A 288,358-nucleotide genomic window follows, 5' to 3' on the forward strand; every position below is an offset into this window, starting at 1 on the left:
GCAGTTGCAACTACCTTGGGCGTCCTGTCGTCCTTTGAGGCCACAACAAATAGCAATTGCTTTTTGGCTGAATTGCGCTCCCCTGTTCATTTTTATAGTCGCGTCATTTTTTTGTTATTTGGAGCACATTCCACGGTTCATGTCGTGTTTTGATCTCTTTCCCAGTAGATTGGGTGTCCGGGGCAAAGCACGTAAAAGACACGCCCGCTGTAGATAAAAGACACGCCAGTAGATGAGATGAGCATTGCTGTTGCCATAGAAACCATCATGGGACGTCGCTCGAACTCCTTTGGACTTGTACTCACGCTCAACAGGCACTTCAAATACAAGTAGTAGTTTGAGCGGTGTCGAGCCGAGTGCCCCACGTGTACCAATGAGAGAATATTTGGCTGCTCTCTCGAGCACTACAACGTACAACCTCCCCATGTAAAACATAGTCCTGCCTGACCTTAACATGGCCGCCGCGCACGGCCCGCCCTGTGTTTTCATTGCGTCAGGCTCTCAGGCCTAACAGGTCCCATTAACAGGGAGGCTCTGTTTCATTCAGCCCGGAGCACGTGGGCGTGGCAATGACGCAGGCCGAACTCCTCCAGGGGGCGGGGCATCCTCCAATGCCCCGCCGCGAGCCGGGCAGCAGTAGCAGCATCATTAGTGGCTCTCATAGCCACCTGTGCGCACGGCGGTGTCAGTCAGCGCGAGCCCGCGGGTCGTGTGCGGCGGGAGCCGCGCAAGTGCAGCAGAAGTGCAGAGCCTTGATCCATGTCTCTGCCTGGCACCGACACGGCGGGAGCCGAGACGGCAGGTAGGACTCTTCCCCCAAGTCCCCCCGTGACATGCACAGGGGGTGCTGCTGCTGGGGACCAGGGTGGCAGAGAGTGGCTTGGGCAAGTGATAGACACTATGCAAAGCCGAGGCTGTTGGGTACGTGAGAATGTGGGCAGCATCATTAGGCAGAAGGGATGGGCTTCTGAGTTGGATAACGAGTGGTGGATATTGGATAATTGCTGATGGGTAGCGGAGGTGCATGCCACAGAGGGCATCAGTGAGGATAGGGCACCTAAACTAGGGTGGAATAATGGGCAACCGAAGTGTGGTGGGCAGCTGCGAGAAAGATGGTGCCAGATACCTGCGATAACTAGATGACGGTGGTGGGTACCTGAGGGTAGGAGAGGCCGTGGTGTATATTTTGTGGGTATCGGGTGCCCTACCCACAGAGACTGTGTGGTCGGGCAAACTTTGTTGCATGTGGTCGTTTCCCTTCCCCTCAAGGACTGTTTGTGGGGACTTGTGTCAGATGCTGCAATTTAAAGCACATTGGCCCAGCGATATTGCCCAAACACGTCAGAATTTCAACACAAAATGCCGATTTTGAATGGCACCGGTCAGCATACCGATGCTCTTGTTGTGATGTGGTGTGTGATTTGCCAGTTGCTAGTTTAGGATGCATGTCCAGCCTTATTGTACCATAATCCCATGCAGGACCCAGCGGTCCTACAGTTCTAGTATCTTTGTGGTGGTGCCAGTGGGCAGGGGTGTTGCTAGGTCTGGAAAAGATCCGGGGCTACGCTAATGTGGTACTAGGTGTTATCTAGTCTTTTGGTTGTAACCCCTGAGCTTCTATCCAGGGCTACAACCAATAGACCTGGGGCGCTAGCCTGCTCGCCCTCCCCACCAAAGCCTCTGGCAGTGGGCAATAATTAAGGAGTTGCTGGGCATTTGAAAGGAAACATTGGGCCTCAAATGTGTGCCATGGCATACTGCCACCTGACATACAATCACTTACTCTGACGTAGCATATATATGGCATATCAAGGCATAAAAGCTGGAGAAAGAAGTTTCTGTGTGGATATAAACAGTAAATGCAACCGTCATGTTTTCAAAGTGAAACAGGCTGTGCCCAGCTGTTATTGAGTGTTTTGTTTAGCGTATGGTAACAATAACCACCTCTAAAAACATTTTACCTCCCATCTGTGTCAGGAGGATAGCTCAGGGGCAACGCGCTCGCCTTGGAAGTAAGACGATGCAGAACAACATTGGTTCGATTCCTGGTCCACGCTTAGAAACCTCTGGGAATAAATAACCAATTACAATCTTAACCAACAACACATCTCAACACACCACCACAGCACTGCAACAACACTGGTTACACAATGGAATTTTCACCACCCAAAGACACTTCTGTACATTAAGTTTCTCTAAACACAGCCCTAACACGCACAGATACACAAGCACAACGCTCTACGCAAATTAATGTATCTGCCCAGGGTCACACACTTTGGTTGAGCAGTGAAGCCAGGAATTTAACCCATTCTGCAATTTAGGAACTTCAACACATAATTTCCAAGCTTTACTTGCTGCAAGTATTAAAGTTTTGACTTTTTAGAACTACAGTAACACTGTATTATAGTGGTTACTTTCAAAATACTCAAATCATATAGCAGAGAAACTTGACAATATGGATCCTTCCAGAAGCATTTAAAGCTAAAAGAATACAATAGGACCTTTTTTGCCAAACCTGGAATAGAAAATTACAGGCCCCATATTGCAAGCCTGAAAAGCGTCCTGTTTTATACCACAGTAGGCTTTAAGACACACAGATGCACGCCCACACACACATACACATACACACACACACACACAGTGCAATAAGGTCACTTGCGAATGGAGTTTTTTTGTTGCAAACTTCCAGCTTGCTGTTATGGATGATGTTAAGAACATTTGACTTTCCACATAAAAACAAGCCCTCTTTTCTATGTCACGCTAGTAGACGTAATGGATATAAACACACTTTTAAAAGGGAGCTTTCATTTTTATTTATTTTATTTGTATAGCGGCCAGACCCACAGGTATCCCGGCGCAACGGAACGGTACAGCATGGGTTACACAAAGTTATAGGGAACATAATAATTACATTCTTTGGCCTTGTTAATGTAGGGTATACAGGCACTGGCTATGTTGCTCACTTTAAATGTTTTAGAAGCGGACCCAGATGTGGTTTATTGATTTAGTAATGCGCACCAAGCCCGTAGGTAGCTGGTGGGTAACTGGAGATGTGTGGGGTCTTCATTTGGGAAAGCACCGTCATAGTGGCAATTGCCCAGCAGGCATAAGAGAGGCAGTGCTTACAACAACAGAAATGTGCAACTAAAGTAATTGTGAGGACCTTGTTAAGGCGCTGGCGCTGTTTGTCATCCGGATTTCGTCCTTGCCGTGACCGTTCCTGAGGTGAGCCGGTCCCTTCAGCAATGGCCAGACTTTGCGTGGAGAAAACAAGCCCAATTAGCCGCATAGTGTTGTGCGCCTGCCCTCTTAATCATGCAGGGATAATTCCCCATGCCAAACGCGTTTTAGCCACAGTCAGTCTTGGCAAATGCCCTCCTTCGTAGGGCGGCACGCCCAGGAGGATGACAACAGCGTCCTCGTCTCACCCCAGCACCTCTAGACGTGTCTGCCCTGACTCCTGAGTGCGTCGCCTCCCATCCCAAAACTTCATCTCACCTCTGCTCAAGACACCTAGAATAAAATCTTTTGCACTGTTCAAAGTGACTTTGCACTGCTGACACAAACCACGATTAATGGAACCGTGCAAAGTATTTTTGCAGGGCGAAGTCAGTGCAAAGTTCATTTTCCATGAATCGGGACCCTAGAGTCCGGCCTGTGCACACTGCCGGGTGTTTCAGTGCAGGGTGCATCTTTCACACACTAACAACCCGAGAAAGCATTCATGTTGCTTCTTGAAGCAGACACAACAGCGACTGGAGGAGGTATTTAAGGTCTGATTTTTTTGTCAATGGGATTGCGCCATTATTATTTATTTATTTGCATTTTTAAAGCGCTCACACAGCCCAGGGGCATCGAGGCGCTTTTACAGGAATTTCTTAGTTGCGTATTTATAACGCGCTTAATACCCAGAGGTTTCTAAGCACTGACCCGCGGATCGAACCTGTGTTGCTTCGTGTCGCCTTGTTTCCAAGGCGAGCACGTTGCCGCTGAGCTATCCTTCTGGGACAATCTGAAACGCTTTTGTGAATTAGTCTATCACTGACAGTACTTGAATACCAAATATTATGTTTATTGGTGTAATTTCCACAACACAGCAACTTTCTTTGGTACATTGGAGTGATTCAATAAATAAGTTTATTCGGATGCAACATCCTTTAAACACCTTCAAAAGAATACCACAATAATATAGAATTGTTACAAAAGCTGAACAAATAACATACCCTTTCCCTCTGTTAGAAGTTTTGCGATTCACTTCACATATTCGCCATAAAATATAGGCGGTTGTATTCAATCTATTGAAGCCAAGCCTGCTTGACATTTTCACAGGGCCCATTTAAACATGATGGTTGCCCCCCCCCCCCTGCTTATAGCGGAGAACAGCCTGGGACACCTGTAGAGTGCTTACATTAAAATGGAGACAAAGATAAGGTTAATAGTCACTGATTATCACGAGACGGCCAGCCAGCAGGGAGCTGAAACACTAAATTCCCACTGAAAAGCTATAAATCCTTCTTTGTCAGCAAGGGGCTGTTGTGGAGGGAGTGATCTTAAAAGGCAACAAGGTGATAACACTTCTGTAGAGGGAAGTGGTGCCGGAAAGCGATCCAGCCAAGGTAGCCTATAAGGTGAGCGCTGCAAAACTCAAATTTAAAGCATTGGTCGAAGTGAGCGGGAACTGTCGGGAGCGGCATTCCACTACTTTTATTTTTTTACTGTTAACAGTTCCACTACTTTTTGCAACCATTTTCACCATTCTGGAACTGCTCTTGGTGAAGTTAAAGCACACTACTCCACTTTACCACCCTGTTGCAGTTGCTGCTAAATTGAAATCGGTTTCAACTCAGTTGGCTGTCAACCAGCATGGCTACAACCCTAGAAGAATGTGTTGCGCATTGCTGCCCTCCTGCCTAGGGTGTCCCCGCTGGAGTCCCAGTTCCACTATTTTTTTTGGTACACTTCTACCACTGATTTAAAGCCCCAAAACGAAACAAATAAAGGAATATATTGCTGTGTTACAAGGCTTGTGGCTGTTGACTGGTAACTTGGGGGCAGTTGCTGGGGTCCCCCAGGCATGAGGCCCCTTTCAACTGAAAAGGTTGAAAGGTCCTGATGTTGTCCCTGATTGAAGCGCTTCTACCTATGACCAAGCAGCTGAAACTCATATAAGATACCAGACATTCGTAAATAGTTATACACTGTGTACTATGCTCGCCCCTTAGTTTCCATGCCCATGATGGCTACTTGGCAACCCCACAGATGACATACGGAGCGCTTGTTTTGAGGCAACTAAACCGTCCTCAGCTGTTTTGTACTGCCAAATTAAGCATCTTTGTTTTTTTGCAGACAATGCTTTGCTTTTGCATAAAGGAGGCAATTCTACAAAACATGTCTGATTATTAATTTCTTCCGTACAAGAAAGGTACAGTTGGCCGGCTGAGTGGGGCCAGCTTGAGGTAAAAATCAGTGGAGGGAAAGACTGCACACGAAATGTCATCAACTGGATTTGTGGGAACAGCACCCCAACATCATCCTCGCATCCCGCCAGTTCCTTATGTTTCAAATAGTGACTTATGTAGCCCCCCCTCTCCTTGTCATCTCCCTACAACTACTGAGATGCGCCCCCTGTTGCTTCACTCATTACGCATCCTTCAACAAATATTCTCTCTCTCTCTCTCTCTCTCTCTCTCTCTTTCTCTCTCTTCTCCCCCCCCCACCTACCCTTTTGCCACCACTCCCTCTCTGGCCCCTTCCCCACCCGGCTCGCACCCTCCACACTCACCACTCTCCCTGAATACAAAGCCCCTGACCTAGTGGCGCCTTGCCGCTCCTCCACACACACCGCTGTTGTACAACAGTACTATCAAGATTGACAGAAACTTAGAAAATCTGACCACAGAAATGGCGGACTGAAGGACAACTTGGCACTATACCTTTTCAGGAATGGTGCCATCGAGTCTCCCTCTGCGTCACTAACTTTCACCCCATCGTGTGTCCCTGCGAGTATCGCGTGATTTAGTGAGGCGCCCTCTGCTATACATGCATTTAGTACCTTTTACGAGTAGTAAGTCTCGTTTTTACATGAAACAACGCATGGAAAGGAACGGACTGGGGTTGCCGCGGTGCCTAGGAGGAACCACAGCACGCAAGGTCTTGTTTGCCCTCCATGACTCACGTGACTGGTGTGTTAGTGTAACAATGACATTGAAGGCCACGCCACCTGCCATTATCTGAAAGTAGGTCAAACCCTGCACTTGCCATCCCTGGGCTGGCTTCACCCCGGCACCTGAATGACATATTTCCCAGACAGACCCTGGGCCCTGCCAAGTTTAGTTCACACATTATTCCAGTTTCCTTTCGACTGCTCTCCTCTTTAATGGCGATGTCTTGTGTGTTTACTAAGCTCGGGCCTTGAGGAAACCTTTTCACGTGTATTTCGGCCATATAAAATCACACAGTTTTCGGGTCTTGGAAATCACACCATGCATCTCCTGGAAAGCTATCAACTTATCTTAGACATTGATATTGAGGCGGGTATATCTGTTTTTAAGAAGTGTTTTTAGGTGTTTGTTGTGTTCTCCGGAGGCCCAGCACGAAGGGGCTGGCTCCGGTCCAGGAGGCCGCGTGGGCTGGAGCGCGGCCTGGGCAGGAGCGCTGAAAAGGAACACACGCACACGCTGGTTTCGCTTTGCCCGGAACTGCTCCCCACTCGAGGGGGCGGGGCTTTTATTAAGCTGCCCTACGTCACCGCGCTGCGGGACGTAGGGCGGATATAACATTCCTCCTTTATTTCAAAATAACCTAACAAAACAAACATAAGCAATATGCTCAACTATAAACTCCTGCCATTGCTGTTGGCTTAGCATACATAGTCATTCAGCCTCGTAGGCGGTCTCGTGGTCTTTCTCAGACTGTACCGCTTCGCGTGGGGGCTGTCCCCGCTCGGTTCGTAAGTCTGCTCACCTTCGCTGCATGTGTCCTCACTGCCGGGCAGTCTCGGTGATTGCCAGCTGCAATCCCCTGTGTGTTCCTCCTCGGGGTCTGGCGCCGGCACGTCGCTGCCTTGTTGCTCATTGTCGTCGTGAGGCCCCTCGCAGTCCGTCCAGAGGTGCTGGGGCACAGGCTTGAACCAGGAGGCGTTCCTTGTTACTTCCCGACCTCCCCGTGTGACAGTTATCATGGTCCCACGCCGGTTGCTGATAGTCCATGGCAGTTCCTCATACCTGGTGTCTAACTTGGATTTCGTGGGATTTCGCAACATGATGACTTGGTCGCCCACTCTGTGGTTTGAGGGCCTTGCTCTTCTCTTGGTGCTCATGTGAGCATTGGCACGTGTTCTCCTCGTTTCCACGCGTGCATGGTCGACGTCGTCAGGGGTTCTGCTTGGATGATGGGGGATCGACGAGTTGATGATAGTTCCGAACATAAGGTCAGCAGGTGGTATGCCCGTGGTACTGTGGGGGGTGACCCGATAGTTCCTTAGGAACCGGAATAGGTCGACCCTCCACGGGCTGGCGTTTGCCTTTGATACTCGGAGTACCTTGTTGATGGTCCTCATGAATCGCTCGACGTCCCCATTCGCTTGTGGCCACCTTGGCATGATGTGGTGATATTTAATGCCCAGTTCCTGTAGGTATGACCTGAATTCCTCCCCTGTGAATGGGGGTCCATTGTCACTTTTAATGGTCGTGGGCAGGCCATGGGTGGCAAACATCTTTTCTATTGCCGGGATGACCACTTCCGCGGCGGTGGACTCCACTATCTCGACCTCTGGATAGCGTGAGTGGTCATCGATTGCCACCAGTAGATGTAGACCCTCTCTGATTTTGCAAAAGTCAATGCTGATGGCTTCCCATCGTGCTCGGCCACGCTCGGCCGATAGGATTGGTTCTGGGTCCGGTGGTCCACTCGTTATTTGGCAGGGTAGACATGTGTTCACTAGGTCCTCAACACGATCGTCGATGTGAGGGAACCATACCCTGTGTCTGATCCGTGCCTTTGTTCTTGCCAGCCCTTGGTGTCCTTCATGCGCTAGAGCCACTATCCTGTCCTGCAGCCTCGGGGGTATGATGATGCGGTCACCCCTTAGCAGGAGCCCTCCCTCCGTGATTGAGAGGTCTTGCCGAACCGTGAACATGCCTGCTAGGAACTCCTTGGCCCCCTCGGTTCTGTTGCGTGTGTGCGACATGAAGTCTTTCCAGTTGCCTGACATGATGGCATCTTTTACCAGATCGCAACAGGGGTCATTCTGGGTTTCTGTTGCAATGTCCTCAATGTTTATTGCCTTGGGCCTCATGGTGTGGACTACTTGACAAATGTGCTCCTCCGTTTCTTCGGCGACTAGCACTTCCTGCTGGGTGGCTGGACGTGGGTGTCTCGACAGGAAGTCCGAGGGGTTGCCACTGCCCGGTTGGTAGACAAGTTCGAAATCATATTGCTGGAGGTGTAGTAACCACTTGGTGATTCTGGCTGGTGGGTGTGCCGATGACCCAATGAAGCTTGGTAGTAGGGGCTTGTGGTCGGTGATCGCCGTGAACTTACGCCCGTATAGGTACATGTGGAAGTGTCGACACCCCCATAGAACGGCGATGGCCTCCTTTTCTATATGGGAGTACCTTTGTTCAGTTGCTGTGAGCGCCCTGGATGCATATGCAATTGACCTTTTGGTACCCTCCTTCGTGACCTGCATCAGGATTGCTCCAAGTCCGACAGGGCTGGCATCCACAAATAGTTCGGTCGTGAGGTCCGTGTCGTAGTAGGCCATCTTGGTATCAGTCGACAGGGAGTCTTTTATGCTCTCAAAGGCTTGCTGGCATTCGGGCCCCCAGTCCCATTTGGTGCTGGCCTTTGTTAGTTCCCGCAGCGGTTCGGATAGGGTTGCTAAGTTCCGAATGAATCTGCCACAGTAGGTGGCCATTCCCAGGAAACTGCGCACCTCGGTGGGAGTCGTGGGGGGGCTGGCAGCTTGTATGTCCGCCACTTTCTGGGGATCAGGTGATATGCCGGTGCGGTCGAACCTGTATCCAAAAAAAGTTATTTCCGGTTTTAGGAATTCGCACTTCTCTCGATGGATTGTGAGTCCGGCGCTTTCCAGCCTGCCCAGTAGTGTTTTGAGTCTCATGATGTGTTCCTTGGTGTCCGGTGCATATATTAGGATGTCATCGCTCACGTTCAATACCCCTGGTATGCCTCTGATGACCTCCTGGATGGTCTGTTGAAAAACCTCCGCGGCCGACGATATGCCGAAACTCAGGCGCTTGTACCTCCTCAGACCTAGGTGGGTTGAGAACGTGGTGATATAGCGCGACTCTCTGTGTAGCTTCAGCTGGTGGTACCCCGCCTTTAGGTCTACCTTCGAGAACACACACGATCCAGTGAGGTCAGTGATGATTTCGTCAATTGTAGGCGTTATGTGTCGCTCTCTTTTGATGGCAGCATTGGGCAGGCGCATGTCAATGCAGATCCGAACTTTTCCTGGCTGTTTGGGCTTCCGGGTGACTACCATCGGGGAAACCCACGGTGTTGGTCCCGTGACTTCTTCAATAATACCAGCGGCTTCGAGCGACCTTAGCTCCTTCTCAACTTGTTCCCTCATGTGGAAGGGTGTCCTTCGGTGTCTTACAGCACGTGGTTGCACTGATTGATCAATATGTAGTTTGATGGTCTTTCCTTTGAGACAGCCTATCCCCCTTTGTAGCTTGGGGTGTTGCCTGAGGAAGTTCTCAACCTCGGATGTGTCGTCAACGTGGCATATGAATTTGACCACGCCCAGGTCTTCAGCCGCATCACCGCTCAGCAGGCTTTCAATTCCCGCCTTGACAACATAGATTTTCGACCATAATTTCTGTTCGCCATGCCCAAGAGTGGTGCAGAACCTCCCGATGACTGGTAGAGGTTTCCGACTGCCGTAGGCAAACAACCGAGTGTCTGTGGATTTTAGCTCGGGTCGTGGTGCGAGGGTTTGAAAAACGGTGGTTGGCATGACGTTTACCGAGGCCCCCGTGTCAATGGTCATTTGTATGTCCTGGCCTTGTATGTTGACCATGCATTTTCGTCGCCTGGCGGTTCTTTTCGACGCTGCTGGCCCTTGGTTTAGTGTCGATACTAAGTACACCTTTCGGCCCTTTCCTTCGTTCTCAGTGCCTGCTGTTTGTCGTAGGGCTGAGAGGTCATCCCCTTCTTCTTCTGTCGAGGAGTTGACTACCGCTACCCTCCTCGCGCTGGCTTGTTTCTTTTTTTTCGATGACCCTTTTTCCTGGGATCCTTGTGGAGGCTGCAGTGGCGTGTTCACAGATCTGCACACTTTCGCGTAGTGATCCTTCCTGCCGCATGCTCCGCACGTGGTGCCTTGCGCCGGGCAGTTTCGCCTTCCGTGCCTTTGACCGCCACACCATCCACATTCGGTTGGTCCTGGTGCTCGAGGCTGCCCCCTGTTCTGGGTGTAGCCGCTGCCACTTTCGCTCCTCGTTGATTGTCTGTCCGAGATTTGAGCAACCATCGCTGTGGAACATGACGGCTGGAGTTTTTGTAGGGTCACTTCCATGTTGGCGGCCCTGGAGTGGGCAAGCTCCCTCTGTCGACCCAGTTCCAGGATGCGTTGTAGAGGGATGCCCTTTTCACTGAGCACGAGACGCCTCAGCTTCTCCGAGTGGATTCCATTTATGATTTGCCTCCTGATCTCCCTTTCAGTGTTCGTAAACTCACACGACATGGCCAGCTTCCTCAGCCTCGTGTGGTAGGCGTCGAGAGTCTCATCGGGGGCCTGGATGGTTGTGCAAAAGATAAAAGTCTCATAGTCTGGATTTAGTTGCGGGAGAAAGTGTGCTGTTAGAGCGTCCTTCGCACTCCGGTATGCATCTTGGCCGTCACCCACATCCAAAGAGTTAAAGATGCGCAGCGCTTCGTCGCCCACACTGAGGAGTAGATGAGCTTTCATTTTTCTGGATGACGTGACGTCCTTACATTCCATGGCCATCTCAAACTTCTGTAGCCATAGCTGCCATCTGGGCCCACTGGACGATGGGTCTGTGAATGGGTCGAATGGTTGGATCAACGTCGACGAACTCCCCTGCGTGCGAGGCGGTGGTGACGCCATAGACAGGTTTGCCGCCATCCTGGACGGTGTGGAGGGTCCAGGGGTCGATGACCCAGTCGCCATGGTGTGGCGTTCGCCTGATCACCGATTCACTGCCTTCTGGGTTCGTGCGCGCCCTGTGTTAGGGCAGTGTCCTACCGGCACTTGTACTCCGATGGATTGACGCTTCGTGGCCTGTTCCATGCAGGAGACGTTTTGCAGGTGATGACTGGGATGACACGAGAAGAGCAGAAAAAAAAATAATTTTTTTTCACCCCCTGAGGATGAGGTGTGGGAGGGGAATGAAGAAAAAAAAATTTTTTTTTTTTTTTTTGGGGGTGGGGGTCACGTGACCGTGGGGACCCCCACCGGGTGTCCAAAAATTCACACGGAGCGTCCGTGTGGCTTCCGCGTGCAAAGTCGTGGTGGAGCGCGTGGATGCTCGCTCACCTCGTCGCCATTGTTGTGTTCTCCGGAGGCCCAGCACGAAGGGGCTGGCTCCGGTCCAGGAGGCCGCGTGGGCTGGAGCGCGGCCTGGGCAGGAGCGCTGAAAAGGAACACACGCTGGTTTCGCTTTGCCCGGAACTGCTCCCCACTCGAGGGGGCGGGGCTTTTATTAAGCTGCCCTACGTCACCGCGCTGCGGGACGTAGGGCGGATATAACAGTGTTCAAACAATGTATCCCTCTTGGCGCCTGCAAACCTTCGTCCCCTGTCAGTAGTTTGCGTTGGTCCATTTGGAAGTCAGAGTGGGTCCCCCCAGACCTGCAGATGGGAAGCAGGGAGATGGCTGGTTTGGCAAAGTTTGCTTTTGATAGAAAGTCATTTGGGAGGATCCATGCTCTCATGGTCTGACACGTGTTTTCATATATTTTTTTAAACAAACATTTTTTAATTATTTTTTTTATTTTTTTATTTTTTGTGTTTAATTGTATTACAATTTTTACAAATTCTGTCCAGATTTTTCCTGTCTTTATTTGTTGTTTCTCGTTGTGACTGTTGTGTAGTTTTCTGTTTGTTACAAAGTTTGGAGCTTTCTTTTATTGTTTTTTTCCCTCTAGCTTCAATTTTTCCAAAAAGTTCGCTGTTGCCACAGTCAAAGATGTGGAATTGCCACACATTAGCATGTTCCACCAAGTTTCTTCGTTTGCCGTTAGGTGCCGAGCTCTGAGTGGATTAAGATAGATAGTTCGCAGCTTTTTTGTTCCTGAACAATGAAGGAGGAGATGGCGTAATGTTTCGTTTTCCATCATCTCACAATATCGACAGTTTTTAGTAGTCGACTGTTTTCTTCGAAAAATAATCTCATTGGTTTTCAGTAAATTCAGCCTTGCTCTCAAAAAAGTTGTTCTCAATCGTTTGTCTGGAAACTTTTTTAAGTAGTTTCTGACCATCTATTTTTTGGGTGTTCATTATGTGATGTGTGGAAGTTGTGAGATCTTCTGCTTTGTCTAAAGTCTCAATCCAGTCTTGTATTTTAAGTTTTCTCTTTATTTTTCCAGGGATCCTTTCTATATCCCATTCAGAACATCCGATTTTAGCCACCTGTTCCAACAGTCTGCTGTACCAACTTGTTAACATCGGGTTTTTTTCGCTCCTCATCTCTTGGAGTATGATCTCCAGAATTTTTGGTCTAGGGTGCCTTATGATTTTACCCAGGAATAATAGGCTGTTTCTCGTCACCACGGATTCCAATGATTGAAGGCTCAGTTCACGTCGGATAATTGCAAGGGGAGTGGAGTTTGGAAGTCGTAGCACTCTACGCCAAAATGTACCTTCAAGTTTAGCCCATAGAGTCTTCGGCAGATGTAACATAGCTTCTGCTCCATAGGTCAGAGTTGGACAGACCTTTGCTCTGTAGAAGTTTATTAAAGGAAGAATTGAAAATTTCCCAAATTTTCTATCCAACGATATTGCCTGTGCTGCTAAGGTTTTTGTTTTGGCGATGAGATGTTCTTGCATCGTTTTATCGATTTTACTGGACGAGAGTTTCACCCCTAAGTAAGTACAGCTTTTAGCTGTTTCCAGTTTCTCAGAATTTGCGAACCATTGCGATCTTTTTTTGGTCTTGTTGGTTTTTCTAAGATCAAGATTTTTGTTTTTGATGTATTAAGTTCTAGGTCGTTTTTTTCAAGTAGGCTGTGAGACTGTCTATTTGTCTCTGGAGTCCAATTGCTGTTTGGTCAAGCAGTAGAATGTCATCTGCATAGAGCAGTCTTGTCACCTTTGAATCGCCTATTTGTGGTTGAAATGATCAAGTGTCATTTTCAGAATCTGCTTTGTCGGCCATGTAGGCCTTGTACAGTGCCGGCGCCAGAGGGCAGCCTTGTTTCACACCTCTGGCCGTTTTTATGTTTTCAGACATCCAGCCTGCTTCGTTGAGCCAGATTTTAATCGACGTTTCACTGTATAGCGCTTTCACTGGATCAAGAATGGATGGTGGACATTTTTGTTTCTCCAGTTTTCTCCACAGTTTATTCCTATTCACGCGGTCAAAAGCTTGGACCAAATCAATTGAAGCAATGAATATTGATGGATGCCCCTCAAAGACTTTTGATTTTAATATACTGATCAGCATAATGTTTACTGACGTTCCCAAGTTCTTTTCAAATCCTGATTGGAAGGGGTCAGTTGTTTTTGCCTCTTTTTGCCATATCTGAAATTCATCCAACAACAGGGATCCGAAAAGTTTGCCGAGCACGTCTAATAGTGCAATCGGCCTGTAATTTCTCGGATCGTCCCTTGGGCCCTTTTTATAAATTGGGACGATGTTTGCTGTCTTCCACGTATCAGGGATGGTTTTCGAAATCCTTGATCTTCTGAAGATTTCTGATATTAGTGGAGCCCAAATTTCTGCATCCTGTTTCAAGTGGGCGTTGGAGATGCCGTCTGGGCCAGGGGCACGGGAGTTGTTCAAATTCTTAATCTTTGTCAAAATATCCTCCTCTGAGCATACTATCCTGGTTGCGTCATCTTGGGTAGTCGCTGTTGCTTCTTCTGGGATAGGATCTTTGTATAGGTCAGTATAATGTTCACTCCATTTTTTTCTGCAACACTGTTTATAGTTCTTGTGTCCGTAGGCGAGGTTTTGTGTTTTATGATTGCCCAAAAATCTCGTGAGTTTTTTTTACAGACTGCTCTCAGCATGTTCTCTGCATCCACTTGATATAATTTCCAGCGTGTCGATTGTATCCACGATTTGTACAGTCTTTTAGTTTTGGATGCCAAGTCTACGTTTGTCTGTGTTGGGTTTGTTCGTGCAAGCCGAGTAGCCTTTCTTAGTTTTGATTTCTTTAACCTCAGTTCTTCATTGTAAATATGTTTTGTCATCTGCTCGTATGCGTCGTGGATGTAGATAAGGGATCAAAAGAGGGCTGTAATCCAGATTTTCTTTCGAAGTGTTTGAGGTTTTTTGTCCATTATAAGCTGCCGCGATAGAAATTATGCTTTCTGTTGTAATTTTCAATCGGTTTCCTTGTTGGTTAGTTCCAGGTTTTTTGGCATTATCACCGGCATCCTTTTTTTTACTGGCCACATTGCAGTTAGTAGATTGTGGTCACTCGCCGTGGTTTTCACTACCTTGAAACTTCTGGTTGAGAGATATAGCTCTTTTGAGGCAAAGATATAATCAATTGTGCTTCTTCTGCCAGCACTTTCCCATGTTGGAATTCTGGATTTGGCCGATTCTAGGGAATTTAGGTTGTACAGATCCCACGATTCCATCAGTTTTGTCCATGCTACACCTCTCGCTATTGATTGTGCATTGCCCGTGTTATGAGTTGTCCTTTCCATCTCAAATGCAGGGCAGGTGGCATTTAGGTCGCCACATATCAAGGTGTGGTCCATGTCGTACCTCTCAGTTGCATCTGTTAGAATTTTCTCCACGTTATTTATGAAACTCTTGGTCTTTGTCACCGTCGCATTCCAATAGACGTTTAGTAGTAGGATAAGGTCCTGCTTGAGTTTTTTTTGCGTAGAGTCTTCTTTATTTCATTCTAACAGTGTTGCATGAATTGTCAGAGATGATATCAGGTTGTGAACTATTCTGAGAGCACCACCGCTTTTTACAGCTGTCAACAGGCCTGAGGTAGGACGTCCTCTTTCTCCTTTTTGTGCCGGAGAGAGTAATACTTCAAAGCCATCCAGGCTCGGCTGAGATAGTAACCAGGTCTCCTGTAAACTTATCAGGTCAAATAGGCCAAGGTTCACATCTCCTGAATAAGTCAGGTGGATGTGGCCTCTTGTGTTCCACGAGCCAATAATGATGTTTTGGTCTGGTTCTTCAGCCGCGTTATGCTCTTTTAACGTCTCTCCATCTAAGTTGTCAGAGGGACGATTTGGTTGCTATTTCCTCACATATCTTGTCAACGCCGAAGGGATCCATGCCCATTTATTAAGGTTCTTTTCTGTCTTTTTCGTCTGCATCTGCGTTGAGACATTTCCATAGGTGGTGCGTTTTTCTTGTTCTCTGGTGATCTGTGTAAGAAGCGGACCTTTAGGCTTTCTTGGAGATGGTCTTTGTGATTTCTTGTCATTTTTTGTCCAGCTATCTTGGGAAAGAGAGTTTTCTCTGGTCTTTGCTCTTTCCTTGTCATTTTTCTTCTTTGAACCACTTTGATCTAATGTTTCTCGTGATTTACGACGATCCTCTGATTCTTTTCGCTCATCTTTTTCCAATGTTAGATTGAATTTTCTCTTTGTTCTAGATCGTCTTTCAGTTATAGGTGTTATCTGTGAGGTTTTTCTTGTTTCTTTTTCATTTGTCTCATATCTGCGTTTTACTCTTGCATTGTGCAGATCGTCTCTTCTATGCCCTCTTTCTTCTGCTGTAGTTTCTCTTAAGGTATACCCTCTTTTGACTAGGTCTCCTGCCACAGATAACAGGAGTTTTTTCACTGTATAAGATGTAATATGCAGGAAGATGCTGTCTGTCCGGGCTTTGTGTGCGAACTCCACTATGTTTAAATCCACACTTTTAATTTGATCTCCTATGTGCACTTTTTGTAGTAGCCTCATAGTTGCTTTTCTATTTAGTAAGATCTTTTCCCCATTTTTGTCACTTTTTTCTAATTTCAAGGTACGTGATGAGTTACTTTTGTGAGTGAAAATTGTTGATGTCCGAGTGGGGTTTAACTGTATGGAGTAGTCCAATGGTCTTCTGTTTATTCTGGTTTTTCTTTCTGAGTGTCTGTCACTTGAGCTAGTTTTTTCTCTTCTTTCGAATCGGTTTTGTGGTGTTTCTGCACTTTTTCTATGTGAGGATGTTTCTGTTTTATTTTGTCTTGCATTTTGATTGTGTTGAGAGTATTGTTTATGACGGGTTCCACTATTCAGTGTGTTATCAGCCCTTTCGTCCTCATGTTTTTGCTTTTTAGTCTGTGTAGGGCGATCCTTATCACTTTCGTATTTGGTTTTGTTTATCTTTGTGTTAGCCAATCGGAACAACGTTTTCCTTTCTGGAGTTATCCGACTTCTTCTATATCTTAGGTCGTCTGTTTTATATTTCTCTTTTCCAGATGCCTTTGATTGTGTCGGCTTATTTGTAACTCTTGGATCTGTTCTTGGGGAAGTATCTTCCACAAAGGACACCTTTCTTTTCTTTCCACTTGGGCGGGGTATTTCCGACTCTGAGTTTTTAATCGAATATGTACTTAGGTCTGCCAAATCAAGCGAACTCTCCTCCACATGTTTGTGTTGATTTCGTGTTTGTTTCTTTTAGTTCACTTTCTGCAATTTTAGTTTTTTGGTCAGTCCCAGCTATCCACTTGGACATGCATAAGTTTACATTTTTTTCTAGGTATTGTTTATCCTCTGCAGTTGGTCCTTTTGCACTTAGTTTTACTTTTTGGCATGAGCTATTTTTTGTGGTCTTCTTTCTTTGAGATTGATGGTCATTCTCATTTGGGTCCCTCATCGACTGGTTTTCTTTGTATTCCTCTTTTAAGTCTTTTTCAATTTTCTTTAGGTTCGTTTCTTTTTTCTCTTTGGTTTTAGTCGGTCTCCAGTTTATTTTTGCTGTGGTTTCTGTTTGTTCATCTTCGTACCCATTTTTCTTATTTTCAATCTGGTCGGTTTGAGAACTAGAGGATACTGCTTTTTTTTTAAACTGGAACACCTCCATTTTGTCCGTCATGGTGCCTTGCTCCTTTGAGGATGCCTTCCATGCCTCTAAGGCTGTTATGTATCCTTCCAAGTGTGTTAGCTTCATATTGCAAGCTGCTAATAATGAAGTATGGTCTTTTAATGTCTCATTTATTGTTTCGTATAATTTCCCGAAAGGTGCCAGTGCGATGGTCACAGCTGACATAACAGGTAAAATGTCCACCTTATTGCCGGGTGAGTTTTTTTTCTTTTTTTAATGGGGTTTCACTTTCGAATTTCGCTTTGTGTGTCGTGGGAAACAGGAATCGTATGGCATCTGCCGAGACATCTAGTTTTTTGTGTAGCGGCGGGTGGTTCCAGCCCGGGGTATTCTCTCTGTGTTTTAGCATTTTTTTGTAATTCAATATTGCCTCTGCCAGTTTTATTTCTTCTTGGTTCCACAGCTGGGTTGGTTTTGGCTTCATAGAGCGGTCTGCTTTTTTTTCCTCTTTTTCGATTTTATTTTCATTGAGTACAATCTCGATGTTATTTTCCCCTGAATTAGCTGGTTGTGTAAGCACCGGATTTTCATTTTCGTTATTTGTTATCTTTATTTTTTCTCTGTCCTTGTTGTTTTCTCCCATCTGGTCGGAGTTTGGTTTGCCTTCTTGTTTATTTTCTTTGTCCTTTTCTGATATTACTGTTTGCAATGTTGAATTTTTCTTATCTTCCTCAAAAACCTGCGGTCTGTTCTCTTTAGTTCCACTATCTGTACCAATTTTAATTGTTTCTGGCTTTTGACGTGAGGGGAGTTGGCTTGGATGCCAACGTATATGCGATTGTAAAACTCCCCCCTCTGATGACTTTTCTAACTTTGGTGAGAATATTTTGTTTCTTTGAGGGGATGGTGGAATTCCTGCCAGAATTTCTGAATTGGAAAGTTCAAAACGATTTACTATAGGAGGCTTCCCTAATTTTTCAAAGAATCTTCCGATCGGGTTGTTATACGGGAGTGTTGATTTTCCCATTTTTTTCATTTGTAGTTTTGGTGGTAGTCTGTTGTTCGGAGTCGATGAATTAGTTGGATTGTATTTATTGGCTCCTTGTCTTTTTGTTTGTTGATCCATTAGATATTCGTTTTCTTTATTGTCAGGAAATGTTTGTACTTCATTTTCTTTCCTGTTGTCCTCAAATAGGTGTTTTATTTCTGTTTTGTGAGGCTCCTCTTCTTGAGTTTCTGAATGCGAGTAGGTATGTGTTTTAGCCCAGTTGTGTTCCCTCAGAATATTTAATTCTTCCATATCTCCCATTTCTTGTTCCTCCGAGTATGATAGAGTGATGTTTTGACAGCTAGTGTCTCTACACTCTGATTGATTCCATTCCGGGCTGGGTAAGTCGGATCGCACTGTCACTGGATGGACCTCACTTTTGCATATTTTTATATCATTTAGAACGAGCCTCTTGTTTATCTTTGTCGCTTTATTGTCTGTGAGCTCTCTTGAGTCCTTTATAATCTTTTGTGTATGGCCCGTTGCATTGAGTTTGTTCGTATCTTTACACTCCTTCAGTGCGCCACCAGAGGGCATCTCCTCAGCCCGCATGGTGTCGGGCCCGCGAGCTCCGTTCCCCAAGGGCTCCGCGCTCAGCCCTGAAACCACCCATGCAGGCTCCACGCCCATGTCCTTGTGCTCTTTCGTTGCAGCCTCGCCGGATGTCTCCTCCTCCTGCACGGTGGCGGGCCCGCGGGCTCCGCTCCCCAAGAGTTCCGCGCTCAGCCCTAGAACCACATGTGCCGGATCCGCCTCATTTCCTCTCGCCTCCTCTCCCTTCTCATCGCGATTTCTCGCTCGACCACCGCTGGCCCCCTTGACTGAGCCCAGCCCATCAAGAACGGGCGACAGCGGAGCCAACCTCGGTCTCTCTAGGAATCCTTCGCCTCCTTCGTCGCCGGCCTCACCCCGTGGAGACCGAGACGGCGGACACCCCCTCCGGGGCCCACGCCCCTCCAAGATCAGCGGCCGCTCACATCCGACGCATCCCAGCTCAGGATCAACTTCTTCTCTCTAAGGTGAGTCATATTGGTGAGGGGACCTGAGGGGGGGGGTATAGGAGGAGAGGCTATGCTGTTACCTGAGTTTGCGGTCTCTGTTGCTTTGTTTGTTGATTTTTTTTGATTTTCACTCGACGCTGATCCTTTTGTTTTTTGTACGCCGCTCCTTAACACGCGGCCCATTTCTTCGTATTCATTTGGCCGAGGCTTATTAGCCCCAATGATATCCTCCATGATGCCACAGTCACCAATACTTTAGATGTTTTTTTCTTAGGAGGTGAATTAGTAGTGATCGGGCAAAGTCGATAGGATAGAGGCCAGTACTTTTGTCTGTTCTGTATGTGCGATTTAGGCACTTTGTTTTAATCCTCTTTTGGGTTGATAGGCATAGTCTTTGCGCAGTTACGCAGTGGACAGTGCGCCAGTAGCCGGACTGCCAGACTGCACCTCCTCGCAGCTCTCCGCGGCCGCTCCGCGGCCAAAATGGGTTTTTAAACCCTGTAGCAATGAACACTGTAGACAGACTTCCACAGCAAACCAAAGGAGGCGGAAGCAAGACATTTTTTAATTAAGATTTATGGCTAATTAGAAACCTTGATCTTTTAATAAGAACAAACCAATCCACATTTGATTCCTGCAATAAAAAGCAAAACACAAACCACTCCAAATCCTGCCAGTTCCTTCCCTCACTCAACTTTGGAATCATTTTCATTTCATACAAGGATCCGACTATTAACACATTAACCAATACAATAATGCTATTACGTCTTACTCAGAAGACCCATTCAACTCAAGGTCTTCTTTCAGAGACTGAATGACTACGAAAATGCTTGAATAATGTTTTCCCACTTGAATTCAAGCCCTAATAGCTTCTGCTTCAAGGCAGTGTCTGCTTAGAATGAGATTACCAATATGGCGAATTTTCAGGGTAGTGAATTCAGTACAAAACAAAGTAATATGTTATACCGTTTCAATCTTTTCTTTGGAAGCACAACACCTACCAGTTAAATCCGCGACTCGCCCATGTATTTTCAAAATTTGCCTTGTGGCTAATATACTGAACCGGAGCCTCGTAAATTGATCGCTATACCACACAGAAGGAAATTTAATCCAATATCTAGGAACTCTGCGATGTGCCTTTATTTCATTTCTCAGCAGGGTTTGGAGGGCTTGACTATCTTTCTCTTTCAAGGTCGAGATCCAGTCATATTCCCAGAGTATTCTTTTAACCTTCTCTGGGTTTGTTAGCAGAATTTCTCGACTAATTTCCAAGAGTTCAAGTATGGCTTCACACACACGAAGCCACTGATCTAGCAATTATTCATCATTTCTTTTACCCATCTTTGGCATCAAAATCTGATATGCAATGACCGTGGGCGTCATAATGCACTTTCTAAATAATGAAAGCGTCTTCCATGTCGTAATTGCATGGATGGAAATCAAGCGCAGTTCATATCATATCACGGCCAAATGGACATTCTGTGGGAGCCTCAAGACTTTCCTCCAGAAAAAGCCTTCAAAATACGCCCAGATTTTCCATAAGGTAAATATGAAAGCCTCCGCACCATAGGTCATAATAGAGACTACCTTAGTTTTATAGGTCAAAATCGGCAATAAAGAACATTTTCCGTATTTTTTATGAAGCACCCAAGCTTGGGCGAGGAGGCACTTGATTTTTATTTTCAGGTCTTTTTCCCAAGGAATACCTGCTACACTGGAGTTTGTGCTCCAAGATAAATCACCAATGACATCTGGGAGATAACCCACCCCACCCTCCCCCAAAATACCATTCAAATGACTGTTTCTGTCTGCCACTCAAACTAAAATGGTGGTTTTTGCTGCGTTATCTCCAACGCGTTTCTTGTCATATCATTCTGCAACTTGAGCCGAGACCAGTGGGCAGGCAACCCTTCCCTAATCCTCTATGGGTGTCAATCACTTTAGTTAGGAGTACCGGGGCATTAAGCCTGATTTGCACCTTAGTTGCGGTATATAAGGCCTTTATTGCTGTCAATACATAATTCAGGATTTTCCACGCCTCCATTTTTGCCCATAACAAGTTTCTGTCAAGACTATCGATGCTTTTCTGAAATTCACAGAAGCTCAGTAAATTTTTGTTCGATTTAGTTTCTTAAACATTTTTTTTAAAGCTTTTCCCTTCAAAATGTTTAGCAAAAACAAGTTCAGTTCTGTTCCGACCCCCTGGACAAAAATGTATTGTTGCATGTCTATCCTGTTTGACTCCACCATCCACCTCCTCAAACATTTCTGGTTCCATGTGTTAATATCCCCGCAAAAATATTGCGATATAAAAATATCGCCATCATTTTGCGGTTATATTGACCCATGGACCCTGCGGGGCACGCCCCCGCAACACCCGCATTATTATGTGCGGGGACACCCCGTAATTCCCGCTCCCACAAATTATCCCCCCCAAAAATATCACCTATGGTGAGACAAACGGCCATATATACGGCGATATTTTTGGTGGGGATATTTTGTAGGGATACCACATTTCTGGAGTAAAGCTGTGAAAAGTTTTCCCAAGAAATCTAGAAGAGCAATAGGACGATACTTAGACAGATCAGTCCTAGTGGCGTTCTTAAAAATGGGGACAATAATGGCTGATCGCCAGGAATCAGGAATCTCCCACGACACAATCACCTGAGTGAACAGCCTAAATATGAAGGGTAACCACGCATCCTTAGCCTCCTTAATCATTGAACTGGTAAGTGCATCTGGGCCAGGGGAATTTGATGGATTGGCTTTTTTGACTAGAAGTTCCAGATCAAACATATCCATTGGAAAATACCAAGAACCGCACATGGTCCTTGGTATTTTCCAATGGATATGTTAGATCTGGAACTTCTAGTCAAAAAAGCCAATCTATAAAATGGAATAGGTACATAGGCATAAGGACTACTCCCTTGCCCGAATAAATCCTCATAAAACTTGGTCCAAACCTCCTCCTGTTACCACATTCATTAGAGAAGGTCGATCAGAAGAGATGGCTTTGTTAAGCCATTGCCGGATCTGTCTGGAGTCTTTATTAGCCAGTGCACCTAGCATCACTTTGGCATCTCTTTGCAGCAGTTGTCTTTTGTATCCCGAGAGCCAATTTGTATATCTTTGCTTTCTCTTTTTCTGGAGATGAAATCACAGGGCTCCATCCATTTTACCTAGAGCCCTCAGAGCTTTACGCAGTTGTTTTCTTTCTTCCTTAATTTTTCCATCCGGTACATGATTATGAGACGGAATTTGCTTTTTCCTACTCCTTTCAGCTATGGCATACTCCATCACTAAAGGGGTATAGTTTGTCTGTTTGTTGTTCCCACTGGATATTAAAATTGGCTAAGAAGGTGGAGATATCCCAAAGGTCTACGGTGCAAATGATTTAGCTCCCTGAAAGCCTCCAGATTGGCTTCCCACCTTTTATCGGTTATCTTCCTTTTACCGCCCCAAGATAATTTTAAAAGGGAGTTATTGCTTCTGTCTTTTTAGACTACTACCGTTTCAATTCTCATCTACGATTTTCCCTAAATCATCAATACAAGGGCTGTTTAAACCTCCTCCTAGTATCACAAAGTACACCCTGTATTGCACATACAATGTATCTATAGCCCCTACTACTGCTCTTAGGAAGATCTTCTCTCTAATGGCTACCGGATTCCAGTATATGTTGAGAATTAAGCTCCATTTACGTTCAGTTGACAAACCTGAATCTAGTTTCACACGTAAGACTTGGAGGAAAGGATTTGGGCACTCAACCATAGTAAGACCAATCCCATTTTTTACAACTGATGAAGGGCGGTCCTTCCCACCACTATATGCCATGTTTAAATAAGAAATATAAACCATCCAAAATCGGGCACTGCATCTGTCAAGTATCTTGCAGACAAATAATATCCACATTCCGTGCACAAATATCCTGATCCGAGGCGAAATGTGCAAATCCCTGAGTGTTCCAAGACCCTAGCGTCCAAACATTCTCTCGTTGTTAGTTTCTATTCACAAAGAGAGTAATTTTCGACTGGGGGTCCGGGGCCCCCTGGGTTTCAATATTTAGGCGCGTTATAAATGTCATATCATATCATATGTGCTCGTCCTCTCATTTCCCGCACATCACAGTGCCCCCCCATCGATAGTTTTAAAGGACACTTTCAAAATATCTTTTTTGGGTTTGGTTGAAGGTGTTGGGGTCCTTGATGGCCCTCTCTGGATAATGTTCCCCTCTAACATTGCCCATTCTTTCCCTGTGTTTGTTAATTTCACCAAATACTGTTGTTCCATAGATGCCTTCTTCGTCTTGCCCAGGTCCTGAGAGCTTGGCTTACGTTTGCTGATCAAATCAATTAGTTGAAAGCCTAGGAGCAGAAGTAAATGGGCTGCTTCCAATAGTGAAGATTTAGTCACACCAGATGTTAAATGTATAATGACTTTATTGAACACTGTTTCCTTTACAAATTCTACTATTTTGATGTCCTCAGACTGAATAAAACGCAGCAAGGGAATATGGTGGAATAGTCGCACCATGTTAGAACGATTTAAGCCAACCCATCTTGAGCAGGAAATAAACGTTCAAGTTGCAGGGAATTAGTTCACTGACCTTTTCTATGAGGCCTTTGCTGGATTATCCTTCTCTCAGACCTCCCTGTATTTACGTCCGGCGATCTCTCCCTGTGATCGGTTTCAGAATTATTATTCACAGACTTTAAGGTAGTTAAATTAGAGGTCACCCTATGGGTAATATTCAGTAAATTTCATTTCAAATTGTCAGTTGCTCGTTTATCAGCCATGGTTACAAAGGCAGATTTATCAATACCTTCCCTCGCACTGGTTGATTTTATACCACTGACGTTCCAAAATATCGGCCGATGTCACTCCTGCAGGGCATCAATCTGGAGTTTATCCGTTCCCTTTAGTCTCATGTCTTCCCCTAAATTTGAATTTAAACTGCTGCCAGCTGTTAGACCCATATCTCTATTCGATTCTGCATCCTCATCTATCGTGTATACAGAAAGGTCCAATAATTCCTCTCCATCACCAATACAGCTATCGTCCTCTTGACAGGAGGCGATATCGGAGATAATGGTTTCCTGTTGATTAAACATCCTCTGACGGGGATTCATTTACAATGGTACAAGATGACAGTCCATCGAATGACTAGGAACAGATGGCATCAATACATTTCTCAAGAAGTTTCTCACATGGTTAGATTTCTTATTTTTCATTGAGGAAATATTTTTCGAATTATTGTTTGTAATTTAAAAAAAAATATATATTTTCTTACTCCTCTAGAAGATTGTGGAGACAGTGGTAGAAAACAGGTTGTTTGACTCTTTACCGGAGGGTCTTTTCAGGCTCAAAGAAGGTGTCGGCTCTTGAACTACCTTCATCACCACGCCCACCACTACCTCAGTTTCCAATACCTTTTTCATCACCAGTGTAGTTTCCTTGTATCCTTCCAGTGAAGTTCCCGCACTAGTTGTTTGGCAGGGTTGAGGTTGGAAATCCAATTTCACATTCACTTCAACCTCAACCGACTACTTTTCCAGTTGAAATTTCTGAGGGTTGTAATATATTCTTCGATGTTTGTCGGATTAAAGGAGGCAGATGTTGTAATTGTTCAGCTTGTTTTCTATAGACGATTTTCAGCAAGGAAGCCAATATCATCCTTTTATCCATACACGCCTTCAGATTTTTTTGTATCTGATTCGACATAGCAGCCTGGTGGTCCACTGTTGACTGCAGGAAGGTAATGAAAGACTTAATATAAATTAGCTTAGAGTGGACCATGGCGAGTAGCGTAGCCTGATCTTTAACACTCTCATTCATAGTTTCATGGAGTTTTAGAAAAGGCGAAAGAGAGATCATTAAGGCCGACATCATTGAGTATTAAGCACCAAGGGATTTATTTGTTCATGATGTAATTTAGGGGAGAAAACAGAGTCATCTGAAGTTGAAGTAGACGACGAGGACGACCTCAATTGTGCTTCCATTGGGTTCATCTTGCCCTCTTTCAGATTTATTATTGTCGATGACAACTATAAACGTCCTCTTTGTTTCTGACGTGCTATTGGGTCCTTGTTCAATTGGTACGACAGATTCCTCTGCCGTTCTGACAGGGACTTATTACCTTCTGTCACAGTCTGAAGAGGTGAAGGTGCTTGTTTCTTCCGGTCAATTTTCTCCATAGATGCATCAGGGGTTTCCCCTCACTTTAAAAGAGTGCTCAGCAACCAATATAAATCCTTGTTCTTGAAGACGGGTCAATTGGTTTGAAATGGTATCCATCATCCCTTGCTGCAAGTTCACTGCTGAGTTATCAGCTTCCAAAATCTCAGCGTCAGTTGGGTCTAGTGACGATTTTCTATAAGGTCCATCTTGAATAGTATTATTGTCCACCAGTGTTTTTAGTGGCTCACTATTGTTTATCTTTGATAATCATCGCTAAGGGAGATTTCTTTCTTTTCATGGCTTTAGGCGCCTTCATTCCAACCTTTCTGTTGTATCTTTTTTCCACATGTTTACATCTTTCTAATCTGGTTGTACTTGCAGATTGGGTATGAGACTAATTGCGGGCAGCATGGGGGGAGGGGGGTGAAGAGGCCGTGTCTGACATAATAGTCGATTTTAAGTTTTTACACAAGTTGCCACTCTGAACATTTTGTTTGAAATCTAGTATGAGGCGGCATCAGCCCCACCTCACCAGATCGACCAGACATCTCCGGAAAGAAGGAAAGACCAACTAAACACTGACTGTAATAGTCACTGGGGTTATATGATATACAGAGTAACGAGTAGGATCGTTTTTTCCACACTATATATTAAAAGCCTGTTTTCCACAGGATCAAGTATTGAAAGAAACCAGCCTAACAGACTTACCAAGTTGAGAAAAATTCCTACAGTGTAAGCCCCAGCCATCGTCACTGTCCTCACGGGCCTCAGGGAACCCAGCAAACACTGTCTCACACTGAGACGCTCTGCGCGTGAGACAAGATTTATCAGCCTCGGCAAGTAACAGGGAAGACAGACTGCACCAAAGTTTCCCCACACAGGAAACAGTAAGATGAGATTTTATCAGCTTTCCGTATGCCTCGGCAAGTAACAATAGAGAAGACAGACTGCAACAAAGTTTCCCCACACAGGAAACAGTAAGATGAGATTTTATCAGCTTTCCGTATGCCTCGGCAAGTAACAACAGGGAAGACAGACTGCACCAAAGTTTCCCCACACAGGAAACAGTAAGATGAGATTTTATCAGCTTTCCGTATGCCTCCGCAAGTAACAGGGAAGACAGACTGCACCAAAGTTTCCCCACACAGGAAACAGTAAGATGAGATTTTATCAGCTTTCCGTATGCCTCGGCAAGTAACAACAGGGAAGATAGACTGCACCAAAGTTTCCCCACACAGGCAACACTGTTTCACTCCGCGTCTGTGACGACATTTATTCAGCTTTCCGTATCTCTCGGCAAGTAACAGGGAAGACCGACTGCACCAAAGTTTCCCCACACAGGAGACACTCTGTCTTACCTAGGTGCATGAAGGTGGCCGGCCTATTGCATACTAGGGGAAGCGGCAGCACGGTGCAGGGGTGGTTTGCAGCAAGGCGAGGATACCCACGAGCCATGGGTCGGTGTCCCCCGTGCTAATGGCATGGAAAAGAGTGGTCCAGGTCGCAGGGGTGCCCCTGGGAAAATAAATAAGAAAAGGGGGGAAGAAGGGTGCCCCCCCCCCAAGTGAGAGCATCATCCAGAAGGTATGCATCCCCTTCCCTATGAAAGACGGGTGTTGTCTGGGGACGTGGAAGATGTAAGGATGCTGAGGGCACCAAAGGGCCTGAGAAAAGAGGAGGTGGGCCAGAGAAGGTGTGAAAGGAAGAGGAAGTGGGCGAGGGAGCAACTGCTGGCAGTGGGCAATGCGGCGGAAAGTAAGGAGGAAGCGCAGGGTGAAAGAGGGCATGCAGGAACATGTAGCTGGGAAAGCAGCTCTGCAGGTACATGGCCCTGATCCATTATTGATTGTCTTTGTGTTTGTGTGCTCCTATGCTCATGGGTTGCTGGGCGCGTGGCAAATAATGAAATAAATCATAAATAAATTGGCACCCGGTAGGGACAATGAGGGACAATGAGGGACAATGAGGGACACGTTACCTAAGGCAGACTTTACAACCTCTTATTAAGACACATTGGGCCTCACCAGGTGTTGTGCAGAGTGGTAAAAATGAGGCAGTAACCCTATTACCACCACATTACCGCTCTGCCGAAACCCGAGTTTGGGGGAAACTCAGAGAATTCGCCTCCATTTCTGAGCTGTAGGTGAATGCGCCGTCTTTCTGCCTATTTTATGTGCAAATACTGCAGTGCAATTACTGCCGTGGCAATTGCGCCACAAATGCCCAAGTGAGTCCCACAGACTCAAAAAAAATGGGGACTTACCCCACCGCCACCACTTGTCATCAGGCGCTAATAGCACTGGCCGAAGTTGCAGGAACTTGAATTGCGTAGGGCGGTATGCCGCTGCATTTATTGCTGGGATACCACCCAACTCCTGATAGAGCCCATTAGCTTTACAAGCCCCCGTAAGAGTCCGCTTTATACCCAAGCACAAAGGAAGAACCCCCTCCCCAATGTAAATGGTTAGTATAGAATCGGGACGAAATAAATGTGAGTGGCCCTGAGATCCTGACACTGGAGCCTGGCCCGTGATACTTGGATCGAAGGACCACCAGCGACCGACCGCAAATATAACTCCTTTGAGGCGGAAAAATAGTACTTGTGCAGAGCTTTGCAGGTGCAGCCAGCCTATCGAAAGTTCAACTTTCTTTGATTGCTCGACTGGGGGCAGTTTTCTCTGATGAACAAGGGGCGGACCGCCCACTCCCTCGGATAATACAATGCATTGTTTCGACATTAGCCAGTCTTTTTCCAGAGGTAGAATACAGCAGTGTCCTTTCCTGCTTCCAGACCGAGGCTGCAAAGTCGGTGTCTGCTGAGTGTCTATTCCACATCGTAATCGTTTCAATCAGGGCCGGCGCTAAGCAAGTGCAGCGTGTGCAGCTGCACTTGGCGTCGCGCTCATGGGGCCCCGCGGGTCAGCCTCTGAGACTCTCCAGTGCTGTAGTCAGTGGCAGATCCCGCCATCATGTGGCCGCATGACCCGTTCTCTGTCAGGCCTGGCTCCGGGGCCTGTCTTCCCCCCCTGATGTAAAGCACATCAAAAGAGGGCGGGACGTTGCTTCTCATGTGTGTTTACATTGTGAAAGAAGCCATGACAGGCCGGGAAGGGTCACGATCCCAGTTCCTGCAGGTTCAAAGCTCAGGCGTGTTGCCATTCCCTGACCTGGGCTGCCCTGTGGCTTTGTAATGACCTGCAAAACGCCCCTTTATTATCCAGCACACCCTTTATTTGACACTGATGGGCTCATTACCTTAGCAAAATGCGTTCACTTAAAACAAAGCTTCCCTTTTAAAGCTTTGCCAGGATGGCTGACATGAAAGAAACAGAAAGGGCTGCTTTATATGAATGGGCAAATGCTCTTAACATCTTGAATTCAGAATTCCAGGGGAAATCAGGACTGTGTGGCATTCTCATGCATAGCCGTGGGCAACAAGAGACATTATTGTAGGCCTTGAAATCCAAATATCTGTGCCAAGTGGAGCTTGTGTTCAAGTGCATAAACTGTGCATCGGTTAAAATCCCAGCTTCACGCTTTAACCTCAGTGTATGATCCTGGGCAAATAATGTAATCCCTTGTAGTGTAGAGGACTGGTCTCAGCAGAGCCATCATTAACTTTGTTCTCATTTTGCTGCCAGTCACCAAAGTGCCATGGGCCATCCAGAGTACTGCCCAGCAGAGAATGCGTGAAACCTTTAGATATGCCCCGCTATGCTATGTGATTGCATCTTGTATAGCACATAGTCTACCATAAAAAAGCAAGTGTCTGTGTGTGTGTGTGTTGGGGTACAGTGGCAGGCAGACGAGAAGAAAGTGCCTTTATACTCGGTATGACATAAATCAATATTCAAGCTGCAGATGCATACGGTTTGGCCATGGCACAATTGTTCCTGGCCGAATTGACCGTGGTCTTTTCGGCCACAGCGCCAATTTTGGCACGACCAAATCCGCCCAAAACTATAACCACCCACTCCCACTTACCTTTTCACCATCTCATCATCTTCTAACCCTGCAGCGCCGGACCCGTCCCTCCAGCGTGGGTCAGATCTGACGCCGCAGAGTCCGCTTTTCTTTTTTTTTTTTTTTCCGTCTCCTGCCGCTAAACCTCCGGAAGCGGGAGACGCCCACGCTACCTCCAAAAGCCATCACTCCCAAACATAGGGAGCGGGGGGGGGCAACCCCCGCTGCCCATGTTTGGTAGTGATTACCCAAATTGATCGTTTACAAACGATCGAATGGTACTGGCCGAATTCGGACGGATTTTCGATACGATTGTTTGTAAACGATCAATTTGGGTAATACCCATGCTGCCAAGATAGCCATTGGGTTAACGTGCCTGCTACTGAGATGTATGTTCAAACTGCTGGCCACGGGTTCCAGTCCCATCATGTTTCATCCTTCCGGGTTCAGGTTGGCGTGATGTCACTTCCTGTGATATGATATGCAAATTAAGGGGTCCCACAATTCCTAGGGCGGGGTCCTGCTTTCCAACATTAGTGGTTGAAGCTTAATCCTTACAGGTGTAACAAGCCAACACTTTCCCTGTATTGTCCTTTCACTGAACAGGTTTGGAGATGAAACCTGGAAAAAGCCTGACCTACAAACACACACATGTTAATTACAACACACACGTCTCTCTCATCCAGACTCCCATCCCTGTTTCGGGGCGAGCTGTGTATATATATATATATATATATATATTCAAATGTATTTAAAAAGGGCAACTAGTTGTAAAATGCACAGCACAGATAATGACATAGTTGGGTGTCAGGAATTGGTCTTTTGGGTGGATTGGTAGACTCAGCAGAAGGTCAAGAAATCTAAGCACAACAACCATTATATGTCCACACCTGATAGTATGTGTTGTGTACGCAGAGCCCCACCCTCCACAGTGTTAGTTCCATTCGCCTTGTTTATGCAAACTGAGGTCCAGGCTACTTTAAATCCAACACCTGAACTCCTGGATGAGACTAGAAAAACTAGGGGGCTTGCTTTGTCGAGTGCTATAGGTTCCCTTGTTTTCCAGAATGTTGACTTAAAATCCATAGTTAGGGGGCGAGGCATGTCTCTGTACCCACAAAACGACTCGACTTTTAAGCCACATTTCAAAGGTTGCTCCATTCTGATTGGTTATTGGAGATGAGTGAAATATCCACGGAGGAAGAGGGAGACATATTTGCCTCTTCCACAAGGTGGTGGAGTACCTGGAAGTCCCTGACACCCATCTGCCCGAATCTGTCCCTAACGTACGTGAATATTTGGTCCAATCAGAAGGCCAGAATGCCTGCTCCCTCTGATTGGATGGAATGGCCGGCATTTCCGCCCCCTTGGTTGGCTGAAATTTTTCTCCCACTCCTCTGATTACCCAGTCAGAGAAGGCCAGGGGTTTTTCAACTGGAATTACGTACCATGGAAGCAAATGGCGGATTGTTGAATCCAGTTTCGCCATCTGTATCCGTGATAGTATAAGGTGGCTTTTTTTTGTCTTCACTGCACGTTAACACCTGCGGAAAAACGTTCGACTTCAGGAAAGTTTAAACAATGTTTACTGGTGTGAATTAGGAACAAAAGTGACTAGGTCTGAGATTCCCTTAGTTGGGCAAAACCATCCCTGTTGCCTGGATCTTTTTATAATTTCTTGTGGCCCTGGAAGTGCAGACAGAGGGCAAGTCCGTCAGTTATTTAGTAAGGACTTCTAGAACATTCTAGAAATGATGGTACATATTGTAGCTTGGATGGAGTAGGTTCCTGAACTCCTCTGACAGGACTGTAATAAGTGCAGTGCCTGTCCTGGCAAATGACAAACTGAGTCACCAGTGCCCTGAGGGCAAACCTCCTATCGGTGACCCAGATCTGAGTCGGGTGATGTATGCCCGCGCGTTGCCAAACATTTTTGAATAGGGAATGCTTGTTGTTCCTGATACCCACATGCTGGTGTGACCTGAACAGTGAGCCCTTTCTGGCAATTAACCCATGTGCCCACTGTTTGTGTGAGATCTGCCGTGATGGTATCGGCGCACCTTTGGATGCCGTATTGCGATCGTTCATTGAGCTGATCTTAAGGTAAGATGTTTTTTTTAAAGCAAAGGAAAAATCATTTTTCAGTACCGAGATAAAGGTAGGCGTGTACTGGCCCGGGCGTTTCCCAAGATGACCCGGTATTCCTGCTGAAAAGCATGCATTGCGCGCCAAGGCATGCAGCAGGCCTACACTGCACACACTGGCCGGGTAGCAGTCAGAGCAAATGGCGTCCATGCAGAGACCAAGGTAACGCAAGTGGGAAGAGAGATACGCTGGACACTTCACCGTGGACGCAGTAATCATTGATAAAACAGAAAAAGCCGTGCTAGTGGTATTACAGGTGTTTGAGGGCTTCTCCCGTGATCACCATCTCCAGATGAACTCTGTTAAATCAAAGATTATGGTGCTAGGTAAGAAGTGTAGACGGGAATTAAAGGGTTAACGTTGGTCATGGAGAATTGGTATCCGCAAAGTCACAGGATTAGGTCCTCATGAAGGGAGCATTGGCACGACCACATCAATGGAGCACAGCAGAAAATGAGACCCCGCTCAAATGCTCCCGTAGGCTTTTATTCAAGGTAGGGGATCGTCGTCGATTAGGGCTGCCACAAAAAGGTACCGGGAAAAGATGAGCTGGATCCCAAGAAAACGCAATCTTAAGGAAGCTTGTGGACACCCACATGTTAACATTTCATGATCTGGTACGCAAAGAATTGGACATGTCTTTCCTCGAGGACTTGTTGGAGGGCATGATTGCACTACGCTGGGGAAAGGTATGGCAATGCGGTGTCCCATCGTTGCTTGGAGACCTCATAGAGTAGATACTTGGTCATCCCTTAAGGAATAGAATACATTGGCTTAAGAACATGCAGAGGGTATGAAAGCCCTCGTGGTTTCTCTCCCCGGCAACTATACCGGGCAATGACGAAGCCGGACGAAAGACGGAATGAGGCCTTGGGTATATCATCAGGTTCTGTGTATGCAGACCTAGATATGTTCCCAGATAGGGCTCTAAATGAGGACCTGATCCGTAGCAGGGATCACAGGTCCTTCATAGCCAGGCTTCGTTTGGACGAGCAAAGCCTTAAGGCGAATATGGCCTAGTAGGGAGGTATTCCACCCAGGTCTAGAATTTGACCACCAAAACCAGCGATTGCAGTGGTTTCAACCTCTTTTACAGAAGAATAACTACTCGTAATTGACGAGAACAGAATGACCACCATACAGTGGCAGACATCCTTATTCTAGCTCTAAAGATTAGGAACCATAACATGAACATAAGCTGAACGTGTTTGATTTCGTGTAGCAACTAATAGTCTCTGGCTCATAGTTGATGGAATATTAGATTCTAAGTATTAGGCAAAAGGCCTCCATCTCTTATCTTTTGGGGGCTGTATTAATCCACCAAAGTGGTGTTAATAGGTGTTCAGGTCTACAGCTTTTTCCTGTGCTTAGAGGATGGACTCCGGCATAAAGCGCGACTTCAAACCCCCAGTTTTTTTACATGTATGATTAAGGAACAGTTAGGCAGCTAAATATGTCCAAACTGTTGTTTTGCTAAAAGCTCTTTACAGTGGCATTGCCTTCGGTACACCTTGTGGAGAAAACAGGGCCATCTTGCACAGTCAGGGAGGGGTTTGGGGTCTTTGTTGAAACAGGAAGAGGGACATTGTGGCTTGAAGAGGTTGGACAGACTCAGAGGCGTTGCTAGGGGGATATAGCCCCGGATCTTTTGGTTGTAGACCTGGATAGAAGCTCAGGGGCTACAACCAAAAGGATAGCTAGCCCCGAATCCAGCCAGTCCCGACATTAGCGTAGCCCCGGATCTTTTCCAGACCTAGCAACACCCCTGAGACTATCAGATGGAGAAAACCTGTGTTTAGTATCAAATCATCTTTATTCCTTGGTGACGACCCTTTTAACATTATGTGCCTATCTTTAACCGTTTATTGGGTTCAAGTTCGTAGAATTATTTGATCGATGAGTGTTCTTAAATATACTGTGTATGGCTTTCATAGCAGGCCGTTAGCGGCTATTTTCATTTCCAAATGCTATATCTTCCCATTGTGACATCATAGCAGAATATAACGAGCCACAATCTACTGCTATGACACCATAGCAGTGGGACAAAGCATTTTCTTTCCGTCTGGTGTTTTATTGTCCTTTTCAGGGTGCGGTGGGCGCTACAGGGAGGAAGCTGGGGCCTCGTTATAAGTTTGGCGATATTTCCTGTGGCAATATTGCCAAACTAGACCATTTCTGCTACCCACAATTATGGCAAATCCACCCGATTGTGGGTACCAGTTTTTATCCACATTCATGGAGTTTATTGGACTCTGTTAGGGATTTTCGCACCTAGAAACACTTGTGTACAGGTGTGTTATAAATGACTGATCATATCATATGATATCATTTGGAGGATATACCACCGGCAGTAATTTGGTCTCAGATAAATAACAATTTTTTGGGGGGTAAAGTGGAGGAATAACCTTCATAAAGTGCTGGAGGTCTTTGCAACTTTTTACACACAAACTGGAAATTGGCGGCAATCGAATTACTGCAACTTTTCTGCCATTTTTTTCCTGCACCGCCAAACTCGTTTTGAGGCCGTTCTTATTTTTGTTGTTGTATACAGTCCCTCATTCCTCCACTGTATACACAAAATGATATATGGATAGCTTTCAACTGCGAGTAGATGTCACTGCACGGTCCTGAGCGATGACGTAGACAACCCAAACTTTACCGGATCTTACCAAGGTCTTTGACTTCACAGGTAATACAGGGGTGCCCCCTCTGGATTGTTTGTCATATGATTATTTTTATAACCCTCTAGAACATCCAATTTCCCTACAGCCACACCATTCTTCCTATGTGAAGCGGAAATGGTATTCTTCAGTTTTAAAAGATCTAAACAGGGTTCAAAATTAATTTGATGAGCAGGAGCTAAAGAGCTAAAACCTTGCCTTGCCTACTGGTGGCATCACCCAGTAGGCAGGAGCTATCACCTGGGAACCAGTAGCGAAAACCCAGTGCACTGCAAATCTAACTCACATTTGAATGTTTGCCCATTTTGTGTGATCTATTATATTTAAATGTGTCCTGGATGAAAGTGCAGTGCTATGTAGCCGAATCCCAAATATTCTTGGCCAATATTTAGGTACTACTAGGCTCTCGGCATCCGTGTGCGTGAAAGACAGGAGGCTGCTGATGCCAGGATGCCCGAGCCTTGCCATGGTGGCAGCAGAATCCTGCCGGATGGGCCTCGAAGGGCCTATCCTGTGGTTTCCCAAATGTGCAGGGCAATAGTTGTACATCTAACAATTGGGTGGAAAAGCATTTGGGACTTCCATGCTGCGGATGTGGGAAGTGGCCAGTTATGGCCCCCTTCTCTGCATTGCACATTCCCCTGTACCTGTGCCAAGCAGGCCCAGTGGAAAAGCAGGAGTTTTGCTTACATTTATCAGTGCAACAGTATGCCAATGAGCGTGATCTTGAATATGAGACCATCACCCCGTGACCCCCCGCATCAGGACATAGTCACGCCTTCTTGAGCACGGTTCTGAATGCGCTCCCTTATGACGCCACACAGGGTATGCGCACTCAGCTGCCCATTTTACATTGACTAGGGTGTACATTTCTGTTTTGTTGGATGTGTGTGTGTGTGCACACATGGGAAAGTCTCTTTAGGAATCGGGTCCCTATAATGTATCTGTTGATCCTCTTGATCAGTTCTACACAATTTAGCAATAGAGGAGCACAACCACTGCCTTCCTATAATAATTTAACTAGATGTTGTTTGCAAAGTTGCGAAAGTAGTGGAAAAAGTGCCTAATCGGGGGAGAAAACCAACACAATCAGTAACTGACATTCTTAATAGGCCTCGGAGCATTCAGAATGGGCATGTTCCGATGCCTATTAAGAATGTCAATTACCGATCAATTACCGATTCTGTTTATACCTGCGTTGGAGCGCTTTGAAATGCTTGTTTAAGTGTATAGGCGCTATATAAATGACCAATAAATAAATAAACAGTATTATCAGAGGGCTCGAGGTGATCGAGGCTGTATCCATTTCGGCCCTCGCTTTCGGATCCATCCGATCCGCCGAGACTCGATCAATTATCGGTGCTTGGGGGAGCTATGCTCGCATAGCGGCACTGCCTTCAGTTGAAGGCAACATGCGACCAAAGATCTGCAGAGGATCTCGCCTTGTTTGCAAGACCATTTGCAGACGCGTGTAAATGGTCTAGGAAGCGGTGCTTCGGTTAACCTTTAGCAAGAGAGGTCATAATTCGGTGCGTAACATTTTGAGCAGTAATCGACTTCCACAACAAATTAAAGTTGATTTGTTAAGAGTCTCCTCCCTTCGTTTTTTCCAAACCTAAGACTGTAATGGAAGACAAAGTAGCAATTAGATTTGTGAAAGTGAAAACCGGCCAATGGGAATAGTGGGATGGACTAACAATACTTCTGAGGCTCCACAAATGGAAGCCACGTTTACCATACTGTGCAGTCAATTGAAGTAAAGTTTGGTGGTATTCCAGTGGTGAAGCCACCAAAATACCGCCAAATGGAATTACCATTACTGCCACCCTGTCCTGCGGATTTACTGTGGGAATGAAAGTGATGGTGGGTGTCCATGGGACTTCATGGGGATTTACTGCGGGAATGCAAGTGATGTTGGGTGTCCATGGGACTTCATGGGGATTTACTGCGGGAATGCAAGTGATGGTGGGTGTCCATAGGACTTCATGGGGATTTACTGCGGGAATGCAAGTGATGGTGGGTGTCCATAGGATTTACTGCGGGACTAAATTGGTGTCCATAGGACTTCATGGGGATTTACTGCGGGAATGCAAGTGATGGTGGATGTCCATGGGACTTCATGGGGATTTACTGCGGGAATGCAAGTGATGGTGGGTGTCCATAGGACTTCATGGGGATTTACTGCGGGAATGCAAGTGATGGTGGGTGTCCATAGGATTTACTGCGGGACTAAATTGGTGTCCATAGGACTTCATGGGGATTTACTGCGGGAATGCAAGTGATGTTGGGTGTCCATGGGACTTCATGGGGATTTACTGCGGGAATGCAAGTGATGGTGGGTGTCATAGGACTTCATGGGGATTTACTGCAGGAATGCAAGTGATGGTGGGTGTCCATAGGACTTCATGGGGATTTACTGCAGGAATGCAAGTGATGGTGGGTGTCCATGGGACTTCATGGGGATTTACTGCGGGAATGCAAGTGATGTTGGGTGTCCATGGGACTTCATGGGGATTTACTGCGGGAATGCAAGTGATGGTGGGTGTCATAGGACTTCATGGGGATTTATGCGGGAATGCAAGTGATGGTGGGTGTCATAGGACTTCATGGGGATTTACTGCAGGAATGCAAGTGATGGTGGGTGTCCATGGGACTTCATGGGGATTTACTGCGGGAATGCAAGTGATGGTGGGTGTCCATAGGATTTACTGCGGGACTAAATTGGTGTCCATAGGACTTCATGGGGATTTACTGCGGGTATGCAAGTGATGGTGGGTGTCCATGGGACTTCATGGGGATTTACTGCGGGAATGCAAGTGATGGTGGGTGTCCATAGGATTTACTGCGGGACTAAATTGGTGTCCATAGGACTTCATGGGGATTTACTGCGGGAATGCAAGTGATGTTGGGTGTCCATGGGACTTCATGGGGATTTACTGCGGGAATGCAAGTGATGGTGGGTGTCCATGGGACTTCATGGGGATTTACTGTGGGAATGCAAGTGATGGTGGGTGTCCATGGGACTTCATGTGGATTTACTGCGGGAATGCAAGTGATGTTGGGTGTCCATGGGACTTCATGGGGATTTACTGTGGGAATGCAAGTGATGGTGGGTGTCCATGGGACTTCATGGGGATTTACTGCGGGAATGCAAGTGATGGTGGGTGTCCATAGGATTTACTGCAGGACTAAATGGGTGTCCATAGGACTTCATGGGGATTTACTGCGGGAATGCAAGTGATGGTGGGTGTCTATGGGACTTCATGGGGATTTACTGTGGGAATGCAAGTGATGGTGGGTGTCCATGGGACTTCATGGGGATTTACTGCGGGAATGCAAGTGATGGTGGGTGTCCATGGGACTTCATGGGGATTTACTGCGGGAATGCAAGTGATGGTGGGTGTCCATAGGATTTACTGCGGGACTAAATTGGTGTCCATAGGACTTCATGGGGATTTACTGCGGGAATGCAAGTGATGGTGGATGTCCATGGGACTTCATGGGGATTTACTGCGGGAATGCAAGTGATGGTGGATGTCCATGGGACTTCATGGGGATTTACTGTGGGAATGCAAGTGATGTTGGGTGTCCATGGGACTTCATGGGGATTTACTGTGGGAATGCAAGTGATGGTGGGTGTCCATAGGACTTCATGGGGATTTACTGCGGGAATGCAAGTGATGGTGGGTGTCCATAGGACTTCATGGGGATTTACTGCGGGAATGCAAGTGATGGTGGGTGTCCATAGGATTTACTGCGGGACTAAATTGGTGTCCATAGGACTTCATGGGGATTTACTGCGGGAATGCAAGTGATGTTGGGTGTCCATGGGACTTCATGGGGATTTACTGCGGGAATGCAAGTGATGGTGGGTGTCCATGGGACTTCATGGGGATTTACTGTGGGAATGCAAGTGATGGTGGGTGTCCATGGGACTTCATGGGGATTTACTGCGGGTATGAAAGTGATGGTGGGTGTCCACGGGACTTCATGGGGATTTACTGCGGGAATGCAAGTGATGGTGGGTGTCATAGGACTTCATGGGGATTTACTGCGGGAATGCAAGTGATGGTGGGTGTCATAGGACTTCATGGGGATTTACTGCGGGAATGCAAGTGATGGTGGGTGTCCACGGGACTTCATGGGGATTTACTGCGGGAATGCAAGTGATGGTGGGTGTCCATGGGACTTCATGGGGATTTACTGCGGGAATGCAAGTGATGGTGGGTGTCCATGGGACTTCATGGGGATTTACTGTGGGAATGCAAGTGATGGTGGGTGTCCATGGGACTTCATGGGGATTTACTGTGGGAATGCAAGTGATGGTGGGTGTCCATGGGACTTCATGTGGATTTACTGCGGGAATGCAAGTGATGGTGGGTGTCCATAGGATTTACTGCGGGACTAAATGGGTGTCCATGGGACTTCATGGGGATTTACTGCGGGAATGCAAGTGATGGTGGGTGTCCATGGGACTTCATGGGGATTTACTGTGGGAATGCAAGTGATGGTGGGTGTCCATGGGACTTCATGGGGATTTACTGTGGGAATGCAAGTGATGGTGGGTGTCCATGGGACTTCATGGGGATTTACTGCGGGAATGCAAGTGATGGTGGGTGTCTACCGGACTTCATGGGGATTTACTGCGGGAATGCAAGTGATGGTGGGTGTCCATAGATCTTCATGGGGATTTACTGCAGGTATGCAAGTGATGGTGGGTGTCCATGGGACTTCATGTGGATTTACTGCGGGAATGCAAGTGATGGTGGGTGTCCACGGGACTTCATGGGGATTTACTGCGGGAATGCAAGTGATGGTGGGTGTCTACCGGACTTCATGGGGATTTACTGCGGGAATGCAAGTGATGGTGGGTGTCCATGGGACTTCATGTGGATTTACTGCGGGAATGCAAGTGATGGTGGGTGTCCATAGGATTTACTGCGGGACTAAATGGGTGTCCATGGGACTTCATGGGGATTTACTGCGGGAATGCAAGTGATGGTGGGTGTCCATAGGATTTACTGCGGGACTAAATGGGTGTCCATAGGACTTCATGGGGATTTACTGCGGGAATGCAAATGATGGTGGGTGTCCATAGATCTTCATGGGGATTTACTGCGGGAATGCAAGTGATGGTGGGTGTCCATGGGACTTCATGTGGATTTACTGCGGGAATGCAAGTGATGGTGGGTGTCCACGGGACTTCATGGGGATTTACTGCGGGAATGCAAGTGATGGTGGGTGTCTACCGGACTTCATGGGGATTTACTGCGGGAATGCAAGTGATGGTGGGTGTCCACGGGACTTCATGGGGATTTACTGCGGGAATGCAAGTGATGGTGGGTGTCCATGGGACTTCATGGGGATTTACTGCGGGAATGCAAGTGATGGTGGGTGTCCATAGGATTTACTGCGGGACTAAATGGGTGTCTACCGGACTTCATGGGGATTTACTGCGGGAATGCAAGTGATGGTGGGTGTCCACGGGACTTCATGGGGATTTACTGCGGGAATGCAAGTGATGGTGGGTGTCCATAGGATTTACTGCGGGACTAAATGGGTGTCCATAGGACTTCATGGGGATTTACTGTGGGAATGCAAGTGATGGTGGGTGTCCATGGGACTTCATGGGGATTTACTGCGGGAATGCAAGTGATGGTGGGTGTTTACTGCGGGACTAAATGGGTGTCCATAGGACTTCATGGGGATTTACTGCGGGAATGCAAGTGATGGTGGGTGTCCACGGGACTTCATGGGGATTTACTGCGGGAATGCAAGTGATGGTGGGTGTCCATAGGATTTACTGCGGGACTAAATGGGTGTCCATAGGACTTCATGGGGATTTACTGTGGGAATGCAAGTGATGGTGGGTGTCCATGGGACTTCATGGGGATTTACTGCGGGAATGCAAGTGATGGTGGGTGTTTACTGCGGGACTAAATGGGTGTCCATAGGACTTCATGGGGATTTACTGCGGGAATGCAAGTGATGGTGGGTGTCCATAGGACTTCATGGGGATTTACTACAGGAATGCAAGTGATGGTGGGTGTCCATAGGACTTCATGGGGATTTACTGCGGGAATGCAAGTGATGGTGGGTGTCCATGGGACTTCATGGGGATTTACTGCGGGAATGCAAGTGATGGTGGGTGTTCATGGGAATTTACTGCGGGAATGCAAGTGATGGTAGGTGACCACAGGACTTCATGCAGATTTTGGCAGAATTTGCCTTTTTTTGGCAGTAAGACAGGGGAGTTACCGCTAGCGTTTTGCTGGAGGAATGTCCTCCACTTTACCACGAAAGTTGTAGTACAGCACTACGGTAATGCAGCGGTAATGCAGTGTTGCATTACCATCCGTTTCCCCACATCGGCGTACTCGTAACGAGGCCCTTTAACTTTCTGTATGTTTTGTTTGTCTTTTCTAACCTTCAAAACTTCCAAAAAGAGCTTTAAAAAACAAACACTGTTTATGAGAAAGTAAAGCCTGCTCCAAAGCCGAGCCAAACTTGAAGGCCCTGATATTTATTTATTTCATGTTGGTATTTGTAAAGAGCTCCTAAACCCTAGGTCATCTGGGCGCTGAAGAACTTGGCAATTACACACGAACATGGTGTAGCAGTTAGATATAAATATGTCATGTCATTGTGAAGCACACAATGAGCAACATATTGAGCTTAAGGTATGCAAAAAGTAGTGCTGGGAAAACAAGGCGTAAAGGTAAGATTTCTAGACCCACACATTGTTGCTGTACGCAGACGTGCCTAGTTAGTAGACCGTGGCCTCCAAGTTCTGATTTTGGGGCAGTCCGTCTAGTAACATTGGAAGAGGCGTGTTTGCTTCCCATGTAAATTAATCGGATGGATTCATGCTTGGGAGCCCAAACACATGTCACGTGTAGGGGAGGGGGGTTCAGGGTTTAGATAATCTATACGCATACTTGGCCTCCTGGATCATACTGTACGGACTCTTTTACATGGTCTCTTCTTAGTGGCCACCAGCGGTTGCCATGAATGCACTCCACATTGTATAGTATTGGGATCCGAGTGAGCAATAGATCCCATCGGTGGTGACATACATTGACAAGATCAGAGATGTCAATGGTCTTTGGCTTCTCTCAGCCTAAGAGCAGTAGGACTGCGATCGTGAAATGGCCGCACAAGGTCTGAAAGCACAGCTAGGCTGACATATAAAAGTCATACAAGGAAAAGTAGTATGATAGATTATTTTATTGGCCCTACTAATTTCTGGGAAAGGAATTTTATTATGGAGGTCCCCATATGTAATGAAAGCGATTACAACCCTCTTGTTTTAGATGATATTTCTAGAGGCACCCGGGAGAATCGGTCCTGTCTATAAATAAAGCGAAACCAAGATCATGGCAATGAGCCAGAAGAAAAGGGTAAATGGTATTAGTATATTTGTTTGGTTTTCTTTGACCAAATGTTACATTTGACCGAATTTAGCCAGTAACATTTGATCGAATAAAACCGATCAATTAGGCTAATACGTGCCGAACATAGGGAGCAGGGATGGCGGGGGTATCCCCTGATCCCCATGTTCGGCACGTATTAGCCTTTTGGGGTTGTGGGGGGGTGTCCCCTACTTCCTCAATATTGGAGCGGGGCCCAAACCCCCCCCCCAAAAAAGGACCCTGCGACATCAGATCTGACCCGTGTTGGAGGGACAGATCTGACGCCGCAGGGCTGAAGTGGACCAGGCGGTGAGATAACAGGTAAGTGGGGGGTCGGGGCTGGGGAATGAAACATTTTATTTTTTGAAAACCTGCAAAGCTGACCGCATACAACATCATATGATATGATTTTGCATGCGGTCCGTTTTTTTTAATCTATTTTTTTTTCCACTGATTCGGTCAAACATACCCAAACCAATAAAATACCCACCAGACCAGCGCTCCGTAAAGGTGAAAAGCTCCAACATCTGCGGAGCTACGATTATATGTGTATCGAACAACTGGAGCTGGGTAAATCAAGTAGCTAGAGTCCCCGCGTTCGCGAAGTAGACAAACGCAGCTTTTTTCCGCTTCGCATCAACATCCAGGGCCATCCATATTCCATCAATAATGAAGGCTTATAAGGCTAAGACTGTAGGCTTGGCAGTATACGATGCAAGAATTTGGGGTAGTAGAGGTATGCAGAAATTTTTCATAGCCGAACATAACTTCCTGTTCAATTTGGAGTAATCCAGAAATGTGCGTGACAAGAACCATACTGACAGATGTCATGACTAGCGTCGCGACAAGCCGAACACTGTGGTTGATTCATGTTAAAGAATTGAATAAAATTGGTCTGGCACGCCGGTTCACAAAACCAGATTTGATTCCCTGGCATCATAAAACTTTGATTAGGGATAACTACTTCTCACTACAACACAACCGTAGCCAAGAGCTTTGTAATGTGCATTCGCTCTGGACTAGACACACATTCTCACGTGCATTCTTAACCAAGTTCTATTTTAATGTATTGCCTTTAAACTATGATATAAGAACGTGGGAACATGGGTCAACCAAAAGAGCCTTATTCACTTTGGAAGTCCCTTAGGAACTAATGCACTTAATGTTTTAGTCAAAATACACTATGGTACATTTGTCCCAGGAGGATAGCTCGGCGGCAACATGCTCACCTTGGAAGCAAGACGACACGAAACAACACAGGTTCGATCCCCGGGTCTGTGCTTAGAAACCTCTGGGTATTTCAGCGGGTCATAAATGCGCAACTAAAACAAGCAATTCCTGTAACAGCGCCTCGATGCCCGTGGGCTGTGTGAGCGCTTTAAAAATGCAAATAAATAAATACATTGATGTACGCTATCACCCGTTTGGAGGAAATATGGTTTTAGATACTATCATCCACCACTCTTATTGTTGTTAATGCTTAACAAACCATTCGTATGTTCGGCAGTTGGGAGAATTTTGTTGGTAGCAATGAAAATTCATTCTCCGTGACTTTGTACATATTAATATTGTTGTTTTATAATGTCTCATGCTTTTTATTTTTAAACCAGCAATATGGTTCCTTTTATTTTAACTTTGGTGGAAACTGTAGTTGGGAAATAAAGTATTTATTGATTGACACACAGATTCTGTTCCTGGTGCTTCCCAAAAATCTCAAAACAAAGGGCTGTGGTTGTCTACAGACTGGGCGTGAAAGGGTAGGCTATGTACCTGACAGAAAGCATCTTTGTGCGGTTGCACAATTCTAGTGCATTTCAGAACAGTGACATCACAAGGTAACACTCTTTATGTATCACTAGGAGAAAAACATCATAGTAGCATGCCAAAGTGATAAGCGATGCAGGTAGGCTCATATGACATGTCTATTTCACATCTGGGTGAGAGGAGGAGGTGGCTGTAGTTACGGGCTGAGGATTTTAAGAAGCTAGGGTGCTTTCCAACTTTGAGGGGCACAGAACATTCTTTTGGAGTGCACAATGGTATGTCTGGAGGGCACACAGACCAAATGTACCAAGACTGGATTTAGAAGGGTAAGGTTTGCCTTAAAAGCACAGAATGCTACGCCCTAAATAGGAGTTCTGGAGGGTGCATCGTGGTTAACATCTGGTGATTAGTTGCACTGTGAGTGGTAATATTGTTGCCGCTTTGTATTAACTCGGGAAAGGTATTAACTTGATGGGAATTAATTGGTATACTCTATAGCAATATTAGCGAGTACGCATTTTTTAGTAATTAGACTACTAAGTATTCCTGACTTCATTGATAAAAATATACTGTATACTAAGTTTAATTTATCCTGCAATGGAGTTAGCATGAATTAATTTTTCCAAGATGGCAGCCCCATCTAGTCATTGCTTCACTTGCAGGTTGGATACCAATCCAAGTATCGAGAGGAAACTTGGCAACCATTAGTTTATGGCTTTTTAATAGTCACACATTTTCGAACACATTTACTTCTGAGGTTTTTATGAAAACGCAGTTTCCGGAAGTCGAAATTTGCGATATGTAAACGCCATGTAGAGATTTCAGCATCTTAGTAACATGTTCCTACACATAATCAAGAGCAAAGTAGAATTCCAATCTGAGACCTGGGAGAGTGTGACAGTAAAGTGTTCCGTCTTGACCGTCTCTATTCTTTGGAGTGCATTGGAACCAATGCTGCGCGGTCGCTGTACCAGTCTCGATGGACTGTCAAAGCTGTTGATGGATCCAGGTGTCTTGGTGAATGTGAGGGTCAAAGGAGTATATTCTCCACTCCACTTTGGTGTAATTGATGCCTCCATCCTGTGTAAACTGCCATCAAATCAATTGACTCCGAGGCTTCTCTCCCACACACTACATGTGAGTAGCATCGACCTCTGGGATGTCCATGCCTATTTTATACTTCCTCTTGTGGGGCTGTCAACACATGAACCCAAGTGCACATCTTGCCTGGACGCCACACCCCACATGAACCAAGTGCACATCTTCCCTGGATGCCATACCCCACATGAACCAAGTGCACATCTTGCCCGGACGCCACGCCCCACATGAACCAAGTGCACATCTTGCCTGGACGCCACACCCCACATGAACCAAGTGCACATCTTCCCTGGATGCCATACCCCACATGAACCAAGTGCACATCTTGCCCGGACGCCACGCCCCACATGAACCAAGTGCACATCTTGCCTGGACGCCACCGCCACATGAACCAAGTGCACATCTTGCCTGGACGCCACACCCCACATGAACCAAGTGCACATCTTCCCTGGATGCCATACCCCACATGAACCAAGTGCACATCTTGCCCGGACGCCACACCCCACATGAACCAAGTGCACATCTTGCCCAGACGCCACGCCTCACATGAACCAAGTGCACATCTTGCCTGGACGCCACACCCCACATGAACCAAGTGCACATCTTGCCCGGACGCCACGCCCCACATGACCCAAGTGCACATATTGCCCGGACGCCACACCCCACATGAACCAAGTGCACATCTTGCCCAGACGCCACGCCCCACATGAACCAAGTGCACATCTTGCCCGGACGCCACACCCCACATGAACCAAGTGCACATCTTGCCTGGACGCCACGCCCCACATGAACCAAGTGCACATCTTGCCCGGACGCCACACTCCACATGAACCAAGTGCACATCTTGTCTGGACGCCACCGCCACATGAACCAAGTGCACATCTTGCCTGGACGCCATGCCTCACATGAACCAAGTGCACATCTTGCCTGGACGCCACACCCCACATGAACCAAGTGCACATCTTGCCCGGATGCCACGCCCCACATGAACTAATTGCACATCTTGCCTGCATACCACACCCACCTCTGTTTGCAGACTCATTTTTAGCTTCAGTGTTTATGAGCAAATTTAAGAGCATAGTACTAAGTTGATGGCATTGTCCCTTTTAAGTGCGATTTGGAACCAAGCAGCCATTGTTCGCTGCTAAACACTCATCAGCACGCTGGAAATGACGTGCGTGCAGGTGGATGTGTGAGGGGTGCTATTGACATCCAGAGCATGGCGAGTACTGTCAGTGTTAACCTGCTGCTAGTGTTGAAGCAATCCTTGGATGCCCCCTCACCCCTTTGGGATGCCAGGCAATCTCATTCATTCACGCTGAAAGATCAGTGCCAGCTGTTGCCCAAGTGGAGCCTCCTGAATCCCTGTGAATTGATGCCAGGCTCTTGTTGGCATTTCTTTATTTTGAAGTGGGATCTGAAGCCAGGGCACCTTTTCAGGGCTTGGAGAAGACCAGCCGTCTCCATCTACGAGGCCACCCTGAGGAGAGCTTGCGTTTCCCATGAAGGAATGTCTTCATCCATTAGCAGACCCTGCCCCGCGGCAGCAGTCGGAGGCCTGCCTCACCAGCCCACAATCTGGGTTGAGTTTATGGAGAGAAACCTTGTGCTTGGTCTCACCCAATCAGACGGCTCCCGGTAACTTCAGGGACTGGCTGTTCGCCCGCCTGCGGTCATTCTGAACCTGTCGCTAGGTTTGAGACCTGGCTGACACTGCCTCTAAATTCTCTCGCAGGACTCACCCCCTTGGATCAGAGGAGAAGCTGCATTACTTGATCGTGTTAAGGGGCGCTTCCTTAACGGGGTCCCTCACAATCCACACACCTGACCTGCTTTCCCAATCGTCAGCGACAATATCATCTGTATGCTTTATAGTGCAAAGTGTGAGAGTCTTTTCAGGTTCATTCAGAAGAAGTTTCCGACGTTTTAATGGAGGATGACAGCGGACCGGCTTGCCTGGATAATTGCTTGCAAAGAAAGGAATGAAAGGGAATGGGGAAATCACCTGTTACATTACAAATGCCCTACATTGACCGAGCCCAGCCATTTCTCAAAGGGAGGCAATACTGCTCAGTGCTGAATGGCAAAGGAACTTCATAACGCCCTGGTAATGAGACATGGCTGACAATCGAAGCGCCTTGTTATGCCGGTGTCTTTTCGTCCTCCCGCCGGGTGGCCTTGAATGGGGACAGCCATGACTGGTTCCGTGGGTTCAGCGTGCTCCACTTCCCCCCGAGAAGTTGCAATGCAGGAAGCAGGTTGCCTGCTTTGTGTTCAGAGCAGGATTTAGGTTAGTGGGTCTGTCATTTCCTGCCCTTGTTACTGGATGAAAGGATCTGCTGAGTCGGAAACCGCTTCACCGCCACTACAAAACCCGCATACAGAAGCGTACAAAGAGGGAAATTGCCCGTTCCAGAGTTTCTTTTGCTTCATTGTAGGTGCCGCTTATTACCTCCTCGTCATAGTCCTGCTGAACTGAGGAGTAAATGCTCCGGACACAGGCATCTACAGGGACCCATTGAACAGCATTGATATGCTTTAGTCCCTCTTCACTTTTTATCTGAGATTCTACTTTCGGTATAAGAATAAAGTTGCCTACGCCCTCGGTTTGTGGTATTGCAACCTCGCCAGAACTGAGGAGTGGTTGGCAGGAAACGGGACGGCGACAAGGATCACTAAGACTTGGAACAATGAAGATTACCGTTAAGCGACGAGGGCAGTGTTGGGCATGTCGTTAGAATGGGGCTTGCCCACAGAGAGATATCTCCTTAATATTGTTTTTTAGAGTGTTTCTCATACTCCATACACAGTCCTCCCAACTTGTATTCAGTGAATGTTCTGAATGGACCTTTAATTGGCTGTCGCCTCTCATTTGAACATTCTGTAAAGCTATTCACCCATCCATAACTTCCCTCATGAAGCCTGCCTTGTGCGTCATGGACATTAGTCCTATTTTCATTGTTTTCCTATGCGTCTAGAGCCAACCTAAAACTGTGGGTTCCTGTGTGCCAAAGGATGAAGCTTAAGAGTTCTTCCTGTAAGCTGGTAAGGTAAATGCTTGCCTGGTAGATCTGCTTGTAGCTGGGATTCATGGGTTCAAATCCCGACAACACCTTTTTTCAGAGGGCCGTAAATTGGAAAATAATATCTATCATAGCTCCTAGAAGGAGGAATAAATTGGATGTGAAGCACTGTATAAAACTTGATTGCATTGTCTTATGCCTGTATTGCTTATTGACGCATGGAGTAGTTGATGCCCAGAAAAAGACGACCAACCTTGTGGCCTTTTTTTATGTAAGGAATACAGTGGTCTTGGTGGTATTAGTACATTCCATCAACGAAGTAGAAATAGGACTGATGATGAATATCAGTGAAAGTGGTAATGCTTGAGGAGGTAAAACTATAGCATATGTCCCTGCTGTTCCAACATCAAATGAATTCTCCCTGAGTGAAAAACGTACTAACAAAGCAATGGAATTTAAAGGGTAGGTGTATGCCCCCCGCAGCACGAGCCATTCCCTCATGCTTGAGTGTATATTGTGTATTTGTATCTGAGATTTGCTTCGGTAATATCGCATATAACCGGTATAAGTGCTTCACTGACTATCCCAGTTTTCTGTAGGTTGCTGGACCGCTGTTGCCCCCTCTTACCCCCCCACTCCCCACCATTCCTGTTTCTTTCATTTAAAGTGCCTGCACTTCTTTGTGGACTGTTGTTTGGGCTTTCCTGGCTATTGCCGGATCATTTTTGGCTGTTGTCATCAGGATTCGGGTTGTTCTACATTGACTCCCCTAAAATGAACCCCCACCTGGTACCCTTAGGAATCCTGAGAGGAGGCAGGTGCCAGGCAATGGTATAAATGGTACCGCATGATTGTGTGCCAGCTACACAAACTACAGATTCCCCAGGTGGCAGCATTTGGCTTGGCTTCGCAAGCTGAGGTTACAGTGCAAGCAGCCGCCATCTTGGAACTGTTTTGTTAGTAGCTTGCACTCCTGTGGCTGTTACAGTGAGACATCTACATCCCTGTACATTTCAGCGTCCTGGCATATGCGTTGTTCTTTGAGCAGGGCCTGCAGGTTTAGCTGCGAATGCCACTTGCAAACCTCTGTCTCTCAATGAGCTAAGTTTCTTTAGTTGCATCGTGAGACTCCAGAACACCCAGTGTCACAACATATGCCAACATTCCTGCTGTAAAAACCTACATGACGCTGCACCCACAATATATGCCAGCATTTCCACTGTAAACCTTTTTCATGATGCAGCGCCTTCAAAACATCTGAGCAGTGTGCAAACAATAATTTAGATATTTAAGGCGTGTTCCGAGATGGTCACACCACCATCTCAGAATGCGCTGTGGATACAAAAATATGACTCAAAAACCTAGAAAAAATATTTGAATGCTTACAAAGGAGTGCAGAAGAGCTTATGCACACTATTGCATTAAAAAGGAACACATCAAAAAGACCTTTTTTATTTTTTTTTTACAATGTTTAGTTTTAGTCTAAGGATATGATAATTTAAGGCATTTGGAACGCGCCTATACACAAGTGTTTTACACACTGACATTCAAATATTCTTAAGCTTTCAAAAGTAATTCCTAGGTATGCAGGCCATTTTTGTTGGTGAATGCACATCACGTTCTGGGAGGGTGACTTCACCATCTCAAAACCTACTGCAAATGGAGAGTACTGGAATATGACCCATACACCTAGTAAATACATGAATGGAACGTTTGAAACCACGTGCATGTTAGCCTGTGCACACTTTTACATGAAGTATAGGCATAGTAAAGCAGTGTCTATTAGTAATTGTAATTGGTTATTTATAACGCGCTTAATACCCAGAGGTTTCTAAGCCCGGACCCGGGGATTGAACCTGTGTTGCTTTGCATCGTCTTGCTTCCAAGGTGAGCTTGTTGCCTCCGAGCTATCCTCCCGGCTAGGGTGCACCAGATATTGTGCACGCATTTTCAACCTTCAAAAGTAATGCACAGATAGAAGGCAGCCTCCTTGAGTTCAGCGTAAGTGGGTAAGCTAGACGCTGCTAGCCAACAACAGGTCTGCCTGCTCGGGAATAATGGAGAGCTGCATAGGACTTGCTCTGCCCAAAGAAATGGGGAGCAGCACAGGGCCAATCTGCCCAAGACAGACACAGCGTTTAGTATCCAGGAGCACCACAAGGCAGGATGCAAGCACTAAAATGGCGTCCATGCAGGACAGGATTGGGAAAGCGAACCACGTTCCATGGTCGCGTTAGCCCGACCCAAAAGGCCCGGCTGCTCATGAATATTTTGCCACACAGCGCTTCGCCATCGTTCAACCAAAACTAAACATATGTGCCATGCTCAGATCTCATGTTGCAAGTTACTGATGTTGGCGTGGCTTACAGAAAACATGTACATGGCTCCTGGTGGTCTACCGGCAGAAAAGATCTAATTCTTTGTATTCTTAGCCAACATTGATTTTGGAATTGGAACTCATGCCACAGCAGAAAATTCAAATGTTCCATAATCCTGAAAAGCAGCCTGACTTTCTCAAGACCGGTAGTTTCTGTGAACCCCAGAAATGTATACATGTTCGTGTCTTTGATGTACCCTCCGTTGTGAGGTCTTGATTTCTTTTTCGGCATCAGAGGACTGTCTTGGAGCCCAATTATACAGCCTAATAGACCGAGAAGGGGGTCGTTATTGTGGGATAATGACCCACCACCAAGTTATTGGCTGAGGTGATATTGACCCCCCTCCTAAGGTCAATAATGCTATTAGCTCTTGGTCGTACTAGCAAATCATGTTTTGGAGTTGAGGTAAAAAAAATTCGTTTTATAACGGTTTTATAAAGTTTTAGAATGTATGTAGTTTTATAGTTCTATTCTAATGTATTCTTATTGCAATGTAAAGCGCTTTGGCGTAAAGCGCTATATAAACTTAATAAATACAAATACAAACAGGAAAGTCAATCGATAAACTCAGTAAATTAAATGTGGTTTTCTTTTCTAGTACTTAAGCAACAAGTTTGTCTTCATAAGTTAAGTATTTTAGATTCCAAACGTGGTTAAACTGGTGTGAGGGTTTAACACGAGCATGCTTTAGGGGTCATGTAAAAGTTAAAGTTTTCTCTTTAAGAATGGAGGATAGCACAGGGGCAATGTGCTGGTCTTGGAAGCCAAACCAGACAGAGCAACAGAGGTTCAAATCCCAGATATTGCTCGGAAACCAAACTTAGAAATACAAATTATTAAACAGAAAAATTACTCTGGTATTTTATTTTTAAAAAAACTAAATAAATAAGAAAGTGAAAATATCTTCCCAGGTTTTAGCTTTCTCTTTGGTCTTCTAAATAGGACTTGCACTGGAAAAGCAGGTCCTTCTAGAGAGGAAGTGTCTTGTTGAATGACGTTTTGACTGGAAATGGCATTGTTGTTTCCCTGTCAGCTTTTGAAGCCAGAATGTTCGGAAGGCAGTCAATACCAATAGGTACTCTGTGTTCAGAATGGGTTTAGTGAAGGATCAGGCACATTAGTGAGTGAGTGAGTGAAGGAAGGAAGGCAGCGTCATGGAGGAATGCCCTGTGAGGCATGGCGTCTTGCTCTTTGTCAAGCAACACCAGAGCCAAACTCTGCGGGATCCTGTTCTCCAGCTTTGGTGAATCTCATCCCGCTGACTCACTGGATTCACTGGAGGCTGATTTGTCATGGGATGTGTCTTCTTGGGTCAATCGAGGCTGGCCTTGGCATCTTGTTTCATAGGTCTGTCGGAACCGAATTTGATGCTCTCCTTTGAAGAAGTGAATAATGATATCCGAAAGACCGTGGGCGGTCTACACACGCCCTCCACCCTGCTCCTTTTCTGGCAGAAATATGCACTGGAAAAACAGATTGTATTTGTATGAAACGCTGCCTGTTGGCTGTTTAGGGAGGATGTATTATGCGATTTCTTCCAATATATTTCTCCTAATGGAGATTTCACTGAATCCATTTCACCGAAAAACAAAATCTACTTTTGACTTTTTCTACTGTTTTTGTGTAATGCAGGGGAGATGCCCCACAGATCCCCCTCACCCCTCCCTACCCTAATTTATACCCTTACCCCACACCCAACCTGTTATGCATTACACATATACCATTTTCAAGTAAAATAGATTTGGTGAAATCTACAGTAACAGTTTAGGAACACTTTCAGTACTTCCAGGTTCCCAACATTGGAAGGCCTGAACACAGCCCTTTTAGTATGGTAGTTGGTGGGAAAACACTCAATCTAAGCTCTCTTTAAAAAACAAAAAAGATTTTTGTTATTATTAAACGGCTGGAGCATACAATATGAACATCTTGACATGAGGGGGCATTCACCACATATGGGTCAGTCGCCATAGCCAACAAGAGTCACTTAGCTCATTCTTAGTCAATGACCCCCCCCAGAGAACACTGTTTACCCCTCCCCACCCCCCCCACTGATTCCAGCCAATTCACCAGGTTTGGTTTCTTTCTCCCTGTAATGCCACCGTCGCCTGTTCTCTCCCGGGCATAAATACAGACGTGCGTGGCGGGGTTTGTATGTCAAAGCTAGGTATTTAAGATCATACCCCAGTAGTGGCGTCCAGATCAATTGAAATTGGGGAGCTTTCCATCCCTCGCCGCGGTCACCTTCTCTGCCACCAGCACATCCCAGATCTTGATCCACCATAGAACCAATTCTGGGCCTTCAACTGACTTCCAACACCGGCGTGATGGTTTAGTTCTCTTTTATCTGCCGTCAAAAGGTTAATCGAGCAGGCCATTTAAATGAAGCTGGTTTTAAGGGGTCAAAAGAGTTTGAGCTTGGTCCCTTATTTTCTCCCAGGATCTCACATCGTTCCAAAGGCACATCAGTTATGGCCCAGTCTTGTAACGGCAGTAGCATCCAATCTGGGGCCACCCAAAAGCACATTGGGGTCAAGGTGTGGATTTAAGCCAGCCAGCAGAAAACAGACCCAGAAAGGAAGGAACAGTGACAGTGACCAAGAAAAGCCAAGACAGTCAGCAGAGGCAGGGTAGGAGTGGCGTACCACCCTTCAAGATGGCGGCAGCTTCCTGCCCAAAGGTGCACATCCAAGCTTGTAATTCGGATAGACAGCAGTAAAACAGCCAAGAAACAGTAACAGCGTGGAAGTCCCAGCCTAGCCAGTGAGGAGGACCAAGAGGCCTACCAGGCCTGCCCAGGAAGGGTATCCAGCAGCCACGAATAAAACTGGAGTGAGTTCAAGGAAAGGACACCGGACCAAGCCTGTACGGCAAGACCTACTCATGAATTTGTAGCGGTACAGCTAAAGGTGGAACAGCAGGTAAGCAACCTGCCAACATCTCAGCAGAACTGAGAAAGACTCAGGCTCTTCGCGAGATAAAGGTAGCTGCGGCAGAGCAGTGAGGCTTAACGCAAATGAGGGAGGCTGGCAATGAAGTACAGCTAGTCCCCACTGTTACCCTAAAAAATGATACGACACTGAACACACGCACGCACGCACGCTCGCTCGCTCACTCACTCTCTCTACCTACTAGGTCAAATTAGTACTTATGGTCTGACCTTACCCATAGTATCAACACAGTACATGTATAAAGCAGTAATGGTTAGTGAAGACTAAACCCAGTCCTAAATGTGTTGCAGAGTACCCGGTGGTAGGTACTGTACACGGTCAAGTCTTGGGGAAAAAAAGGGAACCCCTAGATGTACCCATACACTCATGGGCTGCCCCCCCAATCACACACTAGGACCCTGGCACAAAGGCCAAGACGGCTGGCCCTAAAACCACAACACCCAGGCTCACCACACCCAGGTCCACCCACACATAATGTTTATTGGGCTGTCTAAAGATAGGGACCAGAGCCCAAACCACAATGGAGGGTGCAGGGCTGGGCTCAGAGTGAGCCCATGTTTGCACTATGGCCATGTTAGGCCTGCCTCGTGGTTTATGGCCAAGTGCAGGCCTTAAATACCCCATAGGTACATGAGGCTGCTTCCCTGTTGAAGAAAGTAATTGGGCTCCCACCAGCCTGCTCCCCAACACCAATATGGGATGATAGAATCAACCTACGTCCACGATTGGGTGCTTGAAAAGCAACTGTGCCATCTGAGCCCTAGGGGCTACTATAGAACCATATTCTAAAAAAAGGAATGCCATGGCAGGGGGACTTTAGTAGAAGTCCCTCTGACCACAGACATCAGACAGAGATCCTGGAAACCAAAGGGCAAACAGGAAAGGTTAGTGGCCTCTTAAAATGGAACTGCAGAACCCCTCAACATCCTCAAAACGGGTTTCTGCCACACCACTGCCTCTCTGGAAGATTATTTCCGAAGTGTTGATTTGATGGAGAGCTTTAGCTGCACTTACACCAACCAATAAAAAGCACACGGTTCTGTACCCATGTGGCTAGTGGCCCATGAAATTTAGGAGCCACCGCTGCATACGATTTGGTACAGTCTTGTGGTCCGATGTCGTCCAAACCGAATGCTAGACAACGGAAGCACTTTAAGCTAGCACCGAACTAAGCACTAAGTCGAGAAAGAAACAATCTGAGCACAGCTTTGGTAAACATTTGCACTGGAAAAATTCAGTTCTAGTAGCTCACTGTTTTGGTAGTGAAGGCCAAGCTGTCAGGCTGCTCCTGGAAACCATTGTTGGCTAAGGACAAGTGCAACACAAACAATCTGAAGTAAAATGTTGAGTTTGGGTCAGTTAGATGAGTAAACTGTTGCTGGAAAGCGAGGGATAGTCCAAAAGAGAAGTTCAAGAAAACAGAAACTAGGGGAAAAAACATCAACATCTTCCAGCTGTTTGGGTTGAAAGTCTTGCTCTTTACAAAGCCAAGCTTTCCCATCCTGAAAACATGAAGACGACAAAATTGCAAAGGCCCAAATCTTCGACACTGTTATGAACTTTAGAGTTTACAATTGACATCCAATCTTCTTTCTTCAAATTGGAGATGGCAGGTTTGGATTTGGTGGGCCATTCTTTGGTTGCCTGAGCAGCTTGTCGTGGTCCATGCGTCTCCGCAGGCGCCGGGAAGGGGGTGTCATGGCCTACGGTGGAGTTGACCATTTGCTGGGCTACTAAGGACTCATTTCTGTGAAGACGTCTGAACTAGGCCAATCTTGGCATTTTTTTGTAGTGATACACCTCTGTCCCTTGCTTGGCAATATCCTCTGGTGGTTCTGAAACTTGTCCTGACCTCATGAGAAATACCTTCTGCTTCTTTTTACCCTGAAGCTCAGAAGGGCTATTTTCACTTTTGTTTCTGGAAGTATGGCATGCGTGTGGCAATACTTTCAGGAAAAATGCTGAAGCAATATCTTCATGTTACTCCATATTTCTCTGAACCCTTTGCACTTATTTATTTATTGCATTTAATTACACGCCCAAACCCTTGGGTATCACTGCGCACAGACATCTTGTAAATGGAAAATACATCTTGTGTTGCTAGAATTAGGTTACATGTAATAATGGTTCTCTTACATCTTATTCAAACATCTTAATCAAAGGTTGCAAGCAAAGTGGTTCAGTTGCACAGTACTCACTAATTGTTAATTGCTGCTTGGGTGTTTAGTATTTGATGAATAGCCAGGTTTTTAGTTGTTTCTTAAACTTATGAAAGGAACTTTCGTTGGTGAGGTGCTTGGGGAGTGAGTTCCATATGCGCAGGGCTGCTATAGGGAAGCTAGAGTTGCCAGCTCTAGAGGTGGTGAAGCGTGGTATGTGGAGATGTAAGTTGTCGCTAGATCTGAGGACTCTGGTTGTATTTTTGCGGGAGATTGTGATTGAGGTAGGTGGGGGCTGTGTTGGAGGTGCATTTGTGGGTGATCAGGGGTGTTTTGTGGATGATTCTCGCTTGTACTGGTAGCCAGTGGGCCGCTCTTCTGTGTTGGGAAATATGTTCTCTTCTGTTTATTACTAAAGCTGCTCTAAGGGCTTTGTTTTGTAGGAGTTGTAGTTTGGTTAGATTTTATTTTGAGGTGCCTAGCAGTAGGACATTGCAATAGTCTAGTTTAGTGAGTATAAAGGCTCTGGTTAGTGTCAAGCAATTTTCAGTGGAGAGGAGGGGTCTACTGAGCGTTATTAGCTTAGCTGTGTAGGCCGTGCAGGAGGCTAGGGCGTTAATGTGGTTTTTCATAGTGAGGTTGGAGTCGAGGGTTTTGACTTTATGTAAAATGGTGATGGGCGTGCCATCTATTAGGAAGAAGGTGTAGTCAGGAGGGAGTTTGGTGAGTTTGGCTGGGGAGCCTACTATGAGGATCTCCGTTTTTTCTCTGTTGAGGCAGAGACTGTTATTCACCATCCAGTTTTTGATAAGGGAATACATTTTGTTTATGTAAGCTGTGTCTTGTTCAAGGTTGCCTGAGATGGGGAGAAGTATTTGTGTATCATCAGTGAAGTTTGCGTAGATTACTCCCATGGCATCTAGTGCCGCGAAAAGTAGCTTTGTGTATGCATTGTATAGTGTTGGGGATAAGCAGGACCTTGTGGTACTCCCAGAGAAACGGGGATGGGATTGGCTGCTTCTTTTGCTAAAGCCACTGTTGAAGTACGGTCTGATAGGAAAGATTTTATCCAGTTGGTGGCTTCCTTAGAGAAGTGGAAGTTGGTGGCTAGCGTGAGGGATAGTTTGTCGTGGTCCACTAAGTCGAAATCCGCAGAGAGGTCCAACAGTAGTAAGATGCTTAGTTTGCCCGAATCCCTGATGGAATCCATCTTTTTTTTTATTCAAATCTAGAAGGGCTGTCTCTGTACTGTGGCTGGGCTGGAATCCAGATTGTCTGTCACCTTTCAAGTGGTTTTGTTCTAGATGGGTTTGCACTTGGGAGTAGTTTATTTTATCAATGATGTGTGCAGGGCCGTATAGGCAAACCTTATCTACCTCTGAGCTAAATGGCCAATACCTGATGGCAAGTACAGTACAGATCATGCCAAGGAGTGGGGAGAGAAATGGAACCCTACATGCCCGTCAAATGCATCTACATAGTCCTGATCAGAACCCAGAATGCCAACACATGAATGGTCACAGTAGTTCCCCCCCCCCACCCCTACCTTGTCCATAGCAGAATGAATGATACGCCTGCCAACTATATACTGCATATAACAGCTAGAGGGAGGAAAAGGGGTCAACACTTTGGCCACAATGCTCAGAGGACAACCAAAGGTGAGAATAAATGGAGGATAAGAATACCAGACCTGAATGGTCTCATTCCGCTGTAGGGTCTAAAATAACATAAAATAGCCAGCGGTTATATGATATCACTCAACGTATTCCTATATGCAGAACAGTGATCCAATGATTTATGTGCCATAAATCAGTTGTAGGGGCTAAAATACCAGTCTCTTATAGAAAACTCCATAGACCAAGTACCTTTACAAGTCCCTTTAGTGAAGATGTCCAAGTTGGCAAACGTTTCCCATAGGAGATAATTCAATAGGCAGAGCCACTATTATGGGTAAATGGCAGGTAACTCCCTGTTCTACCCCACAGGTGCACGAAAGTGTTCAACCACGAGGCCTTTAGAGAAGACCCTCACAAAGAGTACCGCTCGCAGGTTTAAGAACCGAAAGACTGAGGCAGGAAGGCAGCGAAGCAATAGGAAACTGTGGAAGAGGGAGACCTGCAGAACCCGACTACTGCCTGACCCAGTGGACCCCCGATGAAAAATCTAAACGAGCAGCCCAGGACTTAATGGGGTAAGTACCCACAGTGCCAGCTTCGGAGGGCTTTGCAGAAGCACTGCGATACAACCCGGTGAGTAAAAAGCTTCTTTCACGGATCGAGTTACTGGAGTCAGTATCCACAGAGGGTACACCGTTCATTTATCGCCAGTTTGTTTCCCGCTGAGTTTTTTTGGCCGGAATATTTTGGCTGAAAAAAAATCATCGGAAAATATGGGTGGGGGGGGAGTGGGTAAGGGCATATAAGGTGTAGGGATGGTGGGAGGGTAGAGAATAAATAAAAGGGAAGGGAGGGTTTGGGGAGGAAGACATTTTGTTGGGCGAAAATATTTCACCCAAAAAATCCGGGGTTGAATGAACATGGAACTCCACTTGCACCTAGGACCAGCGATGACCGGTTCACCCAAAAGACGAAGAATAAGCCTTCCCAGGAGGATTATCCACCAGCCAGATGCAGAAGCCACCATTGAGAAGGGACCGTGAAGGTGTAGAAAACCCACCAGGTAGATCCAGGAAGCTGAAGGGCAAAATGGAGCAGGCAGCAGAAAACCGGTCCACGACGGGGGCAACAGTGGAGGTGACCCAAGACGTCCCAGACAAGGAGCAGTGGGCACGGACAGTGGCAGTGATAGCACACCACCCTTCTGGATGACTGGAGGCTTTCTACCTCGAGGCGCCAGGTCCAGCGGGATAAAACATGAAACCACTGTTTCAAACTTGGTATTGGCAGACAAGTGCACCTTCTAGTGCTTTGAAGCGAGTGCTTGCATTATGGAGTCTTTCGTGGGGGATACCGTTGGTGCATTGAAGTAATTTGCAATTGGTTATTGATATCGCGCTTAATACACAGAGGTTTCTTAGCGCGGACTGGGGATGGAACCTGTGGTGCTCCGTATCATCTTGTTTCCAAGGCGAGTGTGTTGCCCCTGAGCTATCCTCCCGAGACAGATTTCATTTGGAAGTTACACAAAGGGGGCATTACGGCTCAACATCAGAACACTGTCTGAAAATGTTTGTCCCAATTATCATTACAAGTGAAAATAATTGATAGAGGTTTCTGGTGGGATTGAAGGATTTTGTTGTCTGCATATACAAACAAGGGATATGGTGTTCCATTGAGTGAGTGAGTGAGTGGGTGGGTGGGTGGGTGGACGGGCGGGGGGGAGTGGAGTAGGCCTTCCTCCAGCAAAAGGTGTGACAAGTCAGGTATTTGAGCATTACAAAATAAGGTGGTTGGAGCACAGTCTTGTTTTGAATCCTCTGCCTCTAGTATATTACGCCTGAGTTCTGTTCTGTTTTCCTGCAAACTCTAGTCCAGTTCTTCTGGAAATCACTGACCAGGTGTAGCAGATTGACATCGATGGTATGCTAACCGTCTTTAATTTAGTTCAATAGCCGTGACGTGGCTTCTTGGCACTATCAGTGACCATGAATGTGCAAGAGTGTAGATGCCAGAGCACACACCAGCCTGGATCCAGATAAGATTTTAGAAGCGTTCTGCATCTGAAGTGATCGGAAGAGATTTTGCGACTTAATGGGAAGTTGTTCCAGAAAGATGTGGCTGGAGCAGCGTAACCAATGTCTCCCAGTCTGGTTTTCTGAAATGTGATGGATTCTAAGAAAGAACCCGACTGTGGTCATAGGCACCGACTAGGGTGATGCCGTTTACATTGGTCTCCAAGGAACATGGCGACGATGCCCTGAAAGGCTCTCTGGACAATTCATAAAGCATTGAAGAGAAATATTTGTCACACTAGAGGTCAGTGGAACAAACCAAGGACTTTAGTCTCTGAAGCTCGACACAGCGTTAAGGTGACCGGGTAAGCTACCGCAGCCTGTAGTCTCTGCAGGCGAGCCATTTGATATGCTGTAAGAGAAAGAGGTACCTTTTGTATATTCGACGTGAGAGATTGATGGTTCCAGCGCTGCCCGACTTTTGGGTTAAAATGTCAGAAATTAAAGGATCAGTCTCAGACGTTTTAAGGAGTAGGATCCTGTTTTCTTGACTGCATCGATATGAGGCCCTAAGGACAATGTTATGTTCATTATAACCCTAGATTCCTTACCGCAACAACTAGCTAGGGGCAAACGACCCATAGTAGCTGGCCAGATGTCTAATGACCAGTCAACATCTGGGGTGCCCACCATCAGGATCTCAGTCGTGTTGGCATTCAATTCTAATTTATAAGCGCCATCTAGGAATCGATTTCTAACATGCAGAAGGTGCATTAGCGTGCCTGCCATTAGGATTATGGATGGAGTAGGAGTAGGGATGGAGAGCATCGTACATGTCATTCAAATGCTTAAATCCTGGAGATTGTTCTAGTTCTAGCAAGGGAAGAATTCAAATGTTAAATAACGGGTGGGGGTGAGAGAGACAATCCCTGAGGAACACCACATGATATCTTTTCAAGTTTGGAACGGATGGGATATTCAAGGGAAGACTTGATCCACTCTATAGCGGAGTTCATGACCCCACCTTGATTGAGTCTGTCCAGGGCAATGTCATGTTTCACAGTTTTGAATGCCTCTGCGATCTAGCAGGACAATGGCATGCACCCCATCCTAGTCAACCATGGCGGATATCACGATAGATTCCCCGACACTTTGCTGCATAGAAAACCTGCTTGAATGCCAGAAGTCAGGATGTAGCCATTGGGTTGAGAGAGGGTTTACTTTTTCAATTAGCTTCATGGTGTATGAGATCTCGCAAAGTGGCGTATAATTGACCATAATATCTGGGTGACCAGTGAAGGAATCATTTAAGTGCCTTCGGAACGGATGCTGTAGACACGTTGATGATCCCTAGCACTGGTTTAGCAATCACCGGGTGAGATGCAATTTCTCTCCAGAGATATGCCGGGCAGGAATCCAGGGGGGATTATGAGCTCTTGTTCTTCTGTATCAAAAGTAGGAATGAATCCACGGACGCCCAATGGAATTCCTCTAGTGTGGAGAACCACTTTCTAATAGTCTACGAGATGGAGATGTGTGTGGGGTGCTCATAGTTTTACTTTCAGTTTCTGTATAGATGGCAAGATTTGCATTTGTTTAGGGGAATTGTCCAGTCATTCACAATTCTTGTGTAGCTTAAGGGTTTTCCAATGGATGCATACCATGGTTTTGAAGTTTCTGCCAGGCCAGCCGTTGAATGCCAGCGAGAAACACCAGTGTCGTTTCTGACCCTTTCATCCTGGGCAACTGCATGGCTATATAGGAGTTTGTTAGCCAAGCCACAGGTTGAGTCTTCTTTTATGAATTTGCCCTGATAGTTTGAAACCAGTTATTTCGGGGGCCAGTGTATCTAAATAATTGAGAAAGAATTCAACAACCACCATCTGAACCGGTATATTAGCCAATATAATACTGTTTCAGTGTAGGAAGGGATAGCTCAGGGGCAACGGGTTTGTCTTGGAAGCATGACAAGCGGTGCAACACAGGTTCGGATCCCGATCCCGTGCTTAGAAACCACTTGCTGGTATTAAGCGCATTATGAATGAACAATAAAGTTAAATAAATATGGGCTCTTCTTGTAAATTGGAAGAGATGGGCTCCCTTGCCAAGATTATAGGATTATGCATTGCTTGATGTTTGCAGCGATGGCCAACCCGGGGCCATCTTTGATTTATTTTAGCTACCCCATCTGACCCACTTGCCACTTGCCTTTGGGGCTAGCCTTTATTACTTTAGGGCCTGGGCTGATGGAATCATCCAGAGTTTGCGCTTACACTTGTAGTGGTTTCTGGAGAATGATGCCCCATAGAGTTCCCTTTATATTATGTGTCTTTGGCTTTATACAACCTAGGCCCCCCACCTAGCAATTTTTCAAACTTTTCTGTTGTCCCTATTTTCTGCCCATATTTGTGTTTGGGAATGTCACTTTCTGTTGTTTGCTTTTTGTCACCTTACCGGGCCTTGATGTTTCAGTTTGGCGTTCCAGAATATCTCAAATGAAGGAAATGGTCGCTCATACATAAGGGCTTGGCCTAAATTAAGACGTAAGAAAGTTTGTCAGCCTTTTTAAATTCTTCTCATGCTGTTTCCAAGCTGATCCACTTTTTTGGGGGACCATCGGGATAATTAATTTCTTATAGCTGTGAGTAGGCAACTCAGGTCCAGCGCAATACTGTGTCCATTCTTAAATATTGTATTTTTTGGTGCAGAATTTCTGCACAGGTATTGGGTTGGCTATAATGGCACTTGCTTACATGTGTGGACTTTGAATGTATGCTGGGTGACCATGTTATTACTGTAATTCCCTAAAATTGATTTATCTATCCTGTTGCTATATAAATGAATCCTAAACGTTTGTGCCATGTGATCAGGGGTTACTACAAACTGTGCACCTCCAACCCCCATGATATGATAGGTTATTTATAACGCGCTTAATACCCTGAGGCTTTGAAGCACAGACCGGGGATCAAACCTGTGTTGCTACGTGTCGTTTTGCTTCCAAGGTGAGCACTTTGCCCCTGAGCTATCCTCCAGAGATAATGTGCTTGGCCGAGATGCCTGTATAATTGATCGATGTCCAGTGGTAAAATGGTTGATGGTAATGTTTGCTGAGGTATCTTCAGACATTTTGCCATTAGGACAAACCATACCATGTTTTATTTGCAGGCTGTGCCACAGCGCCCTGCGCTTTGCTTCACTTTTGATATCTTAGCCGATGGATAGAAAAGTATTAATGTCCTCATTCTTCAGGTTAACTGCCACAACTCCTCTTTTTTTAATACAAGATTTATATTTTATTTGTCTGTTATTTGATATCCTAAAATGCCACCTTTTCTTTTTATCCTTGCCCATTTTCATTCATCTCCATCCAGAACCTCTGCAGCACCCGCCCACAGATTTTTCACAGAAGCAGCGGCAACATTAGCAACTGTGCCAGTGCTTCCGTCTGCCCACTCCCATGGAGTCCTATGGGACTAACATTTTCCGGCGCCTGACTTCCCGATTCGCTGGGACGGGTAATGTTCCGGTGGCACTGGGATATCAGGCGCCGGAAAAGTGTTACAAGTCCGGTGGCTGGCCGCTGGTCGCACCGGCGGGTTACCGCCAGACTCGTAATGAGGCACACTGTCTCTGTTGAGTTGCTCCTTGCTAGCTAAATCCTGTCCTTTGATAATTTAATTGCATGGCTTTTGGAAGAATCTTTCCACTCCAATATCCTACTTTTCATCCAGATCCAACATGCTGCCGTCAAAAGGTATGACTGCCACACTACCGGTAACATGACGTGCCCCACTAGGGTGGCCTGAGCTCCAGCCACATGGTCATATTTTGCTTTATCCATTGGTGATCCAGGACCAAGGCGTGCATCCATTGTCTTCCCTTGTGCCATCTTCAGCAGGTAACATGCCGTGCATCCCCACCACACCGCCTCCAGTTTTGGTGGGGATGACTGTCTTGCTCTGTGCCCTGGTAGGGATTGGTGGCCTGCATCTGAGGTCAGGGCGCCTCTCTTGCAGGTCAGCAGCTATTCAGATGCCACTCTCTACAGCTTTCACCCTAATTAAATGACCGGCCATGACTCAGTGTGTGGCGTATTCTGAGGCCATGGACTCAGGTGGCCTTGACTCATCTTTGATGATTTCATCATAGGAGATGTTTCAGCAATATGTCCACACTTTATAGGCTGATATTAAGTATTTTCTGCCGGGTGACCTTTTCATTACATTGGCCTCAGTCTCCATGTGGTGGACATTCTTGTTTCAGTCGGCACCACAAATGTACACACCACGTTGTACTCTACACACTGTTAAAGGCTTCATCCCAGTGTTTCCCTGTTGGGCTGCTCACTTTTTCACAGGGTTTCCTGCGAACAAGATGATGGCAAAGAATCTTCAATGTCAAAAAAGTGGTGTCAAGTCACCACGTTCTGTCCCTTTCAGTCCAATGTCTTCAATTCCTTTTTTCGCTGTAAGTTTCCAAGTGTCGGCGTATTATATGCGCTTACCAAACACCAAGAATAGTGTTTGCTTTTGTTATTCTTAAATTTCTGTGATACACCACATTATGGACCTCTCGACAGTTTGACGGTAATCTGGTGGTCAATCGGTGAATTACCGCCAAACTCTGTTACCGTGACTGCCATTCAGTCCAGTGGCATTACCACCGGATTACGGGCCTGCTTCACAAAAGCGGTTTATAAGGGGCAATCCCAACGCTCTGTAAATCAGGCCCTAATGGCACTATGGAGGTGTAAGTCCATAGCACTCTATGGGGCTTTTCAATGGGTTTGCTGCAAGCTGTAATACCGCACATTACAGCTGCTGTATTTTGGGGGTGGAGCTACCTCAACAAAATGTAGGAGGTACATCCTTCACTTTACCTCCGGACCTGTAGTGCTGCGGTGCAGTAATGCAGTGGTAGAGTGGTGGTAACGGAATTACCACTATTTTGAACTGCACTACTGTACTTGTAGTGAGGCCCTATGAGCTTTTTCCACAGAGAAGAGCAGTTGTAAAAGGCGGTCAATTCCAGCATTCAAATCCTCGCACAGTGTTTCGTGAAACGACATATTTCAAACCTATAACTTCCTTGCCAGGTTCCTCCACTTCAGGCCCTCGTTGCTCACCACTGAAGTCCTCGGCGTCGCAGAGCTACTCCTAAGATTCACCCACGCATATTTCAAACCTATAACTTCCTTGCCAGGTTCCTCCACTTCAGGCCCTCGTTGCTCACCACTGAAGTCCTCGGCGTCGCAGAGCTACTCCTAAGATTCACCCACGCATATTTCAAACCTATAACTTCCTTGCCAGGTTCCTCCACTTCAGGCCCTCGTTGCTCACCACTGAAGTCCTCGGCGTCGCAGAGCTACTCCTAACTGATTCACCCACGCATATTTCAAACCTATAACTTCCTTGCCAGGTTCCTCCACTTCAGGCCCTCGTTGCTCACCACTGAAGTCCTCGGCGTCGCAGAGCTACTCCTAAGATTCACCCACGCATATTTCAAACCTATAACTTCCTTGCCATGTTCCTCCACTTCAGGCCCTCGTTGCTCACCACTGAAGTCCTCGGCGTCGCAGAGCTACTCCTAAGATTCACCCACGCATATTTCAAACCTATAACTTCCTTGCCAGGTTCCTCCACTTCAGGCCCTCGTTGCTCACCACAGAAGTCCTCGGCGTCGCAGAGCTACTCCTAAGATTCACCCACGCATATTTCAAACCTATAACTTCCTTGCCAGGTTCCTCCACTTCAGGCCCTCGTTGCTCACCACAGAAGTCCTCGGCGTCGCAGAGCTACTCCTAAGATTCACCCACGCATATTTCAAACCTATAACTTCCTTGCCAGGTTCCTTCACTTCAGGCCCTCGTTGCTCACCACTGAAGTCCGCGGCGTCGCAGAGCTACTCCTAACTGATTCACACACGCATATTTCAAACCTATAACTTCCTTGCCAGGTTCCTTCACTTCAGGCCCTCGTTGCTCACCACTGAAGTCCGCGGCGTCGCAGAGCTACTCCTAACTGATTCACACACGCATATTTCAAACCTATAACTTCCTTGCCAGGTTCCTTCACTTCAGGCCCTCGTTGCTCACCACTGAAGTCCTCGGCGTCGCAGAGCTACTCCTAAGATTCACCCACGCATATTTCAAACCTATAACTTCCTTGCCAGGTTCCTCCACTTCAGGCCCTCGTTGCTCACCACAGAAGTCCTCGGCGTCGCAGAGCTACTCCTAACTGATTCACACACGCATATTTCAAACCTATAACTTCCTTGCCATGTTCCTCCACTTCAGGCCCTCGTTGCTCACCACAGAAGTCCGCGGCGTCGCAGAGCTACTCCTAAGATTCACCCACGCATATTTCAAACCTATAACTTCCTTGCCAGGTTCCTCCACTTCAGGCCCTCGTTGCTCACCACAGAAGTCCGCGGCGTCGCAGAGCTACTCCTAAGATTCACCCACGCATATTTCAAACCTATAACTTCCTTGCCAGGTTCCTTCACTTCAGGCCCTCGTTGCTCACCACTGAAGTCCTCGGCGTCGCAGAGCTACTCCTAAGATTCACCCACGCATATTTCAAACCTATAACTTCCTTGCCAGGTTCCTCCACTTCAGGCCCTCGTTGCTCACCACAGAAGTCCTCGGCGTCGCAGAGCTACTCCTAACTGATTCACACACGCATATTTCAAACCTATAACTTCCTTGCCATGTTCCTCCACTTCAGGCCCTCGTTGCTCACCACAGAAGTCCGCGGCGTCGCAGAGCTACTCCTAAGATTCACCCACGCATATTTCAAACCTATAACTTCCTTGCCAGGTTCCTCCACTTCAGGCCCTCGTTGCTCACCACAGAAGTCCGCGGCGTCGCAGAGCTACTCCTAAGATTCACCCACGCATATTTCAAACCTATAACTTCCTTGCCAGGTTCCTTCACTTCAGGCCCTCGTTGCTCACCACTGAAGTCCGCGGCGTCGCAGAGCTACTCCTAAGATTCACCCACGCATATTTCAAACCTATAACTTCCTTGCCAGGTTCCTCCACTTCAGGCCCTCGTTGCTCACCACAGAAGTCCGCGGCGTCGCAGAGCTACTCCTAAGATTCACCCACGCATATTTCAAACCTATAACTTCCTTGCCATGTTCCTCCACTTCAGGCCCTCGTTGCTCACCACAGAAGTCCGCGGCGTCGCAGAGCTACTCCTAAGATTCACCCACGCATATTTCAAACCTATAACTTCCTTGCCAGGTTCCTCCACTTCAGGCCCTCGTTGCTCACCACAGAAGTCCGCGGCGTCGCAGAGCTACTCCTAAGATTCACCCACGCATATTTCAAACCTATAACTTCCTTGCCAGGTTCCTCCACTTCAGGCCCTCGTTGCTCACCACAGAAGTCCTTGGCATCGCAGAGCACTTCCTGCCTGATCCGCCCACGCACATCTCGAGCGTGTGTTAATGCGTTCACTGTTTACTAACACGGCCCGCGCGCTGATGTTGCAAGCAGGCGAATGCATCGGAGGGTTAAACCAGGCCACCCTTTTCTGAAGGCATCATCGAAACCGTCACCCCTTCAGCGCGGTGTGCATGACAGTCTGCGCGCAGGCCTGGGGTGGATCAAGGGCAAGAAGGCCTTCTGATACATGTACATGTTACCCAAACCCGTGGCAGCAGATTCCATTGCAGCCGGAGAGTCCCACTCATGAGGGCTCTGTTGTACTGGAGGAAGGAACACATGTACAATTTGTAAAGATTTCCGTCACTGACCAGCACAGCCATTTTGGGCCGTTAGACCAGGGTTGAGTGTGATTTTAGTTTTGGCTATTATGCGCCACCAGAAGCCAAAACTATTGCATAAGAGGGAGATGAGATGTGAGGAAGGACACTCGGCCAGCTAGTGGCCATTGACTGCCTATCCATGCTAATCCCTTTGGCCCTCCCCACCGACTACATTCCCCTCTTTGCCGAAAACACACCCTCCTCGGATCCCTTTGAGCTCGCGTTATCAACTAGTAACATCAAATGCTGTGGTGTAAGGGCCTGCCAGTGTTCTTTCCAAGCCATCTTCTGAGAGTTCATGGATACATCGCAGTTGCAAATATGCGACTGCTGTAATAAAAATGTCTTAACCAAGTGTGCCTTCAGTCTTTTGATTTATGTGTTCCTTGCATTGAAGTCTTGTTGCAAGCAAGCATGGGCATTGAAAAAGCCCATGTATCGGATGGGCATTTGCCAGGCACTGCAATGATATGCCCATGTAATCGCACCATCGTCCAGCTGTTGCCCTCTAATGGCGGGTAGTACCATTATGGCAGTGCCTGGCAAATGCCTATCCCAATGCTTGTTTACATTGTAACCTGTGCTGAGTGACATATTCCAGAGGGACGCGGCACAACCGTGACTGTGGCATACGTTGCAGGGTCATTGACCTCCCTGTGGGGAGAGAGGTCTGCTCTGGGGAGCATCAACGAACATTTAAATGCTTGTTTTGGTCACAAAGCCTTGCTAAATCTTTCTTGTAGTGTGGGGGCAGTGGGGACGAGGGTGTGTTGCTTTGGGATCTTTAGGCAGTTTAGATGGCCCGCCTCGCCGATCACCCTACAGGCCGAAAGTAGTGTCTTATGAACCCCTTCCTGACTGGAGGTGGGTTGGTGGGTGGCTGGCTTACACATGATTTGCAACCAGTCTGATCTTTTCTAAACAATACTTCACAACAATACTGTGGTCGCGGAAATCAATAGGTTGCCTTGAGTGTACAGCACGCAAGCCTTTTTTGTGCAGTGCTGCATTTGCAACTGCAACATGCGTTCGTCTTGGAAGGGACTTAATAGAGTTAGTGATCTATATGACTGGCACCCGGGTGGATCAGTACCCACCTTGGCAAGGGACTTAATAGGGTTGGTGATCTATATGACTGGCACCTGGTTGGATCAGTACCCCCCTTGGCAAGGGACTTAATAGGGATTGTGATCTATATGACTGGCACCTGGTTGGATCAGTGCCCCCCTTGGGAAGGGACTTAATAGGGGTAGTGATCTGTATGACTGGCACCTTGTTGGATCAGTACCCCCCTTGGGAAGGGACTAAATAGGGATAGTGATCTATATGACTGGCACCTGGTTGGATCAGTACCCCCTTTGGGAAGGGAGTTAATGGGGATAGTGATCTATATGACTGGCACCTGGTTGGATCAGTGCCCCCCTTGGGAAGGGACTTAATAGGGATAGTGATCTATATGACTGGCACCTCGTTGGATCAGTACCCCCCTTGGGAAGGACTGTGATTAAGGCTAGTCCACGTGAGCTACGCAGCACTGTGCTGCTTCACCTGTGGAAACGTAATCCATATTACACTGACTACATTCATTGATAGAGTTCAGATGCTAGGCCACACAGTCCAGATGATTCACTCCAAGCCACTCTCCTATGATGACAAAGGCTTCCTTGGCGTTATGTCCGCCTTAGGCGGGTCACGACTATGCTGAGGAATAGTTGGCCATGTACTATTTCGCAACAAGTGATCCATCAATAAAACCTCCTGATCAGCGTCCCTTGCCTACAAATGGGTGTAACCATCCGCACGCGCGTCATTCCCTTTCCTATACCCGGCCAATCACTTTCCAGAGTAAGCAACACCTTTAGTAATGATCGAGAAGTCTTTCCTGTCAACAAACATTCCAGCACATGCCCAGATGCCCTTCCAGATCGTATACTCTGGCATTTCATGTTTGTTTGTTTTATTATTTGTAATGCGCACCAGACCCCGGGGGTATCAGGGCGTAACAGTTACAAGAATGTACAAGGCTTAGTTACAATGATACATAGAATACAATACAGTACATACACAGGTGGATGAAGACTACAGGAACTAAGGGATGTGGTGTACTAATCTATTTGCTCTTCCTCGATGGTCACCATATATGCCAGCCGATGCATGACATTGATGACTACAACACCTTTATCTGTTCAAATGTCTGAATAACCCCCCGCCAATTTACCAAGCGTTCTGGACGATGATCTAGTAATTCCTACTTCAGTGTAAATACATATTCATAGGAAGTACAGTTTAATCACTTCCCACACTGGAAAATACCTAGATGTTTATCCAGCAGCCATCTCAAAATCAAGCTTGACACGATCCTCTATCGTAGTATGGAAAGCAATGTCTGCTAGTGCTGCAGATTGAAACCTCCGTATGTACTAAGGCGGTCGTAGATTTTGTAATGAGAATGTACAGTGTAAAGGAGAGGTATCTGATATGGTCCTAGCAGGATAACAAACATTACGAATAGTGGACAGATCAATTTTCTTATCAATTCTACTCTGCCCCTCAAATAGAATAATACGAGAAACCCTGTAGATCTCTGTGTAAATGCCTCTGTCACATCCGCGTCTACATGGGATATCTAGTGCACTTCACATAATTTCTCAGTGTCCTGGTAGAAGCACCTAAAACAATATGAAATCAGCAATGAAGGTCCCCTGCTAATTGTAACAGATCGTCGCCCAATAATGACATATGGAAAGTCCTTTCTATAGCACGTGTGTAGAGGCATCATTCTGAATGTAATAATCAGCACCCATCAGTCATATTCATCAGTGATGCAGGAGTCCATTCAGGGCAGCATGTTGTAGGATGGAAACATGTCCCTAATCACAAACTTCTTGAATAAGAAGAGCAATATTCAGGCCCACCACCCCACCTCTTTCAGAACTTCATATGTTCCAATGATGTTAAGTGGGTCACCTGTAAAAATGCTATTTAAATCTTATTCCTTTTCAAAAACGGAGTAACTCTACTTCTTTTCATAAAGTGACTAATGCCTCGCGCATCCAGTGGCCCGCTCTTCACACCCAACATCTTAAATCACAAAAGTTGGTTTATAAATGTCACAAGTAGTCTTCTGGTCCGGAGCAGCCTCCCCAATTTCCTACAAGCCCCCCGCCCCCACAGCTGGCACCTCTCAAATCCTGCACCCCAACATCGGGACACAGAGCTATGTCTCCCACCCAAGCAACCTATCAATACAGACCAGATAACTATCCGGTCAACACCAGCATAGAACCGATGGCCCCCACCTTGAAGGCCATCAATATGCTGGCATTCTTGGGGTAGAGGCCACCTGGATGCAATCAATACATAAGATTGCCACCCACATTCCAAAACTATACACTGACGTTGCTGTAACTAACATCAACTCAATCCATCAACTAAAAATAAATGTAGGAACCCGAGACAGCAAATTTGTCAAGCCAACTGGTCCTCGTCAATATAACGTTGCAGCTGAAGTATTTCTTGCATATTTAAAAAACCCACTCTTACATGTGAGCTGTTCACTATTGCATATTTTATGGCAGAGTCCAGGAGCAGCTTCTTGACCAAGTCACCACCTCTGTGTAGTCCCTTCATTGGCCATGAAAATGTGTTCCCATTATAGTCCACGCTATATTACACCTTGCCAGTATTGCGAACCTCTGAAAGTAGATGCGTCTAATCACATCATTGCAAGAGTTTAATTGGGACAGGACAAACCTGCACTCCTTTTGGGGGTTCCTTCCCGGCAGCTCCATGTGCAATGTCCACTATAACCGGAGAGCAGACCTGATCAGTTCTGCGCCTTTATCAGGGTTTTCAGACATCCTGAGAATGCAAAAGTTGCTGCACCTTGAGCGATCCTCCAGATCATCCAATTTCATAGTATGTTGATCAGCGGATTTGGTAAGGGCTTCAACAGACATGGAACTAGCTTGCAGGGAAGATTCTAACCCTGTCACCCATGTCCTTTTAGATAACTCCTTCAAATTATGATTATTAACTTTATACCAGTGTTTTATTGCATACCTATCGTAATTTTGCCACTCCAGTATCTCTATGTGAACTACCGCTCTGTGCAGGTTCCATCACAGACCTAAGGATGATTGTGTCATATGTACAAGTCCACTAGTTTCCCGGTACAAGCAGCCTCAGGGCGGAATGCCCTCCCACTCAACTCACGTTCTGACCTAAACTTCCACAGCTTCAGGTTCAATACCAAAAATTGGCTCCTCACCAATGACAAAACTGGCCTTCAGAGACAGAGTTTGTAAATTACGACCTACCTCACGGCCTGAGTTTGTAATTTATGATCCACTATGTACTGTGTTCTTTATGTACTAAGCTCTAATCTTATGTATTTTATACTAAGTTATAATGGTATGTATATATGTGTTCCAAGATGTCTTGCAAAGTGCCCAGATACCCTTGGGTGTGGCGCACTGTATAAATAATAAACAAACAAACAAACAAGTCTCATACCCCCTTTTGCAAGGCTTAAATGAGTGACTCTAATTTAACAGCCTTTTGGCACTTTAGAGGCCTGCCTCGAGTAATCATCCGGGACCGCGCATATACACGCTATCTCAGATGGATATCAACAGCATTGCAGTGGTCGCACACTACTCAAGCACTTCACCAAGCACAGTAGTGGGACTGCCGCAGTGCAAGTGATGCATGACATCCTCCCAGTTACTGACCATGGTGATACCTGCATGTGCTGCATTATTTATTGGCAGCATTTGATACAACGGATCATCAGTTGCTTGTCAGGACCCAATACCCCAGTCGAGGGTCTAAATACACCCTCCAACAGGAAGATAGGGCCAAAGGCCAGAAGGTGCACCTGCACCCAGGGTCAGGAGCTGGAAGGAAACAAGAAAAAAAGATGACTAAATGTAAGAACCCACCAACCCCACCTGAATCTTTAATTACCTGTATATTTTATTGAAGCACCAAAAGGGGGAGGAGAACACAAAAAAGAAATCGAGGAAGGACTGGTCCAGAGCAAAAACGGGGAAAGAACTAGCATAGGAACTATCCCGGGTGGCAGGAGGAACTCCTAAAGGATACAGGAGCAAGCAATTCATGTAAAGAAGACAAAAAGGGAAAGGGAAAGGTCCAAAGGAAATCCAGAACTAGTCCTGAAGAACAAATCCACAGAAAACGCTAAAGAGTTCAAAAACAGGAATCCAAGAAAAAAAACAGATGTGCACAACAAAATCACAGTCCATAAGAGTAGCCAGAAAGGAAGTTCTGAGGTCGAAAATGTGAGCATTCCAAGAGCCACAATGACAAAGCCTAATCGCAATCCAAAGCAGGGGTCAAAGCCATGAAGACCGGAGGGAAGCAGGGATCAGAAAAGCAAGCAAGACATAAGAGCCACAGCTGGAGAAACACAGCTGTAAGTGCAGGGCTCTTTGTCTTAACTGGCTTATGAGGATTAGCCCAGCACACTGTCCCAGTCGTTTCCGGGTGGCGCAGTCCTGTATTGGGGCACGCGGAATGACGCAGGTGGAGACGCTGCACGCGCTCCGCTTATTACTCTGGTTAACGTGGCTTCCTACGAGCTTATTGTTGAGCCAGTCGCCAGGGCAACATTGAGTTGCCTTGCGCCGCTTGTTGCATGACATTGCTGCTGGACACCCTGCTGTATCATATGGGTATTGATAGAGTTGTCTCAAATTGGTTTCTCTCTTTTCTTTTATGTAGACAACAGACTGTTCAAATTGACGCCACTAATCTAAGTCCACTGCTCTCCGAGTTCATTGTGTTGTTCCACAAGGTTCCTTTTTGTCCTCATTATTGTTTAATGTATACATATTCACAGAGCGTTTTCCAATGGGGTTTGCCATTATACAACACTTCCATGAATTAGCCCCAAGTCTTTGAGAGATTTGGTTTCACGTTTGGGAGTCAATATACAGCAGCACGCTTACAATACACAACTGTATCCAGCTGTTAGATGCAAAGATTTGCTTTGCTTAGTTTCTTGCCCATCTGCCCTTGAAGAGTGGGCGAGAAAAGATCACTTAAAATGCAATAATTGTAAACAGAATTGTTGCTGTCTGGCTCTGAAAATAAACCCTGTTTAACTAACGCATGGCTATCTTCACCCACCTTATGGAGTTCTGTATTAAGCTGAATCAATGCCTTTAGAACTAGTTTTCCATGCTGCTGCAAAACATATTATTGACTGCTATTGGAGGGTCAAACTAGGCTGTTTAAACTTTAAAGATTAGGACATCCTTATTACTTTGGTTACCATCATATATTATGCCCATCTGCTCCTGCTGCTGCAACTTCAACTTTAGGCAACTTCAAGACTTCTTTGGCCTCGACGGGTTGGCAGGACACTCTTCTCTCTTGCATGATAAGAAGGGGCAGCCTCTTGGCCTTCTGTCTTGCAACTTCCACAAATCTGCTTCTAGGTTTGAGACCACTTCTTCTCTGTGCAAATAGTCTCAGCCATGCAGATTTTAAATCGGCTTCTTTTAACACGCACCAAGTTTCCTTCCCCAGCTTCATACACACCTTTCCTCCAACAGTTACCCCACATCTATTGTCCCACTCTTCTAGCTTTGGATAGCTTTGTCACTTAGGACTCTTGGGTAACAACAACCTCAACAACTTCAGAATAATGGTGTATAGTTCTTACTTGAGCGGGATTCACTTTTATAGAGTTCCCTCTATGGTCTTGGGTAATGTTTGTTGCTGGTTTAGCTACAACCGCTTCTACGACTTCTGCTTCTGTGTTTGATATGTTACAAGATGTAAACTCCTTAAAGAAAACAAAATAAGGCACACATGATTTCATTTTACTCTTGAACTGCCACTTCAAAGAGATACGCACCTGGAAAGACTGTTGCTTCTACCCTCTTCCAATGCTGCCCCAGCCAAACAGGGTTTGTGAGCACAGGACCAACTCAAAGCCTGCATGCGAAATTTGCCCTTCCTCTGCTCCAGCGTCCCTTCTGTAGTCATACGTCCTTGTGATCTGCCAGCTTTGTGCTGTGCTTCTGCTACTGCTGACCTTCCAGCTTCTGCTCCAGCTACTTTCTGCTGCTCCTTTCTGCTGCAGCCTTTTATGCCCCTCAGGTGTGCTAATTTTGTTCAGGTACAGGCCCTTAGACTTAATTGCCTGACCTTGCCACAACCCATTTGGCTTGCCTGCCTGACCTGCACTCCTACATGCCTCTTTAGCCGTCCTCTTCTTCATAGTCCCTGCGGGATTCTGGGACTTGCAGTTTATTTTGGGAAAGTTTAATTTCTCCACTTCTTTAGAATGGCAAAAAGGCCATAAAAAGGGTGGGGTTATAGGGAAATTAAAAAGGGCTTGCGCCCAGTCTTCCTGGTCTGATCCCTCTCACATGTGATCCTCCCACAGTTCACCACCCCCAGGGTCGGGAATCAGAACGTCTGCCTTCCCCTGGCCACATGAGAAGGGTCCCAGACAAGGTTCTTGGGGGAATCCAACTGGATTCTCCACAGCTCACTGCAATTTCTTTTAGCTCTGATAAATGTGCCTGATGGGATGTTTTTGATGACATTCTTATGTTGGCAGCTGTTTGCACATAATAATGCACTGACTTTACTGCGTTTTCTTAAATTGAACATGAAATAACAAGTTCTATGTTTGGTGTCTGCCGTAGGCAAGGAAGTAATTGAAACCTATTCCTTAATGAACACATTGAAAAGCGGTCTTCTGAGGGGGAACCAGATGCCTTGACAATTTTGAGCGAGTTGGCCCCCACTCTCCCAGCATTCCAAAAGCAACAGAAATCCTGAGAAACCCAGCACTTAGCAATTGTTTCCAACAAATCTAACATCATAGAAGATGTAGTCAACTAGTGCCTAGGCCCAAACCAGGGTCCAATAGTTTGGTATAGTATCCAACGTTTTGCCTTGTAATGAGCCCAAGAGTGAAAGAAAGTATTTTAATTTAAGCTTTGTTCTGATTACTCCTTCTCCTTTTGATTTCAGGGTGGGTGTGGGTTTAAAGTAAGCACAATTATCTAATGTATTTATTTATTTATTAGCATTTTTAAAGCGCACAGCAGCCCTGAGGCATTGTGGCAGTATTACAAATAATCTTCCTGGTTACAACTTGTAAAGGGGTGTAAAGAATGCTTGGTGGTTACGTAGCAACAGAGGTTAACATACATATTAGAGATTACAAAGGAGTCAAAAGTTACATTAACATTGTAGAGGTTTCATATGATGCATTCAACTTAGATATCATATCTTCTTGGCTGTTTCATAGGATACAATCAACTTAGGTATCATATCTTCTTGGCTGTTCTATAGGATACAATCAACGTAGGTACCATATACACTGTGTGGGGGGTCGGAGGGTGGAGTTGAACAGAGTGGTTTTGAGGGATTTGCGGGAGATGGTTAATGAGGGTCCAGCTCCAAGTGCGTTGGACAAGGCATTCCAGAGTTTAGGTGCTATGTGTGAAAAGCCAATACCTCCGGCTTTTGCTCTTTTGACGGGTGGAATGCAGAGTTGGTTGGCTAGTGGCTTCTTTTAGGGCGTGTTGAGGTATCCCTTGATATGGTTTCTGATAGGTAGGGTGGGGCAGTGAGGGTGATGCATTTGTGCGTTAGGGTGAGGATCTTGAAGTTGATCCTTTCCTTAACTGGGAGCCAGTGGCCGGCTCGCCTAGTCTGAGAAATATGATCTCGTTTGGGGATGGAGAGGGTTGTGCGGAGTGCGTTGTTCTTAACTGTTTGGAGCCGCTTGAGGTTTTTTGTTGAGGTGCCTGCAAGGAGAGCAAAACAAATGTAGTTTGTTTCATTTATTTTCTTTGAAACCATCAATGTCAAGTTTTGTCAGTATATATGGAGCAAATAGCTTGTTTTTTTGTCTGAGTGTGAGGGTGGGATTTTGGCACACTAAATTATTAAACTGAGGGTTGTCTGAGTCTGGAAATCGAATCCCAAATTATAAATGTTGATTGCTCTTATCTTGTTCAGTGGTGGCTCTCGCAACCTTCCTTGGATATGGTGTCTGCCAGTTGATAAATAATCCAGCACTCATCCCATGCTAATAATGTCAGTTTAAAGGCAGCGCTTACAGCACCAACAAATGGCCAAAACTGAAAAAGATGGACCTAGCTCCATTTGGGATGACAAACGCAGACTCTCTACATGCTGTGCAGTTTTACTTTTCACACTACATGAGAAAACAATGTTGGCCATTATTAGGACCGTATGCAGAAAATATCACCCATCTTAAAATGCAGATTAAAATCTCCTACACCGGGAATACAAGCAAGTCCTTGACTCTGTGTTTCTCTCTTATTGAATATCCTTAGTAGAATATAATTGTAGCCAGACACTAACTTCCAACACTATGTTAATCCAGATAACCACCATGGGTAGATGTCCATAATGAAAAGAAAATCAAAAAGATCGATTTAGCACACAGAGCGGTCTTTCTAAATCGAACTATCACGCGCCCGCAGCACACGAGCGCGCGGAGGTGCCGACAGGCGCAGGAGTGTCCGTTAAGTAAATGTAGGGTTGTGCGTGTGTCTGTGTGTGTGTGTGTCTGTGCGTGCATTTGCGTGTGTGTAGTCGATGCATGTTGTGCTGGGAAGGGGTGGTGGGTGGGGAAAAGGGGGGTTTCAGGAGGTTTAAACCCCTCCCCCTGATTTAGAAAAGTGGGAGGGGGTGGGGAAGGGGCAGGGGGAATATGTCATATTTCGGCATTTTAAAGCTGATACAAAAACGGCCGAAAAGAAGTGTCTTTTTTGTGTCCGGTCTTTAAAATGCAGAAATATGACACAGAACCACAACAAGAGCATAGTTTGATCCATCGAAACAACCTCCAAATCGATTTGTTGTCTTTGTTAGTTAAAATAATCCTATATATGTATCATTCTGAGCCTAGCAAGAACCTATAGCCCAGCTTGATGCGCACGCGGCGTTCCACCCACAGGCACCTGTAGTAGCTCCTCAGATCTATGGATTGTATTACAAACCCTTAAGAGATTATTTCTCCGCAAACACACCTGATGACCTAATTGGATATTCTTCTTTATAAGAGCTGATGGGCCAATGATCTTTTATTTTCTCTGCCCTTTTGCAGAAAACCTGTTGATGGAAAGCCTTCTAGGCTGCTCAGCAAAGCCTTGCAACACCACCTCCTCCAGCACCTTCAATTCGTATATGGTGGAGTTTTCAAGAAAGCGCAAAGCCAGTGATTCCGACAATCCGTAAGTGGTGACAGACCAAGCAGAGACTTAAACAATGCAGATCGGAAATCAAATCTGCTTTAAATCCTTTCTTTTATACATATTGATGTGAAAATGTATTCATGTTTATTTATTTGCTGAATATTGCAGGATGCAGGTAGTACTCTATGCTATTTCATAAAAGGGGAAAAAGGGAACGCAGCCGTGTGCCGGAAGGCTCTGGTGTTAGTCCCGGCTTCAAGCGATCTTCAATTAGCAACAACAGTATAGATGTGCACCTGAGCTTCTAGCTTTAATTCATACATTTCACCACTTAGGCGCTTTCTTCACAATTTATTTTTGTGGGCAATATGGCACTTTTTAGCCAATTCAAAAAGGACCCAGCACTCATATTGGTGTATTTGTTAAATTGGAGACGTGTTAAGTTACGGACAGGTTTGTGATCTTGTGCCAAATTCGCAGGATTGCAATGACCCCCCCCCCCCCCCCCCTGCTGTCTCCTGGTTAATTCTGTTTTCTCCATTGGGCGGTCCTAGGAAGAAAAACCTTTGCGCTGGGTATGTATGGGGCATGTGTGCTGTAATCCGAGCCTTTTGGCTGCCCAATCCTTTGTGTACAAGGTGGGTTCTATGAGCCCAATTTCGAGCCAAATGGCCTAAAACCAAAGTTGGATATGTTGAACGTCAGTTTCTTCTGTGTTTTAGAGGGTCCTTTTTTCCAACTCTAGTTTTAAACATAGGAGCTTTTACTGAAGCAGTCAACCGTTTTCGTCAATTTCCTTGTGTCTAACTGCAAGTTTCATTTCCTTTTCCCCCAAAGGGACACCATTGACATTGACGTGGATGACATTTTCAACTGGTAAATATGTCTTCTTAAAGGGACATGTATTCTCTTCAGTGTTGTGTGTTCGGACCATCTAGCACATGTATGCTGTGTTTATGTGGTGAATGTAGATATTGTTTCCCTTCTCTTTGAAGGATCTGATTGGGTTTGAGCTGTGGTCTTCGGATGTATAGTTTGATTCAAAATTCTCAGGTTTACAAAGAATATTAAAAACAGGGGGGGGTCTGGTAAACTACCAGCACGAACACAGCCCATTCACTTGTTCTTGGGTGGATGGCCCCTGGGAGAGTCTCAACCAAGTCTTTAGCTCACTGTCCCTTTCACAGAGAAGAAATATCCCTGCATATCAGTCCCTGTCCTATCCAGGGGCAGTCCAGCGCCGAAATGCTAGGCAATTCTCCTCTGAACAAGAGTACCAACAGCAACCTCATACATGTGTTTCAGCCTTTGTGGGCATCATCAGTAGGGTGGAGCTGTGCCTCTCTGAGAACAGTGAGCAAGGGGTCCACGTCTGGATTCCCCTGGTAACTTAGGGTGCTCACTGCTCTTAGAGAGGCACAGCTTCACCTCACTGATGATGCACAACACACCCTAAAATCGTGATTACGGGTCTATGGTCTTTTTATCGAAAATAATGCATCGAAAAGACAATACATCTAATAAAATCCAACTAAAATAAATGCATCGAAAGTCTATATTTTACATTAAAAGTACATATCCATCGAAATAGGAATGGGCAAATTTCGATGGATATGTACTTTTAAATGTAAAAGATAGCATTTCCATGCATTTATTTTATTTTTCATGTGAAAAATTTCATGTGAAAACGTTACATGGAGCTGTCCAGTGCTGAAATTTCGGCACTCGCCAGCTCCTTGTAACGTTTTAGTGTTTATTGTATATTCGGGGGGTGGGAGGGGTGATCCCCCAAAATCCCCCCCAGCCCCCACACAAACCACCCATAACCCTAACCCTCACTCCAACCCTAACCCAACCCTAACTCTATCCATTACCCCACCCCTAACTCTATCCCTGCCCCAATTATCCATCAAAATTATGCATGGAAATTCATTCAATGAATATGCTTTTTGATGGAAAAGCTGGTGAGCTTAACGGCACTGTTGTTTCTGGACCGGCAAACTCCTAATGAGGCTCATTATCTCCATCCAGCTGCAAAAAAACTAAAGCCTTGTTGGCGGGCAAGAAGTCTGAAGGAGGGAAAAAGGGCAATTTAGGGCCTCATTACGAGATGGACGGTAGCCATGGTGCTATTAGCACCATGGCTGCCTCCCATACAGTGTCCTAGTCCGGTCTTGTTCAATGGGGACTTAGCGGTGCATTGCGACCCTTGCGGGACCGATAAATCCCCATTGAACAAACCATTCCCCATTCCCATTTTAGCCCCCATGGGAATGGGGAGGGCGCTAATAACGGGCTCGCGAATGGAAAGCCCGTTATTAGCGCCCTGGTCCCTTAGACCACATGTTCCTTACGGTTCCCCCCAAGGAACCTCGGAATCGGGCGGTAAGGGATTACTGGCACCGGTCTCCATTTTTCGTAATGACACCCTTAATCTTGTTGAATAAGAGGCAACTGAAAAAAACTAAGATTGTGAGTTTTTGAGAAGTGTGATTTGAAGTTGAGCTTGGAATCAATAGCACAACCAAGAGATGCGACTAAAGGCACCGATGTAGGAGTGATGCCGAGAGAGGTGAGCAGTAAGTGAAGGGGAAATAAGCGAGGAAGGCACTAGAAGACATTCAGCTTTAGGAGGACTTCATTTGGGAGAAAGTAAAGACAGGGCCTCATTGCAACCCTGCCGGCCTGCAATGAATGTGCCAGTAATTCCGTTACAATCAATCCTATTTAATATTGTAATGAAGTATTAACTTGTATTTTGTCTCATTCTCTTTCAGCAATGATGACGAAGACCGACATATAAAGTCTAAATTCTTCAGGTACAGTGACCATTTGAGATGCTTTCACTATACTTTGCTGATGAGGAGCATGGAAAACACCTCTCACCGAGTTTACCCATTTTATTTATTTATTGTTTGCTTGTTAGGTGCTTATACAATAAGAATTCGTCCCCAAACACAAGAAACAATTGATTCAGTAACCCATTTTCGAAAAGGCAACCGCTCGCAGAACTCGTAGTTTGCCGGTCCGGAAACAACGGTACCGGCAAGCTTACTGGGACTGTAGTTTCCGGACCGGCAACCTCGTAATGACCCCCATAATTTAAAAATGAAAACAAGCATTGGAAAAGCCAACCGTTTGGGCTTTTTCCTAGTCAGAAATAATCCCACAATTCATATATTTTTACCATTACACTTTTTATATATTACATTCTACGAATGGCCCCAGTAACAATAATACGCACGTTACTCCTTCCTTATCTTATGTGTGCAAAAGTAAATACGAAACCATCAATGGAAGTATGCGTTTAGAGATCACGTGGCTGAAGGCAGGATTGGATTTGAAGTTCTTATTATACTGAGAACAGCTTAATGACTACAACTTTCCCATTACTTATCTGACTGATCCTTTTGCAGGCCAAATGGCCAGTTTATACAACCTTCATGTGACAGATATTTAACCTCTGAGCGGCCTAATAGTGGCAATGGATCATGTAGATTTCAGACAACTGTTTTGCAGGTAGAAATGAGCTGTCTACATCACCTTAATGTGACAACAATTTAGACACGGGGAATGTGTCACTGGTCATACTACCAACATATATTTGTCTCATGCAGGTGGTGAGCCAAAACTAATTTGATGTCTTAACATAGTTAGGATTAGTTTTGCAGAAAATGCAATGCAGTAGAGCTGCCAATGCTTTGTAATCTTTTATGGGATGTAATACCTTCTAAGGCTGTGAGATGGACGAGTACGGGCGAGGAGGTCCCGCTTGAACTCCCATTCATCTGCAACATGTAAGAAAGATAGCACTGGGGCAACGCGCTGGTCTTGGAAGCAAGACCACGCAGAGCAACAGGGGTTCGAATGCCGGACCCGCGCTTAGAAACCAAACTCCGGTACGGTATTAGGCGTGTTATAAAAAACAATTAAATTGATAAATAAAGAAATGCCCCTGGAGACCAAACACACGGTTCATCCTAACCCCTCACGGTCACCACAGGCAGGCTACTTCTAACACCCTACCACTTCCAGGTATCCAGGAAAGTAACCTTGGTGTACTTAATGCAATGCTTGTAGCTAAACTATTGCAGTACCATCTATGTAGGACTGAACAAAAACCAAACCTATTGAGATGCCCCCAAAACCGAGCTGGCAGACTAGGGCTCCGAGTTCATCACACAACTTTGCTTGGCCTCAAGGCTTACAGATTGTTAGCAATTGAGCACCCCATTCCCAGAGGAATCCTATCCTTGACTCACAGAGAGCCTTCATGATTCTGCGCTAGTCAAACTGTACCATCAAATCAGGAACCAGAGATCCGCAAATGAGAACCTCCTGATTACTCCTAAGTTTCAGAGAGTAGATCATGGAGGCCGAACCTTTGCAGTTAATTCTGCAAAAGTGTGGAACGACCTCCCCAAAACGTTGAGGTTGGACGCGAACCACCTCCAATTGAAGCGTGACTTGAAAAAACATCCCTTCAGGAAGGCCTTCCCAGATCCTATATGAGGGTCTTCGGAAGATCTCGCTCACTCTAGTAGCCAGTCTTGACCTTATCTTGGGTAGCTTCTTTAGGGCCTATAAAGAGTATAGATTCCACTAACTCCTCCTCCTCCTGCTGCTGTTCTCATCCTAAACTCTTTATTGAAGCACTTATGTGTGAAGTTTGGTTCCCAAGAAATGTTTGTTGTTTTTTCGGATCTATGTCTACAGACCGTGTAAAAAAGGCTGTACCTGCAGAGTCCAGGACAAATGCTGGCATTCTGAAAGTGCTGCCTTTTGTAACTGGCCTTCCCTTGGTCCTGTGTGGGGTGGTCCTCCCCAGACCCCCAATCGCATTCCCTCCCACACTTACCTACCACAGGCCCAGGCGCCCGCCTACCTTCTTCGTTCAACGTTTCAACTCTAGATACTATGGGCCTCATTCCAAGTCTGGCGGTCCGGAAATAAGTGTGCCGGTAGCAATGTACCGGCACCCTTTCTGGACCGTCAGACTACGATAATGCCTGCAGGGGCTGGTGCTGCCAGCAAGTCTCACCTGCCGGGAGCATCGGCCCCTGCAGCGATGGTTTTCACGGAATCACTGGCTCTGTTATCAACAGTCCTGGTGCTTCCGTGTCCCCATTGACATGCAGTCCTATGGGACTCCACAGGAATGGGGACTTGCAGTTCCCGCTGTCTGACTTCCTGCGCCGGCAGGAGGTCACAGTGGCACTGGGCTGTTAGGTGGCAGGAATGGTGTTACGAGGTTGCCGGAAACCGCCACCAACCTCATAATGAGGCCCTATGTACCCAGAAGCCTGACACACAGCACGCCATGGTTTTTGTGCGCAACATTTTGTGCCTCAAGTTTCCAGGGTTGCAGCATCTAGACAGCAAACGTGATGTTCACACTATAATTGTGTTTATCTGCACTCTCCCTTTCCCCACCTCCTTCCTCATTTGTTTTGCTTTGTCATGCATTCCCCTTCCCTCGTGCTTCGAAACAGCACTGTTGCAAGTTGGCACTAAACAAAACTATCAAATACATTTTTTTAAAAAAATGAAAATAAAACAAAATAAAACATATTGTTAGTTTCTGCTTTGTTACCCCATTGCTCTCTTTTGAAACATGTAATGTATTTGCTTTTCTTGTTCCTATGCTAGCGCCTTAAAGCAAATTACTTTGCATGCAGTGCTCTAAAAAATTACCTAATATTCTCATTATTTTGCATCATATGAGATTAATGAAACACTTGCATCATGTTGATCCACAGATAGTTTAGCTCTGTACTCATTTGTACATATATATATATTCGGAAATTCATCATTTCGCGCCTAGAAACACTGCGCGTCCGTCCCGGGGTCCTGAGACTTTAAGTTTAAAAACCCTGCCCCCGGATTTGGTGATTGGGTGGATACCATCCTGATTTTTTGGCCTGATGTCCTGATTTTTCCATTGGTTTGGCCAAAAAACAAGATGGTATCCACCCGAGCACCATATCCCAAATTAAAATAGTCTTGGGACTCCAGGCGCTCTCCTCACTCGCTCAACATGACACGGGATAGGCCACCCACATAGAAGTAGGACTAGTTTCACAGCTGAAGCTGTTGTCCTACTTCTATGTCAGTCGGCCAGACCGTTTTTTTATTTTCAAAATCTGGTCACTCTAATAGACAAACCTGTTTCACCTCCACCAGGAAATGTCAAAAAGTGACCTTCTTCTTTGCAGCAGCGATCGCATTTCCCACCACTCCCACACGCTTTACTTTACCGTTATGCCCACAGTGTTATTACGTGTAATTTAGTCAGGGCTATTAGCGCCATGAATACCTCCAATACTGGTACCGAGTCCGCCCTCGTTCAATGGGGACTTCCCGGTCTATTCCGACCTTTGCGGGACCGGTAAGTCCCCATTGGAGAAGCCATTCCCCGTTCCCATTTCAGCCCCCATAGGGCTCAATGGGAAGGGGGAAGGCGCTAATAACGGTACCGCAAATTGCGATACCGTTATTAGCTCTGAAGTCCCTTAACGGGTCCCGTCCTTAACGCCTGGTAAAACCAGGCATTAAGGAAGGGACCCGCTAAGGGAACTCGGAATAGGGCGCATAGGGATTACCAGCACCGGTGTCCTTATCGGTGCCCGGTATCCCTTTGCGCTCAACTCGTAATGAGGCCCTTTATTTCTTATTTTCCAACAAAAACGTCAAATGTAACAGTAATTACAGCTTAGGCCAGTAAAATTATTAACAACACCAGAACATAACACAGGGCCAAAGAAAACATTGAGCAGTAGCCACACAATCTACGCAAAGACCCAGATCTAACCTAAGATATAGCTATGAACAAAGATCTAACACATACACACAAATAAGACACCACAGAACAAAAGACATAACAGATACAATCCCCTTCCCACCCCGAAACTCCCATCATTCATGAAAGCAGTCCTACTTCACTTCTCAGCTTCTCTCTAGGACCACCCACAAAAGCTCAATGAAAGATCCTCACAACTCATCATAGGATGTTTCTTTGTGTTGCCTATAATACATAGGCCCTCATTACGACCCTGGCGGAGGACCATGGTGCAATTTGCACCATGGTCCATGGCGCAGAGCTGCCAACTCCGCCATGGGGGTTGGCGGACTTACCGCCCCATTCCGACCTTGGCGGGGCGGTAATTCCCCAATCCCCATTTACCCTTCCCCCATTCCCATTTTTGCCCCATAGGGTATAATGGGAGTGGGGAAGGCGTTAATTACGCCACCGTAAATTACGGTGGCGTAATTAACAACAGGTCCCGTAGCGCCATGGATTTTTCCGCCCGGAAAAACCAGGCGAAAAAATCGCCATGGCGCTACGGAATCTCGTAGTATGGCGGAGAGGTACGCCATGCACTACGCTGGCGTAATACCCTCTCCGCCAGGGTCGTAATGAGGCCCATAGTCTTCTCGTATTTTGAAAGAACTTGCACATCTAAAATCCATACCTCAACTGTCGGCTTCTTCCTTGTCTTCCAAACTTTTGATATCTAGGCATTCCTAAATGTGGCTAACCGGATGTTTTAGACTACGCCTCCCATGATCCCTTGCCATTAACTAGCTGCCTCTAGTTGTAGTCCTAAAAATCGCTTTGCACAGCCTGTTTTGTATCCGTTCAGTGGAGTGTGTGTTTTAGTTGTGATCTGAAGGGTTTGTGTGGTGGTCTGATTCCATTGTTTTTCTGTTAGAGAGGCGCACAGTCAGACAGAAAAAAGGCGGAGAGATAAAATGAACACCTTGATTGAAGAGCTCTCGACGATGATCCCTCAGTGCAGTTCCATGTCTCGGAAATTGGACAAACTCACAGTGTTGCGGATGGCCGTGCAGTACATGAAGTCCCTGAAAGGTAAGGGGGGAAATACTCGCCCAAATGGCCTTGTTTACCGTTTCTTTATTTACTGGGTTCAGGATGTTATCATTGCCATCCACCATGGCTCCTTGACTGGCTTCTGGACACTTACGTTTCGCTCTGTTTGGTTTAAATGCATTTTGCAACTGCACGAACATGGCCACCAACATTGGCACTGACGTGCTTACGTGCTGTGTGGTCCGGTCCACGCAATTGCAAACGCCCATGATGCAGAGTGGACAATGGAAGGGTAACTCGTTTTTTCTCGTTCCATTATCCGCCCTGTCGGATTGAAAAGTAAAGGCTGTTTGAAAAGATGCAGGCGTACAATGAGGCGCTCTCAAGTAGGGTGGCCAACTGCCCTGTATTTTGCAGGATTGTCCCATAATTGGGGACTCTGTCCCGCCGTTTGCAGAGAGGCTGTGAGAGACGCAGGTTGTCCCGACTTGCTTTGTTTCCTGTAGTGTGACACTTGGGGGTACAGCAAGTCGGGACAACCTGCGTCCAGCACAGCCACTCTGCAAACTGAAGTGGCCGTCTAGACACCCCACGATGCTGCCACCTGCAGTTTTCCTTCTCTGGGCGGTTACACGGCCCTGCTCTTTTTGAGCCTGCAGGTCGAGCTGCTAACGCTCTGACACCTGTTTTCATTCCAGTGCTAATGCTTTGTCCCTTGGGTCGTGATGGTCATGTTTGCAGTTAGAAAACGTGCCCATCACCTCCCAAGGACAAACCGCTGAGCTGATCTTACTTATTACCGGATACTAGTACTAAAAGTGTAGGCTGAGGGACCGCAATGGGATTTAAGGACCTTTCTATGGTAAGGTTGACCTTCCCTAAGAATCCCCAAACAGCAAAGTGTATAAGGGCTGTAGTGCCCAGCATGCTTATTGCTCAAACTTAGTCTCAGTAGATAGCACTTGGCACGCTTCTTGACTTCAGAGTCTTCGGCCTAGAGGGCCCAGCTCCTATTTTTACTTTGTCTTCCTGGAACTAATTCCCCTCCCACGAACCTTACATGTTAGCCTCAAAATGATAATGCTCTACCCACAGGTTCCCTGCCTAGACTTGCTTCACCACTTTCAACACACTCGTACGGGCATGAATTTCTTCCCCCTTGGTTAGGGATTATGACAGGTTGTGTTATTGTAACCTACCCGCCGGGGGTTGGCCTCGCGAGCGAAGTTCTCTTTTCATCTTTTTTGGCATCGAGTCTCCTCTCCACTGCCAAGATATCCCATCTTCAGTGTCGGGTTCTCTGCCAGTGTCTGAGATCTAGCCCTCGGCTGGCTGCCTGGTTCTTTGCCATTGTCTGGGATCTAGCCCTCGGCAGGCTGCCTGGTTCTCTGCCAGTGTCTGAGATCTAGCCCTCGGCTGGCTGCCTGGTTCTCTGCCAGTGTCTGAGATCTAGCCCTCGGCAGGCTGCCTGGTTCTCTGCCAGTGTCTGAGATCTAGCCCTCGACAGGCTGCCTGGTTCTCTGCCAGTGTCTGAGATCTAGCCCTCGGCAGGCTCCCCGGTTCTTTGCCAGTGTCTGGGATCTAGCCCTCGGCAGGCTGCCTGGTTCTCTGCCAGTGTCTGAGATCTAGCCCTTGACTGGCTGCCTGGTTCTTTGCCAGTGTCTGGGATCTAGCCCTCGGCAGGCTGCCTGGTTCTCTGCCAGTGTCTGAGATCTAGCCCTCGGCAGGCTGCCTGGTTCTTTGCCAGTGTCTGGGATCTAGTCCTCGGCAGGCTGCCTGGTTCTCTGCCAGTGTCTGAGATCTAGCCCTCGGCTGGCTGCCTGGTTCTCTGCCAGTGTCTGAGATCTAGCCCTCGGCAGGCTCCCCGGTTCTTTGCCAGTGTGTGGGATCTAGCCCTTGGCAGGCTGCCTGGTTCTCTGCCAGTGTCTGAGATCTCGCCCTTCATACAAAGAAAATGTGGTAGGGAGGGTCCCTAAGGCAAGTGGATTGGGACAATCAGAAACTGTGTATATACCAATAGTATCCACTATGCTGGAGAAAATGTTTTTTAAAAGATTTTTTTCTTTTTTGATTTTTACCTGGTGTGTTCCCAAACGCAGATATCACAATTATTTTAGGCCTCTATGGATGCTGAAAACAATATTTTTTGTTAAATCAACTTTAATAGAGCATTATTAATTACAAAAGCAAAATTTGTTGAACATGTTTGAGTTAAAAAATGACATTGTTAAATAACAAAAGAAAACACAATCGGGAAAGAAATTTTTGTTGAAAACAAGTGTGCAGTCACAAAAATGAAAAGTAATAAAACAGAAGCCTTGGTTAAGGTAGTACAGTGTTGCAGTCTTGAAATAAACACAAAGGAAAGTACAGAGTCAAACAACATTTAGAAAATAAGACGGATGATGAGCAATGAATGCATCAGAATTTGGTCATAGACATTAGAAGATAGAGCAAATAACAAGCAATGAATGCCTCAAAGAAAATGGTCATAACTAAGGAACCAAAATGAAAGAAAAATGCTGCGGCTTCTATTAATATTCAGAATTCCGTAGTCCTATATATGCAGATCTAGCCCTCGGCTGCCCAGTGTCTGAGATCTAGCCCTTGGCAGGCCGCCTGGTTCTCTGCCAGTGTCTGAGATCTAACCCTCGGTAGGCTGCCTGGTTTGGTTCTCTGCCAGGGTCTGAGATCTAACCCTCGGCAGGCTCCCCGGTTCTCTGCCAGTGTCTGGGATCTAGCCCTCGGTAGGCTGCCTGGTTCTCTGCCAGGGTCTGAGATCTAGCCCGCAGCAGGCTCCCTGGTTCTCTGCCAGTGTCTGAGATATAGCCCTCGGCAGGCTCCCTGGTTCTTTGCCATTGCCTGGGATCTAGCCCTCGGTAGGCTGCCTGGTTCTCTGCCAGTGTCTGAGATCTAGCCCTCGGTAGGCTGTCGGGCTCTCTGCCAGTGTCTGAGATCTAGCCCTCAGCAGGCTGCCAGGTTCTCTTCCATTGTCTGAGATCTAGCCCTCGGCAGGCTCCCCGGTTCTTTGCCAGTGTCTGGGATCTAGCCCTCAGTAGGCTGTCTGGTTCTCTGCCAGTGGCTGGGATCTAGCCCTCGGTAGGCTGTCTGGTTCTCTGCCAGTGGCTGGGATCTAGCCCTCGGTAGGCTGTCTGGTTCTCTGCCAGTGGCTGGGATCTAGCTCTCGGTGGGCTGCCTGGTTCTCTGCCAGTGTCTGAGATCTAGCCCTCAGCAGGCTGCCAGGTTCTCTTCCATTGTCTGAGATCTAGCCCTCGGCAGGCTCTCCGGTTCTTTGCCAGTGTCTGGGATCTAGCCCTCGGTAGGCTGTCTGGTTCTCTGCCAGTGGCTGGGATCTAGCCCTCGGTAGGCTGTCTGGTTCTCTGCCAGTGGCTGGGATCTAGCCCTCGGTAGGCTGTCTGGTTCTCTGCCAGTGGCTGGGATCTAGCTCTCGGTGGGCTGCCTGGTTCTCTGCCAGTGTCTGAGATCTAGCCCTCAGCAGGCTGCCAGGTTCTCTTCCATTGTCTGAGATCTAGCCCTCGGCAGGCTCTCCGGTTCTCTGTCAGTGTCTGAGATCTGGCTTTCTTGGTTTTCCAACTTTTCGTTTATGGCCAGAGGGACTTCTACTGAAGTCCACCTGCCACTGCAGGGTTATTTCTAGTGTGTGTGCGCTACTCTTAGTTGCCCCAATGGCTACAGGGGTAGGGGTGCATTGTAAGAATCCCATTTTGGTGCCAGGGTGGCTCTTACCTTGAAAGTCTGTTGTGCAGTAGGCTAGTAGCATCTGTAATTTAGTTTTGGTAAAGCCAGGCTTGTAGCCCCTTCTACTAGTTTATAGCCTATTGAACCTACATGTTTTCCAGAGGGGTAAACCGTTGATTTTTTAAGCCCTGCTCGTAGTCATTCTGCTTTCGGCCATCTCCTTGTCAATGTGGTCCACACGGCATGGCCAACATTGCAGTTTTGCTGGCATATGTCGATTCTGAGCCCACAAAGGCACTCTGTTTTAGTTTGAAATGGATTAAACTGACTAATAATCTGAAAGAATTCCCAGGCTAGGTCATATGTGGGTGGGGCAGTGTGTATGGCCTGCCTGGCAGCCAAGTGTTTCTGTGGTCGCCTGCAATCTGATTGGAGGGCTGGCTTCGGCCAGGCCCTGAGTGCCATTTGGAGACTGTATCGCATTCCTCAGATTTTGTACCTGAATCTGTGCTCGCCTGTGTTGTGATTGGAGGGCTGGCTTCAGTCAGCCCCTGAGTGAATGTATTGCCATTCGGAGACCGTACTGCATTCCTCAGATTCTGTACCTGAATCTGTGCTCGCCTGTGTTATGATTGGAGGGCTGGCTTCGGTTGGCCCCTGAGTGAATGTATTGCCATTCGGAGACCGTACTGCATTCCTCAGATTCTGTACCTGAATCTGTGCTCGCCTGTGTTGCGATTGGAGGGCTGGCTTCGGCCAGCCCCTGAGTGAATGTATTGCCATTCGAAGACCGTACTGCATTCCTCAGATTCTGTACCTGAATCTGTGCTCGCCTGTGTTGTGATTGGGGGGCTGGGTTCGATTGGCCCCTGAGTGAATGTATTGCCATTCGGAGACCGTACTGCATTCCTCAGATTCTGTACCTGAATCTGTGCTCGCCTGTGTTGCGATTGGAGGGCTGGCTTCGGCCAGCCCCTGAGTGAATGTATTGCCATTCGGAGACCGTACTGCATTCCTCAGATTCTGTACCTGAATCTGTGCTCGCCTGTGTTGCGATTGGAGGGCTGGCTTCGGCCAGCCCCTGAGTGAATGTATTGCCATTCGGAGACCATACTGCATTCCTCAGATTCTGTACCTGAATCTGTGCTCGCCTGTGTTGCGATTGGAGGGCTGGCTTCGGCCGGCCCCTGAGTGAATGTATTGCCATTCGGAGACCATACTGCATTCCTCAGATTCTGTACCTGAATCTGTGCTCGCCTGTTTTGTGATTGGGGGGCTGGCTTCGGTTGGCCCCTGAGTGAATGTATTGCCATTCGGAGACCGTACTGCATTCCTCAGATTCTGTACCTGAATCTGTGCTCGCCATTGTTGTGATTGGAGGGCTGGCTTCGGCCAGCTCCTGAGTGCCATTCGGAGAGACCGTACTGCATTCCTCAGATTCTGTACCTGAATCTGTGCTCGCCTGTGTTGCGATTGGAGGGCTGGCTTCGGCCAGCCCCTGAGTGAATGTATTGCCATTCGGAGACCATACTGCATTCCTCAGATTCTGTACCTGAATCTGTGCTCGCCTGTGTTGCGATTGGAGGGCTGGCTTCGGCCGGCCCCTGAGTGAATGTATTGCCATTCGGAGACCATACTGCATTCCTCAGATTCTGTACCTGAATCTGTGCTCGCCTGTGTTGTGATTGGAGGGCTGGCTTCGGTTGGCCCCTGAGTGAATGTATTGCCATTCGGAGACCATACTGCATTCCTCAGATTCTGTACCTGAATCTGTGCTCGCCTGTGTTGTGATTGGAGGGCTGGCTTCGGCCAGCTCCTGAGTGCCATTCGGAGAGACCGTACTGCATTCCTCAGATTCTGTACCTGAATCTGTGCTCGCCTGTGTTGTGATTGGAGGGCTGGCTTCGGTTGGCCCCTGAGCGAATGTATTGCCATTCGGAGACCGTACTGCATTCCTCAGATTCTGTACCTGAATCTGTGCTCGCCTGTGTTGCGATTGGAGGGCTGGCTTCGGCCGGCCCCTGAGTGAATGTATTGCCATTCGGAGACCATACTGCATTCCTCAGATTCTGTACCTGAATCTGTGCTCGCCTGTTTTGTGATTGGGGGGCTGGCTTCGGTTGGCCCCTGAGTGAATGTATTGCCATTCGGAGACCGTACTGCATTCCTCAGATTCTGTACCTGAATCTGTGCTCGCCATTGTTGTGATTGGAGGGCTGGCTTCGGCCAGCTCCTGAGTGCCATTCGGAGAGACCGTACTGCATTCCTCAGATTCTGTACCTGAATCTGTGCTCGCCTGTGTTGCGATTGGAGGGCTGGCTTCGGCCAGCTCCTGAGTGCCATTCGGAGAGACGGTATCGCATTCCTCAGATTCTGTACCTGAATTCCTGTCCTTTCTATTGCTCGCTGGTGGCATTCCGATCTGGGCTCTTCCTTCCCTCCTGCTTTCCTCCTAGCCGGTTGGACTTCTTCTTCCTGGGATATTGTCCTAGTCGCAGCTCCCTTGTAAATCCTTCGGCCCAAGTGCCTGAGGGTCTGGAGTCTTCCTGGCCTGGACATCGGGTGGCTTGCTGCTGCTCCGCCACAGCTTCATCGCCCGTCATTGCCCTGGACGTGGGGTCGTTTTTTGCTGGATGGCTGCCATTTCCTGTTCCCCAGCGATGACCTGGCAGCTTGGTCTGGTTGTGCCATGCTGCTGGTCCATCTACCTTGTTGTTCTTCCTCTCTGGCCACCTCTTTGTTGTTCTTTCTGGTCACCTGGATCCTTGCTGGACTATGGCTTTGAGTCAGCTCCATTGAGAGCTCCCCGTCATGGCTAGCCAGACTGACACCTGACACCCAAACTCACCTGTGCACCCACAATTCCTGCTCCGGATTCCCTCCAACCAGCCCCAGTAGTCCTTATCCTTGGGTCTTTGCCTGTAGTTGCTTTTGTCTGCACTGGTCCACTGGGTGGCTGTGTAAGGGGATTTTGAGGTCCCCTACCCACTGGTGTGTTCCAGTGCTTAGAGTGGGCTTTGTGCTCCCACTTCCTGGCCTGCTGGATCTCTAACTCTGCGCTGGAACCTTTCTTGCCGGTGTCCCCTCTAGTTTCACATATTTATTTATTTATTTATTAACATTTATACAGCGCACAGCAGCCCTGGGGCATCGTGGCGCTGTTTCAGTGAGCATATCTGGTTACATGGAGTATAACAGTTTACAGAGACATGCACTGGACATGCTGGAGGACAAAAGCAGTCTGTTAAGGTTATACATACTTAGTTACAGTCGACGCAGAGAGTGAAAGGGTCTGAGGTGAGGTAGAGTGTGTTAGTTGAAAAGTGTGGTTTTGAGGTTTTTGCGGAAGGTGGTGAGGGAGGTTTCGACATATGGCGTGTTGCACCCTTTGCTGGCCCTGTGAGGTGAAAGGAGAACATACCAATTATTTTTTTTTTTTTTTCTATAGCTCTGGTTGACCTATGGAATTTCGCCTGCGTGTTTCGTATGTTGGACATTTTGGAACTCTTTAACCATCCTCTAAGTGCCTTACTCAATTACTTACCTGGAGACATGTGTGCCGGGTCCCCTATAGGGCCATGGAGTTTCTAGAACCAACATTGGAATTTTAGAAAGTAGCAGGGATGTATTGTAGGTTGTAACGTAACACATCGCTGTAGGTCACTGTGTACCATAGAACGTGATGGTGTTCCAGTAACCACACTGCTTCTTATGCAGCACTTAGTTGACTGGGTTTTAATGAATATATTATTTATTTATTTTGTGTTGCTTATGTAGCGCGCCAAGCCCTAAGGCATCTGGGCGCTTTACTCGTATATAAACATATATGTATATGTTTACATTATGTTATGTGTGATGTACTTTATTGTCCATGTGATTGGAATTAGATGTACTTTGGTACCAGCCCATCCCCGCCGCAGAGTGAAGGCCGACTGCTCTGCTATGGAGCCCATTGAGAGAGTTTTGGTCTAACTTGCTGGGCACTGTGCTTCCCTCTTAGGATATGTCTCGTGTCCCCTCTCAGCAGGGGGCTCTAGAAAAGGCTCCCTAAAAGAAGGCAGGTGGGACCCAGTGTGCAGCGTTCGGAGCCATACGTGTCCCCTGTATGGGCCAGATGAAGAGCGGTTGGGAAGTACAGGCATGTCTGCATGTGGTTTTTTGCCAAACTTCTTTAAATCGTACCAGTGGGTGGTGCACCCACACATTCATGGCAACGCCACCTTTGATCACAGGTAGGAGGGTATGGAAGATGAAGAGAATGGGAAAAGGAGGAGGGGTGTAGGAAGTGGGTTCAAGTGCTTTGGGGCCTCGGGGAAAACGTAACCCAAATGGGGAGAAGTACAAGGGGTGCACGAGGACGTTTGGGAGGATGTGCAAAACACAAGGCTAGGGCTCTACAGCCTACCTTGGATGCGAGATGATACCATATAGGGGTCTGCAAACTGAGGTTCTCCAGGTGTGTTGGACTACAACTCCCATGATCCCTCATCATTGAATATGCTGGTCAGTGCTGAACGGTGTTGTAGTCCAGAATTCCTGGAGAGCCAAAGGTTGCATCGCCCGGTAAGATACACATTAGCGGCACAGCAGAAAGGGCAGCTCACAATACAATCAAATCCCTCACGCCAGAAAAGATATATCGCTATGAAAAACCTCTGTTTATTAAAGGGAACCAATCCTCTGTGCAACGGAATAGGATGCGTGACGCGTTCGCTTGGAATGACGAGTGACGCAGAATAATGATGTCACCATGATCGTTTATTGTAAATCTCCTCTTACTTTGCAGTTTCAGAAGGACTTGTATGGTCACTCCCATGTGTCGCCTTCTTCTCTTGCAGGCACCCGCAGGTACTACGCGGAAGACCGCTATAAGCCCTCGTTTCTAGAGGATGGTGAACTGCGGCACTTAATTCTCAGGGTGAGTAATGGGAGAACGCCAGGGATTATATTGTTACAGTGTGTGTTGTGTTAGGGGTTTGGGGTGCAGGAGTATTCTTTAATCACGTGGCTGCCGTCCGGTCCTAAATTCTCTCCCTTATAAAGCCCTTACTTTGAATAATGTTGACACCTGTATTGATCTTTTTCAACTGATTTGAATGAGAACTTCCGGTGAAACATACAAATTAGCATTGCGTCTAATATTCAACAGTCCACCTAAAGTCCTGTGATGGTATCCACTGATAAAGTCGCCTGCTAATTGGCTGCCAGGGGGCGACATTTCCCCAAACAATGCACCCTCAGTAAAATCAAACACTTTACTCAAATATCCTAAGATGGGAGTATATCATATACAATTATACCTCCCCCGCCCCTAGAATATTTGAGGAAAGTATTTGAGGGGTCCGGAAAAAAAAATCACCTACCTGGCGACTTTTTCCAGGCGACATTATCCCATGTAGCCCCTGTGATGCTAAGATAATAATTATTTGGGGACTATAAAAGATATCTTCTATATGAATGTGCATACACAATGTGCCTCTTACTATATCCATCAGTCCCTTCATGAAATTGTGGAACTGTGCAAGATAGCTTATGGCGGCCTTATTGGGAAGCTACCACCTTTCTAGTGTTGGACCAATATTTCCAGACCTCTTCCGAAGCCTGATCATCCATCATGCGTCTGATCCTTCACATCTGCAGGACTAGATAGTCAGCTCCTTATCGCGTAACTTATATTGGGCCAGTAATTCTAGTATTGCCAGTGTGCAAGAGCACTGGTTGTTGGGCATTACTACTGATGGCAAATACTGCCAGAAATAAAAATACAGCCCATGGAAGACAGAATTTTCTGAAATCCTATTGTGATTAAATATTTACAATTGGTGGCATATAAATTACCTTCGCCGAAACCTACTTACATTTCAAAGGCAACAGTATGGCCCATGTGTGCAAGCCACTTGTTTAGCATTGGCAGCTTGTTAGCCTTGTATTATTCTATGAGCTTGTGTACCCACTATTCACAGTGCAGTAATAGGTCTTCTTTGCTCCAGTATGTGTTTGAAATTTTAATGGTATAAATCGTCCAATGGAGCAGCACAAATCTTGAGCGTCCCCCAATCTGGAAAATGCAATGCATTCATGATTTTTTGGGATGGAGAGTCCTCATTAATGTGCTCAATTGGCACGAGGATGCCACATTCATCGTCTTTGCCGATGGAGACAAGTGATTGCCAGTCCGTGAGACAGAGCTGGAGGGACAGGTGGAACGGCTTAGCAGTAGGGGTCAATCGGGTTAGGCTCCCTATCACTAGCGTATTAGTATTACAGTGCCCCCCCTGTTGGGCTCAAGCAGGGAAGGGAGACCAAATGTTCCAGCTGATGGATCCTCCAATTGAAAAGGAAAGGACACAACGGATACAAAGAAAAAGAAAAATGTGGCGGAATTGGAAAGGAAACGGCTTGTCGCGGGATAATGGGAATAGGATAGTGTTGATTGTGCAATCAAACCAAACCTGTTATCTGCACCCCTTCTTAAAGGTCACCGTCAGGAGGTTTGCTCAGAATTTGTCATTTATATCATGATTAAGTTCAGCCCAGCAACCCGTTTAGAACTCTACTAAAGTTTCATGTCAAGAGTGATTATTTGAGAAAGGATTTAATAGGAAGTTTGTTAGTTAGCCAAAGCTATAGTTGAGCACTAGAACTCACTGGACTGGGGGTCACCATTTATTGCCAAACATGGATGCTGATGTGGTCATTCACACAAGTGCGCAAGAATAGTAGACTGTCATTGAATACATCTCGGTAGGGCTGGTGACGTCCCCTTACTGCCAAACCCTCAAATTGATGAAAGCTAAGGTCACCATAAGGGAACAATGAAATATTCGATGGAGGACCTGGGCCTGGTGGACACCCTACTGCTTGCAGCTACATACTATGCCCGCTGCAGATTATGTTACGCATTTTGGGAAAGAAGGGAGCGTAAGTGCAAGGTACTCGCCTACTGTTTAAAGGATAGCTTGTGCAGCAATCTGATTCCTTCAGGGATGAGAGAGCTGAATCAAAGTGCAGTAACTCTGAGTGTTCTACGATCTTTTGGAGTTTTACGAACCACTGCACTCTGCTGAACCGTTCAATTGTCCCGGGAGGATAGCATGCCGGCAATGTGCTCGCCTTGGAAACAAGACGACACGCAGCAACACAGGTTCGATCCCCAGGTCTGCGCTTCGAAACCTCCCAGCATTAAGCGTGTTATAAATATGCAACTAAGTGACATATTCCTGTAACAGCGCCTCGATGCTCCCAGGCTGTGTGAGCGCTTTAAAAATGCACATAAATAAATAAATATAAATAAAAAATGTCACAAGGACTATCGCCTCCTAAAATTCAAATACAGTTCCGCCTCCTTAAATTCAAATAAAGTTCCACAAGTTCCGATGAAAGAAAAGGGTATTTAGATGAGCCCATCCAATTTCACGAGGTTTGCAATGCAGTTGCGCAGTCAAAGCCGCCTAAACCCCGGGATAACGAGGCCCTATTGAAATATTCAAGAATGTTTTTGTGCCCCAAGTGTGACGTATGAACGTTCTACATTCATTGCAAAATTAACTCTCATAGTATTTTGTCAAGGGTGCCAATGTTAAGACTTTCCTTTTCCATTCGCCGGCTTTTCATTTCCTTATGTGACGCACTCCATTTTCGTGCTGCGCTGCATAAACTCTTGGATTCCCGCATTTCCATCTTTTCATTTTTAGGCGCGGCACACTTCAGCTGCTACCTTCATGTCGCAGAAAGTAAATGCTTCGTTTCCTGATCATAGATAAAGCTTTTCCAGACATATGCAATAAATATTGTTTTCTTCAATTTCACTTGAAGCGTTTATGTATTTTCTTTTATCATTAATTTCCCTCATTTACATTGTACAGGAATACAATCGAAAAGATTCTGCACATTTTCCATTGTATTCCCATACAATGTATGTAGTGTGGACTCACCCAACATGGCCGCCGTTTTCAAGCAGTGCCTATTTCAATGGCACCATTCCAGTGCACTGAAAGAAACTCCAGCTTCCGAATGTGATGACAACAGATCATCACAGACGGTATGGTGTTCCTCCTTTGCCACTGCCGATGCCCTAACTATTAGTATCCCGGGAAATGCACCTGGGATACTGATGGCAATAATCCCCTCACCAGGGAGGTATTACTGAGTCTGGCAATGCCCTGGGACTTTCTATGGACCGTGGAGCATTACCTGACTCAATAATGTCCCCCCCCCCATCAGGGCTAATTGCTTAAGTAGAATAAAATATCCGGTTATATTTGCTTTTTTACGAACTTGATATTGATATTTTATTTCTATCGCGCTCGTACACAAGTGCTTCAGAGCACGACAATGCAAGGGAGGGGAACAGGGAGAACAAAACAGCGATCTTACTAGGCCCAGTGACATTGAGAACGCGCAAGTGCATGGGAGAGGGGGAGGGGAAAAGTGCATGGAAGGGGGCGAGAGTGGAAAGTGCGAAGCAAAGGAAAAACAGATAAATAATAATAAATAATAAAGGCAACAAACAGTGGTAATACAGCCAGCAATTGGCAAGTTCTAGGTTTAAGGCAGCAAACAGGGTAGGTCTGATAAGTTCAGGAAGAAAAAGGGCGGGGGGTTGTATGGGTACCTAACACAATTTTGATAGAACCTGTCATAGCAACACAATTTATTTCTCACATGTATCACCTTCTAACCGCTGACCAGAACCATCCAGGGGAGTCCATTTCATAAGTCAAGCAAAGACAGGTAGTGGTATCTGAACACATTCAGTCCTGTGAGTCTGCCATCAAGTCCCTGTCAGACAGATCCCCCAACCCAGTCTTGAAATGGACACCCTTGCCGTCAACCCCAGCATCACTCCTGCACTAAATGGACAAGTCAGGATGGACTTAAAGAAGTCACAAATTAAAGGAAACAACAGAACACAGACTCTAACAATTTAAAATGTATGACATTGTCCACAAAATACGCTTCATCTTATAATTGCTGTGTGCCTTTCCAATGCCCCGCCAGCTCCTAATGATTGCCTTTGTGTTCTAGGCCGCAGATGGGTTCCTGTTTGTCGTTGGATGTGACCGGGGAAAAATTCTCTTCGTTTCTGAATCGGTCTCTAAAATACTAAACTATAGCCAGGTAGGTGAACTTTTTTTCTTTTCTGGCCAAGTAGACGCAGTGCTTCGATTCATTAATTACACCTGAATTTAAATTGAAGTCGCCCAACAAATGCAGGGCTTAGCCAATGCGTGAAGTGTGACCTAGTTTCTGTTCTTTATTTTTATTCAAAATTTTTGTTCGGGCAACCGAGCAACAAAGATCTTGTTTGAGCTCCAGCCTGCAATATTTCACTGGAATGAGATCAGGACACACAATGGCGATACCTGCAAATGAGCCGCCGCGTTCTAATGATCCCAAGCAGACGTCTGCCAATTACTGATGCATTGTAAGTAATGTAGGTCAAGGCGGGATACGGTGTCTTCGTTCAATTTGCTTTATCTCCATGGATCCCCAAGATTGCAGGGTATTTAATAGCTAGAGAAGGCATATGCCGCGTCTTCCGGAGGAGATTATCACCATTTCCAAATGGCACTCAACAGATCTTTGTGCGAGCATTACACTCTTAATTGAGACTGGTGCCGCAGTCTAAAAATGCATTGAAATGGTTTTCATTTGTGCAATTATGGATTGGTTTCGCACTCAAACTACATGAAGGTTAAAATCGTGCGACTGCGCCTTCAGAAATAAATATCACATCTGTGTTTAAAAAAAATTATCGCCTCCCACTTAAAGAAACAGGAACACTTTATTTTGCATTTACGCTGTTGGCATAATCCAAAATATGAGTTCGAAGTGCAAATTCCAATCCTAAACCTTTACTTTTTCCTCCATTTTTATTATTTTAAAAACTGTACCTGACACACTGGTTTGCAAGTACAATCCATCGGCATCACAACAGTCTTTGTCATGCTTTGAGTGAGTCGTCCATCGGAGCATCACATGAAGATTGCCCCTTACCTGTCCTAGCTCCCTATAACTATGGCCCCAGCGTCTCATCCTTAACGTTTCATCTCCTGCCCCTCCCGTTTTACTCCCAAGAGAGACCGGAGTGCAGGTGCAAAAGAGATTTTTCCTGGGGTCCTCGGTACTCGGGGTGTGGGGAGGCATACAACTCACTTGCCCCTCTTCTAAGTCACGCTATATATAATGTGGTCTTCTTTTTCCACAGGGCATTTAGGCATGATATATTATAGGGCGGCGGTCGCCACCCTATAGTTAAGGTAACACAAACTTACATAGCAAACCCGAAAAAATGTATTGCTAATAGCTTTTGTCAATTTTCTACACCAAACCCCCCCCTCCCCTCCCCACCCCTTATGACTGCAAATTCTGGGAAAGATTTGTTAAAAAATCAAAAAAGTTATTAAGAAAGCAAAAGAAACCTGTAGGTTCGCCCTACTTCCCTTCATTTTTCCATAGACAAAAAATGTCAATGGAAAAATGCTCCCCCGCAAAGCGAACACCATGCACAGATTTGGACCAGGTTTAAAACAACTTGTGCACAAATCGTTGACTCGCGACCTCTTTGTGTTTTGTGGTTATTCCGCCCAGTAATTTATTAACTATTTGACAGAGAAGGTGGAGCCCCCTTCTCCAAAATAGACAGCTACATGTGCCCGGATACCTTGAGTTTTCAGGTATTTATACAAGTGAAACAGCCGCCATCTTCTCTTTTCTTCTAGATGCGAGAGATAGCCATGGTTATACCCGTTATCAGAGGCGTAACCAAGATTGTCTTACAAGTGGGGCCTGAAGAAGCCAATGTAGTTGGGCCCACAGCAGTGACATTAACATCTAGAAATGTCCACACACCGCTGCTAAGTGGGAATTTACAGATTTTGGGTGGCCTACCCTGTCTACGCCTCTGCCCATTATACGCAGAGTCGGTATTCCCTCAAAAAAATGAATAAGAAAATAATGAGGCCGAAAACGCAAGTGTTTGGTCAAATGTTTCAACTTTTATCATACATTTCATGTTAATCGTTTCATAATTCTATTTTATACATTATATGTGATTTTCGTGGACTTTGCTGCAGCGTTCGACAGCGTTGATCGGAAAAGACTATGGAACACAATACAGAAATGGGGATGCCCCAACTGGTTAACTACGATAGTAGAACAATTACATCATGGTACACAAGCGCGAGTACGATTAGATATAGATGGCAGTACCACTTCACCGATTGATATATCATGTGGGGTGCGTGTTAAATAGTCAGCTGGAGACAAACAAGGTTTTCCTTTCACAGCGTTTATTGCACAACGAATACTTGTCACAGATCAATAATTTCAGCCAACTGATGACGGTTCCTTTCACCTCATAGGCACAGGTGCTGTGCCTTGCTTTACTCACACATTCCGCTGCTGGGCTTAATTAGTTCCCAAAATAGTCTTTACAACGACCAGGCGATTACAGGCTTTCACCCTTCAACCCTGTCTGCCGGTCATAAAAATGTCAAAATAACCAATGGCAATAGTCCATACTTCATCCCTCAGAATCCTTCTTCTTCGGCGGCCGTTTCTCTCCATTGGAATGCCGGGAGCCTCGGACCAGGTACGGTGTCAATCTGTGGGCTTTCCGCTTACTACTAGTAAGCCCACTCGCATTCTTTGCTGGTCTCACTCCACTCGGGGCCGGCGTCCCTCGCCACGTGCTGCTCCTGCAAAATAAGACGCCTCCTGAGTCTCTTGGAGTTGCATTTAACGCCTGCCCGGCCCCTCCCCCGTAATCAGCCCCATGTGTTCTCAGCAACAGTTTTAACACACCTGATTCCGATTCCCCACCTCCTCCCTGCTCCGTCTTCTGTGGGTTAACCCTGTACTTTGCTTGTGCTCGGGCGGTTCTAACATAAGGAAACCCAGTTCTCCCTTTCCTCTTTTTCCTTTCTTTACCCATCGGTGTGCCCCCTCCCTGATGCCGTATTTCGTGGGGCATTCTGTGATCTGTAGGATTTATCCTTTCCTTTCCCGTCTGTGTGCCCCCTCCCTGATGCAGTATTCCATGGGGCATTCTGGGATCTGTAGTCTGTCTGTTTCCATTGATGGCCAGCACTTGACGGGCCCCTTCCGCAAACCCCTCCTTTCTCCCAGTATCAATGGCGGCTGCCACTGCTTCCACATCACAGTGCGCCAAGGATGCCCGATGGCTGCGCTATTCTATAATTTGTACATGGCAGATCTTCCAGATTGGTTAGTCCCCGCGCATGTTTGTTGCCCGAAGCGAGGAGGAAAAGCTATACCATGCTTAATCTATGCTAATGGCCTGGTTTTAATTAATTATATATTGTAGAATTAAAGAAATGTTTTCATCACTCATAAAATATGCAAAAATAAACAAACTAAAGATAAACTTTGGAAAAACCAAAATAATGGCATTCTCCACAAAAAAAGCTTAGTATCCAGATATGGTAACTGAGATAGGATCAATAGAATATGTGAATTCGTATCTGTATCTTGGATTAGATATGAGTAATGACAGAGTTTATAAAACATAATCGAAAATAAACAAATAAAAGCGAAAAACTTACAGAGCTAATAGTAAAATTCACAAAAGAAACGGCTGGGTTCGCGTTAGAAGGAATTATAATCCTATACAAACAATGCTTCAGCCCGATGGTTTTATACGGGCTAGAGGCATTAGCAATGGAAAAACTTGACTGGCTAGATGTATTAGAAGGTTGGTTTTGGAGAAGACTTCTCAAACTGAGACCAAATACACCTATACAATATATTCGTCTCGGATTAGGTTTAACATCTTTAAAAAGTACGATATGGATAAAGACTGGAGCGCTGCATCTAAAAATACACTCATCTCCAAAATGTAAATTATTGGATTTATTAGATGACAGAACCAGAAGGAATGATACATTTGAAAGTATATGTGACAACATCTTCAACATAATCCAATGGCATCCATTATACTATAAAAAGACTCCATATGCAATTTTGAAACATATATGCACTAATAAGATTAAATCGTGGGACTGGACTAAAAACTACGAACATCTAGAACAATTAAAGAACTATAATTTCATATCTTGGATTTTGCACAAATATTTACAAGCAGAAACTTACTTAAAAAGATGTCCAAACCCTGCAGTCAGACAATTTCGATTAAAGTTGCGAACTAATCAACTCCCTCTGTTAACAACAATGGCGGCACAACAAAAAATCCCACGTGAGGAAAGAATAAGCAGAATATGTAAAAAGGTTAATAACTTGGAAACTCCTCAACATGTTCTGCTACAGTGCCCTGAATTAAGCACAGAGTATATGATACACTTAGGACATTTGGTACACAACTATGACTATATGAAAAGCGATGCCTTCTGGATATGTTGTTTGAATACCGATCTGGAGACAGCCCTTATAAGTTTATATCAATTGTAGAAATGTATCAAAAATAAGTTTGTGAATGAGAAGTTGGACAGTAATCTGATGACCACAGAATATTAAGCAGTTAAGTCAAAACATAACGACCACATATGTTAAGTTTATAGAATTATAAAACCAGAGCTCTGTAATTGACACAACCAATGATGATGTTTTAATAATATTATGTAAGAATGAAAAGTGAGTTTAGTGACAAGGATTTTAGAATGTATTTTGTATTAATGCAATGTAAAATACAATGTGTATAATTTTATAATTCCATTTAATGTAATTATTGCACTTTTAGTCATTAGTTTGCTTGTAAACATCGTGATTTTGTAATCTTATTTAATTTTAACAACAAAAAATGTGTAAAGTTTTTCTTTTAAAACTAAACAAATAAATGAAATAAATAATTTTATTTTCAACTTTGCAATTAACTTTCTTGCTGTTATCAATTTGATGGTTCATACTTGTTTTAATCTTGATACTACTTTGATTCTACTTAAATATTAACTGAATGTATGCATTTAAGTAGGATTATCTGATATGACAATATTCACAATTGTATGAACTGTTGAATGTAACATTCTGTATTTATTCATTATACATATTTAATAAAAAGCTTATTTAATAACAAAAAAGCAACTTTTTTCACAATACATAGAGGGTGTGGTAACGGAATAAATTAAGGTAGGGGGAATGCAGGGTACTGCAGAGGCGTCTACCCCCACATTTTAACAAAAAAGGTGCAAAAACCCCAAAAGGTATTTTGGAAATTAGAATAAAAAAACAGTGTTTTTCAGCCTCTTTATTTTTTATTTGGTATTTCAACGTAGAACCCTCCGAGCCAGTATGCAGGAGGAAGCGTTGGAGCTAACCTATGGCGGGCGGAACCACAACCAGCGAGCATCCTTCATCGAAGCCTAACCACGAATAGTAGATATGAGCAAGCAGTGGCAGAGTGAGGAATCAGCACCCAGACAGCATCACAGTGCCCAGGGAGCAACGGAGGAACCAGTACCGCTGGCAATGTCAACCTCGTGTGGAGCCATCTTGGAGGCTGGCATTCCTCCTCAACTTAAGCCCGCCATTGTTTTATTAACTTGGGGACAGGAAGACATGCATGGCGAAGTCGAAAGCTTTGAATGGTGATTGATGGCCAATATGAATACTGCACACAAACATGGCCAGGTAACCAATTGGAAGGCGTTATAGAAGAGAAAAGAAGGCCGGGCCATAAAAGGTAGACACAGAAAGAGGAAAAGGAGGCAGAGAAAGGAGCAGGTGAGCCAGCAGTATCCATGTGTGGTGAACAAGGAGGTCCAAATCCTGGGAAAGACCTCAAGTGAACAGAGAAGCCAAGCAAGGGCATTCGTCAGGAATACAACATTGGGAGCAACCACTGGGTCAGAGGCGTGAAGGGCAAAAGCTCGGAAGCTGTTTCCTATGAAGAATGCTGAAGTTACAAGCACAGTGAGCCTTGCAACTGCATCTCAGCTTGAGGAAGGAACCGAGGATTGTGGCTACCTGGACCTCCTGGACCCGGGCCTGATCCTGGTGTGGCATGCACCATAGTGCTCCTCCTCGGCAAGAAGGGGGGGCGCTGCAAGCCTTAGAACAAATAGGGGCAAACCAACCCAAGCTGTGGCAAGGCCTCTCCTTCTCCAACCTCCTCCTCGCCCTAACAAGTCTTCTCATTCTGATGACACCCCTTTCCTTCTCCAACCTCCTGCAAACTCTCGCTCCAGCTTTCTCCTCCCACTTCCTGCTCGCCTCTCAGTGTTAATCTCTTTCACCACTCTTGGCCGTACTTCTTCCTCCAACTCTTACTCAATCTCCCCACACTACCATACTGAGCCGGCTGCATTACATAGTAGACTTCTGTATCCCGTGAGGTGGTGATAATGGATATTGAGTACCCCTGTGTATCGAGGTGTGTGCTGGCTTGTGATTGAGCCCTGAGTTTTTGGTCATGTGGTTTGAAAGGTGGGAGGCCAGTAATGACATGAAGGCTTGCCTCTATCTTGGATTCTAGAAGGGCCCTGGGTACGTGCTGAGGCTCCCTTTCATGTTCTACAAGCATTTGCGTTATTGCTTGCGCGGGTCTGGGGTCCTGAAATCTTCTAGCGTGTGAATTTGGAACCATAGATTCTCTTGGTAAGCAGGGGAGGCTATTGACTATATTTAATCGTCCTTCATCGCGGAGAATCTGCAAGTTGGTAATCCCCACGATCCAGAGAGTGGTGTGTATCACACTCTCACTTTCCAACTGCGGACCTTCCGCAGGCTACGCGTGTTTGAGTCATGATGAAGATGGATTCTTCTGGCAACGGTGCCAAAGAGAGAAATGTGTCTCCTTGCTTGATGGGGAGTACGGTGTGTTGTAACATTGTTTCCTTGAAGGGGGAGGCTTCCCTTCCTACCTGGATGTTTGGGTCTGGCTAGGGAGTTTGGCTGGCTCTCTGAACGCATCCACTTCATCATAGGAGAGTTTCTCTAATGTGAATGGGCAGCCCCCCCGCCCCCCATTGCTTATTATGGCTAGTGGTAAGGATAGGGGTAGTGATTGGAATGTAAGGGCCCCTGTGATGACCCCTTTTGGGGGTCCTGGCTATTGTCAGAAGCCATGGGGTTAGGAGTGCCCAGATGGTTGCCCTCTTGGTGGTCTTTACTTGAATAAAGGCCTCGTGCGGGGTGGATGCCTTAGGATTTCTGCCCCACTGCAGGGTTGGTGACAGTGTGAGCCTCCGTGGGACTGCCCCTTTTGGGATCCTGGCTATCAGCAGGTGTAAGAAGGGGGCAGGTGCCCTTGTGACTGCCCTTACCTTAGTGGGCTAGTCTGGGGCTCCTGCAAATACCTCATATCTAATCCCCCAACCCCACCCCCGGCCCCTCTGACCACTCCCCCATCCCTCCCTAAGTCTAGGCAGGCGATTTCGTCTCTGGTGTCATTATGGACCCCAGTTAAACAGGCACCTTATCCCCATCATTGTGAAACAGCAAGGCCTGTATATAACTGTGGCTTGCGCCTGCGCACTAGTGCCAGCCGGCCTGTGCAGCTGCTGCCCTTGCCTCGCGCAGCAGTTGTGTGTCCGAGTTGTCGTGTGAGGAATCCTCCATGTGGAATGAGTGAGAACGCTCGCGCGTATGATCTGCGGCCTGGTCCCCCGTGGCGCCCCTTCCGGGGTCGTTCACACATCCAGTGCTTATGTGTGAATGGAAACTCAGTCAGGCTGCCCGGCTCCAGGAACTCGTCAATGATTCCTCCTCCAGCACAGGAAGCGTCGAGGGCGGCTCAAAGACGCCATTTGCTTTATCACATCTCGCATTCCTTGCTGCGTCTCGTTGACGAGAGCCCTATTTCTGAAGGAGTGTGCTTTCCTGTGTGATGCCTTGACTCCTTTCACTATGCCCGTAAAGGCATCCGAGATTCAGTTTTCCGTTCTCAGTTGATGTTATTAGGCTTGAACCCAGGACTCTGAATAAATGGAGCATAATTAAACTGTTCTTTAATTGTAAACCAACATAAAGGTGTTACATATCGAGACCAAGGGCAAGCAACACTCTTTTATTTAAAGTACAGACTCAAGTTTGCAAAGTATTGAATGCTGGCGTTGATGCCGGTACAGCTCATCGGGCCGAGTGCTCGCTGCTGCCATCTATGTGTGATCTGCAGGTCGCAGGTTCGAACCCCACCAAGGCCAATTCAGCCGTTCATCCTTCAAGGTCGATAAATGAGTACCGATTTCAGTTTGGTGATGCTGTATGGAAAGCGCTGTATAAATGACACCATTATGTCATTATACCGAGCTGGCCTCTGCTGTCTATGATAGGATACGGTTTCTCGGTATAACGTCCTTTAATCGCGGGATGTTTTTTACCACAAATTTTTTTATGAAAAAAACGTGTAGAATTTTTTAGGGGGATTGGAACAATATATATTTGGGGTGTGGGTGTTCGGGATCATATACAAAGTATAAGTGGATGAGGGTTTTGGGGGGGAAACCCCAAAAATAAAAAATAAAAAATTCCAAGAGTTTTTTCATGGAAAAATTTGCAGGAACCCCCCCCCCCCCACGAATAAAACATCCTGTGATGAAATGACATAGAACCACTTACTCTATCCATGAACTCATGGCGAGTTTGGCAGTATTACCCGCACTAATACTGCAAAGTCGGTAACCATCAACACTGCCTGCAATCCTGGTAAATCTGCAGGATTATGGGTTTAGGTTATTCCCCATTGTGGACACTATAGTGGATTTGTGGCAATTCCAGAAGCACCTTTACCACTGATTTTTATAGAGCAGATGTCTGCAACCTGTGACTCTCTAGGTGTTTTGGACTGCAACTCCCATGAACCTTCACCATTTACTATTGTAGCTGGGGTTGATGGGAGTTGTAGTCCAAAACATCTGGAGAGCCACGTGTTGCCCACCTCTGTTCTAGAGGATTTCGCTCCACGTGCAAACAGGCAGGTGACAAATGGGCCAGATCACCTACAATGAGGTGAAACGGTAAAATAGGAAGTATTTGGAAATGCCACCGGTTTTACTGTTACCACCGCAGTGTTAATGAGGTCCTAGGTCTTCTACCTAATCCTCAATGGAAGGTGTGTAGGTGGATTCCTAATGTTTATCAATGAGATTTTTTGGCCATTATGACCACTAGGTATCACTATCCCACTTCGTAGCAATCACAGATTGTCTTACAAAGCCCAGCCATAGGGAGACTATGGTTTGCTCAAGAGTACACAGCTGAAAAAGGGAGATCTGGGACTCAACTGTGTAAATCCAGGATCTAAACCTAGGGTCATACAGCCACCCTTGTTTAATATGAACACAATTGAAGCACAAATGTTTTGCCAATAATTTTCAAATGTACCCCACGTTTTCGTTGCTGGCTGGAAAACCGTATGCAAAACGTTCTCACAAATATGCAGTTTTTTAAAAATTTTTTTATCATTCTCACCTATTTGTGTTTAACAGCCTGTGGCCTGGTGTGAGAACAAATCCCCCCACTTGACCTTGCTGCAGGCTGGCCAAATCAGTGACCTCTGTGGGAGCCAAGATCTAGAACCTCTTCTGGAACAGTGGGGTTGGCGCGTGCTGCACAACTCTGGCTTCTTCAAGTCAATTGGTCAAATGCAAAAGACACATGCACACCGGCACTCTTATGACAGAGGATGTTACCCATATGAACTTGGGGTGACCAGAGGTGTAGAGAGGGTAGGGTCTGAGCGGGCAAGGCCCACCCCAAATCTGTAAATGCCCACTCAGCAGCAGAGCTGTGTCACTGCGGTGGGCGCAACTACATTATGTTCAGGTTCCATTTTTTTAGGCAATCCTGGCTACGCCTCTGGGGGTGACCCCTAACGGTTACTGATATGCATCTATTACCAGACTTTGAGAGTATTCGTTTGTTGAAATTACGAGGAACTAAACCAGTTATAATGGGCAGTGGGGACATCCTAGTCTGGCTGATGGTAAACGGACCGTGGAACGGCAGCCGGTATTTCTACCAGCAGTGTTTTGGGCCGCTCTTCTAGGTTGCGTAGTGTAGCCAGAAACTGCGCCATTCCTGTCGTGCCGCAGTATGCCGCACGGTATGGAAGGAAAGAAAAAGCGAATAGTGAGGATCACAACATACCCTTAACTGCACTAGATTTTCACTCCCAAATCTCTCAAAAGCATTATAGTGGAACAGAAGAATGAAAAAGCAGCATGGTTTCTGTCTGACAAGTAACACAGGACGCATGCTATCTGTGAACGCAGCCCTTACATTTACAATCCTTTCCACACTCGTTCTCGCGCACTTCCAGTGTACCAGTAAAGCATGCTCCGTTCTAAGCATCTCTATGGCCACCTCAGTTTGTCTTAGGCCTCTTTCACGAACTGCTTTCTTTGTTGCCTCTCTGCCGATATGCCTGCTTCACTGTTAGTCATGTACCCTGTCTTACTATCTCCATGTCTGCCTGCTTACTCAGTCTTCCTCTTTGTGTCTGCTTCCCTTTCAAGCTGTGCCTGCCTTTCTCTTTACCCAAGACCCACTAGCCAGAGCCTTCAGCCTTCAGATAGTGTTACTTCTCCGCCGGTGAGAGCCCCTTTCCATGAGGCTAGGGAGGTGAGGCCACTAACCAATAGTCCTAGGTGTGGTAACATGCGGGAGGATCTAATGGAGAGGGGCTCCTCTCTCTTTGGTAGAAGGACGCGATTGGTAGACATGGCACCTGTAAACCCCAACCCCGCAGGCAAAATCTTCTACTCCTAAGCTCACATCCGAACCTATGTGTTATTGTAAAATATCAGACCACCCTGATGTCATAAGTACAGTGATGAAGAAGAGTTTGAGAAAGCTACAGTCGAGCGGGACAAAGGCTCGATCAGCTGCTGTCAATTGAACTGATGTTACGCTGGGGCAGCCCCAACTATTTAAACTGAACATCAAAGAAGGACTGTCTTCTGTGTTTTCTTCTGACCCATCCGGCAGTGGCCTGTGGTGTTCTGGTATGCTGAGAGCTGTTGTACATCGAGAAGGAAAACCAGGCGACTGTGAGGGCTGCATCGAAGCAAAATGGCTGAACCTGGGCTTCAGGAGACTGCTGCAAGGCACATCTCCAAAGTTGGAAAGAGGAGCAGTGGGATGCCCGAGAAGTGTCTTAAGAGTCAGTTGGGAACCAGCGCACTGAACCTGGAGAGACGGAAAGGTGGTGGCGTGACCTGTAGTGGGTGGATCATCGGGTCTGACAATGGTGCCAAGACTGCCTAGCGTAGCCTATGGCACAGCCACGTAGGCGAATGTGTGGAGAGTGCAAGAGACTGTGGTGGTGGCGTGACCTGCCGTGGGGGGACCGAGTGGTCTGACAACTGTGTCGAGACCGCCAGCAGTAACTGGCCATGGAGAGAAGCAGGCCGCAAAAGTAGCGTGACAGAAGAAGTTGAAGTAGAGAGAGTGGATCTTTGACCCCTGGTGAAACCAGTGAAGAGTTCCCCTGGAGAAGGTAACCGGAACAGGTATAATTTCGGGAGGGGGCCGGGACGATGTGAGACTGTAAGCCGTGGAGAAGCAAAGGAAGTAGTGGACCACTGCGTAATATAATTCCCTGGATAGTTCCACAAGAGTGTGGTGCTGGAGAGTCGAGAGGGACTCGGGGGTGGGGGGGCCGGGCATCTTTGTCATCCCATTGGGGCTGGAATAAAGAAAGTCACTTGTGTGGAAACCTACATAAACGAATTACAAGTATTGCTGAAGAACATTAGGGAATCAGCTAGGAGAAGGGAGTCATTCACCGAGCCCCACGAGGATCCTGTGGAAATGGTTTGTTTGTGGGTTACCAAAAGCCTGGAACTTTTATGGCACTTTTTCTTTGTAACCCTGTCGTCTTTGGCACACTTTGCCTTCAGAGAAGGAAGTCATTCTCCTGGGTTATGAGCAGAACCAGAATGTAATTATTTATTGTAGTGACTGGGATAGCGTATCAGCCTTTTTGACTTGGACGGTGCCTTTTGATTTGGACTTTCACAGACTTCCTGACGAGCACCTGAGTGTCTTTAGTTTAGGTAGGGAAACCCTATTAGAGTTAAGGACAGATAGGTTTATTTTTCTTTTGAATAAAGGTTTATAGCAACCATCACAGCACCACTTTTCAGCCTCTTCATTCCTTGTTGCCACACTCTCTCTCACTCTCTCCCTATCTCTCTCTGTATCCTATCCCCCTCTGTCTTTTTGGCTTACTGCACAAAAACCCAGACTCATTTAAAAGTGGAAAAGGTCGCTTTAATGTGACAGGCCAAAGCTTACAATCAAAACGCTTAACTGGCTCCATGGCCTAACAAACTAAAGAAATATTTTAACAACCAATTAAATAAATTAAACATTTTCATTTTCCCCCAACAATTAAATAATTAAATAACCCATTTCCTCCCTAATTATCCCTTGGTCCCTACCGTCTCCTTGCCCCTTTTCCAGGCGTCCCGCTTTCTCCCAGGGGCCATGCCCCTCCAAGCTCAATATCTGTTCCCCCGGGGTGACCTGCTTGTGCAAACAGCGCCACCCCATCCTTTCCCGTGTCATTCCCCCATTGTGCTTCCCTCCCCCCACATCAAAAGGGGCCATGCCCCCGGCGCCCCGACCCACTTCAACACCCTTCAAACTCCCCTCTACACCAAACTCCCCCTTCCTATGATCTGCAGCCAGCCTGACCTGCCACATCAGCAACATATATTACACACAAACTTTCACAATGCCCTGACCTGTCACACAAAACTACCAACCCCTACCATCCTAACAGACCCCAAAACACATAAAAAACTCGCGATGTCATCTAAAACCCCCCGCATAATCCCATTAACAATGGACCCCCCCCATATTCCATAACCAGACACCAGCCTAAAACCAAAATGAAGGGGTGGGAGGGCGGGACAATCACCAAGTCCTAACTGTCGCCTGCCTCCCGAACCTTCCCTGAGCCCTTAAATACCCCGGGAGGCGCTCTGCCCCCCACGGCCACTCGCTGGCCGTGTGCAGCGCCAAAAACTCCCCGGGGGGAAACGCTTCGTGTTCCCCCCGGGGTCCCCCTTTTGGCTTACTGCACAAAAACCCAGACTCATTTAAAAGTGGAAAAGGTTGCTTTAATGTTGCAGGCCAAAGCTTACAATCAAAACGCTTAACTGGCTCCATGGCCTAACAAACTAAAGGAATATTTTAACAACCAATTAAATAAATTAAACATTTTCATTTTCATTTTCCCCCAACAATTAAATAATTAAATAACCCATTTCCTCCCTAATTATCCCTTGGACCCTACCGTCTCCTTGCCCCTTTTCCAGGCGTCCCGCTTTCTCCCAGGGGCCATGCCCCTCCAGGCTCAATACCTGTTCCCCCGGGGTGACCTGCTTGTGCAAACAGCGCCACCCCATCCTTTCCCGTGTCATTCCCCCATTGTGCTTCCCTCCCCCCACATCAAAAGGGGCCATGCCCCCGGCACCAGAAAAACCCTCCCCCGAGGAGTTCTTTCTGCCCCACCCCCCAAATTATTTTTTTTTTTTCCTACCTCCAACTTTTTACCCAGTCTCCCAGCCAAGAACCCAAGTCCGCCAGGTAGTGATTATTCCCATACACGGACAAGTGTGCCCCATCCTCTCTAAAGATAAGGAGACCCTCATATGTTATTTCCTTATGGTCCATGACCTGCACTGCCACCGAGGCACAACATTTTACCATTTCTCTGTTTATCCCCTTCCTGGCCCGCTCTATTGCTCCCTCACTTCTCACTCCCCTCCACACTCATCGCTGCAACAACTTAGTCCATACTACCACTGCTTGAGGCCACATTTCCCGCACCCACACTAAGTCCCTCTTCATTTTCCTTAGCAGAGCCACCCCCGTATCTCTCACCAGGTCATTCTCCCCTGCATGCATAATCACCACCTCTGGAACCCCAAGCGTTCCCTCATCCCTGCCAAAATAGGAAGCAGCTGATCCCACCGCAGGCCCCCCAACCCGTGCCATCTCACCACCACTTCCTTGTAACTGCACCCCAGTTGCCTTCCAAACACCCTTTTCTCCGCCTCTTTCCCAGCCCACTTAACAATTGAATGGCCAACAATCCAAACTTGCGCCAACTCCCCCTTCTTTCGCGCAGCATCTGAAAAAGAAATTACAAAATCACTGACAAGTCAAAAATATTTCAACAACAGTTGGCCCACAAAGTCCTACTCCACCTTTTCAACATTCCCCTTTATCAAACTCCCTGCCGTACCCCTTGTATTTCCCAGACCTCCAACGCCCCAATCTTTTCACCTTGTCTTCTGAAAAACCCAGCCTGGTACCCTCAGATGCTGCGCCCATCCTAAAGGAATGAGTCCCAAAATCCTCTGCCTTTTCTCCCACTGCCACCAGCGCCTTCCGCAATACCCCTAGCACCTGGGCCGCTGAAACCAGCGATCCATCCGCATGCTGAAAAAAAAAAAAACAAGCCTGTCTTACCCCCACAGCGCTCCTTCCACACCTTGCCTGCCTGAACTGGGCATAAGACCTTGCTCCCTCGACCCAGCCGAACCCAAGAGCCCCTTCCCTTCTGATCCGTCTTAGACCTTTTAATCTTGATGTCTAAACCTTCTTCTGTAATTTGAACATCTTCCCATTGCAGTCCCCCTACCCCCCCTTTTCCCCCGACCAACTCAGAAACCCTGAAAGCTCCAAAGAATAACCACGTAAAACAAGTCGCAAACAGTTCCCCTACAAGCAATAAACCATTTGTTCAACTTGTTGTGCCCAGTTTATTGCTTTACAGTCCTGCATTGCCCCCCCCTGCACCGGGGGCCCACGTGCACCCCCGTCCATGCAGGCAATTTAGTTTATTACTCCTCTCGCCACTGCACCAGGGGCCAAACCTGCACCCCCGTCCATGCAGTCCCTTCCATATAACTAATCTTCAAGCTCCTTGCATCCATTACCACCTGTTTCCCACCTGCACCAGGGGCCCTAGTGCACCCCCGTCCATGCAGGCCCCTTTTCTGCCTTACTCCTCTCCACCGCTGCACCAGGGGCCAAACCTGCGCCCCCGTCCATGCAGTCCATTCCACATAAATTCCTCTTCCAGCACCTTGCTTCGTTGCTCCACTTTTTTTTTTTTTTCTTCAGCTGCACCAGGGGCCCTAGTGCACCCCCGTCCATGCAGACACATCTCATCACTTCCCCTAGCTGCACCAGAGGCGCTCCCGTACCTCCGTCCATGCAGCCTGAAGCCTACTCACCTTGTCGTGCGGCAAGCGTGAGGGCTTCACCACCGTCGTCCATGCCCTCCAAACGACAGCTACCTCCCCTTAAAAATTTCCACCATTACATCCCCCCTGCGGCCCTCCCCTTCCTACGCGTCTTCCTCCTCACCCTTCTCCTGCCCCCTTTAAGTTGCCCCCAAAAACCTTTCATCAAACCTTGTGCCCCCCCTCCTTTTACGATAAACTGAGCCCGACCTACCAGCACACCCCAATTTACCTGGCATGCGGTCCTCCCCCCCCCCCCCCACCTACTTGCCCCGCTCCTCGCCCTGTACCACTGTCCCCTGCCTGAAAACAATCTGTAACCGGATGCCGACCCGCACACCTGCTGCACTCGTGTTTAAATTTGCACATCCACCTCGTGCAGCCTTCTTTATTGAACGCCCAACATGCTGTCGAGGGCTGTCCTCTGCCTCCTCCCCCCACCCCCTCATGGGCGGGGCGACCAAGAAAGGGCCGGAAAGGCACGGGCAGCCCACTTGCTGTGTGCAATGTCGGGGCAGGCCTCGTTGGGGCCATCCATTGCAGCCAGAGATCCATGTCTATCTCCCCCCAGACCGCCTGACTGTCCTCTGCCATTCTCGCTCTGAATTCCTCATCATACCTTACCCAGGCAAAACCCCCAAAACTCGTGAAAGCCTTCCTTATTACATCCATATATTTAAGCAGGGCCACGCACGCTCTGGGAATTTTTCGCAATACACACTGGCATAAATGATAAACGCCGACGTCCAATTCTCAATAGTCACCGGGACCCTTGGGCGTGAAGCCAGTTCCCTCTCTTCCTCCTTAGACCCCTCCTTTGCTCTCACTTCCCTACGGAGCAATTTAAAGACATCCACAAATTCCCCTGCCTGAATCTTCTCCCTGGTCGCTGCCATCAAGTGCGCCCCCAATGGTTTTGTTATCCCCATATATGGCAATTTTTTCTCTTTTCCTTTCACTTCAACCTCCTTATCTTTTCCAACTTGCACTTCGAGCACCAATGGCTCCCCCCCCTTTGTCCGTTTGGACCTCCACTGAGCAAATGCTCATTTCAACCCCTGCGGCTCCAATGGCCTGCACACCAACTTCTTTCCTTACACCTTGCAGTCCAGACCCTTCGTCCCCTGTCCCCCTTCTTGTGACCCCTCTCTGCCATGCAGATGACCATTCCCTTTCCCGCTCACCTCTTTCCACACCTGCCACCTGTGGTCTGGCGTCCACACCGATGCTCCTCATCTCCTTTCTTAGAGGGCTCCTACATTGCGGATGCGAGCTCATGCCCGAGTTGAGTTGATGATCTTCTTGCGAGCCCGCGGCGTCCGCCCCGCCACTCCTTTGACGTCTTCTCGGTGGGGTTGTGGAAACCCCTATCTGGTCCTCTTCTCTCGGGCGAGGCGTTCCGTCCTCCACCCTGGAATCCTCATTGCTAGGGGCTGTGCTGCACCCTCTAGGCTCTCCTTGCGCTGACCGAGGAGGGGCCGTACTGAAACCCTCTACCTCCACTTGCCCAGCGCCCTCCGCCCTCACTCCTCCTACCCGGGGGGCCGTTCCGCGCCCCACTCTACCTTCCTCTATTGATGGGGACCTCTCCCTCCTTCTCCCACCTGCACTCTTCTGCAGGTATTTACCCCCCCTTCCCCTCTGCCCTGACACCCCCTTCTGTGCCCCATCCCTGCCCCCACTGTTGTTCCCTCGAGCCACCTCCTTTTGAGCATTCCCAGCTTCCCTAGGTCTATCATTCACTCCCTCCCTCACTGGCTCCCCACTCAAAATCCTTTCTCCCCCGGACGCCCTCCTGTCTATCTCCCTCCTCATCTTCCTGCCCCTGGATTCCCAAACCTCCCCTCTCCCTGCCGCGGGGGTGCAAGCCACCACTACCGCGAGAGCCCCATCAGCCGTAGCTCTACGCTGCGGCCTGTCCCCACCTACCTCCCCTTCTCCCGTTACTTCCCCTACCGCCCCTTCCAATTGGGCCTTAGATGCTCTGCTAATAATTTCCAGGGCCTCCCTCAGAGCCCTAGCATCAACCAAACTCTTCTTGCTAGCTCCCTGGCCCACCTTTGTGCACCAATAATCTGGTTGTGCACTAAAAATATGCCCCCTGAAAATTAAGCTAGCTAAACTACGCCCCCGAGCCAAAACCTACCCGTGGACCTATACCCAAAATGCCAAAACTGCTATCTTTGAACAGCGTAAAATTAACACCTCATAAAAACCCACTGGTAATATGTAAACCAAAATAGTATATTTGTTTATTTATATATATATATATATTTTTAAATTAATTTTCCTATTTTACCCCCCTAAATACTGTCCCCTCTTAATGCCCTCAGAGACCCCCCAATCCTGCTCTACAGTGCCCAGCAAAAACCCTACACCCACCAGACACAAGATCCACTTGAACACAATACCTCCCACACTGCCCCCTGGTGTATCGCGAGATGCACCGCACTGTAACGCAATCAAGGAAAAATAGAGCTGCCCCTTTAATAGTAATAATAATAATTTGGCATTTATATAGTGCTACGAACCCTCAGGTATCTGAGCGCTGCTTATTATTACCCACGGTGTGTGGTGCTCATTTATTGAGCTCGGAAGGATGAAAGGCTGAGTTTGGCGCCGCCGGGATTCGAACCTGCGTTAGCAGGCTCTGCATTGATGTCAAAGCGAGCGCTCTACTCGCTGTGCCACTTGACCAGGTATGATCCCGCTGACACTAGACAGCCAATGCGTCCTTAATCTTGTCTCTGTGCGAAAAAAAAACCCGGGCCCTGGACACGGAGCTGCAGGCTGCCAATAACGTAAACAGCAAATGCCAATAAAACGCACTCTTAAAAGAGAAAACGCTCGCAGGCAACTTTCCCAAATCCCCCGAAGAATGAATTGGCCAAGAATCCGTGTTCCTAACCCCAACGCTCTACACCACCCCCTCCTCCCAATTAGAAACGGTCGAAACGTTCGCTCCACAACCTGCAAACTTAAAAAGGAAAACCAACTGAACTACAGCGGCTCCCGTAAACACCCCGCCAACAGCGCTTTCCTCCCCCCAGGTAAGAAAATGGAGGTACCTTATTTACGGTACCTCCGCTATAAAACACATTTAAAAAAAAAAAAAACATTTTTTTTATATAACTACCTACACAACAAACCTACACGCTAAGATGCCCTATTCCTCACCTCTACTGATAACCCCTTCAAAAAGCCCAACTGAGGGAAGGCTCGGGAGCAGGCGACAGGACTGATACAATCACCAAGTCCTAACCGTCGCCTGCCTCCCGAACCTTCCCTGAGCCCTTAAATACCCCGGGAGGCGCTCTGCCCCCCACGGCCACTCGCTGGCCGTGTGCAGCGCCAAAAACTCCCCGGGGGGAAACGCTTCGTGTTCCCCCCGGGGGCCCCCTTCTCTCTCCATATCTGTATTTATCTCTCTACGTGTCTCTCCCTCTCTTTCTCTATCTCTGTATGATCTCTCTATCTTTATGTATCCCTCTGTCCCCTACTGTCCAGCACAGATTAGTAAAACAGTTTTGTGGGGTGCGGCGGGTTGGCCGGCGGTCTACGGTGCGTGAAGCAGGTGCTCCTTGAAGAGGACGGTTCTTGAGTTTTTTTCTGAATTATATGACAGTGGCCGTAAGTCCAAGTGTTGATCGATATGAAGTTCCACAGTATGTGGGTGTACACTGGGAATGTCTGTACTCTGTGTTTTAAAATGTTTGCCGCTCTAATCGAGCCTGGTCCGTTCAGAGCTCCCTGCAGTTATCATGGACTCCAAGGCAACTGGTGCCATGGAAATGTAAGCGTCTGTAACTTTACACCCATGTTGGCCATTTCGCCTGCCCTTACTTATGCGATTGTGTTTTATTTTTCTCTTTAAAACTACATGAAATGATGCAATATGAATGGCAGGTCTCCTTGCGCGTTTGTTGCAATGTGCAATGCCTGGAAGGCCAGTATTGATGATGAATATATCAGAGAACAGACATCCTTTCATTCCCTTGGTTTTTTTACTGTGAATATTTTGCACTTTTTAAGAACTGGGTTGGAAGGTTTTCCAATTATTGTTACACGGCCACATTTCCTGTTTTCTAGAATGTGCTCAAACGGTACCCAGTCATTTTATTGAAGCACATTTCAGAGTGGTACATTTCATTGCTACCAAAATACCGAAAATATTAAATAATTATATACAGGGTAGAGGGGTAAGGGGTTAAAATGGGTTTGGGTGGAGTTATTGGGATAGAAAAACAGGGGGTTCGGGAGAACCCCTCTGGCCCCCAAAATTAAACAAAATAAAATCAGCATTTTTCCATATTTTGGTCGCGCTGAAATGTAGCACTCAGAAATTTGCTTCGGCAATATCACATGTAACCGCTCAAACCCTAGTGCGCCAATCACAGCTGCTTGCTCCAAGCCCTGGTAAAAGTGAGCTTGCTTTGCATACGCTTTGAGCTGAAGCAAGATTTTCTGTACATAATATACACTGATCGCTCCTAGTTCTGCAGAAATTGCCCCGGCTAATTTGCAATGTCCTATTATCGGGGCCTAGTGTGGGCATCTCTGCGTCAACGCCCTCTGTCAGTTCCTGCACGTGTTTGGATGATTGCTGCATGTCCCCTTTCTCTCTCTATGAACCCATAATGGCGGCAAGTGTTTGTGTTCCCTAGCACGGATGTCTCATTGCTATCACCTTGCTTTTCAGTCGGAGCTGATTGGGCAGAGCCTGTTCGACTTCTTGCACCCCAAGGACGTTGCCAAGATCAAGGAGCAGCTTTCGCTGTCGGATGTTTCCCCCAGGGAGAAGCTTATAGATGCCAAAAGTAAGCACCCCCAAAAAAGGTTACCGGGATTACCCTGTTCCGAGCCTCTTCATTGGCTGAGGAGCTGCCACACCCCCCCCCCCCCCCCCCCTGCCGGGGAAGTGAAAGAAGCAAAGCTTCGAGGGATTCTGTGTGGGGTATGGACCGGGCGAGGGCCAATCAGATTGTTTGTGTGTATGGGAGCTCGAATGGGAATGGGGATGTACCGGGTCCGGGTTCCCGGGAAGGGGAATTACCGGGCCCTCCAAGGTCGGAATGGCCCGGTACTTCCCCATTCCGGAAGCCCGGACCCGGTACCCGGTACCCGTTACCCGGTATGGGGGTAGCCATGCCGCTATTAGCGGCATGGCTACCTCCATACTTGTAATGAGGCCCATTGTCTGTACTTTAACTGTTCTTAGAGGAATCTTGTTTTTAAGTTAAACTGCTGTGCACACCATGCCAAAGCCCTACAGCCTCATGCCCCCCCCCCGCCCTCCCCACACACTTGCCTACAGCACATCTACACTATCATGGCCATGTCCTTTTAATGTCATTTTACAAAGTGCTCAGAAGCCCATACCTGTGCTTCCTGTGGCCACTAAGTTCCATGACAAAAGCAAATGCTTTGAAGAAGTGTGACTGTCTCAGGTTTCTCCTCCTCCCATGTTTGGCAGGTTGCCGCCAATTTGTAACCGCATTTGTTTACACTCTGGTAGCTTCCCTTAATTGGTCCTCTGTTTTCCTGAGCGTTTTATGCCCGACACCCAGCCAGAGTCATGACAGGTTGCGTCCCTTGCTTAGTCCTCTGTTTTTTTTATCTTGATTTCCCTCCTATGATATATGTTTTTTATTACGCGCTTAATACCTAGAGGTTTCTAAGCGCGGACCCGGGGCTCGAACCTGTGGTACTCTGTATCGTCTTGCTTCCAAGGCGAGCACGTCGCCCCTGAGCTATCCTCCCGAGAAAGTGATTCTTTTCCAGCATGTTTCTCAGGGCATCTGATGGAGAGACCTGTGGGGTCTCGAAAGCAGTTCCCCTCCATGTGTACGCCAAGTGAATTTTGAAAAATGTCTACAGCGCAATTACACTATGTGAATTGTAGCTAAGCTCTACAGTACAAAAGATTGTGGTAGGGCAGTCAGGAGCTCTTAATGCCCTGGCGAAATAGTGTGCGGTCAGTGGTAGAGCTCATCTTAAGAGGCAAGGTTGGGAGGGGACTCTTCTCCCCCAGCAGGTGGAAGTCTTAAAAGGGACAATGGTCTGCGGAATGAGTGCAAGGAACGTGTTTCCTTAGAAGATAGACACGGCCCACACCGTGACGGCATTTAATCGTTAAACACGTTGGGCCTCATTATGAGTTTGGAGGTAGCCATGCCCTTAATAAGGGCTGGCTACCCCCAAACCCGGGTCCGGGTCCCGCAAAAAAGGGGATTTACCGGGCCATTTCAACCTTGGAGGGCCCGTTAAATCCCTTTTGCAGGACCCGGACCCGGTACATCCCCATTCCCATTTGAGCCTCCATAGGGCTCAATGGGAATGGGAATGGGAAGGATGGTAGCAGCGGTACCGTTCAGAACGGTACCGTTGCTACCATCCCCTTCTGCTTGCGGGTGCCGCTCTGCACGGTCTGACCAGGCGTCCAGAGTGGCACCTGCGAGCAGACTCGGAATATTGCGGCATGGCAACACTTCTGAGGCCCAATATCTTAAACATGATCCGCGTATCAACCCGGGAGCAATCGCGCGGTTCTCTGCTGGTCAGAAACCTGCCCGTTCCGCCAGACACCAAAAGATGGGCCAACGAGTTTTGCACACCCTGCACCTGTTTAACTTGCTGTCCAGAGTGACTACAGTGTATTACATCAGGAGTGCTTGCACTGAACTTAAGCCTATGACTGCCTGGACTTCACTGGTTCCCTTGCAAGGGCAAAGAGATTGCAGCTAAACATCAGCGGCACAGGGCACTCACATGTTGGTCATGTGTGAGAAGGCCCCCCAGTCCTGTATGTTCCCTTCGGATTGTGGGACTTGTAGTTTTTTCCTTCTGATTTTGAAATTTTGGAAAACTGCAAGTCCCAGAATGGCAAGCAAAACGAGGACTGGATGTTCTTACGCATGGACACGGGAAACTTGAGTGCTGAGTAGACGTTGAGCTCTTGAGATGCCAAGGTGATTAAAAGCACTTTTGAGTGCGAATAGAATATTCCAGCGAGAAATACATTGCATGTGAGCAGGGCAAAAACGTCCCTTTTTAGGTTTCAACATATGTTTTTAAATGTTATGGTTGTTGGCAATTGCAGTCTTTTTGAGATACCATACAATTCCCACATTTTTATTAACCGCTTAATGTCCATTTTATGAAGCTAAATTGAGTAATTTGGGTTTATTTTTCATGCCAAACCTAGTTGGGCAACTGCAGTTTCATTGGTGAAGAGGATAATTTCATATGCCAGGGTATATCGCTTTCCAGAATAGAATGTGGTGACGCTGGCACAGAGGACCTCGAAGGGAGCAATAGTGCTTTCTGCCACCTTGATGCCATGAGTTTGGGCAGGGAGAGAGACCCTAGATGACTCTAAGCTATGGAGGTGCCAGTGTTTACTCTTATGATCTGACATGGTTGTGTTGGTTTCTCTTGACAGCTGGTCTGCAGGTGCACACAGACTGTCAGGCGGGCACGGCACGGCTTCACTGTGGTGCCAGGCGAGCCTTCTTCTGTCGTATGAAGTACCGAAGCGTCACAGTAAAGGAAGAAAACGAATATGTATCCAGCGCCAAGAAGAAAGGTGTGTGCTTTTGACAACTCAGAATCGTACTTGCTTAATAACAGGTTTAATTTATTTCCATTAGAAATGCAATATCTAAGAACATCAGCACTATATTCGAATGTAATACACATAGCTTAACGCTTACTGAGCTGGGTGGCTGGTAAATATCAGCGGGAGACCTTGAGTGCGTAAACGAATCTCTCGGGCACACCAACCCCCTTTTCCAGAATGCCCCCTAAGCTTGACCTTGTATTGTGTGATACTTGCACTCACTTAATGGTCACTTCAGTCAGAGTATATTTCCAGAAAGTTCTCCCAGATGTTGTGGAGGAGCATGTGTTCAGCGTCTCTTAGCCTCATCATGATTCTCTCTATAGAGGCCCGTTTTCTCAAGTCCTCTCTCGATTTCCAGTGTCTAACAACAGTCTTTTTTTCATTGAAAGACTTTATTGATCCATTTTACAAACGACATAAACAAAAGAACAACTCAAACTAAATCAACGTTAATCAAGTGTAACAGAGGAGGAACACATAATAAAGGTAACACAACGTGCTTGCTGTGCGGCTTGGTGAGAAGTATTGGGCCACAGTTGCGAAACCCGACGTTGTCATCGACCGCTTCCGCTGGTGGGGGGCCGTGAACACAGAAGCTTATATCAAAGAAAAGTGGCACAACACCTGCGGCTTGACTGAACATGCAGGGTAGTTCTTGCAAAACTCGTGCAAAGGAAGCCACGTGGTCACATATCTGGCATATTTATCCTGGACCAAGGCCCCAACCTTCTCAGCTGCCGCAACCTCCCAGATCTTATGCCACCATTATCCGCGGACCCTCCTTAACCTTCCTAGACTTGGCGAGAGCTATGCGTGCGTCCGGCAGTAACTGAGATATCAGAGAAGCTCTGCAACCAATCATCGGGCAAATCGAATCCAAAGGTTCCACCAGGAGAATCACCCCGCGGTCCTTCGGCAAGGCAGAGCCCGTGATCCCTGTGATACGCACTACTAAAAGGCCTGAGCCAACCTGCAAGACCACCACATGTGTAAGAAATGTCCCACCCCGCCGCAACCCCTCCAACACTGGGGGAATATTGCCACACCAAATTTATGAAGACGAGTGGGGTCTAGATACGACTGGTAAAGGATCTTAGAAGAACTTTCTTTGTTCAAATGCACTAGAATGAGGTTGCTGACCTCTGCCAGATGGGCCCCCAAACCCTTCAGTTCCAGAGCGATCCAAGTCTTATTCCTATTGAGCCATATAAGCCTAACTAGATGATGAGTCGGACCTGTCCAGCAATCTTTATAGCTTGGTGATTCTCTTAGATGTGCAGCCATCTTGCAAGGATAATTGAAGAGCCAGAGGGAATCTCGTGCCTGCCTCGCACATCATCGGATTAGTCATACAATGGCGGAGTTGACAATACCTGAAGTGCCCCGCCTTGGGAAGGGGGAATGTAACCTTGCGCTCCTCAACTGTTAAAGGGGACCCCTCCCAATACAGATGCTCCAGGCGCTTCAGGCTCCCTCTATTCCATCGTATAATGTGATGAGTCCGACGGATCCCTCACTGAAACCCAGCCTAACGTCTCCTCCCAGGTGGCTTGGGAAAGGCAGACGCTTCCTGATCCCAACCCTGGGGGTAGTGTACTGCGGGAGGATCACCTGGGAGGAGACAATACTCAGGGTGGTGAGGAGATCCCGCGTGATGAGACAAAGTATTTGTCCTTTGAAAGGGAGAACCTTTCAGGGTTGCCTAGACAGGTAATGGATTATTGTCATTATAATTTATCTAACCACACATAAGATCTGTGGCACTGGACACACGTACCATACAACCTGAGTCAGCCTTACCAACAAAGATCCTTCAAGGTATTTCAGGATAAACACCCTCCTTACTCCCAAAGGAATAATGAAAAGAAATCTAGAAATATTGCCTTAAGTAAATTGTCTTCCTCTGTAACAACACATTGTAATGGTTTACCTGTAAATTAATTGTCTTCCTCTGTAACAGCAAATTGTAATGGTTTACCTGTAACTTACTTTAAGGGAAGTAAATCTACCCTTAAAATCAAACGGCTTCCCAAAAAGAACTAACTTTGCTGCTGTGGACTACAAGTCCCATAATCCCATGAGTACTGGGACGAGGAAGAGGGCTGAAGAGGCATGCTGTAGCAGTAGTTGGGCAATTAAGCCTGACAGCCCACACCATAAGGAATCTAAGAGGCATAAAAGTCTCCCTCAGGTGCAGGCAATAGGAAGAAGCTGGAAGTGTGGCTGAGTGCGTGCTGTAGTAGCAGAGGCAGAAAGAAGAAGATAGTATTGGCAATCCAGGCAGAAGAGGGAGAACCAAAGGGACACAGGAATGTTGATGCAGCAGATTTCACCTGCTTGTTCTGAGAAGGTTCTGTTCCCCCAAACTCTGTGTTGCAGTGGCTGCACAGCAGAAGGCATGCAGGAAGGCTGTCTTCCCCCATGTGTGCCTGATTGTGGAGATTGATGTGCCAGAAGTGTGTCGGCAACTGAGACGGGTCTCAGGAATGAGAGAGGCTCCTTAATTGAGTAACCGGACTGGGGACGCCTTCATTGAGGAAGGGCGTGGGTCCCTGTGAAGGCAGAAGCAGTAGAAGCTGTACCAGAAGCCATGGAAGTTGTGCAACCTGTGGAGCAAGGATCACAGAAGCCGATGAATCGAACCTCACATTCGGATTCCTTGCGCGAACATTGCCGGCAACAGTATGCATTCAATCTTCACCCGTCTATAAGCAGAAGTGAGCTGAAGTGGTTCATTGAACTTTTGACAATGGGAAATGTAACACTCGTATGTGAACGAACATTGTCCCAAACACTTGAGTACGAGAGAGAAGTATAATCCATTGTCCAAACACTTAAAACTTTGAAATCTAAAGGAAACAGTGGTCGCGTGTGACCAAGTGAGAGTTAATTTAATACTCTGAAACATAATGAAGCAGCAGTCGCATGTGGCTAAAAATTATTCTCAAGTGGAGGTTAACTTGAGAATCCATTGTTGAATTGAAAACATTGTAAACATTGTATCTATAATTTTAGACAGAGCAAGCATTGCCCACGCCAAGAGTATTCTCCTATTAAGCTTAAAAGCAGCCTTTCTAAAAGCCAGAAAACAATCCAACCAAGACTGTGAGCATAGAAGTTTAACTTTGCCTAACACACAAGTTTGCAAGCATTACCTGAAGCCAAGAGAGTGGCACCAAGACTTCTGGGTAATTACCTTGGCTAACAGTTGACAAAGAGAGGAAGGCAATGTTGGAGAAGGGGACCTTGCTGCTCAAACATATTCTTTGAAGTTAACACAACCTATATTGCCAAAGACTTTAAACATCAGAGATAAGTGGGTCAGAAAGACAAACCTAGGTTGTTGTTATGGCAGGCAGACAAGATAGATAAAGCGGCTGCCCCGTTTGAAGAGAGATATTTATGTTATGTTATGTTATTTTGCACTTATATAGCGCCTTATATACCATTGGTATGGTCTGAAGGCGCTGGTAGGTTGAACGCCCTTGGGAACCGAAGTTCTTGTCAGTAGAGGGAGGAGAGAGGATCCAAAAGGTGCGAGTGCGCATCTGGTATGTGTGCAGCTGGTGCGAAAATTCCTGTGGAAGCTGCTTCATAGCGGTAGGTGTGGTGGCTGAGAGGTCAGGAGTATGTGTTCGAATCTGGCAGGAATTATCCAGACCGAGAGTGGCAGCGTAAGGCCTGAGGAGAACGCCTGGCTGGGGGTGCGAGACCAGCAGTGATTACAATAGAGTGATGTGGAGTGAGCGGCGTCAGATGTTGATATGAGAACAGTTATACCGAATGGTGTCATAGTATCTCTGTGTTCTAGTTGGGTGGTGGTGTAAGGAGAGAGTAAGCGTGGGGTGTGATATGAGGTATGATCTTTTAAATGATCCATGCATTCTAGGTATAAAATCTGTGAAGATCTGCTCACCAACCTTGACACTAACATTCCCTCTGTCCTCATCCTCCTCGATCTCTCTTCTGCCTTCGACACGGTCAACCATACCATCCTGCTCAACCGTCTGCGTGAAAACTTGGGTATCACTGATCAGGCTCCTGCCTGGCTGACCTCTTTCCTCTCAGATCGACCCTCCCAAGTCCAACTTGGGTCCTTCCTTTCATCTATCTTCCTCTCTACCTGTGGTGTTCCCCAGGGGTCTAACCTCTCGCCCTAGCTTTTCAACCAATACCTGGCAACTCTCGCCCGCTGCATTTCCATTTTCTGCTCAAATTTCCAGTGCTACGCTGACGAAACTCAACTCATTTTCAGGCTGCCCTCTGCCACCACGTCTCCCTCTCTCATCTCTGATTGCCTAACTGCCATTCAAGATTGGTGTGCCGCCAATGATCTTTGTCTGAATGCCAGCAAGACGGAGATCCTCCTCATCGGCACACCTTCACCATCCTTTCTCCTCATTCTCTGGCCGGCCTCCCTTGGCCCTCCTCCTACCCCCACCCCCACCTGCGAGGCTAAGAACCTCGGGGTCATCTTTGACTCCACCCTTTCCTTCTCTGCCCACATCTCTGAGGTCTCTAAAAAGTCAAATTTCCGAGTGCACCTCCTCAGAGGTACTCTGCCTTTCCTCTCCTTCCCCCAGAAGCTCATGGTATCTCAAGCTCTGGTTCTCTCTAGCTTGGACTATTGTAACAGCCTCTTTCTAAATCTACCTGCCTCTACTCTCCACCCTCTGCAACTAATCCAGAACAGGACTGCGAGACTGGTCCTTGGCCTCAAGCCCTGGGATCGTATCTCTCCAGCTCTGAAATCTCTTCACTGGTTCCCAGTGGATGCAAGGATAAAATTCAAAACCCTCTGCATTGTCCACAAGGCTTTCTGGGGCCTGGGTCCAAAATACCTTCAGCTATCCCTCTGTAAATACCTCCGCTCTCGAGCTCTTCGCTCCTCTACCTCCAACTCACTCAGGGTCAGTCGTTTTTCTAAGAAACGAGCTGGGGCTAGATCTCTGTCTTCGGCTGGGGCCTCCCTCTGGAACAGCCTCCATGCCACTCTAAAACTTGAGGAGGACCATCTCCGGTTCCGGAAGCACCTCAAGACCTTCCTCTTCTCTTCTGCCTTCACTCCCCCTCTCCCCTGCTGATCTGTTCTCTCTTGGCACCGTGCACCTGGCCACCCTCTGTCTTTTGGGCCCAGGTACCTGCTCATCCTGTCACCCTCCCGCACTGCCTCCGGGCCACCCCTTGCACTAGGGTCTGTATCTGTACCTCATACAGCCCCCCCCCTTTTTGTTCCTGCACTTATCGGACCTATCCTGTCTGCTGCCTTAAACCTAGCACTTGCAAATTGCTGGCTGCATTAGCACGGTTTGTTGCCTCTCCCCCCTTCCATGCACTTTAAGATCGCTGTTTTGTTCTCCCCTGTTCCCCTCCCTTGCCTTGTCACGCTCTGAAACACTTGTGTACGAGCGCGATAGAAATAAAATATCAATCAATTGACATCAAAATCTCTGCCAACACCCATCTTTCATAGCCAACTTCTAACCATTTGCCACAAAATGGATCACCTCCTCCCTCGTCGAAAAAACCACCCATGTCTTTGCCGGGGAACATGCAACTCAACCCACTCCAGTCACCTGCGGTGTCCCGCAAGGATCCTGTATATCCCCTACACTTTACAACATCTATACAAAACCCATCTTCAACCACCTAGACGCCCTTGGTATCTCATATGCAAAATATGCGTATGCCACAAAAGGAAGAGTGCCTTGCCTGTTTGAGTTTGAAGGTATTGAAGTGCCTTAACATGAATCTTGTCGGAATCTTGTCGGAACAAAAATCGGTTTTCAATTACAAAGTACTGAATCTGTGGTGGAATCCCAAATATTGAAGCTGTGGTGGTATATCTGGATGTCAGTAGATGTAAACTTCAGTAGCAGAAGTGTAGTGGAGTAATGTGAGAAAAATGGAGAATGTCCTCATGGTAATCTTTAGTAGAAGTGAATTTGTTGAAGTAGAAGCAGCAGCACTGTGAAGTCATCCTGACAAACCTACTGTGAATCCTAAGTCCTGAATATTGACATAATAACTGTTAACCAAGAACTGTGTTTCACTAACAAATATAGAAGTTGCATGTCTTTTGAACTGTGGCAAGTTTTCTTGGATTATTGGAAGGGTTGGCAAAGCATCACGACTGGGAATACCATTGGTGCTGTTTCGAGGAAGTGGAAAGTCCATATTGTACCAAGAAGAACAGATTTACTCTTGTTGGAACTTCGGTTAGCACGACTTTACCTTGACATTGAAACATCAAGAACTGATCTGAGACTATATTTCCTACAGGAATTTCCTTGTTTCTTTTTGTTAGACATTGGAGCTTAATTCACATTGAATCCTGGGGAAGGGAACTCGCCCCAGGTTATTGAGAGGTTATCAGGAAACTGTGAATGTTAGCGTTGTCATCTGAATTGCCATATATGTTCTTTGTGCATTTGATGTTTAAGTGTGAGGGCCAGACATCCTGGGTTAGAGTGTTTCCCTTTAGCTTTGTTAGGCAGGGAAATCCTCAGCAGAGTAGGGCTAGTGAAGCATTTAATATAATTTGTCTTCCTTTAATAAAATAGTATGTTTTGAGCAATCATCAAACAGTTAGCCGCCTCGCATTGCTGGCCCCTCACAATATCCAATGACAATCTTACACCCCACTAAGAGCACAGAACAGAGACTGGTTTGTAGAAAGAGGGATTGTTGGAGTTAGCTGCTGGGTTCTTAATTATGGGAATGACAGTGGATATTTTATAGCAGAAAAGAAAAGCATCCGCGAGCAACGAGGTTGGAGGTGAGAAGAGGCGATAGGTGCAAACTCTTTAATTATTTGCAGTGCAAGGGGGGTTGACGTGCGTGCAAAATGGGTTAGCTGAGCAGAGGATGGGGAAGGGTTTGGAGAGGGAGCTGTTGGGAATGTGAGATAGTGAGGACAGGCTGGGAGGGATACCCGGTCGAGAAAAGGAGGAAGGAGCTGGGAGGGATACGAGGGTGGGCAAGCTATTACATTTCTTAGTGATTTCGGAGAAGTAGGAGGCAAAATCATTAGTTGACACAAAGGAAGATAAGGAGTATTTATTTTGGGGTGGAACATAGATTGGCGGTCATGTAGAGTGGCATCAGCCCTTTACTATGCCAATATCCCTTCTGCAACACTTACATCTTCAGAATTCAGTTTGTCAGACTTTTGTCAGAGGGATGCCAGGGAGATTGCCACTCAGGGCGGTGCCAAACTCTAGCTGATGGGTCGTAGAAATGGTGGGTAGGTTAACACCCATAATCATAAGGAGGACATCTGTAGGGAGGATCTCGGGCAGTAGGTCAAAGTCAGAGAAAATGAGATTAGGAGTACGTGGAGTGTTCATAGTTTGGGAAGGATGATAAGAGAGGTGGGAGCAAGGAGTTGACGAGAGATATTTTCAAAGGTGGTGGGAGCAAAGTCTGAGAGGGGAAGTGGAACCGAGTACATGTCCTTACTGATCATTAGGCCCACACCACCACCTTTGTTACAAAGTTGAGGAGTGAGAGAAGGTGGCAGTCAGTATGGAGGGCTGCAAGAGTTGCTGTGTCTTGTTGTAGAACCAGGTTTCAGTGGTTGTCATCTCAGAGAATTTGAGGTACTGGGAGTTGAAGGTGTCAGTGATAAAACATTATTTTGCAGATGGATTGGGCATGCCAGAGTCCCAGGATGAAGCAGGGAGAGAGGGGATCAAGTGGGGCGGTAGAGGTAAGGTGGACAGGATAAATAAGATTGGAGTGGATGGTGCGTCAGAGGGAGGTGTGGCATGCATGCATGCATGCAATTTTGTGGGAGGGACCGAGCATGAGGGAGTGCAGAGAGGCTGTGAAAGAGGGAGGATGGTTAAGAAAAGGATTGGGATAGGTAGGAGCATGGTGAGGTTATGCGACAAGTAGTGCGGTGTAGTGGGGTACTGGAGGTCACCGGAAGCAAAGGGGGGGGTTGATGATTGCCTTGGTGATCAGTCAGTTGGCCAATATTGACCAAAATAGATATAGGCTTAAACAGATGGTTAGCGAGTAAAACAGACAGATGCTTGAAGAAATCGGTAGCGACCACTATAAAAACAGGCAATAGGCAAGGAAAACAAATACAGGCTTAAATAGGCTAATAGTCAACAATAGACCTATAGCGACCAACCTACAAGCAGGTTGAATAGGCTGGTAGTGGCCAATACACAAACATGCTAAACTTGTCGGTAACTGTGAGCAGGCATCGGATGTCTTTGTAAACACACAGGAAAAGTAGGACAAACATTTTGAGCATATTGATAGAACGGGTCTAAGAAAGTTTTAGCAGTGCAGATAAGGTAAAGAGAGCGGTCAGGATGGGCAAGAAGTTACCAAGCAGCAAAGAGGAACTTGCGCGGCAAGGGTGGCAGACAAGGTAAAGAGAGCGGTCAGGATGGGCAAGAAGTTACCAAGCAGCAAAGAGGAACTTGCGTGGGAAGAGTGGCAGACAAGGTAAAGAGAGCGGTCAGGATGGGCAAGAAGTTACGAAGCAGCAAAGATGAACTTGCGTGGGAAGAGTGGCAGTAGCAGGTAGAGAGCATGAGGTATGGGGTGGGGCCAGAGGTAACACCCATTACTTTATCAGGCCCTATCAGGGTCAAACAGGTGACTGCCTTTTTTCTGATCAGTCCTTAAATAAGATGGCAGTTGCTGGGTTGAGAGGGAGCAGACTATGTGCGCTATTAGACGTTTAACATAGTGGAATGGTATCAAAGTATGTGGTAACATCTTATGCCTTTGTTTCTGCACCTGCTTCTTTAGATCACAAAAGGTACTGCACTATTCATTGCACTGGCTACCTGCGGAGCTGGCCTCCTAGTGTGGTAGGAGTGGACCAGCAAACAGACAGCGAGAAAGAAAACCACAACTTTGACTGCCTTGTCGCAATTGGTCGGCTTCATCCATACATTGCTCCACAAAACAGCGGTGAGATTACGGTCAAGCCCACAGAGTTCGTAACACGCTACACCATGGATGGAAAATTCGTCTTTGTGGACCAGCGGTAAGCCAAATGTAAAGGAGAGGAGAGTTTGTTGAGTCTGTATACCAAAGTTTCTGAAAATTCTTGCGTGGACATCTTTACATTCAGGCAAATAATGAAAGCGAATGTCACCTTGAGTGCAGACGCCAACACTCCTGTCCAGCTCTTTGTTTGCTTTCTTAGTGAAATCCTCTTGCACTCTTGTTGGTACCCAGATGGCTGACCGGAATGAATAAGCATCCAAATTAATGATCATACTTTTCAGTTTCTGTCTGAAGGCAAGGCTCATGCACAGGAGTGTTACTTGGTCAGGAATAGGTCCAGGGCTAAGCTAATGTGGAGACTGTTGGGACCCGGGGCTAGCTAGCCTTTTGGGTGTAGCTCCTGGGCTTCTATCCGGGGCTAAAACCAAAAGAATCGGGGCTATATCAGCAATCTCCCCTAGCAACGCCTCCGCTCGTGCGCCACAGTGCAGTTTTTTATGTGGGTCACCTGCCCTACTCTAGGGTCGTAAACCTCAAATTGTTGTTCACTCTGTATTTTATTCATGCATTGTCACATGCTTCATATCACTAGTTATAAACAGGAGGTGGGAATAGTTTAGCGCATTCCAGCCTTTCAGTCTATAGCAGGGGTCTGCCACCTTTGGCACTAAAACTCCCATAAGACCTAGCCAGCACAGTGAACGATGAGGGATCATGTGAGTTGTAGTCCAAAACATCTGGAGAGACACAGGTTGCAGACCCCCCCCTGCACTAGGGGCTATTTAGTATAACACATAAACCACACTACAACTGTCCAACCTTGCAGACATTGGGACTGGGTTGTTTGGAAGGCAATAGAGTGAGTAAGCAAAAGGCCACAGTAAATTAAACTTTGGTTGGTGTTTTCGGACCTGGAAGGAAAAAGCAGCAGGACCTGTGCGCATGCTGATCAGCTTTAATGCCCATCACAAAAGGCAATCTTGCAAACGTATGGTCGCAAATCCGCACCTGGGCACGATTAGCAACAGCTTGGTGGAGCACTGGAAAATTTCTGACGTCAACCTGAAACCTCCATTGGTTCACATTAGCATGACATGGACGAGTAGCAGCTGGGTGCAGAGACGCAAGCTTGCGATCTACCCTTTAAAGGCAGCCGGGACACGTCTCGTGAAGATGCGTTAAAGCGATGATATCCGTTTGTGATGTGAAGAAATCCCCTGAAACAGTAGGCAAAAGAAATTACCTTTACCATCAAATGAACATGTTGTATTCAATGGCATAAGAAAATGCATGCAAAATGGGCCGGCTGCCATTTGCTACACAAAGGGCCGAAATAGTGCAAGAAACTCCAATTGTAATTGCGAGGGACAAACAATTGGAGAAAACCTGATTTTCAAAGGAATGGTTGAAGGATGAATCTGAAAAATTGACGACATGAGAAGAGTTCTTTGGTGAATGCTCTCGGAACCTGAGATTGCTCCGAAGACGCTGCTATGATGGAGCCACTGAACTATGCTCCACGCCGGGAGAGGAAGACAACCACTGGGGCTGGGTGATATATAGCGTTTTGGAGATATATCGATATATTTTCCAAAGCGATGTAGGATTAGACAATATCATGAACATCAAGTATATGGATCCATATATATCTGTCACCCATTAAATTAAGATGATGACAAATGAATATGACAAAATGTCACGTAAAGCCTACTTCAGTGCACGTAGGGCTGTGTATCCTATTTGCAGTGTCTGTAAGCATTGCCATTATTGTTGAGATGATGTGCTTTTGAATCATTTGCTATTTTAGGATGAGGGTAAATGACAATGTTAGAGTTGTGTTTTGCATTGACTGTTCAGTATTAGTACTGTTGGTATCTCATATCTAGTTGGCTTACAACTGATCATTTAAGCCTCATAAACCATATTGAGATATATATCGTCATTCAGCCCAAAAATATTGAGATATGACTTTTGGTCCATGTTGTTCAGCCTGAGCAGCCACGAATGACCACCGGGATGTTGGCTCACGTACACATCAATGTATTTTTTTAGCTGATCTACATAAAAGTGGGCTGTGGCGCTGCGCTTGATGCGTGACCTGATCATTTTGCAGATGGCCATTGGGAATCATGGGAAATACAAGGCATCCATGTTATCTTGTGTCCAAGGTCATGCAAGTCAATATACATTGCTCCATATGGAAGATAGCATTTTACATCTCCCACCACTAAAGAGGAGACAGTGATCATCAAAGGAGCAGCCCTACAACATATCACAACTTCCATACTGCACCGAGTTTAGCGTATACTACAAGTGGAAGGGCTCCCATAGAATAAATGTACATTCAGAGTGAGATCACCAAATCTGCTTCAGATCATGTGTCTGGCCCTCTGCATGGTAGTGCAATTACAGTATGTTGCAATGTTTCGTTGTGCATCAGTAATGAGCAATCGCGTCTACACAGAAAAACCCATTGTCTAGATAACCATGAAGGCAACTGGTGTGCCAATAAACCCATGGCTAAAGACATCAACAATTAACCCAACCATCATTGCTGAACAATCTGTCGCTTGACACGCATCCTCCAATTGACAATTTCATATGCTAATATCTAGCATATGACACATTAAGCACAAAGTGATTTGGTGCAGGCATGTGTGGTGCAAAACAATACTGCCATGTAAATTGACCCACTATGTACAACTTGCAGGACTCAAAACCACTGGGGCCAAGATGACCCACAATTCTTTGCAGAGGTAGTGAATACTAATGAGTTTTATGAGCCCATCAAGCTATTTACAACAACACAATTTAGCATCAGAGCAAGCATATTTGTATTTGTATTTATTAAATTTATAGAGCGCTTTACTCCAAAGCGCTTTACATGATAACAACATGATACAAAAAATGTGAAGCTTGAATTTGAAGCTTAAAAATATTTGCACTTAAGAGGGTCGCACGAGGCTCAAATACAGGATAAACAGTCCCAAAAGCACAGGGGAACTGTCTAAAACACTGTTCAGAACATTAATAAGAGTGTCCCACATGAACACAATGGGAAAGGGGAGGTACATCAAGATGTGATTAGAGGTGTGCACTCAAGATGTGATTAGAGGTGCACACTGGAACTAAATCTCAGCAATCATCACATGTGCATGAAGATGTGGTCAGATGTGCGCACTCAAACTAAATCTCAGAAATCACCACATGTGCATGAAGATGTGGTCAGATGTGCGCACTCAAACTAAATCTCAGAAATCACCACATGTGCATGAAGATGTGGTCAGATGTGCGCACTCAAACTAAATCTCAGAAATCACCACATGTGCATGAAGATGCGGTTAGAGGTGCGCACTCAAACTAAATCTCAGAAATCACCACATGTGCATGAAGATGTGGTCAGATGTGCGCACTCAAACTAAATCTCAGAAATCACCACATGTGCATGAAGATGTGGTCAGATGTGCGCACTCAAACTAAATCTCAGAAATCACCACATGTGCATGAAGATGTGGTTAGAGGTGCGCACTCAAACTAAATCTCAGAAATCACCACATGTGCATGAAGATGTGGTTAGAGGTGCACACTCAAACTAAATCTCAGAAATCACCACATGTGCATGAAGATGTGGTTAGAGGTGCGCACTCAAACTAAATCTCAGAAATCACCACATGTGCATTAAGATGTGGTTAGAGGTATTGCTCTCAAACTAAATCTTAGACATCACCATGCAATGGAAGTCTATGGAAAAAATGAGCAGAGCACCACTTTATAACGGCTGAGGGGCTGCCCAAAAATCCACTTCCATAGACCACTGCCCTGAGGACCAGGTACCGACCTTCTGCTGGCCTGTATTAGGGGTGGGAGAGTGACATGTGCATATAGTTTGATGTATGTAATAGTATTGTATGTTTGGTTGAGTCTGCCTTGGCTTCTATTTTGGGCTTCCTATGTCTACTAAGCGTGGGCGCTTGCCGGAACTCAGCCTGGGGCACCTCTGCCACCCCTAAGTGTCTTAGAAAGTGTCATAGACGCATTCTACGTGTCCTATAACTCCACATCTGCACTACGATTGGCGTCTTGCTGTCCCCAAGATTTGCAAGCAGTCACTCCGCTGATTTTGTGGTCCGGCCACTGAATCCGTCTCCGTCTGTGTTTTGAAGAGTAAGTCGAGATGATCATAGTAACATGCCTCCCTCTCTCCAATCAGGGCGACAGCTATTTTGGGATATCTGCCCCAGGAACTTTTGGGAACGTCTTGCTATGAGTACTTCCATCAGGATGACCTCTCCCACTTGACCGCGCAACATAAAGCAGGTACGTGATCTCACTTTCACACTTGTGTTGTTCTATATTTGTTTCCTTATTTTGAATTTTTTTATTTTGTTTATAATATATTTTTAGTTAATTTTGATAACATATTTATTTATTTATTACATTTGTATAGCGCACAGCAGCCCTTGGGCATTGAGGCACTGTTACTTGAGGGGAGCTTAGTTACACAGAGAGAGGGCACATGGGGAATACACACGTGTCAAATTCCCCCCTCCCCCACCGTAAGCTCAGCCTAGAATGGTCAGTGATGATGCCTTGCAGGGCAGCACAGTTGGCAGACATTTTGATTTTGGTGTGAATCCATTGGCCTTTGCTCATTAAATGAATTATCACCAAAGAACAATGGTTTATACTCTGTTCAGCACTGAGCAAGATTGGGTGCTGTACATTAGGTTAATTCCCTTCATTCCACAGCAGACTAGAAGATGCTAACCAATGCATGCACCATATACTCCAATGAGAAGACGGGTAGGAAACACATCCAGCTATAGGTCCCCACATGTCTATTTCAGTTTAGATGTGAGAACACGTGTTTTTGCAAGTCATGTGCTTAATCACTCTATTGTGATTTGCAAGAGATTTTAAATGCTTTGCTCTGGTCATTTGCTTAATGAAACCGATGCCCCCCCCAATAACCTGATGCCACATTACATTTGGGCATTCTCTTTCCCTAGACCTTGGCATCTGTGTGTAGGTAAACAACCAACAGCATTTTCGCAAAATATTGCGTTTGGGTTCACTATTGGATTTATTGAACAGGAAGGTAGGTGCTTACAGCTTTGCCCCTCACACGCCTCCCAGGTGGTGGCCCTTAAAGTTATTTTATTTCTTCATACTTTTCTAAAAACATTGTGCAAGACTTTTTACCTACCTGCAAAGAAGCTCTTCAGCTCCCCTAGACTTTGCTCAACTAACATTAGCTGTCCTGGCTCCCTGAGAGACTCTTCTTACCTTTGACATTGTGCTTTTACCTTTCCCCAAGGAAAGGGTTAATTTACTTTGCATTGGAGGGTTCAAAAAGTACTTACCAGTTGTATGAGTTATTTGTTAACCTGTGTTTTATTCCCCTATCTAACCTTTGTACGAAACTCGGTATTGCTCCAAATGTACCAGTGATAAATCAATGTCCACATTGTCCTAGCTATTTAAGTCACATGAGGGTGTAGGAAGTCTGTGTGCCATGCCCAATGGGTATCATCTGATTCGAGAAACTAAGAGTGTGCTTTGAAGCGTTGCATGTGGTCTACTTTTCTAACAGTTAATTAAAAAAAATGCAATTAAAAAAGGAATCCTAAAAATGCTGTCAGCGAAGAAGCAAAACAAAAGGATAAAGTAGGCCCTTGAAAAGTAATGGGTAGGAGTGGGGCTGCTTTTTGTTTAACGGGTTGACCAAAAAGCCATTTTGGGGGTCATTTTCCAAGACCAGGCAGCATAAATGCAAGGCCGAAACAGAATCGGAGAGGATGAGTTAGGGTAAACAGTGTCCTATCGCGCTGGGGATATATCTATGATGCCTGCCAGCTGCGTGACGAGTGGTACGTGGTAACCCTTATGCCACTAGAAATGCCAATACTTTGTGTCCTTGGATATAATATCCATGCAATCATTGTCCCACGTTCTTGAAAGGTATGTTGATGGGTTTATTTTTTAGTAATCTTATCACGCAAAACAGACATGTGTTTCGACAAGATGTCTTTCTCAAGGCTTTGCATACAAAATTAGGAAGTTAATGTCTCGCGAGGATTGCTCAGGGGCAACCTGCCCCCTTGGAAGCAAGACGACCAGGAGCACCTCAGGTTCGAACCCAGGGTCCGTGCTTAGAGACCTCTGGGTATTAAGCGCGTTATAAATAACCTATCATATCATATCAATTAAGCAAAAACAAATACCAAAATTATGCTTGAGTCACATTAAATAATTCATACAGTTGATTGCAAAATAGAAATAATACATGATACAGTACATGGTATAACGTAGGATAGGTTCACATTATTTATACATACACCAAAACAGACACGATTCCGGGATAATGGCAAGAAAAATATGAATTGATCAATATTCATTTCATATGAGTAGTCCAACTATAGTGGTTGTTCGTTCCGTGTTAGGTGTGTATCACATGGTTTGATTAGAGTGAGTACTGGGGCCACACTTCTACCTTATAGGTCACATATGCTGTGAATCACCCCCGCAGTGCTCCGCCAAGAGTGCCCATACTTGTACTTGATGTGTGAGTGGTGTCACTTAAAAGTCCAAGGTGAGTTGTGCTTCCACAGCCATATTGTTGCCAAGACATAATAGCAGATATTAATATCCCCTTCTGAATTAATAAACCATTGGAGTGAACTATGAGGGTGACTAGGCGGATTAGACACCATCAACATACCTTTCAAGACCTTGGGGCAATAATTGCATGGATATTATATCCCAGGACAGTGTTTGAAATTATTGGCCAAGCGCAGCGCAATGTGCAAGAGGTTTTCATACCAAAACAGAAGCGGGTTAAGGCTTGCTTTTACACTCAGGGTGATTCTTGAATGTTTTGCAGAAAGAGTGACGGCATGAAGGGGAGTCCCTTTTCGCCTGCCTTTTCCACCCCGCTGGCTAAACTGCCCCACTGGCTAAACCGTCCCACGGGCTAAACCAGCGTTTTTTTTTGTTTTTTTTTAACACCAGCATGTTATTTTCATGCAGCGTAAAACCAATTAATTCTCATGGAACCCGCCTGTTCTTTGCACATTCTAAAAACAGGGGCATACTGTTGGAATCTTTGGTAAATGCTGGATTCCATGCGTAAATGTCAGCCAGCATTTACACTTTTTGCAAGACTGAATGGCGTTTAGACGGTTTTTGCCTGTTTTACCACGTTTCTTTTACATTGCAATGGGGAAATGTCGACATTGCATGGACGGGGCCCAGCTGCACAAACTTGCTAATGTTGGTCATCACTCTGCAAGTGCCACTTTTTGCAAAGTGACCTCCTTTCTGATTTATTCGCATGCATTCTTATGTCTTCATCCCACAAATGTAAGGGCTATAAAAGGCCAGACCTGCCAAATAGTTCTTGAGGGAGGAATACATTTGAACGTAAAACCAAGTTTAATAATTTAAGGCACTGAATGGAAAACAATCCATTTACATTAAGAAAGCACAAATGATGTCAATCTCCAGAGGTAGAAACCACTGTCACAATTAACTCCTGCTGTAGACCTCTAACCTCACTGTCCTACAGAAGGAATACACTGAATATGTCCCTGGCCAGTTGTGCTTAGAAAATGTGCTGCATGCAGCCTGCTACAGGAAGTCTTCAGTCAGGTGCCCCAGCACAGGGTTACATCAAACCAGCCATTAGTTTGTCCAAATTGGAGGTAGTCGCATTATACCATGCAAACACTGAACCCAATGTGGGGGTCCAGTTTCAGACAAGTGACAAAAGGGAGGACAGTGAATGACTTTGCAAGACCTTATAAAACCCACAGGTCTGTCTTCCTCGCGAGACAGAGCTGACTCACATCCCCAACATGGCACTCTATCAGTCGATGGACTAGGGCCTCCAAACGCCCAGTCTCCTCATTACACAAGATATTTATTTAATTGGTAATTTATTATGCACCTATACTCGTGTGTCTCAACAAGGCAAGGGGGCGGGGGAGGGAAAAAAGATCCTACTAGGCCTTATAAATTTGGATCGTGCAAGCGCAGGTCATTTATAAAGCGCTTCATCCCGAGATCGGTTCCAAGTGCGGATCCGGGATTCGAACCTGTGTTGATCAGCACGGGCTTGTGCTTACAAGACCCGCGCGTTGCCACAGAGCTATCCTCCCTTCCACGAGATAGGCATATAGGGGAGCCTCCAAGTGTTCCACAGAGCACTGTGTGGCTCCATATAGGCCAGGGACTGTGACACCTGCAGTAATGTGCTTTGGCTCTTTTTCTACAGGTCACAGGGCATTTCCTCCGGGCCTGGCAAAAGATGGCTGCCACAGGAAGCCGGAAGCCACAGCATGCCACTAAAGAGGGCTCTTGAAGTAGTTGGTACGGCCCACTGTCCCTGCCTACAGATTGGCGGCCAGTCATAGAACATAAAAAAACACAGAGAGCCTGTCTATTTGCAAGTCACACTAAAAATACAAAGCTATGTTTGAGTTTTCAGAATGCTTCATGAGTTCATTTGAGCTATTTGGCTGCTGAGCCCGAGTCCTCGTGCTTAACTAAGACCGCTCGTTCATGTTTATGCTGCTGAAAACTCTTTACAGTAACATTGTTTTTCTTCTTCATTTAGTGCTTCAGAGTAAGGAGAAGATTCTTACGGATAACTACAAATTTAAAATCAAAGATGGGTCGTTTATCACTCTTAAAAGTCAATGGTTTAGTTTTATAAACCCATGGACGAAGGAGCTGGAGTACATTGTGTCGATCAACACGTTGGTTTCGTAAGTTGCCTATAATGTTTACATACATGTGAATTGCACGCACCAAAGTATGTCTTGAAGTTATGAAGCATCGTTCAGTTACATATTTGATATTGGTCCTTACTTCTCATGTGTCTCCAAATCTATGCAATCAATTGGCCTGCTACAACACTTTATAATTGTAGCTTTGTTTATAAACCCCATACATCAGAAGTCTAGACTATCTGCCGCTTATAATGCTTAGCCCAATCAAAACAGTTGAGCCCCTGTGTATATGTGAAGTCATTTGCAAAATGCTGAGCTTGGGCAGCGCATGCCTGCAGAATTCGAACTGCCTTGGGTTGGTAAATCTGCTGGTCTGACAGTACCTGCAATGCCTCAGCCTTCTTGAATCGACACGCGCTCCATATACAGACAGCGGCATGTCTCACATGCTCACTTAGCTTTATAAATTGTTAATTTAAGGCGTTACCGTAAGTCCTTACCCTCTCATCTGCCTGCTAGCTAGCATTCTTCCCTCGCCTCTGTCCCTCATTTCTTCTGCCGCCACGCTTCATGGTCAAATCCTGATCACAGCTGGCCGTACCGCCTACCTGCACGTAAAAATGTCCAACGTTGGTTGTCCTTCATCTTGTGATCACTTGAAACACTTGTGTATAGGCGCGTTATAAATGCCATATCATATCTGTGTATGTCCACTTATGTATTGTCCCAGGTGACTGTTCCATTTACTTCCCTCCATAATCTGGTCAGTTTGTCCCTTAAACTCACCCCATTGTAAGAAGCTCACTGCTACCTGTCAAATCTGATTTATCTATTGTACGTTCTTTTGTGATCAAAAGAGCATTGTTCCCCATGTATGTTAATATATAAATAAATATGGGCCCAATCAGGATACATTGTGTAAACACTCCACTGAGACAGCTCTCGCCCATGTCTCCAAGATTCTCAACCCCCTCACCTCTCCCCCATACACATTCTACTTGCTCTCTCTGCATCCTTTGACACCATCCCTTCTTGCTCCAGACCCTCTCCTCCCTGGGTGTCAAGGCAGTGGGGCACCTGTGACTTAAACGGATTCTTTTCCAGCTCATAGACCTCTGACACTTCCTCTCCCCAGCTCTTCCGGTGGGAGTGCCCAAGGATCAATCATTGGCCCTCTTCTCTTCACTCTCTACACCTCCTCTTCCGGTGGGAGTGCCCAAGGATCAATCATTGGCCCTCTTCTCTTCACTCTCTACACCTCCTCTTCCGGTGGGAGTGCCCAAGGATCAATCATTGGCCCTCTTCTCTTCACTCTCTACACCACCTCTTCCGGTGGGAGTGGCCAAGAATCAATCATTGTCCCTCTTCTCTTAATTCTCTACACCTCCTCTTCTGGTGGGAGTGCCCAAGGATCAATCATTGCCCCTCTTCTCTTCACTCTCTACACCTCCTCTTCTGGCGGGAGTGCCCAAGGATCAATCATTGGCCCTCTTCTCTTCACTCTCGGCCCTCTTCTCTTCACTTTCTACACCTCCTTTTCTGGTGGGAGTGCCCAAGGATCAATCATTGGCCCTCTTCTCTTCACTCTCTACACCACCTCTTCCGGTGGGAGAGGCCAAGAATCAATCATTGGCCCTCTTCTCTTCACTCTCTACACCTCCTCTTCTGGTGGGAGTGCCCAAGGAGCAATCATTGGCCCTCTTCTCTTCACTCTCTACATCTCCTCTTCTGGTGGGAGTGCCCAAGGAGCAATCATTGACCCTCTTCTCTTCACTCTCTACATCTCCTCTTCCGGTGGGAGTGGCCAAGAATCAAGCATTGGCCCTCTTCTCTTCCCTCTCTACACCTCCTCTTCCGGTGGGAGTGCCCACGGAGCAATCATTGGCCCTCTTCTCTTCACTCTCTATACCTCCTCTTCCGGTGGGAGTGCCCAAGGAGCAATCATTGGCCCTCTTCTCTTCACTCTCTACACCTCCTCTTCCGATGGCAGTGCCCACGGAGCAATCATTGGCCCTCTTCTCTTCACTCTCTACACCTCCTCTTCCGGTGGCAGTGCCCACGGAGCAATCATTGGCCCTCTTGTCTTCACCCTCTACACCTCCTCTTCCGGTGGGAGTGCCCAAGGAGCAATCATTGGCCCTCTTCTCTTCACCCTCTACACCTCCTCTTCTGGTGGGAGTGCCCAAGGAGCAATCATTGGCCCTCTTCTCTTCACTCTCTACATCTCCCCCCTGGGCAAACTCCTCTCCTCTTTGGGCTTTCACTATTACTTTGCTGGAGACACCCACATCTTGTTCTCCTTTCCCCTCTTCTCCCCTGTTATATCTTTTTTTGAAAAACGTTATTGATTAATGTAGATTCACGTCACAACAGAAAAAAAAACATTGACAGCATAATACATTGGGTGATGCAGAAATAGTATACATATTACTATAGCAGGCATTATTGCCGACCAGCATTTGCTCATGACCAGAACACCAGTTCTTAACATTGTGCCGACCGCCCCTAGAGCGGCAGAGCCACTGCTGAATCGGCTGGACACTGTGCCAATAGGTACGACACAAGAGGGGCCCATATGTCCTTTGGCTTTGACCCTGGGCCGCACAAAAGCACATTCTACTTGTCGAGTATCTGGGGGGTATCGGCGAGTCCATCGCAGTAGAATACATTTCCTGGCCACAATCTTACTCGTAGCCAGCAACTTCCGACCCGTGGCCAGGGCTCCAGGGAACCAGCCAAACATACAGCACATTAGCTCGCAAGGAACTTCATAATTTCCAGACCCATCAGGTCTCACCTCGCCAATCAGTTATACGTACCACCCTTCAAAAGAGCTAAAGCAGGAGGCTCCAGCTTCCAACACCTAAAAATTGGAACGCTCTCTCCACAACACTCAGAAATGAAACGTCTTACACAGCATTCCAGAAAAATACTGAAAACCAAACTGTTTGCCTAATGTCTCCTGCCAACCTTCCCCCTACTATCTTACCTGTAATGTCTGTTTACTCTGATCCTCCAACTAAAGCAAATGTTCCACTGTAACCAAGGAACCTGGACGCTCACAATGACGATATTTGTACCCTAAAAATGTCTTTAACTATGCAACCAAGCAAGGACTCTGTAACAGCGCCACGATGCCCTAGGGCCGTTGTGCGCTTTATATATTCAAATGAATAGAAAGGAATAAAAAATGTAGCACTGCCATAAGAATATCCGCAACCCCCTCCAATGCTCCCCCACTCCCCTGCTATATCCGTCCTTATTACCAGCTGCCTCACCAGCATCCCTCAACGGATGGCTCGTCGCTGCTTGATGCTCAACTCCTCCAAGACCGAAGTCTTTTTATTTTCCCTCCCATGCACCAGCCCTATCCTTCCAACTCCCCTCTCCTCCCCACCTAACCTCACTCCTTCAACCACGGCTTGGCACCTCACTATTGCGTTAATAATGTCTGTGCCCCAGCTGGGCATGCACCCTTGCCTGCATAGGCTTTCAGTAAAAGCCTCCCGTAAGAAATATCAATCACCTGCAATATATCACGATATAGGGTGAACATTAAAGAACAGCAGCACAGAATGACAATAGCTTGCATTCTGAAAGTATTTGCGCAATATTTGAACGGTTCCTAGTGACTTTTTCGATTGCAATATTTCCGAAATGCCATTTTGTCAGCACAAAATTGCCGAAAAAAATGTTTGTCGAATGTTTGTTTTTTTTAAATGGGGGGGTGTTCCCCCAACACCCCTTTTTTTATATAAACCCTTTTTTTTACTCGCGAAACCTAAAAAAACCATATAAAGATTTTTTTAAAACCATTCGGAATTTTTTTTCCTGCCAATTTGTTTTCGACAAAATGGCATGTCGGAAAAATGTTTTCGATAATTTAACTGGATACCATTTGAACACTATCCCAGCTGCTCATTCCTCATCAGGCCCCAGTATGCATTGTGTATACGGTGTGTGAACTGAAGTGGCATTTTGCATCTGGCCCCCCAAAAAGCACCGGTTCTTGGCAAATTGCATTGATCTGCATGTGGTCCAGGTTACACTGCGTTACCATGACAATCGTGACCAACATGACTTCATATTGTTCTGTAGTTCATCTTTCTGCCGAGGGCTGATGGCATCTCCAACCTTTGTAATAATATAAATGTTATGATCCTGATTGTCCTGTTACCCCTTCTGCAATTTGGAATGGGCGTCAGCAACTTTTACCTACCTGTTAGTTGTAATATGGAGTAAGAAGTTGAACAGACAATTGGTTGTCGATTGTGATTAAAAATAGTGATGAGGCAAGACATTGTATGTTGATTGGTGTAACACTTCACTTATTTGTGCTAAAACCTAAATGGTTCAACAAATGAAGCCCACTTACTCTGAGGTTGCTCCCATTCGTGGTTGTTGGTTGTTACAAAACCCTAGCCTTTTTTCCGAGTACATCACCCGTCTGATCATCTTCGCCATGGGCTCTGTTAACACCAGAACAATCTTTTTCTTATTGCAGTTTCAAGTACATAACAAAGCAAGAGCAGAGCCCTCAACATGGCTGGTTCCAACACAGCATATTTGAAAATAGCCAGTTTCATTACAAGATTATCATGGTACATCTCTCTTAATCGTCCTCAATGTAGGGGCGTGGCAGGGGCAAAAAACGCTGTCCATTTAAGTCCTAGGAGTGGTGACTTCACTTAGTACATGCGTCAAGCACAACAATAGGCTTAAAAGTAAAGAAATGTACACCAATAGGGACGCCAGCAGAAACCCTTTGACATTTCAAGTAATTAACGCAGTTTTGAATATTAATATTCCCCATCAAACTGAGGTTAGGCTCATGGTAGCTAGAACTATCAAACTTCTAAAACCATTATGCAATCCAAAAGGAGCAACAAGGTCCTCAAAATATAAGCAGGTATCTCATCCTGGACCAACTCTCATTTGTGACCAGAAAAAACAACCCGTGAAAAAAACTTTATTGAATCCCTCCATTGGAACCATTTCAAATCTCCCTTTGCTCTTGATAATCGGTTACAGTGCTTGTTGGCCAATTAGATTAATCCGTGTGCATACTAAAGGTTGTCTCCTATTTACTCTCACTTACATCCGGGACATAGACCGCTCTTTGAGGTTTGTGGGAGGATCTGCTGGGGGTAGTGGAAATCGCTAGTAGGTTCTCTTGACCATGTTCAGCCGCGTGTGATACAGTGCACCATGAGACCATGTTCCACATTATTCTGCCCACATATCATCCCTCGTAAACCCCTCAGTTGGTGCCATTCCTTTCTGGCTGATTGCAAATAAACCCCAAAAGGTCATTTCTGCTCCACAAACTCCTCTGTAACATGTTGGGTCCCCCTGTGATCTTCTCTCTCCCGTGCTCTCGTCAACATACACTTGGTCCCATTCTTTAACATCTTGTGATCTTTCCCTGCATTGATATCGTTCTACACAGATGATTTCCAGGTCTGTATTCAGGTGTCCAAGGTCAAGTAGGGTCTTCATACTTTGCAGAATTGCCTCAATTCCAGTCAAATGTGAACCCGAGGGAACCTGCTCCAACCAAAAGGAGCTAAAACGAAACTCATTTTGTTTAGCGCTTTGCAAGGTTTTCAAGCTCTACCCATGTTTGGGCCCTTCCTCTCTGTGATTTCTAAGGTAAAAATATGGGAGTAATTTTGAGTGCTCTTAATTTCCTTCAAAGCCGAGATTAATGCTGTAGGTAGTTCATAATATTTTCTTCCAACTGAAGCTCCTAAAAATTTTTTAAAAAAATGAATGCCCAATCTCTCGCCTCGATATCGAGCTGCAGTAGTTTGTGGACCAGTACATTTACAACTTGTTTGTTTATTTATTTGTATTGCGCGCCAGACCCCAAGGGTAACCGGGCGCAGTGAACAGAATATACGAGGCTTACAATGTTGCATAGAAATTACAGTGTTGCAGCAAATTACAATGTTGCATAATTAAAATTTACAATAGTGATAAATCTTTGATGGTACATATATACATTCAGATAAGTAAAATAACACAAATTAAGGTCTTTCAAACCTTACATGTTGTTGTCATTGAAGTGTTTGATAAGATTTGTTCTAAAGTGATGGAAAGGTTGGTCTGATCTAAGGTTGTGTGGCAGGGCATTCCACCATTTAGCGGCCAGCACAGGGAAGCTTGTGCCGCCAATTTTGGCAAGTTTAAATCTTGGAATTTCCAGACAGTTGGAGTTGGGAGTTCTTGTAGGTCTGCTAGAGATTTTTCTTTTTATTTTGTCCATCAGGTAAATGGGGGCAGCGCTATTGAGGGCTTTGTGCGTCAAGGAGAGCATTTTAGGTGAATTTTATTGTCGGTGGAGAGCCATTTATATTGTTGTCTAGTGGAGGAGATATGTTCCCTTTTGTTTAAGCCTAAGGCAGCTCTAAGGGTGTTATTTTGTAGGATTTGTAGCCTTTTGGTGATAGTTTTGTTAGCGCCACTGTAAAGGGTGTTGCAATAATCGAGTCGTGATAGTATTAAGGCACTCGCTAGGATCATGCAACTGTTATTAGATAAGAAAGGTTTACCTGCTCTTATTAATTTGCAGGTATAGGCTGTCATGGAAGCTAATGAGTTGACTTGTTTGGCAAAAGACATGGTGGAGTCGAGATGGAAGCCTAGTGTTTTTACTTCCCTCGAAACCTTGATGCTATTGCCATCTATGTTAAACGTGGAATAGTCCTTGCCTAGTTTGTTGATATTGGCCTGCGTGCCCAGAATGATCAGCTCAGTCTTATCATCATTCAGGCAGAGGCCATGTGATGCCATCCATGCCTGAATAATGAGATACACCCTATTTACCAACTCCCTGTCCTTGCTGTGATCCCCAGAAAGCGGGAGGAGAATCTGTGTATCATCTGCATAGTTAGTGTAGGTGATACCTAGAAGGTCCAGATCATCGAAGAGGGGTTTAGTGAATATGTTGTACAGGGTTGGTGAGACACAGGAGCCTTGAGGGACGCCGCACGTGATTGGAAGAGGGTCGGCTGCTGCCAAGGGGGAGAAGACTATCATTGTTCTCTCACTCAAAAAGGATTCAATCCATTTGGTGGCATGCGTGGAGAAGTGTGCAGCAGTGTCCAAGTGTTTGCAGAGGACCTTGTGATCCACCAGATCGAAAGCAGCTGAGAGATCAAGTAAGAGGAGGAGTGCCGTCTTACCTTGATCTCTCAGTTCGTCTATTTGGGTCTTTAGATCAATGAGTGCAGTTTCAGTACCGTGGAGTGGACATAAACCAGATTGTCTGGCTCCCAGTAGATTGTTTAATTCAAGGTGTCTTTGAATTTGTGTATAGGCAACCTTGTCTAGTATCTTCAGTAGGGTACGGTAGTGATGGGCCGATAATTAGTGGGGATGAGGGGGCCAAGAGTCTGCTTCTTGAGAAGTGGGAGCACCCATGATTGTTTTAGGTTCGCTGGGATATTACCTGTGGCGAAGGAGGTGTTGATCAATTTTGAGATGAACGGTGAAAGGTCTCTGGCAGCGTCTTTTATTAGTTGTGCTGGGCAGATGTTACCTTTGAAGTTTGACGGTTTGAGGAAGATGATGATTTTCTCTACCTCTAAGATGGTAGTTTTAGTGAAGGAGAATTTGTTGGTTGGGTCGTTTCATAGTGTTGTTAAGTGGCGGCTTGTTTGTGAGGTTTAGGGAATCTTCTTTTAGTTGGATTTTGTTTTGCAGTGTGGTGATTTTATTTGCTAGGGCTGTTTGGATATCTGTGCACCAGGTCTGGTCTTTAATGCAGGTATCTGGTGTGGCAATGGGGGTCTCAAGTTCTTTCAAGATGGAGAAGAGCTCCTTCATACTTGAGTTGGCATAGGCAATGCGAACATTGTAGGAGTTACGTTTCTCTAGGCAGATTTAATTTTTATAATGCAGAGAGATATTAGTTAAATTCGCTTTATTCTCTTCGATTGGACATAGTTTCCAGTCGGATTCGCATTTTCTTTTGTTTAGGCGCAAGGCCTTAAGTTCTGGCGTGAACCACTTGTTTAAATGTGCCTTGGGTTTGCTTGTTCGCATTTTGAGAGGGGCGACTTTGTCCATAGTGGTGCGCATGATGTTGTTGAATTCGTTGACCAATGCACTAGGGTCGAGGTTGTCTGGCAGTGCATTTAAGGTAGGAAGGATCAGGGGAATAATATTATCCGCTGTAATATTCTTTTTGTTTCTTGTAGGGCATGGTGGAGCTACCTGTGGGTCAGGGCTGGGTGGTTTGGTAGTTAGTAAATTAAAGGACACCAAGGAGTGGTCTGTCCAGGAGAGGGGCGTAATAGAAGATACTGTGGCTGAGCAGTTGGAATCAGCGATCCAGTCAAGTATTCTACCCTTTGCGTGTGTGGGGCTGCTAACTTTTTGGGTAAGTCCTAAGGTGTGAAGGGTATTGGCAATAGTGGAAGCATGGGCATCTGCTTGGTCATTGAAGCCAAGGTTAAAGTCCCCTAATATCAGCAATTGGGAGGTAGTTTTGGTATTGTTGGACAGAAGGCTGTGCAGGTCCTCCTCGAAGGTTCCAAGTGGACCCGGTGGTCTGTAAAATAGGTGAATTGAAAGAGTTTGGGTGTTGTTTATGGGAATTTTGGCAGTGAGAGTTTCACAGGATTGCATAGTTGTGGTGGGGATTAGGCGTAGTGATAAGTTTATTTTGGATATAATGGCGATTCCACCTCCGTGGGAGCCTTCTCGGTCCTGCCTAGAAATGGTGTAACCGTCAGGAATGGCCAACGTGAGCGATGGGCCTGCCGCATTGTGTAGCCAGGTCTCAGTTATAGCAATAAAGTCCAGATTGGCTTCTGTGATTACCCAAATGCTCTGTATCCTGGTCTTCCCTAGTCAAACCCCAGATGGGCCAAATGCAGCTGCCAGACGTGTCTATGGTGTCCGCAAGAGAGATCGTGACTCTGAGACTAGGCTTTCCTTACACTGGCTCAGGGTAGAGCATGGAATTCTGTTTAAAATGGTCTGCCTGCCCTTTAAATGCCTTCATAACCTACGCTGTCTTAGTGTGGAGTATGGAATCCTGTATATACTGGCTTATATGGCCTGAAAATGCCTTAATTACTTACACTGGCTCAGGTTAGAGTATGTGATTCCGTTTAAATTGGCCTGTCTAAACTTTAAATGCCTCAGTAACTTATATTGGCTCAAGGTGGTGTAAAAGATTTGGTCCACATCACGTGCTCTGAGAAGCTCCATTTGTCAGCTCCTGTGCCCTCACTTTTTCAAACTTGTGTCTTATGGAGGCAGCCGGTTCGCATTTCAAGCTGCCAAAACCTGGAATGCATTGCCTAGCCTAACTCAAAACTTGAGCACGCTCACCACTTTCAGACCCTGGATAAAATCTCTCTATTCTATATCAAAATGAAATATCTAGAGACACCTGGGTATGGTGTTGCCAGTCCATCCACCAATAGGAAATCATTAGTTCTGTTGCAGGGTGTTCCTCTTCAGAATTGAGCCGGTGTCGTGAAATGACTGGGGTTGTGTCGCTAAGCTAAGGTCTGTATGTATTAGAAACTGATTCCAGAGTCGGGTTACCTGAAAACTAGAGGCGACTTTTTGGTGTTTATGTAGACTTTTCTTTTAGGGTTTTGAAGAAAACCTTTTGTTCCCACTAAGATTACTTCAAAATACACCATAAGGCAATAGTAGGGACAAAAGACTTGAAAATGCATGTTCAAAACTTGGAAGACGAAAGTCAAAATAGCCACAAGTCCTGACTTCTCAGACCAAAAGATTTAGAAATATACAAATCAAGGTTTTCTCTTGTATTTTATTTTTTTACAAACATCCTGTAAATAGCAAGCAAAAGCGCAAACAACTGATTAGTGGAGAACTGAGAAATGTGCATTTTGATTAAAGTAATCTTAATTTTGTGTTTGTACCAGGGGGCATATTGTGCCGGGAGATGATGTATCACTTCATGGTGGATCCCAATCCTCTGAAGGTAAATATTGCTTACAAAATCATGTTCCTCATTTATAACCCTTGAAATGTTGAGACGACTTGCCCGTTCATCAATCTGTGGCCTAAACGATCCAGTATAGCCTGGAGTTTATAAAATATCCCACAGATTCGTCAATGCACAAAACTCACCTCCTGCTCCCTGCTACCAACCCTCCTCCTTCCTCCCACTGTCATTACCAGCCACACCCTCACCCGGGCCCAGTTACCCGTCATCGACAGTGTCCACCCTGCTCATCTCCTCAGCCGGGTCCCAGGGCTCATGGATCTTCCCGAGTGCTGTCCGCTCTTTCCAGGCCATGACAGACGCTGTATGCTGTCACTAATACAGTGTTTAGTTTCTTAAATAGAATTGAAGGAGTGAACAAGACATGGAAGGATACCAAAAGTGAAGCAATCTGTTCACTGATTGTCAGCCACATCTGGTTAGAGCTTCACTTCCTGTGCAAGAGGGAAGGTTTTCAGCTATTTCTCTATGTAAACTAACATCCTGATTGGCTACTGAGAGAAAAGTGAGCTTTGGTGTTATGTTTTATTAAACATTAAAACACCTCTTTTGTTTAGATTTTTACAATGTCCTCTGCATGGGGGGGTCGGAGGGAGGAGGAAGAAGCTTTTCCTACTGAGATGAGTTGATCATGGCAATGGTTCCTATCTCAATGTTTGGCCAGCATCTTTTATGTGAGCTAACATGGGCTATAATTAGTTGGGGTGAAAACCCATATTTTGTAAAAGCTATATTTGAGACTATAAAACACAAGGATCATTGCTGTGCCGGTCTGGACTAAAAAAACAACCAATTTAGAGTACAGATTAGAATGGGGCTAAACGGATATATGGCATATGCCCTAATAAAGGGTGAATTTACGACCTTATTAATATATTTTAGCACTGCTTGCTCACTGGCTCGATATTGACGCATAATCAGGTTTGTATTCCAATACCTCTGAGAACTTCCGATGTGTTATTTATAACGCACTTAATACACAGAGGTTTCTAAGTGCGGATCCGGGGATCGAACCTGTGTTGCTCCGCATCGTCTTGCTTCCAAGGCAAGCACGTTGCCGCTGTGCTATCCTTCCGAGAGGAGAACTAATTGAAAGTGTCCTTTGTTGGGCTAGTAGTGGGTCTGGTTTGAGCTCCCAATAAAGAGTAGGTAACCTTAGATATAAAGGGTACTGCATCTATTTCCAGTTTCGCGGTTTATAAAAAAATAAGGCTTAGGTGAGTGGAGGAGGGTCCAACCATGTCTGCCGTGAGCCATTTACAGCGAGAACCAGGATTCTGGCCTGTGTTGGGGTGAGAGAGGGGAGGAAGGACGGCACCAGTAGAAAACCCTGCCAAAGATGGAAAACTGGGTAGTCCCAGAAGACCCTGACCATCCCCAAGTAGTGTGCCAGAGAGGCCATCTCTAAAGGGCTGTAATGGGGTGGGTTAGGTGGGTTGGCACAAGGCCCCAATTGTCCCAATTGGATTTCCACCAGGCGCTGCCCTCGGGGACCAAGTGGAAAGGAAACTGCTGAAATTGGCCCATTTCCTTCTTGGGTAGCGGGAATGGGGCTTCTTTAGTAATACATCTCCCTTTGGGTTTTCCTCATGGGCGATTAAAAATACTTTCCCAGCAGCCATATTTCTTTCTTAAAAATTATACTTATTAGTGGCTGGCGAATATAAACTTGAACTAGGAGGCGGGGTATGAGTGACGATTAGATGGTGCTTGATACAGAATTTAATGTAATTTGTGTGTGTTTTATTTATTTTTTAGGTACTTCGAAACAATCATTCCTAAATGTGCCAGGAATGTCAAGTGGAACGATACTTGGTGCTGGAAGTATCGGAACGGATATTGCCAATGCAATCCTAGATTTAGAAAGGTAATCCCTCCATACATGTAATACTACTAGAAGAATATTTTTCCGGTTCTGTGGTGGATTTTTAAAATAGGCTTATTTTCACATCCCAATGAAACGCAGTCCTAATTAAATACAGGAGGTTTGGAATGGGCTGATTCGCCTGCTCCAGAGTTCTTTGTGAGGAACCTGAATGCCACCGAATTTTGATAATTGACTTACAGGACAGTATTTCATCTTCCTGAGGTACGTACAATGAGCAGTGGATACAATTAAGGTCGCATCTGTGGCTCAGTGAACTAATGCATTCGCTACAGAGGTCTGTGTTTGACCTCATGGTCATGAGTTCGAATCCCGGCAGGTCCACTCGGCCCTTCATCCTTCCAAGGTCAATAAAATGAGTACTGTTAAGTTGGGTAACAGTAAACCTCTATTATCTGTCAATAGCACCAAGATGGCCCTATGGGGGTCAAAATGCGCTCTATAAATATGTCTGTTATATATATCATGTTTTTAAATGGTCAATGTACCTGTTTGAGGTCATTGCCTTCGAGTCTCAGTAAAGCTTTAGGAGTTTGCACCCAAATGCATGTCTGCACTGGTACACCCCTCGAAGGATGATGCCGAAGCACCCTACGATGGCCGTCCTGATCCCCAGATGACTTGCCCCTAAATCTACAAATTAGAGCAGACCAGCTGATGAGCAGTGGCCCCTTTCTCCCTGCCCCAAACAGAACCCTGATGGTTCTGTGTCACAGCCAGAATTAAGTTAATAATTAATGTATTGACCTGCGGGCATATGTTTTAGTTTTTATGATCTTCCAAACTGCCTTTGACATAGCAGACAGAGAAAGGTTATGTGAGGTTTCAAAGGAGAACACTAGCCGCTCCCTCTTACTAGACCTGATCACAATAATGATACTGCTAATGACAGGGGGAAACGTACTGACCCAAGTCTTAAGATTAATATGACTGAAACGGTTCTAATGGTTTGTCATCCTACCGAGGCCATCAAGGAGACACTTAATATTGATGGAGGGGTCATGAAATAGTTGAATTATTTTGATAACCTGGGCATACGTTTGGCAGCCAATGGTTCATGGTCCGGTCAAGTGGACCATAGTAAGTGGATGTTTTAACAGAGATTTGTGGCAACCTTCATTCGCATATAGATTTGATGAAACAGTGATACAGCCAACAATCGAAGTTTAAAAGGATCAATCCTCTACTGCAATTATTGACCCTCTCATATGGTACACCAACAGTACTTTCACCTGGGCCTTTGCTTACCTGTCTAAGACTTATACTATTCTGGCTGCACCTTAACGCAGTGAATTACCTATCCTTTCACCAAACAGTTGTATGGGAACCTGCTGGATGAGTTGACGGCTCCTTGTGGAAGTGGGTACAGTACATAAGGTTCTGTCTCGTCAGTCTGGACTTGAGCTGCCTTTGGAATCCCGGTGTAGTTATTCCTGATACCATCCGCAACACCTATCCTAAATAGGTGTGACAAATGGATGCCGACTCACTTGCTATCTGAGAAGGTAGATGGCATATTCTCTTGTAACGATCTATTGATCAAAACAGTGTGGGGGCCTAACGCATACTTCAACGGCTTGACAAACCCCAGAAAAGGAATGTTATTTACCAAATTTAGGCTGACTCTTTTGCCATTGGCTTCTTTAATCTCCAAGTGGTATCCCGATTCTGCAAGTACATGTTTTTATTGCCCCAAAATAGAAAAGTGTGCAACAAGTTTTGTTTTTTGTCCCTTACACGCTAATGCTAGGCAGAGACTGGTCCTCACTTTTATATTTTCAAATATTATTTTTTATTCTGTTGGAAGCAATCTCGTTTAAGTACAATTTATATTTTTCCGGCTGTTGTACCCATAGCCAATTTTCTGATTGTGCATAGATTATTCAAACCAAATACTTGAACTTCACATCTTCACTTGTGTTGTTAGATCTAATTGGTTTTATGACTTGTGTACTTCTTTTTAGTTTGCTATGCATTTTATTGTATATACACTTTTTCTTTTATGGATTTGTATATCATGTGTTTTAATTGAAATACATTATATTATGCACTTTAATTGAAATTGATTATTTCCGAGTGAAGAGTTTATGATGATTATGGTGAGGAATAATTCATTGTCTAGCAATCAGGCGCCTTTCAGGTAATCTCCAGAGGCGCTCTACATTTGTAGGAAAGTGACAGACCTATTAATTTACTTTGACCGACAGCTTTCAGGATGTGGGCTAAATTTGCTGATAATGACTCTCTATTTCTGGCACAAAACTAAGCCCAAAAATATGTAATTGTTACATAAAATGTGCTACCTTCTTAAATGATGTCTGAACATAAACCCAAAAATTGCAAATGTACTGTGACTAAAAAGATATTATGGGGTCGATTCATGGAGCAAACGTGCGCCGAAAATCCCAGCGCAAGCAGGCACAAGGTGGCGCAAGCGTGAGAAACGCAGCGCACGCGTGCAATTCAAGGAAGACGCTGCGCGTGTTTCCCGCTGTCCGTGGGCCCAATCCTGCCATGGCGCACGCGGGCACACACGGCGTGCGCTACGCGCACAGCAAAAGTGCACATAGCGCGGTGCACACAACCAAAATGTGCGGAACAGTGGGCGTAACACGCGGAATGGGGAATAACGCGTGAAAAAGAAGGCGTAACTGGGGAAGCACTGCAGGGAACTACACAGAACGCACGCCAACAACCCGTATTCATGGATTCGAATATGGGAAACCCGCGCACGGCAAAAGACACACACAGGCGTCAACGCATCCGCCACACAAAGGCAGGCGGAAGCGTCCCCGCGCACAGTATAAAAGTGCGCGCAAACAACAAACACGTATATACAGCTACGATGAATGCCCATTTGTCGCAGCACTGATCGTGGGACACCGCAGGAGGAGGAGAATAGCCAGGGCACGCATTTTCGCACCACGGACAAGCCTTTTTGGGATGCCTGACGACCAGGTCTATGGCAGGTATAGGCTTCCACCCCATTTCATCCTAGACCTGGTCAGGGAGTGGGAAGATGACCTTACATCCCCCACCCTTTGCTCCCAAGCATTGAGCCCCTTGGAGAAGGTGCTCAATGTCCTGCATTTATTGGCCACTGGGTCATTTCAGCGGACTACTGCCATAGTGGGGTGGGTCTCACATGCCACGCAGTCACGCTGCTTACACCAGGTACTGGCAATCATGACAGCGCACCCTCAGTCCGCAGGCACATATACATGCCCAGAACACCCGCAGAAAGGCAGGCCGTTGTCCTGGATTTTTTCAGAGTGGCACACTTCCCCAAAGTGCTCGGTGCCATAGATTGCACCCATGTGGCCCTACGTCCACCTAGGGCCACTGAGCACATCTACCGAAACCGCAAGCACTGGCATTCCATCAATGTACAGGTGGTATGCGATGCAAAGGGAATCATGACCTCTGTCTATGCAAACTACCCTGGCTCCACCCATGACAGTTTCATATACAGAATGTCCGCCCTGAGCCGGGCCCTGGAAGCTTGGCAGCATGGCGACTCATGGCTCCAGGTGAGTACAAATGCCCTTGCACATGCATGCATGTCACACACACACACACAAATACACAAACCCCAATAATCACAACCATTTACACCTCCCCCGGGGACAGTGCCTACCCTCTGAGCAACCACATGATGACGCCAATCCGGAACCCCACCACACCACCCCAGGTAAGATACAACGCCGCCCATATTGCAACCAGGGCCATAGAGGAGCGCACATTCGGAGTGCTCAAGTCACGTTTCCGCTCCCTTGACCGCTCTGGCGGGCAGCTACTCTATGCACCCCCAGTAGTGTGCAGGATCATTGTGGCAGCATGTGTCCTGCACAATGTTGCAACACGGCAGGGCGTACCGGTGGACATGGTGGTGCCCCCACATCCCCAACCACAGGCACAGGCGCTGCCCATGGGAGGGGACAGGGCACTTGGCGAGGAAGCCCGGACCCAGCTTGTGGCCACATTTTTCACCTAAACTCCCACCCCTGCGGAGTGCACACAGGCCTGGCACATACCAGGTGACAATCGATGATGACAAAGAGACAGTCAACTGTCACAACCCTACCACCCTGAGATAGTTGCCATGGAAGTGCCACATTGTCTGCATCCCTAGCTACTTAAACACAAGCTATCCTGTGTGACCAAAAGGCACACATATGACATGACATGGCCTATACACAAGTATTTCAAGGTGCGATGAGGCAGGGAGGGGGGAACAAGGGAAGACAGACGACGATACTACTAGGCCAGGTGTCATTTAGATTGTGCAAGTGCAGGGGTAGGGGGAAGGGAAAAGTGCAAGGGGAAGGGGAGGGGGGAGTGCAGTACAGGGTAAGTAGACTAAAAAACAAATAAATAGGCCAGCTGGTGGCAACTGCAAAGGGAAGTGCAGACAAGTGCTGGGAAGGGGGGGCTGTAGGGATAGAGAGACAGTCCCGCAGTGCAGGGGTTGCCAGGGAGGCAGTGCAAGTGGAGAGTGGCTGGGCCAGGGACCGAGGTCGGTGAGCGTGGCCCAGTTGCAGATCCAGTGCAGTTCCAGTGAAGAATTTTGCAAGGGAGAGGCAGAGAGAAAGCAGAAGCAAAGAGGAAGGTCTTGAGGTGCTTCCGGAACCGGAGATGGTTCTCCTCAAGTTCCAGTGAGGCAGGAAGGCTGTTCCAGAGGGAGGCCCCTGCCACGGAGAGAGATCTACCCCCAGCTAGTTGCTTTGAGAAGCGGATGACCCTGACATGCAAGGTGTGAATCACACACACCTGCAAAACAGGCCATGGCCATCACTGTTATGTCACTCAAACCCTCCCAAACCACAACATGACATGGCAAGCAATACCCATACACCAACACAGTAACAATAAGGTACACATTGCCATGTCAAAAATGTACAGTGGCATCAGACAATGATGCCTGACATGGAATCAGATGAAATGACTGACCAACAACCTCCCACCCAAAATAAGTCATTTCCAAATGCATTTCAAGAGTTGTAGACGTAACATAACAATGAATGCCTGCCTACATGCACATTGTGCATTGCAAAATCAACACTGCAGCTTCTGTGTGCTGTGTCCAACTCCTGCAACACACTGCTCAGCGCACAGCACAGTGAACAGCCATTGTGTGTGATGCACACCCTGAGCATCACATCTAAGCGACAGACCACATCAAAAAGCAAATTAGGCATGTACAGGATCCATAATTGGTCACAGAACATGTGCTGCAGGGACACAGTGGGCACCAGAAGGCAAACAGTGTACACGTGGATATGCAAGGGTGGTTGTACATGTAGTGCATCAGAGTGCAAGTGTGTGGGTCAGTAAGAACATGCACTCAACATATGCATGTGCAATCAAGTGACCATCAGTGTCCTCTACAAATCACATGTGAACATTCACTATGTGTACACCCCAGCATGTCAAACCACAGCTATCCCTTCACACCTGAAAGGTAAACACAACACATGAACAGGCATTGATCAGCAGAACACAACATGTACATAGGATACCACCATTACAATATCAGGGTTCCCATCACACTGCAGGGCAAGGCAACTATCAACAACAACCCCCCCTCCCCCTTCCTCACAAATGACCATGACCCACTGAACAACTGCACCTGGGTCATGGAGCCTTCAACCCTCAATTCCACCTGGCCACAGGATCACCTTTCCCCTTCGTCACCTCCCACCTTGTGTGTGAAAAGGTGCCTGCACCCTCAGAGTCCACCCTCATTTGCAAAATCACAAAATCCAAGCCAGAAAAACGAACCAGAACACCCTCCAGTAGATGACTTGACGTAGCAGTACCTCACAAAGGCCAAGTACTACCACAATGATGTAACAACCAAGGTAGCACAGTAAAACAATGTCACAACAGGATGTGAACCATGTGTGGTACATAACATAGAATGATGCACCATGAACGGATGTGTACTGTCACAGGTCCTGTGTACAGGCGCGGGAGTGTCACGAAACAACCACCCCCACCGTGTCCCGGGTGCCTGCAAGGTCAAACTCACACAGGCCTCTGAGACCCTGGTGGGGAAGGAGGGTCAGGGATATGCAGTCAGGACAGGTGTTGGCACACTGGATAACTGGAATGAGTGGCAGGAGAGGGGAGGAGGAATGACGCATGAAAGTAGGGAATGCACGAAAATGTACTACCTGCATGAGCACATACACAATCCAAACAAACTTGGACATCATTGTCATGGCCTTCTGTAGTCCAGGCTTAGGAGTGGCACGAACCAACCACCCCCTCTAGGGTTTTGGCGCCTGCAAGTTTGGGGCTTACACAGGCATCCGCAACCCCAGCGGGGAAAGAGGGTTAGGGAACGTTGCTTGGATAGGTACAGGAAGCAGGAACACCGGGTAGAGGGTACAGGGTTTAAAATTGGATAGGGTTCCGGGTGATTAGGGGAAAAAAAACATACCAAATTGAATTACATATTCATCCATGCATTAGTGCACCCCCCAGCAGGCCTATGCAGAGCAGTTTGAAAGAAAAACAACAAGACACTTAGCTCTGGTTTTGAGTGCTGGCCTCCTGCCTGCGCACTCTCAGGTCCAGTTACAGGAGCACTGCAATGCTGCAAAGAGAGCCACAGTCAATAACCTGTACGTGCCCATTACACAAAAACACACCACCAAACATGCCCCATAGCAACAAACCACTCTACAAACAGACAATCTGGTGTAGATGCTTCGTACCCATATATAACATTACCCCTGTGATGGGTCATACACAGTCAATGCAGTAAGTCAGCCGCCGGTGGGTGCGTGGCAAATGGAACACCAATGTGTCACAATTCACACAACATGCAATGTTCCCTGGGTAAGCAGACAGACCCATATAGCAAGGCATGACTTCAGAACAAGTTGTGTTCCACCATGACCAAAACAAAGTTGGCAGTACATGTTTCAAAGTGTACATGGAAATGAAATGCACTGCACCCGAGTATGTCCCTTGTTGTATGTCCCTGTGAGCTGCCCCTTTCCATGTCTCGGAAGGCTACATGGTTGATACAAGTGCCTCAATGGACCTTGGTGTACCGGAGGGTATGTGCCACTGCCCCTGCAGGTGTCCCAGACAACCTTACAATCAACAGCCATCAGTCCACCAACACATCTGAGCTGCATTGTGTGCTTCAACACCATTATTCGTCCAAGCTCACCCTCAGTGCTGTGACTAAGCCTGCATGTGCAACTCGCCTGGTGCAAGCTTTGCTGTGTTGTGGCCCCCCTGTGCTGCTCACCTTGCCTGGAGTTCCTTGGAACACGTCAGCAGTTCTAGGATGTAGGTCTGCAATACCTGTGCCTCTGCTTGTGCACACATGTGCATGTGGGCACCAACAAACGTGTCCAGAATTCAGACGTCCAATGGGCCATGTCTGCTGGCAAAGGTGCTCTGGAGGCTCATCCCCCTGCAGAAAGGGCATGAAACACATGATTAATGCTTTAAAGTCATCTGTGTGTATCTCTTCAGGCATCTCATTACTTGACCATGTCAGAGACTTACATCAGAAATCACACCATCAGTCCGTCTTTCACATCCAAAGTGTGGAACACACTATCTACGGCATGAATTGCAACAAGCACGTGTACAGTAAAGATAAGAAACATAATACACAATGCGTAGCAATGAATGTACACATTAATCATAAAACACCCCATCTAGCAAAAGCTGAACAGTGGACAATAACACCAAAATCATCCCCACTAGGGGTGTCAACACAAGCCACACAGCACCAGACATGCCACAGATATGACAGTCCAAAGCCCTTGAGTAATAGGCTGTCACACCGAACCATCCTTGCGAGCCCATGGATGAGGGAGGCAGGAGTGGCATATGTGAGTCAAGGACCCCAAGCAGCAAACACATACACAAGACAAGCCTGAAGGGCCCAGCTGGAACAGACAGTGGATGCCTTCAAAAGCCACAAAGCACCGCATCGCACATGAAAGCACAATAGACTAGCAATTTTAAACTATATTAACTAATTACACTAACTATGGAAAACCTACATTACCTAATGAAACTAACTATCAAACAGAAACTTAACTAACTAAACTAAAAGAAAAATCAAAAATGGCCACATACGACCCGGGGGGGAGGGGAGGCACCCAGGAGGGAGGAGGTACAGGGTGCTGCTCAACACCCACATGCGATGATGCTGAGCCAAAAAAAAACCCTCCATGGGCTCAACACCTGCACAGCCCGACCTATGTGGGAGATAGATGGTCGTCCGAGTCTGGCTCATCCTGGAAAGGAGGACGTGGCATAGTAGCCTGGCCACGCCTAGCCGCAGCTTGCCCCTCGTCGGCAGCAAGTCTGCCGGACGGGTGAGCCTCGTTCTGTGTGGCGATGTGACGTAGGTCTGCATGCAGAACCTCACGTGATACACGTGCTTCCTCTTGCAAGTAGCACGTGTAACACAGAGTTCCTCCTGCAAGGCCTGGCTGGACAACCGCTGCACCTCCCGGCAAGCCTGTAGCTCAGCCGAGATGGTACGCTCAAGCTGTGCAAACCTCTCCTCTGCCCGCTGCCTCTGGGACATCATACGGACACCCAGAGTGGATTTGAGGGAAGCATACTCCTCCCTCAGGGCATCCATGTGCGCCTCTGCGTGAGCAGCAATGGCTTGACACAGAGACGACATTTCAGCCTGGCGTGCCCTGTCTGAGGCCGCCATGCCCAGCCTGAGCGAGCGGGCCGTGGACCGTGCCACCTGCTTCTGGAGAAGCACCTGCCTAGCAGGGGGGAGCACAGATCGGGCCACACGCTCCATGCTCTCAGCGATGTTCTCCATTGCTGCCCCCTGCCGTTCTGAATTGGCAGTCATGTCTTGCTCCCACTCAGTATACTGCGGTGGCGCGCGGCGACCGCGTTGCCGGGCTTGACCCCTGCGGGACCCAAGGACCGGGTGTCCTCGCTGTGTTGGCACCGCCCGCGGCTGCACGACTACATGCCCCCGTCGACGTGATGTCCCAGGCACATCAGTGACTGGTGTGGAGGGTGACCCTGCGTCCCGATCCACCGCGGGCGGAGGAACCAAGACTGTCTGATCCCTCAGTGCAGGTGTCGCAGACAGAGGAGTGTCCACATCAGAATCACTCACCCCTGACACATGGACTTGATGCTCATCCAACTCAACATGGACGTCAGAGTCGTCATCAAGGCTGGACTCATAGGCAGCCAGAGACAAGATGGACTGTAGCACTTGGGGGTTTTCGTGGACTACCACCCCACGACCCCCACTTTTGCCGGGTTGATGTAGTGGTAACAACCCTGTGTCTGGCATGACAACACCATCCTCCACCTCCATTGCGTCATCACCTGAAAAATAGAGAGAAAAAAGGTCACTACACATGTCAGAAGCACACAACACACACACCAACAACAAACGCATCAGGCAGACATGTGACACACAACATATAACCTGGCATGCATGCTGGGTCAACTTTGAATTGCTTCTGTGATCAGACCTGTTGAAAGGTGGCAGTTTCCATGGAAGTGGGTCTATGCAGTGCAGAAAATGTGTACGCCAATCACTACCTACATGTACAAGGACTCCATGGTGTGTGCCAGGAAATGTGAAGGCAGTGCAAGGTCAAATTCAGGCATCACGTGCATTGTGCATTCAATGTGTACCATATCTAGAAGCCAAGCACCCCTCCACCCCAGTACCAAAGCAGGGATGCCTAGCATGGTATCAAAAGGCTGACCATACACCTGTGTATTGACAGGCAGTGTTGACTGGCATCAACAGTTTAATGTGATTCAAGTGACAACACTGCAAATGATGATGGGACAGTAAGCAGGACACATGATGAAAACTCTGGAGGCCGCCCACGTGTGAAGAAGACGCAACAACAGTTGGACAGAGTCATTGGCCATTAAACAGGCTGAGGCCTGTGAGCCACACAGATTGTCAGACCCTAAACATGTGTGCAACGCAGTACTGAGCGACAGTTGACATGGGAAGGCTGATGAGATGCCATGCAATGTATGTAACCAAGGACTTGTATTACAGTGATCATCCAGTCAAGGACACATAGGGGCATGCGTGCGATGCACATGGAGCATGAATGGGCACTCATGTCCCTGCGGGACATCTGACCTATGCACAGTACAAGTGAGATACCCTGCATCAAGTACTAAGGCTGTACTACACGGCATATTTCTGGCAGATTCTACGCTGGAAGTTAGCATCTACACAGGATGCATGAACAGGAAAGTACACATTGGCAAGATTGAAGCAGCCCAGTGCAAAGGTGGAACTGGGGTGCAGAGTGGCGGAGGAGGGGCAAGGGAGCATGCCTACATGGAGTCCCCACATGCAGGCAGAGGAGACATGCATCACGGAAGCATTGCATTACTTACACATCAGAATCATGTACACATCACATGTAGTGGCAATCATGCACAACACATCCCACAAGTGAAACACACACGTCCTCAACAAACGCGCATCAACACTCACTGGACTGGGCATCAAAGTCCAGCATCTCTCCCACTCCTTCGACCAATTCAGGTGGTATGAACTCCGCAACGAGTGCCTCATGCGGAGTGAGCTCTTCCTCCTCCGGTGCAGGCCCACCGCCAGTCACCAGAGTCAAGTTGTAATTAGAGGCACGCTTAGCCTTAGTGCTGCGTTTGATGTCATTCCAATGCTTTTTGCACTCTTGCGCTGTGCGCACCTCATGGCCGAATGAACTGACATGTTCCGCAACATACTTCCAGTGGGTGTCACGTTGGGCAGCCGTAGTCTGACTATTGGCACCCATTAGCATGTCACGGCTGTGGCCCCGCACGTAGCCCACGAGGAAGTCCAGTTCCTGCTTGTAGAAAGGCTTCTTCCTCGACGTGCAGGAGGTCGTGGATGTGTGTGGGGTCCCAGCTTGTGCTGCAGGTGCAACCTTCCTCCTCTTGGACTGTGGCGCAGACCCTGGCTGGCTAATGCCGCCCTGACCAGTATGGCCAGTGGGTTCGGTGGATTGAGCCAAGGGAGTGGCAGATGGAGGGACGACCAAAGGCCTGACTTGTGTCAGTGGCAGCTGGGTGCCCTCTAATGGACCCTGCGCAGCAACATCAGCTGTGGCAGGGACATTGACCGCAACGGTCCTGGTTGGCAGACTCACAACCGGGGTGTTGTTGGGTGCATCTGCCCCTGCACTTGCCAACACCCGGCTGTTCAGGGCAGCAGATGACATAACTGCCCCAGGGACACGTGTCTTGGTCTGAGCAGCCCGGCCTGCCCCTATGGTTTCCCTCCTGGCCTGTTGGAAATCTACCAAGGGCTTCTCAAGTGCCAACACAGCCTGCGCTGGCAGACCCTGAGCCTGGGTGGCGGTGTCCACAGCTGCACCTGCAGCTACCACTACCCTTGGGCCCGTGGCAGTCGATGGAACGGACTGCCGTGTCACACGGGCGCCAGTGCCAGATGCAGAAGCTGCATCCCCCGGAACCACAGGGGGTGGTGGCATGACTGCACCGACACATGGCACAACATTGTGCTCAAGTGGCGCACCCCTGCCTCTTCCCCCTCTGTGGCCGCCCTGGACACCCTGGAGTCCCCCTACTCCCTGGTCACCACGGCCACGTCCCCGACCACACCCGCCACGAGGAGTACGCCCAGCTGAGGCGTCCCTCACCTTTGGTGTCCTCCCAACCATGGCACAGATGTAGTAGTGCCGGCACAGATGGAGTAGTGCCAATGGGAGGTGTACACCACAATTGACCTGGGCAATTGGGGTGAAGGGGGTGGCAAGCAAGATGTTAACAGCCCCCCTGCACCTGCAAGGCTGTATGTGACCCCGGTGATGTAGTGACGGGTCACGCAACGCTCAGGCACCCCAAAACTGCAGTAAAACCGTGCACGCAACCCTGCAGCCTACATGCGTGGAGTCAACCTCCCGCAGTACGCGGTGGCACCCAGTAACACGAATAACGCGTACGCGTGGGACACGCAGGCTACTATGACATCGAAAATGGGTGCGATACACAGGGGCACCCGCAGTGGGAAAAAGGGCGTGTGCGACTCACCGTCTGACTAGCGCGATGCAGAAAAACACGCGTAGCCAATACCCCCGCCAAAAGAAGAGATACGTCCTTGATAGCTGTGAAGTTGTGATGGCGCGTGAAACAGGAAGCAGCAACACACGTCGGTCTCCACGAAAAGCACGTACAACAAACTGCTGGCCCCGCTCACCTTTAACCCGTGCTGAGGGGAACGCCCGCGTGCGTCACATGGACCCTTTCCTCGGATTACACGCGGATGTGCAGTTTTTCACGCGCGCTGAAACGCCCATGCACACCTGCGCGCGTCACGTCACAGGGGCGCTTGCGCTTGAAGGGCCTTCTGTCCAATGAAATTGCATATGCGTGCAGACGCGCTTACGCGCTAAGGGCCTTTCCTCGAATTACACGCTGACGTGCAGAATTTTCACGTGCCAAATCACTCCGTATCAAGCTGGCCACGCGTAAGCACACGGAAGACCACGCTCCTGCCCAGAAGGCCGAATTACTGTCCCCCCAGAACCCCGAGCACGCTCCCACCTGCCATCTGCTGCTGCCTGACTGCCTGATGCCCATGTGCCCTGCCATTTGCTGCCTGCACATCAGCCAGGGGTGCTGTTGCTGTGACCACCCCTGTTGGAACCGAAGACTCCCGACTGGGATTCCATTGCTCCACAGCCCAGCCCCAGGACCCAGTTGCCCACCCACTCCTGCCTCTGGGGTTGTCATGTCGGGCACTGCAACATCTGGCACCACTGACAACCCCTGGCCAGAGAGGCAGAGGAGCACCAGCTTCAGTGCCAGGGAAGTTGGTGTCCTGGTGGAGCAAGTCCTGGGGCAGTATGATGCCCTCTTCAGAAGTTCCCGCGCCGACAAGGAAGGACGGACTCGGATCTGGACGGACATCGTGACTGCCATCAACGCGGAGGGGGTGGCAGTCCGCGACTTCCAACATGTCAAGAAGCGCTGGGAGGACTTCGACTTGAAGGCAGCGGATGCTAAGGGGCGCCGGGGCCACTTGTCGGAAGATCAGATGAGGGTCCTGGAACGCATATCCCCAGCGCTCCACGTCCAGGTCCTTGAGAGGCAGACCCGTCTGGAGTCGAGCGGTAAGTGTACATGCATCCTGATTGTAAGCTGTGCGTGTGGTGATGTTTCAGTAGTGTGCAGGTTGCACACCTGTTTGTATGGGGTCGAGTATGGGTGGGGGTGTACAGGGCCGTGAGGCTAACACATGCAAGGGCTGTCATGTGTGAGACCTGGATGGTGCTTGTGTGTGTAGGCTTGCATGCCAAATGCAGTTGTGTGGGCACACATGTTTGGATGAATGTGTATGTAAGTAGACATGTTCGTGATGTCACGCATGTATGTTGTTTTCAGCTGCATGTATCGGCACTGTGTACATGTGCATGTGTGTGTATTTGACAAGGGTGCAACAGTGATGCAACATGGATGCATGTGACAGCGGGATGTGGAAGCCTGATTGGCAGATGTGACATGGATGCCCATCTGAACACTGCGACACTTGGCAGAGGTGTACACATGCATGCAAGTGTGGTGGTGTGTGTACATGTGTAGTGCACTCCCTGTGTTGCATGTGATGTCTGGCTCACCATTGCCTGCTCATGCTGTTGTATGTGTATGGATGGTGCTGGCAGTTGCGATATGGCTGTGGTATGGCTCATGTTTGCAAGTTGAAATGACATGTGTGTTGGGGATTGTGATGGCATGTCTGAGGTTTGCCAATGCCACTCATGTACAACTGTCATGTGTGTATGTGTCCATTGTACAGTGCCCTGATGCCTGTGTTTTATTACTCCCTGTCTGCAGCGTCAACTGATGAAGAGGGCGGAGAAGGTGCTGTGGAGCACAGCGGCGGGGATCTCACCGCCAGCCGGAGACGCAAGGCCCGGCTCAGGAGTGAGGAGTCCGGTGCCGCGTCCCAGGCCGCAGCTGCCAGGGGGAGGTCCAAGAGGCGGAGGTTGGAGTTGGACTCCTCGGCAGCAGAAGGGGCAGCTGGGACCCCACAGGGCCCAACGGGGGAAGATGGCACGGAGTCATCCAGGTTGGTGGGGGGTTTGGTGGAGGAGGAGGCCGTGCAAGCAACAGAGATGGGGTCTGGAGGTGGGGATTCCACTGGTGCTAGTGGTGCAGTGCAGGACATGGGACAGGAGGCAGCATAGGCCGCCGCGGAGGTGCCTGTGTGCAATCCTGTCGCTGATCCTGTCCCTGTATCATCTTGCACCAGCAGGGATGCCTACGTCCAGACCCGTTTTCAGGCAGGGGATGAGCTCACGACAACTGGCCTTCCTCTGCCTGCGGACGTGACTATCCGGGTCCGGGTTGAGCCTGTCCGAACTGGTGTGGCGTTGCGTCAACGGGCCATGCGAGGTGACCTGCAGTCTTTTCATGAGGAGACTGCACGTCATCTTGAATGGCTCGTTGACCGCGTCGGCCTACTGGGACAGGTCACCCAGGCCGGATTCCTCCGTTTGATGGGGCTTGCTACGACCCCCTCCTCAACTGAACCCCCTATTCGCCAGTCATCCTCCGTGCTATCTTCCCACCCATCAGTCACCTGGGTGCCCTGTGGAGCTGCCTCTGACGGTGCAGCTAGGCTGGTGGAGGAGGCATCCCTGCCACAGTCGGGAGTCGGACGTCCAGCACGGGTGGCCACATCAACGACTGCACCCCAGCCAGCGGAGGATGTGCAGGCAGCAGGAGGCAGTGCACGGGCAGAGGCGCATCAGCAGCAGCAACGTGATGGGAGCCATGATGGCTCGGGGCCTTCGACATCGGAGGGGCAGGCATCGGCCGGAGGGCAGGAGGACCCAGGACGGGAAGTATCTTCCGTGTGGCAGCGGTTGGGCCATGCCATAGATGCGGAGCGGCAGCGGGCGGATGAGGCACGGCTCACGATGGTCAGGGCGGAGAACTCCATGCGGAGGGCCCTGAGGCGGGCCGAGTGCCTCGAGGCAATCCGCAGGGGTTTGGAGGTGGACACGTCGACGGCCCTGCGGACCCTCAGGGCCATGGAGGAGGACCGCCTCCGGGACATTGAGCAGGAGTTCGATGATGCCCTGGCCCGGGACGTCCAAAAGTGAGCCGTCGGACTAGCCCGCTGCCCTTGTACATAGTTCTGTAGTTAGTGTTAGGTTTCCTTTGGTTTTGCATTTTTTTTGGACCTTTTGGACAATGGGCCACATTTTTGTATATAGTTTTTTTTTTATTAGGTAGTGTTATTAGATAGGTTTAATTTCTTCTGTTGGGATCATGGACCCTGGATTGTTTATCTGTATATAGTTGACTGTTGGATTTTCATTTTTTTTTACAATTTACCTATGGAGCAATGGCTTTCAATTTTAATTTTCCATTGGATTTACTTTTGTGGACTGTGACTTTGAACACCTTTCCTTTGGATTATGATTTGTGGTTTTGCATTATTTCACGGACATGCTGGTTTTTATTTTTTTAAATTCCCATTTTTGTTTGTTTATTTTTGATTCAATTTATGTTTCTTTTAATACATATTTTTTGTTCAAACTTCAATGTGTAGTATCATCTCATTGGTTTCATGCATATCATGATATGGGTTTTGAGATTCGCTGACACCCATTGGGTGTATGTGAGGGACATGTGTTCATTTCCAAACTTGCAATTGGGGTTCTATCATGTTATTGCCATTTCTAAGTGGGTGGATGCAATACTCGGGTGGGTGTTTGGCATTTGGAGGCTGACCATAGGGGCCAGGGATCTAGATTGTGATGACATGTTGGCTGGGGGACATGAGTGGGGGCCTGCTGGCAGGTGCCTCACAGTGCTGGGGGGTGGGGGTGCAGGGGGACATGAGTTGGGGCCTGGTGGAGGGTGCCCCACTGTGCTGGGGGGTGGGGGTGCAGGGGGACATGAGTTGGGGGCTGGTGGAGGGTGCCCCACAGTGCTGGGGGGTGGGGGTGCAGTGGGACATGAGTTGGACATGAGTGGGGGCCTGCTGGCAGGTGCCCCACAGTGCTGGGGGGTGGGGGTGCAGGGGGACATGAGTTGGAGCCTGGTGGAGGGTGCCCCACAGTGCTGGGGGGTGGGGGTGCAGGGGGACATGAGTTGGGGGCCTGGTGGGGGGTGGGGGTGCAGGGGGCCATGAGTTGGACATGAGTGGGGGCCTGCTGGCAGGTGCCCCACAGTGCTGGGGGGTGGGGGTGCAGGGGGACATGAGTTGGGGGCCTGGTGGAGGGTGCCCCACAGTGCTGGGGGGTGGGGGTGCAGGGGGACATGAGTTGGACATGAGTGGGGGCCTGCTGGCAGGTGCCCCACAGTTCTGGAGGGTGGGGGTGCAGGGGGACATGAGTTGGGGCCTGGTGGAGGATGCCCCACAGTGCTGGGGGTTGGGGGTGCAGGGGGGCATGAGTTGGGACCTGGTGGAGGGTGCCCCACAGTGCTGGGGGGTGGGGGTGCAGGGGGACATGAGTTGGGGGCCTGGTGGAGGGAGCCCCACAGTGCTGGGGGATGGGGGTGCAGGGGGACATGAGTTGGACATGAGTGGGGCCTGCTGGCAGGTGCCCCACAGTGCTGGGGGGTGGGGGTGCAGGGGGACATGAGTTGGACAGGAGTGGGGGCCTGCTGGCAGGTGCCCCACAGTGCTGGGGGGTGGGGGTGCAGGGGGACATGAGTTGGGGCCTGGTGGAGGGTGCCCCACAGTGCTGGGGGGTGGGGCTGCAGGGGGACATGAGTTGGGGCCTGGTGGAGGGTGTCCCACAGTGCTGGGGGGTGGGGGTGGAGGGGGACATGAGTTGGGGCCTGGTGGAGGGTGCCCTACAGTGCTGGGGGGTGGGGGTGCTGGGGGACATGAGTGGGGGTGCAGGGTAGTCCCCCGTGGTGTGGGCTGCCTGCAGGGGCCGTGGAGGTTGTGGAGCGAACACCTGGGAGGACCCACATGGCCAATTCACGTGCAGTACTCCACGGAACCCCTGAAATACACGTACCCTGCTGATATCGCGTGTGAAACTTCCTGCGCACCCCAAAAAAAACATACCCAGGACATTCGCGTGTGGAACTTCCAGCGCACCCCTGAAATACACGTACCCTGCTGAATTCACATGTGTAACTTCCAGCGCACCCCTGATATACACGTACCCTGATGGAATCGCGTGTAGAACTTTCCGCGCACCCCTGAAATACACGTACCCTGCTGAATTCACGTGTGTAACTTCCCGCGCACCCCGAAATACATGTACCCAGGACATTCGCGTGTGGAACTTCCAGCGCACCCCTGATATACACGTACCCAGCTGAAATCGCGTGTGAAACTTCCCGCGCACCCCTGAAATACACGTACCATGCTCACACAGGGCCAATCGCGTGTGAAACTTCCCGCGCACCCCAGTAATACACGTACCCTGCTGAATTCACGTGTGTAACTTTCCGCGCACCCCGAAATACACGTACCCAGGACATTCGCGTGTGGAACTTCCCTTGCACCCCTGATGTACACGTACCCTGATGGAATCGCGTGTGGAACTTCCCGCGCACCCCTGAAATACACGTACCCAGCTGAAATAACGTGAGGAACTTCCCGCGCACCCCAGTGATACACGTACCCTGCTTGCCGTGCTGGTACAGGGTTAGCGCAGCCATTTGCGCTGGATTGGGGATTTTGATGGCTTTTCCCTGCGCAAGGGGCGTTCTTGGGGGCGTAACTGGCGCTGCTGCAGGGTCGCTGCGCCACTGTGCGCCACGGCTGGTTTTGGTGGCTGGAATCCATGAATACGCTGTGCGCGGAAATGTATTTTGGCGCACACGGCTGGCGCAGGGATTCGCAGGCGCACACTGTGCGCCAGCCACGTGCGCCACTTGTGCGCTGAATTCTATGAATTACCCCCTAAACCTCTCACATTCGTCCCAGGTAGTTTAATATTTCTCTTGCAATATTGAAACTGCTTACTGATCGCTTTTTTGCCTACCACCCCTTTGGAAATAGAAGGTTTGCATTCCAGCTCCCAAAATGCAAAGGCAACACATTTGCTAAAGTCCCGGTTTTTAATGCCCTTGCGTTCATTAAACCCAGACACCATTTCTGCACTGCATGAATGACAAACTTTGTAAAGAGTGAGCATTGCTTACTTTTGTTTAGATGGCAGCAGTTAGTGGGTCTGTGCCTATTCTCAGTGACTGACCGCTGTCTTTCTCTTTTTCAGGTTACAGTCCCCAAGCGTGAACGACTTAAGTCCAAGTGATTTGCTGAGGAAATCTCCTGCAGTTTTAGCTGTAAGCTCAAATATGTGAATGACGCTCGTCATGTCCTTGAAATGAAAGCCACAGCCCCCCTGTTTTTTGTAAATATCGTCTCTGTACTTCCATATTTAAATACTGAAAAAATGAAGAATCCATTATCTTACTAGAGTGATGTAACTTTATGTTGATGTCTTCTTTGGAGATAATTGCTAGTTGGTTAAAAGTTTGACAAGCCCCTCATATTGGTGTGCACATGACCTTTGTGCCACAGTAATCATTATTGCAGACATTTGCATCAATGTTTTCCTACACCTAATTCATTACATACTATGAACCAGAAGGGTTTGGATTACAATGTTTGCTGAATAGAATTTGTACCTTGTGAAATTTGTTAGCAATCAAAGAAACCCTAATATTGAGTGGTTTGTGTGTTCTGGGAAGACATGAACATGCTATGTGTTGTGCCGATTTAGCAAGCACATACTTGTCTTCTGTAATATGTTCTGTAGGATATAAAATGCCAGAAAAACATATTACCAAGGTCAGTCGCAAGATCATGATTTTGCTCCTATGTAGTATGACACTACATTTAATCTGAACCAACAAAAAATCCGGAAAGATGGGCCATGTGACTAGTATAACAGGTGGACATAGAAAGGCGCACACAGAAAGGCGCACACAGTTTTGCTATCACTTATTTTTAGGATGCAGCATGCTTTCCCAGGGTCTTGTTGATAAAATTGTTGGAGCTCCACTTGTAATTAGGATAATGTGATGAGCTTAATTGATTTAATAAATGAGTTCTGTGACCAAACAGAGGAAGGAAGCTGAAGGCCCTGCTCCTTTATAATATCATGGAACTCCGAGGTGACTTGCAATATCCTTTTTACTTACGCTAGGGGATATTTTATGCATGGCCATACACAGTCATCTCCTTTAACACTTGCCCTCGTGCCCATTTTAATTTAAGATCTTCCTGATGTTGATACATATAAAACATTTTCAATCTGTTTGGATATTTAACTTCTAATAGTTAAACTAGTTTAATACATCGCATCTAAATAACGTTCTCATGTTGTGCTTTAAAATAAGCAATGACCGCAGATTCAAGCTCTCCTGTTAAACTCCACCATTCCCAAAATAAACATACCACCATAACTAGTGGCTTATCCGTTAATGGCTGTAGTGTGTCCTGGAAAGCAGTTTTACAAGAAAGGAATTTGAAAAGCTTGTCACGGCTTCAAGTGCTGCAAAGTGAGATGGAATTCTGCTCTTTGCTGGCTCGGGTACAGGCACTGTAATGTCGCAACTGGAGAGTCATAGCTGATTACAGAGTAGTAGTGATGCCAGTTTCTTGAGTCATAGCTGATTACAGAGCAGTAGTGATGGCAGTTTCTTATTACCGAGAGTCATAGCTGATTACAGAGCAGTAGTGATGCCAGTTTCTTATTACCGAGAGTCATAGCTGATTACAGAGCAGTAGTGATGCCAGTTTCTTATTACCGAGAGTCATAGCTGATTACAGAGCAGTAGTGATGCCAGTTTCTTATTACCGAGAGTCATAGCTGATTACAGAGCAGTAGCATGCCAGTTTCTTATTACCGAGAGTCATAGCTGATTACAGAGCAGTAGCGATGCCAGTTTCTTATTACCGAGAGTCATAGCTGATTACAGAGCAGTAGCGATGCCAGTTTCTTATTACCGAGAGTCATAGCTGATTACAGAGCAGTAGCGATGCCAGTTTCTTATTACCGAGAGTCATAGCTGATTACAGAGCAGTAGCGATGCCAGTTTCTCATTACCGAGAGTCATAGCTGATTACAGAGCAGTAGCGATGCCAGTTTCTTATTACCGAGAGTCATAGCTGATTACAGAGCAGTAGCGATGCCAGTTTCTTATTACCGAGAGTCATAGCTGATTACAGAGCAGTAGCGATGTCAGTTTCTTATTACCGAGAGTCATAGCTAATTACAGAGCAGTAGTGATGCCAGTTTCTTATTACCGGTTTAGTAGGGATGTCACACATAGTCTCTAACATGAAAATGATTGACATTGATATTGCAGGCTGCCATGTATCATTGAACCCAGCCTTTCTCATTCAGTTATCTTTAGTTTCAGTCATGGTACTAAAAACATATCCCAATGCGCTGTTCTTAGCATTACATGTGCCAGTTCATTTCCATATCTGCCTACAGTTTGAAAGGCTTCTCCATGTAGACTTTAGTTATTTATGTTGACAGCAAAGAAGCACTCTAGCTTAAGAAAGTGCTTCTAGACCTCGTATATATCAATGCACCACTAATGCAGAGGAGGAACTAAACCGGCGCTATTGACCAACTATATTTCCTAACTGTTGGACAGTGTATTCGGCACACAGCTGTAGCCTTTGTTTCCAGTGACGATGGTACCTCTTTGCTTTTGCCGTGTCCTGCTTCCTCGCCCCTCTGAGGCATTGGCAGCATGCAAGTCCCTTATTTGGCATCCCTTCCTGACTTAAATGCCCATAATGTACTACTGTGTTAAGGAATGAGAAACTATGGTTATATTAACAAGCCTAGGCAGTGCCAACAGTTTTGCCTTTTGCATTGGCATGGGAAAGGAATGTACCAGGCACTGCTGCGGTGGTAATAACTGGCCATCGATGGTAGTAGCTGTAAAATGGTATGAGTACCTGGGCATATAAGAGCAGTGTCTGGTAAATGCCTAATGCTTATACATAAGCCAAAACTGTTAGCGTCGCCAATGCTTGTTTTTAAGAGGACTTCAGTCAAGGACATACATAGTGCTTGTAAATCGAGTGGCTGAAGGCAGAACTGGTTAAGACATTGTAATTACACCAGTAGTCATTTACAGCTGCAGTTAAGTCATTAATAACTTTGAGAAGACGGCTTTAAAAAAAAACACTGCCCGTCACTTTGAGCTTAAAGTTTAATCGTATGGCTTGATAAACCTAGCTCAAAAAGATGCTAGGAGGACGTGTTTTGGGAGAGGAAGGGCAGGAAGTGGGAGGGAGTGACCATAGGGATTAACATGGGCATGGACAGTCAACGGGCGGCTAAATAACCAAACACCACCTACAAGCTTTGCATGCCTCCTCATGTGCCATTTATCCTTACCTGCACTCTAATGCTGGCACCAAAACACCCCCTAAGAGCCAGAACTAAAGTGGGTGCCATAGAAGATTGGACAGCATGAGAGGGCGCCATCCTCGGCAATATCGGTCATATGTCTGTATTTGTTTTTTCATAACATTTTATTGGCATTTTTAAAGAGCATTACATTGATCATAACAGCAGTTATAGTGCAGCATTCAAAAATCTCTTAAAGCAGCAGTGACTGTCGGGGAGACCGGTGTGCGGGGGCCAAAATGCTGGGAGAAGCATCATGGTCCATCTTGTCCTTGGATGCCCGGTGGGATATACTGGTTGCGGCATAAAGGGGGGCTATGGCTTAGGGTTGTGGTTTAGTAGAGCAGGCTGCCCTGGAGCCATCTGGTCAACGGTGGCCTCCTGGTGAGGGCCGGGAATTTGACTGCATAGTCCATATGTCTGTATTTTGTAAATGACCTGCCTTTTATTTATGGCGGGCTGAGATGGGTGCCGTGGGTGCTTCATTGCGTGTGTTCAGTTTTGAACGTGATCAGAAAAGCGTTTTTATTGCGCGATCTTTGCTATTGCGGTTCCTGAAAAGGGTAAGAGTGTTGCTAGGAAGAGGCATTTCTATGGAAAAGCTGGGTTTAAAGGGAATGCTTTATATTAAACTAGACCAAAAGAAACATCATAGGGTTACATGCATGTGTTTTTGTGCTTGTCTTTTTTAAAATTAAATGCAGGATTGCGCGGAGCCTACAATGATTCCGTACAGGAATTCGAGGTGAAGATATCATCCTTAGCACTTAAGGGGTTAAAGAAATATTCGGTGGTACTGCTGTAAACCAAAGTTTCCCAATTGAGAGCAAAAGCAGACGAGTGGACCACGACTGTATGGCCAGATATTGTGAATCAGCATATCCCTGGAGCAGACCGTCCGTGTATGGTCACTTATTGTGAATCAGCATATCCCTGGAGCAGACCGTCCGTGTATGATCACTTATTGTGAATCAGCATATCCCTGGAGCAGACCGTCAGTGTATGGTCACTTATTGTGAATCAGCATATCCCTGGAGCAGACCGTCCGTGTATGATCACTTATTGTGAATCAGCATATCCCTGGAGCGGACCGCCACTGTATGGTCACTTATTGTAAATCAGCATATCCCTGGAGCAGACCGTCAGTGTATGATCACTTATTGTGAATCAGCATATCCCTGGAGCGGACCGCCACTGTATGGTCACTTATTGTGAATCCGCATATGCCTGGAGCAGACCGTCAGTGTATGATCACTTATTGTGAATCAGCATATCCCTGGAGCAGACCGTCCGTGTATGGTCCCTTATCATGAATCAGCATATGCCTGGAGCAGACCGTCCGTGTATGGTCCCTTATTGTGAATCCGCATATGCCTGTACTTTGAAGTGGTACAGTTATATAAGAGTTTATTTATTTATCTTTTAATTTGTTACATGCCCAGACCCTGGGGTATCACAGTGTGGTTACAGACATCTTAAAAGTATTAGTATACACAGGCATTGGTTATGTATAGGATACAAAAACATTGCAAAAATTTTGACATTTATCCTCTTTTTAGGTACCAAAGAAGGAACTGGTTGAACTATATCCATCGGAAATTGAGGACTTTGAGTCATCGAGCCATGGTCAAGGTTCATCTTCGTTCACAAATCATCAGCACCTCCTAAGTAAGCATTTATTTATTTGTCTTTATTTGCATTTTTAAAGTGCTCACACAGACCGGGGGCATCGAGGCCCTGTTACAGAATTATTTGTTTTGTTGTTGTCTTAGTTGCATATTTATAACACGCTTAAATACCCAGATGTTTCGAAGCATGGACCGGGGATTGAACCTGTGTTGCTTTGTGTCATCTTGCTTCTAAGGCGAGCACGTTGCCACTGAGCTATCCTCCCGGGACTCCATGATGTCAGCTATCTTTAAAAGTTGCCATTGTAGTCAGTAAATACCTACTAAAAGTGATGTGAAGTGCCCTAGACCTTATTTATTTAATTTAATTTTTTTTTTATAACGTGCCTAATGGTTTCCAAGCATGGATCCGGGAGTTGAACCTCTTGTCGCTATGCGTGGTCTTGCTTTCAAGACCAGCGCGTTGCCCCTGTGCTATCCTCCGTTCACAACCTGGGTAAAGTGCTATTGCCTTGTGTGCCATTTTAGGAGCTGAGTGTGTGTGGCCTGCACTCTCCAGGGCATCAACACTGCATGGAGAGACAGGAGAAACCAGCTTACATTTAATGGCCTTTTAGCACACAGGCATCCATTTTCCACAGTAGCTTCTCCAGTGGCATGCCCTGAAATTGAGCAAAACGCGTAGTGGTACAATGTTCTAAATAGTTGCAGAAGCACTACCATAATGTGCAATTAGGATTTGTGCCAATATGCACAATGCAGGAATTCTTTAAACTTTCCAGTATATTGGTCTCTCGAAGACACATTAGCAAAAAACACATTTTGTGCATTTGTTTTTTAAAAAGGTGGTTGTGATTGTCCAAAATGCTGCACTTGCTCTATGCAGAAAGGTACGTGCAGTAACTGTACATTGGATAGCGTTCACGTGCACCCACAAGACATTGATGCGCGCATATGAATCGGCATTGCCTTATGATTTTGCCATTTGGATTTTGACTACAGTATGAAAGTCTTTTGTGGACTGGTGCATTTGCTGTTTCTGGCAATGTGCTTGATGCAGGAACTTTCAAACAGCACAGGGTATATCCCTGTGCACTCCCCTTTCCAGTGCAGTGCACACCGTCTACCAAAATTCCCTTTCCTCCTCACTCGTATGCCTCCCGCTCAGTGTCATTGACTCCTCCTACTTCCCCTCCGCTCTGTGTCACTGACTCCTCCTACTTCCCGTCCGCTCTGTGTCACTGTACTTTCCACCTTTCTGTGTGCCTCTGCCGCCCCTTGCTCTATCTCAATGTTTGTGTCACATCCTGCCCCACACCCAGCCATTTTAGAGGGAGACCAAGAGATATAGAGGAAGAGGAAGTACCAGGATGAACATGTATGCCCTCATTTTGATCAATTGCAGGCCCCAACCAGCACTGTCCTGTCACTAACACCACAGCCAGAAGAAACGATAATGCAGCATCAGTGGGCTAGATCTGTGGCTAGGGTAGCTGAGAGCACCATGTGGGAGAGAGGGAGATTGGACACTCTTCTTTAATTATTGCTATGATGTCAGCTGTTGTGTTGCCAGAAATGAGGATTGGAAAGCTCTTGGGTGAGGTGGAGTCACAAGCTTTGTGAGGCAACCCCTGGAGGTGGTACACAGGCGGACCCCAAGAACCCTCCCATTTTTCCCTAGCGGGGACACCGGATGTTACACAATATGAAAGAAGCGCAAAGTCTGGCAAAAAGCGATAGAAATAATAGAATTTGCCCCGAGCCTTGGGGCCCTAAACGTAAAGGGGTGAACTAACCTACTGAGACCTTGATAGGCACCTTTTAAGGCAGTGCCACATAAATTACTGTTCAGTTCTGCATTCTTACCTCTCACAGGCGGGCAATTCATGAACCGCGTCCAGAGCAGAGTCCCTTGGACCGAACACTGGAACGGATCTGCGTGAAATGACCGAATGCAAAAGCCTGACTACCAAAAGTCTGATATTTTTTTTTATTTCTTTTTTTTCCACCGCAAATATATATGTGGGGGGAAAGCCCACACACCTTACCCCTATACATTTTTATTAACTTTACCCCCCCCCCACATATATGCGGAAAAATGGGGGTCAGATTTTTGGGCGTCAGACTTTTTGCCCAAGGTAATTTTGTACAATACCCACTGGAACAGGCATCAGCCATCTTGGAAACAGTCCAAGATGCTTATGTCCCCGGTTACAGACTAGACCCATGCAGCCAGATGGACTATAAAACCAATAACAGGCTGTGATGGGGAGAAAGAGCCACACATGGGAAAACAGTGGGAGGGGGATGATCTGGACATGACGGACCAATTCCGAGAGATGACAGTGACAGGTAAACTGACCAGACAATTAGGACCAGGCCTGACCTAATCTTTCAATCAATCCCAGTTTAAATCAAGGCTAGACCAAGCTGTGACTGTTAATAGGAGATATAAGACAACATTTCTGAGAATCGAGCAGAGACTGAAAGGTGGGGAGAGCAGACAGAGGAAGCTGCAGTATGTGGCCTTGAATAAAAAACAAAAACTGCCCTCGGGCCCCTCACCATTGGGAATTTGGACAGGATTTTGCCTCGAATGGGAAACCGTGGATCATAAGGTGAACCTCTTGGAAGATGAACCTATGGGGCTGTTAGGGTTCTGTATTTACCTATGGCAACTGGGCAACTTTTGCAAAGTCTCCCGCCAGAAGGGATTTGTTTATGTTGGGGTATCATTTGGTTAAGTGCCTGTTTAAATTATCAGTCCTTCCTAGCCAAGAAGGGCTTGTTTTGTGACCATTCCACCATCCAATTTGCGAGCATAAACCTTTATATGAAAATTGCTAGTTCTTTTGTGAGTGTTCTGTTAATTTCTGTAAATTCACTGTCAACACCAGACTCGTCCACCCACTTCTACATTTCAGGAAGGAGTTCAAAACCCTCCTCTAAGGAATGGCTCTTTCCTAACACCTAGGTCCACACACCCTCCACTCCACACCCTACCTGAGACTGGGTGATCTGATCCCCACAGTTTCCATCCGTGCTGCCAAATTGTCCACCCTTCGTCTCTCCCATTGTTGGCTCCCGCTCCCTCGTTTCTCTGCTACCCTCACTTTGTCCTTCCCTCTAAGATTTGTAAAGTGCTTTGTTGCTTCCTAAAGCTAGGTCCGTGCTCCACAAATACCCTGATAATAATAATTCTACCCATAACATAATAAACATGTGTGTCGCCCTAGTCCAGAATAATCTAAAAAGTCGTTAATTTATGCAATAGTTAAATCGAAGCTAGTCCCAGGGATACTGCTCTCACCAAGCAAACATCCAGTCGAAGACATTGCTGTCACTGGAAAGTAGATGCATTTCCTCACAGGTGATGTTCAATGTTGTAATTTGTTTTGTAAGGGAAAGTTCATGATTGCTATTTTTGGCTTTAGGTGATGCCTCACCACTGGACTTTGACGAAATGTGTGAAAATGACGAGACTGCAATGGCGGCCCTCATGAACTACTTGGAAGCCGAGGGTGGCCTCGCGGACCCGGTGGACCTCAGCGATATACAATGGACTATTTAGCCATTTTTAAAAATTATTTATGCCCGATATCATAATGAATGTGAAACCCATTAGTGCACAATTTTCTCAAGTACTGTATTTTTTTAAGGATTGTTTTTCATCCAGCAAAATAGCTGCAGAATTGAATATATGTGACTTTTGTTTGTAAAGTAATAACTTATAAGACTCCATGCTGAGAAATCATGCCACCCGGTCCAATCACGAGGGAAAACGCAATATGTCGCTACGCCCACAAGACGAGACTGTGATGTTTGCGAAGTTATTTTTGTATTATTGTGTGTTATTATTTAATGATGTCGCTGACACTTCTACCACTTTTTTAATGTTGCAGGACATTTCTTTGCTTAACTTGCTTTTTTCCTTTTTGGTGCATTGTCCAAAGAAACTGGCGAACCTATGCTTTCACCGGGGGCCGCTTTGAGAGCTCAATCTAGCATGGGAAGACTGATTACCCTAGTTGTTTAATATGAAAAGTTTCTGCTTAACCCGATGAGATGCCAAAAGATTAGATCCACTTGGTATCGCGCAAAGAAAGGACCGAGTGTCTACTGTCCACCACATACGCCTTTGAAGAACCCCCAAAACAATCAATGGACGCTTCTGTGGGAGCTACTTCACGTCGAAGGATCCTGAGTGAGAAAAGCCTGAGAGGGGTGTCAATATCTTTGATGTTCAAAGAGGATATGAACCAACCAACTTCTCTGGCACCCAGAAGAAACTACCTGTTGCCCATCCTACCAACCTATGTACGCAGTCTCAAATGCTTCCCCCACCTATCACACAATCTTAAATTGCATTCGACCCTACTTTATGTACAGCGCTCTTTTGCTCTCTAGCGAGATGACAACTCGTACGCACTAGTATTAATTCCACCTCTCTTATTTCCTTTTTTAGTCATGCTTCTGTCACTAATTTTCATTTTGTTGTATTTTCTTTTACTTGAAATACATGGTTGGTGTTTTGAATGCACACAAACAGTTTTTATGGATTTACCAAGCTCCTTGCACATTGGAAGGATATTGTATTTAAAGAAAAGTATGTCTTGAATATTGAGATTCAAATAACCTGTTTTATTTTTAATGTTTACTGCTTAACACATATTTCACCAATGAGATTTAAAGGGCATAGTTTTATACATTTGTCTGCCATCTTAGAAAATACCATTCTTTTTTTCAAAACAAGGCTGATGCCACTTTACGATGGAACTTTCACAACCAAATTGCATATGATTGTGCAAATGTGCACTTTTTGGAGGAGATGATAGCTGTGCTACAACTAGTGGAATGTTCTTAAATAATCACGTACACCTTTTTTGGTCAATACAATGGAAAGAACAACATTTATGGATAATTTGAGGCAAATCTGACTTTCATTCTTGTGAAAAGAAATGTATAAGATAAGTTCTTCTAGATTGGTCTTTTGAGCAAAGACATACCTCACCTCTCCATAGTTACAACCATGGGAGTGCCACTAGCAGGCACATGCCCAATGTCTGCTGAGCTGATTCTGAGTGGCTAATATTAAATATCTATATAATGTACTGCACCCCTCTGGGGTATCCCCTCAACCACCCTGAGGTCAGAACAGCCCTCTGGGGGGCTCCTAAATGGCCCTTTTAAGCACTTTTTCCGAGCACTCCTTGGAGCCAATCACACTGAAGCTTTTATGTTCAAAATTGTGGATCCGCAGATGTAGCTGCCACAATTTCGAGAAGTCAAAATGCTGCAGATTTGCTGGACGGATTTTCACCAAATCAAGCAAAACACTCATTTTGTCCCAGATACAAGCTTTCCATTGAGGCTTGATGCAAACACATGCAGCACTTTTGTGAGGTAAAACCTCCCTAGGAGTTTGAATGGGAAATGCAACTTTTGTGAATCCCCCAATAACTTTGACCTCACCACCCTCCCGGATGCGACCCGGCATAACTTTCCAGAAAACTATACTTTTAATACCATATACCCACCATGATTAAGGCAATCACCACACAGCTAGAAAATAAGTGTTGCTTTAATTGTTGTCTCCCATTGTTTTCTACCACTTCATTACTTCCTAGCTATAGTGTTTCTACATAAAACTCATCATATACACTTCCTGAAGTTCATTTCCTCTCCTGTGCATGTCCAACTATATATAGATCACATGTTATACATTTATTTTTGAAAGAATGAAGCCATGTTTATAAACAATGCAGATTCGGTGTACAATCCCTCAGGGCACCTTAGTTTCGGGATATAGCCATAGCCGTACTTTTACAAGAAATTGCACAATAAACAGAGGTCGAAGTATTTATACTGGGTATTTTTATTTGAGTGTTAAGTTTACAGGTCTCCTATGTGTACGCATTCCTCGGATTACATTGAAGATGTATCACAACCAAACAAATGTGGTGATGTGCTAAACGTTTGCGATGATGGCCAATCTGGCCGGAGCTCAGACATGGCTGTGCGCATCAATTTTGGACAGCATGAACAGTTCCCCCCACTTGCATTGGTGCAATCACACTTAAAAACCAAAGACTTTAGCAAGGGTCCTACAGAGAGAGCCTTACTCTGATTCAAATCACCAATGCTCCCGAAGATGTCTTTTTGAAAACTGCTACAGCTGGTCAGTCTGTTCAATGAATGTAATTCAATGGCTGGGAGACCTCAACCGTAGGTCATATGGGAATGGTATCATTGTACGCGTCATGCTGTTTTTAATGAGGAATGTTAGCATAGTTTGTTAAGTACAAAGTCTATTTGAAAAACCTTTTTTTTTGTTCTGTTTTTTTATATATGTAAAGTTGTGTTTGAAAGAAATTCAAATGTGGATCTGCAATAGTTTAGCTGTATTTATACTTTGCTATTTTACAAGTGAATATGTATGTAAAACATATATAATGATAAATATTTAAATAGTATCTTATACATCTACTTCATAATGAAAGTTAAGAACAGTAGTTCAAGATATTAAAAAGTATGGTCTTGCAGTTTTTAAATGACAAAAAAACTGCCCCACTTAAATTTGACTATACAATTGCTTGTATTTCTTTGATCACTTTAACATTTTTTGTTATGAAATAAAAAAAAATGCCAAAATGGTAAGGTCATCTAAAATAGCCCAAAGCCTGAATTATACTGTGCGTTTGATTACATAATCAATTCTAAAGTCCTGATACATTAGCAGGAACATTTTCATTAAGAAATGCTTGGCAGTGTGTTTCATAAGAACATTTGCAGTATCACATGAACTACATCGATGTGGGCGTTCTTTTTAAAGTTTTGGCATTCAGGTTATTTTCTCATACTATTGATTAAACATTTTTGTAACGTGCTGTTCTGTTAGTAGTGAAATGCAGTCTTGTGCATCTCTGAAAATATTCTCTTGTAAATATTTGTAAATAACAAAGGGAGTACAAAATAAATATATTTTTTACACAAATTGTTTCTTTTTTTGTTCTCTTTTAGTGTGTGACTAAGTTTGATAACCAGAAGCACTTGTCTCCAAAATCTATTTTTTTTAGATTTCCACTTTGAAAGGGCATTGTTGTCACCCATCGAAGGATTGAAAATGGGTCTAATAGCACAATGAATCTTGTTCTTCAAACAAGACCTTTGCCTTATTTAAAAGGAAAATTAATTGTTCTATTTTTTCATATTTTAAGCTGGATTTTGAAATTCTACATTCCCAGAAAATCACCCATCGAAGGATTGAAAACGGGTCTAATAGGACAATGAATCTTGTTCTTCAAACAAGACCTTTGCCTTATTTAAAAGGAAAATTAATTGTTCTATTTTTTCATATTTTAAGATGGATTTTGAAATTCTACATTCCCAGAAAATCTTCATTTCTCCCATTGTAGTCACATGGCGTCCAATCATGGCTTTATTCTGAACTGATTTCTCAGTAACTAACTATCCAAAACACCTATGGGCTTTGTAAATTGTTTGTATCACACACTTTGTTTTTTGACTCTTGCACAACTTTAAGTTCACATAGCAAAGAGAATGCAGACAAAGAGTTAAAACACAACAGTACAATGAAAATGACCAATATGTAAGCCAGCCCAAAATATACTGACTTGCAAATAGTAGACACATAAGGAAAGGAGCACATCATCTAACAATAACTCAGGTGCATGTAGTGCTACATGCGGCACTATAACTCCAGTGCAGGTTTGTTTATTTATTGTTAATTATGAATATAGCTCAACGAGCTTTAAAATAATACATCTACAAACAAATTCATAAGACAAATATTATACATATAGCATACAAAATATTGTTACATTATTACATAGTTGAATACTTCAAAAGTATAAAAACAATCAGTCATTCCAGATTACTTACTCAAAATTCTTTAAAATTTAGCTAGAGTTGATTTCATTAATTCATTTCACAAAATAACATTTATCAAATAACATTCATAAAATAAAATAATTTCACAATAGTAATTCCATAAAATCCATAAGGATTTTACTGATACTAACTTTTGAGTCACGTAATAGACATGTATATCATGCAGCTGAATCTGCAGGAGTGGTGAGGAGCAGTGACTCAGACTCGGTGTACTGCATAGTACATAAATCCAAACTCATATGTGATCAGAGTATCAAAAGAATTTGCAACTTCATTTATCATTTTGGTATGGTATGGATCTCTACCGTACCATGTTTTAGTAGCTCCTTCCAGATGCTGAAAAGTGCAAAGTGCATTGATTTGTGGCCTGAGTTCAAACAATAGCACCAAAATGACTCTGACTTAATATTGTTGGGATCAGAGACTTAAGCCCCCAGCCTACTTACATATAGTGGGCCATGTGCTTGCACTCCGTTGGAACGTGTTGGGCGGTCTCCAAGTGGTTCCCAAGCCCACAAGATGTCATGCCTGCGCCATGGGCGCATACATTGGCGATCAATATGGACAAATTGTTATTCATTTATCTACAGAAAACTCTTGGATCAACCGCTATTCACTATTTGGACTTTATTTCCCATTTGCAAGACTTTGGTGCTTTTTTATTTTTTCCAGAAAACTACACTTACCATAATGCACTTGGCTATAACCATCTATTCCTGGCTATTCCTATTTTTCTTCATCAGAACTACAATCCCCAGAAGCCCTAGGGATTTGCTCTGCTTCCACCAGCTCAGGAAAAGAGAGGGAGGTGGCCGATTGTCTGCAGGTGTGCTGAGCCAGGTGCAACCAATTAACCTGCCTCTGTGCTGGGCAGTATAAAGGCTGCTGCCTGCGAGAGCTCAGTCTCTTGCATTGAGAGTCCTTCCGGCACCTTTTTGCTTCGAGCTACAAACTTTGTATGCTGTTTCCTGCTTTCACCTGCTTTTTGTTCCAGTGCCCTGGTGGGCTCCTGCCTTGCAGTCTGCTACACCCTGCTGCCTACAGCCCTAGCCTTTTGGGCTCCCTGCCTCAGCCCTGCTCCTCTGTGCGTCCTACCTTGCAGTCTGCTACACCCTGCTGCCTACAGCCCTAGCCTTTTGGGTTCCCTGCCTCAGCCCTGCTCTTCCAGGCTCCTGCCTTGCAGCTGATCACGCTCTGCTGCCTTCCAGCCTCCGCCCTTGCCCTGCCGGGCTCTCCACATTGCAGCCGATCACGCTCTGCTGCCTTCCAGCCTCCGCCCTTGCCCTGCCGGGCTCCCTACATTGCAGCCGATCACGCTCTGCTGCCTTCCAGCCTCCGCCCTTGCCCTGCCGGGCTCTCTACATTGCAGCCGATCACGCTCTGCTGCCTTCCAGCCTCCGCCCTTGCCCTGCCGGGCTCTCCACATTGCAGCTGATCACGCTCTGCTGCTTTCCAGCCTCAGCCCTTGTCCTCTGGGCTCCCTGCTCTGCAGCCTGCCTCACTCCGGCTGCCTACAGCCCTTGTCCTCTGGGCTCCCTGCTCTGCAGCCTGCCTCACTCCGGCTGCCTACAGCCCTTGTCCTCTGGGCTTCCTACTTTGCAGCTTATCACGCTCCGCTGCCTACTACCTACCTTTTTCCGCTGGGTTCTCGGCCTAGCAGCCCTCTACAGTCCTCTGCAACCTTCTACGGTCAGCGGCCCTGCCCCTCAGGGCTCACTCCTTGCTGCCCGGCCCTTCTGGGTTCCTTGCTGTGCAGCTTGCTTTACTCTGCTGCCCTAAGCCCTTTCCCTCTGGGCTCTCTACCTTACAGCCCTGCTCCTGTGGGCTCGCTCATTGCTTCCCTGCTCCTCTGAGCTCTCAACCTTGTTCCTTACTGTCCTCTGCTGTCCAATCCTGTTACATGACTTTCCCTTCATTTCCTTCTGCTAGTTTGCTATCAACCTCCTTTTCCTGGATTTGTCTGTAAGTATCTTCTCTTGTACTGTTTGTAGACCCTTTTGTACAGAGCTTGTCTGTTGGTTCCCATCAGTCAACCTCTGCCCTTTCCCTTGTCTCGTTTCTACATTACAGACACCCATAGCTGCTGTTCCAAGCCATGAGCAAACAGCGTGGGCCTCTGTTATAGCAAACTGTGCAGAAGGCTAGAGTATTTCCTAAGGTTCGTGGAATACTCTTTTCCTATATCTGCATACACCCCAAGAGGGAATTCATTCTATACCTTTTTCCTTGCTACTCTTCGTTCTCTTTCCTTTCTGCTGTGTGTGTACTTATCTGTCCACTTTATTTTGGCACAACCACCCAAACCCTTTCTGGGTGTCCTGTGCCACTCTTAATAGAGTGCCATCCTTGACACAAGAACACCAAAGCCTAGCCTCCTTTGGGATGTCCTGCTCTGGTACGAGAACTGACAGTACTGGCAGCTTACCAATTCTTAGAAGAAGCAGCAATCTATGTAATTCAGGGGAAGGGCACAACAAGAAGTATCCCTGAGGTGCTTTATAACTATAATTTAATGTTTTGTTAAATGGTCTGGGAAAAACAGGGCAAAGTCTACCACTATCCTGATTTTTAGAAGAAATGGAGACCCAAAAGCTAGGAAAGCTGTGAGCAATAATATTAACACTATCCTGACCCACCTGCCCATTGTTTGCGTTTAGTCTACAAATTAAATGGCACGCACAAGTTTGCATTTCAGTCAGTTTTCAGAATAATTTTCCGGTCAACATAAGCCATGTGGTGCAACTCCCAAGGATCAGGACAAGAAAATACAACCCGCTAGGGAAAAAGACTAGGTGCACCCGATTTTGAGAAAGAGGAGAGTTCTGTTGTATACAAAAAGGAAAAGGTGACAAGGTATTATGAATCCACTGCCACAGAGATCTATGACTTCTTTCATGCAAGATTCAAGTTATAAACACAAAAATCGTTACTCATGATGCAATCGATATACAGTGCTAATCCCCCACCCTCATGTGCTGCCGCATATTTACATGATAATGATTACATATAGCCCATTTTCCAATTGGTCCTGTTGTCGTCTTGCTCGTCTTCACCACACGTGGGTAGTTTCTTCGTTCATCATGGGATACTGCAAAGCAATTGCTTAACATCAATTGGCACCACACTAGCTTTTATCCCAACCACATGACATACACCTGGCTATCAATATGAACTCGGTGGGACTCTGAGGTCAGCCTGGTCCTTGCGGACAAAGCAGCCCTTTTCTCATCCCAGACATGCCGGCATCCTCATCATATCATGCCCTCCCCACTGTATAGGCATCATTCTTGGCTCTCCCTGGCACAAAATGGTGATCATGTCATTCTCTGTTTTCTCTTTTATCAGTTCCCCCTTCCCAAGAGTAAACTAACTATCCCATGAATTAACCCAGTTCACAGAGGAATTAGAGCCTATTTCCCTGCAAATCTGGTAGTTCAAATAGAGTGACCATCGTTCTGGGGAAGACGCTAGTGCCCTAACTCTTAGTTTATGTTTTGGCATCTCAAGACCCCTGCCTTGCCTCCTAGGAATCCAACCTTGGTGCTAGGCCGCAGCCCTTCACGTCTTTGGCTGCACACACGCCTACCTTATTGATTCAATTACCTAGCTAATGTGGGGGCATATGTGTGTTATTTTGCCGGGCCTGGGAATCGGTAAACGCTAATAAGATGAGAAGCAAGACATCGTCGTTCTGTGTTATTTAGGAGAACAGGGCTTGTAAGTATTCAGGCCTACTTGTAAATGCAATGTTAGTTCATGCTGTGTCTGTCGTGTCTATGAGCATACTATATCCTACATGCTTAAACTGCACAGTGGCGATTAACTTCCTCTAAATGGGTTTCTACTCTTGCTAATGATCCTAACCCATAACACCCCCCCTACTGCCTACACTGTCCCGTATTCATTTCCATATTCTAATATATTTTCTGCATTCTAAATTGTCTCGGTGGGTCTGATGTCTGCATATGCATCCCACCATTCCCCCCTTTAGTTAATCTTTCATTAACTAACTTCTCCCTTTCTCTTTGTCGGTCCGCTTCATCCTTGGGAACCCATGCCCTACGCACATAGCGCAAGCTACCCCCATTCTGTACATACTTTTCCGGGGTACATGTGAGATATATTCAATCCCCATCAGCCGCAATATCTACCCAGTGCTCAGTATAATTCTCAGGACTGGGTGTGGGTGATGTTGGTGTTCCCGGCAGGTGTAGGGGCTGTTCAACCCTAACCAAGTGTGCTTTATTCAAATCCTCAGTTTGGGCCTGCCCTTCTTTTGAGCCTGAGAGAGCCACTCTTGCCCCAATAGTGACCAATATTTTTGCGCTGCTCGGGATACTCTTGGCACAGCATCGAAGCATCATCTGGCATGTGCAAAACACCACCGACACAAACACCACAATCGGAACCAGCAGCTTCACTTGTGCAAGGCCCCATGATATGCATCAGGGACCCATTCTCTGCTTCATTGGGGAGTGTATACGTGCAACATGACAACCCGATCTTCTTGCCCTAGCCCTCTTCCATCGCACATTAGGAGATCTAAAACATATCTATTTTGAAGCGTCAACAACCATATCGCCCTCATTTCACTTTTGATAGCATTGAGGCCTTGTTCTGTCATTTGCCAACTGTTTCACTTCCCACCGAATGATATGCAGTCACTTGGCATTCGCTGCGGCCTGGATTCCTGGAGTCCGCAGGGAGGTGAAGAATACTTCTGTTTTAGTGTACAGCTGGTCTGGAATTGCCGTTTGGATGACTCTTCAAACAGATAGTTCAATCTCTTCCTTCTCAACTTAACCGACCACCTGTTCTTCTTCACCTGGGGGGGTTGGATACGTGGTGACATTGACTGCACCCCCTCATGCTCGGATGCTATTGTGAAGTGTACTTTTAGCACCACCAGGATGGCTGAGTGCAGGGTTGTCAATGCACAGGTGAGTCACCAAAAGGGTGGAAGATGCAGGTATGCTTGTTGCCACATACCCCGTACATATCCATCAATTACGCTGTTCCTTTTGCAAGATCTGTAATGGACAATGTCATCTTGCACTTCGTGTTACTGCCTTCTGGAACTGTTGCATGTCCTCGAAAGGAAAACTGGTATTCTTCCATTGGCTGCACTTTTACAGGTGTTTCTCGTGCTTCAATCCATGTTAGTTTAGATGTGTGCAGACCGTATTTTGAAACAGTTCTCATTGACATTCCATATAACTTCGTCTCCAAACCCTGCCAACCCCATACGGCACAGCTCACCACCGCCTTCTCCCATCGATTCGATATGAATAACACTCCATCCAATTTCAACATAGTCCTTGCATGTGGTCCTCACTCCCTGCATTCCCTGGCACTAGCCCACTTGGCTTCCCCTTAGCACTTGCCTAGCCCCTGGGACTTTTCACCCCCCTCCCCTGCATGCCTCCATGCTGCTTGCACTTCCTACACTAACCTTTTCCCTTCAGCCCTGACTGCCCCGATGCACTTTTACACGACCTGAGGGCTAGTAGTACTTGGCCCCCTCGTTTTGTCGTCTTGAAACACCATGGTTAGTTGGAGATAACCAGCATTGCCATAAATGCATGAATTAATCTTCACTCTTGTCGGGGTCAATAGATTTACAATGTTGGTTTGCCAACATAGTCTGCTTTTGGCACCTTTGATCTTGCACCAAGGATATCCGAAAGCCTTCAAATCATCACACTGGAAGTGGGCTGACATTTTCTCTATTCAAGATCCAGTCAGTAACAAACGTGAGCCCAGCCTATCCCTGATGTGAGAAGGCCAGAAAGCTTCTCCAGATCTTTCCTTGACCTGCTCCCAGTTTCCCATAACCAGCTGTGCATTGGCCCCCAAAGATCAATACCGCATAAAGAAAATGCAGTTAGTTGCAGTAGTGTTGGGGACCTTGCATCTGCTGCATGAAGCTTGGAAATATTAGGAGATTATGGGACTGCAACACGCAAATCAAGATTTCTGCTTTTCATGGGCAAGGCCATTTGGGGCTTCAAATGTGAAAAATAGTGTGAAACTGATCCAGGTGAGTGCCATGGTGCGAAGTTGGGTAACTTCACGGAGCACAGGTGAAGTACACCATTTTTTTATTGCCATCTGCAGCCGAAGGTAGTCTGAATTACATACTTGAAAAACTGGGGAGGCAAAGGGGACACCTTAAGTGGGTGATGACGGCTAGTAGACAGTGGTTTGAAGTCTGTGCTACTAAAGGGAGTTCAGGTTCTGTTGCAGGGTTATCATGGGCCCTTCTGCTACAGGAACGTCTGGTATAAATGTTGTCTGTGGGTTCAGTGCCACTCAATTACCAGTTGTCACTCCACCCCCACTTGGCCATTTTGTTTGGGGAGAAGGGCAGTCCTGATCTTGCGCAAATCCCTTGTGGAACACTGCTCAGACATCACTTGCATAGACATCCTGACCCTCTGAAGCTGGGTTCACCTACTAACAGTATTTCATGGGGTTGGTGCTTCCTGTTCCTTGTGATACCCTCTCCTCCCTTCCTGGCTCTCCTCTGTTCCATAGAAGTGCAAGTTGGGGCCCTGGCATCAAACGCTGCATTGTGCTCTGAACCTGTAACTGCTAGAGAGCTCCCTGGGTTCTGGGAATGATCTCCAACTGGAACTTGTCCAACCGGAAGGTTCTTCATGTGTATCTTACCTTTGTCCTAGTAGGGGTGGGCAAACCACTGGCAGTGAAACAGAATTGGTTATCAATTTAGTTCTTGGCAGGTGATTGTCCACTGTTTTCACTTCTGTATTAACCACGGAACTTGATGGTGATACGGCGTGCCGTTTTGCTCTGACTCTTTTGTCCACCATGTACAAGTAGTACATTGTGGGCTGTTCCCTCATTTAGAAACTCATGGTATGATCTGGCTTGGGGGGATACAGAGTTGGACGTTCACTGGCCGGGTCCGCTGCAGTGCTCTCACTTGGTGCTAGAGGCGATGCTACACGCAATGGTAATTGTATGGTGTATGACATGGTCAGAGCTCTCGAAAGATGTTTTGGGTTCAAACTTGATTAGTCCCACCTTGCTGTGGTTCCACACAGTGGGATGCATCTTCCATTAAGCTGCCCAAAATGTAAAACTGGCATCTTTCGTCATACCCCCTCCTCCTACCTCAGCGCACCTAAATGAGGTATCATGCTCTATGATTTAAAACATCCTTTTTGACTGGCTATGGAAGCTTAAGGCTAACTTGGAAATTCTGTTGTGTCCAGTGCTCTGGTGGGTTGTGACCTAATGGCAAGACTGGGTTCCAACCACCACACAGAATCCATCTATGGCCGGCTTTACTCTGCATGACAAAAGGCTGGAGGCTAGCTACTGTTAGTGCAACAGATAGGTATCCTGTGATGTAGCAAGGGTGTTTGTAATGCAGGTAATTTGATCTTTTCAGTCTGAAAACTTAAGCTCCATGCCCCAATCGGTGTACATTTGAGGCAGGGCACATCTGCAGGGCCTTCTAGTGGCACAGAGCGGCGGTGGGGGGGGCTGGAGGGGAGTGCAAATTGGTACCCTTCTGACGGCCAAGCTTGGATGTAGCTTTTGGAACAGGGGTACATAACTTTGTATGCCGTCAACATGGCACGCTATGAGCCATACAAGTTAAGGGTATGGTGACAAGCCATTTCGGCTGTGGACCTGTGGAAGGATTCTGAATTAACCCCAGCAAGACTGTATCCCTGGGGTGTTGACTCTTGAGCAGGTAACTCCACTCCACAGGAAGCTGTCCTGGAATCTAAAGGACCCACTCAAGTAACCTCGCACAAGGGGTGCTGCATACAAAAAGGCCTTTCATTTTAGGCTGAATGAGCTGTTCATGACTGACTGTTCCACCATTGTTTCTTTCCTTCCTGTCCCCTCACTTCTTGTAGCACAAAGCAAATTGAGTATGTTGCAAGTCCACTTGGGCAGGGTTTGGACCCTTAATGCAGGCTTGCTTTTGACAATCGAGAAGTGGCCTCCTAATCACTCTTACTCATTAGAGGAGTTACTCCACCAGTGAGGTGAAGACTCTGTCCCTTAACCATCCCAGTGCTGGTTTTGTGCTTTTCATTCATGCCCCCACATATGGTTGCGTTCTGGTCTCCATCTCCCTCACTAGGATTAATGAATGACCCAATTGTACTCTGAGCGTGGGAGCTTAGCAATTTCTCCCCTTACTTTCAAAACCATGCTCATGGAGACCAGCCTCGGCACAGCAACTGTTGGGCTGGAGACTGGTGTTTGTGGATATGCCCTGCCTGGGATTGGCTGGGTACCTTCTAGTTCCAGCACTGGGAGGGTGGGGGGGGGCGTGGATGCATGTAAGGCTTCTTAGTGTGATGGAAGTGACTTGATGTGAAGATCACCATTTGCTTAATAGTGACTTGGATGGGTGTGTGGACTGAGGCTTTGGGGTGGGCGGGGGCCATGATAGATGTGTTGCCTGGGACCTCATGCATGTAAACCTTTTCTTTTGCAGTCCTGCGCCCCCCCCCTCAAGGGTTTGAGCTGGTGTCTTGGGAGATGTATGTCCAAGCTGTTGGACGAAAGGTAAGTTGGGGAATTCCGGCCCTCATCCACTAACTGGATTTGCAGCTGCCTCACTTTGGCATAGAACCTCTGCAGGTGTCTGTGCTTTTCAACTCATTGGGTGGGTGCTGATTGTGTAGGTTGTCTCCCGCTTTCCCTTCTCTATCTGTGCATGGTGGCGTTTCACTCTGGGCATGGTGGTGTTTCACAATAAGTCGATGTGGAGTACATTGTTTGCAGACCAAAACAGCCCGGGCCCTAGTATAGGAGCACGGATTTAGTAAGGATTTCTGGGTTTATGCTTGACACAGTATGGCTGGGCTTCATAATTGGACTGGGTCACTGTGAGATGGCCCAGGCTATTGGAATTCTGTGGGAGATAAGTAGATGGTGGCAAAGTTGGTGTTGGTTCGTGGCTTCTGTTCTTGGGGGTGCAGTGGTTATTTTGCAGTCCAATGAGAAGATGATCCTGCACTTGTTAGTGATGCTCTCTTGTACTATTGCTGCTTAGTTCAGCTTTTTGTTTCTGCTCTTGGTTTCCACAGGCCTCTTGGAGCCGCTGAAGGCTGGGATCCCCACACCTACTACTGAAATCTGCAATCACATCTCTATTGGTTGAGTAGATACTTTTGTGCAGACTGTGACTCATGTACTTGACCATTTATGACAACCCAAAATTCCAACGGTGCCCTTGGATTGATGTTGCTTTGTGAAAAATAAATAATTGGATTATGTGTCTGTGGTTCTTCGTAGGGCAAGATAATGATGGTTAACAATTGATGATGGGGCAACCATCCCAAAGGGCTTACTAGTGCAATGGAGGGGATGTGCACAATCTCTGATCACTAAATGTGTACATGCCGGCATCTAGTTAGGCTGGCTGGCTTGTAGCTGTATTGGGGAGCAGTTATGGTGAGTTGATAACTATAGCTGTTTTGAGCAGACCTGTGGAATCTTGGTCCGGGCATCTTTACAGGGTGGGCCTCGAACTTGATCATGAATCTAGCTGGGATTAGAAGTTTACAAATTGGTGTGATCAATAGAGGCTCTGCTATGGAGAACATTGTAAAGAATGGACCAATCTAGCCATGAAGATTTAACCTGTAGCTGATATGCAATGAGATTGCCATTGCCTTGTTTATTTGGTAGGTTCCATTGGGGGCTCCTACCTACTTTGAAGACACTCGGTGAGGAAGACTGCTCCACACCTTGCTTGGGACCCCTTTGCTCATAAACAAGGTGCATTTTAATGGCCTGCACAACGTTCTTTGCCCATCTTCCTACCAAACGTGTTCACATCTCTTCCAGTAGCCACTCAGCAAGGCTGGCAGAGCTTTCTGGATGGCTTCCGTGTTCAGCTTGGTCCAGTTTTAGAATTGCCGGTTCCACCACTACAGCGAATATGTTCATTTTCCATGCTATGGATGAATGTCTATTGTCTTAGCAGGATACAGTAGAGCCACATAAGTGGGAAGGAGGGGCTGGCTCAAGGTCCGTCCTGCCTCCTCCTCCTCCTCAGTTTTATTCTGCATGAGCCATAAATCTATAATTTACAATGTAAAAAGTCAATCATAAATTCCTTGATTCATCATACATGGACTGCCGCTAAATCTGTGCTCATTGATTGCATAGCTTGCTCATTGACTGCATATTTTGTTCATTGATTGCATAGCTTGCTCATTGACTGCATAGCTACTATGATTCGAATGGTTATGCCGCGGGCCTGGACCAAGCTAGCCCTGCGCAGCAAGTCATGATAGTTGAATACCAGTTGTGTTTTTATAGCAGTCCATCGCATCTACAATGCTTCTTGCCCTGAGAATGGGTTTCAAATATTGCATTGTGAAAGAATGTAGTGTGACGCAAAAACAGTGTGCAACTGTTTATTCGTCCAATTAGCAGAGTGGACATGAATCCTCGTGTTCCCTGCCCCCCATGTACATTTACATCCAGTGAGCGTGTGAGTGCCCACTTGTATAGGGAAGATAACATCCAAATACTCCTTCTAACCCAATTTGGAGGTAACTTGACTCCATGCTTAGCCGATGACACATCTTCCACGGTTCTCCTCTGGACTTGTACATTCCACTCATTAAGTATAGGGCCGGAGGCTGTTCACTTGCTAAAGCTGGCTCCTTCTTGTGGAACAGCCTCCCCCTTCCTCTTAGTCTTGAGCTGGGCCATCTCAAATTCCAGAAGCTCCTCAAGACCTTTCTTTTCACTTCCTCCTTCCCTGGTTCCCTCCTCTGCTAACCTCAGTCGCTATGATAGGTAAGCAGGGCCCTTGTGTCCTCGGGCCCTAGCCTCCCAAAAACCCAATTTCCTCAGCTTCTGCCTACACACAGCACTTTCCTTGGGAGCTACTGGCCCACTCCACTGTAGGCTTGTACTTACTGTTACTGCAGTGCAATGCGCTCTAGCACTCACTATAGTTGCCACTTACATCTGCTGCTCACCCATCAGCACTGACATTCCAGCACTTATGCCCAGTCACTCCTTGACCCCAGTTCTTTCACGTTCTGAATAGAATAATCAAACTCGTAGTAGGTTCGTCTTTCCTCCAATGTTGGCGCTTTGAAGCACAATAATCTTGTAAAAGGACAATTTTGAGCCGTGTCCTCAGTTTTGACCACTGTATAGCGTTCAACCCACATTCCTGGCAGTTGGCGACACCCAGTTGAGGGAAACCTTTGGGAGACACGTGGCATGGCCCCCCTCTCCTGAGCCAATAAATGGCTCTGTGCATCTCTACAACGTTCAAGGCCCTTGGTTGTCCACGGCTTGAGATAATATAAGGCTCAGCTGGTCTGGTCATGACCTAGTCTGCTTTTGGACAGTAAGCCACAATTACTTTGGTGAGCCCTGCAGTAGCATGAACAACTAAACGCATATTCTGCCACCATAAGTTTAGGAGCTTTAATGTAACCCCATACATCTGCCCCATACAGGGCAGAGGGAAGGGCCTAGAGCTCAAGGATGGTGAGAATGCTTCTCCCCCTCATTATCACAGACTGTGAAGGACTATGGCTGTACCACGACATTGAAGGTTTGCGTACGCTTGTAATTGTGTGGATTATGAGTAGTTTTCTTGAAATCTCAGCCCTAAATAGTGAAAGCATGGGACACATTTACCATATGTTCACAAGGTACATTTTCGCTGATTTCAGATTAAAAACCGTTGCTTTGGTTTTATTTTGGTTCAGTGTTGGCCTAATGTCTTTACGTATTCTCAGGGAACATGCCGTTATACTCTTCCCATTGGTGACTTTGCCAGAAAAACGGCATTATTGACAAAAAGTAGCGCCGGTAGCTGCCAATCGGTGTATCTAGACACTTATCCACCAATTTGGTCACAATCTCATCGATGGACAAAACAATGAGGCAAGTAACCCTGACAGATAACCCTGAAGGAGTCTGTAATCTCCCTACCCAACCCAAAACGTTCTACCGCTTCGGCCTCACAGTATAGCCAAGTGCTGGTTAATTTGTCTTTTGCCCGGGATAATATATAGTAAAACTCATGGGTCTCTATCAAAGTTCTCTTCTGGGTTAGGACAAATTATTGAAATCACTGGTCAATAGTCCTTCTATGCTTCTGGAAGCCAGCTTGAAGTGTATCAACCCAGTATTGGAAGTGACCCAATATTGCCCATGCAAATCATTTGGGCTGATCATTTTCAGGTTCACCCCTCCCACCCTGAGGATAACTTGCCTTTGCCAGCTTGTGGGGACCAACCCTGTATAAATCACATCGTTCATTTTCGGTGGGATTGGTGCCCATATGCTCATAATATCTTAACAAGTGGTTTACACCTGAATTAAAGAAATTCCAAAAGGACAGCAGAAACCACTTGGCACAAATCACCCACCAACCAGAATAGATTATCATTCACCTCAGCAGAGGCAACCTACAAAGCGGCCATCCTAGCCACAAAAAAAGAAGCGTACAACACCAGAATCCACAATGCCAAATCAAGTACCAAAGAGCTCTTTAGCATCCTAAAATAGCTAGAATCTCCATCACCTCCCTCCCAGGACTGCACCAAGGATGCGGCCTGGTGTACAAAACTCCAACAGACACTAGCTGACAAAATCACTTACAGTACTTTATCAAAACTAAATAAAACAGCCTCTCAAGTTGCCACCCATCTACACCTGCGCTAGAGAATAGTCATCCACAATGTACACCTTTCGCATTCTCCCAAGTAACGCCAAAGGAAGTGGAAGACCTTATTAAAACGCTGAAAACTTCCCACTGTCAAGGTGACGTCTGTCCAGCCTCCATTGTTAAGGAAGGAGCCAAAGATTTGGCCTCCTTCATTGCCACATTTGTCCCTAACGACCTCAAGGAAGCCTGGGTTATGCCTCTCCTAAAAAATAAATAAAAATAAAAATAAAAAAAAGCTTGACCCTAACACTCCAACTAATAACTGGCTCATCACGACCGTCCCCTTCCAATTAAAAATTTCCAGACCAAGTCACATAGCTGTAAATTCAGAAGTACCTATAGAAAAACCTTTTGGGCCTCAGACAATCCGGCTTCAGGCCAAGACATGGAACGGAGACCACTCTCCTAGACCTGAAGATCCAAATAGACGAGACGAAGGACAAAGGCAAGCTAGCGATCCTTCTGCTCCTACACTTGTCAGCCGCCTTTGACCTAGTCGACCACCAAATCTTAACCGGGCATCACACCACAGCTGCAGCCTTCTCTGCCAATGCATCCGATTGGATCAACTCATTTCTCTCGATTAGCTTTTGCGGACCTAAACCCCATACTTTGCGGCATCCGTAAAGGTTCTTGCGTGTCACTCACGCTCTACAACATATTCACAAAGCTCCTGTTCGATCGACTGGACAACCTGGGTGTCATCTACACCAATTACGCAGATGACACCCAAGTCCTCATCCCGCTCTCTGGCTGCTATGATTAAGACTGAATGATGTCTACCTAGAAATCCAGGCCTGGATGGCCTCCAACAGCTTATGTCTGAACAACGATAAGACCGAGCTCCTGATTGTCGGCACTTGGGCATGCTTGAACAAGCTTGATCACAGGTATACATCCTTCAATATCGACAGTAACGCGATCAAGGTCTCCAAAGAAATAAAAACTCTGGGGATCTATCTTGATTCAACATTGTCCCTCAAGAAACAAGTCGGCTCTGTGGCAGCGTCCACAGTTTACAACAATAAGGTGATCTACAGCTGCAAATCTTACCTGTCCACTAGCAGCTGCCTAACACTAGCCAGAGCACTTGCCCTGTGTCAAAAATTGACTAATGCAACACACTCAGGAACCTCCGAACTCAACTTAAACAGGCTTTAGGTCCTCGAGCTGCACTCAACCTACCTAGATCCAGCCACATTTCAACATCTAGACGTAATTGCAACTGGCTGCCGGTACGGGACAGAATCACTCTCCGTACATTGGCAATCACTCACAAGTGCCTTGCTAATGCAGCCCCCAAATACTTGTCTGACAAATTCTGCAAGTGCCAACCTTCTCGCACCACCAGATCTGCCCCATCTCATTGCCTCACAGTACCTAGGTTCAACCTAACAACTGTGGGAGGAGCCAGCTTCCCTGTCCAAACTGCCAAACATTGGAATTCCATTCCCTCTTCTTACAGACAAGAACCCTCCTTCCTGAAATTCTAATCGGAAATAAGAAAAATGGTTGAGCAACAAACCATTCCCTTGAGAACCTTGCCGGTGGTATCTGACCATCACCCTAACCGCAACCCTATTTTTGCCTGATGCACTTGCTCCTTTATCACCGCACTAATGCCAGACCTATTTGTAACCTTTGGTCTTCCTAACTGTCATCATGTTATTTTTTGTACTTATGCCAGACCCAGCTGTAACCCCTGGTCGTCGAAACTGCCAACATTGTTTTGCTCTTTTCCATGCATGTAACTCAGGTTTTTTTCCAACGCCCAGTTACCTCAGGGTTCGGTGCGTGATATAAATAATAAACCAATACAAAATGGGGCTATTGTCTGGGCATGCTGCTTTGCCACCCGTTTTATGTAGTATTGCCTCAAACGCACGATCTGTCTCTAGCAAGAAGGGGCTACAACACAACAGCTGCTTTGTGATTCTCTCCCAGGCAATTTCTCATAGTTCTCAGCTAGTCTCTGCCATATCATTCGTAGCACTGCCATTATTTTTGAGGAATAGCTCACTGGAGACAAGCCTGGCCCTCTGTGTCCCTACCTGCGACAATTTTCCAAAACATTAGGGTATCCCGTGTCTTAAGTGCTGCCAGTCATTTGGATCTCACGTAGGAGTTGTACCACCTACAGCTACCATTGGGCTGCTTGCCAAGCTTTTGCTTTGCCGCTTGGCACTCCTCATGAAACCATATCCCCTGCTGTAATGCGTTTTGACGTGGGGAAGGATGCTCAAACTGTGGTCAATGTTTCCGTCTTTATGGGAAATATAAGCCTCATATATTTCTGGCTCGATATTTCCTGCCATTCATTTGGCACATTTGATTGTTTTACGGGCATTTCCTGTCCCCTCAATTCCTTGTGCCCTGGTGTGATTGTTGGCTGATCTCCGTTCTCTCACCCCTGCACTAAAAAGTGGCTACTGGGGGTTTGGGATTGATATTTTACCGACCCAGGACCTCAAAATGGGCAAGAAGGTCCCAGTCCCTGGCCAGAATTAAGATTATGCATGAGGACAGATGGCCAAATTAAGTATCTTTAGCTGGCCCATCAAGTCTTCCATTACAGGCCCGCATTGCCAGAACAGAAACAATGCGGGCAATGTTCAATGCCTGGTTATGTGTCCATTGCGGGGGTTCTACTGCCATGGATGGTATATCCCACGCTTGGTACTGGTGCTCCCAAAGGCCCTCAAGATCTTTGATGGTTTCCAGCTGGAGATCAATATAATGCACTCTCTCGGGGTCCTCCCCTTTGGTCAATCAATTCTTGTATCTGATAGGTGGATCCCTTCCACTGGATGTATTATAAACATCACACACAAGCTGAGCATGGCCATCTGGTGCTTGGGCCATGAGATACTGTAGATCAGCAAGGTCTGTTGGACACACCACTGTCTGGCAGTTCTTATTAATATTCACCCATGTCATTAATCCCCCACTTGGGCGCCCTACGGGGCATTTGTGTGCATGAGTGGCAAAGGATTGGTAACCTTGGAGGTCAATACTGTTGCTGGCCCAGCTCTTGAATAAAGGTGCACCAGTTGGGGGTTTCAACATGTTTCTCTAGTGCAGCTATGTGCCAAGAGACCAGTTGGCCCTGTGGGCTAGCTGGTAGAACCATGGTTGCTAGGCAACATCATCCTACACCTTGAAGACTCAACCCTAGAAAGGGGACAGGGTGCCTTTCATACAATAATGGTGTCTCAGGTCTCCACTCTGCTGCCACAAACCCCCTTCACCAGTTATTGTGTCTTGGGCATTTGTAGCTGAACTAGTCGATGGGGAAGGGTGCTCTTAAGGAGATTCTCGAGTATCTGATGTAGGGTAGTTTCAGGTGCATCACAGATATCTGCTCTTGGCACTGCCTCTTTGTCCAGTGGCACAGGGGTCGCAAAGACCGGTATAGGGGTAGCCAGCGGTAGCAACTGCTACCCCAGGAAACCCCCAAATAACATCCCTGAGGGCATTTAATGTGTATGTTGCCTTCCTTGTCACCATCAGAGTGGTTGTTGATAGAAATCATTCAAGCAGGCATGTTAGCCGGGCTATATCCTTCTCAAGATTCTCCTGCCTCTGCCTATTTTCCTTATTTTTTCTTGCCCCCTTTTGCATCAGTGTCCCCCTAATATATGCTCTCCCTGCTGCTTGTAAACGGCTCACCTTGTTCACCGAGCCTTCATTCATACAGCAGTATTCCTCTGTCGCGGTCTAAGGGCGTGCGTGTCTTGCAGATCTTTAAGCAAGCTAATGGTCATCCTCGATCTCCTCGGGTGTGGCATCTTCAAAGCTGTGCTCAATAACGTCATCACTACCTCATGGTCTTAGATGCCCCCTGGTATGGTTTCACATTCCTGCACACTAGGGAGCATGCAAGTTGATAATAGTAAATAGTCAATGCGCGATCTTGGTCCATGGACATACGATTTAAAAGTGAACTCCCTGCCTGGTGAGATACGCAGCCTCCAGGGGTCGCATAGGCAATAGTCTACTATTTGCTTCAGGGTTACCCTGTCTTTGCTATTTCATTCAATGGGCCTATCAGAGTGATCTACAAAATGGTCCGTTGTTAGATTGCAATCCCCCCTACCAGCATTTGGTTCTGTCCAGTTTCTGTTAATGACTTATGTAGGTCTGCGAGAAGTTTGCCCGCTGCAGGTGCATAAATTGAGCCAATAATGATCCGCTCTCTACCCATATGGCCCTTTATTGCCACATAGCTTCCCATGGTGTCTGTCCAAACCTTGGTTACCCTAACTGGGAGAGTTTTACCTATGAGCATTGCCACCCCACACTTCCTCCCTTTATCCAATCTTCTATGGCTAAGACATACCTTTCTTCTCCAGTCACTGAGCAATTCCTCTGCTCCTAGGTGGCTGAGATGCGTTCTTGTATAAGAGCAATCTCTGCTTTCTTGGTGGCTAGATAGTGCAGTATTTTCTTCCTCTTGATGTAGTGCCTCAAACCATTGACATTTAAAGATAGCGCTCTTGGATCTGTACCCCAGCATGTGATTTTGTTAGCTTGGACTTTTTGTATGGTCTTATAGCCCCCTCTTACTCCCTGTGATGTTATACCTTCCCCATTACCCACTGCATCCAAAACTCTACCTATCATAATCATAACTCCCTGGAAAAGTCTGGTGAAATGTATATCGTGTGCCTCTTCCAGATTACTGGAGGTTTGTTTGCTGCCAATAAGATGTTACGCACTTGTGGGTATTTCAGGAAGCAGGCAATCACTGGTCTTGGCCTGTGCGAATCGCTCCCATTTCGCGGTTGCACTCAATGTGCCCTCTGTATTTCTAGTGCCCTCTCAAATTCCATTTGCAGTGTTGTTGATATGCAAGTCTCGAAAATGGCCACCGGGTCAGCTCCATCCACTGCTTCTGGAAAACCAAAGAAGCAGAGGTTACAGCGTCGGCTCGTGTCTTCTAACTTGTTATTAGCAGCACGCAGTTTATCCACTCGGGCTTGCAGGGTAAAGACCTTATCCGTCACTTCCTCTACTACTTGTACCACTCTTTCCTCTAACTCTGCCTTCCTTTGGGTGAACTTTCTCATTTCTGCTTTGACACTCAGGACTTCTCCATGCATATCTTTCACTCTCGGGCCCATGGCTGCCACCACATCACTGAGTTTAGAAAAGTCTTGCAGTAGCAGATCCAGCTTTGAGACCGGTTGTGCAGGACCACTCTCTTCTGATGCATTGTTTGCCATCTTATTCTTGTTGTGAGCCTTGTCTGTGTATCTCTGTGGTGTCTTTTTTTTCCTCGCATGTCTCCTGCTCTGTCTCTGATTGATCCCCATCTCTCTCTCTCGCCTCCCTTCCCTGCTTCTTCCCAGTATGTGAGTGGTGCGCTGTGTCTGCTAACCTGGTTGTGTCTTCATTCATGCTCTTTTTTCCTATGTTTCTCCCAGGAGTACCGGTTTCCCTTTGTGTTCTCTGCCACTGCTTGTTTTGTCTGCTAGCCCATTTATATCTTTATTTTCATATAATTCCTACTTCTTTCTCCATGTTTCAGCGAGGAGCACCCTTTTCCCCTCTGTGTGCCTTGGACTGTATAATCAATCCTTGACTGGCTGTCACGGCCAGTCCTCTTTCCGTTTTCACACGCATGGCTGGCCAACGGCCATCAGCCTCCATGGCTCCCCTCAGCGCTCTCACTCCGCTGCTTACCACAGTGTTCTCCTGCTCTGCATCGCCTGCCTCTCCTGTCCTCTTCAGAACCCGTCATCTCTGCTCGCTTGCTCAGGCTATCACAGAAGCTCTGTTGCCCTCTCCGATGCCTTTTATCCTACACCTCTGCTCCGCCAGCCTCACAGCATGTTGGTAAGCACCTTGGGACAGCTCGCTGCCATTCCTCGTTCTTCAGTAGCACTGTGGTCAGCTGGTTTATTCTACTGTCATTTTCCATCCACAGATTATTTAGAGGAATCCTGAAGAGTCTAGTCTTGAGTCATAGAGCTTACTGGTTAGTAGCATAAAGACTGAGAATGGAATTGTCAGACTCTCCGGAGAGGAAAAGCGAGAGAGGCCGAGGCTTACCGAGAATGGCCAGCGATAGCAGATCCAGGCACAGAGACACAGAAAGGGCGGTCTCCATCGAAACTGCTAAACAAACCGAGAGGCTGGCTGTGGGAAGTGCGAGCAGTGCAGCCCAACCGTAACATGCAGTCTGGCGAAGAGGTAGATGTTGAAGTATGTCTGGAGCTGCAGAGCCACTACGGCAAGCCGACAAGAACGCCAGAGTACCGGCAAAGCAGAAAAGAGCACAGGGACGCCAACGACCAACCGCAGGGCTGCAGCCAAGACCTTAGAGGTAATTGGGTGGCTGAGCTTGTGGTTAGGTGTCCCCCAGAGGGTGAAGGAAACCCTGAAAAGCATAATGAATGAAAATCCTAAGGGACAGTTTACCAAGATATGGTAACAAAAGAAACAGGGTGTGGGACCCTTCTAAGAAAAATACATATCAAGTGATAGGAAGGCATAATCTTCTTTGTAGCAGTACATGGAGGGAAGGTGGCCCAGGCCTGCCACAAAAGAGAAACCACCACCTTAGTCCTGTAGAATTCTAGACCCAGCACACCCCATCTTACCATAGAGTGCTGGAGGGGTTACTTAGTATCCGCTGTGTCTAGTTACTCATGTAGCATGTATATGTTACCCTTTCCTCTCAGAATGGCTGGTGGCAGTAGTTTTGCAATGAACTACCATGATTTACTGCAAACTGTTCGCAGCTCCGGTAATGTTAAATCGTGGGAGCTATGTTTTTCATAATGGCATGGAGCCTCCTTTGTTAAAATGGTCCCCGGTCTTCTTTTTTTGCCATTTCTTTGTGGAAAGGTCCTTCTTGAGTTCTTCTCTGCGTGCCAAATCAGGTTTGGTCTCTTTGTTCATTCGCCTTTGGCGGTCTTCAGGAGTGAACCCTGCCTCTGGCTCCACAGTGTCTGGGGGAGGCAGGAAGTGAGGGAAGTGCCCAAAACTTCCTGTGCTTAGTCTCCTAGGAGACCCAAATGCACTATGTGACGATTAGCTAGCTGACTGTCCGGCAAGGACAGCCACCCTGCTGGGTGATTGGTAGCTAGGCTTGAATGAATGGGAAAGAACTGATTAAAAGGTGAGTCTTTTGGCTTGGAAGGCAGACGCAACCACTGGACGAAGGAACCAAAGAAGAGCTTGAAGAGAACAGCTGCTGCAAATCCTGGCCTGTTGGTTTGCCCGGTGAAGCCCTGTTGCAGGTCCGAATCGCCAAGTTTGCATTGACAGAGAAGCCCTGCAAGGACAACTTCTCCCTTTGAGTTGCTGGGACCAATCAACCCCCAAGTAAGCCACCTGAACACCCATCTCGGAGCTGTTTGAATTTCCTCAGAGTTGGCAATAAAGCTCCAATCCCTACGGAATTGGAGTTGGTCGAGGAATTTCCATGGTTCGATGCGAATAATCAAACCATCTGGTGCCACTTGTGTGCATAAATATTTGGTCATGAGGAGGCCATGCAATTCAGTTCTAATTAGCTTCTTTTTCAGGACTTCCAGCTCATTCTAGTCGTTTGTCACTGACTACTTGTGCTACTGCGATACCTCCGATCAGTGATGGTGCTTCCAAAATAGTTTCCACTAATTCTTCTGCGTATGTTAGATAGTTTGATTCTGCCGTCATATTGATACTGACATCTGCCATATCTAGGAGCAAGGACAATGGGTTCTGCACTGAGAGTAAGTGTGTATCGAGCTCTATGTATTTAAGAACAGTGTTTCAAAGAAAGAACCGTATGGTGCTTATCCATATTATCATAAGCATGAGAGTAGGGAGTGTGGCTTTCCAGGGAGGCCCACGGCTGTCGCCGTTAGAACATAGTCACAGGCTAGGGGGCACTGAATCAACAGTGTACAGGGTAATGCCCTGACTGATAACATTTGTAACACAAAAAAGGGCAAGACACAACTGTGTGCAAGTTTTCTGTAGCATAAAAAGAGAGCGTTCACAGTCAATGGGTGCCTCATGGAGAATGGGGCTGTTATGAAAGACAGAAGGAGAAAGTGATTTTCTAGCTAGGCCTGCCTAGTCCCAATCTGTGTCTAGGAAACGCTGATGAGCCGCTTGTCAAACAGGGACAGGAAAAGAAGGTAAAGAGAAATGATTTTTGAATAAGCAGTTAGAATCTTTACGATTGTTTCAACCCCATTAGTCCATCGCCACTCATATTCATGTAACAATGTACATAAAAAGGAGTGTTCAAAAAGAAGCCCCTATGGCATATCTTTCAGCTTTCTATTTGTGGGTACACAATGATTTACTATCCCATATACTAGCTGAAATAACCTAGGGAGACTTAGTTAAAACAAAAACACAAGTCTGAACACCCACCAGGGAAAGGAGAGCCAAGTAAAGTGGCACTCCCTGTTTGGGAGAGACAAGAATGAAGACAAACACACACACCCGAAGTGTCTGCCCTTGATGATTTTAAATGGGGCAGAGCACGGGGGAAATAAAAGGTTAAGAGTGATAGTAGGGTGAGTACAGCCTCCACTCAATAATGGCCACTGTCTACCGGTTTCAGTGGTACAATTGTGGATTTGACCACTCCCATCAGGACAGTCTTCAAAATCGCCTGATATACATAAGGGTTCAGTGGCCAGAACGGGAACGTGCGGTATACTTTACTCCACTTCAATTGCCAGGAATTGGAGAGCTCAAGAGTGAACCTAAGGACAGAAAAAACAGTCCAAGGTCACTACTTTGCTACAGCTCCAAATTAATTGAATAAGAAATAGCAGTATGATTAGTGACTTTCTTTCAGTTACAGTCTTCCATGAAACACATTCAAATACAGTTAAAATTGAGCAGTCACTGTTCAATAAAGTGAGTGAAACATTAGTGCCTCACTGGGCAGTTCCCAGGAAGCACTACAAGCCTTACAGTTGTTATAAAGGCCAAGGGCACTAACCTTCCAACATTCTAGGCCACTCCCCAGGGTCCATGTGATGTGAGGAAGTAAAGAAGGAGAACGTCTTCTATTGCGTTCTTGGTGCAGCATACCAAAATGTGTCTGCTGCTGTGGGAGTGACAGAAGAACAGCAAATCACTTACAGGGCCGAAGGTTGCACGTTGTTATTATATGCAATGTACTGCATCCTGTGTCTATTGTTACTCTGACCGCAAAAAGCACAAATTGATACCCAACAGTAGGGTCGCGATAGGAAAAGACTACTAGTGGTCAAAATTTTGGAGTAATTGCCATCTGTCAATTCGGATCACTCAAGGGCAACTGCCCAAAATGTCGTATTCTGTGGCCTTCTTTGGCCACCTGGGCGAAGGGCCAAAACGAACGTTTTGGCCGCACTGGCAGTCACACATAAAATTCAAATTACAGCCTGCCCGGTGCGGATCATACAGAGGATTACCTTCTAATTTTGCATTTGTCGTATGTCCGGGGCAGGAAAAGACTCAGCTAGTATATGGGATATTAAATCATTGTGCACCCACAAATAGAAAGCTGAAAGATCTGCCATAGGGGCTTCTTTTTGATCACTCCTTTTTATGTACATTGTTACATGAATAGGAGTGGTGATGGACTAATGGGGTTGAAACAATCGTAAAGATTGTAACTGTGTAACTGCTCATTCAAAAATCATTTCTCTTTACCTTCTTTTCCTGTCCCTGTTTGACAAGCGGCTCATCAGCGTTTCCTAGACACAGATTGGGACTAGGCAGGCCTAGCTAGAAAATCACTTTCTCCTTCTGTCTTTCATAACAACCCCGCTCTCCATGAGCCACCCATTGACTGTGAACGCTCACTTTTTATGCTACAGAAAACGTGCACACAGTTGTGTCTTGCCCTTTTTTGTGTTACAAAAGTTATCAGTTGGGGCATTACCCTGTACACTGTTGATTCAGTGCCCTCTAGTCTGTGACTTATCAGCTTGTGGCCCTACATTTGGTTCTTCTTTTTATCAAAGACTCCTAAGAACGTGTGCAAAGACTTTTCCATTTACTTACCTGAACTGCTGTATCCTATACAAAGTTTTTTGCCCATTGACTTTGGCTTAGCCTTTTGAATTGAATGACTCTTAAGTGCTATCTGAAAGTAATTGCCCTGCTTATGAATATCTGTAATTTCTTGTGTTCTAATAACCTTTGCCTTTTACAAACTATTGAGAGTATTCTGTGTGCCAACAGTAAGGTATTAATGTCCCCAGCACCCTTGTTACTGAAGTCACCTGTGGGTGTAGGTTGTGTCTGTGGGCTATCCCAAAAGGGCCTTGTCTGATCCAGAAACTTAAGTGTACAGTATTGAAGTAATTTGTGTGTTAATATTCTATTGCTCCCTACTGAAGAAGGCTTTATAACTAACTGATAAATTATTAAATGTTTATGCACGAAACCTTGAGTGTAAGAGTTTATTTGAATACCTGTAACTGTGAAGCTCTGTCTAACTCCACTACAGCTCACATTTCCCCCTTGAGATAAGCCTTGCTGCTCAACAGGCTACCAAACTGTGTAGTACAAATTTATACCAAAGTTTGGGTTGCCTATACCTGTAGTCATAGTTGTTTTGAAGTGTTCACAGAGGCCAAGGGACCATAAAAAGAACTGTGAGAACAGTATAAAGGAACATAGAGCTTCTTGGCAGGCGAGTGAACCAAGTCTGTGCTTGAAACTAGGAGACCTGAGGAAGGAGGAAACAAGTCTACCAACCAGGGTCAGGGACCCACCAACGTTTGGAGACGTATCCAAACTCCTCTTCTTTGTCATAGTGCCTGGTGAGAAAAGAACCATGCTGACTAATCCAAGGGTCGGGGTCTCCTGAGAAGAAGCCTGAGAGGAGCCAATTGGGGAACAGAAATATTTCACCACCAATTGGGGTGAAGGGGGCTGGGGAAGGGAGACCTCCCCCAGCAGTTAACAAACTGCACCAGAAGCCTAATTAGGGTGAGGAAGGGAGGCATCCCCCAGCAGTTGAACCGTACCTGAAGCCTAATTAGGCTGAGGAAGGGAGGCATCCCCCAGCAGTTAAACTGCACCAGAAGCCTAATTAGGCTGGGAAAAGGAGACATCACCCAGTAGGTAAACTGCACCAGAAGCCTAATAAGGCTGGGGAAGGGGGACATCCCCCAGCAGTTAAACTGCACCAGAAGCCTAATTAGGCTGGGGAAGGGAGATATCCCCCAGCAGTTAACAAACTGCTTCAGAAGCCTAATTAGACTGGAGAAGGGGGATATTTCCCCCACCGCTTAAAGGAAGTACTAGACCAAGAACGATCCCTTTGTCCAGGGGAAGGGAGTCAATCCTCCTGGCTAGGAAGACCTCCTTTTTATTTAGTTAGAGCGAGAGGGCTAGAGCTAGGATTTGGACAGTGGACATTAAGGGCCTCATTATGAATATGGCGCTGCGGGAAACAATTGGCCGTAAGGGAATTACAGCCACTTTTCCTGCACTGCCATACTATGAGTATGGCCCTGGAGTCAGGGATTTACCTCCAGCATCCTGCTGGAGATAAATCCTCCCGCTTTCTGCTGAAAATCTGCTGAATCTGCAGAATTACTGCAGCAGTAATTCCACCAGCAGTAATTCTGCCAAAAATGTGGCATTGAGTCCAATGGACACTATAAAAATGGGGATTAACTCCGACACTTGTAATCCGGAAGTACTTCTGCCAGACTAAGTGGCGGTAACGGTAATGCAGTTGGGTGGTATTTCGGCAGATTTATTGCCGGAATACCACCCAACTTGTAATGAGACCCTAAGCCTTTTTGCTTTTGACATCCTGACGGTGACATTAATTATTTTGGTTGAGGCAGGGGAACCCCTTTTAGAAGTAGGGTAAGTTAGGCTTTTCTTTTCATTTTCATAATATAACATATATATATATATATATATACACACACATATATGCCCACTTTTTTAATCTAGGGTGTGGTGAAATCAGTCTATAGTACTTATAGGTGCAAGGCGTGCGAGCATTGCATTCGGCAAACATTTCAGGGAGTTTGAGTTTCAAATAAAGGCATATCTGGCCCCAGAATGCAAAGTGTTGTTGGCTAAAAGGTCAGGATTGTAGGAAGGTAACCCTTATGGCAAGGAGCCAGCTGCTGCTGGAGAAAATGGGAGATGACATACATCTTTGTGAACCAATGGCAGGGAAAGCTGATTTATAAGCTACTGGGAGACAGAGGAGGCGGAGGCGGGCGGGCGGGGGGTTATACTATATGGTTATAAGGAATTAGAGGGTTTTCAGGGTGCAATGGAAATGATCAATGGTAGATTATGAGGGGTGGGACTCATGTATGCGTCACAGCAGCCCCGTAGCTTGGGGTGGGCCAACCGTGCATGCGTGTGTGTGTGTGCTATGTACTGTGAAAAAATGTACGTGCAAAGTAGAAAACAATTTTTCTAGCTACAATTAATGACAAAGGCAATAGTGTTGGCATGTGCCTAGTGAAAAGGGCTTCTCTCTTGCTACAGGGGGTATCGAGGCCACATGCCCATGTGCATTCATGATTTGTCACGCGTTACTTACCAACATGTCATAGGCTTTGCTGGGATATGTTACTATAGAAATGATTGCATGCGTTGCCCTCCTAGAGCAAGGCACTCGCGGCCAACAAATGGCCAACTTTTGCCATCGGACCAGAGGCGGATCTAACGGTCGCCAGGCAGACAAATGGCAAGGGGCCCCTGTCCCAGGCCCCGCCCCTTCCACACTGCACAGGGCCCTTTCTGTTGTCACTCCAGTCCGAGTTGAGTCGTGTGTGCGTTTGTTCTGCCCTTCTTTCACAGCGTTACAAGTTTAGCCTAAAATTGTGAAAGAAGAGCAGAACTGTTTTTGGTGTGCGTTTGTCATTGTGGGGGTGGGGAGGCAGGCCACCAGATATGAGTTATATGTTGGCTGTCTTGGAGGCAGAGCACCAAGTATGGCCCGAGTTTCTCGTCTTATTCGCTAGCACTACAGTTTCCCTCCCTAGGCACTACCCTATAGTGTGAAGCCGTGAAGGGGACTCAATGTCTTGGTGGGCTTTTCTTTTGAAAAGCACCCTGAGCTGGGGAGTCTCATGAAGGAGAAAGCCTCACTCCATCCCACTGCCTCATCACGACCTGCACCGGTGAATGGAAACGGCCGCCTTTGGCTGGATGTAGTGAACACAGGCCACGGCCCTGTGCAGTGCCACCTGCACTGATGCGCACCCTGGAGGTGGGGGCTACCCCAGGACAGGGGCCGTCACTGGCCCGGAGAGTCAGAGGATCGGGGCCCGGATCAGATGGGAATCATGGACCGCAGCACTGCGTAAAGCAGCTGCCTGGCTCCCCTGCAGCACACGGACTGCCATCAGGGGCCCACCTCATTACCTCTGTTTCTCTCTATCTGCGTGTATTTCTCTATCTTTCTCGTCCTGCCCGCCGCCTTCTCCCTTCCCCTCCATCACGCTATCTCGTTCTTCATCTGTTTCTCTACCATCCTCCTCTCACCCCCTTTACCCATGACTTCCTCTTCCATCCTATGTTCCGTCGTTCTTTCTCTTTAATCACTTTATATCTTTCTCACTCCCTCTCCCAGCCTCCCTGTCTTTCCTTATATTTCTTTCTCCTTCGTTCTCATCTCTTCATCTCACTTCTCCCTTGCCCCTCTATCTCCCTCGCCCCTCTTTCTCATCACCTTCTCTTGTGACCACACTTAACTCCGCCCACACAAAGCTCCGCCTCCATGACCCGCCCACCTAGGGCCCTGTGCCAGGTGCTCCCCACTGGGCCCTTTGCCTTAAATCTGCCACTGCATCGGGCAACTAGCGCAATTCACGAGGCCCAATATTGGACTGGCATCATGCATTATAATTTGATGACTTTCATAGTGCCATGTAGATGGAACACTTCTAAGGGCTGTATTAATCTGTGTTATTACCCACTGATTAGGGTGACCAGGCGTCCCGGTTTTGCTGGGACTGTTCCAGTATTTGGTTCTCTGTCCCCCTTTCTCGAGATTATGCTCCCATTGGAAACTGCAGTGGTCTCGATTTTTGTAGTTCTCCATAGGTGGTAGGCAAAAAAGCACAATCTCGCACAGAAATGAATGCTACATTTTACAATTTAAGAGTGTTCATTTGTGAGAAATTAATTACAATATGTGTTCCTTTGAACAGTAGCACTTAAACCCCCTTCTACAAACGCTGCTTAAGTATAGGGCCTTTACAGCCACTTTCAAGAGTTAGTCCTACTATTATGTTACTTGTCCGGTCACGGTGTTTTACTTTTTAAATCTGGTCACCCTGCCATTGATGGTACTCGCTTCATGGTCCTCGGAATACCCTAGTAACTGTCCTCAGTACAACAGGAGCATGTATTTGTAATTAATCCGTTTGACAAGCTTATAACCTCTGTATAAATATAACCTGTGATAAAACAAAGGAAGGTGTACAATAATTACATGGTGTGTGGGTGTTTGAGGGGGTAGTCCAACACAAAAATATACACATTTCCGGCAAGAGCGGAGCAGGTGCGTAACCGCGCTGCTGCCTCTCCCAGCATGGCTGCTCCTGCAGGTCCTGCCCCTTCGGTGGTGCGCAGCTTCTGATTGACTGAGAAGGACACAAGTGAGCCTTGTGATTGGCTGAGAGGGAACACCAGTGAGCCCTGTGAGGGGCGAGGTCTGTTCGGCGCTGATGAGCTCCCCGCTCTCTGGGGACGGTGTCTCTCGGGTGCTGCAGCTGCTTCTCGCCCATGTTGTTTAAAGTAGTGCAAGCGCTCCCGTTTCCGTGGACTTAGTGCCTACGTGTCCCTCGGCCTCCTATTTTGATATTTGCTGTTTAATTATTTTTGTTTCTTTGCAGACCTGCAATCTTCCCGGAGGTTTCGATCTCCGCGTCCCTCGGGCCCAGGTAACCTTTGAAGGTAGTTTGGCTTCTCCTTTATGTTTCTGTGCTAAACTGCGTTTTTACTTTGCAGGTCTGTGCCCCACTCGGCAGCTCCCGTCGGGTAAGTGGAGTGTGTTTGTGTGTATTGGGGGGGGGGGGGGGGTTGGTTTGTCCGGTTGTGGGGTCGGCGTAACTTCTGATTTATCTGTGAAATAATATTTTTTGTGTCATGCTTGTTAAAATCTAGGTTTTTGCCCGCAAATGTCATGCCAAGTGTTTGCTAGAGACGGGAAACGGTGAGTTGTACATGTTCCATAACCCTTGGAACATTCGCGTGTGGGGGGCGGGGGGGTTTGTGCAGTGACGGGACCGCTTTGGCCTGTGTGGTGTCGCTTGCAGCGCCTAAGCTCCAACTGTTGCATTTGAGAGGGTACAGATGGGCAGACATGGCATGAGGGTCAGAACACTTGCAGCTGTTTTGTGATTTGTCCACTACTGACTATGGCCAGTTCCTGCCCCTCCCAAAACACCAACTCCTGGGCAGGGTCGGACTGGGGCATAATTGTCTCGGCCAACAATGAAAGTGGGCCACAGTTGCAAATGGCAATTCATTCCTTTTTTGACTGGACTGTTGATAAAATGTGAATTGTGCATTGTAATGAATATTGGGTAACCCTGGTCAAAACGACAAGCTGCACAGTTCAAACTGGCCTACAAATGGCCCTGTTTGACCCAAAAAACTGGCCCACACCAGCATTTTGTTTGGTTTTGGCATTGTGCTATAGGCCATTCCGAGTCTGCTCCTAGGAACTCTGAGCTCGCTTTAAGCAAGCTTTACCATCAAACTTTCCACTTGAAATGTCCGACAGTGGCTTTTTCTAAAACAGTGAATTGGACTTGTAAAACCCGCTACTGGTGTAATAAAAATGTCAACCTGGTCTGCCATCTGCTACTGTATTTAAGCACTATGTGTGTTTCACTAAAGTCCTGTTAAAAACCAGCCTTGGCAAAGCCAACCGTTTTGACTTGTGTATGTAATGTGATGGCCAGTTAATGGCACTGCGGCTGTGCCTGGTAAGTGTTTGCCATGCCTAAACAAAATCCCCAAACTGACCACCCCTGCTGCTTTTGGAATTGACCCTTTTTGGGGCTTGTGAGCTTTGATTGTCTCATCTTGGCTGCAGGCCTGTTTTTTTGAGGCACTGTCTCTTATGCCTAAAGTTTGGGGTCTATATTTGGGGAGAATGGACTTATAGTTCGCGCTTGAATCGGACTAGTTGTGGGTGAAGCCCTTAACCCCTGAACTGCTGAGCTTTAATCCAGTCTATGCAAGAAGGACCCTACCCTCAGTGGCTATTTTTACTAGTATAGAATCGTTATGGCTCTACCTGTTCTATTGGGTAGAGGGTAACCGCCTCTGATTCCCTAACAAATCAGCTCAAAGGGCCCTTCTTTCTTTAATTGGACTCTCCTACAGTACCTGGGGTGAGGTATAACATTGGTGTTAACTTAATAAAACAATCCAGACCGCAGTTGGAACTTTTGATGTGTGTGGGAGGAGCAAAGCCTTTCTGCGTCTTGATGTGGGTTAGCCCCGGGCAATGTGCATACTCGCCACTCATTGGCTGCACCGCTAGCGAGTTGGGTCTGTTAGTCCTCCCCCATTGAACACAAAGGACGGTAGGCTCAAGGTGCAACCAGTTCTGCTGGCTGTCGGCAGGTGTAAGTGTGATCAGCCACTGGGTACAGCTACATGCCATGCCTAATACGCTGTGAGGTGGCTGGGGCATCGGCCTAGCTGTAGGCCATGGCCGATAGCCTCTGTTTAAGTTTTGCTGCCTGTCAAATTGTAGTGCAATAGTTTTATGGTAAGGGTGTTGTGAAGCAGAGTTTACTTTCATACTTTGGTGGTTTCACCTAGCACATCTGTCGAGGAATGGTGGAGCGAAAGGTGGGTGTGTTTGGGGGGGAGTGATGCTTGTAGGGTAATCTCTGGGAGCAATGCACGTCTAATACACTAAGGCAGACCCCACATGTATTCATGGTGGGCTGTGGTGGTGTGAGTGACCAATCTGTGTTGAACTATCTGAGCAGGTGTGAACTCTCCGAGTTTGTGATGGGCTAGAAGCCGAGACTTTCCTGGCTACTTGCCGGGAAGAGGAGGGCAGCATTGGCATGTTTTCTCCCCTCCCCCTGGCTCCTACCGGAAGGTAGCCATCATGGGGTGTGAGAATCTGGGGCTGAAATATTCCGACAGTTGCCCCCCCACACCCACCATATCTTCAATTTTTGAGAATTTTTGAGGCATTGGATGGAAGCGGATCCCATTTAAAGGTTGTGTTTTTGACTAGGAGTTAGGGTAAGCGTATCTGAGCATTTTGGTTCCAATGGGAGCTATTGCAAGCATTTTCGGTGGGGGGCGATGAACCTGTGGGGGTGCACACTATGAAAGTTAGCTTTGCCACCTTCGTTGGACGAGGTCTCCATCTCATTTAGTACAGTTGGAATCGAGGGTTGGGGCAACTTGCGTGTTCCAATGCTCCAGATATAAAATGCATTTCTAGATGGCATGAAGTTGGTAATATGGCTTCTGGGTGGGTGGCCTGCTTGATCTGGAGAGGAGGTGGTGGGTGGCCTGCTTGATCTGGAGAGGAGGTGGTGGGTGGCCTGCTTGATCCGGAGAGGAGGTGGTGGGTGGCCTGCTTGATCTGGAGAGGTGGTGGTGGGTGGCCTGCTTGATCTGGAGAGGAGGTGGTGGGTGGCCTGCTTGATCTGGAGGGTACTACTGCAAGTGTTGCAATGCAGATCAAGGTGTCCAGCCTTTCCTAGGCGCCTAGTGGACCATTGGAAAGGGTGGGTCTAAGGCTCACATGCATTGGTAGGGTTCAGGCAGGTGTGGCAACATTGGGGGCTGAACTCTATTTGGTCTTCCAAAGGTTTGGCCCCTGCGAGAGCCTTGATTCCTGAAGCACACCCCAAGTCGGCTGGCAAACTGGGCAAAATGGAACTACACATTTCCTTTGCTGTGTGGACTGGAAGGTGGTCAGAGATCCAGCTGATCATGATGAAAGGATTGCCGCGGCATAGACGCTTGCTCGAGACCAAATCGGAAGTTCCTTCCTAATGGGTGCTTGTTTCGATGTTGGGTTTTGCTATGTGACACACATTTGCATGGGGCCATTTTCTCAGGGTCCCTGCTGCATGCATGGGAGTGCAAATCGGGGGTGGGGTGGTGCTTGCAAAAGGCACTTGGGTGCAACTGCTTTGTGTACTCTTGGATGCCAGTGGACCTGTGCTTTTCTGGGTGCTAGAGGATCTGGCCGGGGTAACGCCAGTGTTTGAGGTGTCCCTCAAGTGACTGGGCCATGAGTAGTCTGTAGCACGAAAAGGAATGCCAGGTTCAGTTGGCCATGGGTACCCCCCTTCAGTAACGGGAGCCTCTGGCATAAAGGCTAATTCTGGTTTCCCCATCGTTTAAACAATCTTGCAATCTCTTAGCCCAATTTCTTGAACACAATGCCACACTTGGTCATTGTGGCATGGTATGAACTCACTCTGATCTTCTAGGAAGCCCTCATGGAACATTGGACTTGCATGGAAGCTCTGACCCTCCTTTCTGAAACGGGGTCATTAAAGTACTTGTTACTCCAGGGTGTGTGGGGAGGGGGTAATGAACATCTTGTGTATGTATTTTTCTTTCACTTCTAGAAGTGTACATTAAGGAGTTGTGCTAGTAGGGCTGGGAAATTACTACAGGCAAAGAGAAATTGGTTAAACATGTTGCCCGCCATGTTCTGATTTGGTAAATTTTTTATTGCTGTTCACCTCACTTTTTTAACCGAATTTTAGTAAAGTTAACCTTTCCGGCATTATTAGAGGATACCAATTTAGCTCTGGCCATTCACTGATGCAGAACATTATCCTGTGGACTTGGGAGCGTTACCAGGCACAAGCAGCAGCCCACGAACAAGGAAGACTGACCAATGGGGATCCAGCTCAAGAGGACGGTTATCCCACAAGTCTGGTGCCTGAGCAATGGTTTGTGGTTCTCGGGGGCAGCCCAAGATGTGGATGAGGGGTGATGGCCACTCGCCACTTATCCAGTCCAGAGATTCTCCCACCAGCAGAGAACTGGGGTCAGGAGAGTGGATGAAGGAGGAGAAACCCCGAATGGATTCTAGCAGCTGTAAAGGAACCCCAAGTCTAACCAGGCTTGCTGCAGCCCCAGTTCAGAGTCCTGGATTTGGGGTAGGAATCCAATGCATGCAGCGTCTCCCCTAAATAAGATGCTTGCTGAATGCTGCCCGCCATTCTAACTAGACTCCACATTTTAATAGCGGCTACAACCAGCCAGAGACAAGGGCCCACCCACTCAGTGTATATTGAGCTTGCCTAGGGGAGAACCAGCCTAACCCAGTTTAAACTGCTTTAGATGGAAGGGTTGGTTAAGAAAGTGGCGACATCACAATAGCCTTCTTGGGGTCTACATTTTGCCCCCAGAGAAAAGACCACCACAAATGGTGGGAGAAATACTTTGAGGTGATTGTCCTCATTTGTGAAGCCAAAACTAAATGCAGCTGCCACAAGCCGCCTCCGAAGCACAAATTGTGATCGAATCACCATGATATACTAGTGGGGGTGTTGTCACGTTTCTATGACAACACATGCAAGAAAGGGTTGCCATGTCAAGTGGGTGGGGCTTCAGTATTTCCAAAGGCTACCATAGTAAAGTGAACAAGTGAAAAGAATGCAAACTTGGGTAACCTGTGTAGTGGGTGCAAAGAACTCCAACAATGGAATCCTGCCTGAACACCTCGCACAGCTCCTGTCCAAGTTCTTGGTGGCAGCGTAACTTTGAAATTGGACTACCAAAGCGAACCAAGGAAACCAGCTTCAAGGCGCACAACTAGCCATGTGTGCAGTTAATAGGATAGTACACCCACCCTTCAATCAGTCCCCAATACCCTGTTTGGGACCTCCTTTCCACCAGTACTGGAGAATGTCCCGTGAGGTTGAGCAGATGGCAGTCCCTGTCCTGCTGGAGAATATCCCATGAGATTGAGTAGGTGGCAAGGATTGAGTAGATGGCAGTCCCTGTCCTGCCGGTTGCGTGGTAGCCCAGGTTCAGGAATTGCTATAGTTTGGCTAGTTGGTCTAATGCTCTCGTGGAATAGCCTTCTAGGCCGGGGGAGGCCTCCTCACCCGCCCAGTCTATGCCCACTCCTCTACCCTCTAGGTACTTTTCCTTCTGTTTTTTCTCCTCGGGCCCTTTCTTGCCTATATTAGTCATATTTTAAACTGACTGCACATAGCTCTTCAGGGGGCACTTTTGCGCCTCCCTGGAACCCTTGTTATGTGGTGGTGGCATAGGAAACCTGGTAGAAATTGGCACCATTCTGTCATGTCTGTTGAGCCAGAATTTTGGTTTTTGCTTCGAGTGGAGCCATCCATCCCTGGGCAGCCCTTTTTCGTTAGGCTAATTTCCTTTGTAGAGTTGCAGACAACTTGCCTCTGCTTGTCGGTAGTGGAGGTCTGGGGCCTTTTCTGTACCCTCTGTTGGGGGTGGCGTGGGGGGGGCGGGGCTGTACGCAGCCTGGACACCAGTTTCCCCATGCATGATGGCAACCAATAGTAGGGTCTTGCCTGGGGTGTCCCTTTTTGTGGGGGTCTTGCTTTTAGCCTGGGGTGTCCTTTTTGGTGGGGGTAGGGGGCTGGGTGAAGAGGAGAAACTAACTTGTGTCCAAGCAGGATAGTGAGATGGGCGTTAGAGCCGACGCTTCCTTAGCCTTTGTTCCCGACAGTGCTGGTTTGTGTTGTGGATTTCACGCTTCTCGGTTCTCTTGTCTCTTCCCCCTTTCCTAGAAGCATAACTGAATGCATCCACCTGCATACGGCACCGCCACCAGTGGGGAGACAGAATATTCGACTCTATCTCCCACCTCATTCTAGAATACCGAGGTACACCACTACTAACTCCCTGTAGTTGGAGCCTTTTGCTCCCCTTTTATCTCGGTTTCTTTTCATGACAGTCTTGTGCACGATTGTATTTCTTTATTACATTTTTAGTGCCACAAATTGAACGCTGATTGACAACTGAGCCGCAGCTGTTCATTCTCAATGGATCCCCCCCCCCTTTCCATCGCAAACTACATAGCCAGTGAGGCAACTACACATGTTGCTACAAGTGTTAAGGTCAGTACGAGAATGGAACTGTTTTCTAGTAACTAAGTTTGTAACTCAGTATTTTAAGTCTGTACATAATGTCGTGACACTCAAGCAGTTAGCCACACATACCAGCTCAATCGTATGTATCATTCCCTTTCACCCACGGTTCCCTCTGCTTTTTGCAGGGGACGCAGGGCCTTGGCTCCAGAAGAAGGCTCTTGTCATCACATGCCGAAACGTCTAAGAACCTTAGCACAACCCTTTGGTGTTCTTGGTTTTTACCCCATTTCGGGGCATGATTTAACTTCGAGACCTCGACTCTTTACAAGGACACCCTCCAGCCTGCCTTTCAATAAGACTCATTGTTGAAGAAATGGACCTCTCCAAGGTCTTATCACCTAGATACTTGGTTCACTAGTGTCTGAAGGCCATGATACTAGTGGCCCTTGGTATGGAAAGGGAGGCCAGGCTCTGTTGTAGGGTTGCATGGTCCTTACCCTTCTGCTACAGGTTCCTTTGACATGAACTAAATGGGTTTAGTACCTTCTTATGCACTTTATTTTCATGGTGTTGTAACTCCTCCCCCTTTGTTAGCACACACATGGCCATTTTGTTTGGAGGTTTGGTGGTGTTGCTGTGGAGGTAAATGTCAATTCTGATTTGCCACAAAGCCCTTGAGGGACACTGCTCGTGGCCCTTTCTGAACCTGGGTAACTGCCAAAGGGAGCCTTTTGATGTGGGCATGGGAGGTGGTTATGGGGGTGTGGGGTGGCATTAGGGGGTTGCTTGGCTTGCTGTTGGTTTTTACCTTCACCACACTTTCTGTGGTAGCATTCGATGTAGGCTGGGCGGCTCCCCTCTTGTCGTGGAAGCATTTTAGGCTTGGAGATGGCCCTGTTGACAGCTTCTGCACTAACTGCTAGAGTACTATGGTTATTGGAAATTAAATCCAACCTGAACTCATGCCAGCCCCCCCGCCCCCCTGTAGGGCATGCAGTAATTTAATGTGAGTGTCTGGTGGTAAAAGCCCCACTTGTGCATGCTGGTCCAACCAGAAATGCTCTATGCGCCTCTTGTGTATTTTTCTTCCAACTTGTAGGGGGTGCATAATATCTGTCCTACTAGGGACAAATTAGAGGTTTTGAAACTTTTCAATTATTAGCAGGCGTTTTTTTGTGCCCCCTACCCCAAATCTTCTACACCTTTGCCAGCTCAACACTTCCCACATCCCTGAAATATTTAGTTGCCCTTTTAAATTGGAAATTTTGAGAATCATTTGGAGCAGGTGATCCTGAGTGCCATTTTCCTTCAGTGGGCTTTGTTCTCTCTGGAGTGAAATGCGGCCATTATGCCGCTCTATGCCAGCAGCACCTTGTGGGCATGTCCTTCATTTAGCAATTTGCTGAAGCATAGCATGATCTGGCTTAGTATTTTAGGGTTTGATGGCCAGTGGCACGGCCCGCTGTCATCTGGTGCAAGAGGCAATGGCCTTTGGTAATTGTCTGAGGTGTGACTTGGTTGGAGCTCTGGAAAGATGTTTGGTTCAAGCTGCTAAGCTTGGGCTGTAGTGCTACCTCTCCTCATTATCCATGTCAAGCCCTGCTGTCCTGTTCCATAGTGGGGTACAGTTTCTCAATGATGCCTTTTGATCTCCAATCCTCTGGTGCGTTGTCACCCAAGTTTCCAAGCACCACAGACCAGAACCTTTATGTGATTTACCCATCGCAGAGCAGTGTTGGGTTTACTGTACATGTAAAGGCAAGGCTTGATGATGGCTACTGTTGGTCTCCGCAGATTTACTTTATGGGTACACTGTGAGGAATTGCCATCTAGCAAGGGTGTAGAAATCTGCAGATAACTATCTCTGAAAGGGGGGAAACTAGCCGGATTTTCCCCCATTCAGCAGCTCCATGCCAAAAACTGTGTACATGTGTGCCCAGCTGGATCCATAGCCTGCTCTCCAGCATCTTCTCTACAGTGGCGCGGAGCAGGTTCAGGGTGTTGGATCACCTTCTCTACAGTGGCGCGGAGCAGGTTCACGGTGTTGCAGCACCTTCGCTACAGTGGAGCGGAGCAGGTTCAGGGTAACGGCACCTTCTCTACAGTGGCACGGAGCAGGTTCAGGGTGTTGCAGCACCTTCTCAACAGTGGCACGGAGCAGGTTCAGGGTTTGCGGCACCTTCTCTCCAGTGGCACGGAGCAGGTTCAGTTTGGTTCTGCAGCGTAGGGGGATGCATTAAGATATGCACACCTATTCCAAAAGGTATGCAATCCACGTGTCACGCAAAACTGCTATATAAACCATACCTCAGGTGATGGGCATCATTATCCAAGACACATCAATTTGTTATTGCACATCGGGGAAGTTCAGGTGTAGAATGATTTTGAAACTCTGCGGTGTTGCCTCTTTGTTTGGGCAGTTACAGTACTCCACAGGAAACTGTCCTGGGAACTGGAATCAAAGTTCACATTCCTTCACAAAAGTAGCACGAGGGTGCTGCATACTAAGACCTTTGATTCTATTGTGAAGGGGTACATGTAGGCCAAGGGACTTCTTTATGGCTGGAGGAAGGTTCCACCATTAGTTTGTTGTTGCTTGCCTTCCTGTCTGCTCCATGCGATAAGGCAGTCTACTTGAGCAGGGTTTGAACCTGTAAATCAGACTTGATTTGCAACAACGCCTGTGCTTCACCTAAAGTGGCCTCCTACTCTGAATTCATTGGCACTCTGAGGAGCGGTGAGATTCCCAAAGTCCTCGGCCACAAAGGTCAAGACTGAGCGTCCATTCAATTTGGCCAAAGCAACTTGGTAGCATCCCCCCTTTTTACTGCCATCTTTCAATGTGCCGGGTTTCTTTTAAATACCAAAGGGGCTGGCCTAAGCCAGCCTCAAACCAGACAATACAGGCAGACCTTGGCAAACAAAGTTCCACACAATGTGCACTGGGTGTGTCTACGCTCATAAACCAGGCTGACTTGGTTTAAACCATGTGAGATTGCACGGTTTGTTCAGGGTGAGCCCACATCACAATGGCCACCTTCTACTGTATTCCCCCCCGAACAGGCAAAGGCCTCGAAACCAACACGGGGACCAGGAAATGTGCATTCGTACCCTAATGTATACCATAGAATTCAAGGACTTGACAAACCAGTTTCAAGTCCCACAGATACCCATGTGTGAAGGCAATACCACACCCCCCCCCCCAGCCCCATGCAATCTGTCCCCAAACCCCGGGTTGGACTCCTTGCTTCCAGTGCTGGAGAATGTCCAATGGGATCGAGTAGATGGCAGTTACCATCCTGCCAGCTGCAGGTTAGTTTAGGTTTAGACTTTTCTATAATGGGTCAGTTGGCTTGTTGGTGTAATGCTCTCCAGGGATAGCTTTCTAGCCCGGGGGGCGGGTGCTCAACACCCCACCATCTATTCCCACCCCTCCAGGCTCTTGCTTTTCTCCTCCTGTCCATTTCCTACCTGCTTTCTTTATGGTATGTCTAAATTGAATATAAAAAAGGCCTTTTAAAGCCTGCCCTCAGCACCACAGCTGGGCGTTTCTTCGGAGGCACCCCTTTTTTTTGGGGGGTGCCTCCCTGGAAAACCCATGCTGTGGTGCTGACGGCATAGGAGACATGGCAGAAATTGGCGCCATTCTGTCATCTCTCTCGAGAATTTTGGCTCTGGTTTTTTTGCTCCGAGTGGGGACCTTGAAGGGTCCCTGTACTGACCTTATGGGCTAATTTCCTTGTAGGGCCAAAGCAAACCTGCCTGTCCTTGTGTGTTGTCTAGGCCTGGGGCCCTTTCTGTGCCCCATGTTGGGCCCAGTGCAAAGGCTGGTCACTAGTGCCCCATGCATGGTGGCATCCAATGGACGGGTCTCGCTCTTGATGGGGGAGAATGCTACATGTGTCCAAGTAGCATTGTTGGATAGGTTTACTGCCACCAAAGTGCTGTTTTCAGACTTGCTGGTCCTTTAAGACACCCCCCACATATCGTGGTTCACTCGGCCCTGTCCCTCATTAGGATTGAGGAATGACCCTACTGTACTCTCGGCTGGGGAGCTTTGCCAGTTCTCCAAGAATGCTTGGGTTGCCACCAGTCCATCTCCCAATAGCAGTTGAGACTCTGCATGGAATAACCTGTGGACAATATTCTAGTTCTTGATGTGCAGGTTTTAGGCGGGGGAGACACTCTGTGGACACTGCATGTTAGCCTTCTTAGTGATGGCGGAGACTTGTCAGATGTTGAGATTAGGGCATTGGGCTGGATTGATTTGCTGGCTTCTTCATGGTTAACACATGCCGGCATCTAAACCATTTCTTTTCCTTTGCACCCTCACATTAGTGTTGCTGGTGGAATCCTTGCCCTCCTCATTATCAAGTCTCCCTTTTGCTTTGTAGGTATGGGAACAATGTGTGCTCTAAGTTATTGAGGCAGATGCTGGTTGGTTAGGTTGCTTCTCTGGCTGCATGGTTGTGTGGGCCAGATCCGATTTGGTAGCACAGGTTTGGTAATCTATCCCTGATCTGTCTGGGTTCATGTAGACTGCCTACAATCCTACCGTTTGTTAGGATCAATGGATGTTCTTCCTCATTGCAGTAGTTTCCATGCCATTGGATTTCTGGAGGAGATAGTGGCCCAGTTGGGGTTATGGCAGCTCTCCTTTGTAGGTAGAAACGGGTTATCTTGAGTTCAAGGAGGGATTTTCTTTCCCGCTGGCTAGTGATGCCTGCCTGCTGGGTAGTGATGTGATGCTGGTTTAGTTGAGCTCTGTCTGCTCTTGGTTTCCACATGTGATCTGAGACCAAAGCTGGGATCTTGAAGGCAGCAGCTCCTGTTACTGAAAGCTGTGACAAAATCTGGTGGAGTGAATAGAGGATGTAGGTTATGCATCGTGACCTGTGTAGAACATACACACTGATCATTTTTGGGGTGCCCTTAGTGTTCTGAGTACTCGTCATGCTTCTTTGGTCTTTCATGGGGCGTGTGGATAGATTTCTGAGGGACCGCCGTAGTTTGGACATAATTCCCAGGTATGGGATGGCTCTAAAGCAAACATATGCAGGACCCTGATGAGGATGGGGATAGAAAGAGGTCAAACTCCGTAGGAAAAATATGCAACCAGGAGGTACCCCTGTCACCTGCCAGTGATAGAGCTTGGAAGACACAATTAAAAGCTATATTGGTGTAGGAGACAGAGAAGAGACTCCTGAAACAGAAATATCATGAGAGGGGGAATCGAGTGGATAGAATCATCACTTGGCGATTGAGGGAGGAGAAAGAGGACCACCATTGGGGCTATTGGGACAGAAGATGATAGGAATATGGAGTGGACCCTCTGCTCATTGGAATGGGTGAGTCCCAAATTGAAAAATTCTGGATAGGCTCACTGAAGACACTGGAGAATCCCATAACCATAGAAGCTATGTGGGCCATTGTGGGAATGAAGTCTGGGGCCATCCCGGGGGAGAATGGGTTCACAATATTATTCAGATCCTGCGTTTAGTGAAGGTGTTGTGCTTGGGAGGGTGAACCCCGGCCCCCCTGATGATGGCAGCAATTATGCTTGTCCTAGGTCTAGTGCCCTCCTTAATGGGGATGTGAAGATCTGAGACTGGACAGAGGTATGCCATTGCTAGTGCATGGGGATTAGGTGGGATTTATTAGGGGAAGGCAAGGATTGGACCACATTAGGAAGACTAACCTGATGCATGGGTGCAAGTGAAAGGTCTGGACGCATGCTAAGTGACACTGGACTTGGAAAAGGCCTTTGACAGGGTCGAGTGGCCTTTCATGATGGTGTTGGGAGATAATCTTTTCTGAAATGGGTGTCTGCATTACATAATAGGCCCAAGGCAAAGGTTTGGATAATTGGAGGACTAACAGTGGCTTTCAAACTCTCGAGAGGGAACAGGCAGGGATGTCCCCACTCCTGTACGCCCTTGCTATGGAACTGCTGAGGGAGGGGGTGGGAGGAGGGGGGGAAGGGAGACATGGCAGAAATTGGCGCCATTCTGTCATCTCTCTCTCGAGATAGCCTGAATTGTGGCTCTGGTTTTTTGCTCTGAGTGGGGCAATACAAGGGTCCCTGTATTGACCTTTATGGCCTAGATTTCCTTGTAGGGCCACAGACAAACCTGCATGTCCTTGTTGGTTGTCTAGGCCAGGCCTGGTGCGCTTTTGTGCCCCATGTTGGGCCCAATACAAAGGGTGGTCACTAGTGCTGTATGCATGGTGGCATCCAGTGAAGGGGTCTGCAGTGGCGGGGGAGAATGGGGCATGTGTCCCAAGTAGCATAGACGGATAAGGTTTACTGCCATCATTAACGGTGCTGGTTTCAGACTTGCCTGCCCTTTAAAACACCCCCCCCCATATTGTGTTCCATTACTCAGCCCTGTCCTATTGGAATTGATGAATGACCCTACTCTACTCTCGGCTCGAGAGCTTTGCTATTTCTCTCCTTGGGGTGCCACCCAGTCTCCTCCCAATAGCCGTTGAATCGAGTGTGTACCAGGTGATGCCTGGAACAACCTGGGGACCTTATGTGGGGTGGGGGAGGTGATCGGCGGATGCAGCGTTGGTAGCATGTTAGGCTTCTTAGTGATGGCAAGGGATGGAGGAGACTTGTCAGATGTTGAGATTATGGCATTGGGTTGGATTGATTTGCTTTCTTCATGGTTCACTTCACACATAACCACATCTAAACCATTTGTTTTTTGCACACTCACATTATACTGGTGCCGGTAAACTGGTGGAATCCTTGTCCTTCTGTAACTACTGGTTGTATAGCTGTCTCCCCTATGCATTGTAGGTAGGTTAGGTTGCTTCTGTGGCTGCATGGTTGTTCACAATCTTCTGTAGACCAATATGGGCCAGATCTAATTAGGAGCACAGGTTTGGCAACCTGTCTGGGTTCATGTAGACTGCCTACAATCCTACCATTTGTGGGCAGAACTAATTGCAGTAATTTCCATGCCATTGGATTTCTGTAGGACATAGTGGTCCAGTTGGGTCATGCAGTTCTCTTCAGTGCAAGGAGTGATTTTCTTGCCCTCTGGCTAGAGATGCTGGTTTAGTTGAGCTGTTTGTTTGCTTCTTGGTTTCCACAGGCGGCTAAAACCAAAGCTGGGATCCTGAAGGCAGCAGCTCCTGTTACTGAAAGCCATGACTCACATCTGGTGAGTGGATAGTAGAGGCTGTAAGTCATCCAGTGTGACCTTTTCCAAATATGTGGAACATTCACAGTGATGGGCACTTTTGGGGAGCCCTTGCCGTGAGTTGACTATTTCATGCTTCTGTGGTCCTACATAAGGCATGTGGATTGGGGAATAGTGTTCTGAGAGACAGCAATAGTTGGGACAATGAGCCGGGCCAAATCCCTTGATCACCATTCCTCGAACCATCCAATCCTCCTTTTGAGACTTAGGTGTACACATGATCCCAATTTGGGTAGATCAAGTGCCAACTGAAGCTAAATACACACAGCCTTGGTGAAGCCCATGATTTACATGCACCCACTCTGGATCCTGCCTGGTCCAGGTGTACCCTCAGCCTATTTTCAGAATGGATAGCCATTTGCTGTATAAATATCCCATTAAAAGAAAGAGTTTAGTTGCAGTAGTGTTGGAGACCTTGCATGTGCTGCATGAAGCTTGAGTTTATGGGATATAATACGCAAATCAACGTTTCTGCTTTGCCATTTGGGGTCTCGGTGTGAAAAAAAAATCAGGATCTAATGTGTGAAACTGATCCAGGTGAGTGCGATGTGCGAAGTTGGCTACTTTCACGGAGCACATGTGAATTACACAATTAATTGCCATGTGCAGCCAAAGGTAGTCTGAATTAGGTACTTGAAAAACTGGGGAGGCAAAGGGGACACCTTAAGTGGTTGATGTAGGCTAGTAGACAGTGGTTTGGGTGGCTCTCCAGTAAGTGTGCTACTAAAGGGATTCAGGTTCTGTTGCAGGGTTATCATCGGCCCTTCTGCTACAGGAACATCTGGTATAAATGTCTGTGGGTTGAGTGCCACTCAATTACCAGTTGTCACTCCACCCTCACTTGGCCATTTTGATTGGGGAGAAGGGCAGTCCCTGATCTTGCGCAAATCCCTTGTGGAATGCTGCTCAGACTTCACTTGCATAGACATCCTGACCCCCTGAAGGTGGGTTCACCTACTAAAGGGATTTCATGGGGTGGGTGCTTGCTCAGATACCCTCTCCTCCTTTCCTGGCTCCCCTTCCTGGCTCTCCTCTGTTCCATAGAAGTTAAGTTGGGGCTGTGTCATCAAATGCTGCATTGTCCTCTGAACTTGTAACTGCTAGAGAGCTCCCTGGGTTCTGAGGAATGATCTCCAACTGGAACTTGTCCAATCTAACCAGAAGTGTGTAGTTTGTCCTAGTTGGGGAGGGGCGGGGGGATCACTGGCAGTGTAACTGAATTGGTTTTCAATTTAGTTCTTGGCAGGTGATTGTCCCATTCCACTGTTTTAACTTCAGTACTCCCCTCTGCATTAACCACAAATGTACGGATCTTGGTGACTGAGTGCCGTATAGCTCAGTATTAAATTGTGGGCCGTTCCCTTATTTAGCAACTAATGGCATGATCTGGCTTGGGGGGGGGGGGGGAGATATAGAGTTGGATGGTCACTGGCTGGGTCTGCTGCAGTGCTCTCACTTGGTGCTACCAGTGATGCTACACACAATGGTAACTGTATGATGTGGTCGTAGCTCGCGAAAGATGCTTCAACTTGGTTAGTCCCACCTGCCTTATCACGCTAAGGACTGCTGTCGTTCCACACAGTGGGATGTATCTTCCATTAAGCTGGCCAAAATGTAACACTGGCATCTTAGGTCATACCCCCCCGCTCGCCTACCCCAGCAGACCTAAATGAGGTATGTCGAAATGCTTTATAATTTAAACATCCTTTTTGACTGGCTATAGAAACTTTAACTTGGAAATTCTGTTGTGTCCAGTGCTCTGGTGGGTTGTGCCCTTAATGGCAAGACTGGGTTTCAACCACACAGTATCCATGTAGGATCGGCTTTACTCTGCATGACAAAAGGCTGGAGGCTAGCTACTGTTTGACAGGAGTCCTGTGATCTAGCAAGGGATGCAGGTAATTCGATCTTTTCGGTCCAAAACTTGAGAGGCAGGGCACATCTGCAGTGCCTTCTAGTGGCACAGAGAGCAGGGGTGGAGGAGCATGGTTGGAGGGGGGGGTGGAGGAGCATGGGGGGGGTTTGGGGGGGGCAGAGCGGGTTGGTGGTGGAAATCAGTACCCTTGTGACGGGCAAGCTTGGATTTTTTTTTTTCATGTAGCTTTTGGAACAGGGTACATAATTTGCCATACCTCCAGTTAAATGTATGGTGACAAGCCATTTCGGCTGTGGCAGTATTCTGAATTCACCCCAGCAAGACTGTATCCCTGGGGTGTTGACTCTTGGGCCGGTAATGCCACTCCACAGGAAGTTGTCATGGGAACTGGAATCTAAGGACCTACGCAAGTAACCTTGCACAAGGGACGCTGCATACATTTTATTGGGATGGGGCAGGGGTTAATGTAGGCTGAGCTGTTCCTGACTGACTGCTCCACCATTGTTTCTCCATTTTGCTTTCCTTCCTGTCCCCTCACTTCTTGTTGCACAACGCAGATTGGGGTATGTTGCAAGTCCACTTGGGCAGGGTTTGGACCCTTAATGCAGGCTTGCTGTTGACAATCGAGGAATGGCCTCCTAATCACCCTTACTCATTGGAGGAGTTACTCCTCCTCCAGTGAGGTGATGACTCTGTCCCTTAACCATCCCAGTGCTGGTTTTGTGCTTTTCATTCATGCCCCCACATATGGTTGCGTTCTGGTCTCCATCTCCCTCACTAGGATTAATGAATGACCCAATTGTACTCTGAGCGTGGGAGCTTAGCAATTTCTCCCCTTACTTTCAAAACCATGCTCATGGAGACCAGCCTCAGAACAGCAACTGTTGGGGTGGGGAGCGGGGTTTGTGGTTAGGCCCAGCCTGGAATGGGCTGGGAACCTTCTAGTTCCAGCACTGAGAGGGTGCATTTAAGGCTTTTTAGTGTGATGGCAGTGACTTGATGTGAAGATACCCATCCAAGTCACTATTAAGCAAATGGTGCTATGGACTGAGGCTTTGGGGTGGGCGGGGGCAGGATACACGTGTTGCCTGGGACCTCATGCATGTAAACCTTTTTCTTTTCTTTTGCAGTCCCGCCCCCCCTCACATGTTTGAGCTGTTGTCTTGGGAGATGTACGTCCAAGCTGTTGGAGGAAATGTAAGTTGGGGAATTCCGGCCCTCATCCACTAACTGGATTTGTAGCTGCCTCACTTTAGCATAGAACGTCTGTGTGTGTCTGTGCTTTTTAACTCATTGGGTGGGTTCCGATTGTGTAGGTTGTCTCCCGCTTTCCCTTCTCTATCTGTGCATGGCAGTGTTTCACAATAAGTCGATGTGGAGTACATAATTCGCAGACCAAGTTGGCCTGGGCCCTGTAATAGGAGCATGGGTTTAGTAAGGATGTCTGGGTCTATGCTTGACGCCGTTTAGCTGGGCTTCAGAATCGGATTGGGTCACGCTGGGGTAGCCCAGGCTATTGGAATTCTGTGGGAGATGAGCAGATGGTGGCAAAGTTGGTGTTGGTTCATGGCTTCTGTTCTTGGGGGTGCTGTGGTTATCTTGCAGTCCAATGAGGAGTAGATCCTGTACTTGTTAGCAATGCTCTGTTTTACTATTGCTGCCTAGTTCAGCTTTTTGTTTCTGCTCTTGGTTTCCACAGGCCTCTTGGAGCCACCGAAGGCTGGGATCCCGATAGGAACTCCTGCTACTGAAAGCTGCAATGGCATCTCTATTGGTCGACTGGATCCTTTTGTGGAGATTGTGACTGATGTACTTGGAATTTTGGGATTGATGTTGCTTTGTGAAAAATAAATAATTGAAATTGGATTATGCGTCTGTGGTTCTTTGTAGGGCAAGAGGACGATTATGGGGGCAGCCACCCCAAAAGGCTCACTTATTAGTGCAATGGATGGGATGGGATGTGCACAACTCCTCTTTGGAGCATGTCTGATCACTAAATGTGTACATGCCGGCATCTAGTTAGGCTGGCTGGCTGGCTTGTAGCTGTATTGGGGAGCAGCTACGGTGATTTGAGAACTATAGCTGTTTTGAGCAGACCTGGGGAATCTTGGTCCTGGCATCTTTACAGGGTGGGCCTCAAAGCTGAGCATGAATCTAGCTGGGATTAGAAGTTTAGAAATTGGTGTGATCAATAGAGGCTGTGTTATGGAGAACATTGAAGAATGGATGTATCTAGCCATAAAGACCTGTGGCTGATATGCAAAGAGATTGGCATTGCCTAGTTTATTTGTTAGGTTCCATTCGGGGCTCCTACCTAAACAAAGTTGCATAACTTTGGCAAACTTGATTGCGAAGAGGAAGACTGCTGCACTCCTTGCGTGGCACTCCTTTGATCAGAAACAAGGTGCATCTTAATGGCCTGCACACTTCTGGCTCTCCTTTGCCCATCTTCCTACCAAACGTGTTCACGTTTCTTCCTGAAGCCACTCAACAAGGCTGGCAGAGCTTTCTGGATGGCTTCAGTGTTCAGCTTGGTCCATTTTTTGAATTGCAGGCTCCACCACTACAGAGAATGTTCATTTTCCATGCTGTGGATGAATGTCGTTGGTGTCTTAGCAGGATACAGAAGAGCCACATAAGTGGGAAGGAAGGAAGTGGGGGGGCTGGCTCTAGGTCCGTCCTCCCTCCATCAGTTTAATTCTGCATGAGCCATAAATCCATAATTTACAATGTAAAACAATTAGCAGTTAGAAATGTCTTGATTCTTGTGTGTGTGTATATATATATATGGGACTGCCGCTAAATCTGTGCTCATTGACTGCATAGCTACTATGATTCGAATGGTTATGCCGCGGGCCTGGACCAAGGTAGCTCTGCGCAGCCAGGCATGATAGTTGGTTACCAGGTGTACCTTTATAGCAGTCCATCGCATCTACAATGCTTCTTGCCCTGGAAATGGGTTTCAAATATTGTAAGAATTTGTGTCAAACTACAGAGTGCAACTGTTTCTTTGCCCATTTAGCAGAGTGGACATGAATCCTCGTGTTCCCTGCCCTCCATGTACTTGTACATCCGGCGAGCGTGTGAGTGCCCACTCGTATAGGGACGATAACATACAAATACTCCTAACCCAACATGGAGGTAACTTGAATCCATGCTTAGACGATGACACTTCCTCCATGGTTGTCCCCTGGACTTGTATGTTCCTCTGGCTCCAAATCTGGAGGCTGTTCAATTGCTTCAGCTGGCTCCTTCTGGTCGAACAGCCTCCCCCTTCCTTAGATTTGAGCTGGGCCTTCTCAAATTCCGGAAGTGCCTCAAGACCTTCCTTTTCACTTCCTCCTTCCCGGCTAACCTCTGTCGCTATGATGGGTAAACGGGGCCCTTGTGTCCTCGGGCCCTAGCCTCCCAAAAAAACGATTCCCTCAGCACTTGCCTAGGGAGCTATTGGCCTACCCCACTGTAGGCTTGCACTTTGTTACTGCAGTGCAATGCGCTTTAGCAATCCCTATACTTGGCAGTTAAATCTGCTGTTAACCCAGCAGCACAGACAGTGCAGCACTTATCCTCACTTCCTCCTCCTCCCCTCTTCTCTCGCATGATCTATACGCCACCCCCTCCCTCTTCTTTAGCGTTCTGTAGTCATAGTAGGTTCGTCTTTCCTCCAATGTTGGCGATGTGAAGCACAATTTACTTGACAAGTGCCTAACAAATGCACAATAAATGGATTGTAAGATGGCAATTTTGAGCCTTGTCCGCTATGTTCTGACCAATGTATAGCGTTCAACCAACATTCCCAGCAGTTGGAGCCTCCCGAAGGTTTCCCTTCAACTGGCTGACGCATGGGGGGGCCCCCTCTCCTAAGCCAATAAATGACTCTGGGCATCCCTACAACGTTAAAGGCCCTTGATAGTCCACATCCTGAGCCAATAGAAGGCTAGGCAGGTCTGGTCATGACTTAGTCTGCTTTTGTACAGTAAGCCACTTAAAAGCCCTGCGGTAGCATGAACTAAATGCATATTCTGCTACCATACATTTAGGAGCTTTGCTGTAACCTCATACCTCTGCCCCTTACAGGGCAGAGGGAAGGCCTAGAGCTCAAGGGCTGGTGAGAAAGCTTCTCTCCCTCATTATCACAGATTGTGAAGGACTATGGCTGTACCACGACATTGGAGGTTTACGCACGCTTGCAATTGTGTGGATCACGAGCAGTTTTCTTGAAATCTCAGTCCTAAAGAGTGAAAGCAGGGGACACATTTACCATTATGTTCACAAGGTAAATTTTTGCTGATTTAAGACTAAAAACCATTGCTTTGGTTTTATTCTGGTTCAGTGTTGGCCTAATGTCTTTATGTATTCTCGGGGAATATGTTGTACTCTTCCCATTGGTGACGTTGCCAGAAAAAACGGCATCATTGGGAAACGGTAGCACCGGTAGCTGCCAATCGGTGCATCTACCAATTCTGTGAAAATCTCATCGATTAACAAAACAATGAGGCAAGTAGAGACCCCCTGCCTGACATCACAGGTAACCTTGAAGAAGTCTGTAGTCTCTCCATCCAACCCAAAATGTACTACCGCTTCGGCCTGACAGTATAGTCAAGTGCTGGTGAATTAGCCTTTTGCCTGGGATAACGTATAGTAAATTTGATGGGGCTCCATCAAAGTTCCCTTCTGGGTTAGGACAAATTATTGATATCACTGGTCAATAGTCCTTCTATGCTTCGGGAAGCCAGCTTGAAGTGTATCAACCTAGTATTGGAAGTGACCCAATATTGCCCATCCAAATGATTTTGGCTGATAACGTTCAGGTTCACCCCTCCCACCCTGGGGATAACTTCCCTTCGCCAACTTGTGGGGACCAACCCTGTATAAATCGCAGCGTTCATTTTCGGTGGGATTGGTGCCCATGTGCTCATAATATCTTAACAAGTGGTTTACACCTGAATAAAAAAATTCCAAAAGGACAGCAAAAACCACTTGGCAGAAATCACCCACCAACCAGAATAAATTCTCATTCACCTTAGCAGCGGCAACCTACAAAGCGGCCATCCTAGCCACCAAAAAAAGCTAACAACTCCAGAATGCACAATGCCAAATCAAGTACCAAAGAGCTCTTTAGCATCCTAAGAGCTAGAATTTGCAGTACCTCCCTCCCAGGACTGCACCAAGGCTGCAGCCTGGTGTGCACAAATCCAATAGGCACTAGCTGACGATCACTAAAACAGCCTCTCAAGTTGCTACCGATCTATACCTGCGCTAGAGAAGTCATCCACAATGTACACCTTCGCATTCTACCAAGTAACGCCAAAGGAAGTGCAAGACATCATTAAACGCAGAAACCTTCCCACTGTCAAGGTGATGTCTGTCCAGCTCCATTGTTAAGGAAGGAGCCAAAGATTTGGCCCCCTTCATTGTCACATTTATCAAAGTCCCTAACAACCTCAAGGAAGCCTGGGTTATGCCTCTCCAAAACAAATAAATAAACCTTGACCCTACTAATTACAGGCCCATCACAACCGTCCCATTCCTTTTAAAAATTCTAGACTGACAGAAGTGCCTGTAGGAAAACCTTTTGGGCCTCAGACAATCCGGCTTCAGGCCAAGACCTGGAACTGAAACCGCTCTCCTAGACCTGAAGATCCAAATGGACGAGGTGAAGGACAAAGGCAAGCTAGCGATCCTCCTGACCCTACACTTGTCAGCGGCCTTTGACCTCGTCGACCACTTCTGCCTTCACAATGTCTATTATTGCATCCCTCTGTGCTGCTGAAGTGCCACAGATGAGTCCAAACCAGGAACTAATGCCAAATAAAAGCCATGGTCAGGTTTCGGTTTTACCATGAACATCTGAGCCACCCCTATTGGGCAGGGGGACCCAACATTTGTTGTAATGACATTCATTCTACTGATTTGAATGTACACAGTTGTGTAGAATGGAACTTGTATCTGCCGAAAGCACACGTGTGGCATTTGTTGGGAAGGCTAAGCAACCTTCTTGGCATACCAATAGCACACATTGCTTCTGGTGCTGCAGTAAAGCAGCGATTTTATAACATTTTTTTTCCTCCTTCCATTTTAACTCTAGGAAATGTTTGTGATTAGAGATCAGAGCAGGCAGCCCACAGAGACCTTTGAGAAACAGAAACGACCCCGCTGGAGTCAAGTAGCTTGACATGTTGCTTTTATTAATTTTCCCTGCCATCCCTGGATTTTCCTGTTCAAATACCTCCTCCCCACAATGCCCGCATGGTAGCTCTTAACAATTACATCACTTTCCAATCTGACCAACTGGATGTGACCTGTAGTTTCCAGCTTGTTTATATTGCGGTGCCTCGCTGTTTTGCGTTTGAAAACTGCCTCCATCAGCATGTTAACAATTCACAGGATAACAGATTCACAAAAAGGGATACGCTGAGAATTGGGAATTAACATAATGCGTACTGTGCGCACAATACAAGGTTGCAGCTTAAATTCAAAAGCAGTCACTCAATAGTCTGCTTCTAGACTAAGCAGAAAGGATATCCTTCTCTGCAGCGGGATGTTTGAGGTGGATAAACAGCTGGATGTTGTGGCTTTAATAAGGAGAGGATGCCTCCTTGTGAACTTACTAATGGAAAAGACTCGAGCCACAATGTTCACTGGCCGGAAGCAGGAGGATATGGCCAGAATTAGGTAATCTGTGAGTCTCCCCTGCTCCTGGATGTTTGTGGTGGCTGTGGAGGATGATCTGACTAGACTGACCCTGGAGGGTGAGTGCAGCGCCGACATGAGCGGGCCGGTAGACACTGACTTGTAAGGCATCCTGTGGCGTTCTGGTCCATGTCCCTAGACTTCTTGTGGGACATGGTGACCGTGAAGGATTCTCCCTGCTTACAGTGCTGGTTAGCAGTTAAGTCTGTTTCTTGCGAGTCGTTGGGTTGACCATTGGCACACTCGCTCAGTGACTTGTCAACACAAGTGGCCATCAGCGTTGATAGCCATTATGGGTTTTGATTGAGGGGTCTGGCTGGCGTCCCTGTTTACGAAGTAAGCACTCAAGACAGGTTCTAGTTTTCCATCTTGGGCCAGCAAGGAAGCTAAGCGTAGGAGCACCAAATATGCAGTGTGCTCATGGACTCTGTACAGAAGATACCCTGTTTCCTGTGGGGGTAAGGGGTGAGAGGGAGAGTGTATCTTCTACAGCAGCTGATGCATGTGTGCGCGCGCGCCCCTTGCGTCTGATGCGTGATTGCTGCTTACACAATGGTCCACCAAAGGCATGCCAGCGCTGCTGGAGGCAGCTGAGTGGAACATTCCTGAGAGGGTGAAAGTTGCAACCAATTCCGAGTGAGGCTTCAGATCGCTTATGCTGCAATACTAACACCTCCACACCCATCCCCCACTGCTGCTGTTAGAAGCAAACAAAGGGGGGGTCTGGGAATCTCTCTACCAGCACGAACACAGCCCAATGACCTGTTCTTGGGTGAATAACCCCTGGGAGAGACTCTACCAAGTCTTTAGCTCACTGTCCTTTTCACAGAGAAGAAATTTCCCCGCATATCAGCCTCTGTCCTGCCCAGGGGCAGTCCAGCACCGAAATGCTAGGCAATTCTCCTCTGAACAAGAGTACCATCAGTAACCCCATACACGTGTTTCAGCCTTGTTTGGGCATCATCAGTGAGGTGAAACTGTTGCCTCTCTAAGAACAGTGAGCAAGGGGTCCACGTCTGGATTGCCCTGTTAACTTAGGGTGAAACCCAAAGTTAATGTATGCAAACAAAGGGGGGGTCTGGGAATCTCTCTACCAGCACGAACACAGCCCAATGACCTGTTATTGAGTGAATAACCCCTGGGAGAGACTCTACCAAGTCTTTAGCTCACTGTCCTTTTCACAGAGAAGAAATTTCCCCGCATATCAGCCTTTGTCCTGCCCAGGGGCAGTCCAGCGCCGAAATGCTAGGCAATTCTCCTCTGAACAAGAGTACCATCAGTAACCCCATACACGTGTTTCAGCCTTGTTGGGCATCATCAGTGAGGTGAAACTGTTGCCTCTCTAAGAACAATGAGCAAGGGATCCACGTCTGGATTGCCCTGTTAAGACTTGGTAGAGTCTCTCCCAGGGGTTATTCACCCAAGAACAGGTCATTGGGCTGTGTTCGTGCTGGTAGAGAGATTCCCAGACCCCCCTTTGTTTGCAGATGTTAGAAGCATTTTATGTTTGGTAAGCTTTTAATTTGATGAAACATGCACTTGTAACCCCACTGTGCAGTTTATGTTTATTTTTTGTTTTAGGGGTAGCAAGGGAGACCACATGACTAGCACCTGCGACCCCTGGTAACTCCCAAATGACGTCCCTGGGGTGGAATGGTCAGGCCTTTTGAAGGCTATAGTGTTTTGGGGAGGATAGATAGAGGAATGGAGGCAGGTAAAGAAGGCCATGAATGAATAGTCCAGGGACTTGCCTATCTGGAAAATGTCATATTAAACAAAACACAAATGGGGGATACACCAGGATACTATGGCATTGCTTGATGCATCAAGCAACATTCTGCGTTTCGTTTGCTGTAGCAATGGGCCTTGAGTCTGCTTTTGAAATTGTCCACAGGCAGTTTTCGTCAAAGACACACTGGTCCTGGGAGAGGAGGGTGGAGGGGGGTGCAATTGAGGCTCCATTAGCTGTCCGACAATTCAAGTGGGTCAGAATTCATCAGGTCTGCTCTTTAGAGAAATTCCGAGTCTGGTATGTCCTGACCCCTATATTTGCCTGGCTCTGACCTAAAAGAGGACATTCACTTGACCCCTTCTGCTCTTGGATAAAACTGCTATAGGTATGCAGTGTGCACTATGCAGTTGGAGCGCCTACATGGGTCCAATGTTGAAAGTTGGCAATCATCTTCATCATATTTAAGGGTATTTAAGAATCTTGTGCATTGTATTATGAGCAGCCATCAATTAACGGGCCCCATATGAGAATAGCCCCCTTAAAGATTCAGATAATAAAGGAAAAACAAATTTCAATTATACATGATGCTTTTTCCCAAATCCTGTAAGGCCAAAGTCTGATGCATGTTTTGAAGGTCACCCATCTCAACAATTGGGGGCAGTTGAATCTTTTGGAAGCCGACTCTTAATGTGCCCTACCATTTACCAGTTGAACTCATCAGATGGGAACTAGAGGTTAGGTAGTGACTGAATTTTCATCCATTAAAGAACAACGCGCCCGTACACAAGTGAGGACCAGGAAACTATCTTACTAGGCACTGGGTAAGTACAACAATGCAAAGTGCAGGGACATGCCAGGGAGACGTGGAATCGGGGCAGCATTGCTCTGAGTAAGTGCAGCCAGGGCAGTGACACTCTGGTAAGTGCAGGGAATCGGGGGACTGTAGAGGTAACAGTTACAGCCCCCGAGTGTCCTGTAAGCCCAGAGGCAGTACAGGGGAGACTGATCTTAAAGGAGCCTGGTACCCAGTGAGACTCGGACGGTAGCTAAGCAACTAGTCGCTGTAGCAGACTGTTAGGTCAGCAGGGGAGGGATAGAGAGAAAAGGAAAGTATTGAGCTGCTACTGGGACTTCAGGTGGTCTGGCTGAAGGAGGCACCTGCAGAGGCGAGAGATTGATTCCCAAAGCGACTGACCCTCAGAGTTTGAGATAGTAGCTGAGTGAAGGCTTGAGAAGGAGGCACAGGGCCCCCATGCTTCTTCCACTAAGGGGGATATCCCTGACACAAGTGCTGCTGAGAGTGTCTTAATTGGGCAGTGGCTCTCAGCTGTTAGCTTGAAGGCAGTAGGTTTCTAGGGGACATGGTTGGTGATCCATCTGTGTCCCAGAATCTGAATTGTTTGTAGTTGGGTTCTGTAATTGCATCCAGAGAACTAGTGGATGGTGATTTGCCTGCTATGTTCTGGTAGGAAGGCCTCTTTTCTCTTTCCAGTAGCAAATGGTCAAACCTTGTCGTGGTGCTACTGCTCACAAGGATGATCCTTGTGCTAATTGACCTTTGTGGACCTTTTACCGCATCCGCCCTTTGATGGGACTTATTTACCCCTTTGAGTCCTTTTTCCCTGTAGCTTTCTCTTCAAGGTGTATTGCTGCCATTTCATCCTTGTGCCAAGATTGCTTGGCACCTGTCTTAATTGGGCAGTGACTCTCGACTGTTAGCTTGAAAGCAGCAGGTTTCTATGGGACTTTGGTGGTGATCCAACTGTGTCTCAGAATTGTTTGAAGGTGCAGTGCACCGTTTGCTGTATTTGGGGTCTGTAATTGCATCCATGGAGCTAGTGCATGGTGATTTGCTTGCTATGTTTTGTTAGGAAGGACATCTCTTTCCAGTAGCAAATGGTCAAACCTTGTCGTGGTGCTACTGCTCACAAGGAAGATCCTTGTGCTAATTGACCTTTGTGGACCTCTTACTGCACTCTCTCCCTTTGATGTGACTATAAACTCCTTGTATCCTTTTTCCCCTGTAGCTTTCACTTCAAGGTGTAGTGTAAGACGCGAGAACAGCGACGTAAAGTCACATTGAGAATTTAAGGCAAGTGATAATCTGAAGAATCTACTTCCATGGACTCTGGAATTGACTACATTGTTTCTACTGTTGCTGCAACTGCTACCTACGGTAGGTCGCACATTGTGCGCTTCTTCTGGTTTTCATTGTAACCTACTTCCTGTGCCTTTCTCGTTGCGACTCTGCTGGGTGCTTCAGGGATAAGGCCATACGGTAGTGTTATATGGTGTTGCCGCATGTTCACTGTTATGCGGTCCGGATTTTTCCAGTTGCCTGTAGTATGTGTCAAAAAGTGACTCCTGGCTTCATCTGCCACCTTTCTTGTTGCTGATCTTTTTCTCTGCTCACTTGCTGCATCCTGATTCCTGCTGACTGTTCTATTGGCCTAGTTTTGTCTTGCATCTGGCCATGCTGTGATGATCTCCTTTGGTACGGTTTTCACATTGTGTCTATTAACACACATTGAGGCTTCTGGATCAGAGTCATGGAGGCAACTATGTGGCTGCATTGGGGGGTTGGTACATCTATAATTCTGCTGACTAGTTCGCTGGTGTCATGGTTCGCTTGTTGCCGTTTGGGTTTACTTTACTGTCCAAACTAATTCAAAATGTTTTTTCCTATCACCAATGTTTATGCTTTAACAAATGTCTATGGAATATATGTCCTCAAGTCTTCTGACATAGTAATGTTCTAATTGTAGCATATTGAAACTACATCTGGAGTGACCAGTGCTTTGCTTGGAACCTGGTCCCACTTTCACACTGACTGAGCACTTCCCCCATCTCTCACACATCAGACACGCTGTGACAACTCATTGGTTGTAAATTGTCTGTAATATGCTTCTTGCAACTTCTCTTCTTATTCCATTTCCTTTTCCTGGCTTGCGTTTCCACTTGCAACTTTGTTTTGTGTCCCTCTGGTTTCACTTTTTACACTCCTGAATCCCCTTTTTGCCAGGCTTTGATTCTACTCCTGTTGTGGCCGCCTTTTCTTGGATTATAGCAACTGAAGATTATTGAGTAAGCAGTGTATGATGGTACGTCAATTCCACACCTACACGTGTGGCAGACTGTTGTATCTTGTGATTCCTCCCGTTGTCATTGCTGCTATGAAATGGATATTGACACATTTAACCGTCTACAATGTAGAAAAGATGGTCCATGGAAATAAGTCAGCACATGAGTAAAAGTAATTGGCCACAGTGCAGGGGCAGCGTTAGAAAAATCAAACTTGAGGCTGGTGAAGATGAGGAACCCACCAGATGAGATCCAAAGAGAGAGGCCCTTGAAAGGAAGAAGACTGCTGTGTTGAAGCTCCAGTTGCAGTAGAGGTGTAGCGACACCATACAAGTCTGAACCCCGCGTCCCTCCACTCCCTGGGATGTGGAGTTGGTTGATGGAAGAGGCAAAGGAGAGTAGGAGTTGAGTGTAAAAGTTGATGTTAGGATTACATTCTGGCTGCAATGCTGGTGTGTGAAGGAAGGCCCTTGTAGATGGCCCAAGAGGGTAAGCTTTGTCCAGAGGATTGTTGAACCATCAAGGGACAGGATTTGAAAGAAAGTAGGGAAAGCTTCCTCCTTGTATGAAAGTTTCGGCAATAGGTGACCCCTTGTTGATAGAGCTGGTGAAGTCCTGAGTACTTAAGGACCGGCACTAACAAAGTGAAGTGAGTTTCGCAGTTGATGCTGTGTGGTCTGTGAGACTGTCTAGACTCACTATTCTTCAAGGAGGAACTTCTTACCTAAAACTCCTGTCACAGCGCAGAGTGTGTAGCAGGTGATGTAGGACAATGTTTTTCGCTACTCCCCGATCAGCAAGATAAGGCTCTGGCCTTGGATTGGAGGCGTTCCTGCTGATTTGTCTCCTTGCCTCATACTCAGTGGTTTGATAAATTAGTGGACTTGTGACCACATCATCAAACACATTGACAAATAACTAATTTGCTGACCCAATACCACTGAAGGTATTGTGTCCTCATTGACGAGTAAGAAGGTGAAACGAGGCGGCATCTGTTGGTACGGGGCCATCTGTTGGCCAGTCTGTCATCCTAAAGCAGCTAATGTTGATATACCGTGTTTGGATGACTTGTGACGAGTCGGTAGGGTAAAATAGGGTAGGTAATAAGCATGACTGTGAAGAGTCTGGCGGGGGGGGTTTGCTGGCTGATGACCAGGGAATCCCTGAACGGCTGAATGTTCAAGAATCTATGGCGTATGCAGTGAAAATCTTTCTAATGCTGAAGGTGATGTCTAGGCGAAAATATTCTGTGATACCACTATCATCGACTGGATGGACATTTGAACCCCAGCAATCTGAGTACCTTGACGGATATGAGTTTATGAATGAAAGGGACTCTACTCCCAGAAATATAATGTTGGACTTGAAGATTATGCATATCTGGATGATGTCTTCATTCTTTCTGACTCCTCAAAATATGGGTCTTTAAGTTCGCAGGGGCATGCCACTCTATCGATTAGACCATCCACTCCTTTGAGAGTGAACGCTCCAGTTTGGCAGCTTGTCTAACCTGTGATAATGCAGAGATTAAAATCACAATAGCCTGGCAAGGGAGGATGAGCAATTCTATTCATAACAATAGCTCCTCGCGTACCTTGAATCCGAATATGGCTGGGAAGAAGTCAGTTAACTTTTTGCCTCAGGAAAAGTAAATAGGGCAGTCATCCGTAATGGAGCATGAATTAAGTGTCCAGAGAATCATGGAGGGGTCAGACCGGGAAATTGAGGTGCTACATCAGGAGATGGAGAGTTGACATCATCATCTTCACTCTCTACAAGGGAGTTTATTGCTCAGAACAAGTCCTCCAGCACTCTGCAGTGCCATTTTTACAAATTGAGAACATTGTTGTGGCAGTCACTTTTTAACCCATTCACCAAGCTTTATGAAGCAATGAATGAGCCTCTCTCTTGGCTATGATTCCTACTAAATTAATATTATTGGAGTCTTTTGTGGGTGCTGAAAGTACAGGCCCGTGGCAGAGCAGGTTGTAACATGTAGCAGGGGAAGATGTGGATAAAATGGCACTGATGATGTTGCTTCTTGAAGCAATGAAATGAGCTAGAAACATCCAGGAAAAGAATTTACAGAGCAAGAGAGGGATGGAAGGAATTTGGGTTATATCCCAAGACCCTTTCAAAGGCTGCAATAAGTGTCTGCTCCACAGTTTGATTATGTTTTGCCTCTTTATATGGTCCAAGGGCCCAGCAAGAAGAGTGTGTTCAGACAAATAGGGGAAACGGGTTCTTGTACTATTCTTCAAAACCCATGTGGAAATAAAGCAAACCAGAAAGTGTTTGTGGTATTTCAGAAAGATCATACTCAAGATCACGGACAAAAGGTGGGAGGCAAACAAGTCGAAAAAAATAAGAAACTTATAAGCTTGTAATACATTTTTAATTGAATGGATCACAAGCCTTTTCTCAAAATATGATTACTGTATGTCCATTAACAAAAACCCTGACATCAAGCAGCATTGAGTTTGTCCAACTTTAAAGATGGTGCAGAGAATGTATTGTATTTATTGTTATATAGCGCTTTATACCAAAGCGCTGTACAGTTACAACAACAGGGTACATTTAACATAACAAAAATTGTAACAGAAGCAAATTACAAACATGAATCAGTCACCAAAACATAATGTAGAGCAATTATTCGTAGGGGGAAGGTAGGAGGAGGTTGGAAGGAGGGGGTGGGAGAGGATAAGGGGGGAGGAGGGGAAAGGGGGTAGGAGAGGGGAGTGAGAGTAGGGGGGCTGTCATGGCGGGGAATGGAGAAGGAGAGATTTGAGGGAGGTGCGAAAAGTGGAAAGGGTAGGAGAAGAGCGGATAGAGAGAGGCAAGGAGTTCCAGTGGAGGGGGGCCAGGAGTTGGGAGGAGGGAGGAACAGTGAGGAGGAAGTGGTCAGTGGAACAAAGGGGATGAGAGGCCGTGTACAATGTGAGAAGGGAAGAGAGATAATGGGGGACAAGATTGTGGAGAGATTTGAACACTAGACAGAGGAACTGAAATTTAAGATGAGAATGAAAGGGGGGAGCCAGCCAATGGAGGCAAAGATGGAGTCACGGGGGGAGAGGAGACAGACAGTACGGTAATGTCTCTGCCTATGCAACGGGACAGTATGGTGCTTAATGATATGGAGCACTTAAATGCAATGGGCTCTCTGGAATTATCAACCTACAGGGATGAGTTAATCGCCGAGGCGGTGGACCGTAATGATCAAACCTATACGTGGGAAGAAGACTCCCAAGTGGAGCAATCCCCCTGAGTTATGATCTGGGAACATGTTGACGCAGCAGGTAAAAGAACCCTTTTCCAATAGGTGCCCTGTGTGCGTTGATGTTTACAGTAGAAATAAAGTGGGCATACACGTGCAACTAAGTGCATGAGTCTCTACTAATTGTCCATGCATCTGCCTCCTCAAATGTACGCAGGCCAAAGCACATGCATGCTTCTTTAAGATGGTCCTCCATCTACATGCTAATGTTAAATACTGAAAGTGTAAGTTCATATAGAACACGCATAGAACCAAAATTAATATACCTTGCGTGCCGAAATGTTTCATGAAAATTGACCCCTAACAAAAGACAAGAAAAGGGGGAATCTTCAACGGCTCATCTCCAAGCGGTGGCTGAGTAGAACCGACCCTCATTGACAGATTCTGATACAGTAATCATCTCAGACAGATTACAAGGAGTAGTGAAATCCATCAAGTGGAATATGACAGAAATGAGGGATTCTAAATTGACTCAAATTTTATAGGTGAGGCGTCGGGCAATAGTAACAAGGTTCAATTTGGACAAGATGAATAGTGCTGATGGAAGGTTCAGAAGAGAGAGGAGGATGTAGAGCTGAATATAAGTTTATTCATTTATATGGTGCGCACCAGACCCAGGGGTATCAGGGCGCAAATAGTACAGATAATGTGAGGCTTGGTTAACAGGTTACATGGTTATGCAGAGAATATGTACACTAATTACAATCGGTGGTGCCAGAGTGTGGTACTGGCTGGAGGGTGTGTATGATTAATCAAATAGATGTCATTCAATTGTGGATCATTGCCCTACTAAGGCCTCAAGTGCATCAGTGGTAATTGTGAGGCTAGTTCCAGTCAGAGATTGTTTAATACTAAATCGTGGGCACATCTTGAAACTGTTGCACTGTGCGCCTAAATTATGGAATATCAGATCAGATGATATGAAAATATTCCAGTTTGCGAATGTAAAAGCATTACAGTTTGCGAATGATGTGCGTATGGACTGGGTTATCTTCTATGTATGTGAGAAAATTAGTTTTGGAAGCAATGTCGGCCGTACTCCTTGGCTTTCAAATTATAGAGATCTATTTGAATGGGTATCAAAGCTCAAATCAAAGAAAGGGGCCTTCTTTTTTTAAAAAACTTTATTTTTCGATTGCAATTCACATTACACACACCACCCAATGTTATTGGATAAACATATTATAAACTTTGTTTTTCTCCCATTCATATACATATATAAAACAGTAAAATGTTGCTGGAGTTAAGGCACACATTTCAGTCGGTATCAGACTCTCCTGGGTTAGGTGAGGTGGTGAGAAGGTAATTCCTGAATGCTGACCAAATGTCTTTAGGTCTACACGGAGAGGGGAGCAGTCCTATGTACGTTTCTTCACATTCGTGCACATATGCCAGTGTTTTTAAGAATTGTTCTGCACAGTGGGTATGGGGACTTTTCCATTTTTGCAAAATACATTTTTTAGCCACCACACATGCGACGTTGAACAGCCTCCTGTTTTTTTTCTGGGAGTTTTCCGATGTCGCAAACAGATATTTTTGGGGGGTAAGATGTGCAGGGACTTGAGTAATGTCTTCCAGTATGCTTGCTACTGCCCTCCAGAATCTAGTTATTTCAAGGCAGGCCCAGTACATATGGTATGAGTCAGCTTGAGGGTTATTGCATTTGGGGCAGTTCGTGTTTGTGGACTCCTTGAATTTAGCCATCTTGACTGGGTTATAGTGAAGTTTATTGAGCATTTTGAATTGTATGAGTCTGAGCCCCGCATTGAGGGAGACCTTCTTTGTGAGGAGGCAGTACCTGGACCATGTTCCTTCCTCTATTGTTATACCCATGTCCTCTTCCCAGGAGGACTTTATATTATTGGAGGATTTCGTGTGTGTTTGGACTATGTTGCATAGTGTGGAGACGCCTATGTGGGGCTGTGAGTGAAGTGCCTGGTAACAGGGGTGCTCGGGCGGCTCAGATGGGTATGATGGCCAGCGTTTCTTGAATGCCGCCTTCATGCGGTGATATTGTAACGTGACTAGTTGGCCCCTCCCCACTGTGTCAGCGAAGTCTTCAGGGGTGACGAAACGTCCGTTGGGCAACATAGCCTTCATTGTGATGTCATAGTTCGGAACCCAGGCTTTCTGAATACCAGGGTCATACGGGGGGGCAATGGCCAGAAAGTTCCATAATGGAGCTTGGGAATCATAGGGGATATCGATGTGGAGGCGCTTGCCAATTGCAGTCCAGGCTGCGACCGTGCAAGCTACGGGTCAAATTTGCATTCGTCTTTGTAAGATGTCGCAAAGATTATAGAACGCAAGTCTGTTGGACGGACCGAATGCCATTCAATTCAATGGGGACATGTGGTGCTTCTGTTGTGGGGTTCTGCCATTATTTGGCATAATGAGCCTGTGACACAATGTAATACAGCTCATAATCGGGCGCAGCGAAGCCCCCCGTGTCGTAGGGTACCACCAGTTTTTCCCATTTCAGCCTGTTAGCCTCCCCGTTCCAAATGAAGGTGGTTGCCCGGGACCGCAGGTTTTCAAAAAAGGGTCTGCCTGGCCATATCAGGACATTACAAAAGATATATAGATGCCACGATGTAAAGTAAAGTGGGTAGAGAGGGTGCGGTTTGTTAAGACCCTAGCCTTGGGAGAGATGTAGAGCAGCCTGACGCAGTGTGTGAAGTATGGGCCAAAGCCGTTTTTTTTGAGGACCTCGATGCCCATGAGACGGTGTCAAATGCCTTCTCGGCGTCCAACGAGACGGCCACTGCCTGTGCATCAGGTTTGATCTGTGCCATGATTCCGAACAGTTTACGCAGGTTTAGGGCAGTGAATCTCGTTGGGATGAAGCCACATTGATCAGGTTGTATTAGGGAAGTCATTTTAGGGAGAAGTCTGTTTGCGAGCACTTTTGCGTATATCTTGGCATCTGTATTTATAAGGGAGAGTGGGTGATAGGACGAGCGGTCGTGGGCCGGACGTCTAGGCTTCAATAGGACCTCAAGGCTTCCTCCCATACGTGAGTTAGTATAGGGGATAGTATTGTTGTATGTTTTATAGAGGTCCGAGCTTAGGCCATCAGGGCCTGGGGTTTTTCCAGCTGCCAGTGACTTAATTGCCTCAGCGATTTCCTCCTTGGTTATTTCTTGTTCAAGGACAAGGTGGTCCTCAGGTGTGAGGCTAGGGAGGTCTATCTCGTTCAAGTATGTTGCAATGTCAACCTGACTCCGTGTATCATGATTTGCGTATAGGTTAATGTAATTTTTAGCAAATTCGGAGTTGATTTCTTCCTCTGTGTGTACGGGATCACCGTTGTCTGTCATGATGCTAGTGATGGGGGCATGACTGTGTTCATTTCGTAATCTACGTGCCAACTGGTCTCCTGCTCCATTTCCTTCACTGTATCTACGGGCCCAGGTCGGAGTGGACATGTATTGTAGTTCTTGGGTTGCTAGCTCATTAAATGTAATAAGGTGTGCATTGATATCAGCCAATATGTTCTTGTCGTGTGCTACACTATAATCGTTTTCAAGAGTTTTCAGGTGTGCTTCGGTCTTATTCAGGTTGGATCTGACACTTTTCAGGAGACCAGTAGTTTTAGACATAAGAGTACTCCTCACCCAGACTTTAAACGTTTCCCACACCGTAGCCCAATCCCCCACCGACCCCGACCCCGTGTTTAGCTGAAAGAATTCCTCCATCTCAGTTTGCAGTATTTCAACCACGTTAGGGTCCTTCAGGATATTTGGAGGCATTCTCCAGCGCGGGGACGGTCGTTTAATATTCTGGAGCGATATCTCAAGTGTAACTGGGGAATGGTCAGAGAGCGTACGGGGGAGTATTTCACAGCTCACAACGGAGCTCAGCAGGAGAACGGATATGAACCAGTAGTCTATCCTGGATTCGGAGTCATGGGCTGATGAATAGAAAGTGTATTGACGGTCTGTAGGGTGCACCCCTCTCCACTTATCGGTCAGCACCCTGTTCTGTAGGGCCTGATGGTTGGTGTTAGCCGATCTGGTGAGTGTCCTTTGTCGACTGGAGGACCTGTCCAATAGGGCGTCTAGGATAGGATAGTATTAAAGTCTCCACCCCACAGCACCCATGTGTCAGTTGTTGTGTCGATTTCGTTGAGGAGACGGGCATAGAATTCGGGGTTGAGGAGTTGACCAGTGCCAATCTCTCCCCCGCCACTGTGCCCCATACCACTACATATCTACCCAACGTGTCGGTTTTACTTTTTTCGGGGGCGAACCCCAGCGATGGATGTATTAATGTGAGGACACCTCTGTTCTGAGATGATTATTCGGTATAATACCTATTGTTACCCCATTGTTTTTGAAGATCTTCTTGTTAGTCTCTCGTAGAGCATGGGTCTCCTGAAGCATTACTATGTGCGGGCGGTGCCTGTTAATGTATGCCCCCAATTTACTGTATTTTGCTCTATTGTTCAGACCTCGGATGTTCCAAGTTAGCAGCTTAAGTGTCAACCCGCTGGGAGTATGGAGTCTCTGTGCCATGTCGATAGATTAAAGACAATCTTGGGAGGACGGGATCACAATTTGGGGGGGGGGATCAGCGCATGACTCTGTGACTGCATTTTTAACATTAAACACACCCGTAAACTGCTTCCCAACTTGCACAAATGGGGTTTTCTAGTCGAACAGACCCAAATTTCCAGTTCCCACCCCCACCATCTGGCCCAACTTGATGATGAACCCCATTTAAAACCCTGTGGTTTCACTAGTAGAGGGGGGCGAGGGCAGCAACACCGCTTTCGTAGCCGAGCGCATCTCATCCGGCTGTCTTTAATTGTTGGAGAATAATAAGAAGCACAAATAGAAGAACAGTTCTGCCTTTCTTTGGTGAAACGAGAATGAACGATTCGTTGGAGGTAGGAGGTGGTTCATTGCTGCGGTCGGGCGGTATGGCATGTTGATTACTATACCAGCTGCTCAAGAAGATTTTGATCAGGTTCGTTTCTACCAGTAGGTAGGGGAATAGCAGATTCCACATAGGCCAGTGCGGCTGCCGGAGAATCAAAGAAGTGCGCAGTCCGCCGTGTTGGATGCGTAGCTTTGCTGGAAACAATAGCGCATATGGGACCTGTCTCACCCGCAGCTGCCGTTTGATGGTTTCATAGGAACGTCTCTGGGTTTGGACTCCTGCGGAGAAGTCCGGATATATGTGTATGTTGTCGTTGCCGTGTCTCAAAGGGCCCTTTTCCCTTGCCAGCCTCAAAACCACGTCTCTGTCTGTAATTTAGAAGCTTTGCCACTATCGTGTGGGGGGGGGGCCCAGTTTAGGCGGTGGGGCCAGGGTGCGATGTGTTCGTTCGACCAAGAATTGTGGAGAAAAGGAGTCAGCGCCAAGGAGGGTCCTCAAAAGGGCTTCGATTTGGGTCTCCATTGGGCCTTTGCAAAAGGATTCTGCTAAGCCGACAATGCGTATATTGTTCCTTCTCGACCTCGACTCCAAATCATCACAGAGTTTGTTCATTTCGCTTTTCAAGACAGCAATGTCATGAGTGTTTTGGTGGGTGCAGTCTTCGTTTGCACTTATTCTGTTTTCGGCATCCGTGATTCTGGCACTTTCCTTATCCACCCTGGCTTTGAGGGAGCCTATCGTGGAGACAATATCGTCCAGTTTGATGGTCAAACTTGGAGTCCTCCGTAGCAGATGTTGTTGATGGGCCCGAGGTCTCTGAGGGTGCTTGTGAGTTTGTGAAGGAATCCATCGGCCCGGTCTCCCTGCCTTTGAGCACGTTTTTCCCAGGCATCACATGGGTGTCCACTTGTTAATATCCGTTGTAGTAAGGATCGTAGGTGGCCACTGAGGGGTGGTTCACCTCGTACTGTGAGTGGGCCTGATGTAGTAGTTAATCCCAGAGGCGTGATGTGATACTAGGGTGCCGCGGACCCTGGGTCTGTGGAAGACACTGTGCGTGGGGTGAGCGTTGTAGCGTGGACAGCCTTTAATTCAACGGGAGCTTCCCTTCGGGGATCCACGCGCACTCGTCAAGCAGGGTCGTACACAGTGTCCCATCCTGCTTCCCCCGTTTGCCCGCGGCACCCGTCCACAGCAGGCCTGTACTACGTGCGCCGGCGGTGGTGCCCCGCGCGGTAGCGTTGACAGCCGGCCACAGGATTAGCGTCTGGAACTGCACATTTACTTTTCCATTTCGTTCCCCCCTTCTTTATGACGGCGTCCGATACCAGCAGTAGGGGTTCCACCCGATCAGGACCGCCCAGGGCCGTGCAGGGGAATCCGGATATCTCAAGCGCCGGGCCGTGGGAACGGGGCAGGGCGCATGCAATTCAGGTTTCACGCAAGGCGCTTCTCCTACCAGAAAGGACACCGTCCTCGATTAGCAAATGTTGTTCCCTCTCGGGTGGCACTCGAGGCAGTCCGGGTACAGCCCGGGTACAGGGAGTCCGTTCCGCCCGTAGGGCCGGACCCGCCCACAGCAGGGCCCACGCTCCACCCAGAGCCGCGGCACTCGCGTTGGTTACTCTGGAGCTGAGGAGCGGCCAGGGGCCTCCTGTCCGTGACCCCGTCCGTATCTGGGCACGCCGGGTCCGATTTCACCCGTTTTTTCTCCCGGTGGGTGCAGGATAGGTGCAATGGTCGATCCCACTGGTCTGGTAGCGTGGATGAAGGATATCATTTTAAAAGGATAATATGCCGCAGAGGAGCTCTACTCTTAGGCGGCCATCTTGTTGCGCAACACCGCCCCCTTCCTAGAAAGGGGTCTTCTTTGAAATGAGCCTAATAGCGAAGATTGAAAATGATTCTCCACTATACCCACTGGTGGTTGCACATGTGTGAAATTTGCCATCAATAAAAATCACGTTTGAAAAGGCTAGATAGAAGAGTAATGGAGGAGTGCCACGAAGCAGAGAAAGTTAAGTCAAGACTCTTCATGGTTAGCCGGGTTACTGGCCAAAGTTAAGGAATGCAACATTTAAAGTTGCTGGATCTATACCTTTTGTAGAACACTAGGGGGTTTGTAGATGGTTAGTGGTGGCTTTGAGGTTTGCTGCAATCTGGCCCTAAAAGGTTGAGCAGGGAGACTGGGTTGAATGACCCTGATAAAGGTGGCCCAGGGGTTGAAGGTATTAATTGCAATACCTTTGTGTAAATTATCATTTTGAAATGGTACAGTACAAAAGGCTTTACCAATGTCAATAGTTTAATTTATATTGGAATCCTGTAGGGATTAAAGCTGAAGATGTCATCAGTACAGTGGTATCCTCATGTGAGGATAAATGTACCCCAAATTGTTGTCTGTGGAGATCTAAATGAAAAGTGTATTGATAATAATGGTCATAAGATTCCAATGGAAATATTGAGTAAAAAAGGTAGGATTTGGGTTTCAGAATTAAAAAACAGGTGGTCTTCATCCTGAATGGTCAAATAAAGGGAGACATCACAGCCAAAGGGCGAGCTTCAGTTCTGCCAGGACTATTATTTTGTATCGAAATAAATTCTTTAGTTGTCAAACCCATGCCTAATAGTGATCACCATTTACTAATTTTAAAATGGAATATAGAATGTTTTCCCCAGCAAGTGGGGGGGGGGTGGAGAAGATTCAGATTAGCTAGTGAAGCAATTGATTGAGAATAATTATCGGTTTAATAAATTGTACAACGGTATACATATTTTTTAACATTTTCCCACATTATTTCAAGATAAATAATATTGGTCTGTTTTTAAAATAAGGAAACTATCACCAAAGTTGGATTTCCATTTTCTGGCACTCTTTAGACCAACATATCTGTCATTGTGAAATTCCCCTTCCGACAATTCCCTGCCATAGTAGCTTATGGTTCCCTTTTAAACACATAGTCAATCAATGTCATCCTTCTCAAAACTAGGCTTGTTCTTTCACCCAAGAGAATGAGTAGCAACACCTACCAATAGTGTGGATCTTAGTGGTGTAAGGGCTTTACATGAAGGGCCAGGGTTTCCACTTTCGCTTCCTCCCCACAGAATCTACATTTGGAGTTTGCCACTTCTATTCACTTTCTTGCCAACTTCCCCCGTTGGTAGAATGTTGAATCTGCATCTGAGCAGTAAATGTCTATATTTTGTCGATGGACATTTTAGAAGATATGCTGGCAGTTGGTTCAAACTCTTGCGGTCTGCTATGAGGACTGGTCTCAACTTATGCAACCCTCTCATTTCCAGTGTTTCAATTCAGTACAACTTATGGAGCTTACTTAAATCAGTTTGGCCAAAGAAACTTTGAAAATACAAATATTGAAAATAGTTTAGCTTTCCAGCAAGTCACTGAACTCACTCCGGAGGGTTGTGAATGGGGCAGGTATATCCATCACCAGACATTTCCTAAACAAGGCTATAGATTCCATAGCACTATTGAGGCCAACGATTGCAGCCTAACTTCATGTCTAATTCTACACTTTGTGAGAGAATTGGGTAATCTCAGAAGTCTTTGCCAAAAGATTCCCTCCAAAACCCTGCAGAGCCATAATGCAGTACTTGGATTACCTTCTGCCGATGGACTTCTGCACATTCATTTGCATGTCATTGGACCTCAGCTATACGTTAAAGCTCGGTAGCTGCCTTTGGAGTGCAATGGGTGTTTGGTGCAAGAATACTAGGTCGTTGGCGTACAGGGTCCAAGGAACCTTGGTCATTTTTATCGTTGGGGAAATGCACGCACCATCTTTTGGGAGTCGCAGAGATCTGAAACATAAAGACTAAAAAGCAAAGGTGCCAAAGTGCATCCTTGTTGCAATGTGCACAGGGCGTCCATTTCCTTGAGAGGAGTCCATTAGCTGACGGGCAGACTTGTATCGAAGTGTTTAAGGGCCCTCATGGCTTCCACCAAGTCAGGGGGACATTTCCACTTTTAACAGTTTGCACAATAGGCGTTCCCTATTTACACAGTCAAACACAACACCTGCTAAAGGTCCATCAACTCCATATAGATACAGGACCCTGTCTCCAAAGCTCTCTGTTTTAAGATGTTATCAGGGAATCCAATTAATGGAGTCCTTACTCCCTCCATGAACCCATTTTGTCTCGGATCCAATCTCCCCGATCTTAGTGCCCAAGTGTTTAGATCCTGCAGTCGGACCGAAGTGAATCTAGGAGGGCGATAGTTCTTAGGATTACCTCGATTGGCCTTCTTAAATATGGAGGAAATAATGGCATCTCTCCACATAGTTTGAATTTGTTTAGTTTTCATTATCTGTCTAAATAACTATGTATACAGCTGTCCCCATAATTCATTAACACCTTATTGGATAGACTATCCGGTCCTAGCACTCTTGAGGAACTAAGTTTTCCAATCATTGCACCTATGTCACCCTCATCAAAGAGAAAATGGCAGCTCTTATTTGACTTTTTAATTGATTGTGACTTGGCTACGGCCCCATTGTAGAGAAAAGATAGTGGAATAATGTGAAACCCCTCGATCCTCAGCAACCTGACCCATCATGACTGAGGGTCTACAATGACCTCCATTATTCAGGAGCTCCCAAAGGCTCCTGGTATTGTTTTGACATAGGGCTTCCAGCATTATCTCCACATCCCTCTGGGTTGTCAGGGCTGAGGCAACTACGGTACCAATACCGTTGTGCGTATGAGCTCATATTTCCTTTTGACCTAAACCTTTTTCAAATTCCCTCAGGTCCATTCTCAAATCTCTTCTAGTCTTCACTAGCACAGGATCATAAGTATGTTTAGGGGCTTGGGTCAAAATTCCTCCTTTCTTTAGTGTGACCATATAATCGTGGAGTATCCACACATACTCAACTGCACACTGGTCCTTCGTAATGGAGGTCTCAAAATTAAGGGCAAGGTTAGCAATTTTGTTTCCCTGAATCCTCAGCTGTGTTTCTTCCCAGTTCATGTCAACCTGGCCCATTTTGGACTTGGGAAGGGCAAGAGGGAATAGTCATGGTAGATGGATATATCACCAGCAAGTCATGGTCACTAAAGAGAAACTACCTCGAATCTAGGAACCTTTTCCATCAAGTTTCTAGACACAAAGCAGTAATGACTATGACAGCATGATGGAAAGGTGGCCTCTCCTCCATGTACAAGCTCCTGGCATATCACCCTCCATTTGGGCATTTAACATATTCAGCTCACTGGCAGATAGCAGTGACTCTTCCATTGGAGTGAAACTGCATCCTGAGATTCATTGTTTACATCCCTCCCTCTTTTGGACTAATTTTCTTGAGCGGTTGCTCAGCATCTGGGCTGTGTTTACTCTTATAGCTCCCCCCCTGAGCCCATCCCTTCATGATCACTTAAGTGGGAGTAATGTGTCAGCTTGATCTAACAGGTTTTGCTTGGTAGTTTCCAAATGAAGGATCACTCAATCCTTTTTACTTTATGTAACAAATTCCACCCCTGTGATGTCATATGTGGTTTTATGTCTGATCTCTGTTTCATGACATTTCTCTGAATCAAGATTGTAGCTCTTTGGCGCTTGATTTTATTCTCTATAGGTATACTTGAGATCTATCTTTACTGTATTGTGATCTCAGGAGAATTGTTTGGAACTAGCTTCTGCATTTCCAACAGAAAGGTTCTCATACGAGTGTGGTCCAATTTCTTTGATTTTGGACAGTTCATTTTGATTTGTAGACTGAATCATGGCGAGTAGGGTAGATTGATGTTGCAGTGTACTAATGACACAGAGTTTGGTGAAGTGGCAGAGTGCAACTGTCAGGGTGGCCATCACTACTTGCTGAATGTGAGTTAGGTCATCCTGTACTGAGGCCTGTTCACTGATTCTCTCTTCACTTGGTAACCATGGTGAGGCATGACGATCTTGAAGGACTGCTCCCTAGGGATCTTCTTATCTGTGATGATTTGAGAGGAGTCTGGATCTTCTTTTGAGGGATTAGCTTAGAGATTAATGTCCACTATTCCTTTCACAATTTGGCTTCCCACTATTGGCACTCTGCTGGATGTTGGGTTGCATAATAGTTGTGTTTGTGTTGGCATGCAACCCTTGACCCGAAATGAGTTTAGCTGGGAGTGGCATGTAAAACACTCCACGCTCAGATCTGCGTGCAACAAGACATGATCCAAAGCAGTTAGCTGGTTTTGAATTATAGACAGAATTTTCTTTTTAGCAATCAGATTTTTTCTTTTAAAATAGTTACATCTTTTGATAGGCTGCTAAATCAGAGTTTATCAAAACCTTTTGTTGGTGGGTTATCAGAATGCATTATGAGCTTAGATTCATTCGCGTTGTCATTCCGAGTCTCATACAGCTCCATCTGCCCCCAACAGCATTCAAGTTTTCCTCCAATGCGCCAATGTCTGAAATGAAGAGTTTGGATCAACACTAGGGGGTGAAGAATTCCCTTGTGGATCATGATTTGGGAATTTTCCTAATAACGCCTCTTGTTCCTTAAGTGGTTTTGCAGCACATCTCCCTGAGGCCACATCCTCCGGTGCCAGCGCAAACCCCCCATATAGGTATCAAGAGCAAGAGAGGCACTTTTCCTGAGGGGGCTAATTTTCCAGCAAATAGGGAGAGGGCGTTCACGTTAATCCCGGGATCCTTCAGGGTTTGAGTATGAGCAGAGTCCAAACAATACGGCAAGGGGCGGCCTTCACTGTGGCTCATATTTGCCCGAACCTCTCCCATCATCTTGAACACTGACTGCTTGGGCTGTGCAGAAATGTAGTCACGTCTGGATTTTTGAATTTGTCTCATAAAAACTTTATCTGTCCTAGTGCTCTAAATGCTTTCCAAGAGCTGATTTGCTGCTGTTGATTGTTTCATGAACTTATGCGGCTCCAAAACGACAAAAGACTTCACTTGGGCTCTGATGGAATTTTAAGTGCAATCCGGTGAGGGTTACTGACAAGGAGTGAAAAGACTTCAACACCCTGATAAGATAATAGTAGAATCCATCTGGCGGATTTAAGGAGAATTGATTACCAATATTTAGGCAGCAATATAGGAATTGTTTTTTGTCTACCAAGGCCCAGTGTTTACAAGTTGATGCAGAAGAAATGATGAAATTAATATCTGAAAGCAATATGTGTGAATTCAGTGCGTTTTTAAAATCGCAATGCTGCATTCCAGCCAGCTAGTATGTTTTCTGTGGTTACAGAGGAGAGCTAGAGTATTAATTGTACTCCAATATTTGGCTGTCCGATGGCTTCCAACGCTATGATAGGGAGTAAATCTGATGCCAGGTGTGGTCAATTGACTTTGAGAGAGAGGCTATTTAATTCCTAATTCAACAATTGAATACATAGAGAGCAGCGGGCGCGATGGCCTTAACAATAACATTCATGCGCATTGAGGGAATGCTCGTGGATACTTTTGCTGACTTGACCCAGAGACTAATTAAACAAAAGATTGTCTGCAAACAGTATTTTTCAGCTACATTGTTATTAGTGCAGCCTGCTTCACCTGTGGCTGAGCCTACCTCTGTTTTACTCTTGAAAGCTGGCAAAAAGAAATCAGCGTATGAAATTGCTAATTGCTCATATCTTGCACTTTTCGCAAAATGGCCATAGTGACAGTCTCCTCTGATTAACGGGTGAGTTATGCTATGATGCTTGTAAATTAGAAAGCTTACTGGCCAACTAGCTTTGTGTAATAAGGAACACTGCTTAATTGATGTGCCCCATATACCTGATGCTGACAGTATCAAATGAAACCAATACAAATCATGATATTAAAGTACCAACATTAAATTGTGCTAGTGAAACCCATAATGAAACTTCATATACCAAGCCATCTGTAATAACCCAGGCAGTAATCCATTTAACAGATAACAGTCAAATACCAATTCTTTATTTTCAAATTGTACAAATAATATCCAAATAAACCATATCAAACATCACGGCATGCATGCACCATCTGTCCATATAGTTGTGCTGGAATATAGAGTTTTAAACAACTCACAGGTAGTTCATGAAACTCATGTAGTGTTTGAACAAATCAATTTTAAAATCTTAGGCAACCTCCCCATGTCTTTTGTAAAACCAATTTTGATACCTTCCTTTGGGTTGAATCCAAAACCACCTAATCCATTGTATAAGATTATACTAATGATGATGAATACTGCGGATTACTAGCCTAACTAGTTTTGGAAAAGAAAACTGTTGCCCAAACAATGCTCCATCACCGAAAGTTGACTGGTTAACATTACAATTTGGAAACCAACTTCAAATGTCATTACAAGAACAAATTAATTTGCCATTGAACATACCTTCCTGTGAGGCACCCTGCAGCAAAATCCAACCCTTGGTAGTGGCTAGAGTTGTTTCACAGTCCTTGGAGGAGCTTTTCATTATGGATACCCTGCAGCAATATCCTTGGTAGTGTTTGGAGTTGTCTGTGGAGCAGGTTGCCATTATGGATCAATCTTCTCCAATATTGAATCATGATGGTAGGCATTCTCCAATGTCTGATGTGGTCATAGAAACACATGAAGTTGATGAGCCTGTATTCGATGTATTCGATGTATTTCAGAATCAAAAATGGCGAAAGATACTGAAATGCAATGGTACCACTAAAAAAAAAAATCAAGAGGTGTACAAAGTACTTGTAAAAAAGAGGCCCTGGCTACCCTGCCATCCCAAACTAAAACCCAGTGATATACTGTACATTGGATTATATTAATTAAAGGGCAGGGGGGGCCTTTTAAACAAATCTTCTGATCTATGAATCGTAGATAATGTTTAAATATTTCTGCCGAAGATAATCTCTTCCTCCATGTGTATTGATTCACGACTCGTTTGAGTCAGTGACATCTATCTGGGAGATTATATACAATAACAATGATGGGAGCGTGAAATTGAGTAATGGAACTAGTGAATTTCTTACCCTGGAGAAGGCAGCTAACGGTGATATCTTAATGTCCATAGATCTGATAATATATCCTATAATCCAGAAAGAGTTGAGCCCCGCCCCTCTAAATCTCAGGGACATTTAATTCAGCATAGTCCTGCAATGGTCCCATAAGGATAATACTCATCTGTCTAATTAAAGAAGATATTCATAATCATCCACATTAGTGGAACAATTGGAAACTCCTCACTCTGAAGCTCATAGTGTATAATATTCCGACTGCTTACTCCTAACAAAGAAAGATAAGGAGAAGATACTTTTCCTAATAGGCCTACAAGTATCTCAAGCTAATCCAATCACAAGCTATTCAATATATTATTTATCTCAATTGGATAAAGTAAAAATGACAATCCCCTTGAATAACCACAGCTACCTTTGGAAGTCTTAATTGTCAAGGCAATAACTTAAGAAGAGAAGTATCCTTCTATAAACTATGGAGAGACAACTTGGATGTGGCTGAAGAATGTGATCAATGGCACCAATTCCTGAAATAATCCCTAGTGCCAGGCAAAACCAAATATCCATAGCCTGGAACACAAGAGGATTCAAACATTAAGAAATAATGATGTTATATCCCCTAGCTTCTTTTGATAGACATATCATAGCATTAAAAGAAAAATGGCTAACAGGTTTACTGAGTTGCCATGGATATGAAGTTTGCTGGATCCCAGCAATAAAATATTCCAGGGGCAGACCATCAGGTTTTTTAATAGCAGCAAAAATAGAGCTTGGCTGTGTGTTATCACCTTGGACATACCCACATTAATTTATCCAACTAACCAAACTGTGCTCCTCCAAAATCGCCAACTTAAAGATACAGCCTTTTTGAATCTTAATTTGAATGAAATCGCTATCTTGGATGACAAGTTGTTAGTTTGCAACATGCTAGATTTATGCTTGGGAGATATAGCCATGTATACTATTGTAATTGTGGTAGATCTCAATATAAAATATGTACTCAGTACCGATGCTGTCCTTTCAAATCGAGTGAGTTGGTGGCTCGACTTTGACTGGTTGAATAGGGACAAATTGTCTGCTATAATTGACTATGCCTTTGTCATTACATATTCCATTATCACTTTAGAAAGGTTTGAGATTATTCCAACCTTGAAGAGTGATTATAGCATTCTAGGAATAAATGGGACCCAAATAAATCATATATAGTGCGACTATTACGAACACACAATTGAACCCCAAGGTGGAAGGAACAGGTTGAAATGGACGGCATACAAACCTCACTCACTAAAGGGAATGCCTTGCAGTGTATAGGAGAAGACAATGGGTAAGTCCCAACATTTTTGTTGAAGGGGGATTGAGCACTATCGGGACCACTTATATAGTGTTAAGAACAAGAACAAAAATGCTCAATTACCCCTCTTTTAGTCTACCTTTTGGAGTGGTCAGATGGAAAAAAGGGATACATTATCTAGTTCATTTACCCAAGTTATTATGCCAAAGAAGTAAACATATAAAAACACGATTCAATACATAGTTATGTAGTATATGCTTTCCACAAGGCATCACCAACACTTAAATTCATAAAAAGTTGAAAGACAGGTCCAGAATGCTTGTGTGTTTGTGCCAATCATGGCTGGGATTAGTAAGTGAAATTCATAATTCATCACAATGACAAAGATGTTAATACCAGAATCTATTATGGCAGGGGAAACAAACTATCAATGTACAAAAGTGAACTGAGAAATCGTTTTCGTAGAAAGACAATGGCCCTCATTACGACCCTGGCGGAAATCGAAAAACGTTGGCGGAAATGCAATACCGCCATCGAATAGCGCTCGGTGCGATTATGACCCGTCACCGTAAAGTACGATGCCATTTGTGACACCGTAGTGAACGCCAACGCTAACTGCACCAAGTACGCGCACGCGCGCCATGCCAAACCGTAATTACCACCATGGCGCAACGGTACGCGAATTCTGACCCTAGCGGACATTTACCTAACGCCATCAAGCATGGCGGAAAGTACCATTCCGCCATGGTGAGAAGTACGGCATCGCGAACCAACCGTAAAAGGCCCTACTGAGTGCCTGTACACCACTCCCTGGCCACACTGGGCTTCGTAGGCAAACGCGCCCAGTACAGTACCACGCAACTATACTCAGAAGCCGGAACCCAATGCAGATCTTCTCACAATACATCGCTCCACAAATAGGAATATGCTACATTACTTGCAAAGAAGAACGCTACACGGTTAATATCAGAATAGAAATTTAATGCACAACAAAATCACCAAGCCCATACAGCCATTAGGTCATGAACTCCAAAATATATTTCATTATTGTGGGCTGCATCCGCAATAAATGACCAGCTTCTTCTTGTGTGACGCCCTGTTCCTTCATGGTACACAGGGGCTACATTCACGTTCAAAAAGGCAACATGGAAGCGCCTAGAACCGCAGGGCCGTCCCATTAGGTAGGCACTAGTCCAGCTGAAAGGTCGATATGTTGCTCCTAGCCACTAGTACTGCGTAAGGGCATGTGGCCCATTGGCGATCGTCCCATAAGATCGTAATGGTGCTCCACTGATTAACACGAAGCAGCAGGTGTCGGGAGTAAAAGCCATCTGCAGGAGTGGCATACAGATGGCAGCGGCAAAAGGGGAGGAGATACCTGTCACCCAAATGAAATGAAAAAGAATAGTATGGGCATCAGAACTTCATTTGAATTACTCACTTCAATGATCACACTAAATCCACAGCCATATGCATGCTAGCCCACTCAAAAGGATTATTCCCACCCAAAAATCACTTGCGAATCATAACTATAAAAATCGAGGTGAAAACACTATTACAAACGAGTGTTTGTGTGCATGCGTCTGTCAAAACAGAATCCATTAGATGGGATTAGTAACGTGCATAGACACAAGTGTTTGAAGGCGCGTCGAGACAGGGAGGGTTCAACAAGGGCAGATAGACGATGGTCCCACTATGGCAGCTCTGCATCACATAGCGCAGGGGAGGTGGATAGATTCCAAAAAGCCCTGTACATGGCAAACTCTCCATTAAATCATCTGTCCATGCATCCATACATCATTCCCTCATCCCGGAATGAAAACGCCTGATTATTTACTCACATAACATGTGAAATTTCCATTGAGTCTGTGCGTAATGCAGTCTGCAAAATCCACTGTGCTCCAGGCCGGAATTCCAGTGTTGTGAAGTAACATGTATTTGGGAACGTCCTGCCTTATCGTCCACTACGCTATTACGCATCCCATACTATTCATATCAATCATTGCATTCTCGCCATGGCCCCTGTCCCAAGGATATTAAACAATAGAACGTTATATTTGCAGTCAGACCTGTGGGCGTCTCCTCGCCCCTAGCTGAAAACCGAAAGCGCCGTCCTTCGAATTCCTCATTTGCAACATCACGTCGAAAAGGCATCTGTGACCGCTTGAAATCACAAATTCATCCATGTAGTGCGGCAGTGTGTGAAAATGGCAACTGGCTTCACTCACAAATGGGACGCCCCGCCCGTCGGTGAACCTCGGTACAGTGCTGCATGAGGGTCCACCGTTAATCGAGTACTACATTCCACTGACCCTTCACAAGTTTGTTCGCGACTGCAAAGATAGTATGTGAAACAATGGGACCATAGCAGAATGAACATATGAACCAATATTTCACTGCCATCGGGATTAAATACATGATTGTAATAGCAAGATGCCATGCGTCAAATTGCAGCGTTGTGTGCGGGACGTGCTCGCCCAAAGGGGATTGCAGCTTGCACAGGTGGAATGAATCACCACAGGTGGAGGCTATACAGCCTGAAAACACATAAATTGCACACCCAACCCCCTCCCACAACCACACCCACTCCAAAATGCTACCGGCAGGACTAGCGATGTTGGCCCTGGGGGACCTGATAGCACTGCAAGTACTCCAACTTCAAGAAGAAGACGAACACCAACTACTACAACAACCGGCCGCACAGAGGAGACGCAGGAGGAGGAGGAGGGCAAGGCAGGGCCAGCAAGGCCCGCCAGCACAGCCACTACCACCACGCAGGCAGCCCGCAATCCCACGCCTCCGAGCACATCCGTTCAACCTCACGGATGAGCAGATCCACACCCTCTACCGTTTGGACCGGGACACCATAACCGCCATTGTGGACATGACACAGGCTGACCTTGTCAGCATGATAGATAGCCCAACCGCCATCCCACCCCTACTGAAGGTGGTGTCTGTACTCCACTTCCTGGCCACAGGCACCTACCAGCACACAGTCGGACAGTTGCATGGCATTTCACAGCCAGTGTTCTCACGGACACTATTGCAAGTGCTCGATGCCCTCCTGAAGCACACAGACGACTACATCTCCCTACCACGCTCGGAGCAGGAAATTACGAACACAAAAGTGGGATTCCATGCACTTGGCGGCATACCGGGTTGCATTGGTGCCATCGACTGCACCCATGTGGAATTGGTCGTCCCACATGCCATGGAGGCCCAGTACCGCAACCGAAAACAATTTCATTCTCTTAATGTACAAATGGTGTGTGACTCCAACAGGATCATTACACATTGTTGTGCCCGATTTCCTGGATCAACCCATGATTCTATGGTCTTGAGGAACTCTACAATACCACACTACATGGAGCGACACGCAGGGAACAGATCCTGGCTACTCGGTGAGTCTCATTTCATGCATGATAATGTGGGGTATGTGATGCGGCAATGACCTGGCAGGAAGGGGGGGGGGGGTGCGTACGTAGCAATGTCATTCCACAAACATCCTTTATTGTCCACATACAGGTGATGCCGGGTATCCACTGAAGAGATGGCTCCTTACACCACTCCGGAACCCACAGAACCAGCATGAGGAGGACTACAACCATGCCCACTCACGTACCCGTGTAGTCATAGAACAGGCATTCGGCCTACTGAAGACTCGTTTCCGCTGCCTCAGCAGGTCTGGCGGGGCACTCCTGTACCGCCATGAGAAGGTTGCAAAGATGGTCATGGCATGTGTCATGCTACACAACATGTGCGTACGTAGAAATGTGCCCATGCCCCCTGACGCAGAACTGCAAGCACCTGAAGATGGTCATGATGAGGGTGGGGATGTGGCAGCACCTCAAGGAGTCCGCGAGGCACAGGAGGGCCGTGACATTCGTCAGATTCTCATTGATTCATGCTTCTAGCACTCACGCCTGGTGGCTGATACATGGACACGGGACTTGTGGCACTGTGTGTGTCTGGAACATGCACAATATGGACTGTATGCCTATAAAGGCCTCGTACACAAAGATCAATGTCCACACATCTCATTGGATGATTGTGCAATGTTTATAGCATATGTGAAATTATGTTACACACCCCATCGACCCGCCACCCAAGTGAGCCCAACACACCCCCTCCACCCTCCTACCTCCCCCCCGAACACCAGTGTCCAAAGATGCTCATTGTCAGTGGGCAGACGCTATTGCAAGCCCCCTCTCCGGGTATCAGGGGCACCCCTGCCTGTGGAGCGCAGGTTCCTCCCAGATCTACGTTGGGGGCTGCCCTGGACGGAACTTGCAACGGATGATGTCTCTGCCTGCTCACGTCCATGCATGTCCCTAAGGGTTTGTGAGAGCTCAGTGAGCACACGGCGCACAGCGGCAAGTTCAGCACATACGTCTTTGGACGTCGCATGCAGTTCCCCCCTCAGGCTCTCGGTGCTTCTCTCCATTTGTACTCTCAGGCTCTCGGTGCTTCTCTCCATTTGTGCCCTTAGTGTCTCTGTACTTCTCTCCATTTCTGCCCTAAGTGTCTCAGTTGATGTTTCTATGGCTGCCTTAGTACCCCCACATTCATCAGCATGGTCCTTGAGGAGCGTGGCCAGTTGCTGCTGTTGCACGATCACCTGGTCGAGGGACTGTTGCCTCTGCTGTGCCATGGCCATTTGCGGTGGTGTCACAGAGGGGCTGATCACCTCATGTTGCCTTGCCACAGGGCTTGTGGGGGATGGCCAGTCGTCGTCTTGTGGGTGCCCCTGCGTGGTATCCTCATGGTGTACGAAATGAAACAAACAGGGGGATTGAGACAGGTCATGGATGGATCCTACATCGGAATCCCCGTTTTCAGTGTCGGAGCATGCTGCCATTAATGCAGTGTCACCTATGGTGCTGCTGCCACCAGAAGCAGTGCCTTCTGTGGCATCCATTGGGGGGACCTGTGGTGGTGCTGTTGTGGGCATGCTGGCTGCTGGGGTGCCTGTTGAAGTTCCCTCCTGTGTGCTGCCACTTGATTTGTGCTGCTGCCGTGTCTTGATCCGTGCAGCTGAGGTGGAGGGTCTTTGGCCGTTGGTCTTGGCCCTCTTTGCAGGTGTGCTGGTAGGGGTGTCCTGGAGCTCGTCGTTTGAATCGTACCCTGTGGTGGAGTAAAGGAGGGCGAGCGTTATTAATGGGTCTGTGGAAATTGGAATGGCAATGTATCACATGCATTGGGGTGGTACCTGAGGGTGATTTGGGTCAGGGCCTTGGAGGTGGTTTCATTTTTGTGTGGATTGAGGATGCAGTTGTTTTGCAGCCTGCAGTTAGGGTGTGCCTGCTGCACGTGTAGAGGGTGTTTTTAGGATTTTTAATTATTTATGTATTTAATGTGACTTTTAAAGTGCGCTATCAGGCCAATGTATGTGGACGTTCTCATGGACATGCGTTACTGTTGCACTATGTGGACACATGGTACTTCACATGATTGGACATTGTGGATTTAGCATTGTTTTATTTGGGCCACCTACCTGATTCTTCGGATGTCTGCACTCCTTTCTCCATCCCTCCGACTCCCTCTATACTCTCCATTCCAATGGTGGAGGCACAGATTTCTTCCCAGGGGGTCAACTTGATGGGTGATTCCGATCCTCCCCCGGTAGCTGTGGCAATGTTACGGTTGGCGGATAGTATGCTCCGTACGCGTATCCGCAAGTCGTCCCATCGCTTTCTGCATTGCTGTGGGTTGCGGGGTGCGGTCCCCACCGCACTTACCCGCTGTGCCACCAGGGCCCATATGGCCTTCTTGTTCGCAAGTGCCGTCCTGGTCATTTGCGTCGAGAAGACGACGGCAGCATTCTCCTGGAGGGTCTCTGTGAGCACGGTGAGTTCCTCACGGGAGAAGTGGACCTGCCGCTTGCGGTCGCACGCTTTTTTCGCTACTTTTCCCATTTTTATTGCTTTCACTAGGGTGGATGACGGGTTGGGATGTGTCTCAGGGTAGTATTTTTTATGGTTGTGTGGGTATTCTGATTTTATAGGTGTACGGCGTGCTGTTTCCCGTTCCGGGACCATGTTTTTACTTCCGTTTCCGTATATTTACGGTCACCGTACTTTCCGATTGCCACTCATTACGGTGACCGCTAAGATGGGTGGCGGAATTGCACCTAGGGCGCCGTACGACGGCGGTGAGGGGCGTTTTGGGGACATTTCCGCCATCGCGGACTTTGCACTTCCGCCATGGCGTAGTGCTCGTGCCCGATGGGTCGGAATTAGCCGCACTTTACTCCGTCGTGCAATGGCGGAAACGCTATTTACGCTATGGCGGTCAGGTCAGTCACTTTCCGCCAGGGTCGTAATGAGGGCCAATGTTATTTTTGGTGTCTGTGGGATGTCTACATATGTTTTGGCTGAACAGAGTATCTTCAACACCTTCCCTGGTGTTCCGCTGTTGTCGTTTGTAGCCCTCTTCAGGACAGTACGTTGTTTCAGTAGGATGATAACAAGTTCAAAAAAACATAAAAACAGATCCCCGTTTTGTCAGAGTTCGGTAGGAGACTATAAAGTAGAGAGAATTTGAAATTATTTTAGTAAGTTATCTGGAATTAAAGGTAATTTAAAACATTGAGGTGTTAAAAACTTGTTTTCACAACCTGTGCAGGTACTTTCCACTGACCTTTTAGTCTTCTTGCGGTTAGGCTAATCAGGCGTTTGCTTCCTTATTCCTTGTTTATATTTTGGGTTGACTAATCTGCTTATTCAATGAATGAGACTCTGTTTCCCTTTTGTGAATTAACAGAAAAACATTAGTTGTTAATTTAATTGAGTGCGTCGAACCTGTTGTAACACAAAACAGGAGGGGGAGGCACACGGTGTGTTCAGAACCTTTACATTTCTGTATTACATGGTTTGTGCTAGTACTGTTTCGAAAGATTCATGTACTAACCTTTATGAAAAATGGCGCCTTGCAAGCTGCTGCTGCGCTGTTTTTTGGGAGGGAATTGCTTATACCCAGATTTAGTCAACTTTGACTTTACCCTGTCGTCTACCTAGATGTAAAGGCAGAAAGACAGGTTTAGAAAAATAGATGTATTGTTTCCTAATTATCCATTTCTGTGTGTACCCCTCTGGGTAGCTGCATTTATGTACACATCATCTTCATAATTTCAGGCATCGCCCTTTTATAAATATAAATATAGGAGGCAGGCATAACACAGATTGGTTTTTACCTGCTTTTTACTTTTTGGCTATCATTGGGTGTCCTCCCGTCATCTGCGTTCGTTAAGCTCCCGTATCGACTGATTCGTTTGATGCCGCGATTCACTTCCTGCCGTGTATTAAGCGGTCATGTGATTGCGCAATGACGTAGCGTGGTCCAGTGCACTTCCCACCATGTGGTTGAGCAGACATGTGATCGCGCAATGACGTGGCGCGGTCCGATGCGCTTGTGTGATAGTTTGTTTTTGATCCGCCATATTGGATGGGTTATACGAACCTTTGTACTACGGGATCACTAGGTCCCGCAAACAAAAAGGGAAAGAGATGTAAAAGACCCATCTCTTTTTCAATTAATTTCTTCAAACGTGTTTTTTTTTTGAGTTCACGCTATGGAAATGTAAATTTTTCCATCTGACCACTCCAAAAGGTAGACTAAAAGAGGGGTAATTGAACATTTTTGTTCTTGTTCTTAACACTTGCAGTGTACAGACTAGTGTATCCTACACTCAAACTTGAAAACAGTGAGCTTTTGTCGTAACTTCGTAGACATCCCTATGATGCAATAATTGCAGATATGAAGGCTATGGTGAGAAGAGATAGGAAACAAACCATTCTAGGTAATCTACCATACAAATGAACAAAGTACATAAACTGGGACAGTGAAAAAAATAAAAAACTGTAATAAAGGAATAAAAAGTTCAGATACATTGAGAAATGATGATAGCAGCTTTAGCGTGCAAATCAAGTTCCCAGATCTGGTTGCTGCTTAAGGATTATATGAATACCTCTACTGCCTCCTTGATGCTTAATCTGATCAGTGAACAAGCGTGGGTTATGCATTTTACCACTCATGATTGCCTCTATCAATACTCTGAATGTCTGCAAAAATGATGTTTCTAGTGTTTGATTGATGTCCTTTTGCAAATTAAAACATCAAGTGCTCTATACCCAGATGGATTATGTAACGTAATGTTGAAATCATATTTCATCAAGTGATAAACAGCGGTCTTATTCCTTCATTATGGAAGTATTCACTAGTCACCCCCATATTTAAGAAGGGAAATTGAAATGCTGTGAACAGTTATTGCCAGATAGCCCTTTTAGATATTCCCAGGAATATTTTTGCTTGTTTGGTCTTAAAACTGCTCTTAAAATGGATAGTGGCAACATACAGCTTGACTTTCACCTATCTGGATTAGTGCAATGCCTGGGAACATCTGTTTCTTGTCTGGTATTACGAAGCGTCCATTTCAAACTCACCAATCAATCTATTTATCCTTTAAACAGGCCTTTGTCTCTGTGCCAAGAGAGATGCCGGCTGTCTCTCCCTACTATCAATTGTACTTTTGGACACATTTATTTGAGTCAAATTAAATGAAGAGGGGCTTTTATCCTAGCATATTGAGGCTGGAAACAAGGATGTATGTTGGCATCTACTGGTTATCAAGGAATATATATAAGCAAAAAAACGAACCGCGAAGCAGCGGCTCACAGCGGCACGCCTCCATCCAGCGTTCCTCCAAACAAAGTACGCCACTCACGCATATTTCATTTGTAAAAAACGTCCTTTATTTTTGGTATGGACTACAAAGAGCACACCCGTGAAAAATTGCAATATATATATTGGATGAGACTGTTTTCCTACAGTCGGAATGGGAGGCACTCCCCCGTACTGCAGAGAATCACCAGGAAACCCGTTTACTGCAGACAAAATACCTTCTTTATTATGCAGACCATGACTGTTAATAAAAACCACAAAGTACGTGGTGCTCCATACTTAATGGCACAAAAAAATTACGCGTTTCGCGGTTACCTCACCGCTTGATCACAACAAGTGATACACAAACATCATACTGTTAAAATACCCCATGTGACAGGAAGTTTGACATAAAAGGTGGACTGAAAGGGTAGCTGTAAACCTTTCAGCCATTTTGGAATGGATAAAGTGACATAGTTTTAATACATAACACTTTCAATTTCTTTAGCATGTCCCCACTAGGATGTTAAAATTAGAATAAAATATATACAAAATTGTATAAAAGGAAACATACACAGTTCAACATGTTGTCATAGACTTCGTAAAGTGCCTCGTGCATAAATTTCACTCATACATAAAGTGTCTAGTGCAACTCGTGGAAAATACTGCAACATTACAGTGCATAGTGCTCACTGTTTCTTAAAATGCTTAGTACATCTATGTTTTCTTTGTTGTTAAATGTCTACTTCGTATATGTCCTATAGGTTCAGTGAATCTATATAGAGACACCCTGATCGCTGTTATTGACATTCCTATTATAATGGCCAAAACTTTCTTTGTCAGTTACCAGTCTCTTTTGAAATTATCATGAAAAAATATCAGATATATGTCTGGCAACTGTGTAATGCCAGACAGACATAGTGTATAATGTAACTAGAGTTGCTCTAACTTGCTGAGCGGTTGCATTGGACAGTCCGTAATGCTTTTCCTGCTCGCGTATCAATTTTGTAATGAAAACTTCCAACTTAGACATTACAGGATCAGTATACATTATCAGACAATTCTGAAATCATATGTATATCTCTAATATCTGTGTATTAATGACACATTTATAGCCCCAAAGTTGGTGTGTTGCTATCTAGCTACCAGCAAGAGCTGATGTTCAAAACAGAATTTGTACATATATAAAGGACATATTGTATCATAAAAAGTCTATCTCTGGTTTAAAATACAACTTTACACTATCAAAAGAAACTGCTGTAACAATACCACAATTCATTCCTTTCAAAAAACCTCCTTGTCACATGTTCACCGTTAAAACATAAAAGATCACCTTCAGTGCATAAAAGAGAAACAATGGAGACCCCAATAACTGTCCCCACATCAGGCTACTACCTACATCCTCATGAAAATCGGATAAAGGAAGAAAGAAAGAAGAGAATAGATAGAGACGTGGAGATGTAGAAAGAGAGGAATGGAAATGGGAACATAAATGATTCTCAATCTCATTTTGTAAGGCATGAACATTCTCCTTCTGGATCAAAAATTCAAAATGGAAGATGAATAGAGGTTATCCATGGTAGGTCATGTAAGGCAGAAAATTTAAAGATTCACAAGAACAAGCTGACGCAAAGGGACCAAGAGGCAAAGTATGCATTCTCAAAATCTGAAGTTACTGTCCTAAAAACGTATACAGTTCTTCGTCCACATTGTGGCATATTGGATGTTTTGTTTCGAAGTCCAAAATAAACACGTTTCTTTTTGGCGGAGTCTTTTTCTTGGTCAGCTCCTCTTGGTTCCTTATCAATTTTATAAATGCCAAAAAAGAAAAAACTCTGCATGTTGCTGTCATGATATTCACTGAAATGTTTGGCCATTGGGTAATTTGGGTCTTGATTTCGAATGGCCCTAACATGTTGCTGAATCCATATTTTTAACTTGCATTTAGTGCTGCCAATATACCATTTCTTGCAGGCGCAACCTAATGCATATACAACATATTCAGCCTCACAGGTAATTGTGTCCAGAATTTTGATAGTATTACCCAAAATCAGATGTTCATAAGTTGCACAGTTTTTGGCATATTTGCAAATGTTGCATTTTGTGCATTTAAAAAACCCACTTTTTGTGATGTCAGCCACATTCCTTTGTTAGATGTAACTTCATTTTTCATGAAACTTTGAAGCAAAGTATCTTTCAAAGAACAGTTGCGTTTTAAGCCTATTTCTGGGTACAGTTTCAGATTATTAGCAAGGTCTTTATCGGCCATTAGTATTTTCCAATGTCTTTTAGTATCTGTTTTATCTTCGATGTTTCACTGTCAAAAGTTAGAATCAGTCTTGTTGTGTCTTTTTCTTGTTCTTTCAGTGTTTTGGCTTCTGTACGGGAGCCTGTGAGAAAGCTCGATGTTTCCTGTTTCCTTGCTTTGACATAAGCTTTCTCAATAATCTTTTTCGGATAGCATTGTTCAGAAAACCCCTTAGCTGCGATTTTACTGTCTTGATCGTATGCCTTCAAAGTTGAGCTATTGCGCCAAATTCTTATAAATTTCCCATAGGGTATGCTCCAAATTAAGGTTTTTGAATGGCCACTGGTCGCATGCAAAGGTGTGTTAGTTCCAGTCGGTTTCCTGTGTAGTTCAGTTGTTAGTATTTGATCTACAATTCTGATGTCCACATCCAGAAAAGTTAGGAAAGTATGGCTATGTGAATCTAAGATTGTATTCATTATCATTAAATAGTTTCACAAAGTCGATCCAGGCCTTCTGGAATCCCTTCCAGATTATAAACAGATCATCAATATATCTCAGCCAGAGTACAACATTTTCTGTTGACGTTCAATTCTGATCTGACCAGACATCAGAAGCGTCCCAGGCTCCCATTGATAGATTGGCATACGATGGGGCAAAAGTTGTGGCCATTGTAGTGCCTTGCACTTGTCTAAAGAATTCATTATTGAAGATAAAAACGTTATTTGTCAGACACATGTCAATCATCTCCAAAACCATTTGCGTGTGTTCCAAATAATTAAGTGATCTTGTATTTAGAAACTTTTCGCATGCCTGCTTGCCATATTCATGCCCGATGGATGTGTACAATGACACCACATCCATTGTTGCCATGATGTAATTCTGTTCCCATGGAATGTTATCAATGTGTTTCAGAAAATCTGTAGTATCTTTAAGGTACGAGGGAAGAGAGCTAACAAATGGGGATAGTACCTCGTCAATATACTTGGACATATTCTCTAGGGCTGAGCCCATTGACGAAACTATTGGTCTCCCAGGTGGTTTTTTCGTGTCTTTGTGCACTTTAGGGAGAAAATAGATTGTAGGTATGATCGAATTTGATATTAACAAGAACTTACAATTGTCTTCGGTGAGGATGCCTTTGCTCTCCCATCCAGACAAGAAATTGTTTATCTTCTCTTCCAACTTTTTAGTGGGATTGCTTCCGATTCTTTCATAGCATTTTCTGTCATTCAGTTGTTTGTAAGCCCTTATTCACTAGGACAATATTCCGCCCTTTATCAGAGGGCTTGATGACACAGTTGGTAAGCAATTGTAGTTCTTTCAGAGCTGTCCTGTCTTTAATTGACAGATTGTCTTTGAGTCTCGGTTTTTTCGCCCTTCGATATTGTTTCAAATCCTCTATAACAAGAGTCTGAAATACTTCAATGTTATTGGCCATTGGGTTAAATTTAGATTTCAATTTGAGCTTGCTTTTCATAGTCCAATCTGTTCTTATGTCAAGATCTTCGAGATCTATTCTCCTTTCCCCAGGCTCGGTTTCTTTTTGTAAATCAACCAGATCTGTCAGTGCTTCTAGTTCCTTGATAGTTAGATCTGTTTTGCCTCCTTCTTTTAGTGTTTTTTTGGTGGCAATTTGGTTAGTGGCAAAGAATTTCTTTAGATGGAGTCTGCGCACAAAATGGTCAAAATCAATCCGTGTTTGAACATAGTTGAAGGATGCAGCCGGGCAGAAGTTCAAACCGTGATTTAAAACCCTTTCTGGATGCTTAGTGAGGGTATGGTTTGACAAGTTTCTGTCCTTCAGTTCTGACTTTCTCGTCTATTTTCCACAGCATAGCGATCTGGCCGGTATACTGTTTGTGGCATTGGTTGCCCCTCTGCCCCCGCCTTGTTTTACCCGGCCACCTCTGCTTTTTCCCCGGCTTTGGTTTCCAACTTTTGATTGTTTTAGTTTTTTGCCATCTTGGCATAACAGTCTCATTTCTTCTAAAAAATTTAGATGTATGGCTGGTTCGTCATTTTCACTTGCCGTAGCATCTCACTCTGATGCTGAGGATTCTATATTTCCCTCTTTATCATTCTCCTCCATGGATATAGGGGTTTGGTTAACAGATATTTGTCTTAGTTGCTCAAATCTCTGGGCGAACGTGTAGATACTTCCTCTTTCATTGTCTTCTTTATCACGCAAAAATTTGCATTGTTTCCGTTGTTTAATTTCTTCCTTGTAGCTTGTGAGATTTTTCTCCATATTGATCTTCAGTTTCTTTCCCTCCTCGCTTTCAGGCGTCTCCCCTAGTCTCTTTTCCACCTCCTTAATCCTCTCAAATGTTTTCTTTCTGTCGGCTTCCGCATATTTTACCAGGAGTTGCAAAACGTATTTGAGCAGGTGTTAGTAGCTTTGCTCCATTCTTTGAGCATTGCAGGATCTTGTTCCTCAAATGGTGGGATTCTTCCTACTTCCATATAGTCTTTTAAGGAATGTTCCTCCCACCATTTGCTGACTTCTTTTTTCTGAAGTTTTTCCAGCTCTTTTATGAGTCCAATTTCGCTATTGCTCTCTATTGTGTTCCTGGGCTTTGGGGCTGCTTTGCTCTGTTTGAGCATTTCATTGAAGAGAGAAGCTGTAACGCTCACCTGATTCCCGCAGAGGCGCCGGTCTTGACTGGGTGAATGCCGTATCTTCAAAGGTGATGTGTAACACACGGTTGTCTCTTTGGGCTGGACCTCTGTGCACTGTATGTCTGACTCGAAGAGTAAGATGTCTGCAGATAGAAAATATGGGATTAATGAACTGGGGTTATTGGGTGCCTCTCTCCTCTTCCCTTTCTCTTCTCCTGTAGAACCCCAAAGGTTAACGCCCTCACCTTAGGTAAGTGAACGCCGAGCTCTCCATCTGCCTCGGGGCAGGGTGCCGTAACCAGTTTCTTCACTGGATAAGGGTGCAGGCCTCTTGACCTCAGAGGACTGCTGTCCGTCGTTAACTGCACGAACGGTAAGTTCTGGGCACTTCAAATGTCTTAAAAGTCTTTTGTAATGATATCTCTTGTTTTGCAGGGTTCCGGCGATGGCGGATGGCGGGCTGATGAGAGTTGAGGATCGAACCCGCGTGAGGAATAGAAGCGCCTGGAAGCACATAAGTAAGCGCTTGTAGCCTGCTTCACGATGTGCACTAACTGTCCCTTTTATCTTGCAAGTACAAGTTCGGAGCTTTAGAGAAGCTGAAGGGTGCTGGAATACCCACTGGATTCGGCGTGGGAAGGAGTAATGGCACGTGAGTAATAAAGTTGCCCAATGTCTTTAAACGCACCTTCTTTTGTCTTTCAGATGCGGGATGCAGCGCCGAAGGCCTCCGGAGCGTGCGAAGAGCTGGTAAGCTTTTGTCTTTCAGATGCCGGAATGCAGTGCGAAGACCTCCGGAGCATGCGAAGAGTAGGTAAGCCTTTGTCTTTCAGATGCCGGAATGCAGCGCGAGGCGTTGGTGACAGCCGATGGACCAGGTAAGAGATGCGCTGCCACTGAAGACCGTAGTGCTAACCTGTTCTTTCTTGGTCTTTACAGGTGCTGCTGAAGACTGGATTCCAGGATGGTAAGCCTTTGTTCCCTTAGGCCCAGGATCAGAAGCAGAAGACACGATGAGCGTTCTGCTGCAGAGAATGCAGAATAACACAAAGCAAGATTCATCCATCGGGTGTGGTTTAAATAGTCTCCTGTAGTGCTTAGGTGTCTCCTTCCACAGCCACGCCTAGGTAAGAAAAGAGTTCCTGCTTTCCAGAAGAGTTCCAGTGTTCTGAACCTAGGGAGTGGGTCCTGCCCCACCCAACAGGAAAAGTAGTCCCAAACAGAAGAGGATCAGGGGTTCAACTGGCAGGTAAGTAAGCAGCATGGTCTGCTGCAGGTAAGTTCACCCAAGCATTATGAGCCCGGCGCTTCCAGCGCTGGGACTGGGCATCTTTATGAGCCTGGTGCCACTGGTGCCAGGACAGGGTCCAAAAGGTCCCAATTGGGACTGGCTGGCACTCGGAACCGGGGTTATGGGTCTGCTTCCAAGGGAGTCGGGCAAGTCCTGATCTTTTGGAAGCAGAGATCATGACAGCACCCCCCCTCAAGGCCCCTCCCAAACCGGGCTTCTCCGGGGGTTTGGGCTTGTTAGGAAATGTTCGATGAAATCTTTTGATTAGACGAGGCGCGTGAACATATTCTGCAGGTTCCCAGGATCTTTCTTGGGGACCGTAGCCTTTCCAGTCAATCAGGTAAAATAGTTTAGATTTGGAGATCTTGGAATCCAGGATGCTTTTGACTTCAAACTCAAGTTCTCCATCAACTAGAATAGGTTTCGGAGATGTAGTTAGTCGGGTTTGAGGTTGCACGGGTTTTAATAGAGAGACGTGGAAGACCGGATGTATCTTCATGTGAGGGGGCAAGTCCAACTTGACCGGTACTGGATTTACTATGGTAGTGATGGAATAGGGACCAAGGTATCTTGGGTTGAATGTGTGTGGTCCTTTTAGAGGTAGATATTTGGTGGATAACCAGACTTGATCTCCTACTTGATATTGGGGGGCTTCCTTCCGATGTTGGTCTGCTCCTTTCTTGTATTGTTCTTTAGCCCTTTGAAGGTGAGAAACGGCTTCCTTAAAGGCTTGGGTGATTGTAGAATGCAGGTGGTCTACTGCTGGTGTTCCAAGATCTTGGAGTGGATCCAACTCCGAGGTTCGAGGGTGACTACCATATAAAAGAAAAAACGGGGTCTTCCCAGTTCCCGAGTGGACAGAGTTATTGTAGGCATATTCGGCTATCCAAAGGATATCTTTCCAAGTTTTTTCAGTTTGTTGTAGCATGCAGCGCAAATACTGTTCCAGAGTTTGATTGGTCCTCTCGGTTTGTCCGTCGGTTTGAGGGTGGTGGCTGGTCGAAAGTCTCACATCAATTTGAGCCGACCGACAGCAACTTCGCCAAAAATGAGAAATAAATTGACTACCTCGATCCGAAATTAGAACTGAAGGAAAACCGTGCAGTCGGACGATGTTTTCGAGAAATTCTCGGGCCAGAGTTGCTGCTGTTGGTAAGCCTCTGAGTCGAATGAAATGCGCCATCTTGGAGAATAGGTCCACGATAACTAGGATCGTATTGTATCCGGAGCATGGAGGTAGATCGGTGATGAAGTCCATAGAAAGCGTATGCCAAGGGCGAGGCGGGATGTCAATAGGGCGTAAGAGGCCGGCTGGTTTTTCCTTTTGACTCTTGTTTTGGGCGCATACTCCACAGGACATTATAAAGTCTCTGATATCTTTTTTCCAAGACGGCCACCAGAAGTAGCGCTTGATCTTTTCCGAGGTCTTGGTCATACCGGGATGTCCTTCCATTAAAGAATCGTGATAACAAGAGATCACCTTTTTCTGTAAATCTGTGCTGGGCAGGTATAACCGTTCTTGGAAATATAATAGGTTGTCCTTCACCGTAAAGTCCTTTCCCTGCAGATGCCAATTCTGTATGTCTGCTGGAGTTACCAGTAGCCTGGCTTTATCCTTAACTTCCTCTATGGATTGTGTGGCGATTACACCTAGAATTCTTTGTTCGGGAATGATAGGTACAGGTTTAGGATTGATCAAATGTTCTTCCACTCCCATCCGAGAAAGGGCATCAGCTTTACCGTTTTTTGTACCAGGTCGATAGGTAATTATGAAGTCAAACTCAGCAAAGAATAGTGCCCAACGGAGTTGCCTAGAGGATTGAGCTTTTGCGGTTTTCAAATATTGCAGGTTTCGGTGATCTGTAATCACAGTAACGGTGTGTCGGGCCCCCAGAAGATAATGCCACCAAGCCTTAAAGGCGGACTTGATAGCTAGAAGTTCCTTATCAGTAATAGTGTAATTGATTTCAGGAGGCGAGAATTTGCGGGACCAAAATGCCACGGGATGCAACTGATTGGTTACTGGGTCCTTTTGTGAGAGAACTGCCCCCATGGCAAGGCTCGAAGCATCAGTTTCAACGATGTAGGGGAGTTCTGGGCGAGGATGTTTTAAGATCGGTGCAGAGATAAATCTAGTCTTCAAATTCTGGAAAGCTTGTTCCGCCTCGGTAGACCATTCAAAACGTTTGTTTTTCTTTAACAAGGCGGTGATGGGCTGGACTATTCGAGAGAATTCGGGGATAAACCTGCGGTAAAAGTTAGCGAAGCCTAACATGCTTTGAACACCTTTTACGGAGGATGGCGATGGCCATTTGAGAATTGCATCGACCTTCTTTGAATCCATACGCACTCCGCTAGGTGATAATATGAATCCCAAGAATTCAACTTCAGTCACGTTGAAAACACATTTTTCCAACTTAGCGAAAAGTTTGTGTTGACGCAATCTCTCGAGGACCATTTTCACGTGTTTCCGATGTTCAGTTTCCGATGAAGAATAAACGAGGATGTCGTCAATGTAAACAACAACACACACATCTATGAGCTCTCTGAGGACATCGTTCATAAAATATTGAAAGGCGGCCGGGGCATTGCAAAGTCCGAAGGGCATGACCTGATATTCAAATAGCCCATACTTGGTGCGGAAGGCCGTCTTCCATTCATCACCCTCTTTTACTCGTACCAAGTGGTAGGCTCCTCTAAGATCCAGCTTTGTATATATGCATGCTTTTCTGACTTGGTCCCGGAGTTCAGGGATCAAAGGTAACGGATATCTATTCTTAACGGTGATCTGGTTCAGGGCGCGATAATCTATACAAGTTCTAAGGTCCCCTTCTTTTTTTGGAACGAAGAACAAAGCTGAGGAAGCAGGGGACTTGGAAGGACGAATAAACCCATTCGCTAGGTATTGATCCAGGTATTGTCGGAGGTGAAGATTCTCAGGCTCGGTGAGGGCATAAATTCTACTACAAGGAGGAGTAGATCAAGGTATCAGGTCTATCTGGCAGTCATAAGACCTATGAGGAGGTAGAGAGTTAGCCTGATCCTTCCGGAAAACATCTTGGAATTCTAGGTATTCAGGAGGTAACTGGGGAGCCTCCGAGGAAATTGCTGCCAGTGCAACACCAGGTCGAGGGTGACAAGTAGAGACACATTCTGGAAACTGAACCGTTCTTGCTCGCCAATCGATCTGAGGATTGTGCTTCTCTAACCAAGGAATTCCTAGAATAATCTGGAACTGAGGGGCCTTGATCACATCGAACACGATCTTCTCATGGTGTCCATCTTGACTTACTAGCGTCACTTCTTGGGTGGTATGCGTTACTGGTCCGGAGGCTATCTCCGTACCATCCACCGTAGTAATGACGTCCTTTACAGCCTTTGGACAAAGAGTCAGATTCATCCTCAAAACCATTTCATGATCCACATAATTGCCGATGGCACCGCTGTCGATGTAAGCTTCAATCGCATGTAATCGATCCGGATGTTCAGGGCTAATGAGGACCATAGGTATCACGAAATGCGAGGTCACTGAACTGGTTTTAACGCTCGGCAAGAGGACCTCTATTCTTGTCGGGCGAGGTCGTTTCCCTGTTCAGAGTTTGTGACCCTGGTAACTGCAGCTCCTACTGCCTTCTTGGCTGGTTTCACCGGACAGTCTCGAAGAAAGTGCCCCGAGTTTCCGCAATAGAGGCATAATTGCAGCTGTTTTCTCCTTTCCCTCTCCTTTTGTGTTAGTGGTCCTTTCAGGCCCCCTATTTGCATGGGTTCCCGGGAGTCTACTCCTTTGGTAGGAGTTGGTGGTTTGGAAAATACTCGAGCATCAAACTTGGAACGATCGGCCTTCCTGTTCTGCAGTCTGTGGTCAATTTGAACGACTAAGTCAATATAGTCGGAACAGTCTTGCGGGGGATTCACTACTTGGGCTAACACATCTTTGAGCTCTCCACGTAGACCTCTATAAAACAGCGTAATCCTTTTGTCCTCAGGCCATCGAGTTTCCACTATCAGTCTGTTGAAAGACGCAATATAAGCCAAAAGGTCTTGATTACCCTGTCGCAATGAAAGGAGCTCATTGGCCAAGGCCTGCCCCTGTGAATGTCTTGCAAACAGTTTTTCCATACTGAGCTGAAAAGCTTGAAAATCATGGAGAACAGGATCATCTTGATTAACTAGAGGGATCGACCAGTCTGCCGCATTGCCACTAAGGTACGAAAGCACGAAAGCTACCTTAGCTTGATCAGTTGGAAAGGCTGCTGGCCGGCATAAGAAGTGCAACCGGCACTGATTAATAAATACTGCAAACCTCTTTGGGTCACCAGAAAATCGTTCGGGCGGAGCCAGAGGTACATTCCCAGGTAGGTTGATCTGCACTGGGTTCGTAGAGGATGTTGAAGGAAGATTTGCCCCTGATGCGGGTAACGGAGTTTGTCCGGCTTGTGACTGTAGCAATTGTCTAGCGAGATCGTCTGTTCGCTCCTTGGAAATAATCAGTTCCCTTCTTAGAGCATTCGTTTCCTGACGGGCTGCATGCACTTCTGCTCTTAGTTCCCCAAGTAACTGGACTAGCTGGTCGGTATCCGAGGTTTCCATAGCGCCTGGGTGGGAGTTTTGCGGTAGGCTTTGTGTTCTGTAACGCTCACCTGATTCCCGCAGAGGCGCCGGTCTTGACTGGGTGAATGCCGTATCTTCAAAGGTGATGTGTAACACATGGTTGGCTCTTTGGGCTGGACCTCTGTGCACTGTATGTCTGACTCGAAGAGTAAGATGTCTGCAGATAGAAAATATGGGATTAATGAACTGGGGTTATTGGGTGCCTCTCTCCTCTTCCCTTTCTCTTCTCCTGTAGAACCCCAAAGGTTAATGCCCTCACCTTAGGTAAGTGAACGCCGAGCTCTCCATCTGCCTCGGGGCAGGGTGCCGTAACCAGTTTCTTCACTGGATAAGGGTGCAGGCCTCTTGACCTCAGAGGACTGCTGTCCGTCGTTAACTGCACGAACGGTAAGTTCTGGGCACTTCAAATGTCTTAAAAGTCTTTTGTAATGATATCTCTTGTTTTGCAGGGTTCCGGCGATGGCGGATGGCGGGCTGATGAGAGTTGAGGATCGAACCCGCGTGAGGAATAGAAGCGCCTGGAAGCACGTAAGTAAGCGCTTGTAGCCTGCTTCACGATGCGCACTAACTGTCCCTTTTATCTTGCAAGTACAAGTTCGGAGCTTTAGAGAAGCTGAAGGGTGCTGGAATACCCACTGGATTCGGCGTGGGAAGGAGTAATGGCACGTGAGTAATAAAGTTGCCCAATGTCTTTAAACGCACCTTCTTTTGTCTTTCAGATGCGGGATGCAGCGCCGAAGGCCTCCGGAGCGTGCGAAGAGCTGGTAAGCTTTTGTCTTTCAGATGCCGGAATGCAGTGCGAAGACCTCCGGAGCATGCAAAGAGTAGGTAAGCCTTTGTCTTTCAGATGCCGGAATGCAGCGCGAGGCGTTGGTGACAGCCGATGGACCAGGTAAGAGATGCGCTGCCACTGAAGACCGTAGTGCTAACCTGTTCTTTCTTGGTCTTTACAGGTGCTGCTGAAGACTGGATTCCAGGATGGTAAGCCTTTGTTCCCTTAGGCCCAGGATCAGAAGCAGAAGACACGATGAGCGTTCTGCTGCAGAGAATGCAGAGTAACACAAAGCAAGATTCATCCATCGGGTGTGGTTTAAATAGCCTCCTGTAGTGCTTAGGTGTCTCCTTCCACAGCCACGCCTAGGTAAGAAAAGAGTTCCTGCTTTCCAGAAGAGTTCCAGTGTTCTGAATCTAGGGAGTGGCTCCTGCCCCACCCAACAGGAAAAGTAGTCCCAAACAGAAGAGGATCAGGGGTTCAACTGGCAGGTAAGTAAGCAGCATGGTCTGCTGCAGGTAAGTCCACCCAAGCATTATGAGCCCGGCGCTTCCAGCGCTGGGACTGGGCATCTTTATGAGCCTGGTGCCACTGGCGCCAGGACAGGGTCCAAAAGGTCCCAATTGGGACTGGCTGGCACTCGGAACCGGGGTTATGGGTCTGCTTCCAAGGGAGTCGGGCAAGTCCTGATCTTTTGGAAGCAGAGATCATGACAGAAGCAGCCTGTGCAATTCTCATTGCTTCTTTGTTGGCCTTTGAGCTTGCCATGGTCAGGCAGAGTAGACGGTTACTAGTTCCTGGTTTTCCCACACTGTATCAGTGTGTCTGTTCTCTGAATGAATATTAGTGTTTAGATTAGTTGATATGCGCGGGGACGTTTCAGCACATTCAATGATGCATTTTGCACGTCGTGGGTGACATAGGATTGCAAGCTTCATTGTTCAAGCAGTAATTAGGTGTTGATAATTCAAAAAAGGCGGCAGACACACTCACCGGGCTTCGTCTCGTCAGCTGTTGGCACCAGCTGTCTCCCCTTGGCCGTGCCGCGTGTCATCGCGGCTCCACCTTCTGTTGACCCAGCACCAATTTACAAAATGTTCGTAGCAATCCGAGCTGCCGCGGAACAAACCGTTTTCTTCTACGTGAGAAAGCCGCGCGCTCAGCTGTCTCAATTTCCACCGTTGCAACGTTTGAAAATTGGATGAGACTGTTTTCCTACAGTCAGAATGGGAGGCATATATATATATGCAGGTAATCCTATTATTTTCTCCCAAATTATGAAAAACATCCATTATTTGGTTGCTCTATGCAGATGAACTGATAAAATGTGCTTTAGAAGAATATAATGAAGATTGCCAAAGCGCATAGCGCAGGAAGTCTTGATTCTATTAAAGACACGGAGGCGAGCATTATGCTTATTCTTCTTTATTACTGCCTCCACACAGCACTTCAAATCTTGTTCAAATTTTTTTTACAACAGATATAAAACAAACTCAAAAACTTTCATCCAACATGGATCCTTTAAACCAGTCCAAAATGTGCCTCTACTACATTTCCCATGAGGCCTCTGATATCCTGTAGTCAATGCCTCAGTCTGAATCACCAAAAGGACTCCCTTTCCTAGTATAAGTCCTCCCTTGGCCAGGTGCTTTCCTCTTCTTTTTTGATGATCTGGCTGAACTCGTATTAAAAGTCTAACTCACTGGTGCCTTTATTCCTGTCTTTATAAGCAGCGAAGGGTTCTGCACTCTCTTGGATCCAACATTGAGGCACTCTCTTGGATCCAACATTGAGTCACTCTCTTGCATTTTTCTGCTCTTCCCCTTGAGTAAAAAGAAAATCGATATGTTAGGGTGGGGAATTCGCTGACTACTCGTAACAGAAATATCACATCAATTGCACAGTTGCCAAATGTTCATATAGCGACATTCCCTCAGGGAGGGAAAATGCTCGCCTCCGTGTCTTTAATAGAATCAAGACTTCCTGCGCTATGCGCTTTGGCAATCTTCATTCCTTGACAAGACCGGAGGCGAACATTATGCTTGTTCAAAGCTTTGAATCACTACTGATGCAATATTCGCTACTGGCTTAAACTAGAAGTTTCTGAAAACTGAGTCACTAGACCAGTATGCTGCCTTCAAGATCTACTGCAGCGGAACACAGGCTGCAAAAGCCCCCGAAGCCATGGATCCTCTGGCTGAATGACCTCCGAAAACAGAAATGTCTATGCCTGCCAGTTCCATAATTTCTTTCACCCATCTTGCAATGGTAGCTGGGGCTACAGCTTTATAAGGCTTCCTTCGCGCAATGAGAAGCTGCGTGACATTATGGGGTCTAACAGCCGCTGTTGCTGCTTCATAACATTTAATGCACTGTGCTACGCAGAGCTTGCTGTTTTCTGGGAAATAGGGGTATTTGATAAGGTTAAACGCTATTACTTCTGGATAAAACATTTTCCTGTCAATCTCTAAGGCCTTAACGTCTGATACTCTCCTGCAGGAAACTAAACAAAGTAAAGTGGCTAGCTTTCCTGACAGCTGCATGTTCGATAAGAGGTAATTTCTAGGCCATTGTTTGAATAATTGTAAAACCTTTGTTAAGCTCCGTAGCTTGCTCTGAAAGCCCCGGCAGGCACCATCTGCGCCTGAAGTTTTGCACGCTATGAGGTTCAGCGTCTTGTTCTGAATCAGCGGATGAGGATTGCCTCTCGGATGGAGCAGGAGATCTGCTCTGGGGGCCATCCTCTGCGGGAAATCCATAGAAAGTTACATCAGAACTGGAAACCATGCTTGCGACTTCCACTCTGGTGTTACTATCACTAGTTCTGCTTCTTCTCTGCGAGTCTTTGCTAGGGCCCTAGCCAGCATCGTGAAGGGGGGAAAGGCATAGTGAATGGGTCCCCTCCAGCTGTGCATGAACGCATCTGTCCCCATCGCTTCCGGGTCCAGCCTCCAGCTGAAATACTTTGGCAGGTGGGCATTCAGTCTCGATGCAAACAGATCTATATCGAAAGGACCCCATTTCCGTTGCAATTCCTCGAAGACTGATTTGTGTAGCCTACAGTCCCTGGAGTCTGTTAGGTATCGGGAGTTCCAGTCTGCCACTGTGTTTTTCACTCCTGGGAGATACTCTATCTCTTTTTTCAAGCATGCATGCAAAAAACCCTTGGCTAACTCGGCTAGCATCTTGGATCTTGTGCCCCCTAGCTTGTTGATGTATCTCAACACTGAGATATTGTCCATACGAAGAAGGATGCAGCATTTTGCTTGCTCCTTGGTAAATGCTTTGACTGTGAACGATCCTGCCAACAGTTCAGGCAGTTTATGTGCATTTCTAACTCTTCCCGTGACCATTTTCCGCCGGTCTCGATCAGACTGCATCTCGCTCCCCAGCCTGACCTGCTGGTGTCTGATTCTATGACTATCTCTGGTATGTCTCCGAATATGGCTCTGCCATTGAAGGCCTCCATGTTGCTGAGCCACCATTGGATTTCTGACTTGCTGTCTTCGTCTAAAGGAACTAGGTGATGATACATCCATCCTTTCTGCAAGAATCTTATATTGAGCCTCTTAAGAGCTCGATAGTGTAAGGGCCCCGGGAATATTGCTTGGATGGAGGCTGCTAGGAGTCCTACTATCCTGGCTAGATCGCGAAGCGATCTAACTGGTTTCTTCAGAGCTGGTCTCAGATCTCTCTTTATCGCTCTGATCCCTGCGTCTATAACAAAACCCAGGAATTCTATTCTCTTGCTTGGCATCAAGTCTGATTTCTCTGTATTGATGAGAAACCCCAGCTCTGCAATCAGTGTACTCGCCCATCAGACAGAGAGCGGCTGCGAGGGGCCTCATTAGCGTTGTGAATGCCCACGTGGCCGAAAGGAACTGCCATCTTTGACCCCTCCAGATAAATTGGAGAAATCGTTGTTCCTGGAGGGCGACGTGAACTGTCAGAGAGGCATCCTTCAGATCTAACTGAGCCAACCAGTCTCTCTTCCTGAGAAGGTCTGCCAGCAGATGGACGCCTTCCATCTTGAAATGCCTGTACACTAGCCAGCTGTTCAGTTCCTTCAGATTGATGACGGGTCGAACTTTGCCTTTCCTGTGCACTAAAAACATGTTGCTCAAGAAACCTGTTGAATCGGAATGCGCTCTCTTCTATGGCCTGCTTCTGCACTAACGCTTGTAATTCCTTGTCTAGTAAGATTGCTTCTGCTTCTGAATAATGTAAGCGTGGTGGGGGATTTTGCTGCTTGCGCCAACGTATAAAATCTAGCCTCTAGCCCTGCGCTGATTGTAGTACCGAGGCATCTGCCGAAAGCTTTTGCCAATTGTGCATAAAAAGCGCGGTTCTGCCCCCCACGGGTGAGTATATCGCCTTGCGTTCTCTCACCTGACTTGTTATTCTGGTGCCTGAAGTAACCTCTTCCTCTTCTGCCTCTGTTTGGGAAAAAGCAGTCCTGCTGCCGCGACATCGACTAGCCCCGGCAAAAACTTTTCTGATGGAAGCCTGTGCTTTTTTGAGTGCTGTATAGGTTCCTACGAACCTGCTCATCTCTTTCATGAACGTGTCCTTGAGCGCCCTCTCCCGCTTCGTATGAGGCTAAATCACTTAGCTTGTTATCTATTTTTAGCAGCATAGATCGTCTTCTCTCTGCAGATATTGCTGGGTTCGCATTCTGTAGAAGACATATGGCACGCTGCGCCCAGCCTGCTAGAATGAAAGGATCTACTGGTTCCCCAGTATCCTTGGCTCTCTCTGCGAGGTCCATAATCTTCGCAATGGGCCCTGTTAGGTTCAGCACCTTATCTTGCCAAGATCGCCAAGCGCGGTCCATACCATTCCGCACATCTTTATTCGCTGTGCTAACAAATATAAGCATTTTTGGGTCTAACTCTAGAGTCTCTGAGACTTTCCTGTTCAGCTCCGGACTGGGGCACTCTGATCTGAGCCGGAATCTTGTTTCCTTCTCTAGGGGTTTCCTTATTTTCTAAGCTATATAAATAGCCACCCTTGGTGAAGGGGTCCATTCTGTGGACCTAGGGTGTCTGATCGTGTCCGGCTCGAACATATCGGATATGTCCTTGTCTGGGGTAGCTTCCGCTGTGCTGGCTTTAATAATTTCTGCTTTGGGCTGTTCAAGAGTTTTCTCTTTGGCCAAAATGCTCTCATCGTCCTCATCCTCCTGACCGTACTCTTCAGACGATGAGCCACACATTATCTGCCCCTGGGGGTGGGGGTAAGAGGCAGGGCACTGCTGATTTTGCTAAAAAAGCTTCTTTCAACCTGTGGAAAGCATCAGCTGCCTCCTGGGGCTTTTCTCTTAGTCCCCTGACAGAGCCCGGGTGTGGGGGGGGGGGGGTAGAAGAGTGTTTCCTCTTCCAGGCCACCTTACACCCCCTATTAGTGTTCTCCAGAGGTCTTGCGGAGGTCCCCTCACCTGGATCTTCTAGACTGCCAGCTTTAGTGCCCAGTAAATCCTACAATACTTGGAGTCGTTCTTGTAATGTTGCACTCCTTGAGCTACTGTTAAGATGGATTTCTGAACTCTTTCCTGGAGGGGCAGAGGTTCAGAAGGCCAGCCTAGTTTCTTGGAACAGGGTAACCTCTGGACAAGCCAGACCAATCAGGGTAGCGGCGGCGGTCAAGATTAAGTCTCAAGAGGGGTGAGGGTGACTGAAAGCCTGCAATGAGCACACAAAGCAAGGGCGCTTACAAATTACTCCAGACAGGTGTTATATCGACCATAGTAAAGAATCACGGTGAAACTCCAGTAAACCAACACATCACAATCAATACAATATACATACAAGACCGAGGGGTCTAAAGAGTTAGAAGCACGAAATATGCAGACCACCTAGATGGGGAGGAAAACAGGCAGTGCAAGTAATCGTTCGACCCAGTTCGACATCAGAGGCCACCTAACTAGAAGGAAGTCCGAGCCCTGCGAAGAGTGGAGCTTTGAGCTCAAAAGTACCTGCACACGCGGGTGCCAACGGGCAGAGGAGAGTCTCTTCACTTCAGGGAAATCAGGCAGTTCAGAAAGGTGGACAAAAAGATGGTGAACAAATCCCTGTGACTCAGGCAAGGCCTCCACTTGGGGGCAGAAGCGGGGCTTGAGTGCGGGAAAGGGTTTGCTGTTTACAACAGCGGTGGAAAGCCACAGGCTTCTGCGGGAGGGCGACCGGTTAGGATATTGACTAGTCACTGGTCCCCGATGCAGGCAGACCCAGGCTTCTCCGGTTCAGTTTTGGTACTAGCAGGTCCAAATGCGATCAGAGGGATGTCTTGATGCCGTGTAGATTCCACGTCAGCGTGTCCCCGATGCAGTGAACACGCACAGGGTTGTTACCACAGCAGGGCAACTCGGTAACCGTGTGTATTCTGGTCCCAAAGCACACGTCTCACTTCAGACCTGGGAACGCCAAGTGTACGAATCGTGTGAGAGTGCAGAGGACACGGGATTAGCAGTAAGCCAGACGGCGGTGACAGAGCAAGGTTCCTGTGTAGGCTGGTCAGTCCACTGGATGGGCCAGGGACACTTCCGAAGGCTTGCGTACAGGATTTGGTGAAGATGCCGAGAATAGTTGTTCCCACTATTCTAAAGGTTGAAGCGCCTTTGCAGACCTTCTCGTATGATCAGAGGCCGAGTGGTCTCGCAGGACGACAGCAGTGCAGGGTGCCAAACCTTCAGCGGGTCACCAGCGATTCCTCGACTCAGCTTCTTAGTTGCAGGATACTTGGCTCCTGATCCTTTGTTCGTGAGAACTCAGGAGATCGACATGGTAGTGGTGTTTTCAGCATCCTCTTATCCAAAGTTCCCTTTGCGCCAAAAAGGAGAGGGCCCAATGGGAGATCCGCTCACAAACACTCACACCATACGTGGACCTATCACGGACCACGGTGGTCCCAGGCATTCAGGACACTCTAGACTCTCTGGCACCCAGGATGTGTATTGGGAACAGACATCCCAGCCCACATCCTGGAAGCACACACAAGGCATGCAGAAGCCCGCGAAAGCGTTGTTTGGTGGGAAAGTGCATGACCAAATAAGGACTGCCCCGGGTTGGCAAGACGGTCAGCAGACAGGACAAAGCACCTTGGGGCATGGCCATTTTGGAGGCTGGGCCAAACGCAGGAAGCGTGATTAATATGGCAAAAAGGGGTTCAAAACACAAAGAAACGATAGCTGCCACCAGTCCCGTCCGTGACACACTTGCACATTTCATACTAAGTCCAGCAAGAGTTTCTAGGGCCTTTGGAATGACTAGAGCCCCAAGAGCGCGGTAATGTAAGTTATGGTGCACTCTTGTTTCATGTTTCTCAAAAGCTGCAACATGAGGAAAGGACTAAGGGAAACGAAGTCTCCCGGTACTGACTGTCTTAAGGGCATGTCAGTTTCCCCAGAAGAATTGAGCGAAAGCCCAGAGGAGTGCGGCGGAAGGCTGCGCTTCTCTGGCAAAGTCTAGATCAGGGTGTAAAACAACAGCAAAAAGTTTGGGGGTTGCCACATGGAAGGAAAATTACCTACAATATGAAATCTTTCCTAACAGCTAGTGCTCTAACAAGTGAGTCTCCTAACACTCTTTTAAAGCTGAGTGAAAGGTCCATCTCCTCCTCCTGCTTGTCATATTCTTCCCAATACTCCCCTCCTATGTCACTTGCCATGATCTTGGCTTGAGAGGCTGCGCACCTAATTGGGGGTATGGATTGATCAGTTCTTATGGAGTCTCACTAGGTTTGTTTAGGAGCCTCTGAGGAGTTTCACTCTCTCAGCTGAAAAGCCACTGGCATAATATACTTTTTTTTTTATATGAATCCCTTTATAGGCTTCTGCTTCCGTTGCCTCTGGATGTGGCTGTAAAAACGCTGCGCTGTGGAGCTTCCTGGGGGCGAAGTGACTCCCGAGCAGAGGGAAATCCTTTCAATGCAGAGCTCAGACTGTTGAGGGACCGGAAACTGCGCGCATGCGTGCAATTACGCTAGCGAGCCCAGGAGGCCGGGCTCTGGCGACCTCTGAGGAGGTTTGTATACCAGTGTATTGAGAGGCGGGCGGGCCTCTGCCTCTCCCCTGCAATAACGAATGATTTACTACTCCAAGAAAAAACATCCACTGATATTTTTACTGCTTAATATATAAATATAGATTAAGTATGGATATTATCTGAAATTAATGCGCGCGCTGTGAGAACAAAAGCTGCCAATGGGAAAAACGTGCACGCGGAATACACTAAGTTGCCTGAACAATATCAATATAAACGCTTGACAAAACCATATGGCATTAAGATGCCGAGGTTCAACTTAGCTGTGTATGCAGCAAAAAAGAAGAGGAAAGCACCTGGTCAAGGGAGTCCTATTGGGTGATTCAGACTGAGGCTGGGACTACAGGATATCAGAGGCCACATGGGAAATGTAGTAGAGGCACGTTTTGGACTGGTTTAAAGGATCCATGTTGGATGACAGTTTTTGAGTTTCTTTTATATCTGTTGTAAAAAAAAAAAAAACATTATTCGAAGTTCTGTGTCGAGGCAGTAATAAAGAAGAATAGGCATAATGCTTGCCCCGGTCTTATCATAGAATTGAGCTAACACCCTATCCATTAATGTTCAGATGTCAAATATTCTTATAATGTCTACACATTAAATCTTTTAAATGATCAATGGGTATGCAATAACTGGATATAATCCATAAATACAGATAATAATGGCAAAATATTAATGTTAATTAACATGTAACCAAATACAAAATGGAAACTGACAGCTCAGGCCTTTATAGTACGTTGTAAATATGGGAAAATCTCCTGTTTACTAATTATAAAAATCTCCAAACAAAGAGTCGTCCCTGTTGTCATGCCAAAGAAGCCGAACCTCAGCCAAACTGTGATTACAAAGAGGTCCTAGAGCCTATACTGGAATAATTTAGTATCCCTACTGAAAAAGCCTCCCCAAATATGTCTTTTGTTTTGAACTCGCATGGATATATCCTAGAGCCAGTGTAGCCTGGCATTCCATCGCACTTTTTATTGAGTAAATCATATCCATTGAGTTTAGTACCAGCCCTTGCTTATACACTGGAAGAGAAAAATTATAAACTCACGTTGCACAATATTAATGAAGAAAGCAGATATAAGTACAAATTATTTTTTGATAGGGATTTTGTGAATAAAGTGCTGATCTACCTTCTTGGAAATTATGATCATAAATATTGGGCCTATTTGTTTTAAAAATGTGGATAATCTGAATCATGCAGATTGTGTTGTGTTCATACCAAAGTGAAACATTCCAACATCACCAAGTGTCTAGTGCACTAGTTTGGAATCTTAGAGGAAGGAGATTTTTTTACAAAATCTTTTCTGATCAATGTAACTCCCCGTGATTTTGATTTGTAATGGAGAAAACTTTTCTTGTAACCTGGCTGTGATTAACTATTTGTTACATTAGAATTTGAAAGATGAATCTCTTATTTTTTCTTTTTCATTCTGTTGTTTAATAACCAAATAATAGTGTGTATGGCTATCTTGGTTGCTATGTTTAGGTGCATTGAAGTTTGTATTTTGAAAGGTTGACATGTTAAACCCAATGATCCTGAAAACAATACACCTTATTGAAACAATATGCTGAGGCGTGGACAGACTTATGCCTGTTAATCGGATACTACTGGTGAGAAAAGTCCTTCCATTATGGAAGGTTACATTGATAGTACCAATATTCAAGAAGGGCGATAGAGATAATCTTAGGAATTATAGGCTGTTGACCCTCTTGGAAAGATGTTTGCGTCATTTAAAGTGCTGTGCTTTTGAGTCTGTATGATTCGATAAAAGGCAGATTGCTGATCTTGTATGAAGACTACAATGTATGTAGCGTTCATAGATTAAGAATAGGCATTTGACAGAAATAGCAGGGAGAGGTTTTGTGCTAAAGTAGCCTGCTGGCGATGGTCATTCAGGTTAGATTGTGTTCTGTGGGTGTATTTTCTGATAGAATATATAACTTTAGGGGATAGATAGGGTTGCCCCTTAGGTCCCACTTTGTTCAATATAATCTATCAATCGATATGGTGATGGTGGAGATCCAGGTATAGTTTAAGGCCTTCTCCCCCCAAAGATATATGGTCATTGATTCCATGGATCATGTACGCAGACGATCTGGTCATTATCGACACCACATGTGCCCCGTTATCCTATTGGTGTTGTAAGAGGAAACGTAGATTGAAATGGTTAGTGTGTAAAGAAAAATGTGAATTTGTTGACTGAAGCATGTATTGTTAATTAAAGTGTGCATGAGAAAGATTGGATGGAAGTGATCTTCTATAAGCATAAGGTGACTTTGATCTAGACATTTGGAGCTGAAGCAGGTTTGACCCTCCTAGAGACTTTTTTGGAGGTGGTGGAAGGGTTTGCTGTATACGGCCCTTTGAAATCTTATGGTTATTAGAAAGTGTGGACCGAAGCAGTGTTGCCCCTGAGCTATACTCACAAGACAAACGATTAGCTCCTTGACATCTGGAAGCCAAACTGAATAATGGTTGTGCAGTTTAGAGGGTATTCTACTAGTAACCCCATATAATGGAGCAAGATTGAATTAATACAATTGGACATGGGTTGTGAACGAAGGGCCCTGATTGAGCTCCTGGGTAACTTAAGTCCTAGATATAGTCAACTTTTCATTGGTTAGGATCGACCATCTTATCTGCGAGGGAGTTATTTGGTTTGAGGAAACCACTTAATGTTTACATAAATGAAACTTTTAAACAGTGCCATCTCATCTGTGTCGCTCCCCCCCCTTCTGTGCTTGGGGGGGGTCTCCTTATGGCAAAGGGGCACCCCAAGAGCAGAGTGATTAAATCTGTGAAATGCTCCCTATATGTGGCCTCCTAGATTCACAGTCCTGCTTAGCTATTAAGGTGATTTGTTCAACACTTGCTAAAAATGTACCTAATTGATAATTCTGCCATCCTGTTATTTTATCCTTACTCGTTTTCATCTGTACGCTTAAGTCAGGATATCTCAACAGGGGTGCAATATGGCCGCCTCCAGTAGTGATTTGGCTGAGTAAATATACTTGCATCTTAAACTCAAGTGTAATGTGATTGGGCTGCGATGTATGAGTGACATCGTAGAAAACCAGACAGAAAGACCTGTTTATATCTGTTTCCATAAATAAATATAGATTTGTGTACAAATCTGAACACCTTAATGATGTGTGTTGGGATATCCTTATTAATATACATTCAGCTGAAAGGACTTAAGTTTGCAAAAAGGCAGTAGCCTGGGATGGTGGGTAAGGAGTGCAGTCTGGCATGAGTGAGGCGACTGGGCAGGGTGGTGTGTAAACTTTATAGGCGCAGCAGAGCCAATAAGTGATGAGCATTAGTTTGCCCTTTGCACCTTTTTTCTGAATGCAGAATATAAGGATCCGTTGTGTAGGAATGTGTATGTGATTGTAGTTTACGAGTAAAGCAGGGCTGCGCATTTTTGTTCCCACAATAAATAGTGACCTTAATTTACTAAGTTGATGGTTTACAGAGAGCATCTTCCTAGGGTGTATGAGTGTGGTTATGGCTGTGCACTGTCCAACACAGTTTGTAGTAATAGCCAGTGAAACCTGGAGAAGTCATAGAGAATTACCTGGGCAGGCAATGACTTTGCTGACTGGCAGGGTACACTGTGGACTCCCATCATTTTGGTGGTCTATGTATCCAGTTTCGTGTTTGCATGAGTAATACAGTCAGTTAACCGAATGCATTTTATTAGTATTGTCAGAGGAATACATACAAAAACAATAGTTTCCAATTCTTGTATCTTTTAGGCCTGTAGCTGGTTTATTTATTCATCCTTCACAGCTCCCCTGGAGGCATCACTGCTGGAGAAATTGATACATATCTGAGGGAAGAGTGTAAAAGATCCAATCTATCAGTTCTACAGCCAACAAGGACAATCCGTGCATAACTATGCAACCACATGAACGGAATACTAACAGCACTCAACATAAACCCAGTGATTTCACTTGATTCCATAGGAAAATACACGGGGAAGAGGTAAATCGTAGCAGTGATCATTCTGGGGCAGGGCACAGATTAGACCAATCCAGTATTTTTCACCCGAAGCCCACAACTAGCCAGAGTACATGCCTTAGGAGCCTTAATTACATTGCAAAAGAATCTTGTCAAAAGCATTTATTGTTCCATAATGGGGCACATCAAGCATTTGTGCTGTGGGGGGAAAAACGTTCAATCTCTCTTGTAGAGATGCCAACCAGTGATTATTGTGCAGGTGTGTATGCGTGTTAAAACACGTTGAGGCTCCCTAGGTATAAGTGATAATGGGGTATTAATCTGGGGGAGGTAGAAGATGCGCCGAGGGTCCTGGTGTACTAAAGCAAGCCTGTAACCTGGGGGCCAATATTGACTAAGATTCTACACTGCCCACAGGCGTGATGCTGGACGCCTGCAACATACAAGAGGGGGGAGAAGGCTGCACCTCACCACCACATTCAAGCAGGTTTCTATAGCAACACCATGTGATCATCTAGTAATCACTGAAATGAGGCAGTACACAGCGTTTGTGGACCTGAAGGCGGCTGTATTCTGATAGTACTGCAGTCATCCCTCCTCTTATTCTACATTAACATAGACTCCATCATTGATGCCCTTCTGGCTGCTAATTCAGATCCTGGAGTTGATAGGATGCCGGCACTTGGACCATGCCATATTCCAATAGTAATTTAGTATTTATACAGCGCTACAAACCCTCAGGTATCTGAGCGCCGCTTATTACCCAAGGTGTGTGGTGCTCATTTATCGACCTCGGAAGGATGAAAGGCTGAGTTTGGCCCTGGCTGGGGTTACAGCGAGCATTGGACGATTTTGAAAGTAGCTGCAGGGATCTTGGGGTTGAGATCAACGCTGGCAAGACCACTTCAATGGGAAAGCCCACAAACTATGTCCCTGACTGGTGAAGACTGCATGTCAAAAATCTAGACGAAATAAAGTCATTCTAAATAGCTCAGCATCGGCTAGTGAACCAGAGTATGAGTTACAAACCACTGGCAGGCCCAATTTGTTATAACAGTAAATGTGCTCAAATGTTCACTAGACTTTCTGACATGTTTATATGGAATCTGGTTTGATACCCACCCGCTCTCGCCAAAGTCTATCACTCCTCCCCTGAACTGTACACCCACATTTCCATTAAATGATAGCAATGAAAACCAGAATGGGCAATATTGCACAGAGAACAATTCAGTCAAATAAGCATTTCAGGAATCGCCCACAGAATGGATAATCAACACCGAAGCAGGGCAGCACAGTAAGTGGTGGAACCAGCTGATAAAATACAAAAGAAAATGTGTACAGTGAATACTCGTAGCAAACAAAGTATTCTGACAAGCACACACATTAATAGGAGGGACACAACTACTCACAAATGAGAGATGCAAAAAAGGATTAATCTAATAAAGCAATTAACAGGAGGGGGGACATGTTCATCCAGGAGGATGGGGTCTGGCATGGATTCACATGCTCATGAATATTCCCCGTCGTCAGGCTGGGAATCCTCAGTGAAGAAAAAAAATCAGTCTGTCATTTCTCTCCTAACAACCAATCACTGGTCTCTGGGTCAGACTGCCCTCTTCCTAAGCCTCTCCTGGATAGGCAGGAGGGTTCGCATGTGAATCCATGCCAGACCCATGCTGGAGAACAACAGTTACAGGTAAGTAACTTGTTCCTTCTCTAGCATGGGGTCTGGCATGGATTCACATGAATAAGGAATACAGCTAACACATGCACAACCACGGGAGGTGGCAAGGCTCACCTTCCAGCGAACAGGTGCGCAGCATAGACTCCTCCCAAACCTAGCTGCGGCCACATCCAATGAGTCAGAGGCCATGACCAAAGACACCCTCGGAACATCAGATCATTGATGGACCCAAAGTCAAATGGTTGCTCAAAGCCCAATTAGGCGTCAGATCTTGCAGAAGCAATCAAAAGGCCTCATTTACAAGACAAAAAGCCAGGTCCATGGTTAAGACATGCTGCTCTACCTTCTACACAGCCTGACTACCATCGACAATAGGCACACCGACTCCATAGTCCTCAATATGCAAAGTCAATCGGATTCAATTCAAAACTGATGTATGCCCCCATGCATATGACCAACCTAATAGAATGCTTCACAACAGTTGCCAAAACCTGCATGCTCCAGCACCCAAATGACACAATCATATTTGTCTAAAGATTACAATGCTGGTCAATTGACTGCCTCTGCATGAACCCTACCAAAACTAAGATCTCGTTTCCTTACTGTGGATACCTGCACCCTGCATTTGAAAATGCCAACTGCCTGCGGTCACAGCCCTCACCAATCGGAAGCACCAGAAATGCAAGGTCCATAAAACTCTCAAAATCAGAGAATCTAACATTTTCAGATAAACATGATTACAGAAATATTTCCAACTCAATGTAAATGCGAGGATGGCACTAGTCTCATTTGGCAGCAGACATGCAAGTACAGTAAGGCACTCGTCCAGCTTCCAGGTACATAATCCCATCTCATCTCTGGTGAAGGAATAACCAACACTGGTTTAATGATAAGTAATTGTGATCTTTTAGTGGTCAGAAATCATGGCTTAAATCAGTCCAAGTACACCAGCAGTTGCAGTAAACACCACAATAGAAACCGTTTCTATGCCTAGGCAGCTGCATATACTGTGTAGGTGTACTTATATATTTAATTAAGAGTCCTTACTTGAAAGTCAGCCTGGCCATGGGTGCCCCAAGGTCCACTTTGCCACATATGAGCAATTGCTCCTGTGATGGATGGCTTTTCTCAGGGCCGCAGCAGCTTGGAGGGGGCCAAAGTTTTACGTAGGTGGCATATGCCTGGGGCAGCCTGGCATAAATCAGCAGCAGGGTGAGGGTCCAGAGGGGAATCCATTATAGCAACAAAGTAGCGCAAACATGTATTGCTCCATTAATGATGTGTCAGCAGCAGAGTCCACATTATGGCGCTGCCTCATTTCGTAAGGTCTGCACGCCCACACC

The 288,358-nt window shown here is 46.5% G+C and overlaps 1 protein-coding gene and 1 long non-coding RNA gene across 2 annotated transcripts; both read left to right on the top strand.

Moving 5' to 3' along the window:
- Positions 1 to 626: 626 nt before the first annotated feature.
- BMAL2 (basic helix-loop-helix ARNT like 2) lies at positions 627 to 179,472 on the top strand. The gene is made up of 17 exons (XM_069628097.1): positions 627 to 802; positions 76,485 to 76,611; positions 77,410 to 77,448; positions 79,350 to 79,391; positions 84,285 to 84,442; positions 92,941 to 93,020; positions 97,130 to 97,222; positions 116,984 to 117,101; positions 119,726 to 119,869; positions 128,681 to 128,921; positions 133,095 to 133,201; positions 137,502 to 137,652; positions 147,531 to 147,589; positions 149,372 to 149,480; positions 167,720 to 167,789; positions 172,444 to 172,552; positions 175,947 to 179,472. Exons 1-17 carry the CDS (start codon positions 760 to 762, stop codon positions 176,081 to 176,083), a joined length of 1,827 nt encoding a protein of 608 aa, XP_069484198.1. The 5' UTR covers positions 627 to 759; the 3' UTR covers positions 176,084 to 179,472.
- A 28,341-nt stretch (positions 179,473 to 207,813) lies between these two features.
- Positions 207,814 to 208,277, top strand: LOC138512930 (uncharacterized). Its single transcript, XR_011281621.1, has 3 exons — positions 207,814 to 208,005; positions 208,073 to 208,102; positions 208,229 to 208,277. It is a non-coding gene; the product is annotated as an uncharacterized lncRNA (long non-coding RNA).
- The last annotated feature ends 80,081 nt before the right edge of the window (positions 208,278 to 288,358 follow it).

The sequence above is a fragment of the Ambystoma mexicanum genome, chromosome 12 (assembly GCF_040938575.1).
Source record: "Ambystoma mexicanum isolate Mex_15411 chromosome 12, UKY_AmexF1_1, whole genome shotgun sequence".
Classification (NCBI taxonomy): Eukaryota; Metazoa; Chordata; class Amphibia; order Caudata; family Ambystomatidae; genus Ambystoma; species Ambystoma mexicanum.

Coding starts and splice junctions, on each gene's coding strand:
- BMAL2 (XM_069628097.1), top strand. CDS start 760: ATGTCTCTGCCTGGCACCGACACGGCGGGAGCCGAGACGGCAG. Junction 147,590..149,371: donor TGGATCCCAATCCTCTGAAG/GTAAATATTGCT, acceptor TTTATTTTTTAG/GTACTTCGAAACAATCATTC. Junction 167,790..172,443: donor AATCTCCTGCAGTTTTAGCT/GTAAGCTCAAAT, acceptor TCCTCTTTTTAG/GTACCAAAGAAGGAACTGGT.